The 288358-nt window shown below is 37.8% G+C and overlaps 9 protein-coding genes and 2 non-coding genes across 21 annotated transcripts; 4 read left to right on the top strand and 7 right to left on the bottom strand.

Annotated features, from left to right (window-relative positions):
* The first annotated feature begins 3041 nt into the window (after positions 1-3041).
* On the top strand, positions 3042-3916 carry LOC149963038 (zinc finger BED domain-containing protein 4-like). Its single transcript, XM_090164498.1, has 3 exons — positions 3042-3218; positions 3302-3613; positions 3743-3916. The coding sequence occupies exons 1-3, from the start codon at positions 3042-3044 to the stop codon at positions 3914-3916; spliced, it is 663 nt and encodes a 220-aa protein (XP_090020624.1).
* Positions 3917-39656: 35740 nt separating this feature from the next.
* LOC149963037 (organic cation transporter protein-like) lies at positions 39657-58051 on the top strand. 7 transcript variants are annotated; one of them, XR_016482222.1, is made up of 12 exons: positions 39657-39744; positions 44528-44818; positions 46125-46228; positions 46377-46531; positions 47446-47614; positions 47684-47828; positions 52230-52321; positions 52402-52620; positions 52672-52853; positions 54331-54517; positions 57788-57831; positions 57893-58051. XR_016482222.1 is itself a non-coding variant. In XM_090180342.1 (12 exons), coding segments are annotated over exons 2-11 (1539 nt in total). In that variant the 5' UTR covers positions 39657-39744; positions 44528-44530; the 3' UTR covers positions 57790-57831; positions 57893-58051. The 7 variants fall into 7 exon arrangements, 5 of the variants coding, with proteins under 5 accessions (XP_090036468.1, XP_090036470.1, XP_090036469.1 ...); XM_090180342.1 differs by having other exon boundaries at positions 52402-52616; XR_016482223.1 differs by lacking the exons at positions 57788-57831; positions 57893-58051 and adding an exon at positions 52993-53084 and having other exon boundaries at positions 52402-52616; positions 54331-54414.
* A 1174-nt stretch (positions 58052-59225) lies between these two features.
* LOC149963036 (organic cation transporter protein-like) lies at positions 59226-72714 on the top strand. The gene is made up of 10 exons (XM_090180341.1): positions 59226-59247; positions 59300-59590; positions 60744-60847; positions 60996-61150; positions 62827-62995; positions 63065-63209; positions 68202-68293; positions 70991-71205; positions 71261-71442; positions 71820-72714. Exons 1-10 carry the CDS (start codon positions 59239-59241, stop codon positions 72024-72026), a joined length of 1569 nt encoding a protein of 522 aa, XP_090036467.1. The 5' UTR covers positions 59226-59238; the 3' UTR covers positions 72027-72714.
* A 14144-nt stretch (positions 72715-86858) lies between these two features.
* Dg (Dystroglycan) lies at positions 86859-195865 on the bottom strand. 4 transcript variants are annotated; one of them, XM_090180338.1, is made up of 4 exons: positions 195829-195865; positions 108635-109175; positions 95917-96058; positions 86859-93922 (listed from the first exon to the last, which is right to left on the bottom strand). In XM_090180338.1, exons 2-4 carry the CDS (start codon positions 108965-108967, stop codon positions 91005-91007), a joined length of 3393 nt encoding a protein of 1130 aa, XP_090036464.1. In that variant the 5' UTR covers positions 108968-109175; positions 195829-195865; the 3' UTR covers positions 86859-91004. The 4 variants fall into 4 exon arrangements, with proteins under 4 accessions (XP_090036464.1, XP_090036463.1, XP_090036465.1 ...); XM_090180337.1 differs by lacking the exon at positions 195829-195865 and adding an exon at positions 117238-117349; XM_090180339.1 differs by lacking the exon at positions 195829-195865 and adding an exon at positions 116649-116788.
* On the bottom strand, positions 177123-177195 carry TRNAK-UUU (transfer RNA lysine (anticodon UUU)). Its single transcript has one exon. It is a non-coding gene; the product is annotated as a tRNA-Lys (tRNA).
* On the bottom strand, positions 181359-181431 carry TRNAK-UUU (transfer RNA lysine (anticodon UUU)). The gene has a single exon. It is a non-coding gene; the product is annotated as a tRNA-Lys (tRNA).
* Positions 195866-202971: 7106 nt separating the features above from the next.
* Positions 202972-209881, bottom strand: LOC149963032 (uncharacterized). The gene is made up of 2 exons (XM_090164497.1): positions 209837-209881; positions 202972-206998 (listed from the first exon to the last, which is right to left on the bottom strand). Exon 2 carries the CDS (start codon positions 206974-206976, stop codon positions 202972-202974), a length of 4005 nt encoding a protein of 1334 aa, XP_090020623.1. The 5' UTR covers positions 206977-206998; positions 209837-209881.
* Positions 209882-240229: 30348 nt separating this feature from the next.
* Positions 240230-241601, bottom strand: LOC149963031 (uncharacterized). Its single transcript, XM_090170440.1, has 2 exons — positions 240903-241601; positions 240230-240843 (listed from the first exon to the last, which is right to left on the bottom strand). Exons 1-2 carry the CDS (start codon positions 241243-241245, stop codon positions 240296-240298), a joined length of 891 nt encoding a protein of 296 aa, XP_090026566.1. The 5' UTR covers positions 241246-241601; the 3' UTR covers positions 240230-240295.
* A 20827-nt stretch (positions 241602-262428) lies between these two features.
* On the bottom strand, positions 262429-264135 carry LOC149963030 (speckle-type POZ protein-like B). Its single transcript, XM_090170439.1, has 2 exons — positions 264121-264135; positions 262429-263597 (listed from the first exon to the last, which is right to left on the bottom strand). The coding sequence occupies exon 2, from the start codon at positions 263434-263436 to the stop codon at positions 262495-262497; it is 942 nt and encodes a 313-aa protein (XP_090026565.1). The 5' UTR covers positions 263437-263597; positions 264121-264135; the 3' UTR covers positions 262429-262494.
* Positions 264136-269875: 5740 nt separating this feature from the next.
* Positions 269876-272373, bottom strand: Alg1 (ALG1, chitobiosyldiphosphodolichol beta-mannosyltransferase). The gene is made up of 10 exons (XM_090170438.1): positions 272056-272373; positions 271907-271993; positions 271748-271851; positions 271537-271685; positions 271380-271469; positions 271212-271322; positions 271005-271144; positions 270774-270944; positions 270221-270335; positions 269876-270162 (listed from the first exon to the last, which is right to left on the bottom strand). The coding sequence occupies exons 1-10, from the start codon at positions 272183-272185 to the stop codon at positions 269949-269951; spliced, it is 1311 nt and encodes a 436-aa protein (XP_090026564.1). The 5' UTR covers positions 272186-272373; the 3' UTR covers positions 269876-269948.
* Positions 272374-276908: 4535 nt separating this feature from the next.
* Positions 276909-284000, top strand: LOC149963028 (glycerophosphodiester phosphodiesterase 1). 2 transcript variants are annotated; one of them, XM_090180336.1, is made up of 7 exons: positions 276909-277085; positions 277402-277605; positions 277666-277841; positions 277914-278019; positions 278089-278181; positions 281295-281512; positions 282506-284000. In XM_090180336.1, the coding sequence occupies exons 1-7, from the start codon at positions 277083-277085 to the stop codon at positions 282630-282632; spliced, it is 927 nt and encodes a 308-aa protein (XP_090036462.1). In that variant the 5' UTR covers positions 276909-277082; the 3' UTR covers positions 282633-284000. The 2 variants fall into 2 exon arrangements, with proteins under 2 accessions (XP_090036462.1, XP_090036461.1); XM_090180335.1 differs by having other exon boundaries at positions 276910-277605.
* Positions 284001-288358: the final 4358 nt, after the last annotated feature.

Genomic DNA, 288358 nt, shown 5'->3' with positions numbered 1-288358 from the left:
ACCAGAATCAAAAGCAAAAGATTCAATATATGAAGAAATTAAACGAGATATGTCTGTGCTACCAAAAGTAATATATATTCGTAAAAAGGGTTGCCACACATCAGGGAAAAGTTGGGAAATTTTAAAATGGGCCTGAAATTATTACAAATTAATTTTTATTTAAACTATAATTTTAAATTTTGTAAACATTCAAAATTTATAGAGCTTTAACATCATGGTTTTCGGGTTTTCGTAAAATTAAACTAACTTTGCTGAATGCAAAATTAACAACTGATCATGAAATAAAATGTACACAATTAACTAATTTGCTCGCGCAAAAGGCATGAATATATAAACTGTTATGCCCATAGAAATCTCAGAAGTTATTACAATAACGATCGTCTTGTCGTCGATTCTTTAATTTTGGGTCTGGTTCGCTCTGTTTTGCCGTGTTTCCGCTCCATTAATTGCTCGCCGAATATTCTACTGTCAATCCATCGGTGGTTTGAATTCACTATTATGCTACTGAACTCCTTAAGCCTAGTTTTCACTGGCCCTTAACGCGCCGAAATTTGGTTCGCGTTGCGTTAACTTTGCGTTATTAACGCTAACGCTCGCGGTACCGCCGCACTTGTAACGCACTTCGACACTTTCCGTGGTTTCTATTTTCCCGCGCCGCTACCCGATAATTTGAAGCGTTGGCCAATCAGAAGTTACGATACCACGTGACTAATGGACAAAAAAACATGTTAAAAAATCTAGAAAATTACCTAAATAGGAATTTAGGAAAGCTAGTGGCTAAGCTTGTAGTTCGTAATACAATATTGGAAAGGTTATCGTTTAAAGATCAAGAATTATTAATCGATGAGGTTAGAAATTATCAGTTTTTTACTACAAGGCCCATAAAAAAGCCTTTCTAGCAGACGACAGAAGCGATTAAACTTCTGCCGCATTCTGCGGTAAAGAGAGGATATCGCAGCGCTGCCGCGATCATCTACAGAATTTCCGCAAACTGAAATCCTACCGCAAAATGTTTTGGGCGCGTTATGCCCAGTGAAAACAAGGCTTTACTCTGATTTCGTTACGTCAGTGTTATTTTCAAAATTCTTCAATCCATTTTTTTTCCTTTTCAAGTTTGTCGTCATCTGCTATTTCATAAATAACAATTATCTTCCAGAACAAGGTTGTATTAACAGGGGCGAACCTGAAATTTTTCTACTCTATTTTATATTTCTCAATGCACTTGAAGAAATTTTCTTAACGTAATTTGTTCTAATGATGCTCGATTCGCAAATTCTTCCGAAATTATGATTCGTGGCTACCCGCCCCCAGTGTATTTCAGGGCGAATTGAATTTCATAATTTTTCTCTATTATGAAACGGCAATCGACGGAGATTATGAGCTGAGCGCGTGTTAGTATGTTTCCTCCAAAACAGCTTCAAAATCCTTAGATATGAAATCCTGGGTAAGCTATTGTTCGTTGGCTACAACATGTTCGATTGTGCCCAAAGCCCAAATCCATTGATTGTAAAGCGCGAAATTGTTAGTGGTGAGCGTTGGCCGCCAATTGCTTTTCGCCTGTAATCACCTTAAAAATTGTGGAAGATAATTGTTATTTGTGAAATAGCAGATGACGACAAACTTGAAAAGGAGAAAAAATGGATTGAAGAATTTTGAAAATGACACCGACATAATGAAATCAGAGTAAGGAGTTCAGTAGCATAACAATAAATACAAACCACCGATGGACTGACAGTAGAATATTCGGCGAGCAATTAATGCAGCGGAAACACGGCAAAACAGAGCAAACCAGAGCCAAATTTAAAGAATCTACGCGAGACGATCGCTAATGTAATAACTTCAGACGCCAGGTAAAGTATAAAGGTTTATGGTTTTGACCCATAATGTTTTCCCTATATTGACGCCTGCTTTTTAGTTAAGTTCATCGGTTTCACTCAAAAGTTGACGTTAGGGTTAATTTTCTGGTTGTTTCACGGCACAATTATTTTATTAACTTTTGAAGTTCTTGTCCGATTTTAATTTCTAAACCTTTTTTGTTTTCTGCGCGGTGTCCTGCGTCGATCAATATTAGTCGCAAAGTAATTTGACCCCTTATTAGTGACGTCCCGTTCGGGGGGTTTCACTATTTCCGGTTTTACTTGGAATCCAACTGGTCGAGCACTTTTTTGCAGCTGAGAGTGATTTTTACCGCGATTTCATTTTCAAAGAGGCCATAAGCGATTTCGTAGCTACAATGGTAATAAAATGGCAGCCAAATGAAAATGTCAGAAACTTTTGATCGGGACTGTACATATTTTAAATTTTTATTCCAGTGTCAATTCAGCTAGAATACATTCCAATTAAAGAAAACACGTTAATAATTAGAGATTATTAATTACTTAGCCCGGAAATCTATGTAAAAACCTAAAAAATATTAATAAAAAATTGAATTGAAAGAGCAGTTTATTAGATTTTAGTCTAAACTCCGGACTCTTCAGGTTTCAACCAATTACGAGAGAGGGTGGGGACGGAGTTGAGGATTAAAATTTTGGTATAAAAAGGGTATCTAGCAACGAGTGGGTCACAGTTTTTGTCGATATTCCACTCAAAAGTTTCTTCTTTTCCAAGTTATTTTTACTTTGCTCTTCGGTCTGCTAAGTTTTGTACTTTGCTTTACAAAGTTTCGCAATTAGCTTGAGTTTAAGGTATAATTTTCAGTTGGATTTGGAGACCAAAAATGTAATTATTTCGAATTTATTGTGGTATTCTTTGTTAGGCTATTCTAAAAATAGGTTTTTTTTTTATTTTAAATATTTTGCTAGTTCTCTTTTATTTGAAATCCACCTTCATGTAAAGATATTTCTACATAATATTTCTGCAAATGTAGGCTATTTACTTAATGGGCGAAATTGTTTTACTCCCTAATCGCAAAATTATAGGTCTTTAAATAGTAGTCAGAGCAGCAGGGATGATTCTCCCCGTAGAATGGGGGCGTCATCTACTAGCAAGAGGGGTCGCAAGCGTTAAGACAGGGCCCTTGAAAATTGGTCCAACTAGATGTGATGAAAGAGAAGTTCGAGAAGGGAGGGTACGGAAAAAAAACGTACATCTCCATTTCTCGTACCTGGGGAACGTACGGGTTGACGCCTTCTATCTCGGTCGTGGGCAACTGCAATATCTGCAGCCGAGAAATTATCGGCGACACCGGTAGTGCCTCGAACCTGGAACGGCATCTAATTGTTAGTTTATAATTTTTTGGTCCTTGATTTTTTCTTGTTTTAAGCATTTTAATTTTAATTCATATAACGCTTTCGCTCATTAGACAGTGCACAAGATGCATTTAGATGAGAAGTCACCGACCGACCCCATTTTGGAGATTGGTCTCTTAGGGGAAACATCGACGACGAAAAGGGCAAAAATTAATCCAGCAGCGAAGAAGTCGATGCAAGAAGTCTTTAAGAGGCTTCTTGTTTATATGGTATCTATTGACGGGTTGCCATTTAGCGCCGTGGATGGAAAGGGTTTTAGAAAGGTTTTAGAATTCGCGAACCCTGACCTACACTTGTTAAGTAGGAGATCCGTGGTCGACGAGTTGAACCGAATGGTTGAGGCAGATTTGAAACCAAAAATCAAGGTAGTTAGTTTTTTGATATTCATATTTTTGGTATTCATATTAATACATTTATGTATTCTTAACTCAATAATATTCGATTGCTTTTTCAGCTGTTATATTTTTCTTATATTTTTTTTTTATAAATTTCAGACTATTCTAGGGAAGGTAAACCATGGAAGTTCACACTTGACCCTGGATATTTGGTCCAGCCGACGCCAGCAATCGGTAATTGGAGTTCGCGTTCAATTTATCGACGCGGACTTCAATTTTCGCAACCATTGCTGGCGTTTTCACATTTCCCCGGGGCACATACCGCCGCCATGATATTAGCCAAAATTAAGGCTATTTTAGCCGAATTTGGCTTATCACCGTCATCAGTAAGAGTTTCTATTTTACGCAATTATATCGCGAGATTTATAATTCGATTTTCTTAATTTTAAGATATCACGCGTTTGCGCGGACAACGCATCCAACATCACCAAAGCGGTGAATTTACTGGATGTTATTCAAGAGCCCTGGGAGTTTGACTCGTCTTTCCAATCCACTGCCTCCAACTCTGACGCTGACTCTCTAGATCTCACCGATCTCGAATCGTCGGATTCTGACGACGGCGACAGTTTCGTTTTGGACGACGGCAAGTTTCATTTCTCACTCGTTGCCCGTCGGTGTATAGAGATTCTTCACTTATATACGTTTGCTATCGTTTACAGGATGGAATTCGCTGAAACAAATTTTGTATCGGGATTCGTCGATCCAGTCGTCTTCAACTACGCCCGAGCCGGATATCCTCCCGATATTACCCATCCTCAATAACACCTGGATCAGGATGAGGTGTGTTTGTCACTCGCTTCAACTCGTAGTTAACAACTCAATTAATACTATAGTGAGGGCCGAGGTCATGGTCAAGCGAGTCAACTTTTCTCCATCGTTCCACAAAATGGAGCGAAGTGTTTCGGGGAAAGTCCAAGTAAACAAAATTAAAAAAAAATATGACAGATGTCATTATACTAATAGCAAATATTTTGGTCTTTCTTTACAGGACGGAGTGCTAACCGCGCTCAAGGCAACGTTTTTAGAGGCAGGGGCGTTCACAAATAGCCTTCCAAGTGATGACTACATTTTCCAAATGAAGGAATTATTACAGTTGTTAAAACCAATTAAATTAGCAACCGACATATTTCAGAAAAAGGAGCCCTTGGCTCATCTAGTAATAGGGACGCTACTTGATGTGTTTGATCAAATAACTGAAGCTAGCGCGCCCTATTACAAAGATTTTCAAGATGAGCTTTTATGCAGACTAAAAACCAGATTTCACGAAGAAATCATCGACCCCCAGTATGTAGTGGCCACTCTCTTAGACCCTCGAGGAAAGACAGCGCTATTTCCTGGTAAGATATTGCAAAAGTAATTTTTTCCACTGCTAGAAACTAAATGACATTTTACAGCATCAAATACCATCTACGAAGGGACTTCTTCGGCGTTGGCGATTTTCCGCTCGTTGCGGAGACAGAAGCTGTGCGGCATCTGACGGAGTTCGCCAGCCGCATACCAATCGAAGAACCCTAGCAGCTGTCCCCCAACGAACGGCCGACCACATCAGCCGGACTCTAGTCGAGAGTTTGGTCCACCCGGACCACGTTGGAGCCTCGGACCGGTGATACGGTACGATCAGCTTTCCAAAGTGAAGTCCAAAAGTATTTGGAGGAGTTGATCCAGCCAGAAGAGTGTCAAGTGTTACTCTACTGGAAAACGTACCGCAAGAAATACCCGATATTATCAGAATTGGCCAAGCGGATCCTCAGCATACCAGTCGCTAGCGCTGACGTCGAGAGAACCTTTTCGGTAGCGGGATCGATAACAAGGTACAGGAGGAACCGCATATCCACGCGTAACGTATCCAATCTCCTTATAGTCAAGGAATGGGTGGATATAAAATAGATTTATGTGAGTGTTGATAAATTAGTACATCTAATGTCATCGTCGTATTAAGAGTATTTTAACTTTACAGGTGGCGTTCGGAGCAATAAAAAACGGAAAATAAAATCTTATTTTTTTATGTATGTCTCCTATTTCTATAAGTTAAGCAATCAAATAACATTTTAAAACGCGAAAAAAAGTAGATAAGTCCATCATGAACGGGTAAAAAAAGATACTCGGACCGATAGGTCTTAGAGACGCGAGACTCAGGGCGTTAGGCTTTTTTGTTAGGGTTTATCTCCCCCCCCCCCCCGTTCGGGATGGACTTCTATACTTTTTCGCGTTTTAAAATGTTATTTAAAAAATCATATTTCTATAAACATAAGCATATTTCCAACAAATTTATGATATAACCAGGAAATATATATCCGCAAGATCTATATGCCCTTGTTGACAGACAGGCACGATATTGTCCCATTGTAACGTCTTCAACTAACTCCTTTCCCGGTCCAAACTACCTACGAAGCCCACCATATTCTTCTACCTCCCTCTCCCGCCACTATAAAATTTCAACAAACTTGAGGAAATTGACGTAGCTCTTTCTACGGGGTCGAAAATATTTACGTAAGCAGCGACACGTTGGTCATACATATAAGAAAACCGCAACGAGTCACCAGTTATATGTAAGGATTCATCTGCTGTATCTAATCCGATAATTAACCAACGGCCGGTCAAATGGTCCGAAACAATTATTTTCGTCTGTCTCGCCCGCTAGAACCAAAAACAAAAGCCAACGTTTTTTTAAGATTTAATTGTTTTAATTAGTTTGACTTACCCCTATTAACCGTTTTGATTGTATACCATTGGCGAATCCCATTCGTCGGAGTTTACTATTGAACCGAATTCCAATGTTTTATATCGTACGGTATGTATGTATGTGTATTTCTAATTTGGACTAAAATATTTCTTAAATATTTATTATTTTGTACCGTTGGGTGTCGTAGGGTTCTCGTATAATTAAAACAAGTCGGCCAAGGCCGTGATATTAGTTCCACATCGATGTGCTAATAACAAGTCCAACTTTCCGCACTACCCATCCTAATAATTGTATCAAAGTTCAAAGTTATACCTCAAATCGCACGCAAATAGCGATAAAAATAGTCCAAAACTATCTAAGCCTTGGTCAAATAAAATTAAGCCTGGTAAAATATCCGTAATACCCAACCTGATAACTATATCAAGTTTCAAAGTTACATCTCAAATCTGACGCAAATTACACGCGAACCAGGCGTCATATTTGCAAGCGCGGGGGGGACCACCACCACTGATTCGTAACTAATATAATAAGGCTGATGGCATTAAGACCGATGAAACGCTATACGAACGAAAGCCTTAGCATTTCACGTTACGGAGAAATCGCCATTCACTTCGTGAAGACAAAGGCGCCCTATTTGCAAGCGTGGGGGGAGAAACTCCGACTTATATTACCTCCACTGCTTAATAACTAATTTAGTAAGGTAGAGGGCATTGAGACAGATGAAACGGCACACGAGTGAGGCTAACAATTAAACGGAATTTACAAGGCAATCGAATCCAAAATTATAAGCGTAAATCAACGCCCAAAATCGGGAAAGTGGGGCTGTTGCGACCCCCTCGTTGACCTGACGGAGCTGCAACTCTTATACAGTGTAGAGGTATAGCAGCAATATAGATTAAAAATGAAACGGAATTTAAAAGTCAATCGAATTAGAGACCTGCAACGGAGCGGAAATTATTCCGTTTCCGCGGACTCCGTTCCGTTCCGCGGCGCTGGAGCTAATTTATAAAAAAAAGTAGAGGAACGGAACGGAATCGGAGCAAATTTCCGAAAATTTGTTGTGACGGAACGGAATCGGAGCAAATTTCCGAAAAGTCGTTGTGACGGAACGGGATCGGAGCAAATTTCCGAAAAGTCGTTGTTACGGAACGGGATCGGAGCAAATTTCCGAAAAGTCGTTGTAACGGAACGGGATCGGAGCAAATTTCCGAAAAGTCGTTGTAACGGAACGGAATCGGAGCAAATTTCCGAAAAGTCGTTGTTACGGAACGGGATCGGAGCAAATTTCCGAAAAGTCGTTGTAACGGAACGGGATCGGAGCAAATTTCCGAAAAGTCGTTGTTACGGAACGGGATCGGAGCAAATTTCCGAAAAGTCGTTGTAACGGAACGGGATCGGAGAAAATTTCCGAAAAGTCGTTGTAACGGAACGGGATCGGAGCAACTTTCCGAAAAGTCGTTGTAACGGAACGGGATCGGAGCAAATTTCCGAAAAGTCGTTGTAACGGAACGGGATCGGAGCAAATTTCCGGAAAAAACGTCGTATATTGAAGCATAGACACTGTATTCATTTCTCTCTTGGTTTCTGATTGGGTCTCCCACTTTTCCAGACAGTGAGATCATAATCCCCCTTCTTCACCGGCTCGTGGGAAACATAACTGCAACTGAAGCCTTTTTCTCTACAACTACGTTGCGTACATCAATGCGCAGAATCGCAAAAGGTACAAAGGCCGTTTAGCGAAAAGGGGGAATAAATTGGCCGGGTAACCCCAGCTTTCGGTAAAGTTTTAGTTTTACATTCAATTCAATATAAATCATAATTGTTTCTGTAAATTTCTGTATTCAGGAAAATAAAATAATTTTTCCTCATTTTTAAAGACTATAGACTCTTAAACGCGCCTTCCCAATCAACCGCCATTACCTTACAGTCTACGGGGTCGGGGAGGGTGATGAAAAAACCGGTTTTGGGGGGAAGAAATTTCTGCGGTAGAGGGCTGGCTCGTTGGTTGTCTGTATGATAATGGCGGCGCCCAGTAAACGTTTCTAAAAAGAGTGTATACTGAGGGAAAGCAAAATATAAAACGGGAGCGGGAACTGAGCATAAATATTAAGTAATATAGACGATTAATGAAACTGAGCGGAACACGAACGGAAATAATATCGGAGAAACAAATGGAGCGGAAACGGACGGAAAAAATTGACGATAAATGAAACGGAGCGGAAACGGACCGAAATGATAGGCGACAAACAAAACGGAGCGGAAACGGACGGAAATAATGGGATAGAAATAAACCGGAGCGGAAACGGACGGAAATAATGGGCTAGAAATAAACCGGAGCGGAAACTGACGGAAATATTGGGCTATAAATAAACCGGAGCGGAAACGGACGGAAATAACGGACGAGAAACCAAGCGGACCGGAAACGGACGAAAACAACGGACGAGAAACAAAGCGGACCGGAAACGGATATATGTACCATACCGGGAAACAAAGCGGACCGGAAACGGATATATGTACCATACCGGGAAACAAAACGGAGCGGAAACGGTACGGTATTTTCGCTGCTCTGCAGCTCTCTAAATCGAATCCAAAATTATAAGACTGCGTATTTTCTTAAAAAGTGTTTAAGGGGGGTCGGATTAAAGAGACCGGCAAATCGCCGCTAACTAATTTTAACCAGCGAAACTGGGTTTGGCGGGTAGAAGAAACCCTACTAAATAACTCTTTAAAAAATTATATTGATATGTTTACTGGATAAAAAGTTACGAAAGGTGTCGCAAATGGGGGACGACAACAACAACGACAACAATGCCAACGCCGACGCCAACGCTTCACATCTATCTGACGAAACCAATAGTTCCACTCTATATATATATAGAGTGGAACTAAAAATTGATTCTGTAATAAAAAAGAAATTCATATTTTTAGATATTTATTTATTTATTTTGATGTATAAGGCTTATACGATAAGTAACATAATAACAATAAGTATTGCATTTCCTATTGCATTATTGCTAACTTTCACACCGAACCTTTTTTGGTACTGAGACTCTCCATGCTGCGAGTTGGACTCGAAACTTACCCTTTTTGGTGAACACTTTTTAATAAAGATTGAAGCCTAATGCGTTGTAGAGTCGCGAGGGGGCCTAATATCGGAAAACGAGCAGGACCGTGCAGACGGGGGGGGGCAAAATCCCCAGGGATGAAAAGGGCCCGTGAAGGACCGATAGGAGGCCCGCAGCTGAAGGGGTCCACCGGAAAGGTTCAAGGGGGGGGGGGTGCAAATAAGAAAGATTTAAAAATAAATTTTAGGTTTCAAGGGGTGGGGGGGGGGCAAATCGAAGGGCCCGCCAGTAAAACCTTTGCCCCGGGCCCCACAAAAGCTCTGTACGGCCCTGGTCGTGAGGGGCTTTGACTTTGTTTTGAAGTTCGCGTGCGAATCACGCGTGCCGAAAAAACATACTTAAGCTCATGGCACTGATAAAACTTTTTAATTTTGATCATTTAAGCCTAATATTCCGCCAACTATTTGGAAACAAGATATTTCCGCGTTTTTTTGACACAAACATTTTGATTACGCAAAAACTATGAAAATCAGTTTGGTTTTAAAGGGATCCGCAACCTGTATTGCAAAAATTTGTTAAAAGTTGGGTATAGTGGGAATACGAAGCAGAGGGAATGATTAACATATTTAAGGTACCTTAAATTCCAATATGCAACGTAAGTTGCGGATCCCTTTAAATCTCGTTAATTGTCATACTTATTTCTAATATGTTACTTATGCTTATACTAACATAGCCACAAAAAATCCTACCCAACCTCACAGTATTTTTACCAACCATCACCCAACCTAACCAAAACGGTACGAAATAATAAATATTGAAGACATAGCTTAGTCGAAACTATGAATACTGCTATATCCTACTATACATCAAAAATCTACAAATCAAAAAACGAACAAGCACTGTTTTTAGTGTGAAACGTTGGCTATAAATCCAAATATAAAATGTCTTACCAGATTTAAATCTTTGATTATCAAGAATAAAAATCATTACAACGGCAACCGAAACCCAAACACAAATTTTTATATATATGAAATTACACAGTTATGATTATTTTGGTTTAATATAGATAGTTCATTTTCCGTCTGGTTTAAAGATAGGAAAACCTACCGAAATTCGAATAACGCGGTCGTTAAAGTGAGAAAACCGCATTGAAATTCGAATTTCCCGCCTTCTTAAGCGCGCTATTATAACAATAGGAGCGTTGGAAACGAGAGTGACGCTTCATTCCCTCTCTCAATACCCCTCTAATAGGAGGGTCCCTCTTTCGAAAGAGGGAGATCGCAAAGAGCGTCGAAAGATGGGAATATACCCTCTCCCGAGCGAGCGTTGGAAACGAGAGTGACGCTTCATTCCCTCTCTCAATACCCCTCTAATAGGAGGGTCCCTCTTTCGAAAGAGGGAGATCGCAAAGAGCGTCGAAAGAGGGGAATATACCCTTTCCCGAGCGAGCGTTAGAAACGAGAGGGACGCTTCATTCCCTCTCTCAATACCCCTCTAATAGGAGGGTCCCTCTTTCGAAAGAGGGAGATCGCAAAGAGCGTCGAAAGAGGGGAATATACCCTCTCCCGAGCGAGCGTTGGAAACGAGAGTGACGCTTCATTCCCTCTCTCAATACCCCTCTAATAGGAGGGTCCCTCTTTCGAAAGAGGGAGATCGCAAAGAGCGTCGAAAGAGGGGAATATACCCTCTCCCGAGCGAGCGTTGGAAACGAGAGTGACGCTTCATTCCCTCTCTCAATACCCCTCTAATAGGAGGGTCCCTCTTTCGAAAGAGGGAGATCGCAAAGAGCGTCGAAAGAGGGGAATATACCCTCTCCCGAGCGAGCGTTAGAAACGAGAGGGACGCTTCATTCCCTCTCTCAATACCCCTCTAATAGGAGGGTCCCTCTTTCGAAAGAGGGAGATCGCAAAGAGCGTCGAAAGAGGGGAATATACCCTCTCCCGAGCGAGCGTTAGAAACGAGAGGGACGCTTCATTCCCTCTCTCAATACCCCTCTAATAGGAGGGTCCCTCTTTCGAAAGAGGGAGATCGCAAAGAGCGTCGAAAGAGGGGAATATACCCTCTCCCGAGCGAGCGTTAGAAACGAGAGGGACGCTTCATTCCCTCTCTCAATACCCCTCTAATAGGAGGGTCCCTCTTTCGAAAGAGGGAGATCGCAAAGAGCGTCGAAAGAGGGGAATATACCCTCTCCCGAGCGAGCGTTAGAAACGAGAGGGACGCTTCATTCCCTCTCTCAATACCCCTCTAATAGGAGGGTCCCTCTTTCGAAAGAGGGAGATCGCAAAGAGCGTCGAAAGAGGGGAATATACCCTCTCCCGAGCGAGCGTTAGAAACGAGAGGGACGCTTCATTCCCTCTCTCAATACCCCTCTAATAGGAGGGTCCCTCTTTCGAAAGAGGGAGATCGCAAAGAGCGTCGAAAGAGGGGAATATACCCTCTCCCGAGCGAGCGTTAGAAACGAGAGGGACGCTTCATTCCCTCTCTCAATACCCCTCTAATAGGAGGGTCCCTCTTTCGAAAGAGGGAGATCGCAAAGAGCGTCGAAAGAGGGGAATATACCCTCTCCCGAGCGAGCGTTGGAAACGAGAGGGACGCTTCATTCCCTCTCTCAATACCCCTCTAATAGGAGGGTCCCTCTTTCGAAAGAGGGAGATCGCAAAGAGCGTCGAAAGAGGGGAATATACCCTCTCCCGAGCGAGCGTTGGAAACGAGAGTGACGCTTCATTCCCTCTCTCAATACCCCTCTAATAGGAGGGTCCCTCTTTCGAAAGAGGGAGATCGCAAAGAGCGTCGAAAGAGGGGAATATACCCTCTCCCGAGCGAGCGTTGGAAACGAGAGTGACGCTTCATTCCCTCTCTCAATACCCCTCTAATAGGAGGGTCCCTCTTTCGAAAGAGGGAGATCGCAAAGAGCGTCGAAAGAGGGGAATATACCCTCTCCCGAGCGAGCGTTAGAAACGAGAGGGACGCTTCATTCCCTCTCTCAATACCCCTCTAATAGGAGGGTCCCTCTTTCGAAAGAGGGAGATCGCAAAGAGCGTCGAAAGAGGGGAATATACCCTCTCCCGAGCGAGCGTTGGAAACGAGAGTGACGCTTCATTCCCTCTCTCAATACCCCTCTAATAGGAGGGTCCCTCTTTCGAAAGAGGGAGATCGCAAAGAGCGTCGAAAGAGGGGAATATACCCTCTCCCGAGCGAGCGTTAGAAACGAGAGGGACGCTTCATTCCCTCTCTCAATACCCCTCTAATAGGAGGGTCCCTCTTTCGAAAGAGGGAGATCGCAAAGAGCGTCGAAAGAGGGGAATATACCCTCTCCCGAGCGAGCGTTAGAAACGAGAGGGACGCTTCATTCCCTCTCTCAATACCCCTCTAATAGGAGGGTCCCTCTTTCGAAAGAGGGAGATCGCAAAGAGCGTCGAAAGAGGGGAATATACCCTCTCCCGAGCTAGCGTTGGAAACGAGAGTGACGCTTCATTCCCTCTCTCAATACCCCTCTAATAGGAGGGTCCCTCTTTCGAAAGAGGGAGATCGCAAAGAGCGTCGAAAGAGGGGAATATACCCTCTCCCGAGCGAGCGTTGGAAACGAGAGTGACGCTTCATTCCCTCTCTCAATACCCCTCTAATAGGAGGGTCCCTCTTTCGAAAGAGGGAGATCGCAAAGAGCGTCGAAAGATGGGAATATACCCTCTCCCGAGCGAGCGTTGGAAACGAGAGTGACGCTTCATTCCCTCTCTCAATACCCCTCTAATAGGAGGGTCCCTCTTTCGAAAGAGGGAGATCGCAAAGAGCGTCGAAAGAGGGGAATATACCCTCTCCCGAGCGAGCGTTAGAAACGAGAGGGACGCTTCATTCCCTCTCTCAATACCCCTCTAATAGGAGGGTCCCTCTTTCGAAAGAGGGAGATCGCAAAGAGCGTCGAAAGAGGGGAATATACCCTCTCCCGAGCGAGCGTTGGAAACGAGAGTGACGCTTCATTCCCTCTCTCAATACCCCTCTAATAGGAGGGTCCCTCTTTCGAAAGAGGGAGATCGCAAAGAGCGTCGAAAGAGGGGAATATACCCTCTCCCGAGCGAGCGTTGGAAACGAGAGTGACGCTTCATTCCCTCTCTCAATACCCCTCTAATAGGAGGGTCCCTCTTTCGAAAGAGGGAGATCGCAAAGAGCGTCGAAAGAGGGGAATATACCCTCTCCCGAGCGAGCGTTGGAAACGAGAGGGACGCTTCATTCCCTCTCTCAATACCCCTCTAATAGGAGGGTCCCTCTTTCGAAAGAGGGAGATCGCAAAGAGCGTCGAAAGAGGGGAATATACCCTCTCCCGAGCGAGCGTTGGAAACGAGAGTGACGCTTCATTCCCTCTCTCAATACCCCTCTAATAGGAGGGTCCCTCTTTCGAAAGAGGGAGATCGCAAAGAGCGTCGAAAGAGGGGAATATACCCTCTCCCGAGCGAGCGTTGGAAACGAGAGTGACGCTTCATTCCCTCTCTCAATACCCCTCTAATAGGAGGGTCCCTCTTTCGAAAGAGGGAGATCGCAAAGAGCGTCGAAAGATGGGAATATACCCTCTCCCGAGCGAGCGTTGGAAACGAGAGTGACGCTTCATTCCCTCTCTCAATACCCCTCTAATAGGAGGGTCCCTCTTTCGAAAGAGGGAGATCGCAAAGAGCGTCGAAAGAGGGGAATATACCCTCTCCCGAGCGAGCGTTAGAAACGAGAGGGACGCTTCATTCCCTCTCTCAATACCCCTCTAATAGGAGGGTCCCTCTTTCGAAAGAGGGAGATCGCAAAGAGCGTCGAAAGAGGGGAATATACCCTCTCCCGAGCGAGCGTTGGAAACGAGAGTGACGCTTCATTCCCTCTCTCAATACCCCTCTAATAGGAGGGTCCCTCTTTCGAAAGAGGGAGATCGCAAAGAGCGTCGAAAGAGGGGAATATACCCTCTCCCGAGCGAGCGTTGGAAACGAGAGTGACGCTTCATTCCCTCTCTCAATACCCCTCTAATAGGAGGGTCCCTCTTTCGAAAGAGGGAGATCGCAAAGAGCGTCGAAAGATGGGAATATACCCTCTCCCGAGCGAGCGTTGGAAACGAGAGTGACGCTTCATTCCCTCTCTCAATACCCCTCTAATAGGAGGGTCCCTCTTTCGAAAGAGGGAGATCGCAAAGAGCGTCGAAAGAGGGGAATATACCCTCTCCCGAGCGAGCGTTAGAAACGAGAGGGACGCTTCATTCCCTCTCTCAATACCCCTCTAATAGGAGGGTCCCTCTTTCGAAAGAGGGAGATCGCAAAGAGCGTCGAAAGAGGGGAATATACCCTCTCCCGAGCGAGCGTTGGAAACGAGAGTGACGCTTCATTCCCTCTCTCAATACCCCTCTAATAGGAGGGTCCCTCTTTCGAAAGAGGGAGATCGCAAAGAGCGTCGAAAGAGGGGAATATACCCTCTCCCGAGCGAGCGTTGGAAACGAGAGTGACGCTTCATTCCCTCTCTCAATACCCCTCTAATAGGAGGGTCCCTCTTTCGAAAGAGGGAGATCGCAAAGAGCGTCGAAAGAGGGGAATATACCCTCTCCCGAGCGAGCGTTGGAAACGAGAGTGACGCTTCATTCCCTCTCTCAATACCCCTCTAATAGGAGGGTCCCTCTTTCGAAAGAGGGAGATCGCAAAGAGCGTCGAAAGAGGGGAATATACCCTCTCCCGAGCGAGCGTTGGAAACGAGAGTGACGCTTCATTCCCTCTCTCAATACCCCTCTAATAGGAGGGTCCCTCTTTCGAAAGAGGGAGATCGCAAAGAGCGTCGAAAGAGGGGAATATACCCTCTCCCGAGCGAGCGTTGGAAACGAGAGTGACGCTTCATTCCCTCTCTCAATACCCCTCTAATAGGAGGGTCCCTCTTTCGAAAGAGGGAGATCGCAAAGAGCGTCGAAAGAGGGGAATATACCCTCTCCCGAGCGAGCGTTGGAAACGAGAGTGACGCTTCATTCCCTCTCTCAATACCCCTCTAATAGGAGGGTCCCTCTTTCGAAAGAGGGAGATCGCAAAGAGCGTCGAAAGAGGGGAATATAACCTCTCCCGAGCGAGCGTTGGAAACGAGAGTGACGCTTCATTCCCTCTCTCAATACCCCTCTAATAGGAGGGTCCCTCTTTCGAAAGAGGGAGATCGCAAAGAGCGTTGAAAGAGGGGAATATACCCTCTCCCGAGCGAGCGTTGGAAACGAGAGTGACGCTTCATTCCCTCTCTCAATACCCCTCTAATAGGAGGGTCCCTCTTTCGAAAGAGGGAGATCGCAAAGAGCGTCGAAAGATGGGAATATACCCTCTCCCGAGCGAGCGTTGGAAACGAGAGTGACGCTTCATTCCCTCTCTCAATACCCCTCTAACAGGAGGGTCCCTCTTTCGAAAGAGGGAGATCCCAAAGAGCGTCGAAAGATGGGAATATACCCTCTCCCGAGCGAGCGTTGGAAACGAGAGTGACGCTTCATTCCCTCTCTCAATACCCCTCTAACAGGAGGGTCCCTCTTTCGAAAGAGGGAGATCGCAAAGAGCGTCGAAAGAGGGGAATATACCCTCTCCCGAGCGAGCGTTGGAAACGAGAGTGACGCTTCATTCCCTCTCTCAATACCCCTCTAATAGGAGGGTCCCTCTTTCGAAAGAGGGAGATCGCAAAGAGCGTCGAAAGAGGGGAATATACCCTCTCCCGAGCGAGCGTTGGAAACGAGAGTGACGCTTCATTCCCTCTCTCAATACCCCTCTAATAGGAGGGTCCCTCTTTCGAAAGAGGGAGATCGCAAAGAGCGTCGAAAGAGGGGAATATAACCTCTCCCGAGCGAGCGTTGGAAACGAGAGTGACGCTTCATTCCCTCTCTCAATACCCCTCTAATAGGAGGGTCCCTCTTTCGAAAGAGGGAGATCGCAAAGAGCGTCGAAAGATGGGAATATACCCTCTCCCGAGCGAGCGTTGGAAACGAGAGTGACGCTTCATTCCCTCTCTCAATACCCCTCTAACAGGAGGGTCCCTCTTTCGAAAGAGGGAGATCCCAAAGAGCGTCGAAAGATGGGAATATACCCTCTCCCGAGCGAGCGTTGGAAACGAGAGTGACGCTTCATTCCCTCTCTCAATACCCCTCTAACAGGAGGGTCCCTCTTTCGAAAGAGGGAGATCGCAAAGAGCGTCGAAAGAGGGGAATATACCCTCTCCCGAGCGAGCGTTGGAAACGAGAGTGACGCTTCATTCCCTCTCTCAATACCCCTCTAATAGGAGGGTCCCTCTTTCGAAAGAGGGAGATCGCAAAGAGCGTCGAAAGAGGGGAATATACCCTCTCCCGAGCGAGCGTTGGAAACGAGAGTGACGCTTCATTCCCTCTCTCAATACCCCTCTAATAGGAGGGTCCCTCTTTCGAAAGAGGGAGATCGCAAAGAGCGTCGAAAGATGGGAATATACCCTCTCCCGAGCGAGCGTTGGAAACGAGAGTGACGCTTCATTCCCTCTCTCAATACCCCTCTAACAGGAGGGTCCCTCTTTCGAAAGAGGGAGATCCCAAAGAGCGTCGAAAGATGGGAATATACCCTCTCCCGAGCGAGCGTTGGAAACGAGAGTGACACTTCATTCCCTCTCTCAATACCCCTCTAACAGGAGGGTCCCTCTTTCGAAAGAGGGAGATCGCAAAGAGCGTCGAAAGAGGGGAATATACCCTCTCCCGAGCGAGCGTTGGAAACGAGAGTGACGCTTCATTCCCTCTCTCAATACCCCTCTAATAGGAGGGTCCCTCTTTCGAAAGAGGGAGATCGCAAAGAGCGTCGAAAGAGGGGAATATAACCTCTCCCGAGCGAGCGTTGGAAACGAGAGTGACGCTTCATTCCCTCTCTCAATACCCCTCTAATAGGAGGGTCCCTCTTTCGAAAGAGGGAGATCGCAAAGAGCGTTGAAAGAGGGGAATATACCCTCTCCCGAGCGAGCGTTGGAAACGAGAGTGACGCTTCATTCCCTCTCTCAATACCCCTCTAATAGGAGGGTCCCTCTTTCGAAAGAGGGAGATCGCAAAGAGCGTCGAAAGAGGGGAATATACCCTCTCCCGAGCGAGCGTTGGAAACGAGAGTGACGCTTCATTCCCTCTCTCAATACCCCTCTAACAGGAGGGTCCCTCTTTCGAAAGAGGGAGATCCCAAAGAGCGTCGAAAGATGGGAATATACCCTCTCCCGAGCGAGCGTTGGAAACGAGAGTGACGCTTCATTCCCTCTCTCAATACCCCTCTAACAGGAGGGTCCCTCTTTCGAAAGAGGGAGATCGCAAAGAGCGTCGAAAGAGGGGAATATACCCTCTCCCGAGCGAGCGTTGGAAACGAGAGTGACGCTTCATTCCCTCTCTCAATACCCCTCTAATAGGAGGGTCCCTCTTTCGAAAGAGGGAGATCGCAAAGAGCGTCGAAAGAGGGGAATATACCCTCTCCCGAGCGAGCGTTGGAAACGAGAGTGACGCTTCATTCCCTCTCTCAATACCCCTCTAATAGGAGGGTCCCTCTTTCGAAAGAGGGAGATCGCAAAGAGCGTCGAAAGAGGGGAATATAACCTCTCCCGAGCGAGCGTTGGAAACGAGAGTGACGCTTCATTCCCTCTCTCAATACCCCTCTAATAGGAGGGTCCCTCTTTCGAAAGAGGGAGATCGCAAAGAGCGTCGAAAGATGGGAATATACCCTCTCCCGAGCGAGCGTTGGAAACGAGAGTGACGCTTCATTCCCTCTCTCAATACCCCTCTAACAGGAGGGTCCCTCTTTCGAAAGAGGGAGATCCCAAAGAGCGTCGAAAGATGGGAATATACCCTCTCCCGAGCGAGCGTTGGAAACGAGAGTGACGCTTCATTCCCTCTCTCAATACCCCTCTAACAGGAGGGTCCCTCTTTCGAAAGAGGGAGATCGCAAAGAGCGTCGAAAGAGGGGAATATACCCTCTCCCGAGCGAGCGTTGGAAACGAGAGTGACGCTTCATTCCCTCTCTCAATACCCCTCTAATAGGAGGGTCCCTCTTTCGAAAGAGGGAGATCGCAAAGAGCGTCGAAAGAGGGGAATATAACCTCTCCCGAGCGAGCGTTGGAAACGAGAGTGACGCTTCATTCCCTCTCTCAATACCCCTCTAATAGGAGGGTCCCTCTTTCGAAAGAGGGAGATCGCAAAGAGCGTCGAAAGATGGGAATATACCCTCTCCCGAGCGAGCGTTGGAAACGAGAGTGACGCTTCATTCCCTCTCTCAATATCCCTCTAACAGGAGGGTCCCTCTTTCGAAAGAGGGAGATCCCAAAGAGCGTCGAAAGATGGGAATATACCCTCTCCCGAGCGAGCGTTGGAAACGAGAGTGACGCTTCATTCCCTCTCTCAATACCCCTCTAACAGGAGGGTCCCTCTTTCGAAAGAGGGAGATCGCAAAGAGCGTCGAAAGAGGGGAATATACCCTCTCCCGAGCGAGCGTTGGAAACGAGAGTGACGCTTCATTCCCTCTCTCAATACCCCTCTAATAGGAGGGTCCCTCTTTCGAAAGAGGGAGATCGCAAAGAGCGTCGAAAGAGGGGAATATAACCTCTCCCGAGCGAGCGTTGGAAACGAGAGTGACGCTTCATTCCCTCTCTCAATACCCCTCTAATAGGAGGGTCCCTCTTTCGAAAGAGGGAGATCGCAAAGAGCGTTGAAAGAGGGGAATATACCCTCTCCCGAGCGAGCGTTGGAAACGAGAGTGACGCTTCATTCCCTCTCTCAATACCCCTCTAATAGGAGGGTCCCTCTTTCGAAAGAGGGAGATCGCAAAGAGCGTCGAAAGAGGGGAATATACCCTCTCCCGAGCGAGCGTTGGAAACGAGAGTGACGCTTCATTCCCTCTCTCAATACCCCTCTAACAGGAGGGTCCCTCTTTCGAAAGAGGGAGATCCCAAAGAGCGTCGAAAGATGGGAATATACCCTCTCCCTAGCGAGCGTTGGAAACGAGAGTGACGCTTCATTCCCTCTCTCAATACCCCTCTAATAGGAGGGTCCCTCTTTCGAAAGAGGGAGATCGCAAAGAGCGTCGAAAGAGGGGAATATACCCTCTCCCGAGCGAGCGTTGGAAACGAGAGTGACGCTTCATTCCCTCTCTCAATACCCCTCTAATAGGAGGGTCCCTCTTTCGAAAGAGGGAGATCCCAAAGAGCGTCGAAAGATGGGAATATACCCTCTCCCGAGCGAGCGTTGGAAACGAGAGTGACACTTCATTCCCTCTCTCAATACCCCTCTAACAGGAGGGTCCCTCTTTCGAAAGAGGGAGATCGCAAAGAGCGTCGAAAGAGGGGAATATACCCTCTCCCGAGCGAGCGTTGGAAACGAGAGTGACGCTTCATTCCCTCTCTCAATACCCCTCTAATAGGAGGGTCCCTCTTTCGAAAGAGGGAGATCGCAAAGAGCGTCGAAAGAGGGGAATATAACCTCTCCCGAGCGAGCGTTGGAAACGAGAGTGACGCTTCATTCCCTCTCTCAATACCCCTCTAATAGGAGGGTCCCTCTTTCGAAAGAGGGAGATCGCAAAGAGCGTTGAAAGAGGGGAATATACCCTCTCCCGAGCGAGCGTTGGAAACGAGAGTGACGCTTCATTCCCTCTCTCAATACCCCTCTAATAGGAGGGTCCCTCTTTCGAAAGAGGGAGATCGCAAAGAGCGTCGAAAGAGGGGAATATACCCTCTCCCGAGCGAGCGTTGGAAACGAGAGTGACGCTTCATTCCCTCTCTCAATACCCCTCTAACAGGAGGGTCCCTCTTTCGAAAGAGGGAGATCCCAAAGAGCGTCGAAAGATGGGAATATACCCTCTCCCGAGCGAGCGTTGGAAACGAGAGTGACGCTTCATTCCCTCTCTCAATACCCCTCTAACAGGAGGGTCCCTCTTTCGAAAGAGGGAGATCGCAAAGAGCGTCGAAAGAGGGGAATATACCCTCTCCCGAGCGAGCGTTGGAAACGAGAGTGACGCTTCATTCCCTCTCTCAATACCCCTCTAATAGGAGGGTCCCTCTTTCGAAAGAGGGAGATCGCAAAGAGCGTCGAAAGAGGGGAATATACCCTCTCCCGAGCGAGCGTTGGAAACGAGAGTGACGCTTCATTCCCTCTCTCAATACCCCTCTAATAGGAGGGTCCCTCTTTCGAAAGAGGGAGATCGCAAAGAGCGTCGAAAGAGGGGAATATAACCTCTCCCGAGCGAGCGTTGGAAACGAGAGTGACGCTTCATTCCCTCTCTCAATACCCCTCTAATAGGAGGGTCCCTCTTTCGAAAGAGGGAGATCGCAAAGAGCGTCGAAAGATGGGAATATACCCTCTCCCGAGCGAGCGTTGGAAACGAGAGTGACGCTTCATTCCCTCTCTCAATACCCCTCTAACAGGAGGGTCCCTCTTTCGAAAGAGGGAGATCCCAAAGAGCGTCGAAAGATGGGAATATACCCTCTCCCGAGCGAGCGTTGGAAACGAGAGTGACGCTTCATTCCCTCTCTCAATACCCCTCTAACAGGAGGGTCCCTCTTTCGAAAGAGGGAGATCGCAAAGAGCGTCGAAAGAGGGGAATATACCCTCTCCCGAGCGAGCGTTGGAAACGAGAGTGCCGCTTCATTCCCTCTCTCAATACCCCTCTAATAGGAGGGTCCCTCTTTCGAAAGAGGGAGATCGCAAAGAGCGTCGAAAGAGGGGAATATAACCTCTCCCGAGCGAGCGTTGGAAACGAGAGTGACGCTTCATTCCCTCTCTCAATACCCCTCTAATAGGAGGGTCCCTCTTTCGAAAGAGGGAGATCGCAAAGAGCGTCGAAAGATGGGAATATACCCTCTCCCGAGCGAGCGTTGGAAACGAGAGTGACGCTTCATTCCCTCTCTCAATATCCCTCTAACAGGAGGGTCCCTCTTTCGAAAGAGGGAGATCCCAAAGAGCGTCGAAAGATGGGAATATACCCTCTCCCGAGCGAGCGTTGGAAACGAGAGTGACGCTTCATTCCCTCTCTCAATACCCCTCTAACAGGAGGGTCCCTCTTTCGAAAGAGGGAGATCGCAAAGAGCGTCGAAAGAGGGGAATATACCCTCTCCCGAGCGAGCGTTGGAAACGAGAGTGACGCTTCATTCCCTCTCTCAATACCCCTCTAATAGGAGGGTCCCTCTTTCGAAAGAGGGAGATCGCAAAGAGCGTCGAAAGAGGGGAATATAACCTCTCCCGAGCGAGCGTTGGAAACGAGAGTGACGCTTCATTCCCTCTCTCAATACCCCTCTAATAGGAGGGTCCCTCTTTCGAAAGAGGGAGATCGCAAAGAGCGTTGAAAGAGGGGAATATACCCTCTCCCGAGCGAGCGTTGGAAACGAGAGTGACGCTTCATTCCCTCTCTCAATACCCCTCTAATAGGAGGGTCCCTCTTTCGAAAGAGGGAGATCGCAAAGAGCGTCGAAAGAGGGGAATATACCCTCTCCCGAGCGAGCGTTGGAAACGAGAGTGACGCTTCATTCCCTCTCTCAATACCCCTCTAACAGGAGGGTCCCTCTTTCGAAAGAGGGAGATCCCAAAGAGCGTCGAAAGATGGGAATATACCCTCTCCCTAGCGAGCGTTGGAAACGAGAGTGACGCTTCATTCCCTCTCTCAATACCCCTCTAATAGGAGGGTCCCTCTTTCGAAAGAGGGAGATCGCAAAGAGCGTCGAAAGAGGGGAATATACCCTCTCCCGAGCGAGCGTTGGAAACGAGAGTGACGCTTCATTCCCTCTCTCAATACCCCTCTAATAGGAGGGTCCCTCTTTCGAAAGAGGGAGATCGCAAAGAGCGTCGAAAGAGGGGAATATACCCTCTCCCGAGCGAGCGTTGGAAACGAGAGTGACGCTTCATTCCCTCTCTCAATACCCCTCTAATAGGAGGGTCCCTCTTTCGAAAGAGGGAGATCCCAAAGAGCGTCGAAAGATGGGAATATACCCTCTCCCGAGCGAGCGTTGGAAACGAGAGTGACGCTTCATTCCCTCTCTCAATACCCCTCTAATAGGAGGGTCCCTCTTTCGAAAGAGGGAGATCGCAAAGAGCGTCGAAAGAGGGGAATATACCCTCTCCCGAGCGAGCGTTGGAAACGAGAGGGACGCTTCATTCCCTCTCTCAATATCCCTCTAATAGGAGGGTCCCTCTTTCGAAAGAGGGAGATCGCAAAGAGCGTCGAAAGAGGGGAAAATTCCCTCTGCCGACCGAGCGTTAGAAAAGAGACTGAGAGGGAAAGAGGGACGCTTCATTCCCTCTCTCAATATTCCCTCAGAGTTTTGCCCATCACTGCAAATAGCCGCAACCAATTTTATTGAGTTATTTCATAATTATCGTGTTAGTATTAGATTATATGTAATTAGGGCGTTAAACGTACAAATGTTGGGTAGCATATTTAAAATGTTCCTATATAATTGTGTAATAAATGACGCTCTCTTTATTTCGGAGGAAATTTGTTATGAATGATGGATGACTCAACATCATTGATAAGAAACTCTTAGTTCATACCAAACATTTAAAGAATTGTTCTTTTTTAAAAGCCAAAGTAAGTATAGATAATATTTATTTAACAGCTAAGATATTATACTTCGCGCCGACTTTATGCACGAAGCATCGAGAAATAACCCTCAGAAGGAGTTGTAAGGCAAGCGTACAAATGTTGCCCGTTTTCGTCTAGCTATTCGAACAGCGCGCCATCTACCGCTCTTCTCTGGAGTTGTAAATTCACCACATAAATATGGCCGCGTCCAAAAGAGTAAGCGAGGTTTCATTGATAAATGGTAAATACATTTTATTATATTATTATTATATTATATTATTTTAGAAAACAATGTTAGCATACATACTTATTTATTAAGTAAGATGGTTAAAAATTAAATGTAACTTCATTGATACGTTTTTAAAGTTTTTGTTAAATAAATAATTTTTAACTTTTAAGCCTTTGCTGAAGTTATTTATAATGTGCAGATATTTTTGAAACCCAATTTCAAAGAATAATTATTAAATCTGTTGAGAAGATAAATGACATTTCAAGCAGACCTTCAGATACTAAAACATACGAAGTTATAAGTTTAAAAACATCCGCAGGATTTTTTGCTGAATAAAGTAATGTCAAATTAACCCGACGTCGGTAGGCAGCCATATTGTCCTAAATTTTAATTTCCGCTAAATATCGGAAGGTAGCGCTACGTTAGTTGCGCGTGACAGTTCTAGGGAAAATTCTCTATAGGAACTTTTGCTTGCCTTACTAGTCCTTCTGGGTGTTATTTGCCATGCACGATTTAATTTAAGGTGTTTCCTCCACGAATTATTGGTTTCGCAAAAACATTATATTTACAAGCGGACTAGCCTAAAAGTGCAAAATAGTAGTGTGACTTAAAGTGTCCCCTTACAATTCACTACAAAGTACAAAACAGCGAGATTCACAAAAATCTTATTTCTAAACTCGAGTTTGATTTACATTATATATTTTCTTGGTCTCCTTTTATTTTATTTTTTGTTACTTTAAGATCTACCGCCCTCGTTTTCGTAGTGGAGCGATTAAAGGGGCTGGCAACCACGTTCACCCCATAAATAAATTATCGGCCCATTTACGTCAAATGCAGATTTTTTTCAATGTTAACGGCATGCATTTTCGATTATAATGTCATAATTTTAATATTTTACGATGCGACAAAACAAATATAAACATAAGACTAGCGACACCTGGTTCGAGAAATAGGAAATATGTGCCTCGCGACGTGCCTGATTCTTGGTCTAAGGTTTGAACACCATTTTACGAATACTATCATTTAATTTTAGGTACAATGCGTTACTGAAGTTGAAGATGAAGTCAGTAGAAGACCCACATCAAAGCTCTGCACACTGAGATAAAAAGTTCCGAAGTGTAATAAATGAAAAAATGACAAAAACCTACAACTTCAGGCAACAATTCTCTTTTTAAAACAAAATTTCCAGTGCTAGATAAAGAAAACGAGGTAGCAGTCGTCTTTTTTTTCGGTTTGTTACTAGTTTTTCATTCAACTATTGTGCAGTTAATTGAGGAGCTGGCGCGCATTTCTAGGAAGGATAGTGGATCTGCAATCCAGCACGTTTTTTTGAGACATATGGCACAAATTTAAAACAAAGTTATCGATTTATCTCCAAAAATATAGTCCATTGAAAAGAAGAAACAAGAGCTTTTGGAAAGCGAAATAGAAGGTATTCCCCCACCAAATGAAATTACACGGAGATAAAAAGATATAATAATTAATCAGATATTATTTTCACATAATAGATTTCGAAGTGGACGTAGCAAATTTGTCGTTTTGCACTCTTTTCTCAGAAAAATGGGAATATTTATATTGCATTGGGGTAAATATTTGTTTTGAATTATTCATATGCATATACTTTTAATGTGTTAGGTAACAAATAACCAATAGATAAATACCAAACATCTTACCTTTTTCTTTTAGGCCGAACCGAAGAACGTGGTATTGTTTTCGGATGAAGATCTTTTAAGCGCTGATATTTTACTGAAAATTGAAACTAATACTTTTTATCTCTCAAATTAAAAAAGGGAATTGTTTGTATTTTGCTTCGTACTTTGTTTTCCAGCTACAATACCCCAAAAAAATGTCAATTGCTGTCTGCAACGTTGTCGGAAAATTAGGAATATAAAAGAAAAATAAATACTATTATTTTTACTTATAAAAATACTTTTTTCATGATTTATCCTGCTAATGGGAATAAAATTAATAAAGAACACTAGGCTGATAAAGCTAAGGTATATAAATTACAGAAAATCCAATACAATCTGATAGGATTTGAAGTAGTATTCTTTGTGGTGAAGGGCGGAACCGTACTTCTAAAGGTGCTAATAGAGCTATAGACTGTTGAAATAGAATCCCTGGAGATGCTGGGTTTCCAAAATTAAAACGTTGAGGTGGTACTTTGAGCTTAAGCGGAAAAGTGGAACCGTTAAGGGTTTAAACATTAACCCCTAGATTCGCTTGATAGAACTGTACATAAAGGACTTATGGGGTGCTGGGTTGAATTTTCCCTCAAAACCCCCCCTGAAATAAAATCCTGGATACGCGATTGGTTTAAGCTGGAACCCCTTTCGGCGCTAGATGGAACCGTGATGGTGGTCAAATCGAACGCGAGGCGGCGTCAGGTAGAAACGTAGGGGTGTGAAGAGGGACCCCTGACGGGGTTTGATGAAATCGTGAAGGGCTTAAAATTGAACCCCTGATGGTGTTAGGTGGAACCGTAAGCGGTTTAAGCTGGAATCCCTTTTGGCGCTAGATGGAACCGTGATGGCGGTCAAATAAAACCCGAGGCGGCGTCAGGTAGAACCCCTAACAGTGCTAAATAAAACCATAAGGGGGTTCGATAAAAACCCTTGGTGATGCTAAATGGAACTTTTCAAATAGGTTCTAACTAAGCCAAAAAAAAGGGGTTCGAAATAAGGGACATTTTTGAAAACCCTTTTTCCGACCTACATGGAGCCTTTTTTTCTTAGAGTGTAGTCCAATGACAGCTGCTTTAAATTGTATACCTATTCCAGCAATGTAGCAGCACAAAACCTTTTCTGTCTTAGTAGATGAATATTTGGCAGTAGTTGAACAGTGAATTATCGAGGACTGACTGATTTGAAATAAACTGGTCTCCAGCCACTTGCTATGAAAGAGGTACGCCACTACTCCGACCAAGAGAATGTTTTTACAAGGTCTCTTTTATTCTCCAGTCCCCACAGTCACATGGGTTCGACAAATATAAGATGCTAGTCAATGACACCTGCTTTGCATTATATATCCATTCCAGTAATGTCGCAGTAGAAAACCTTTCTCTGTCTTGATTTTGCCAATAGTATAAAGTAGATGAATATTTGGCAGTAGTTGAACAGTGAATTATCGAGGACTGACTGATTTGAAATAAACTGGTCTCCAGCCACTTGCTATGAAAGAGGTACGCCACTACTCCGACCAAGAGAATGTTTTTACAAGGTCTCTTTTATTCTCCAGTCCCCACAGTCACATGGGTTCGACAATGACACCTGCTTTGCATTATATATCCATTCCAGTAATGTCGCAGTAGAAAACCTTTCTCTGTCTTGATTTTGCCAATAGTATAAAGTAGATGAATATTTGGCAGTATTTGGACAGTGAATTATCAAGGACTGACTGATTCAAAATAAACTGGTCACTAGCCCAGTGGCGTAGCTGATGGTCCACCGAACCCGCGGTGCGGAGGGGCCTCGAGCTTCAAGAAAATGTTTTTACAAGATCTTCCATATTTTTCAATCCCCACAGTCCCACGGATTAGCAAAATATACGGTGGTGGTCCAATGATATCTGCTTTGCATTGTTAAACCTCTAATGTTACAGTACAAAAACGTTTTATTTTTTGATTGTTACAACAGCATATAGTAAACGAATAATTAGTAGTGTTTGTGAAGTAAAATATTGTTGTCTAGTCAAAGCAAGACAAACAATTAATCAGTAACTCCCAGTCCTATAGATGATTAGTTGTAAACTTTCAACATAACCTAAGATAATTTTAAAATTTATAAAACTAATACATATTTAAAACCCTAACTGGAGAAATAACTTTTTATCGAAGTCTTCTGACAAATTCTGGAATTTGGAAAAAAGCTTGTAAAGTGGATATAGCATAGCAGGAGTTATCGTTATTCAAAAATCCTTTAATAACCAAAAGTGAATTATCTTTAGGAATATTAGCACTTACAGATTTAGGCACTCTAGCCTTGGAGGGACCAGCTTCAATACCCAAATCCATTTCATTCCTAGTCGGTTCAAATGCCGTTACTGACAAGGGTAAACTTGTTTTTGCTGATCTTTTTAGATTAAAGGTTATTTGTGGTAAATCAGGCCTAAACTCCATTCTTAGGCGATTATACTCAACTATTGCTTTACAATCGGGATATATTTTAGTCGCATTAAAATCAAGCAAATGAAGGCCATGAAGATGTGACTATACACACAGTAGTAGAAGGAAAGTAAGGGTGGGGCGCCGATCCCATGTTCAGGTTTAGGTTCGGGATCAGGATCCGGGATTTTAGGGGTGAAATGGGGGTAAAATCGTCGAAAAGTTAATGTATTTATGATATTTCTCACGACGATTTGTTTTTTCATACATCAACATATTGTGTTCAGGCCAGCTTGTTTATTTATCTCCGCTTATCTCGAGTGACACTTGAACGTATTTCTTATCACGTTTTATCGTACGGAATAAGATGAAATGATGTAAAGAGTGATAACCTGAGTGGGAGATCGCGCGGATTACCCAGGAGGCGCGGTTAATTTGAATTTAAAACACGGAGTATTTTGACGTCATGGAACATTCGTTGTTAAAATGACGTAGAATGGAAATATTTTTAAACTTCATTATAATATCATTGTAGTACTTAAATATGCTTGACACTTGAACCTATCTCACGAGTATTTCAAACGAATATCTAAAGTTTTAGTGGTACAATGAGAGAACTATATCGCGTGGTGGAGGTGTGGAGGGAGGAGTGGCGGAGGTGTGGAGGGAGGAGTGGCGGAGGTGTAAGTTAAATTTTCATTTGAGTCTTTTGCTGGATGAGAGTTCTAAATCAGGAGTGGTTGAGTGTTAAATTTCCACAGAGCTGGGTGATAGTTCGAGACCATAGAGATAAGTTTATAAGATAAGAACTTGATATCGCGCGTGTGTATTTACTACGAGATAATACTGATACATAAGGCGCGAGCGCGTCGGGAGAGACAAAAACATCATTCCGTCAGCTTTTATAAATTATTCTTTAAAGAAAGCCATTTTAATATCATTAGCGCGTAAGTGGTTCATGTACCCAAAATTGGACCGCAAGTTTTTTTTCTTTAGGTGAATCTCTATGGAAGTTTAACATTACAATAAAGCTAATAGGTCCATTTTAGGGTACTTATGGTCCGAAATAGGGTACATAGGGCCGGTAATGGTGACTTTGGTCGCTTTTAGGGTACTTTCGGTCCCTTTTGGTCCTTTTTTGGTTACAAGACGTGTGAGGGGTTAATGAAAATAAAAAGCTCTCGACTAGCTCATTTTAAAAGGCTATACGAATACGTTAAATTACATTCTGATGTACAAATATATATGTATATACTCTACGTTCAATACGTTTAATGCAACAAAATACAACTTCGATATTCAAATATTTAAAAATACTTAATTAATGTAAATAAATTAAGTTGTAGACCTTCATGCTAATATAGTATAAAAGAAATGGAACACCGTAATTTTTTGCATTATACTTAATTAATGTACTAAGTTACGTTTAAAAGAACCTTTTGTAACAATTCCAATATGTAAATATAGGTATAAAAATACGATAAAAACAACTTACCTATATTTTAAATACGGTAAAATACAATTCTTATACACGAATATAGTCGGAAAGATACTATAATATATTTCAGATTTTCAAATACATAGAAAAATAGTACAAACACATCTAAATTCTACTTTTAATGCAACAAAATACAATTCCGATATTCAAATATTTAAAAATACTTAATTAATGTAATAAGTTACGTTTAAAAGAACCTTTTGTAACAATTTCAATATGTAAATTTAGGTATAAAAATACGATAAAAACAACTTACCTATATTTTAAATACGGTAAAATACAATTCTTATACACGAATATAGTCGGATAGATACTATATTATATTTCAGATATTCAAATACATAGAAAAATAGTACAAACACATCTAAATTCTACTTTTAATGCAACAAAATACAATTCCGATATTCAAATATTTAAAAATACTTAATTAATGTACTAAGTTACGTTTAAAAGAACCTTTTGTAACAATTCCAATATGTAAATATAGGTATAAAAATACGATAAAATAACTTACCTATATTTTAAATACGGTAAAATACAATTCTTATACACAAATATAGTCAGAAAGATACTATAAAAACATAAAAATTAAAATAAAATAAAATTTGTGTGGATAAGATTTGAAAATATCATTTTGTAACTAATCATTTTCACGCTTTATTTAAGTCAAGCAATTACATTTTTAAAAATGAAAGACGTTAAACAATATAAAAATTTGTAAATATTGTAAATATTTTAATACTATAAAGAAATTAAGAAATGTTTTAATTAAAATATATTTTATTTTTTACAATAGTTACCTTTTATTACTATAAATATTCCAATATTAAATGGGAACCGCGTATGCGTAACAATTTCAATATGTAAATATAGGTATAAAAATACGATAAAAACAACTTACCTATATTTTAAATACGGTAAAAAACAATTCTTATACACAAATATAGTCGGAAAGATACTATAATATATTTCAGATATGCAAATACATGTGCTATTTCAACAGTCATATTTTGACCACTTACCCATGAGTATATCTATGGAACTTTAGGCTGGGAGCAGCGGGCCGGGAGTAGTGGCTCACTCCTGTAATCCCTGGCGTCCGGGAGGTAGAGTTTGTGGATGGCCGTGTGAGGACGACCACCAATCCCCTAACGGGTGGTCGGAATACTTCCGCCAAGGGTGTCCCCACCCCTGTCCCCACGTATCCCCCGTTGGCGTGGCCGTTACCCATTTCTCGCTCTGATTAATCAGTTATTGTGTGTGTGCTGGTGTCTAAGGCCTCGGGTCGACACCGATGTGTGTGTATCTCAAAAAAAAAAGCTGGGAGCAGCGTTGCCAGTCTGACTGAAACCTATGAACACTTTTCGTACGTAACGTCTTGTTTTCGAGGCGTTAAATAAACAAGTTGGCCTAAAATAAATGAACAATATCTGGATAAAAAAGTCAGTTTATACTAAAAAAAAATGTAAAAACCACACCATCGCTCTTCGGACTTCAAATCAAATCAAAATCATATAAAATAATTTTATTTTAAATTTGTTACATATTTTTGCAGTAAGAGGGCCAAGTTAGCATGTGACTTATAGCCCTCGCTTTTTTGAGTAAATATTATAAATAAATATCAAATGAGGGAAAAAAACTCGTAAAATTAACAGTTAAATGTAAAGTTAGAAAAAAATTAGTTACATAACGGAACAACATTAAAAAGTAAGCATTATTTTTAGATTGGAGCTAATAACACAAATTATCGTTTGAGATATAAAGCAATTTTTAACAGTATTTGAAAAAGTCTTCAAAAGCTTGTTTTTTAAAAATTCGTTTAACAGAGGAGTAATTTTTTACATCTTTTATCGTTTCATACATTTCATTATACATTTTTACACCGCGATAAAATATTGAATTAATCGATTTTGAAGTTTTACATATTGATAATTTCAATAAATCATTATTTCTGGTGGTTGTGGTTGTATTGTTAAATGTAAATAAATTTTCTTGGTCAGTCGTAATATTTTTGTGTATAAAATTTAAATTTGCATAATTGTATAATTGGTATATATTTAACAAGTTACTTTTTTGAAAGAGCGGTTTTGTAGCGGATAACCAGCAATTATTATAAATCGATCTAAGCGTGCGTTTTTGCAGTATTGTTATTCTTTTAATATTATTATTGGTTGTATTACCCCAAACTGCTATTGCATTTGTAATAAAAGGATAGAAAAAACAGAAGTACAGGTCAAATAATACATTTCTAGGGAAGATTTCTTTGCATTTTCGTATTAGATATGATGAGTTCGATAATTTATTAAATATATAATTTATGTGTGCATTCCAGTTTAATTGATTGTCGAACCATACTCCTAGATATTTATATTGGAGTACTCTTTTAATTTTTTCTCCTTTTATATATAAGTTACACATTGAATCCTCGATATTTTTGCCTTTATTACAAAAAATTATAAATTCCGTTTTGGTTCGGTTTAGCTTAATGCCGTTATTTTCTAACCAATTGTTTAAAATGTTTAAATAATCATTTGCAATTTTTATGGCCAAATCTAGTTTAGCGTTACTAATTAATAAATTAGTATAATTTTAAAAGACCTGGCAATATATTTGTTATGTCATTAATGAATAAATTAAAGAGTAATGGTGACAAAACTGAGCCTTGGGGTACTCCGATAGTTATTTCATTAGGTTCTGATAGTGTTTTATTTAATTTTGTTACACATTTCCTTTTTTTCAAGTAACTTCTAATCCAGTTTAGCGCTAAACCTCTTATACCTAATCGCTCTAGTTTTTGTAAGAGCCTTTTATGAGGGAAGTCGATAAAAACCCCAATGCAATATTTAGGCCTCGAAAACCAGTTGGCCCGTTAGGATTAATGTTTCATGCGCTTCCATTGGGCCTTCCACTCTATGTGAGTGGGTTACTCTATGTGATAATAAACATTGTATTCTAAACTGGCTGAAACGCAAGTAGCCACTGTTCATTATACGCTTGGCCCAGCTGGTCGAAGATTTATGATAGCTGATTACCAAATCCCTATATTAGACCAAATTTTGGCTGCATTCGACACTTATTTCGAGCCCTGTAATAATCCAGATTTTTCTCGCTACATATTTTACCACACTAAAAATGAACTACATCAGCACTTTGATGAAGTTTTGAATCGTTTTCTTACCGTGATTCAACCATACCAGATGTCCCGCTTCCGCGTTTACGTGCCCTAAGTGTCATCGCGGAGGTCACTTGGCCAACCTGCGTCGGTCGTCTGCCTTACAATCTCGCTCTTCATCCGCAACCGGCTATGTCTTATTTATTTATTTATTTGACCAATCGTACGAATCAGACTAACGAATCTTACTCTGTAAGTATGACAGACACGGTTATAAACAAACAACAACCTTTATTCTCCCTGTCCGTAGACGACCCTTCCTTTACATCTACTCCATGACAGGGCGTCATAGTCACGTGTTAATCACGCGATTTGAACTAATCTATTATCACCAATGGCTTAGTGGCTATCGCCATCTAGTAGTCTATACCGTAAACATATTACATCTCTTCTTTTTTCAAAATATTTTTAGTTTATATATACATATTCACACGGACCCCCCTCCCCTTGTCTACGCCACTGGAACGAAATATTAAAAATGGAAAGTCTTTTAATTTCTGTGCATATCGAAGTCATCGTACCATCCTGGAAGTTTGCTCCTATTGACCCTAGCTGGAGGCTGTCGCCGCTCTACTGGTACTCCTCGATCTCGTTCAATGCCTGGTCGAACCTCTTCTTGGTCAGGGACGTACCTTTGGGGGGGACAGGGGGAGGCTCCCCCCCCCCCCCAAAGCTTTGTAGAGTTGGCAAATCGAGGTGGACTCGGCAAAATGAATATTATGAAAAATGTTAGTTAATTAAAAAAAAACTCCTAAATCGATATTAAACGATATTGCAACAAATCATTTAGAATTTCCCAGCAATTTACTTCCCTAAAATCATTAACTATGTTTGAGATTTCTATGTAGTTGCTTCTCCTTATGTATAACTTACAAGACCTGATTTCTATGCTAGGCAGCTAGTGTGTCGGAACTTTAGATCAGCCTACGGCTGAGAGCAAAATCCACGTAACAATGTACACAAATCTTAAGAAATTACGTGGATTTTGCTCTCAGCCGACGCCTTGTGGTAAAAGCTTTTTAAATAGTCATTTTTCCTACAGCACCTTATAAAATTGAAAGGCAGATAGACGCGTGATAGAGAATATCGGTTGTACTTGTTCGTTATTATTTCAGTGTTCGTTTTCTACGTTAAATTTGGCAATCTGTATAAAATTTATAAAAATAGGTTTAATTTCTATTACTTAGGGTAAATTACGTAAGTCGTGAATATTATAGTGATATTCTTTAGGAAAGTGAGAATTTCACAAGCCAATATTCCTAAAGTTGCGTTGGGTAAAGATAACGTGTGATCATATGGTGTGATACAGTGTCGGTTGTTTTTGCGTTAATATTTCAGTAATAAGTGTTTGAATGGTTTATGTTATATTTGGGTATGAATAATTCCAGTTATTCTAAGCAGTTCAGTTAAACAACAACTAGTATTCGTCAGGATGAAATGTATCTATTTTTTACTACAGCGGGATACACGACGAGAAAATAGTAAGAGGGTTTGATGGGATTTTTAAATTGCTGTAGCATCGTTCAATCTCTGTTTTCTTCTTCGTGTATCTCACTTTATATATAAAGAGAGTACGCAAATGCTTCACTCAATATAACTAGACACCGAGCCGTTTTCACCATTGAATTGGGAATAATACCGCTAGAATGACAAAGGCGTGTTCGGTAGTCGTGGTTTCGCGAAACCAATAATTCTTTTTATAAAATAACCTTAGCCATCTTGTTGAAATGTTGCCTCCCCGCTTCAGCTGTGGATCCGTTTTCTCTCCCACTAAAGAGTTTATGAACTCATTCTTAGGCATTGGCTGAACTATTCCAGGGCAACATTTCAACAAGTTGGGCAAGCGTAAAGACATTTTATAAAATCAACTATTACCAGCTGTGGAAATTCAAATTGAAGATGATACTAACCAGGGACGATCTATGGCAAGTAGTTGATCAACAAAAGCCGGTACAAGACGTACCTACTGACTGGGACAAAAGTGATCGTCAAGCACAAGCCACAATTGCATTATCACGCAGCATTTACGTGGCATAGGTGAAAATATTAAGGATGGTTACGTTGCTTGTATGCTGTTATGCAATCTCCCAGAGTCTTACGAGAACCTTGTCACCGCACTCGAGGTCCACCCTAAAGAAGACTTAACACTAGATTACGTCCGATCAAAGCTGATAGAGGAGTTCAATAGGCGGAAGGAAAGTTCCAAGCTCCTAGACAGTAACTGATCCTTATACTTGGAATGGTCAATCAAAGACCGCAAACGGAGGATAGTCTACCGGATGCCACTATTGCGGAAAACCTGGACCAGTAAGATTGCGGTTCTCTAAAAACCAAACTGAAGCAGGAAAATCCCAGAAGCAGCATCCTAAACAAGAAAGTAAGAATGCCTTTCAGTTCTCAAACAAACAAAGCCATCCTCGGTCTACGAAAAGCTCCACCAGCCAGCACAACCAGTATCCCGCGTTCAAGGGAAAATAGCCACAACAAGTTCTACAGAGATATTCTGAAATTTCCAGTCGGCGCACTCACAAGGAGAGTACCCGAGGTGTTTATTGCTGATTTTGTTCAAAGTCGGGCGTAATGTAGACCTATATGAAATATGAAATTTCCCAAAAGGAGACGTTGCACTCCCCATTCGATTTGCTATGGCGACCGAAAATGTTTTTGATCACTTAAAACAAAAAAATCTCCATTTAAAAAAGCATGGGATTTTCTCGGTTTTTGAAAAATTTAGAAAATCACGAAATGTGTAATTTGGACCACATTTAGGTAAATTTCATCAAGTTTGGGTAAATTGAAACATTTTTAGGGTAAATTTGTAACAAATTTTGGGTAAAATAAGGAAAAAATGTTATTTTGGTTGTAAGGGGTCAAAAACATTTTCGGTTGCCATGGCAAATCGAATGGGTAGTGCAACGTCTTCTTTTGGGAAATTTCATATCTCATATAGGTCTACATTACGGCCGACTTTGAACTAAATCGGCAATAAACACCTCGGGTATTCTCCTTGTCAGCCGTCAACTCTATCATTATAGGGTGGCGCCATATATAACTTTCAAAGCACATTAGTACTATTAATTCAATTGTATAGTATATACAGGGGTAGTAGTTTGCCCATGGTATATAGTTCCCGCCGCTAACAGCGGATGGCGACACCGGTTATAATTTTAATGAAACATTTAAATTGAAAATCTACCGTAACAATCCAAACTTAGACGACTTGACAAACTTTGTTTTTTACTTGGCAAATTTCACTTACCCCCCCCCCCAAACGTACTCTCTTCGGTACGCCCCTGTTCTTGGTGAGCGTCATCACCTAGACGTTCTGATGTCGATAGGCATTGTTTTTTGATGAAAGTACAATTTATTTCAATAGTATAACAGTTTCTACTTGCTTTGACCCTTGAAGTACCTTTAATCTCGGTTATTCTGTAGGGATTTGGATCATAGTACGAAGTGAGCTAGTTTTATTTTGTTTAACGGACAATTACCCACTCACCCACTTGCAAACTGCGCGGTTTTGAATTTATTTTTCTGATCATGATCCCTTTGACGAATATCGAAATCATCATTCGGCCTCAATATTTCCGTATCTGGAAACCTGGTTTTCATCTTTCCCCCCAAAAGTAATTTACCTTTAGTCGTGTGTGGTGTACTTCTGTACGATATCAAAAATAAACGTAGTGTTTTACTCCAATATTTCTCTTGCATGTTGGCAATTTGAACAAACTTGTTCATCGTTCTCTTTCCGACTTCACCATTTGTCTGAGGCCAATGTTTTGTAACCTTGTGGTGGTAACTAAAGTCTTTCAGTTGGCCAGTAAACTCGGTTGAGTTAAACGGTGGTCTATGGTCAGTTTTTAAACGTTCTGGAAAACCAAACAAAGCGAACGCGGTCTCCAACCTCTCAATCACTACGGTGCAAGTAAGCGAATTTATAACATGTACAACTGGATATCTGGAATATTCGTCTATGAGGACTATAAGGTACTTCCCGGCCACCTGAATTAATGGCTTTAAAAGTCGCTTGATGACTAAGGCCTAAGGTGGTGCCTTGGGTATTAGCCTAGCTGATTATCTTTAAATGGTCCAGCGAAATCCAGAGTAAGGTGTTGGCATAGACATTCTTGACTTCTTTCACTGGTCAAGCGAGATAATTTTTTATCAGCTTCTCCACTCCGTCGTCTACAGGGCCGGATTAAGACTTTATGGGGCCCTAGGCCCAAGTTAATTTTGATGCCCCCCTTCAATAGCGACCGAAGCGAGCTAGGCGCTTCCTCAATTTATATGTGAGAAATGGAAGGAAAATTCATTTTGCTGCCAGATTTAGTATGTCGTCAGGGGCTAGAAGGCAGTCCGTCAGAGAATGTGACAATCAAACGTTTTTGGTTCATAAGGGTGGACGCATTTACTAAAATTACTCCGGAAAATATTTTGTGAAAAGCAAATGATTAAAGTTTTGTACTTTTATTTTTCTCGAACCCTCTTGGTGCCCCTTGTAGGCTTGGTGCCCTAGGACCTGGCCTATTCGGCCTATTGGTTAATCCGGCCCTGGTCGTCTATTCCAGGAAACCAGACTTTCTCTCTTAAAAGTGCTTTTGTCTTCACTATTCCTTCAGGGACAATGTGAGCCAGCTCAAGATATCTCGTTTTTAGACTTTCTGGTATCACAATACGTGATCCCCTCAAGACCGTTCTTGACTTGTGTACCAACAGCTCCGATCGAATGGGTTTAAACGGTCTCAATAGATTAGAATTCCATTCCTTGTCACTCTTTCCGTTGCTATCCAGTATCTTTAAATTCTCCTAGGTGTTAGCTAAACGTTTATTCTGTTAAGTCCCAAAAGTGTTGAACAACAAACATAAATCATTTTTAAAATATTATTTAATTATATTGAATTAGTAATCATGCAAGAGTACATTGAACAGGTAAAATGTTACATCTGTAACAATAAAATTTACCAGTGAAAACCCTTCTTCCTATCCCTCTATCAGACTATCAGGAAATACAGGCGTAACCGCTATTACCTTGAACTGCGTTTAAAACTAGTTATTGATTTCAATGATAGTTTATACAAAGTAGTTAACAAGAACCTGATAACACAACGGGTAATATCTTGTAAAGCAGAATACACGAAAACAAAGTAACAAGCATGAGCTGTGGAAGTATGGACGTTTTACCATTGATGTAGTGTTGTCCAATCACTTTTTACCTCTTCGTAAACCCAGGTTTACTACAAAATCAAGAAAAATCTTTATCCGTGATAAATACCCGCCGAACCCTTTTCGAATAGTTCTTTTTATAAAATAACCTTGGCCATATTGTTGAAATGTTGCCTCCCCGTTTCAGCTGTGGATCCGTTTTCTCTCCCACTAAAGAGTTTATGAACTCATTCTAGGCATTGGCTGAACTATTCCAGGGCAACATTTCAACAAGTTGGGCAAGCGTAAAGACATTTTATAAAATCTACTATTACTTTGCTAAACAACGCAGCGGAAACGGGATTACAATTAGGGTTAGGTTTAATTTTTAATATTTCTTCTCCAGATTTTTATATCAATGGATAGCCCTCCTTTCATATTATAACTGGCATTAATCTGATTATGATCTACATTTTAAATAAATATGGTTTGAATATCAGACTTGAAATTAAATTTAGTGTCTATCGATCTATTTTTAAATTTGGTTAACGGTAATAATCGATCTACTATAACCACCGGCACTCAAATTAATTTATCATTACACTTTTAATATTAAAATATTATTAATTTCAATCACTTTCCATATTCATATTTGATTAAACACTAATTGTAGTATCATTGACGTTAATTTCATTAAAAAAATTATTTATTTCAATCACTTTTCCTATTGAGTACATTCGTGGATCTTAAAATATCATTTTGCGCGTGAAAATACGCCATCATGTTAGGGTATAAAAGCAGGTAAATATGCCTGCTATACCTCACAATGTAAAGGTACTGTCACGCGCAAGGAAAATTCGAAAAATCCGGTCGAAAAATATAAGACATCGGTATTGCCATTTGTTTTAGCTTTTTTCGTATTTGAACATAACTATGGCTTTTTTTGGTTATTTTAAATAATAAACATAGTTTTTAGTGGAATAGATATTTTTTCTGTAATTTTATTAGAAATTAAAAGCAATTTCTAATGTTTTAGGGCGTAGTCACGACTATAGCTTAATTCTGTTTCGTCGGGTACTCCACCGCACTGTAAATATGATCTTTTCCGACTTTAAGAATTCTGGCAAGTAATTGACCGATTTTGTAATGACGTTTTAGCGCGCGACACTACAGGTACATGTCTTGGGCACACAGCCTTCTTTGCGTGCTTTTTTGACCATAACATGTAGAGGTATTTTCACGCGCAAAATGAATTTTAAAAGCCGTCAATTGCGTAAAAATGACAATAATACAATTTTAAAATAAATAAGTTTGAATTCCCCGCCTTAAATAAACTATCTTAAAAAAAATATTCCGCTAGGGGCTCTCAACTCCAGACTTGGATATAGTGATATTTTTAACGGGGGCCCTACGGTCTCCCGGCCTCCCTTAAGTTTATTTTTATTGAGGGCCACTGACCTAGAGGGGTTGAAATGGGGGGAAAATTTTAAAAATAGGGAGGGAAAATAGGAGAATTGATATTGGTTACGTTACTTAAGCAAACATTTATTGACTTTAATACGTTAACTTTAAAGCTAGATGTCGCTCTTGACTACGGTAGGCAAACAGCGTTTCTGAGACGGCTTAAAAAAATATTTTCCATAAATTGTATTTATAGATATTTTTATTAAGTTGGGTTGCCACAATCCCCTTTCGAATGGTTTATTTTAAGGGTCCCCTGATTTTTTTAAGAGCCATTGGTCCCAGGACTACCGCTATTTCCAAGTCTGCGCAACTCATACAGATCGTAGGTTAACATTATAGATATAAGCAAGGGCGTATCCAGGATTTTATTTCAGGGGGGGATTGAGGGAAAATTACAAGGGGGGGGTGCTGACGGAAGTTTCACTGATTTTTATTGGGCACCACCCCCCCGTCATCAGCATTTCGGGGGGGGGGTCAAACCCCCCCCTTAAATACGCCATTGGATATAAGAAATGTATATAAAGGTCACCTAGCAGACACCGAGGCAGGCACGTGACCAAGAGCGCTAGCTCTCTTAGCATTTTAGTAGTAAGTGTTTGACCTTTCCGCAGGCCGTAGTCTTTAGACACCATCTGTTGGTGACTTTTAGTATATTTTTAAGCAGGAGACAATGGCTCTCGCGGCGATAGCACGAGCTTTCTTACCGATAGATAGCGCCTTATAAGGATAGCCTGCAGAAATTACCCGTTTCTGCTAGCTGTCACCTCCGTATTCACTCCATTTGAAATATTTTATCTAGACCTTTCTATACGTTTCCTATATCTATGGTTAACATAGAAACTTCAACGAATGGGTTGGCCGCTATAGCGCGAACAGCGCGTGTTCAAAGTTGGTCGTGCCATTAGTAGCGCAGTTGGAAGTGTCGTAATTTACGTCATATCCCGTCAACAAGGTTTCGTGAAAGAAAATGCTTTCATGGTATACTTATGAGTGATTAGGTTACGTATGAAGAACTACGAAAACCTATACGTGCTTAAGGGCAGCAAGGAAGATTCTGTTAAGTGATTTATGACTTTGAACTTATAGTGTCGGAGACGATACGTCTGAAATTACGATAACAGTGATACGTTTGGGAATATCTAAAGAGGTTCTAAAAGCGATCTAAGGCCGTCTAAGCTGCGAGAGAAGCTTAGTCGTGAAAGCAGAGCCGCTGTACAAAGGTAAAAGGATGTCTTTACCCTTTTGATCAATTTTATAATTTCTTTCATTTTAAGGGTTTCGTTAAATTATTTGCTTTGTAATTTAAGTTAAAAGTTTATGCAAATCAGACTTTTTCAATCTAATAGACTATAAAAAGAATTTAGATTATTTTAACCACTCGCGCAAAAGTCGTTAAAAATGAAAACTAGTTATATTTTTAGAAATTCTTTTACTAAGATATATTTATTTCTACTTAGGGGTAATGATTATGTTGAGACCATTTTTAGCGTAGCTCTCAATCAACCACATGACCGAAAAGTAAGCTCCTCCTAAAATAATATCTCCTCCTAAAATAATATCTCATGGGTTTCTTAAAATTTAACGTCTTCAGACGTGATTGAAGCTTGAAGAAATCACCAAGTAGTAATGTTTCCGGGTTCCCGGACCTGCAAATTACTGTTTATTTGGTGCTTGTGGAAATAATGGAAACTTTTCACCTGTTCGGTATGCAACAAGTGTTTCCTTTTTACCAGGTAGCTTTTTTTTTTGACATATTAAGGCTTAAAGCAAGTGGCGGCTCGACGTGAAGTAGCTCTTTTTTCAATATATGTCGCTAGCGTCGAAATAAAAAAGGCGGTACTTATAAGTACCCCTCGCGTTGATTGGATCGTTTGTAAATTGGTCAATAACATAAAGTACAGCAATGATAAACAATATTTTTACATGGCATATATAATTTAGTTGAAAGCCCACTAAATAGAGTACAAGTTGTCCAACTATAATACTCTGCAATGGCTCTCTGACGAACATATCATTTGGCTATCTTAAATTTTAGCTTCCTCTGCCATTTATAGCACCACGTTCTCAGTAGGGGAAGAATGAGAGTGATGTATGTCTGATGGTATTTACTTTAAGTATTTTTAATCCGTTCGGTCTAATAGTAGATTACGCACCTATAATCCATGATGTTTTCATTTAAATTCAAATTATAACGAATTGAAAGTTTGAAGAAAATATTAATTTAGTTTGTAAATGAAATCCTTTTATAGTACTCTGAAGGGCTCTTAATACGTTTTGAACTTCCAAAATAAATTAATGTACTAAGTTACGTTTAAAAGAACCTTTTGTAACAATTCCAATATGTAAATATAGGTATAAGGATTGAAAAAATACTTAATTATCCACTCTAAAGTCCATTTTTCAGGTATTAGTAAGTATTTCATACAAACTAACTTCTAAGTTTGAAAAAAAAAATATGGATTTAGTTCGTAAATAAAATCCTTTTAAAGTACTTTGAAGGACTCTTTATACGTTTTGAACGTTTTGAACTTCTAAAATAAATTAATGTACTAAGTTACGTTTAAAAGAACTTTTTGTAACAATTCCAATATATATATAAAAAAAACCGTGATAAATAGTAAAACCCACTTATTTTTCAATAAATACATTTGAGATACACAAATTAATTAAATAAAAGTATTTAAATAAGAATTGCTTCACTAAATTATGCATTTGTACTTTAAATAATACCTGAATTTGAAATTATATTAGAATAATTATATTGTTAAACTTCTTTCATTTTTAAAAATGTAGTAGAAAATGAAAGATATTTTAATTAAAACATTTCTTAATTTCTTTATTACCTAAAAATATTTACAATATTTACAAATTTTTATATTGTTTAACTTCTTTCATTTTTAAAAATGTAATTGCTTGACTTAAATAAAGCGTGAAAATTATTAGTTTCAAATGATATTTACAAATCTTATCAACTCTAAAGTCCATTTTTCATCTATTAGTAAGTATTTCATACAAACTAACTTCTAAAATATGGATTTAGTTCGTAAATAAAATCCTTTTAAAGTACTTTGAAGGACTCTTTATACGTTTTGAACTTGAATAAAATTAAAAACAATAATCTAAGATACCCTTTAAAGTTAAATTCCTTTAGAGTTTATCAGTAAAACCACTTACTTGAAGTATTTTTAATCCGTTCGGTCTAATAGTAGATTACGCACCTATAATCCATGATGTTTTCATTTAAATTCAAATTATAATGAATTGAAAGTTTGAAGAAAATATTAATTTAGTTTGTAAATGAAATCCTTTTATAGTACTCTGAAGGGCTCTTAATACGTTTTGAACTTTCAAAATAAATTAATGTACTAAGTTAAGTTTAAAAGAACCTTTTGTAAAAATTCCAATATGTAAATATAGGTATAAGGATTGAAAAAATACTAAATTATCCACTCTAAAATCCATTTTTCAGGTATTAGTAAGTATTTCATACAAACTAACTTCTAAGTTTCAAAAAAAATATGGATTTAGTTCGTAAATAAAATCATTTAAAGTACTTTGAAGGACTCTTTATACGTTTTGAACGTTTTGAACTTCTAAAATAAATTAATGTACTAAGTTACGTTTAAAAGAACCTTTTGTAACAATTCCAATATGTAAATATAGGTATAAGGATTGAAAAAATACTTAAAGTAAGTGGTTTTACTGATAAACTCTAAAGGAATTTAACTTTAAAAGGTATCTTAGATTATTGTTTTTAATTTTATTCAAATTATAACGAATTGAACGGTTAGTCTACGCTTTTCTAACTTTGGTATCAGCGGCCAATGTACCAGTCAATACTTAAGTAACTACTAACTACAATTAAAATCAAAAGAATCTGCTATATTTTTCATGCTTTAAAAACAATTCATTAAAATCTCGAGTTTTTAAATATATGTAAAACACGAAGGAGCAGATCTTTTATTACAAATTTTCCAAAATTATATTTAATTTAGTTTATAATAATATAGGGAACTTAAAAATTAAAAAACGAAAAATCAAAAAAGTTACTTCAACCTTTCTCCCAGTTATTTGTTTCGTTTTAAACTTGGTTTACGTTTTAGTTTTACTTTGCTATTCTAGAAAATTCCAAAATTCCTTTAGAGTTTATCAGTAAAACCACTTACTTTAAGTATTTTTTTAATCCGTTCGGTCTAATAGTAGATTACGCACCCCTATAATCTATGATGTTAAATTAACATTACCGAAATTGCATTCATGCGGTATCGTATTTACGAATACCACAGGCATATATACCATTCACTTTCATATATATTCCCATACCAATCAAAAATACCATCCTACCGCGCCGAAAATCGTGTTTTGCCCATGATTGTATAATTAAAATAATTTAAGTAACGTTTCCGAAATTGCATTCATGTGGTATCGTATTAGAAATCGTATTTACGAATACCACAGGCTTATATACCATCCACTTTCATATATATTTCCATACCATCAAAAATACCATTAAACCATCGAAAATACCATCATACCATCAAAAAATACCATCAGACATACATCACTCTCATTGTTCCCCTACTGTTCTCCAGTTCGAAGAATTTGATATATTCATGGCCATCTCTCATAACAGGGGCCTTTTCATAATACAGGTGGTAATGATAGAGCCGCCACTTGCTTTAAGCCCCTATTCGATTATGATGGCCGCGAATAGTCTCAACATAGTCCTTGTCCCTAAAAGTAAATAAACATATTCTTGCTTTTAGCAAAAACGGTTAATTTTAAGATGAAAAACAGATTTATGATTCTTAAATTGAATACATTGTAAATCGAATAATCGCCTATTATCAGTAGTGCCCAGCTTGTTTTAACGTAACTAGCTCCCTATAGCGTGAAATTAGGCGATTCACCCTCTCTCTATGTGTAAATTAATATTCCATTGAAATTAAAACTGTTCCTTCGAAACTTCGTGTAAATTTTTATATAACAAATAAATAATTCTGGAAAAATACCTAGCACTCCATTTTGGCCGCATAAGAAAGAAAGCACGAATGACGTCCTATGACGTCACAGTGTTATTTATCTATAAACTGAAAATTATAAACGTAATGGAGGAAAAAACGTTGGATATTGGCTCGGGAAATTTCGAAGTACTGGTTCTCCACTCTGAGAGAATGTACTACTAAATATTTTAGGGATGATTATTAGAATAAACAAGACACTTCGGACAATATGCCTTCTAGGCGAAAATGCAAATTAAGACTAGCAAACAGAGACTCAGAGTGTAAAATATGAAGATTTTCGATGATGGATCAACGATTTTCACGTTTCTTCCCGCTAAGAACGCTGTTGATGAAGATTCCGTAGGAGCCCCTAATCCCACCGCTTTATGCAAAGTTTGGTCGTGTGTGCCTTTTACGCGGGCATTCCTTCTATCTTAGTAGAAAATTCAAGTGAACAACTTGAAACGTAAAATCGGGAAAATTCCCATCGTATAATACCATGAATTTATTCATTTTAAAATGAATAAATTCGTGATAAAAGTCATAAAACTGAAAAGCCGATTTGTCTGAGTGGGAAATGGAGATTTAAAATTAAATTGTTGCACCCTTACAATTACTACCGGGTTGCCACAACATTTCTGATCAAAATTTTTCCTGACTGTTTTTCTACATTTTAAGAACAAAATTATTCTTCCGTTTTAACTTTATATTTTACTTCTATACTTCCATCAGAGCATAATTAATATGGGTATCTTTTACCCATTATGCAATATTCGATTAAAATGGACAACCATCTATATTGAAATCTAATCCTTTTTTCAAGACCTTTTTTATGTAAGAGAAAAGTTAAGATACTTAAATGAAAACTATAAACCAAAAATTAATTACACCGTCGATAATTTCAACTTAATAGATTGCAGAAAATACTTATAAATTTCCATGACAAAGGTAAATTTAACGATATTTTAAAAGACGAAACGTGCTGTCTGGAATTTTACAGCTAATGGAGGAAACTGGTAAGAATGACGTTCTTCGGAGCGACGTCGGAGATGTGCTCGGGGAATTCCGGAAGTGGCAGATTCTCTATTTCGCGTCCGTGGTGTATGTCTACGGGGTGACTTCCTTCCCGTCACTTGGCCTCATATTCTTGGCCCCACCCGTCGACTACGCGTGCGACGACGACCTTACGAGATTGTCATACAACAAAAGCGTCGTTTTTCCAGATGAATGCGTTCATTGTACCACATGGTCATTCAACAGGACTTTCTTTCAGCGCACGTTTACTGAAGAGGTAATTCAATATTTGAAAAGAAAGTGAATCCATAGTTTTCCACGACCAGAGCCACAGTCACAGGACAGTTAAACTATTAAACTAGTTACTTACCTATTTAAGGCTTTTTCCGAAATCGTATGAACAAAGCGAGTTGCTAGATGACTTGGGCCGAGCGTGGTGCTTTGGGTACTAGCCTAGCTGATTATTATTAAGACCTTGCAGAGGGGGGCAGGGGGGGGCAAAATCCTCGGGGCCCGGGTGAAAATGGCCCACGAGGGGGGGGCCCGTAGCTGTAGGGCCCATCGAAGAAACTCAAGGGGGGGGGTGCAAATCAAGATAACTTGGGAGAAGTTTTCAGGGCTCAAGGGGGGGGGGTGCAAATCAAAGGGGCCCGCCAGTAAGTTTATCCCCGGGCCCCAGGATACCTCTGCACGTGGTTTGCTGCTCGTTTATGTGAAGCAGCCCGCCGTAGAAGGTTTGGCGCGTAAAGTATTTTCTTACTGCTCAAGCGGTAAAGCAAGGTACATGGAGAAGAACAAATCTATTGGACAATGCTACAGCAATGGTAAAAAATCGCATAAGTCCACGCTTACTAATTCGTTGTCGTTTATTCCACATAATAAAAAATAACAAGCATGCCCTACTGACTAATACCAGCTGTTATCTAGGCTCGAGTTAACTACTTTGAATAAACTAGCATCAAAACCAGTAGTATGGTCTTAAAGTGGTTAAGCCTTTTAGTCGGTCGTGTGATTCTAGGTAATTAAAACCTAGTTATTACAGATATAACACTAGCCTGCAGCAGCTATCTTTTGTTATAATCCAAGACACACAGAAGAGGCTAAACGATACTACACCAATGGTAAAAAGGCCATACGACTGCTGCAGTCCATGATTACTATTATGAAGAGTTGTTAATTTTCCGGAAAAATAAAACAATTTAAAACATATATTACTTTTTAAGGGTTTTTATTTTAGACTAGTCTAGACGTCTAGTTTTACTTTTGGATTCGACAAAATGAGGTGAAATTTAAATTTGACACGGAAAATTTTCCGACTTACAACTCTACTAATACGCGTGCACGTTGCTTTAATTAAATAGAGTAGCAGGTGATTATGAAAAATGCTAGCTCCTTTGAAATAATTAACATCGAAATCGTTTTCAATAGCTAGTTTTGTATGCAGTATTGAGACGTTTTAGCCGTAATATGTGACCGTAGCTTTAGTTTGGGTTGGATCCGCAACTCAATTTGTGAACTCCATGACTGAATCAATATGTATTCTGCATTATTAAAATAAAAATATTTTATGTTTTTTCTCTTAGTATAATTTGGTATGCAATAGAAAATACTTGTTGTCTTTGGCCAACAGCCTTCACCATCTGGGTTACGTTCTCAGTTCATTGTTTCTAGGCCATCTAGCTGATAGGTACGTGAATATTTACGATTCGAAGTATCGAGTTACGATTAACTATGATGAAATTCATGGCTATATACTCGGTTTGGATCACGTTCTCTCCATTAATAAGGAATAATCGATGGAAGCCTTATCACTAAAGCGTGAATTCCACTTTCAGATTTGGGCGACGGCCAATCATCCTGTCTGCGATGGTTTGCGGTATCAGCGCTTCCCTTTTGACTCTGTTTGCGCCTACGTTCGAATACGTCTTAGTTGGTAACCTTTTCTATGGATTTTCCGCAAGTGCCCTCTCAACAGTGGGATTTGTGCTTCGTACGTTATGACACAACGCAGCCTAATGATAAATACCGAATTAGCCTTTTCATTTTACATAGAGCCACGTAGCGGCCTACATGAGAATTTCATAAATATCGGGATTTTAGACTGCTAAGCAGGCGATAAATTTAAAAAGAGTTTTCTAAGCAGGTGAAAATCCAGTAGTTTATGAGTTTCTCGAATTGGATCTATGTGCACTGAAAAGGTTGATTGTCAAACGGAATACCGATTACCTCTGTTTGCACGCCGTGGACATCATAAAACGAATATTGGAGCAGCTCCTCTAATCGGCTAATTTAGTTTAAAACGGTAGAGTTAAAATTTGTCACCACGGGGCCTGGATGTCATCATAGAAAATCGTTGTTTCGTTTGACAGAATAGACCATTCTAAAAATTCCAATCCAAACCTGACGAACCTTTCATGCATTTTATTTTAAAGCGCGAGAACAGAGTATATTTCAAAATATAGAAAAATTATAAATAAAATATTTATGCAGTCCAAGAAATAGCGTTAATTCGCCGTTTTGCCAGATCAGTGTGATAATAACAAGCCTATCTTGTTCATGGTAAAATCTGGCTAAATACTAGTCCCTTCGTACACCTGCAGAAGAATTTATTGAATGATCTATTAGGTTAAAGCATATGTCTAAAACATTTTTCCATAAGTGCATGAAGGATTTTTAGAGTAAATATCTTACTGATAGCTATTCACGAAGAGACGTTATCAGTTAAATAAAATCGCCCTCTAACGAGGTGATCTCAAAGGCTCTGAGGTCTACACGAAAGCTGACTGGGTAAATGTTTGCATGTGCAGAATAGCGAGTGTCATACTTATGGAAGAATATGAAAAACGTATGGTTAAATAAAAGCGGTACTGTCAAACACAGAAATGTTAATGCAGTTAATTCCAGTAATGGAAATAACTGGAATTCAATACAGGGCTGTGGTTGGTATAGCGGTTGAGTTTGGATGGGTCACGTGTTACATCGCATTACCTGGTCTTTCGTGGCTAATTAGAGATTCAACCTACTTGCAAGGACTTTTCACCCTTTCTTACTGCCTTCTGCTGGGTCTTATCTTGTGAGTTAATAAGTGGTCACTAGTCATTTACGTTCGATACTTGAACCACTTCCATGACCTCTCGTACAGCACAGTTCCGGAATCTCCTCGATGGCTCTTACTTAAAAACAGAACCGAAGAAGCCACGAGCGTCATGGAAAGCGCCCTGAAAATGAACGGAATGTCGACCAAAAATTTGGAAGAGGTGGTCTCGAAACTTTCGTCCGCAATTCGAGTAAGTTATTGTTGCGGTTTCACGGTAGTTTAAAGTGCTTGCGGACCAGTTACTGAAAGTTCCACAAAAGTGGTGGGGGGAAAACTACGCAGCAAAATCTGGTAAACATTACCGTGACACTGCGGGAAGGGGAAACTGTGTCATGATTTGGTTCAACAATGCCAAAGGCACAAGCTAAAGTGTCACGGTGCAGTTCAGGCCGGTTCTGATAAGTGGTTTAACCCACGACACTTTAGTTGCCTACTTCCAGGGGCTAGTAGGCCACACTTTGAAGCTCTCTGGCGCTCTTTTAACTCATCGTAGGGAAAAAAAGAGGCATACTTTTCAACTCACCCCATTCATCTCCTTATAATGTTTGCATAACCTTTTGAAACATCCTGTATATGTCCAATATAAAAAAACTATTTAGATCAGTGAGGGGTTCAAACTATATGAAATACCTCTCGGGGTTAAGAAACTCACCGGCAAAGTATGCCAACTGTGCTGGCAATATCTGGTTGGGAAACTGTAGCAAAGAAGTAAGACCCCAAAGTCCCCAATGGCTTAACGGTAGAGTGTGTTGTTAGGTAAAACGTCTTCGTCACCGTCCAGTTTCTGATATGCCAAGTCTTTAGGTGTCTTTGAGGGTTTTTCGTCTTGAAGATTAAAGTCTTCGAGCATGTGGCAGATCTTTGTACACTGTTAAGCCAAGAGAGAACCATGAGCCGTGTGTGCTATTTGAACTCCGAGGTAATATGAAACTTCCCCCAGGTCTTTAATCTCGAATTGAGTGCAATGGAGTCGATTACGTCGTTGGACTGATTAGATTCTTTATGTTAACGACTTACTTGTAAGTCCAAGACTTATCTGTTTCCTGCGTGCTATAAAAGCATGGGTCGACCTTGATTGTGGAAAAACGTTCGTTGAGTAGAACTTCGTTTTCCTTTTTATTCCAGGCTCTGGCTAATTTCTTCAAACCAGAAATGCTGTGTTTAAGCCTGCAAACTTTATTTTTGTGGTTAGTTTGGATGAATACTGGCGGTTGTTCCATGTACAACTCTTCATCCAAGTCTCCATAGAAGAAAGCGGTTTCTATGTCGAAGTGGCGGACTTGCTGGACTTGCTGTTTCTTGGCTGCATAGTAGGACTTGGACAGTGACGTACTTCACCACGGCGACAAACGTGTCATCGTAGTCTTCACAATATTTCAGTGCAAAGCCTTTAGAGACGAGACGTGCTTTGTTATTCTGGATCTTCCCGTCTTGATCATATTTCGCCTTGAAGACCCACTTACATCCGATTGGCTTTCTGTTTGCCGGTAGCTCCGCAAGTTTCCACGTCTTCTGTTCACGTAAGGATGGAATTTAATCTTCTACTGTTTGAACCCATTTGGTTTTTTAACGGTTACGTAGATTGATGCCTTCGTACCAGCTTGCAGCTGTACTTGCTTGGTAGATTAGTCGTTTTGGTGGAATGCCTTGATTTGTTCGACCTGAACGTCTTGGTCTTTCATCGGCTTCCGGTTTCTCGGATCCAGTGTCGTGTCGAGTTCTGCAATCATGTCGGGCTTGTATTCATTCATTTATAGAATGTAACCCTTTCTGAACGTAATCCAGAGTTCAGCTTTTTCAAATCGGATCTGACTTCGTCGAATCGGACGTTCCTGCTCAAGATTATCTGGTTGGTGGTCGGATCCATGATACGGTAGCCTTTGGTAGCTGTTTTGAGGATCCCCTCAATGACCTTATCACTCCACTTTGTTCATCTCGATTTACGAGCTTGAGTGAAAGCCCTGCTGCCGAATACCTGGAAATGTTGTATTTTAGGTTTCCAAAACAGGCAACACCTCCAGACGACTTGGTAGAATATTCTAAAGGTAAATAGCCGTGTTTTTCGCTAATTGGGTTTCCAGTAGCATGCACTTAGCCATCTTGATACGTGACCTTCTCTTGCGTTCGGCCACCCTATATTGTTCCGGGGTATACGGAACAGGTAGATGCTGCTCGATGCTTTCCTTTCTGAGGTACTCCTTGACATATACTTGCCACCATTATCGGAACAAATTTTACTTGGTTTTCTATTAAAATTGGTGGAGACCAAGGCTACGTATTCCCTGAGTTTTTACAGGACTTCACTTTTACTCTTGATCAATTACGTGTGAGTGAACCGTGAGTAGTCGTCGATACAAGTCAGTTAATATCGACATCCGCTGAAAGTGGCTTGTCGCATCGGGCCTCAGACATCAGTATGGATCAGATCTAATAGTTGAGAATGGCTGTGATGGCATTTTTCCCTTTATACAGCATTCGCAGAAAATCCTCTGTTTGCATTGACGTAGCTGTATTCCCACCGCCTTGACTCTATCATGAAGCTTCTTGATAGCCTTTTGTTGTCGATGGCCGAATCGTCTGTGCCACAAGTGAGGGCAATCGTCATATTTCTCGTCCATCATTACGGTATTCGAACTTTCTTTACATTTAAGCCTGTACAGCCAGCCAACCATTTCCACAACCACTTTAAGTGGTCGGCCTTCATATATACTACAGGTATTTCCTTGAAAGACGACTTTATAGACAGACAGAAGATTTCCTCCGAGCTTGGACACATTATTATTATCATTGAAAGGGTTGGCAAGCCGCGCACTTCGACCCTAGGTCCATTGTGCAACCCCCAACCTATGACTTTAAGTAAAAAGTCCTAATTCCAACACAAAGCTAAGAATCCAACCGGTGCATACCGAGATGCTCAAACCTTTGAGCAGCAAAGGATGCGAGAGGCAGTTTCCTCTTCAGCTAAGCAAGCCCTACAAATTGGGTCACCACTGACTCCAATAAGATTTAAGTGTCTGTTTAGTTGGAAATGGCCTGTAAGTATAGGCCAGTGACCAATCTTATGTTATTCTTAGAGAGTGAGAGTAACTCTTTTGCTCTCTGCCTAAAAGGGCATGGGTTAAACTCTTTGGCCTGCCTTTGATGGGTAGAGCAGGTTCCGGCCCACTGAACTCAGCCTTTGCACCCTCACTAGCCGAGGCGTCAGCTTTTTCGTTCCCGTGATGCCCTTTATGACCAGGGATACAATAACATTGAGTTTTATTGTGCTAAGAACCAGTTTAGAGGTGATACTATACTGGTTAAGAGCATTAAGAGCGGCCTGACTATCCGAATAGCTTTGGATAACCTTCCCGCGATGCTTCTTCTTCAGGCAATAGTTGACGCAGAAGCCGATAGCCGAAATTTCTGCTTGGAAAACGGTAGCGTATTCCCCAAGGCTTTCGTAAAAAGCTATAGTTACTAGTAAGGCGGTACATCCCCGCGCCTGTACCAGAATTGGTCTATTTTATAATAATAATCAGCTTACTTTCTTGTTTACAATGCTGCTTCTTGGATTTTTCCTGCTTCAGTTTGGTTTTTAGAGAAAGGCAATCTTTCTGGTAATGTCCAGTTTTTCCGCAATAGTGACATCCGGTAGACGATCCTCCGTTTGCAGTCTTTGATTGACCATTGCAAGTATAAAGAGCAGTTATATTCCGATTACTGTCTAGGAGCTCGGAACCTTCCTTACACCTATCGGACGTACTCTAGTGTTAAGTCTGCTTCAGAGTGCGGTGACAAGGTTCTCGTAAGACTGTCATACAAGCAACGTATCCTTAATATTTTCACCTATGCCACGTAAACGCTCCACAACGTTCATCATTGCAGTGATATGTTGTTTCATGGTCTGTTCTGGCCGTCTCTGAACCTCATCTTGTGTATGCTTCTTAGAATAAAGAGTTAACTTGAGATGGTCGACTGTTCATGGAGTTGCTTGAGGGTAAGCCACATCGCTCGAGTGTTGGTACTGTTCACGATATGAATGAGCTGATCATCTACTAGTGATAATGCAATTGCTACTTGTGCTTGACGATCACTTTTGTCCCAGTCAGTAGGTACGTCTTGTACCGGCTTTTGTTGATCAACTACTTGCCATAGATCGTCCCTGGTTAGTATCATCTTCAATTTGAATTTCCACAGCTGGTAATTTGAATCATTCAACTTGGTGATGGTAAACTTCATATCAGCAGTCGTAGCCATGACGTCTGAGATGGAGGGGTCTAGGCGCCACTGGAATACGTTATCGTAGAAACGAATTACTCTGGAAGACTTCAGAGGGGACTGTTACTTCAGTTATCTGGGCCCACAAACTGTTGGAAAACATAAGAATACGGTAAAATAGTTTAGATCAAGAGGAAACCTATAACGAAACACGCTTATTGGTGGTTAAATATATAATACACAATGTACCGAGTATAACGACAGTATATCTACCCAATATAAAACAATTTAGGCGCGAATAGTTTTGGTTTACAATAATGTTTAGAGAGGAGGCGTCGCTTATCTCCAACCATATCTTCACTGTTGGATGACAAACGGTTTTTTCTTGCAGGCAACCGATGAATCTATTAAATCCAACAGTATTATAGATTTATTTAAAAGTCCGTCGATGAGGAGAAGAACGGTTATCTTATACGGTTATTGGTAATACCACGTCTTTGTTTCGCAGTCAATAAGTTTAACACCACGCTAGCTAATTTCTTAAATTAAATTCTGTTTTTAAGGTTTGTGAATGGGTTGGTGTATTATGGTATATCGCAAAACGCTGATATCTTTGGCTCCAACTATTACCTCAACTTCTTCCTGTTTGGAGTCGTGGAATACCCAGCTTACGCTATTTTCGCAACCCTAGCTAGGAGTAGCGGGCGAAAATGGCCTCTAGGGATGATTATGGCGTCAGCCGGCGTTTTTTGCGTCTTGGTAGGACTCGTACCCAGCCGTAAGTTTTTCTAAGCCTCGTATTTCCCACGACTGATGTCTAAATCCTTTAATAGGATTTCACTGGTTAGTGGTGACTTTAACCGTCCTTGGAAAGTTCTGCATAGCGTCCTCATTCGCTTTGGTTTATCCTTACACTACGGAAGCATTTCCAACAGCAGTCAGAAACATCGGAGTTGGATCTTGTTCCACATTCTCTCGACTTGCCGCCATGATAGCTCCATTCGCCAAAGAAATGGTTATTTAATGCTTATTTTATGACGTCAAATAAGCGGAAACGGTTTTTATATGGCTGCGTCAAGGTGCTTAGAATGATTGGATTTTTCAAACGCCAAATTAGCTAAAGCGTAAACCTTGGTTTCCTCTAGCGCGCGTAGCGGTGTGTCACTCAACTTTGGGAAGCACCAACGTTTTGACGCACGTAAATATAATGACGAGCGCTAGTAGAAACCAAGCATTAGTTGTATGAGTAAGTTAAATTACTTAGAATAATTGGCTTTCTTATTGCATCACATTAGTTAATGTATATCTTATCAAACTAACCTTTTCAGCAGTCAACATAGATGTTCATAATCTGAAGTATTTTCGTCTGCAAAGCAGACAATTTGCTTTTGTAAAATACAAAGTAAAAACTAAGCCGTATCACGCCAAATTGGCAACAGTGTTATTCTTGTCAAGCCAAATTAGCCTTTTCAGTTTTCGTAGTGCTGCTTAGTGGCTGATGTGAGAACTTCATAAGGTACTAGATTTTTGTCTATAAAGCAGACGATAAATTACAAGGCGTCTGCTAAGCAGATAAAAATCCAGCATTTTATGAGCTCCTCACCATAGCTTTTCCGTGACTTTATGTAAACTAAAAAGGCCCAATTAGCTAAAGCGTTGTTGATATATGTGGTGAAGTTGCTTATAATTATTGACTTTCTTATCACGTCAAATTAACTAAAGCTTTGGTGATATGGGTGCGTAAAGTTGCTTAGAATGTTTGGCTTTCTTGTCACGCCAAATTACCTCTAGGAGCTTAGGAGGATGAGAGAAGCTAAACCGTTTATAATATGGGTGCGTCAAGTTTTTTAAAAAGATTGGCTTTCTTGTAAGAGTAGTAAAACGTATTTGGTAATGTCCGACGCATTTACAAGCAACCAAGGGTTTGACACGAAACAAATAGCTTTGCGATTACTGCAACGATTATGGAAAGTTCCACCCCAAAAATTACTTTTCACGCGATTATTGAAATCCGTTGTTCTTCGCCGATTGATCCATCATCTTCCAAGATGGCAGAGTTTTGCAAAGTGGCAGACTAGGAGAGAATGCTAAACGTGAGATGCAAATCAAGTTCTATGAAGATAAGTCTTTTTTCTGGGTCATAAAATATTTTGAGCTAGATTCAGTGGCGGTATAAGGGGGGGGCGGTCCGCCCCGGGTGCCAGGGTAGCTATGGGTGCCATTTGCCTATCAAAAAGTTCGGTAGGGTGGCGGGCCATAGCTAGGCAGGGGTACGCGAGGAGGCCGCCCCGCCGACGAAACATTGCCGCCCGGGGATCCAGCCATCTTAAGCCGCCCCTGGCTAGATTGCCTGTACTAGTTGTCAAAGTGCCATCCTGAAAATATTATTCTCATTGAAAGCCAGTGTTTTCAACCGATTTGACACATTTACGCTGCTATTTCATATATGAAGTGTAACAAGTTGTATTTGATTTTATTTTGGCATTGGCCAGGAAGGACTGATTGGTCTGCCGTGGGTGATGGCCATTTTGGGCGTCACGGGGATATTTTCAGGAGCTCTGGTGCACTGGCTCCCAGAGACACGAGGACAGACTCTGGCCGACACTCTGATCCAGGGCGAAAACATCGGACACAAAGATACACCCGTCGAAAATAAGGAGAACATCCAGTTTTTAAATTGTAAACGTGCAATAAATTAGTAATAACAGAAGTTACAAGATAACTATATTTATTTCCATTCACTGCTAATCTTGAAACATATACCATCGTGAAAATATGGATAATAAATATGTAAATATACCTCATAATTAACTGCCTCGAGCCTGAAAAAGTGCATGATCCATTTTAATGCTTTCGATGGATACTTCTCTCGTAAGAGATATCTTACATACTTCATAAACATGTTTTAACATTGTCGTTGTCTTGGTATTATAAACTCTTACAAGAGAAGGAGTAAATGTTAAGTCGTGATGCGGAGTTTACATCTCGCTCATTGGAAACTACCTCGAACCCGAGAATTGATATTATACTTCTGGTATTAAATATTTGATTTACATCGTCGCCTTGGAATTCCATTCTGGAATTTGCGGCTCGATAAGTGTGTCGGATAGTTGATAGTATAATTGGCGTCGTAGTTAAAACTATAAGCGGCTCTAGCTCTAAAAATAATAATGGCGACGACGCGAAGAGCTCGTTTGACCTTGGACGAATAATTACTGGACCCGAAACCAAATGGCGTGCTTGGTGCTTTTATGGCAGCGCCGCTTGTAGCGCCGTAGTGTCAAGCATTGGAAAGATTTCTATCCAAATACTAAACACGTGCCGAATATTAGCGGACGCCGTTAGGCCTAGCGTTCTTAGCTCGTCAATGCCGTCAAAGCTTACACTTTTATTTCCATTTTGACTTGGCGTTTTTAAATTTATAATCTATTTAAACCTTCACACAAACTATATATGCAAAAACATTAAAGCGAACTTCCTATTTAAATTAATTAAATAATTACCCTTTAATTTTTATTCCAATACAATTCTTACTGAATAATCTAAAGCCTATTAAAATTCCAAAAGTCTCACTTCTATTAAAAATAGCAGAGCAGACGACGGAATGCCGGTCATCTGGCATTTTTACGCACGTGTTTTGTATTTGGATAGAAATATTTCGCGAATGTCTCGGTAGGAGCGCTGACGGGCGATGCAAATTGTGGAACCCGGGATTTGGCTTTGGTTTCGAGTCCTGTAATTATTCGTACAAGGTTTGACTCAGTCTGAAGTATACTAATCATGTGTAATAATTGAAAAAAAGGCTCTTAATGAAAAGTTAAAGGAAAAGTCCAGGTTGGGTAAAACTTGGGTCTATTTGAAAGATCATGTTTATATATACTAAAAAATATCAGTCGCAAAATTGTACCTTTTTTAATGACGAGAAATTAATTTTTAAACGAGCTGCCATTTTCTTTCACCTTCCCTCCGCAGACCGCACGCGGAGGAAGCGCGCGCGGGGAACAGAGCGCTGTTAAAGCCTGTTATAGCGCGAACAGCGCGTGATTAAAGTCCTTAAACGTCACCCCGAAACAAAAAATGGCAGATCGCTTGGCGGTAAATTTCGCTCGTTTAAAAATTAATTTCTCGTCATTAAAAAAAGATACAATTTTACGACTGATATTTTTGAGTTTATTTAAACATGATCTTTCAAATAGACCCAAGTTTTACCAAACCTGGACTTTTCCTTTAAAACGCGGAACTGACACACTTACGTGAAACATAATTACATACTTATGGTATGTCTAAACGAAATGGACGCTAGATAAAAAGAAATGAGATTTTTAACCAGAGACGGCATTTCCGGATTTTTCAGGAGGGGGCAGAACTTGAGCTCCGTAAAACAGTTTTTTTTTAAAGGGCAAAAACGCCTCAAATTTAATAATTTTTGGATTTTTAATCGAAATAGTTATTGCATAATAGGCGCTTCAATAAAAAATCTTCAAGGATTTTGCCAAGAAGTAATATTTTCGAGAGCTAGGACCTGCAAGTCTCTGTTTATGTAGTGCTAGTTGAAATAATGGAAACCATTCAAAACGAAGATTTTAGTCAGTCCTACGCTACCAAATGCGGAGTTTTAGAATGCACGAGTTACTAGAAAATAGAAAATCACGCCATTGAACAAATTTGCCCGTAGACCAAAGAGATCGCTTTCAGTACATTGCCATCTTATTGGTTTCGTAGTCATTGGTGAGACTAGCTTGAAGTAGATGCTTAAAAAGGCACAAAGATAGGACTGACGCACTTTTTGGTCTTTTGATAAAGGTGATAACACCCCAGACTGAGAGGCGGGAATATTGAAAAACTAACTTTATGCGTTCAATGGGAGCAAAGTAGATAATCTCAGAAGTTTATAATATATATCTTACGAAAAACGATCCATCTAAACAATTGAGTTGGGAATATTATTCTAGAGATCCAATCAAATCTGCTCCCCGCGAAACAAGTTTTTGAAATTTATGAATTATTATTGACGAGTAAACGTTATCATATGGCCCGTGGCTCCATCCATTATTTTTGAAGAAAAAAAATCTTTTTGCCGGAAAACGCGTCTTATTTGAACGAACCATTGAGAGATAGACGGCGCCACGGGTAGAATGATAAAGTTTCTCGTCATTTGGGAGCAGACGGCAGTATTCTTATTTTTCGCGAAATACTGAAATCCGATGTTTTGATTGGACCTCTAGATTAATATAAATGTACAGAGGCGTGCCAACGTTTTTACGAGAGCGGGGTGAAAAACAATATTATCAGCACACACCTTGTTAAATAGGCTGCGTCCGAAAAACTTCCGAGAGATACAAAACAAAGGGTATCGCATTTTTAGTCAACCTGACAGGTTGACTAAACATGCGACTTACGACGTTAGTAAGAGTCCGTCCGTGGCAAATAAGTATCCTTAGTGAACTACAACTCTGCTAAAAGTCTGCTCTGGCACGGCCACCACCCTGGGAAAAAAGTAGCGAGGGCATAGCCCCTGTTGGGAATTAGAAGTGGGGGAAAGTTGCTCCCACTGCCCCAGTGGTTGGCACGCCCCTAAAAATGTAACCTGTACCTCCGCCGGTTCAAAGCCCTTTTCAATGGCCGCGAGATTTCCTCCGAACAGCGGATGTTTACACCATATTACAGCCCAAAATGTACCGCGTTTTACTCCTCCTGATAATGTTAAATGTACGGGTACATCCTAATTTAAAAATATTTACCTTATGTAATAGTTTTAGAAATACACTATGATGTATTTGGTCTCTGTACTATTTTTTCCGGAATGTTTTTGAAAAATTAACGGGAGCCTACGACGGTACATGATTCAAGTTAATAACATTAGTAGTATTGGAATACTTCCTTCGTTAGAGATATATGACGTACTTCTGATTTTATTAAGTGATTTATGTCTTTTAACTTTAGTGTCAGAGACGATCGTCTAAAATTACGATAACAGTGATACGTTCGGTCAAGTATGTATTCAGGTTAGCAGAGAATAAGCAGCCGAAATTACAGCTTCTATTTCATGATTAGCGGAAGATATTCGTGGTCTACGCGATGAGAGGGTCTGCGATTGTATTGGACTGTCTTCCCCTTATCAGGAGAGAAGGCGAAACCTACACGAGGAGCAACATTCTTTGTTAATCTGAATATATTCTTGGTTTGGTTACAGCAAAATAGGTTCAAAAAACGGTTTTGAAAAGGGCTCTGGTCTGTGTGAGAAGTCTGATCGTGAGAGAAAGCCTGCTGTAAAAGGGTAATACGATATTTCGGCATTTTCATCAATTTTCTAATAAATATATTTAATTATTCTCTATCAATCTAAAATTAACATGCTTAATTGCAAATATTTTGCTTAATAGTGTCTTCGTAAATTTAGTTTATGCAAATTAGACTTTATCCAGTTTTGCCAAGGCTAACCAAACTGAACATTTAACTACGTGAAACAACAACTTTGGGGAGGTTTATTTAAATAAACAAGATACTTCGGACGATAAGCATTCTAGGCGTAAATACAAATTAAAACTAGCAAACAGAGACTCACGAGTATTAAGATCTTCGATGGTGGATCAACGAATTTCTACCCGCTAGGATCGCTGTGACGTTTACGGTGAAGATTCTGTAGGAGCCCCTAATACTACCTCTGTGTGCAAAGTTTGGACACGTGTGCCTTTTACGTGGTCGTTCCTTCTAGCTTAGTAAAAGATTCAGATAAACAACTTACTGCGTAAAATTGGAAAAATTCCTACCATAGTATACTGAAGTGCAGATTTGTCTGTGCGAAATGGAGATTTTAAGTTAAGTAGTTGCAATACAATTACTACAGGGGTGCTGCAACATTTTCTGAATAAAATTCCTTACCTTTCTTGACTATTTTTATACATTTTCAGAAAAAAAATAGTCATCAGTTTTATATTGTTATCTTACTTCTATACTTGTATCAGAAGTTAATGAATTTACTTCAACTTGTCTTTTAGTATTCAGATTACAAAACCCATTAAAATGAAAACGTACTATATTGAAATAAATCCTTTTTTCTACCAAACCATTTTTGGTAAGAGGAAAGTTAAGGTTCTTAAAAAAAAACTGTAAACCAAAAATTATTTACACAGTCGAAAACAGAAAATTTCTACTCCGAGGTAGCATCTATGATCTAGTGTCTGCCACAATAAAATTAAAAGTCATAAGAACGTTTATTTTAAAATAAACTTATCAAAATATAAGCAAACGATATAAAAATTATATTAATCTTTGTAAGTATCAAATTTACCAATACGACGAATAAAACTAATAGCCGCCACCTATCTAGGTTTCAATGGCGTAGCGATTGTTTTCGATCGCAAATAGTTTTTAATTCTAGAAAATACTTAAAAATTTCCATGACAAAGGTAAATTTAACGATATTTTGAAAGACGAAACGTGCTGTCTGGAATTTTACAGCTAATGGAGGAAACTGGTAAGAATGACGTTCTTCGGAGCGACGTCGGAGATGTGCTCGGGGAATTCCGGAAGTGGCAGATTCTCTATTTCGCGTCCGTGGTGTATGTCTACGGGGTGACTTCCTTCCCGTCACTTGGCCTCATATTCTTGGCCCCACCCGTCGACTACACGTGCGACGACGACCTTACGAGATTGTCGTACAACAAAAGCGTCGTTTTTCCAGATGAATGCGTTCATTGTACCACATGGTCATTCAACAGGACTTTCTTTAAGCGCACGTTTACTGAAGAGGTAATACAGAATTAAATCGAAAGCGGATCCAGGGTCTCTACGACCAGATAGTTAACTAGTTACTTAGCGATTTCAGACACAGACTCCCAGTGTTATCAAATCTTGGAGAAGAGAAGTATTCTGGAGTGGAAAAGTCGGGCGCCACCTGCGGCTTTGTAAAATTCCCATCATGCACTTTTTGGTCGGACGTCATCAAGCCAGAATGATGGCAGATAAAGCTGACGTCCGACCAAAAACCGGGGTAGTCTGGGTAATTCTAACAGCAATAGGCGGGAAAGGACGTTCTTATTACCGCTATGGGATTTTCCACTCCAGAATACTTCTCTTCTCCAAGATCAAATGAATTGTGAAGATACTTTCTGTGGAAGCTCTTTACATCTGAAACCCAATATGCGAATTTGATAAAACCGGGGTACCGACTACGAAAACTTGTGCGTTTGGACATAACTATTTCCCTGATGGATGTTGTATTAAATCAAGCGACCTAGGAGCGTTTTTTATTTGTATATTAATTTAACAATGGTAGATGTAAAGAAATCGTACCTATTTCAAAGTACTAATTGGGATTCGGAACAAGTGATATAGTACTAATTAAAATTGCCCCCTAGAAAGTGCTTTTTTTTTCACGCAAAATTGCGAATAGAAGATACTACTGTCCAACCACTAGCATTTCGTTGTCGCGTAACCGGTTTTATCTCCAAATACATTTTGCAGATAAAAAGAACAGTTTTGGTGCTAAAAAAGGGTACGCGAATGTTAAGAACGTGATTGGGCGATACTAACGGAAAGGTTAATAGCCCATAGGATTAAAGACTATAGGCGTCTGACTAAAAATAGAAATGCTTCCCAATTTTCATTGTTCGAAAATCCTTACACAAGCCAAAGTAATTTTTTGAAACATATAGCAACTACTTCTTCGCCCTATACTCTTCTTTATCAAAAATATTAACATTCTATCCAGGCGAATACTAGCTGTGGTTTGAGACTCGTGTGAGGTACTTTGAATAAAGAAATACTGAAATCGTTTTCAATAGCTGATTTTAAACGCAATAATGAAGCAGAGGATTAGTTTTTACTGGATCCGCAAATGAATATATAAACTCGATCGTTTAGTATTCGTTAGCAATAATTCCTGGCGTTTCTTTTCTGTTAGTATAATTTGGTATGCAATAGAAAATACTTGTTGTCTTTGGCCAACAGCCTTCACCATCTGGGTTACGTTCTCAGTTCATTGTTTCTAGGCCATCTAGCTGATAGGTACGTTAATATTTACGATTCGAAGTATCGAGTTACGATTAACTATGATTACATTCATGGCTATATACTCGGTTTTGATCACGTTCTCTTCATTAATAAGGAATAATCGATGGAAGCCTTATCACTAAAGCGTGAATTCCACTTTCAGATTTGGGCGACGGCCAATCATCCTGTCCGCGATGGTTTGCGGTATCAGCGCTTCCCTTTTGACTCTCATTGCGCCTACGTTCGAATACGTCTTAGTTGGTAAACTTCTCTATGGGTTTTCTGAAAGTGGCCTTTCTACGGTGGTTTTTGTGCTTCGTACGTTAAGACACTAAGCAGCCTAAAAATTAAAATATGCAGAGCTGTCAAACGGAAAACCGACCATCTCCGTCGGTGGGCGAGTACACGTAGAATGAATGGCGATGCATCTTGTCTCCAATCGAGGTTACATATGTTGCAGCGCTATTATACGTAGTATATTTAGTCATATTTAGTGAAAAACGATGTGATAAAGTTTCTTCATTAGAGACGCCATCGTAGAAGATCGATGTTTCGTTTGACATTTAGGTTAAATTATAGGTCTATAACATTATTCCATAAGTACATGTATGTCGCTTTGGGAAATATTCTACTAGAGTGTTATTCAAAAAGCAGGCCAATATCAGTCGCATTTTTTTATAAACCTAGTTTACACGTGATGCCACTGACATAAACAAGATAGTAAATTAATTTTCGTAGTATGACTAGTGTCGTGGCTCGAATGATTTACTGGTAAGCACAGAGGTTATCTGATCTCTTTATCTGGATACCGGCTACCGCTGCTACTTCCTCGTTGTATTTCCCAAACTTTATCTCTGGCTACCACTGCTACCCTCTCATTGTGTTTCCCCAATATTATCTTTGGCTGCCTATGCTTCTCCCTCGTTGTATTTTCCCAACTTTATCTCAGGCTACCTATGCTACCCCTCGTTGTATTTTCCCAACTTTATCTCAGGCTACCTATGTTACTCCCTCGTTGTATTTTTCCAACTTTATCTCAGGCTTTCCTATGCTACCCCTCGTTGTATTTCCGTAACTTTATCTCAGGCTACCTATGCTACCCCTCGTTGTATTTCCGTAACTTTATCTCAGGCTACCTATGCTACCCCTCGTTGTATTTCCGTAACTTTATCTCAGGCTACCTATGCCACTTTCTCGTTTTATTTCCGTAACTTTATCTCAGGCTACCTATGCTTCCCCCTCGTTGTATTTCCGTAACTTTATCTCAGGCTACCTATGCTACCCCTCGTTGTATTTCCGTAACTTTATCTCAGGCTACCTATGCTACCCCTCGTTGTATTTCCGTAACTTTATCTCAGGCTACCTATGCCACCTTCTCGTTTTATTTCCGTAACTTTATCTCAGGCTACCTATGCCACTTTCTCGTTTTATTTCCGTAACTTTATCTCAGGCTACCTATGCCACTTTCTCGTTTTATTTCCGTAACTTTATCTCAGGCTACCTATGCTACTCCCTCGATGTATTTCCGTAACTTTATCTCAGGCTACCTATGCTACCCCCTCGTTGTATTTTCAGCACTTTATCTTAGGCTACTTATGCTGCCCCGTTGTCTACTTGTCTTGCCTCAACTACCTTTCCATTAAGGTTTTCGGGTTATCTTTAAATTAGTTACTAAAAATATACGGATATACTTTTAAAAAGTTGACGCACGAATGCTTGAAGTGTCAGGAGTAAAATTTATCTACGAAGAATACTCGTCAGCTATACGACTTGTAGTCCAAACTGTACTAAGAAAGCGGAAAATCGCGATTTCACAAACGCACGCACACTACCTGAGACGGTAAAGCGTGATTACTCGAAACGTTGACAAACCGCCTTAACATTGGTCTCCATAAAATTTCAAGTGTCATGCTTATGGTAGAATATTATAGATTTATGGTTAAATAAATGCAGTATACTGTCAAACACAAAAATGTTAATGCAATTAATTCCAGTAATGGAAATAACTGGAATTAAATACAGGGCTGTAGTTGGTATAGCGGTTGAGTTTGGATGGGTCACGTGTTATGTCGCATTACCTGGTCTTTCGTGGCTGATTAGAGATTCAACCAACTTGCAATGGTTTTTCACCGCCTCTTATTGCATTTTGCTGAGTTTTATCTTGTGAGTTAACAAATGGTCCCTAGTCCTTTACGTTCGATACTTGAAACCCTTCTATGTCCTCTTGTACAGCACAGTTCCGGAATCCCCTCGATGGCTCTTACTTAAAAACAGAACGGAAGAAGCCACGAGAATCATGGAAAGCGCGTTGAAAAGGAATGGAATGCCGACGAATAATTTAGACGAGGTGGTCTCCAAACTTTCGACGGCCATTCGAGTAAGATTTTGTGGTACCAGGATTATTCAACTTTTATAAGGCTGGATAACGACGGTTTACCAGTCCCACAATAAATCAGAATTTATTCCTCCCCGCCTGAGAAGATCCTGAAAAAATTTATTGATTAGTTCGATTAATTATGAAAATGATTTCACAAATATTTTTTTTTAATATTTTAGTATATATTTATTTAAAATTGTGGCTATTTTTAGTCAATGTAATTAATAATAATAATAATAATATTTATTTCGCAAAAAGATAAACTTTGCACGCAACCACAGAGGCAAAGACTATACGTGGTGGTTACCAGGACAGTACAGACCAATAAATTAGATTAAAAATTTGAAAGCGCAACAAAATCTTTTTAAGTAAATAAAATCAAAATAAAAAATAATTAAATTAAACATAAAAGAGAGAAAAATTAAGAATTTTGAGAATGTGAAATGCCAAAAAGGTATTCCGATATCAAGGAGCGAAATTGGGGAATCGAAAACTGAGTGGCATCTTGGGAGAATAATTACTGAACCCGTAACCAAATGGCGTGTTTGGTGCTTTTCATAGACATAATAAAGAAATAGACACCTTACGCGGAGTTTGATTTGCCAAAAATTTACGGGAGCGATAACTAGCAGACAACCGGTATTTGTTCCGTATTCCTGTGGTACCACGTTTAAGCGACGCCTGTCGATTAGGCGAGAAAATACAAAATCATCACGTGACACGTCACACATGTTCGTGTTTGTAATCTTTTAGGTACTCTGACGTAATTCGCGAATATTTTGGCTGTGAGAATTTAAAATAAGTCAATTATTTCTTTCAAAACCCAAATAAAAAGCAGCAGATGATCTTATAATTAAAAACAAAAACATTCTAATTGCGAAATGATATTTTGTCAAAGGCTTAAGTAACTCGTGTACTATCCGGTGTGTTGTTATGGGAATATTCTGAGATTCTAAATTGTAAACAAAAGTAAATGGAATTTTGATGAAATGGATGATTCTACCTTGGATTAATAATATGACTCCAAGATTCTACTAAAGGTATGCAGCTATTGTCCTTGAAATAAAATTAGCTTTGACAATTTAAGTCTGATGGCTTGACCCTTCATTTCTAGATTTTTGTCCTTCGCTAATTTATGGAGTTTGCAATATAAATTAATAACTTTCTTAATGATGATGTTCGATTCCAACTTCAGCATCAAACATGTTCGTGGCGATCTGGGAAGATGTCCATGCCAACAATATTTCTAGTTCTTAGACTACATTTCTTTTATAGAGAGAGGAATATCTCTTCATAACAACTAAACAAAATTGGCTAAAAACCAAGGAGATCTTGCTCAAATTATAATAACATAATTAAACCTACACGAAATGATCCTTGGTCAAAATTTAAAGGTGAGAAGTTAGCATCACCGGTTTTTTCTATTTCACTTTCAACTGGATGTAATTTCTTTAAATTAAATAAAAAAATTATTTTGACTATTGTTACTTGTTTTAATTCTATGGAAACCAAATGGAATGGCTTTTGGTGTGACCCACCTTTTGCCATTTTTAATTTGTATATCCCGTTCTAAAAAGTGATCATTACAAATTAAATCATGATTTGAATGTGTCGCGATTTACAGCAATTGTCCATTGAGAAAGTATTGTAGGTTTAGATAAGGGAAACCTATAGTTATAAAAAGATTTTAAATAAGAATGAATATTCATCGAAATAATATGATAGTTTAATCCTACTTATAAAGCGCCCACTGGCTCTCTGTTTCGTATCCGTCCTGCCTTCCACAAGGCATTGTCTCCGTTACGAAGCAAAGGCTTGTGGAAGCCAGGACGGAGACGTTACGAGGAGCAGTGAGCGCTTGGCCTAGGCCACGTAGTACCTAATGCTTAAGAATATTTATCCGGTTTAAAATCAGACGCAAAAACTTAAGGGGTGAATTTGATAAACGGGTAGTACTTTTATGTTAGCTAACATGTTTCATAATTCGTTTTGGTGAATTTTTTTATTAAAAAGGTATGGAAAAAGTGTTTTCTACTAAAAATCTGTTTTTATTTGGTAAAAAAAGGTTAATTTTAGGGTTTTTACGCATTGCAATAACAAGTAAAACAATACCGGAAAAGGTTTCATTCCATAAGTATATTATCATATTATTTCGATGAATATTCATTCTTATTTAAAATCTTTTTATAACTAAACCTACAATACTTTCTCAATGGACAATTGCTGTAAATCGCGACACATTCAAATCATGATTTAATTTGTAATGATCACTTTTTAGAACAGGATATACAAATTGTAAATGGCAAAAGGTGGGTCACACCAAAAGCCATTCCAACTCTGGTTTGGTTTCCATAGAATTAAAACAAGTAACAATAGTCAAAATAATTTTTTTATTTAATTTAAAGAAATTACATCCAGTTGAAAGTGAAATAGAAAAAACCGGTGATGCTAACTTCTCACCTTTAAATTTTGACCAAGGATCATTTCGTGTAGGTTTAATTATGTTATTATAATTTGAGCAAGATCTCCTTGGTTTTTAGCCAATTTTGTTTAGTTGTTATGAAGAGATATTCCTCTCTCTATAAAAGAAATGTAGTCTAAGAACTAGAAATATTGTTGGCATGGACATCTTCCCAGATCGCCACGAACATGTTTGATGCTGAAGTTGGAATCGAACATCATCATTAAGAAAGTTATTAATTTATATTGCAAACTCCATAAATTAGCGAAGGACAAAAATCTAGAAATGAAGGGTCAAGCCATCAGACTTAAATTGTCAAAGCTAATTTTATTTCAAGGACAATAGCTACATACCTTTAGTAGAATCTTGGAGTCATATTATTAATCCAAGGTAGAATCATCCATTTCATCAAAATTCCATTTACTTTTGTTTACAATTTAGAATCTCAGAATATTCCCATAACAACACGCCAGATAGTACACGAGTTACTTAAGCCTTTGACAAAATATCATTTCGCAATTAGAAGGTTTTTGTTTTTAATTATAAGATCATCTGCTGCTTTTTATTTGGGTTTTGAAAGAAATAATTGACTTATTTTAAATTCTCACAGCCAAAATATTCGCGAATCACGTCAGAGTACACTCTGTTTGAAAAGTCTTCGACAGCTGAAATTTTTGCCCTCTTTTTAATTCTGCTAGAAAACTATAATAGATAGCTCGATGTAACCAATTGCAACTTTTATTTATTTTACAATATCTTTCGTTATTAATCGGTTTCGTCCGCTAAAAATTAATAGTTTGGCGGGAACCGTCAAAACTCATTTTTGACAACTTTTTAAATACTGGTTCTACGGCACTGACTCGCGCGTTTTTGAATTCACAATGGTCGATTCATATTTAGAAAGTGGAAAAATTATCCCTCTACAACCAATGGTTGAGAAGTTATAGCGTTTCCAAATTGTCGTCGAAGTTGCGTTATTTATAATCGCTTGATGCATTTTAGGTGTTTCCTAGTTTCGAGGAAAGTTTGGAAACGCTATAACTTCTCAACCGTTGGTTGTAGAGGGATAATTTTTCCACTTTCTAAATATGAATCGACCATTGTGAATTCAAAAACGCGCGAGTCAGTGCCGTAGAACCAATATTTAAAAAGCTGTCAAAAATGAGTTTTGACGGTTCCCGCCAAACTATTAATTTTTGGCGGACGAAACCAATAAATAACGAAAGATATTGGAAAATAAATAAAAGTTGCAATTGGTTTCATCGAGCTATCTATTATAGTTTTCTAGCAGAATTAAAAAGAGGGCAAAAATTTCAGCTGTCGAAGACTTTTCAAACAGAGTGTACCTAAAAGATTACAAACACGAACATGTGTGACGTGTCACGTGATGATTTTGTATTTTCTCTCCTAATTGACAGGCGTCGCTTAAACGTGGTACCACAGGAATACGGAACAAATACCGGTTGTCTGCTAGTTATCGGTCCCGTATTAACCCTCCGTAGAATCTTGGGTCTATTTCTTTATTATGTCTATGGTGCTTTTACGGCAGCGCCGCTTGCAGCGCCGTAGTGTCAAGTATTGGAAATATTTCTATCCAAATACTAAACACGTGCCCAATATTAGCGGACGACGTTAGGCCTAGCGTTCTTAGCTCGTCACTGTCGTCAAAGCTTACACTTTTATTTCCATTTTGACTAGGCATTTTTAAATTTATAATCTATTTAAAGCAAGTGTCGGCTCTAGGTGAAGTAGCTCTTTTTTCAACAGATGTCGCTAGCGTCGAAATCAAAACAAGATGCTGAAGCTACATTTTGACCCAAAATGCGGGACATAAAAGTATGCTTCGCGTTGATTGGCTCGTTTGTAAATTTGTCAATAACTTCAATTAAAGTAATTATATGGGATACATAACTTAGGTTAAAGTTCACTAAGTAGAGTAAAAGTGGTCTAAATATAATACTCAGTAATGGCTCTCTGACAACGTAACACAAACTATATATGCAAAAACATTAAAGCGATCTTCCTATTTAAATTAAATCATTACCCTTTCCTTTTTATTCCAATACAATTATTACTGAATAATCTAAAGCCTATTAAAAATCCAAAAGTCTCACTTCTATTAAAAACTGCAGAGCAGACGACGGAATGCGGGTCATCTGAGATTTTTACGCACGTGTTTTGTATTTGGATAGAAATATTTCGCGAATCTCTCGGTACGAGCGCTGACGGGTGATGCAAATTGTGGAACCGGGGATTTTGCTTAGGTTTCGAGTCCAGTCATTATTCGTTCAAGGTGGCATTCTCCCTGATGTCGGCGGGAAACGAGTTCCAAGTAAGAAGGTTACCTAGATGGCGCACCCGCAAAATAATGATAAAAGAGGGGGAATTATGGGTAGAGCAATACTGACTTGTGGCATGATCTGAAAGTTCCGTATTCCAACCTCTTAAAGTTAAATAAACCTGGTGGTACTTTATAACGGATTTAGTTATTTAGATATCTTTAATGATGGACGACAAACGGTTTTTTGCAGGCAACCGATGGAACTGATAAATCCAACAGTATTATAGATTTATTTACAGGTCCATCTATGAGGAGAAGAACGGTTATTCTATACATTACTTGGTAAGACCATCAGACGATGAGTTGAACCGTAAGCCTATGTTACGTTTCATTCGCGTACCAATTAGAGTGACGTAGAATAGTAGTCATACGGTATGACCATCGACAAACTACCACAGCCACAGGACTAGTAATGTACGCTTATAAATTTTGGTCCTAATACTGTCACAGCAAAAATTTATGACAACTCGCAGCGCCACCCAGGTTAGTTTTTGGAATTTAAAAATTCGTCCATGATGGAAGCCTCCATGGAAACGGACCTTGGGTAAATAGCCCAGAAAAAATTACAACTTGCTTAGTACATAACTTTAAACCATAGTTTTACTAATACTAAATAATGTTGCTCTTCTAGGCATTCTTCAAAATTGGTTTCAGTTGGTTCTTTGCCAATAAACCGTAATAGCCCTTTTGGGGTGCCACCATTAATAATTAATTACCAACTCGTAAAATAACACCCCAGCAGTATTCGCCATCTGGTACTAGATTTTTAACTCTCGAGGATTACGTACCGGGGCTTTGCAGTTGAATAGCGCGACAGTTAAAAGAAAAATCCTCTAGGGGGGCTTACTATAGTAATACTAGTCCTGTAGTAGTTGGTCGATGGTATGAGTAGCGATTGAAAACGGTTTCAATGCTATTTTTTACCAGGTAGTTCACAATAGTCTGGTAATAATCAGAGTGGCATTTTAGATTTTTTAATGAAACGAGATCGTGAGTATAGCAATCACTATCGTCCAATCACTTTGACATTATCACGCACCCGGATTTTCTGCCAAACTAGCCAGAAAATGCTGTATCCAGTCGAGCCAAACCGACATTAAAACAATGGTTGCATATAGTAAATGTATATTAGATTTACCATAAGACTATCAAGGCCCATTAAGTTTGAATTGGGCATAACGGTGCGTGTATTCAGCACTAGACAATCGCGGGAGATAAAAAAAAATAGAATCTACGCTACCTGGCGGATAAAATCCTCCCAACCACCCTTATCACTACCACCTATACTACCTCTTGTCATCCGGTAGCATGCATTGGGGATTTGTGCTTAAGTTTCAACTTTTCACCACCAGATTGGTTCATGACGGTTGTAGTTAGTGTAGGGAGCTGTTGGCTCGCGTGGCATGAAAGGCTTGCCACCACCCTCGAAGATCTATTTGATCCTAGTTTCGCGTTTTTTGCTCGAAGACCTATTGGGTACGAGTTAGTAGTAAGTTTTTTAATTTCTTCAAATTTGTTTATGATTTAGCTATATTATCCCTTTAATTATGGACTAATCTACTTTTTCGCGTCTTTTATCATCCTTCTCACAGTCCATATGTGGTTTCTTCTAACTTAACTTATCGTATATTCTATTCTCCACCACACCCCCCCCCCCCCTTTCAGCTTTCCGTTGCTATATGCAACGCGTTTTGAAATTTTTAATGTTTAGGCTTAGTTTCTCCTTTAGATTTGACAGTCGCCAGCCAGATTTCCCGCACGGTACTGATGAGTTCCAAATAGACCGAAACTGGTCTACCGTTGGAATTTCTGGCTATTTTATTTATTTTTAATTTAGTTTATTACTCGAAGATCTATTTGATCCGAGTTTCGCGTTTTTTGCTCGAAGAACATATTCTTATGGATTTACTGATGAGCCCCAAAAGAGCGAAACCGCTCTACTGCTGGAATCTCTGGCTGAAATTTTTATAGTGGCATTTCTCACGATGAAAGAAATCGTAAATAACTAGGTATTTATTGGGTTCAATTAGTCACGCAAACGTGGTTGATGACCGTTGAATTTTGAAGGGTTTTTGATTTTATTTCGTTATGGCATCAGCGACGTGAACGACCTCCATGGAACTCGGGGTCGCCTAACAGGCCCATGCGTAAAGTTAGCTAAAACCCATTCATAGACGCTTCAATAAATCATCCTCCCAGGAAATCGGCAAGAAGTAATATTCCCGAGATACAGGACCCGCAAGTCACTGTTTATCTAGGAGCAACCAACACAGCATCCCACACAAGGAGAACGTAACCCGTCAAAACTCGTGCATTTTCTTGCGTACAGTTTTCATTGGTTAGACGCTTTAGCGCCTGCTGCCGTCAAAAAGGGAAAATTCGGAAATTGTCTTCCTCCCTGTCCGTAAAACGTTCAGCGTAAAGGTTCGTCCAATGTAATTTGTACACAACACTGCGTTAGCGTGTTTAAAGGCTAGCTGCGTTCTCCTTGTGTTTGTTGCTCCTAGCTGTTTATATAGTGCTTGTTAAAATAATGGAAATTTTTCACCTTTACCGCAGCAACAAGCGTTCTCTTTTAACCAGGTAGCTTTTTTGACATATTAAGGCTTGGCAAAAACATGACGTTCTGTTTACAGGACAGGTGAGAAGTTAACATTATTTCAACAAGCACTATACATGTATAAACAATGCCGTGCGAGTCCTGGTTCTCGGAAATATTACTTGTTGGCGATTTCTTTGGAGGAGCGCCTATTACGGGTTTCTATCAACGTGGGATAAATTATGGTTGCTGGTGCGAAGCTTTTGTGATAAATCAGGACAAACGAAAAGAAGTGATTGGACGATACTACAGCAATGGTTAAAAGCCTATGCTTACGATTCCCTGCTTTAACGACCATCCTGACACATTTAAAGTGAAAAATAATTATAAACTTACGGTTCAACTAATTCCTTATAATAGTTGTTGAATTAAATTTTAAGGTTTGTGAACGGGTTGGTATATTATGGTATATCGCAAAACGCTGATATCTTTGGCTCCAACTATTACCTCAACTTCTTCTTGTTTGGAGTCGTGGAATACCCTGCTTACGCTATTTTCGCCATCCTAGCTAGGAGTAGCGGACGCAAATGGCCTCTCGGGATGATTATGGCGTCAGCCGGCGTTTTTTGTGTCTTGGTAGGACTCGTACCCAGCAGTAAGTTTTTCTGAGCCTCGTATTTCCCACGACTGATGTCTAAATCCTTTAATAGGATTTCACTGGTTGGTGGTGACTTTAACCGTCCTTGGAAAGTTCTGCATAGCGTCCTCATTCGCTTTGGTTCATCCTTACACTTCGGAAGCGTTTCCAACAGCAGTCAGGAACATCGGAGTTGGATCTTGTTCCACATTCTCTCGACTTGCCGCCATGATAGCTCCATTCGCCAAAGAAATGGTTATTCAATGCTTACTTTATGACGTTAAATTAACGGAAATGGTTTTGATATGGATGCGTTCTCAAAACGCCAAATTACTAAAGCGTTAGCTGTATGGGTGGGTCAAGTTGCTTATATGATTGGCTTTCTTACCATATTATTAAACCATGAAATTTTTCGCGTAATTGGGCGGAAAATTGCTCCTCGTATAACGATTTATTCTGACCAGAAACGTTTTTTGAACTAGATTACCTAGTTGTCAAAGTGCTACCCTAAAAATTATTTAATTATTTTTTTGAAACCCAGTGTTTTTGGTCGCGATTTGACGCACCCCTTTCAGGTGTACAGGGCTACTACTTATATGAAGTGAAATGATTTTTGGGGATATTTTTACCAGGAAGGACTGATTGGTCTGCCGTGGGTGATGTCCATTTTTGGCGTCACGGGGATATTTTCAGGCGCTCTGGTGCACTGGCTCCCAGAGACACGAGGACAGACTCTGGCCGACACTCTGATCCAGGGCGAAAACATCGGACACAAAGATACACCCGACGCTAATAAGGAGAACATCCAGTTTTTAAATTGTAAACGTGCAATAAATTAGTAATAACAAAAGTATATTAGAAACTCTTAAAGATAACTATATATATTTCCATTCGCTGCTAATCTTGAAACATATACCATCGTGAAAATATTGACAATAAATATGTAAATATCCCTCATAAGGAACTGCCTCGAGCCTGAAAAAGTGCATGATTCATTCTAATGCTTTCGATGGATACTTCTCTCGTGAGAGATATCTTATATACTTCTCGTAATAAACATGTTTTAACATTGTCGTTGTCTTGGTATTATAAACTCTTACAAGAGAAGGAGTAAATGTTAAGTCGTGATGCGGAGTTTACAGCCGTGATTTGGCGGGAAAATCTCGCTCATTGGAAACTGCCTCGAATCCGAGAAAGTACAAGGTTCATTTTAATGCCTTAGTTGGATATTCATCTCGTAATTGATATTATACTTCTGGTATTAAACATTTGTTATACATCGTCGCCTTGGTATCCCATTCTGGAATTCGTGGCTTTTGGCCACTGAAGAAAATATCCACACGTCTATAAAAAAGTTACATAAGTGTGTGGAGTGCTGTAGAATTGACGTCATACCAATAAAGATAAGCGCCCCTGGCGGGAAGAAAGTGACATCAAAACCATTTATACCGTCTTGACGCAATCACTATACGGAGAGGCAATGTGAACGTATTCTGCCTAATGACATAGTCTTAATGTCCACCAAAAATGTGTGGTCATTCTACAAATGGTAACACGCTGAAGATACGGAACTGACACACTTACTTTAAACGTAATTATAAACTTATGACATAACCAAATAAAATGGAATCTAGATGAAAAGTAGTTGGAAGAGATTATTAACTGTTTAAATATTTGTCTCATAATAAATATATAAAAAAATATATAACAGATATAAGTATGACACTTGTAGCCTGGTCTGTGCTTTTTCGTTCCACATATATATATTTTGAGTTGAACTATTGTTTTACCGGAAGTGTAATAGTAGTAGGAGAAGTAGTAGTATTAGTATTAAGTGAGTGCCTGCTCGAAATTGCCAATATGTGGACATTTTTGAGGTGGTGGTTTAGTGTAGATATTGATACCTCAACCAAAAAATATCTCTCGATCACGATACCTTTTAGACTATAGGTGGAACATACCCTCCATTTCTCAGCAACCGCCGAAGTGTCAAATATAAACTATACGTCGGTAAATGTGATATATATAAAATTTAAAAATCAACAGAGCAAGAGGAATCGTTGGTCTCAATTTTAGAATATTTCAGATACGGCAAGTCTTAACTTAATAGGTCTTTCTATAAATTAACATTGGCCTTCTTGTTTAGAAAGAAAACTGTTTTTGCAAGGATGATTTCAATTGACCTTGATATGTATTCTCCTTGGGTTTTACTCTCGCTGCTGTTCTCCTTGTGTCGTCTGCTTATTATTTTTTAAACTAAAATGTTTTGAAGTGCGCCAAGGCTGCATTTTTCTTCTGAAACAATGGCAACTAATTCCTCAAACAGGTATATATTTAATGTTTATACTATGAAAATAGCAAATTCATGATTTATTATTAATTTTATTTTGACAGAATCGAACCAGTTATCTTTCTATTACCAGTTGGAAACTAGACCAAACAGCTTCTTTTTCGTTCCGTTATGAATTTCTAAAACCAATATATTTTTCAGTCATACTTAACTTTACATTCATTTAAATTTGACACATAAAGTAAGCGCTGACAAGTATATGCTAGGAATCAATGTTACATAACAGAAACGTATCAGATAAGCCTATATTTAGAATAGGCATTGAAACCAACAAAATAAATATATTTACCTATAAGTTTTCATGAAAAGCTTTAAAATACGACCTTCTTATTAAATTTTTAAAAGAGAAATTAAACCTTGTTAGGCCTAACAATAACTCGTAAAGTTTGCTCTTCACTGGATGTGGCTGCCAAGAGGAAATAAAATAGTACTGCCAACTTGTATTGGTTAAGTTGGCGTTGCGTGACGTCGAAAAAACAGGAGACCGGCCGTTGAACATTTTATAGAAATACCTATTCTATTACAAGTTAATCAGAAACTTAACAAGCTAGATAAAATTGAAAAAAATATCGGATTTTGAAGACTGTATAACATTTTTCTCTGAAAAAATTGTCGATTTCACTAAAGAAATACAGACTCAGGCCAAAACAATCACACGACTTTAACAATATTGCGTGGGCTTAGAAAAAAAGAGATATAGTAATTCAGTTAGAGTCCAAAGTAGATGATCTTGAACAAGAGTAGCGAGCAACTTCCTTTAATGTCGTTGTGTTATATTTCTTCCTTAGTTGATTAATAGTTGTGTTGTAGGCACCACATTAAACACACTGCCTTTCAGTTCAACAATTTGGATAACAAGTGTTAAAATAAAGGCCACTAGGGCGAGTTAGTAGTAACAAAATTCTAGGGTGAGACACCTGGCGACGAACTCTAGAATTACAAGAGTAAACAAAGATAGGCTCATCATTTATATGCAAATAGATATTATGATTTTTGACTTATATATTAACAAACTAAATTACAATATCACTCATATAATTGCTTAACAACAAAATTCTTTCCTTAATTAATGCTTTTGTAAATATATCGGCATAGTTCAATTTTGTATTAACATATTATATTTTGAATAATTTTGGAAAGTAAGCGTTCTCTAACAAATTTAAATCTAATGTCCATATCTTTCGTTAACTTGTTCTCTACTTGGTTCTTCAAGTTGAATATTACCAAAAGTAAATAGGGGGAGAAAGGCTATCACTGCCTTCAGATTTTACCTTCCACCATGCTTGACACCCTTTTTAAAGAGCTAGTGATCAAGTGATATTTCTAACCAATAAGGATAGCACATTACGCGCGAAGTAGTGCATTTGTGGTATTCCCGGGTATTCCGGTCCGCGCTCAAGATGAAAATTTTGAATTTTATTCCCTGGCAACCATGTCACCGCCTCGCGATTTCAAATAGTCTCTCTGTCAAATGCTGACCATTATTTCCTTCGATAAAGGTTGATTTTAATTAATAATTACTATTTCAATTGTAAAATAAACAAAAAAACTCATAGCTATAGCTATTATTTCAGTTAAACTTGCAAATTGTTAGGCCTTAACATCGTAGATTTACCAATTAGTCCCGATCTCTGCTCTTAGATGGCGCCACGCTCTCCACGATTTAAGTGAGCGTTATTTTAGTTGCGTTATTATTTTTAAAATCTCGCATTTTAGTTTCTATCATATATCTACTTTATTTAGGAACTAAATTAACCAAATTATCGAAGCAAAAGTTTAATACTCACGTATTTTATAGATAACTATTTTTCATCGTGGCGGAGTACAACCGATAACTTTGTGTCCCTGTAAAGAGGCGAAGGGGAAGTCATTTCCGAAGCCCAAAAATTTTACCCCTCAAATAAGACGTCGTGCGGTTGGACCCAAGTGCCAGACTTTCTCCCCCTATTTACTTTTGATATTACGGCCTGGTTATCGATATGTACTACTGGGCAGCCGTCATCTAAGTGAAATACGTCTGTGCACTCGTCTAGTACACGCTTTATTCAGATGATTTCTGATTCCATCGTTGAAAGGGCCACCAGAGATTGCTTCGCAGACCTCCATTTAATCGGGTTAGATCCAATAAATATGACATGACCAGATACAGAACGTCTTGTGTCTGGATCTCCTCCCCATGATGCATCTGAGTAGCAATTAAAATCCATTCTACAAGAAGATTCCAGCTTGATGCATCTCAATCGGGTTGAACGCACGTAGTTAAAAAGATGTTCTAAATGTTTCCAAGCAACCATACTTGGGTTCGTGTAGGGACTTGTCACCCGAACTTAACAAATCGCTTTATGACTACATTCAACAAATATGGAAGCGGTAACGATATCTTCCATAAATCTATATCAACACGCAATATCAATATAACTAAGTAAGATTTAAATTTAAACATAAATTTAGTGTTCTTTCTGTTTGTTTTAAACTTGACTTATTTGTTCTTACCTGTAAAATGTATTTTAACTTTAGAATGAAAAAAAAAAGATTTTAGCTTTTACCTCTGGGTTCTACTATTTTGTTTTGTTATTAATATAATTTAATATTGACACAAATGACTTAGCGACATTGTTAATATCTTTGTTTTCTTTACTGACTGTACTGTGTTATAACTTGTTGGAATCTGTATTCTGTTTTATGGCACAATAAACTTCAATTCAATTCAATTCAATTCAATCTGACATCATAAAGGATGTCTAGATTATGAATAATTGAGAACCAACAAGTTGGCGGTATGGTAATTCGATATCTTCTTCTTGATGAATAGTATCGTAGTTGAATATGGAACCAACTTTCAATTGCTCGTTTGCCTTCTGGAATCGTATCTTCGAAAATAAGATACTTAATTTTTGGATATACCCACTTTGTTCGAAATAAATACTGTTCGTTTTCTCATCTCGAGTAAATTTGACACCAAAGAACGTTCGGACATGTCCCAAATCTTTGACATCAAAAATGGATGTGATCTTCTTCAGAATGTCGGCTTTAACAGATTCATTTCGAGCGATGAGTAAAATATCATCTACATAAATGAGTACAAATGCATTCTATCCACTTCGATATATGCATTCACAGGAACTTAATGGAATGAGTCCAATCTGCTTCAGTCTCTTATCTAGTTCTTCACACCAGTAAAGTCCAGCTTGGTGGAGACCATAAAGGCTTTTCTTCAGCATCCAGACATTGCCTTTATTGTCATCAAATCCATCGGGAATCTCTAGGTAGATTTCCTCGTCGAGGGCGCCATACAAGAAAGCACACTTGACATCCAAATGTCTATCAATCCATCCTTTACAGACAACCAGCAATAAAAAGAAAAGTCTCACAAGTGAAAAATTAGCTACTGGATTATATACTTCGTGGAAATCTAGTCCTTTCTCTTGCTCGTATCCTTTTGCAACTAAACGTGCCCTGTGTCGTACAACTTCACCGTTTTCATCTCGTTTGCGCACGTAAACCCATTTATTTCCAAGTATTTTGGCATTCTTAGGTGGTTTGACAACTTCAAAGACGTTCCGTTTTTCTAAAGTCGCAATTTCGTCCATCATTGCTTCTTTCCAATTTTGAGAATCACTGTATTCCATGGCTTCCTTGAAAGTCATTGGATTCTCAAGTCCGACTTCACAGCATTCCAATCCTTCAAAAAATTTCGTAATAGTGCTATCTACAACATTTGGGCCGGCTATTTCTGTTTCCATGTTTGGTTGCTCTTTAATTGAATTTGGTATCATCTTTATTGGTCCGGTCATTATATTTTTAGGTGAGAAGTCTAATTGACCTATGTCAATATCCAAATTGTTGTTACTACAGTAATCAGCTGCTTCTTTTCGGCTTCTGATTCTATGTCCATCGTGGAAATAGTATACATCCGAACGATTGCCGATGGATCTAGCGATAATAAGATGGGAGTACGCTCATTTTCCCTATCTAATGTGATAGGAACCTTTTCTCCTGTTCCTGTGGTACTTGGCTGAAGATCGTCCACTGGATTTCTAGTGGCAATTGGTTCCGTCATTTTCTCTTTGTGTGTTTCCGTTTCCTTCCTTGGAACAATTTTACTATCTTCATCCATCGCGTCTTGGAAGTGAAAGCCTATATCATTCTCTTCTGTACCTCGTTGTGGCTAGTAGACTTTCATCTCGTTCACTGTAACTTGGTCACTTTCAATTATTTTGTTGGTAGTCGGATTCCATATGCGATAGCCTCTAGTGTGTATCGCATATCCAACAAGAACTCCAATTTCTGCAGTATCAGAGAACTTATCATCGCGCTCTCCTTTCGGTATGAATCGGTGAACCATGCTCCCAATCTTCCTAATATACGATACATTCGGTGTGGTTCCTTTCTTCAATTCCTAAGGTGTTTTCCAGTGCAAAATTCGTTGAGAAAATCGGTTTCGCAGATACACATAAGTGTAAAGAAGTTCTACCCAGAAACCTGGAGGTAGATTCGCTTGCTTTCGCATAACTCGTATAGCTTGAAGTGCAGATTGGTTAAAACGTTCTGCCACCCCATTTTGATGTGGTGTGTAAGTATTGGTTCACAAATGTCTAATACCCAATTCTTCCAGGTATCCAGACATCTTTCTTGAACAAAATTCCATTATTATTATTTTATCGAAGGCCTGCCATTTTTTGGACAACGGAAACACAGCAGTCCATCTCCAATGATCTTCGATGATCGCCAAATAACAAACATTACCTGACTGTGATGAGTATTTTGTAGGACCCCAAAAGTCTGCATGAACCAATTCCATCGGACCATTTGTTAAACGGTAATCGAATGATCTTCGAGTCGGTCTTCGCATTTTTGTCTCTTTACAATCTTCACAAAAAAGATTTTTCCTAATTAATTCAGGTGTTCCCCTCACAGCTCCTGATTTAGACATAACTGCAATAGTCTGGATCTTGAAATGGCCAAATCTAATGTGCCAAAGTTCAATGTTCCCATCATTTGACTTATCAGCTGAGCATGCAATTGGAGGTTCGGTAAGAGGTTTGTCCATTGAGATGCCATCTGGAAATTCTGCTAACAAATTGTAAAGTCCATTCGTACCATTAAATTTCATGACTTGGACATTGTGTTTGTCGAAAACATCAATTATTCTATTTCCACCCCTCCAAGAATATCCATTAGAGTAAACTTGAAAACCAGAAATCAAATTTCTCCGACCGTCTGGAGCAAATCCAACATTCTGCAATTTGATGTATTGTTTAAGACCGTTAACGACAAGTAACAATATTTATAACGACGTTTCAGTTTTGGGCGATTTTGAAACCGACTGAAAAATCTCAAAGTTTACTTATTATGTTTAAATAATAAGTAATAAAAAGTTTTAATATGGTATGGTTAAAACAAATTACATTAGCTCATTTGGAGCTGCGCTAAAATTGTGACCATTTCGGTCCCGCGTGGTTAATACAAGTGTTCTTTTACAAAAAAATGCCCTTTCTTCTCAAGCAACGTGGAAATTTTTGGAGATAAAAAAGGGGGGTTTAGAAGGTGGCTCCCGCTGGTTCACCGGACGGTCGAGTTTTCGGCCGTCCCATTCCAATGACTCAGCGAACGCCTCCCTTCTTTACAATGGGGTTTTTTACAACATTTATACATGGTATATTTTGGCTTTTTATATTTTTCTACAGATAGCTGCTGACGTAACCTCCGATTTGACGAGTACCATGTCCCCAACGTCAATATTTCTTTGAGGAGACATCCCTTTAGGTCGTTGTTGAAGTCTCGTGACATATTCTCGAAGCCAACGCTTTTTTAGACATCTTTTTTAGCTTCTGAAGTAGCTGCCACCGGTTGAGACTGAACATTGGCAGGTGTGATAGATCTGTATCTGGGATAGATTGAAGCGATTCGCCAATTACGAAGTGGCTTTTAGGTAAAACTTGAAGATCAGCTGGCTCAGAAGACATCGGAGTTAGTGGTCTTGAGTTGAGACCTCCTTCTACCTGAATGACCACCGTTGAGAATTCTTCGTAAGTAAGTCGTGTGTGTCCAACTACTCTATGGAGGTGATACTTCACGGACAGGACTACCGCTTCCCACAATTACCTCAAAATGTGGTGCTCCTGCAGGGTTGAAGTGCCCAAGAAATACCCTGAGCCGAAAGATGATCTGTGACAGCTTCATTGGCGGATTGGATTCGACCCATTTTGAAAAATGCCCTCAGTTCTTTTGCCGCTCCTACGAAGTTCGTAGCACATTCACTGTATATATCACTGGGCTTTCCTCGTCTCGAAGTAAATCGACGTAGTTTGCGACTATACGATTTTTCGATTTCCAAATGCAACGCTCACGTAATGAAGCATACGAAGAGTGGTAGATACGCTTTAAATGTAGTCTTCCTTCTAGGGCTAATTGGTCGCGGATAGAATGGTCTGTCATATTCAACACAAGTTTTCGTAAAGGCACGACAATATTGAACTCTTGATTTGGGTAGATCGCCCATCATTTGATTTACTGTAGCTACTCGATATCTAGTGCAAGTGACACATTTTCTAATTTGATGTCTGATTGCATCTGTCCTCGCATGATCCAATACTTTAATGACCATATACTCTGTAGTGTAGATATTGGACATGAGCTTCTTGGATTACTATCTCGGTGAATTTATGGTGACGCGGTAACAGAATTGGGCGCTTGGTATCGCGTGATAAGTCTGCATGCTAGTTTACTCTTTTCGTGCAACGGTTTTCGTTCTTTTGCGAAGACCGAAGTTTGATGAACCTTGACTACAGTACCATCCCTTAGAGAAATTGTTATTGTCGAATCGGTTGTCAAACGGTGTTTATTAGCGAATCGAAGTAGCCATGAGGTTATGCGAAATAATCGTAGTAGCGTCGAATACTGGTCGAAAATTGTTTGACTTTGAGCCTTTGTTACAACGATTACGACCTTTTCTTCGTCTTTGATTATATCGACGGAATCCTGGTCTATTTCAGGCTTCGAAGTACTTGGTCTAGATTGGAGGTCTGATAGCCACAGTGGCCCTTTCCACCAAAGACTGTGGTTCGCCAACTCTTCTACGGAGATTCCTCTTGAGGCAGCATCAGCTGGATTCTCCGTTCCGGGTACGTGATTCCATTGCGATGCTGGGACCATTTCCTGGATTCTTCATACCCTGATTGCAACAAACTTTTCCAGCGTCTCGGCCAAGATGCAATCCAACATAATACGATCGTCGAATCTTTCCAAGCTTTAACTTTATTATAGGTAAGTCTCAAAGATTCCTGGACCGCTTCCATGAGGTCTGCTAGTAGCAAAGCTCCACATAGTTCCAGTCTTGGGACTGATATTACCTGGTTTGCTGGTGCAACCTTTGTCTTCGAAGTCAGGAGCGAGACATTGACGTTTCCTGATATATCCACCGTTCGTAAATATACAAAACTCCAGCATAGGCTCTCTATGAAGCATCTGAAAATCCATGTAGTTCCAATTCCGTGACTGACGAAGAGTGAATCCATAGATCAATGCGAATATTCCTGATTTTCGTTGTTGAATGCTGGAATTCTTGCCATCACATCGGATCGGATCGAATATTTTCACTATCTCTGACAGCAGAATTCTATTCGTAAGAATTGGTGGAGTAGTTGAAGCTTTAACAAAACATCCATGGCCATTACTTCCTTTGTTTCACGTAACTTCATTGGTACATCTTTTAAGCATTCCGGGAAGTTCGAGGCGAACTTGCTGAGAATTAAACCAACGCTTCCAGTTAGAACGCGAAGTTGCGTTATGGCTTCTCTTGAATTTTCCACCGACTGTCCTCCACTCATTACGTCGTCCACATAGAAGTCTCTTTTAAGAATTTTGGCTCCAAACGGATAATCAGACGACCCAGTATCACCCAACTGCTGTAACACTCTAGTAGCCAGATACGGCGCTGAGGCAGTTCCGTAGGTGACAGTGCGCAGCTGAAATTCTTGGATAGACGAGTTCGGTTATGTTCTCCATAGATTGCATTGCAGATCCCGTTGCTCCGGAGCGATAAGTAACTGGCGGTATATCTTCGTGATATCGGCGGCAAAGGCAACGCGATGAATTCGGAATCTCGTAACGATGGTATAGACTGAATCCTGGAGCACGGGTCCTACGTGTTGAGTGTCATTTAAGGAGAAACCAGAATGTGTCTAAGCAGAGTAACCAGACGCGTCGAAGATGACTCTGAATTTACTGGTTTGATTCCAATCTTTCATTACGTAAGGATGGGGGATGAAAACTGACCGATGGATTACTTGACACTTTAGTCATATGTCCTAAGGTTTCGTATTGAGCCATGAATTCTTGATATAAGGTTTTCAACTCGGGCGTGATTCAATTTTCCTTTCGACCTGAGAAAATCTTCTTATTGCCAGCTCACGGGAAGTTCCAAGTGTGACCTTCGGCTCTTTGATTGGCATTTCCTTTAATGGTGTTTCCGAAAATCTTCCTCGCCATCCTTCTCCTCTTGCGCCATAAGCTGTTTCTTTGAGACCTGTTCCACCACCCAAAACCAACTCAGGGTTTTCTACAAGTTTGAGTGAGTGGTGAATTTGAATTATTGGTTGTTCAAGTCCAGTTGTACCCGAAACAAGTCCTTCGTTTTCCATTTAGCAGTATCTTGAAAAATACGTCACGGTATTTTGGGTTTTGTTGTTTGGGCCCAAGAGGATATTCACATCTTCCTGTATTTTGAAACCAGGATCTGCTAGCTTGAGGTTACTCCAAATCCCTGTGTCGTATGTCCTGACAGGAAGTTGGCAAGTAATTTTGTTGAGTACGTAGGCGTTGACGCAGAACTTATCTATTTTCTTAGAGTCGAACTGTCGCTTGAAATGTACTTGGGTGAGTCCTCTTGTTCTGCCGAGTTGGATCGAACCTAGACCCAGCTGTCCAATACAAGATTCGGATATGCATGAAACTGTTGATCGACCATCTAGTAATGCTCGAAATAGAAGATAGTCGCCTTGAGACGTCTTTACTCGGATGACGGCGGTAGCCAACATAGCGTCGTACTTCGAAAGAAAGACATCTTGAGAATGGAAGGTTTGTACTTGATTTGATTGTTGGCTACTGAACTCTTGAGCTGTTGATTACCGGATCTTTGAATTGGGTTCTCCGAATGAAGGAGCGGATGATGTTTCCTTCCGCAGGTTGAACACGTTTATTCCAGTGAACATTCGTTAAAGCGATGACCAGTTCGGAAACAGTTGAAACAAATTTTGGTTTGCTGCGCTATAGATTGCCGTTCGTTGACCTTCATAGAGATGAATTTCGGAAATTGAAATGAGTGCCGCAACAAAATGTGCAATTACCATCTGTTGGCGTTATTCCAGCTCTTGCATGCAAAGTGACTGTCTTGCGTTGAGAATCTCGGTAGTACTGTGGTCGGAAGATGTATCTCTGAAATCGAGAAGAGTACTTGAAGCCGGCATCTCAATGTCCTTTAGACTAAGTTCCCATTGTTCCTTTCACATCGGATCCAGCTTCTGGGTAAGAAGGTATACCAGAATTGCGTCACACTTGTTAGCAATACATACTTGCGCATTCCATCACCGTATCCACGATAGAACGTAGTGCATTTGAATTTCCAGTTGAGCTCGCTGGTAGAGCCGTGATTCGTTTCATTATGGCAAATACAGCTCTCGTTTACTTTCAAATTATTGGTCACGGTGTCCCAAGTGATGCCGTAATTGGTGTCCGAAATGGCGAAAGACTTGATTAGCTAAGAGGCGTTTCCTGTCAAACTTGAGAATCGGACAATTCCTTATTCTTATGAATGGCTGTTTGATACATATCTGAAAACGAAATCCAATCGTGTACCACTCCTGAGAACGCAGGAAGATTGATCTTCGGCAACTTCATTTCCGAATGAGGCCCAGTGGAAGATGGTGTAGAGCTTGGTACCATCGCTGTCTTCATACATTTCAGTTCGCAACGTGAATAGTCTATTCCATATTTGACAATGAGTATCAGCGTTGTCTGGGTCCAGTGGCACAATTTTGACACGCGCATCATCTACACTCGTCCACAACTTGTCTGATTCCGCAATGAAAAACTCGACTTGATGAAAGTTAAGCGGTAACTTCAAATGGTTTTGAACTCTACTGGATATGTTGCTGAGACCCAATTCGCTTTTAGTCCTTTCCGTAATGGCTTGGTTGCCGTCGTGAATGTCTGACTTGAACGAAACGACCAGAATCTCACGTCAACATTTAAGCCTTAATATCCGGCTCGACGGACTATAAGAAATGCATTGAACTTTAATCATTTGCCGAAACTTTGGCGGAGAAGGTATTAAATATAATAATATAAAGCATAATGAAATTTGGAGTTACCATTGGATATGTCATCAAACACTCTGAATGGTGCAATTTGTTTAGATTCCAATTTGTTATTTGAAGTTGTTCTAATAGTGTCTAGAATTTCATCGTCTCGAATTTCACCTGCTAAATTTTTCCATTCGTCAAAATCATCATCATCATCTTTGAAATAAAAATAATATTACAATGCAGAAAGGAATTAGGTCGTTTCTTAAGCCTTAGTAAATACTTACCAGAAATTAATTCGTCTCCTAACTCTTTTTTCCCCTTCTTTTTTAGTGGTGAAACGAATAACGTTTCATTCGTTAACGCAGATAAATTCATTTTAATTATCTTGAAATTAATCAGCTGATGCCAATACCAAAGTTAAACATTAAAACAAACGCTTTACAAATACAGCCATACCCACGTGTTTTCCAGCTGCTGAGCTACATTTGTATTCTCCCACTCTCCCCCCTCTCTTTTCCTTCTTCCCCGGTTGACCCTAGTTTTCCGTTTGTTCCTAACTCCGCCGCCAGAGCGCATATTTAACAATCGCGCGAAGCAAATATTCGGGAACGGGGTGTCCCTGCGTTAATTAGTCCATGTTGGAAACGACTCTCTACCTGAATATTTATTTATTTATTATTTTTTTTTTTAGAAGCTCGTTAGGAGCGATTGTGACGGGTGGGACAATTCAGTCCACTCGTCCATTTGATTAATCAGGTGCGAGATATGTGTTACAGCCACGCCAACGGGGGGATACTTAGGGATAGGGTTGGGACACCCGTGGCGGAAGTATGACAACCACCCGTTGGGGGATTAGTGGTCGTCCTCACACGGCCATCCACAAACTCTGCCTCCCAGACGCTTGGGATTACAGGAGTACGCTACTACTCCCGGCATATTTACTTTTCATACGAGGTTAACTTTGGAATTATATGAAAAATCATATGCACAATAAAAAATGCAATATAAGATAAAACAAAGGTCAATTTAAGAAGGGTAGAACAAGAACATTTGAACTATAATTTCCGTGGTTTATTGGTCGAAAGGTTACTTTTTATTATTTGTCTAATCGAAAGCTCTAAAGTAATTCACTTCTTGAATGTATCTAATCAAAATAAAGTCAACAACCGAACAGACACCCCTAAAACCATTACATTTGGCGAGTACAGGGTAAGTATAGAACGGTTAATGCCGAGATTACCACATAAACGTGCGAGTTGATGATTGTTAAGTTCTAAAAATTCGCTAAAATGAAGGTTAACAATAATAATCTACAATAAATATTTATTGATCACTTTGAAATTTAAGCAATAGACATTTCTAAAATCGATTAAAATAACTCGCGTAGGAACCTTTAGGAATTCAACAGGAAATAGGGGAAATTCGAAATTTCACCGCTCATTTACCGGAAATTCGTTCTAGTATCTTTCCGCCAAATGTACTAGATATTTCCCTTTATTAACCTGCAACTGAGTATAGTTATTTGTTGCTTGCTGAAGGGCAAAAAGAGTCTAGGCACATGCTATAATATAAATGAATCTGGTTGTTCCTTCCCAAATAGCGTCCAGTTTTGAAGTACCAACAAGAATGTTGAAAATTCCAAACATTTATTTTACCGTATATCAGATAATAATCGGAAAAAGTATTAAATCTCAAAATCCTGGAAGGCTATTCTATAAAAATCAAAAATGACAGAAAAATCTCGATCCGTGCGAATGTGGAGAAGGAGCGGATATCGAAATATCAAACTATCCATTGCCTGAGTTCAATTTTAAGTAGTGGCAGTATGTTACGCTATATCCGGTATTTTAGTCAAATCATAAACTAAATGCTTAAGCGGACGACAAATATCGGTTTAGTTTCAATGTCCAAGGCTTAAAGCAACTGTCGGCTCTATCATGAATCATTGCCACCTGTATTATGTGGTGCCATCTATTAATGGAAACGGAAGCTAAAATTCAAAATATCGAAACAATAACGTCGTCAGAGAGAGATTGTAAAGTATTATATTGAGACCACTTTTGGTCTACTTACTTGTTAGTGAACTTAAACCTAAATTATATATCCCATATAAAATATATTGTTCGAAATTACTACAACTGTCGGCTCTATCATAGCCACCTGTATTATGAAAAGGCCCATGTTATTAGAGATGGCCATGAATCTATCCGATTCTTCGAAAAAACGCTAAAGTGGGGAGCGTGGAAATATATAATAATGGCAAACTTAAGCTAAAATTCAAAATAGCGAAACAATAACATCGTCAGAGGGCCATTGTATAGTAATATCTTTAGACCACTTTTACTCTACTTGTTAGTGAACTTTAACCTAAATTATATATCCCATATAAAATATATTGTAAACAATTAATGAGCCAATCAACGCGAGGGGTACTTTTATGTCCCGCCTTTTGGGTCTATATGTAGCTTAAGCATCTTGTTTTATCTCGACGCTAGCGACATCTGTCGAAAAAAGAGCTACTTGACGTCGAGCCGGCACTCGCTTTAAATTGGCAGCATCGACTGTATGTCGAAGCAGTTCATTAAAATCACTTACGATTTTAAATTTGACCAATAATAACGATAGTTTAATATTTCGATAGCAGCCTCTTTCGCACACGCGCATTGTCATTTTAGACGGATAATCATTTTTTTTGTAAATTTTAGTATTTAATAATCAATTTCACGATCCGATTGATTAATCATTAATTTTAATTTTGAAAGAGTTTTAAATTTCACTAATTCCTGGCCTCAAACTGTAAACAAGCCAATATAAGGTATTCCCAGAAGTATAGTTCAAAGTGGCTACTATATGGCGTTAACTTGAATATTTTGGTGTAACTGTCAAGACGCGATGTAGACCATAAAAAACCCAAGTGTCATACTTATTGATTTATGTTATTTATGGGCGTACGTTACTCCCGAAACAACGGCCTGAAATAAATGGAAAAGTCATGGTCTTTTCTTATTTATTTACGTATATGACAATTAAAAAAAGATACAACACATGAATGACTTAGGGAATTGGTTTGGATTTTGCAGAATTCTTGGTAGATAATTTAGATTTTTCACTACATTCACAAATTTTTCTTATTCACAACGAATAATGAACGTTCACAAAAATTACATTTTTCTTAATATTTGATTTCATTTTCATATAATAGATTTAACACTGTCACTGGTTTAATTATAATGTTTTCTTTATACACTTATTAAAACTTTTGCTAAAATCGCTAAGAACAAAATACGTTTTTATTTAATAAAAATTGAAAAAAAAAAAACTTTTTTCCCGTATTTTTATTTTATAATGTTTCATTCTCACATCCTTACAAGAATCATTTTGGGGCGGATTTTTTTGAGGTTTGGAAATTAACGTTAATGACCGTCAATCGAGAGAATAAAAATTAAGTTGTCTTTCAAATTTTTAGCACCATTTTTAAGTGAATACTTTTAATACATTCCATTTGTTTAATTTTTTGAAAGGGGGTATAAATCGGGTCCTAGATATCAACGCTGTTGTTCTTTCGGAGACTAGAGGTTTTTGTCATTAAAAACAAAACTAGCGACGTATAATTTACGTTAAGAAGACATTTAACGTTATGGCTTTCTCTCAGTACCGTTGCGTATTGCAGCGTCCAAAACAAACATATTTCTAAATTTCTTGTGGTATTTTCACCGCGTCAAGTGAAACGAACTTTTCGGTCAGTTTTGAAACATTTAAATGCCACTGCGTCTCTAGCGTGCGAAAATAATATTTTATAAAAGACTAAAATGAGTAGATTTAGAAGTGTAATATATTTCTTACGAGAGAAGCAACCAATTTCAATTGATGCGAATTTCACAACAACCATGTGTATAACTATGAATTCATTTAATTTAGTGTTGTAAGTCGGAAAATTTTCCGGAAAATGACCGAGGCCTTTTTTCCGGAAAATGTTTCGTATTTTTCCGAAAAAAGTTTTCATTCCACGATAAGTTTAATATATTGTTTGCAAATTTAAATTAAACGGAATTTTCGCCTAATTTTTTCGAATCTAAAAGTAAAACTAAACCACTAGACTAGTTTAAACTAATTAACAATGTAAAACTATTAATGTTTTGTAGTATGTTTACTGATGTTATAAATTTTATATCGATAAAAAGTTAAAAACATTAAGAACCTTTAAGAGGAAATTTATGTTTCAATTATTTATTTTTCGGGAAAATCAACAGCACTAATTTAATTTAAATTAATTCATAGCACAGCGCAATACGGCTCAAAACTTTCAGCTTGTAATACTCAGTCTAACGATATAAACAGTGGAAGGCTATCAGAGCAAACGTATTAACAATTTTGGTACGCAACGTCTTGTTTCCGAGGCATGAAATAAACAAGTTGGTCTAAAGGTCATGTACAAAATCTGGATAAAAACGTCAGCTTATGCTCTAAAAAATTTAAAAATAACACCATCGCTCTTCGGTCTAAATTTACTCTATGTGAGTGGGTTACTCTATGGATATAAAATTAAAAATATTCTTCCTATGGTTATTACCTTATTTATAAACGTCATGCCCGCGTAGGTGCATGGTAAGTGAATAACCACAACAGCATACTTCTCTCGTAAGAGATATTATATTCTTCTGATAGGACATTAAAGAATAGTGAAGTTTTTGCTTCATTTTATTAACTGCGTCGCAACGCAAACTACATACGCACTGCTTCAGATATACGACATGCATTAGCTTTCTTAATAATAAACATTACTGCGGAAAAAACGGGTCCTATAAATAGATATCTAAAACCCCAATGATAAAACGGGATACCTGACCACAACATACTTGTGTTTGGATAATATTATTCAAGAAAATGATAGGAATGTTTATTTTTATTAATTACCAACGATGGAAATATGAAAACCGTACCTATTGCGAACAGTAAATAGTATTGTCCAAACACGCACGTCTTGTCGTCGGGTACCCGGTTGTATCTCACATTTTGTAACTTTAATACATTGGGGCCAAATATAAGCTAACAGTAATTTGAAAGAGAACGCCATACCGCAATGCACATCATTACTGTACTTATGATTCCTTTCGGGATTCAGTACTTAAAAATATTAATAATTTCCAACACATTAGGAGGGTGAAAACTAATTTACTTTCAGGTTAATGATTTCTATGAATAGACCAATTTTAATAGTCTAGGCCGTAAAGCGATTAGCCTTCATAACTCATTTTAGCCAATCAATAATTTAACAGACGGCTGTGACATTGCTACCCGGTTAATATCTTGAATCTCAATTTTAATACTTTTGTTCTGCCAATTGGTGCAGTAGAACTCGTAAAGTACGATATTGTTGTATGGGCTCTACTACACTTTAAAATAATATAGCTAATTTTTATTTTTATGTTTAATTTGATTGGCTATAAAAATAATAATAATTCTGACTAACTTAACACGGCCGTAGAGTATTAAAATCTTTCTGTTCAACTAAATTTTAACCGAAACTGGTTTTGCGATAACGTCATACGATTACGTGACGTCACGACTACTAGGCGTGTTTTTATTACGTCACGCGGCTCGACCCTAAAGTGTACAAAAATTTTTGGTTCAAAGTCAGGTTCAAAAATCAATTATCTTAACAATTGAATAACATCATGATAATTAAAGCTTGACTTCAAGCTCTTAATTCGTACGTTGTGTATAATAAAATGATTATCTTGACACGTTCGTATTTTTAACTTAACTTAAATGACGCTTCACACAGTGCGTTTGTTGCGTGTTTTTCAATAAGTTCTAAAACTCTAGACACGATTAGAGATTATATCGTTCAACCATTAAGTTTTTTTAGTAAATTGTTTAGTTAATAACCACAGCACAGTTTTTGTTTTGATTAATAAAAACCCAATATTTTTTTCGGTACAAAAATGTATGAAATATTTTTAAAGTTGTTCTAAACGTATTTCTTGGATATTTTTTTGGTTTGTTTGGTATGATTTTATTTTATTATTTCAACGTAAATGTGTTGACAAAAAAACAAATGTGGCATGCATTGGCATTTCTTGACTAAGAAAAAAATTATATAAAAACTATAACTACTATATATTTAAATTTCGAAAAAAAATTAAACTAATTAAACCTCGTCAAGAAGTTTAAAAACACTCTAGAATCTAGAGCAAAATATTAGTAGCTGTCAATAGGCTTTCCAATTTGATATTTTTTTCGTTTTAACTCCTGTACAATGTTATATAATATTTATCATATGTAAATTCTCCCATTTCATAAATTTGAGATTATGTGAAATCGTACGTATAAATAAGAAATGAAAATTTCTACGCAAAATAATATAGCTCGATACATTAGCAGCCTTTTCTCTCGATAATTTAGAAGAAAAAAATTCAGTCGAAAAATTTCATTGTTCCGAGCGAGTTGGCTCAGTCAGTCGACTACGAAAACAAAAAACGCGTTCGAACCTAGATCGCGGAATAAATATTTCTTCCGTCAGATGGCGTCGCGAGCGTTTTAAATACGTTGAAAACGCCATCTAAGGAAATAAATGAACCGGGTAAAAATCATCCGTTGCTTAACAGAACGATACAAATTCAGGAAGACGAAAATTATTGACTGGGATTCATCAGTGGTAATAATTAAAATTCCACCTGTCTATAATTGTGAAAATCAATTTGACGTTAAAGCGTGGATTAAAGTTAATTAATCCACGACCAAAATAAAAAGGGGGTGGATTCCCCGGATATACATTTCATCTTTAAAAGGCTTAGTGAAGGCACACCTATCGAAGGAAATTTAACAAAACGCAATTTTCTCTTTCGTCATTTTTCTTTTAAAAGACGCGATTCCCAGCCGGCCAGCCTGCCGTTGAGGATCGTCGCAATAGTTTTGGTTTCAAGCCCCATAAAAGGGTGTCGGGGGATGCTAAGTAATTCAATTTAAAGGAGAAACGAATACTTTCGGACAAAAATTTCACGTATTTCTTATACACCACGCGAGTCATATTTATCGCGTTGCTTTTTTTGTTAATTGTAAAATTGAAATGAAGTTTTTAGTTTAGTCTCTCAATGACGATAAATGACACTCGAAAGAAACGAATTAATTTCCCTTAACGACGCGATCGCTCCTAGATGGGGTTAGGGTGGAACGTAAGGAGGAGGTTGCCTGTAAGTAGGGGTGGCTTTGGGCCGGGAATTTTTGTTATCCCTGCTCGAGGTAAAAGGCGGGGGTGGTTGATAGGGAGGCGAGAAATGAGGGTCGGGGTGGTGCAAGTCGGCGTTCGTGTCTCTGAGGTTGGCCACTTCTTTGCGGTCGGTTTGCGGCGTGGAGTCGCGACTGCTGGCCGAAATGGAGCGAGGGTATTCCATGGGCGCCAGCGGGGGCTTCTCGTCGCGCAGGATGATCGGCGGTTTGGCCGGGTCGTTCTTCTCGTCCAGCTCGTCGGCGAAGATGATGGGGATGCCCTTGGTCACGAAGGCGCCGTTCTCGTTCATGGTCATCTTGCCCTTCCGGCGCTTGCGGTACAAGAAGCAGGCGACCATCGCGGCGATGATCAACATGATGGCGATCACCACGGCCGGGATGATGGTCGTGATGTAAATGTCATCGTCACTGGTCGTGGTCGGCTCGGACTCGTCGGTCGGCGCGTGCACGACGGGCGGTAACGGGACCTCGGTGCCCGAGGTGGGGCCCAGCTCGGTCATGCAAGAGCCCATGGGCATCGTGTCGACTTTGATGACGCGAAACTCCGATCCCATCGCTTCGATCAACTTGGACGATATCGTTTCGTTGTCGTTCATCAAGTAGCTCACCAAGTTCTCTATCTTTTCCCGGGGACAGGGGTGGTGGGGCAGCGTGTTGTTCGTCCACGAATACACCACCGAGCCTTTGCTGATGGAGTTCACGGTGATGTAACGCGGGTCGGGGTCCCCGTACAGCTTGGACAGCTTCCAGGGAACCAAGACCTTCTGGCTGGTGTTGCGGTTGAACTCGTTGAAGTTGGCCTCGATGTGCATGCTGAATTCAATGCTGGATTTCCTTTGGACGCGAGGATGGACCGCGATCATGAAGACGTCGTTGGCCGTGTGCCCGTCCGAGTCTTGGGCGATCATGTTGAACTCTCCGCCTTTGTCTCCTTCGAACGGAAGTCCGTACAATTCTTGGGATTTCTGGTCCAACTGCACCCAAGACGATTTGGGCACCATCGCGCTGTCGATAGTCAGGAAGATGAGTTTGAGGTTGCGAGTACTTCCGTCTTCCGTGTCGAAGAAGGTGTCCTCGGGGATTTTGAATCGCAGGATTTCGCCGATGGTGGCGTTGACTTGTTCGATGGCGTTCCTCATTTGGGGTACGCCGTCCGTCTTGGTCGGAGGGGTGCTAGACACGGGCGGTTGGCACACGCCCAAGTAGGTGACGTAAGCCTCGGCCACTTTAATCTCTTTCCCCAACATCTTGGTCAGATGATGGGTCGGTTGTCCTGATTCGTCCTTGATCAGCTTGCTGGCCAACCGTTCGATTTGATCTCTGGGACAAGGGTGTCGAGGTAAAGAGTCGTTGGTCCAACTGATCTTTAACGGGTCAAGGGTGACGTCCTTGACGGTAATTAAGCTCGTGTTACGGTCACTGAACAATTTCGCCAATTTCTTGACCACTTCTATCTCCCATTCGATAGCGACCGGGAATTTCCATTTGGGACTGACCAGCGACAGACTGAAGGTGTGGTGCACGGCGCGGTGGCCGGGATGCTGCCTCACGTGGACGTCTAGTTCGTCTTGAACGGCATCGCCGTTACTGTCCAAGGCTTCCAAAATGAAGCGATATTTGCCAATGTTCTCGTCCAAGGGCAAGGCGTACAGCACCTGTTTCTCCGGATCGAATTGAATCCAAGACGATTGCCCGATGGCGGTACGGTCTTGCGTCATGAAGATCAACTTCAACGAGCGGGTATCGCCGTCCTCCAAGTCACCGAACGTGTTGCTGGGGATTTCGAAGGACCACACTTTACCGGCCACGATGGACAGTTTCTTCATCCTGTTCTGGATGAACGGTTTCGAGTTGGGCACGTTCGGGATGACGGTCGGACCGCCCGAATGCGGCCGACTGGGTTTGATTTCCGTGTACGGAGTGACGGCTGGCGTCATGGAAGGCGGCATTAGCGTCGGCGTGTGCTCCTCCTGGGAAACTCTGGTCGGGACAATATCCAAGGTCGTTAGAGTACCGTCGTAAGTACTGGGTCGATCCGGGGTGAGAATGGGCGTCCCGAGACTGGGCGCGTAAGGAGTGGCCAAACGCGGTAGCACGGGCGACGCGGTGATCCTGACGGACTCTCCGCGATGTTTGTGATGTCCGCGTTCCCCGGGCGCTATTTCTTTGCCACCGTGGTGGTGTCTGTGGTGGTGCGAGCTGCTGCTGAACACCGGGGAGTGCATGGTAGGAACTATTCGCGACTCGGGAGCGTTCGTTTCGTCCGTGTATTCGTCGACGCGTTCCGTCGTGTGGGGCCATCTGGTGGGCACGAACCCGGGCACGGGCGTGGCGGCGAAGGCGGCGTGGTGAGCTTGCCGCTTCTCCCTGCGCACGACGGACTGTTGTTGGCGGTTGGTGACGTGCCACCCCACCACCGGGTGGTTGAGCTCGTCGCCTAGGCTGCCGTCCTTGGACATCTTCTCGACTTCCGCGATGCGCTCCGATTGGTCGGGGTTGACGATCCCGGAGCAGCCGACTTGCCATTGGAGGACGGCGCCCGGGTTCTTCGAGGTTCGGGCGTTCCCTGGACCAGCCATGATCGCCGCAGCGTCGAACGCCCTGGAATTGGCCGACAACGGCTTCAGTTTCAACGATTCCACCGGGATCCGCATGACGCTGGCCGCCTTCTCCAGCAGACTGACGCGGGTCTCCGGCTCCAGGCTCTCCAAGTCGGCGTCGAAGATGACGCTCGCCACCGTCAGCACTTCTCCCGCGACGCACTTCGGCGAAGGGCCGCCGTTTGGCGAGTTAGCGTCGGGGGCGTCGTCAACTACGTCGATGGAGAACACATCTTTGGCGACGTTTTTACCTGCGGAATGGACGAGTTACAAAGACGCTTGACCAACTATATCGGCTTAAAGGGAGTATAACCCCCAGGGTTGGCAAGAACCGGTCAGACTAGGTTAAACCGGTTTTAACCACCGAAAAAAATCCATGGTTAAAACTAGTGTTGTTAATTTTCCGGAAAAATAAAATGCGAAAACATTTCCAGAAAATTACAACACTAGTTAAAACCACTTATTTTTTAAATAAAAAAATATTAAAACTTAACCTTCACTTTTTGTCGTAAGTAATGAGCTATTAGACGATCTTAAAATTCATTTTGCGCGTGAAAATGCGCCATCATGTTAGGGTATAAAAGCAGGTAAATACGTCGGCTATACCTCTCAATGTAAAGGTACTGTCACGCCCAAAAACGTTATTTTGAAATCGGGCAATTTGAGCATTTTCGATGTAATGAGGGCTATATATAAGCAACTTAAGCATTGTTTTAATGGTTAAAACGGTTTAAACCACCGGTTACAACTGGGTTTAACCATACTGGATTTTTAAATTAAAAAAAGACGATTTTTGCCAACCATGATAACCCCTCTTGTTTGGGTGCGCTCAGACTACACCGAGTAGCTTCCACAAGCCTTCCTAGCGACGGGCGTCAAGGAGTTAGTTTGATCGGGTTAACCCCTAAATTCCGAAAAAGATTATACACCCTAACTAAACTGACTCTCTAGGAAGGCTTGTGGAAGTTACTCGGTATAGTCTAAGCGCACCCTACCAAACAAGAGGGGTTATATTAAACACTAAAGGATGTTCCACGAGCGAAAAACGCAAAAATACTGTAACCTTGCCACCTAGCGGCGCGAGCCCGCAAACCGGAAATTGTTTTCTATCCAGGGGCAAACAAACGGGCGTGCAATTCCATGCTTGATTATCTTAATATTTACATTCCTTTTAATATGTATTCGGCTTTATTTTAGGATTTGAAGCTTGGCAGATTCAGCCTTTTCACTATTTACTATTTGCAATTTTAAACGAAATTGAAGATTAATAAAAGAAGCGTGTTTTGATCCATGTGGTTATAATTTTCAACTAAAAGAGCAGACGAAAAGCAAGAAATTCCAAAAACCCGCGAAATTATTTAAAAAAATACGAGATGGCGCTACAAAATCATATCCAGTGCCCCTGGGGGAGTTGAGCGCGGGGGGGAGAATTCACGTTACGACCGAGCCAACGCGAACTCGGCATTGAAATCTTAGCTCGTGGAACATCCTTTAGTGTTTAATCCATGGCCCACACAAGGAGAACGCAACCCGTCAAAAGTCGTACATTTTTCATCGGTTAGACGCATTATAACCCGCTGCCGTCGGAAGGGGAACATTCGGAAATTGTCTTCCCCCTTTCCGTAAAACGTTCAGCTTAAAGGTTCGTTTAATGAAATTTGTACACAACACTGCGTTAGCGTGTTTAAAGGCTAGCTGCGTTCTCCTTGTGTTTGTTTGCTCCTAGGTTAGGTCTAACAGAGATGTTTTACGTCGATGCATCGTGGCATTTTTACAGGGTTGGCAAAAAACCGTATTTTTTTAATTTACAAATCCAGTATGGTTAAATCCGGTTGTAACCGGTGGTGTAAATCGGTTAAATCCATTAATAAAAAAATGCTCAAATTGCTTAAATCTAGCCCTCATTTCCTAGAAAATACTCAAATTGCCCGATTTCAAAATTACGTTTTTGCGCGTGAGAGTACCTTTACATTGTGAGGTATAGCAGATTTATTTTCCGGCTTTTATACCCTAACATGGCGGCGTATTTTCACGCGCAAACTGAAATTTAAGATCCCCTAATTGGTTATATCTAGCTCTCATTACTTACGACAAAAAGTGAAGGTTAAGTTTTAGTTTTTTCAATATTTCCGATTCATTTCTCAATATTTTCTTTAATAAACCAAAAGTGGTTTTAACCATGATTTTTTTTCGGTGGTTAAAACCGGTTTAAACAAGGGTGGATTGAAGAAGAATGGTGGCGTACCTGGATGAGACGGCGCTCCTTGGGCTTTGACGCTGATGTAATACTGTCCGATGTCCTTCTCGAGAGGAATACCCTGAAAGCTCCGCGTTTTTTGGTCGAACCTTAACCAAGAAGGCAACTTCGGCTCCCCCGCTTCGCTCACCTGCAAATAATAATAAAAATCATTGTTATTCTTGTTCGTCTCATTTCTGGGAATCCCCGGCCGCATCTACATCACGGTTATTAGAAATTATCTTCCACTCTCCAGCCAGCGCGGCTCCTACTACCATCCATTCCGAGAATCCCGGTTTCACCCGGCAACGAAACAAGCTGGTCTAGACCCATTATATTTTTGAAATCGCGATAGACGCTAACTTACATTACAACGGTTTTTCGATTCGAAAAGGTTTTTGAAGTGGGGGGGTAGGAGAAGGGGGGAAATACTGTGTTGATTTTAATGGTTTTGGTATCAGCTAGGCTAATACCCAAGGCACCATCTTAGGCCCAAGTCATCGAGCGACTTTTAAAGCCATCAATTTAGATGCCCGAGTTACAATGCGTAGGAGGGTGGTGGCAAGACCTTCATGCCACGCGAGCCAACAGCTCCCTACGCTAACTATTACCGTTAACCTCGACAAGTTTTAATGGAAAGGGAGACCGAAGAACTCAGAGGTAAACCCCTTATACCAGTCGGGAAAGAACTTGCAAACTCAACGCAGAAGGAGTTATATAAAATCTAAATTTATTTTAATATAATAGGCAAATCTAAGCCACAGTGAAGTCAGATCAATAAGCAGACGACGTTATTATTAATTCATTTTTCCCAAAATGGCTGGCTGTGGCCTTTTTAGCAGATAAATTCTGGCTAGCAGACGACGAAATCCGATTTACTCTCTGGACACCTCCTTTCCGGAACAAGCCAATAGTTTATGGGCCGGAGTAATTATCATCCCAGGAACCGGCGAATAAAACGTTTGAGAGTAAATAGAGTACACTAAGTCCGAGAACAGACAAAAAGATACCACTATGTCACGTGAATTAATGTCATGGCAACGAACACAAGCCACACCAACGAGCAAGCTACGAATGGACTGCATTGCAAAGAGTGCTAAAATACGCGAATAAGTAGAATCTTGGACGAATAATGACTGGACTCGAAACCTAAGCCAAATCCCCGGTTCCACAATTTGCATCGCCCGTCAGCGCTCCTACCGAGAGATTCGCGAAATATTTCTATCCAAATACAAAACACGTGCGTAAAAATGTCAGATGACCCGCATCCCGTCGTCTGCTCTGCAGTTTTTAATAGAAGTGAGACTTTTGGGATTTTAATAGGCTTTAGATTATTCAGTAAGAATTGTATTGGAATAAAAATGAAAGGGTAATGATTTAATTAATTTAATGTTTTTGTAAATACTTGTGTGAAGGTTTTAAATAGATTATAAATTTAAAAATGCCTAGTCAAAATGGAAATAAAAGTGTAAGCTTTGACGACAGTGACGAGCTAAGAACGCTAGGCCTAACGTCGTCCGCTAATATTGGGCACGTGTTTAGTATTTGGATAGAAATCTTTCCAATGCTTGACACTACGGCGCTACAAGCGGCGCTGCCGTAAAAGCACCAAGTTCGCCATTTGGTTTCGGGTCCATTAATTATTTGTCTAAGGTAGATTAGTTCATAATGAAAAGGGATAAAATGCTAAACCGTAAACAAATTTGAAGAAATTTAAACTTACAAATAGCTCGTACCAATAGGTCTTCGAGCGAATGTCTCTCTTCCAAACCATTCCCATTCCATTGGACATAGTTTTCTCTTTACCATACCATAACATCCATTCCCATTCCATTGGACATAGTTTTCTCTTTGCCGTACCATAACATCCATTCCCATTCCATTGGACATAGTTTTCTCTTTGCCGTACCATAACATCCATTACCATTCCATTGGACACAGTTTTCTCTTTGCCGTACCATAACATCCATTCCCATTCCATTGGACATAGTTTTCTCTTTGCCGTACCATAACATCCATTCCCATTCCATTGGACATAGTTTTCTCTTTGCCGTACCATAACATCCATTCCCATTCCATTGGACATAGTTTTCTCTTTACCGTACCATAACATCCATTCCCATTCCATTGGACATAGTTTTCTCTTTACCGTACCATAACATCCATTCCCATTCCATTGGACATAGTTTTCTCTTTACCGTACCATAACATCCATTACCATTCCATTGGACATAGTTTTCTCTTTGCCGTACCATAACATCCATTCCCATTCCATTGGACATAGTTTTCTCTTTACCGTACCATAACATCCATTCCCATTCCATTGGACATAGTTTTCTCTTTACCGTACCATAACATCCATTCCCATTCCATTGGACATAGTTTTCTCTTTACCGTACCATAACATCCATTCCCATTCCATTGGACATAGTTTTCTCTTTACCGTACCATAACATCCATTCCCATTCCATTGGACATAGTTTTCTCTTTGCCGTACCATAACATCCATTCCCATTCCATTGGACATAGTTTTCTCTTTACCGTACCATAACATCCATTACCATTCCATTGGACATAGTTTTCTCTTTGCCGTACCATAACATCCATTCCCATTCCATTGGACATAGTTTTCTCTTTACCGTACCATAACATCCATTCCCATTCCATTGGACATAGTTTTCTCTTTACCGTACCATAACATCCATTCCCATTCCATTGGACATAGTTTTCTCTTTACCGTACCATAACATCCATTACCATTCCATTGGACATAGTTTTCTTTGCCGTACCATAACATCCATTCCCATTCCATTGGACATAGTTTTCTCTTTACCGTACCATAACATCCATTCCCATTCCATTGGACATAGTTTTCTCTTTACCGTACCATAACATCCATTCCCATTCCATTGGACATAGTTTTCTCTTTACCGTACCATAACATCCATTACCATTCCATTGGACATAGTTTTCTCTTTGCCGTACCATAACATCCATTCCCGTTCAAATGTTTGCCTTCCAACCATTCCCATTCCATTTGGCGGGAATGGAAAAATGTATGTCCATTCAAAAATTTAGTTGCACGATTCCTAGTATATTGAACAAAAGTAAAATCAATTTCCGCCCATTCCAGAACTTAATATTACCCGAGGGGTAAGACAGTCTCAGATAATCTGTACACCGCATAGAGATAGAAAATAAGTAGAGGCCCAGACAGGGGAAAAAAAGAGCTGCTTTCTGTTATGGAAATTTCATCCCCCTCTCCCCCCCCCCCGTGGCATGCGTTATAGGGAAGAAGCACGTAGCGCCACCACACCGTTCTGGAGGAACTAGAAATCGTCGCCTGAAAGCAAAATCCACGTAACTATATACGCAAGTCTTAAGAAGTTACGTGGATTTTGCAATGACGTCGTAGAGCCCAGCTGGTTGCCACAAAAGGAGTTTAGTTTCATAGATGGCCGTTTGTGGCGCCACGTATTTCTTCCCTATAACGCATAGCTCGTGGAGGGGGATAGCAGCGCGGAACAAACCCTCAGATTTGATTGGGCCTCTACTTATTTTCTATCTCTATGGTACACCGAGTTCGTGCATTTAGCACTGTTAAAGGTACATATTTTCAAGAGTTCGCGAGTTCCATTTAGTACCATCAAAGGTACGGCAGTTCGCAGAGTGTCTTACCCTTTACCCGCGGTTACCGTGGTAAAATGGTAAAAAAATCGTTTACTTATTGAGAAAAAAACCACCGTAAAAAGGTTTTCGATATTTTTACCAGAAGACGTTTCTAGCGTTTATTGAAACGATCTTTTGTAGGAAGAAAAATATTTTCGGCTTTTCAGAGACTTATAAATAAAGGGGAGTGTTTCAGATGGGCCAAAATACTTTTGGAACTTGCCAAAAAGCGAATATCTTTTCCAATAAAATATACCCTTCGCGTATCCTACATAAAACATATCAGAATTCCAACGGAAGTTCAACAACCCAGAAGAAGATATTATCGACTATAAAAAAAACTAAACGCAGACGGTTTAACCGAATAAAATGCAATAACACGCGACAATAAATAAAAAAATGCAATGGTACGTTTTACGTCTCACTAACGCCATCTAACATCGGAAATGATAAATATTTCCGTATTTAATTTGCATTTACCCATTTTTTTGTGGGTAAAATACTTTTGATCGTTTATTTATTGAAATCGCTTTATTTTAAAAAAAAGTCGTCGATTATACTTAAATGTATTTCTGAAAATGTCAATTCAAAACGTACTATATTAAATTTAGTTTGGAAATATAAATTAAATTTAAAATAATAATAAATTTTAGTTTGCATTAAAATTATTTACCAATTTGTAAAAAAAAGGAATAAAACGTTAATAAAAATCAATTAAAAAAATAAAATGGTTTAAATAAATCATAAAAATCAACAGCCCTAAAAGGAATGGATTTAATTGAAAAAACAATCGGAAATGAGTTATTATGAACTTCACGCGTTGGCCACTATGTGACTCTATATAGGTAAACTGAAAAGGCTAATTTATAAAGATGGTCCTTTTGAAAAGACTAGCGATAAATCAACGGGAATTATATGGAAACATTTTACGAAATATATCTATAAAACTTTTGTAATTTAAAAGTTCTGTACAGCTTGACTGTTAATGACATACACTTAAATTTCTGAATAAACTTCGTTACAGTATTTTCAACAGAAATTAGAACAAAACAAGAGTTAAACCTTGGCTATAATTACACTCACATTTCTCGTTAGTGGCGTGTACTGCACCAAAATTACACGAGAAAATATGGACTACATTTAAGACCATTGTTTCATTTAAATCGGTAAGCGTGAAAAAATGTAAGATTAACTCCACACTACCATTTTTAAAAGAAGACAATGACTTCTATTCAATAAGAGGATCAAACAATTAAGACTTCGAAATGCATATCATTAAACGATTAATTTTTTCAGGATGCGCTTTTGTGTTTCGCGATACTTCTGTAAATAATTAAAATTAACTTAGTATTAAATTAATCGGATTTTACTAATTTTAAAAAATAGTTCTTACTAGAACCACAATACCTAATTCAGATTAAAACTAAATATACCTAACGTTATTATTTTATTAATTAATATTAATTAAAATATAACTTGTATAAGTATATAAAATATTAAAATCTCAATTTTTCCGTGCAATCCTTTTAATTATGTTATGCAAATTAATCGAAAAAATATTATGCGAATCCATTAACTGATGTTATTTCTAAAACGTTTTCGTTTCTCGACAAGAGATGGAAGCACCAGCAACACTTCACGTCTTTTAGAAGCGAACCAATATTGACCGAAGTTACTTGGAAACAGAGGAAAAGCTATGGTAGATTATAGCTTAACGTTTAGTCTTTTACTCCGCGTTTATCACAACTATCAAGTTACCCTCGGGAACGTTATCTCTCCAGCGTCAATACAAAATAGGGTGTCTAATATAATACGAAGAAGCTGTCTGTCCGCATCTAACCCAACTGTACTATATACATTTTAAATTGACACGAGTATCCCAATATTTAACGGATACCGATAATACCATATCACGAATTTACCGATATTTCAAATATATCACCGATTTACCGATATTTCAAATATATCACCGATTTACCGATATTTCAAATATATCACCGATTTACCGATATTTCAAATATATCACCGATTTACCGATATTTCAAATATATCACCGATTTACCGATATTTTAAATATATCACAAATTATGATATTTCAAACTGTCTTACGATTTCAGATATTTCGAACTATATAACGATTTTTTAGATATTTCCCAGTATTCTATATAACGATTTTTTTAGATATTTCCCAGTATTCTATATAACGATTTTCCAGATATTTCAAACTATATAACGAATTTTTAGATATTTCACAGTATTCTATATAACGATTTTCCAGATATTTCCCAGTATTCTATATAACGATTTTCCAGATATTTCCCAGTATTCTATATAACGATTTTCCGGATATTTCCCAGTATTCTATATAACGATTTTTTTTAGATATTTCCCAGTATTCTATACAACGATTTTTAGATATTTCCCAGTATTCTATATAACGATTTTTTAGATATTTCCCCGTATTCTATATAACGATTTTTTTAGATATTTCCCAGTATTCTATATAACGATTTTCCAGATATTTCAAACTATATAACGATTTTTTAGATATTTCCCGGTATTCTATATAACGATTTTCCATATATTTAAAAGTAGACTATATAACAATTTTTTAGATATTTCAAAGTAGACTATATAACGATTTTCCAGATATTTCCAACGCCTGGTTAATCTAGAAATCGCTCAGTAATTTAACACGCCTAAAACTAAATACCACTGAATAGGACACCGTCTAGGCGTTCAATCTTACGCGTATTATTGTATAGGCTTAACCTCTCGGAAGCGTGGCAATCCCCAAAACATAAAGAGCATTCGAGAGGTTAAGCAGAGCGCCGTAGATATTTCAACGGCAATTTCTGATTGCTTCGACAGCACGGTCCAGTTAGCTTTACGACCTGTCTCAGACACAATTCCAAAGCTTAGACGTTCATTTCGTCCGCGGCTTAACTTCGTTATTATATCGATTGACCTTGAAACAGCGGATTTCCTATAATGCTCTCAGCTCGCTCTTTCATCACATTCCCGCCTTCAATTACTGCAGGTTCGCAGAACGCTCTGGGAGCACTCTGAGAGCGCTTCGGGGACATTAAAAGAATTCGCCTTGTGAAAAGAGTTGTTGGTTTGTGCACGATTTATCGCGGTACGTTAGTGGTACAAATGCACATGATACGTCGATCGATTGGTAATATCATTCCCTCGCCGGAATTGTTAACATTTGCGGGATCGGGGCCCCGGAAGTGGGGCATTTGCCCATTTTAGTAATTGTTGGCGATTTTGTACATATTTTTTTTAAATTAAAACCGACTTGGTTGAAAATTATATTTTTAGTTAGTACTGATCATTTCTGTACTACGTTTAAAAATTTGAATGATGAGAAAATAGAGTCAAATAAAAACTAATTTCCGTCCCCGTCTTTGGGCGTGATAAATTGCACTTGGAAATTGTTGGTATAGCTATTTATGGGTGAAAACTCTGAACAACTCCTACGTTGAGTTTGCAAGTTCTCTCCCCACTGGTTTAAGGGGTTTTCCCCCGAGTTCTTCGGTTTCCCCTTCCATAAAAACTTGTTGAGGTTAACGGTAATAGTTAGTGTAGGGAGCTGTTGGCTCGATCGCTTGGCATGCAGGGCTTACCACCACCCTCCTACGCATTGTAACCCGGCCACCTGAATTTAAGGCTTCAAAAGTCGCTTGACGACTTAGGCCTAAGGTGGTGCCTTGGGTATTAGCCTAGCTGATTATTATATGTATAAAAATGGTTTCATAAAAACAAAAACCTTTTTTTTCGGCCTATTAGCGCGCAAAATTTCAAATCAGAGGTCAAAATGTAACTTCATAAGAAAAACGCCTCCAACATGGGGAGTATAGAAGTCTGATAACTTCGGTTCATTTACTTCTAGTTTATGTACAAGATGATTAGAAACATGTTCAATTCAAATTTAATATTTGAAATATATTTATAACATCGGAGGGATTGTGTGTACTCAAATGTCCGTGACATCTTGTTAGTTTTTTTGAAATGTTAAAAAAATCTATTTTGATATAAATTTAAATATTTAGATTTTAAAGCCAGTGTTGGCTCGAGGTGAAGTAGCTCTTTTTTCAACAGATGTCGCTAGCGTCGAAATCAAAACAAGAAGCTTAAGCTACATTTTGACCCAAAAGGCGGGACATTAAAGTACCCATCGCGTTGATTGGCTCGTTTGTAAATTTGACAATAACTTAATTATTCTAATTTCGAACAATATATTTTATATGGGATATATAATTTAGGTTAAAGTCCACTAAGTAGAGTATAAGTTGTCTTAAATAATATAATACTCTATAATGGTTCTCTGACGACGTTATTGTTTCGCTATTTTGAATTTTAGCTTCCGCTGCCATTAATAGATGGCACCAGACTCGGCAATAAAGTCGAATTTTTAAAAAAATCGGATAGATTCATCGCCATCTCTAATAACAGGGGTCATTTCATAATGCAGGTGGCAATGATAGAGCCGACAGTTGCTTTAATATTTTGTTAAGTATTTTATGCCAAATTTATTGACAAATTGCACAGGTTCGTAAGGTAAACTAAGGTAAACTAGAATATTAAATAATCTAAATTAAATTAAATTAGTACTGCTATAATCAGACTTGGAAATAGTGATATTTTTTAAGGGGGCCCCGCGGGTCCCCGACCCCCCTTAAGTTTATTTTTATTGAGAGCCACTGGCCCAAGCGGGGGGGGGGATTGGGGGGAAAATTTAAAATTAGGTAGGGAAAATAGGAAAATAAAAATTGGTTACGTTACTTACATAACATTTTTAACTTTAAAACAAGCAAGTATATTATAATATCATACACAATAATTTGTAACTTTAGATCCCGCTCTCGTATAGGGTAGGAAAACACATTGAATTGGGAATAATACTGCTAGAATTACAATTACCATTTCGGTTGCCATGGTTACCCGGGACCTGTTCTGAGAAGACTGTACGATATTCATCTTTATAATTGGGCGGTAGCGCCATCTATATTTTGTAAAGTTATATGATTCGCGCAAAAATTCAATTGCAATATAGTTGCCACCACTAGAGACAGATGCCGCCACGGTTGAACGATATAGTTTAAAAAGTCTCCATATTGAACGAAATTGGTCCCGCGCTAGCCAGATTTATTTGTACCTCTATTTATTCCCAACTCAATGGGAAAACAGAGTTTCAAAAACGGCGTACAAATCATGTTCCAGAAATTTCCGTAAAATGTTTAATACATATTTTTTAATTAAATTGAGAGTCCCGGTGGCCCGCAACCCCCATTCGAATGATTTATTTTAAGAGCCCACTGATTTTTATTAAGAGCCATTGGCCCCAAGACTCCCGCTAATTCCAAGTCTGGCTATAATAACCAGTTTTGAAAAAATAATACAATGAATCAATGATTTTTAAACATAAGTAACATAATCATATTAATAAGTATGCTACTTCTTATTCACCGCATTCTAATTTTGCAAGTGACCGCATGAATGACGTAGTTAAGGACATTATGCAAAAATGTGAAGGAGTTGTAGGGGGTGAGTTGAGAAGTATGCCTGTTTTTCCCCCATTTCCCTACGATGAGTGAAAAGAGCGCCAGAGAGCTTCAAAGTGTGGCCTACTAGCTCCTGGAAGTAGGCTGCAATACGCGCAAAACCAAGCAACAGGGAAACGCAAACATTAAAGTTTGGGTTCGTGTGATAGGTAAAAAAGGTCTTGGTAAACCAATCGAGGTAACCAGCGTAAGAAAGTGAACTTAAACAGTATTTAAAGTCCCTGCTGCTTGGTTTGGCGCTTGTTGCAGCCTACTTCCAGGGGCTAGTAGGCCACACTTTGAAGCTCTCTGGCGCTCTTTTCACTCATCGTAGGAAAATGGGAAAAACAAGCATACTTCTCAACTCACCGTCTACAAATTTCTGCATTACCTTCTGAAACACTCTGTATAATTAACCGAAATCGTTCAATGTCATACTTACGTTTATTATGTTACTTACGATGATAAGCTTGTGTACAATCTATTTAGCGGGTTTCAACCTAGTGCCAGAACTTCCTTATCGTTTGAGTCCAGGCCAACATTTCAGCGGCTTACTCGAGCAAAGTGAAGAGTTCACACGAAAGTACACATTTGCCAATCAGGAGAGGGTAATTTTAAAATCAATGACCTGGCGCACGTGTCGAAATGCGAAGACACCTCGCGAGAGTACAGGTCTGCCGCGATACCGCCGCCTGGTGGGAGTAGCCTACAACACACACCGTACCGTTGTCAATAGGCATTGGTTAATTGTTGCATGACCTTCCAAGGAAAACTAATATTTTAGAAAGTGAAAGAACACTGAGATAAGATCTTATTTAAATTAATTTTCACTTTCCTCGTGTTCAATTTCTGGAGTTTTAACCATACCATTCTCATCCCAACAAAATCCTTTCCCTTATCATTTCCGCTCTAATATTTGGCTTCCGACCATTCCCATTGGCACAGTTTTCCCGTTCCCATTGGCACAGTTTGCCCGTTCCCATTGGCACCATTTTCCCATTCCCATTGGCACCATTTTCCCATTCCCATTGGCACCATTTTCCCATTCCCATTGGCACCATTTTCCCATTCCCATTGAAAACAAATCCATTTTGATGCAATCCAGACATTCCAATTCCATTTGATATACATTAAGTTCTCATTTCCGTATCGCGACCGTACTCAACATTACACCTTTTCCACCCATTCCCTAAATAACTTAATAATCAATAGGCCTTTCTGTAAATAAACGTGGCCTTCTTGTTTACTGTTTTATCTAACTTCTACAATGCTTCCCAATCTCTCCCACTAAAGAGAGCTAATGAATTCGTCCATAGGTTTGACTGCACAATTTCAAGAACAAGTTGGGTAGTCGTAGCGAATTTATGAAAAGGCCTATTCATTAAGCCTTTCAATAAAGTAATTACGCTTGCCGAACTTGTTTTAATGTGTCGCTTTCGTCACGAGATACGTAAGAGTTTAGTTCAGTTTTGAAGGTTAGATCTTTATAAAAAAGGGCGACTCGTTGAATTTTAATTCGTGTCTTGTTCAACTTGTTAAAATGTTCCACGCGCTCTTTAATATTTTAGCGTAAAAGGCTCGCGCATTGTTTTTTTTTTATTTCAGGGAGCACGCGGGAAATTGCTCGAGCCCATTCACGCTAAAATATCAAGACGCGCGTGGAACTTTTAAACAAGTTGAATAAGACAGAATTTATGCTAGCGTCTATTGAACGTCATTTCCACGTCACGAGTGACGCGCCCGATACATCTTAACAAGAAGGCCAATGTTACTTTATAGAAAGGTCTATTCAATTGTTTTTTTTTAATATCGGGGTAAATGGAGGTTGCAGTGGGTATTAAACGGTTTAGAGTGACCATTCAAGTCAAATATAAAGTTTGCGCAACATTTAGTGGACGTACAACTTTTTTATCCCGTAATTTGGCTAAAAACCTCATTTAAAGTTTTAGCGTATGACATTAAAAGTCGCTCGATGACTTGAGCCTAAGGCGGGGCCTTGGGTATTAGCCTAGCTAATTATATTTATTGGGTTAAAGAGGTCAAGACATAATCCAAAATACAATATTGATTCAAATCGAACTTAATTTCAGGGTTCGTTACTAAAATTTCATTTTCATTCAAATCGAACTTAATTTCAGGGTTTGTTACTAAAATTTCATTTTCATTCAAATCGAACTTATTTTGAGAGTTCGTTACTAAAAATTTCAATTGCGAAAAAATACAAATATTCTGTACGTAAAGGGTATATAACCTCAACGCATACTTTATGCAAGAATTCACTAACTAGCTTCTATTTTATGTTAATTGGATTGGAAAAAAAAATATTTATTTTAAAAATCGTTAAAATGGGCAAAATTGGTGTGGTGACCGGGAAGGAATGAAATTTCCTATCGATTTATGTAACATTTCCCCCATTCACTCTCAATGGTTGAAGCGTTACGCATAATACGGCGGCGACGGCGGCGGCTACAGCATATGCGATTTTAAAACGCGCAATTACCCTCGAGGTTTATGTGTTAAAATACAAATCGGTAAGATTGCAGCTGTTTGTAGCCATCGGATGAAAAATGAAAGGGAGTATACAGTCGGACGTTCGACGGTAGATCAAGGAATTCCACGTTTTTGCCGCTAGGAGCGCTGTTGGTTGACTTTTAAAGGGAAAGTGCTTTACTGTGCTTAGTGGCAAATTCTGCTAAACTTTGGAGAAAACTCCTATTGGAGTGCAGACTTTTCGGAGTGCGAAATGGGGATTTGAAATTAAAGTCACTCCCCCCATAATTAATACCTTACCAACGTTAAGTTTACTATACAAACCTTTCCCTGCTTTTTTACGAATTATAAATTTTCCCGGGCTTTATACCAACACCTAAATTTCCCGGGCTTTTTATCAACACCTAAATTTCCCGGGCTTTATACCAACACCTAAATTTCCCGGGCTTTTTATCAACACCTAAATTTCCCGGTCATTTGACAATCACCTAAATTTCCCTGTCATTTGACAAAACACCTAAATTTCCCTGTCATTTGACAAACACCTAAATTTCCCTGTCATTTGACAATCACCTAAATTTCCCTGTCATTTGACAAACACCTAAATTTCCCTGTAATTTGACAAACACCTAAATTTCCCGAACTTTTTACCAACACCTAAATTTCCCGAACTTGATAACGACACCAAAATTTCCCGAACTTGATAACGACACCAAAATTTCCCGAACTTGATAACGACACCAAAATTTCCCGAACTTTATAACGACACCAAAATTTCCCGAACTTTATAACGACACCAAAATTTCCCGAACTTTTTACCAACACCTAAATTTCCCGAACTTTTTACCAACACCTAAATTTCCCGAACTTTTTACCAACAACTTATTTTTCCAGCCATTTCAAAAAAACCTAAATTATCCTGAATAACATAAATTCTTCGAATTCCCTGACCAAATAAGCCCATTACGAAATTCCCCGAATATTTCCTTGACTATCTAGTAAACTCGAAATGAACTTACAACGAAGCTGCGAATTTTCCCAGTGAAGGCATCCTTGGAAATGGTAAAATTGAAGATTTGTCCGACGAGGGCCGTACTGTCCGAGATGCCCCAGAACCTCTTGACCGGCACCGAGCCGTCATTGGCACTTGAAAACCCGCTGGACATTCTGCCGCTCCTGCCGCCGTAAGTATCCGATTCGTCGGTCGAGTCCCCGATCACACTCATTGTCACGCACGCGAAACACAGCAGACGCAAAATCATTTTTGGCACAAAGCTGGAGGAGGCCCCCCCGCGACCGCACCCTCCTGCGGGGGGCGTGGCCGGCGATGACGTAATCCAGTGGAAAAACATGACGCGCAACCACGATTTCAAAAATAACAACAACCACGTGGCTGAAAAAAAGGGGCGCAAAAGGCACACACTGTTTTCGCCGGATTTGTTTTTTCTAAAATTAAATTCCAAAACGTCACGAACGACGTCACGAATTGGGCGTCGCTTCGTTACGCCATCTAGTTGCCACCTTCATTTTGCAATTTCCCTCATTTTTGGGAACGTAACTCTGAAACAGAGAGAATATTTACTTTTATATATTTAACGTTTTTATTAGCGTAAAAATCGTAATGACATAAGCTTATAAATACTTTCCACATAAGTGTGACAGTTCTCCATTTTCTCTTAATTTTATTGAGCGAAATTTGTAACCATTAAAATATTAGGCCTAAAAAGTGCTTTTTGAGAATTCTACGTCACTTTACACATTATACAGTTAAATACAGGGTGACCACAGAAAACATAAAAAATGTTACAGGAAAATAGGAAAATACATCGCACTTATTACGTGAGAAATGGCTTTCTACAGGAATCCATACCTCTACTGGGAATGCTTATCGCGGCAGATTTTCGTCTCGATGTGGCTGACGGTTTTTTTTGACGTCCCTATGTTAACTTAACAACAACTATGTGAGAGGGGAACGCGCGCAGAGGGGATTTTTTTATCTCGTAGGCGGGGTCAAAGCCGTCAGAGTGATCTTACCATACGCGATACGCCAGGATAAGCTTTCCAAGTAGAGCTATGGATTCCTGTTTTTACCATGAATCTATTTAACCCAAAAATATTCAATTGGAATACCCTAGGTCACATCCAGCGGCGCGTGGCCAATTTATGCTCGGCTGTTATTTATAAGCAGTCGAAGCGTTAGTTCCTAAAATCATGACGAGTTGTGGTTAGGTTTCCTTTTTGCAGTATTTATCATTAATCTATTTATTAATCTATTTAATTAAATTAATCTATCTATTAATTTAATATTATTATTATAATAGTTATTATTATAATAAAATTATAACAGATGACTTATTATTTAATAATAATAATATTAATAATAATAATTCAAATTCAAACTTTTTTTATTCTGTATAAAAACATGTTAGTACAACACTTTTAAAATTTATAGAGTTAGTTAGTTTGTTATATTAATATGTATTGTTACATTGAAAAAAAATACAAAAACAAAAAAACCATATATATAAAAAAAACAATGATATAAAAGTGAAATTGCGCAAAAAGTGTTGCATTTGCTTGTCAGAGATTTTACTTAACAATAAGTGTTTAAAAGTTTAAAAACAAGTTAAGTTTTAACGTTAATTTCTTTTAGCCGGCCCATTATGTTAGATTTAAAGGAGTGGAGGTTTTGATTATACAGGTCTAAGGGGAAGTTTTGATTATCATTACACAATTTGTTAATACATTGTTGATTTTTTTTATTTATTTGATTTTAATTAGTATCATAATTTTACCTAAAACAAATGTTTTAATTTTTAAAGACTAATATGTATAATGAATTTATTAAAATTAAGCTAATAATCATATAGAAGGTTTTATTTTTTAAAACCTATTTTGGTACTTTACAAAAACATATCTGCGGAATCCCCACCCACACGTAGAATAACATGCAACATTAGGGGGGAAGTACGATAAAGATTATATTTAAACCTAAATTATAGTAATTGGCGAGGTTTTTTCTTTTTCAAAAATTTCTTTATGAAAATTGATTTAAATCAATGATTTTTTAAAAAAAAAATCTCATTGATTTAAATCGCGATTGAAATCGTGATTAAAATTAAGTTGATTTAAATCAGCCAACCCTGAATTCTGCTCTTGTGAACTATCTTACTCTAGAATTACATATCTGAATTCGTTCCTATTGGCTTAAAAGTAAATCAATCGTGTGGCGCTAATGATAGAGTTGAATATTCATGGCTTAAATTGATTCATCTTTCTACGGATTTATTTCAAATTTAAATATGTTGTTAAGCCTGGTCAAAGGACCAAAATTGTCCATTGCTTATTTCAAATTTAAATATGTTGTTAAGCCTGGTCAAAGGACCAAAATTGTCCATTGCCAATTTTTCCTAGCTATTATAGTTTGTCCAGTATTAGTGGTCAAAGATGGACAAAACGAAGTAATTCTTTTTGTTAAAAAAAGTAACGGTATATTGGTTCGCGTTGTAGTTTCGTGCGTTCAGGTTGACTGTCATATTATTAATTTTGCCGTATTTTAAATTCAAATGTAATTTTTTTTAATTCAAATGTACAATTCTTTTAATTCAAATGTACAATTCTTTTAATTCAAATGTACAATTCTTTTAATTCAAATGTACAATTCTTTTAATTCAAATGTACAATTCTTTTAATTCAAATGTACAATTCTTTTAATTCAAATGTACAATTCTTTTAATTCAAATGTACAATTCTTTTAATTCAAATGTACAATTCTTTTAATTCAAATGTACAATTCTTTTAATTCAAATGTACATTTTTTAAATTCAAATGTACATTTTTTAAATTCAAATGTACATTTTTTAAATTCAAATGAAAAATTCTTTTAATTCAAATGAAAAATTCTTTTAATTCAAATGTTATTTTTTTAATTCAAATGTAAAATTCTTTTAATTCAAATGTATTTTTTTTTCATTCAAATGTAAAATTCTTTTAATTCAAATGTAATTTTTTTTAATTCAAATGTAAAAATTTCATTCAAATGTAGTTTTTTTAATTCAAATGTAAAAAAATGAATTCAAATGTAAAAAAATTAATTCAAATGCAAAATTGTTTTACATTTGAATTAAAAAAATTTACATTTGAATTAATTTTTTTTACATTTGAATTAAAAAAATTTACATTTGAATTAAAAAAAATTACATTTGAATTAAAAAAATTTACATTTGAATTAAAAAATTTACATTTGAATTAAAATTTTTTTTACATTTGTAAAATATTTAATTCAAATGTAAAATATTTAATTCAAATGTAAAATATTTAATTCGAATGTAAAATATTTAATTCGAATGTAAAATATTTAATTCGAATGTAAAATATTTAATTCAAATGTAAAATATTTAATTCAAATGTAAAATATTTAATTCAAATGTAAAATATTTAATTCAAATGTAAAATATTTAATTCAAATGTAAAATATTTAATTCAAATGTAAAATATTTAATTCAAATGTAAAATATTTAATTCAAATGTAAAATTTTCCCAAATAGCCGACCATTTCTAATTAATTTTCATCAAAATTATTTGGAAAATTCAAATTCCATTCAGTTTCTGGAAGACAAACTGGTTACAATAATCATTTGTAAATTTAATTTATTTAATTCTGTGAATTTAATTCTTTTAAATTCCAATTAGCTTTTTCAGTTTGCATAGAGCCACTGAAAAGTTCATGAACTAATAAATTTTCGTCTGCTAAAATCAGAGAGAGTCGGCTTAGCAGCTTATGAGCTTCTAGTGTTGCCCGCTAAGTGGCTCTTGTACAATGAAAATGCTAATAAATTCGGTCAAAAAAATTAATATTGAAAAACAAATCATTAAGTTTCTTTAACACCAACTGTTTCGAATAATTATTCGTAAAAAAAAACGTTAAATTGTAATTTATTTTATCAAAAAGTTATCTGAAAATTTTAATTTCTGGAAAACAAACTGGTTACAAAGATTACTTGTTAATTGAGCTGATAAAGCGACCACTAATAAAATAAAAAGCTACCAAATACCGGTTATTCAACTATAGGGACATACAGGAAAATAAAGTTTTTATTTGTGAAACATAGGTAATTTCCCAAAATCCGGCTTAATTTTTTCAGTTTCCGTTACAAGAAAACAAATACCCTTCATAGTGGTAAAAGCCCTTGATCTCAGAAAGCAAGTACTAAAATTAGCAATTGTCTAACGTAAGAATCTATTATACGCGAATATTTTAGCGTCTCATTGTCCTATTCTCAATATCCTATTTTCCTCCTACGCTAGCAGAAAGTTTACCGAGTCTTCTTTCGACCGGTTTTCGTTGTTTTATTTTTATACATATTGTAATAATTGTTTCCGTACACCCACGAAATTTCTCTCCTCATTCAATTTTAATAGCTAACGTTTTCTAAATTAATTATGTAAACCAATTAAAAAGGTCCTGCGGTTTTTTTTTCAAGTTCAACTACGGTTATAATTATTCGGTGACTAACCACTTACGTATTTCAGTTTACTCCCTACTTTCTAATACCAAATAATCTCCCGTGTTCAGTAACTACCAAGTATTATCGTGTAATAATTATGCAGTATATATTGTCGTACATCACCAACTATTATCTTACATTACCAGCTATTCTAGAACCAACTATTATTTTACATTACCAGCTATTCTAGAACCAACTATTATCCTACATTACCAGCTATTCTAGAACCAACTATTCTCTTACATTACCAGATATTCTAGTACCAACTATTCTCGTACCTTACCAACGTTAAGTTACTATTATCGTACCTTACCAACGTTAAGTTACTATTATCGTACCTTACCAACGTTAAGTTACTATTATCGTACCTTACCAACGTTAAGTTACTATTCTCGTACCTTACCAACGTTAAGTTACTATTCTCGTACCTTACCAACGTTAAGTTACTATTCTCGTACCTTACAAACGTTAAGTTACTATTCTCGTACCTTACCAACGTTAAGTTACTATTCTCGTAAATTACCAGATATTCTAGTACCAACTATTCTCGTACCTTACCAACGTTAAGTTACTATTCTCGTACCTTACCAACGTTAAGTTACTATTATCGTACCTTACCAACGTTAAGTTACTATTATCGTACCTTACCAACGTTAAGTTACTATTCTCGTACCTTACCAACGTTAAGTTACTATTCTCGTACCTTACCAACGTTAAGTTACTATTCTCGTACCTTACCAACGTTAAGTTACTATTCTCGTACCTTACCAACGTTAAGTTACTATTCTCGTACCTTACCAACGTTAAGTTACTATTCTCGTACCTTACCAACGTTAAGTTACTATTCTCGTACCTTACCAACGTTAAGTTACTATTCTCGTACCTTACCAACGTTAAGTTACTATTCTCGTACCTTACAAACGTTAAGTTACTATTCTCGTACCTTACCAACGTTAAGTTACTATTCTCGTAAATTACCAGATATTCTAGTACCAACTATTCTCGTACCTTACCAACGTTAAGTTACTATTCTCGTACCTTACCAACGTTAAGTTACTATTCTCGTACCTTACCAACGTTAAGTTACTATTCTCGTACCTTACCAACGTTAAGTTACTATTCTCGTACCTTACCAACGTTAAGTTACTATTCTCGTACCTTACCAACGTTAAGTTACTATTCTCGTACCTTACCAACGTTAAGTTACTATTCTCGTACCTTACCAACGTTAAGTTACTATTCTCGTACCTTACCAACGTTAAGTTACTATTCTCGTACCTTACCAACGTTAAGTTACTATTCTCGTACCTTACCAACGTTAAGTTACTATTCTCGTACCTTACCAACGTTAAGTTACTATTCTCGTACCTTACCAACGTTAAGTTACTATTCTCGTACCTTACCAACGTTAAGTTACTATTCTCGTACCTTACCAACGTTAAGTTACTATTCTCGTACCTTACCAACGTTAAGTTACTATTCTCGTACCTTACCAACGTTAAGTTACTATTCTCGTACCTTACCAACGTTAAGTTACTATTCTCGTACCTTACCAACGTTAAGTTACTATTCTCGTACCTTACCAACGTTAAGTTACTATTCTCGTACCTTACCAACGTTAAGTTACTACTCACGACTCGCGTACATTACCAACTTTAAGATACTACTCACGACTCGCGTACATTACAAACGTTAAGTTACTACTCACGACTCGCGTACATTACAAACGTTAAGTTACTTATCTCGTACCTTACCGACGTTGTTACTAATCTCGTACCTTACCGACGTTAAGTTACTATTCTTCAATATTACCGACGTTAAGTTACTATTCTTCAATATTACCAGCGTTAAGTTACTATTCTTCAATATTACCAGCGTTAAGTTACTATTCTTCAATATTACCAACGTTAAGTTACTATTCTTCAATATTACCAACGTTAAGTTACTACTCACGACTCACATACATTACCAACGTTAAGTTACTACTCACGACTCGCGTACATTACAAACGTTAAGTTACTTATCTCGTACCTTACCGACGTTGTTACTAATCTCGTACCTTAGCGACGTTAAGTTACTATTCTTCAATATTACCGACGTTAAGTTACTATTCTTCAATATTACCAGCGTTAAGTTACTATTCTTCAATATTACCAGCGTTAAGTTACTATTCTTCAATATTACCAACGTTAAGTTACTATTCTTCAATATTACCAACGTTAAGTTACTATTCTTCAATATTACCAACGTTAAGTTACTACTCACGACTCACATACATTACCAACGTTAAGTTACTACTCACGACTCACGTACATTACCAACGTTAAGTTACTACTCACGACTCACGTACATTACCAACGTTAAGTTACTACTCACGACTCACGTACATTACCAACGTTAAGTTACTATTCTTCAATATTACCAACGTTAAGTTACTATTCTTCAATATTACCAACGTTAAGTTACTACTCACGACTCACATACATTACCAACGTTAAGTTACTACTCACGACTCACGTACATTACCAACGTTAAGTTACTACTCACGACTCACGTACATTACCAACGTTAAGTTACTACTCACGACTCACGTACATTACCAACGTTAAGTTACTACTCACGACTCACGTACATTACCAACGTTAAGTTACTACTCACGACTCACGTACATTACCAACGTTAAGTTACTACTCACGACTCGCATACATTACCAACGTTAAGTTGCTGATCATGACTCGCATACATTACCAACGTTAAGTTGCTGATCACGACTCGCGTACATTACCAACGTTAAGTTACTACTCAAGACTCGCGTACATTACCAACGTTAAGTTACTACTCACGACACGCGTACATTACAAACGTTAAGTTACTAATCTCGTACCTTACCGACGTTAAGTTATTATTCTTCAATATTACCGACGTTAAGTTACTATTCTTCAATATTACCAACGTTAAGTTACTCTTCTTCAATATTACCAACGTTAAGTTACTCTTCTTCAATATTACCAACGTTAAGTTACTCTTCTTCAATATTACCAACGTTAAGTTACTCTTCTTCAATATTACCAACGTTAAGTTACTCTTCTTCAATATTACCAACGTTAAGTTACTCTTCTTCAATATTACCAACGTTAAGTTACTCTTCTTCAATATTACCAACGTTAAGTTACTCTTCTTCAATATTACCAACGTTAAATTACCATTCTCATATATTAAAACTATTTTCACGAATACTCGTGAAATCCTAGCAATTACCGTGAACAAACACTGTATTGAGGTATAATATGTACTCCGGTGTACACATAAATATGGCCAATAGAATTGTTTAAGAGATATTTCGTTACATTCATAATAAATTTTGCCGAGCACAAAACAATAACGTTTATCACATAAAAGAAAAACTTGATAAGGGCAGGAAGTGGCAGTAAACATACCCTGATCTAACCACAAACTCGTCCATAATTATCGCAACAACGTGGCCAAAGTCCCCCGAAGAAAACAGACCACCCAGAACAGGCCTTACATTCATTGTAATTTAGTCCCCTACTGGCATTTTTTTCGCGTTCAATAGAATAGAAAACGCGTCCGTGGATACTCTTCTGGCGCGGGCATACGTACGGAAGAGCGTCCACGAATTGTATTTCTTCGTCTGGCAGGGGGGCCCTATGCCTACCGCGAAATAAAACACTCAACAACTAACCTCCCCAAAAACAGACTGGGGAAAGAATTAGTCTCAATGCCGGCCGTAATTTCCTTAATTCGTCCCTCTTATTCTAATAATAGACCCTTTCTGTTTATCCCTGGTCTTTCAAAATTAGGCTTCGAAATACGTCGAAATAATTAGGACCAAGGCCTAGGATAATGTCAGGCAGGCAGCAGAGGCGGCGCGCCGTCGACCGGGAAGGCTAATCGAGCTCGGAGAGAGAAAAGATCGGCAATAATGGAAGCCTCGGCTAGCATCCCAGGGAACGCGTACGGTTTACCAACGACGATTACCCCGTTTTAAAAATCATAGGGAAAATTGGGAAATTATCGAAAGCTATGGACGGCGATCGCCCTTAAAAGATTCAAAACTACAGAGTTATTAATCATCGAAAAAAACAACTACTTACGATGACCCACAAATAATGCCGTCGGGGAACCACGGAACTCGGCGATTCCGAGACGCTTTTCACACTGACGGCCGAAACGAGACTCGGGCGAGTTTCGCCTACCGCCGCTAGGGGTGTTCGGGAGCTTCTTCTAGAGATTCGAGCTCATTTCTAGGGAGAAGCCGTACAACCGAAACAAGGAGTCGCGTACAGACGCGAAATCGAGGACGACCGTCTTTTCTTTGTTTATTTATCAGGTACTAACTAAATAAAATATTATTAATAAAAATATTAGACGTATTAATTACTTAATATGATTATTTAAAATTAAATTTTCCCGAAAAACTCAACCAACAAGCTTTGAATGAGGCTTACAACACTGCCTGATCGGGAGCCGAAAGCTGCTGCCCACTTTTTTTTGCCACACCCTAGCGGTGGAGGGGAAATTCACTCAGCTGTAGCCGGCAACGCTGCAGCGGCTACCGTCTTCAAGTTTCGCTGACGGCGGAAGTGAATGTAGGCAGACAAAATAAAGGTTTATTTGTTTATGCTGAGGGATAAGGGCGTCAGGATAGTGTTACAATTATGTTGACTCTCTAAGGGTGTCTACTTGTTCTTTGTCTGCCGTTTAAAGCCTACCACGCAACACCCGATAAGAAACGAGCTGGTAGCCGTGTTTTACCAGAACAAAAAAAGATGATGCCAATGAAACACCGGAAGTGTGTAACGATATGCTCTTTGTAGAAACTCATTTCTAGACAAATATTACATTTGGGAAGGAAAATCGTCCGTTGAAAACCGGAAAATGTCGTCATCTACCATATCTCTGCTTTTTTTCGAGCGAACGGCAGTCAAGACATTTTCCATAAAGAAATAAAAAAAAATTGTTTGTATCTCCTAATATGGCTATTTCCAGTTTCTTTTTTAAGATTACCAGAAAAAAACCTCAAAAACTCGATAAAAATTTAAATCTACTGTTAGAATTTTATTCTTAATTCTTTTGCATTTTTGAAAAATAAAATAAAACAATTTAGAAAACCCACGAAGTAAATTTGACGGCTTTTAGGAAATACTATACGATTTTTTTAATACTATCGTAAATTTTTAAATACAATGAGGATTTGTGAAAAATACTAACGGATACCGATTTTTTTAAATTCTATCGGAATTTTATAAATATTATCGGAATTTAAGAAATATTATCGGAATTTAAGAAATATTATCGGAATTTTTGAAAAGTAATGACTTTTTAAAATTCTATCGGAATTTTTGAAAAGTACTAACGGATTTTTAGAAATACTATCGCAATTTTTGAAAAATACTAATGGATACGGAATTATTTTAAATACTATCGCAATTTTTGAAAAATACTAATGGATACGGAATTATTTTAAATACTATCGCAATTTTGGAAAAATACTAATGGATACGGAATTATTTTAAATACTATCGGAATTTTTGAAAAATACTAATGGATACGGAATTATTTTAAATACTATCGCAATTTTTGAAAAATACTATTGGATACGGAATTATTTTAAATACTATCGCAATTTTTTAAAAATACTATTGGATACGGAATTATTTTAAATACTATCGCAATTTTTGAAATATCGGAATTTTTGAAAAGTACTAACGGTTTTTTTAAAATGCTATCGGAATTTTTAAAAAATTCTAACTGTTTATTTGAAATACTATCGGAGTTTTTGAAAAAAACTAACGAATTTTTAGAAATACTATCGCAATTTTTTAAAAATACTAACGGATTTTTAGAAATACGATCGGAATTTATAAATACTATCGGAGTTTTTGAAATACTATTGGAATTTTTGATAATCTATAGGAATTTTTTTTAAATACTAACGGATTTTTAGAAGTACTATCGGAATTTATGAAATACCATCGTTTTTTTTAATAACGTATTTTTAAAACATTACAAAGAGATTTGTGAAAATTCCACGAAACTGCAAGAAACATTCGAAAAAGAAAAACGAAAAATGCATTGCATTTGCAAATCCTGTACATTTCTAGTCATTTCTTGTACCAGTTTAATAATTAGAAATATTCTTCGTCCCCAGTTTCATACTAGTTGTTAAAAAAATACTTCCAAGCTTTACTGATAATATCTTAGAACTAAATTTTCTTTGGGAATTTCGTCTGCTACGTCGTCAGCTATGAAAATTAACAGGTCAAGTACTCCTAAGAAAAAGTTCCGAATTTGATTTACCAAGAATACCAACAGACAATTCATTTGATTTTCATATTCCTAAATACAGGGTGTTTCAGAAGGTTATGCAAAAATTTGAAGGAGTTGTAGGGGGTGAGTTGAGAAGTATGCCGGTTTTCCCCATTTTCCTACGATGAGTTAAAAGAGCGCCAGAGAGCTTCAAAGTGTGGCCCACTATTTTAATCAATGATTTTTTTCAAAAAAAATCGTTGATTTAAATCAATTTTTATATAGTATTTTTGAAAAAGAACAACCTGGCCAATTGCTATAATTTAGGTTTAAATATAATCTTTATCGTACTTCCCCCCAAATGTTGCATTGGATTCGACCTGTGGGTGGAGATTCTGCGGAATTTTTTTGTAAAGTACAAAAATAGGTTTTAAAAAATAAAAACTTCTATATGATTATTAGCTTAAATTTAATAAATTCATTATACACTTTGAAGCTCTCTGGCGCTCTTTCAACTCATCGTGGGGAAAAAACAGGCATACTTCTGTGTGGCCCACTATCCCCTGGAAGTAGGCTACAACAAGCGCAAAACCAAGCAGCAGGGACGTTAAATACTGTTTAGGTTTACTTTTTTACGCTGGTTACCTCGATTGGTTTACCAAGACCTTTTTTACCTATCACACGAACCCAAACCGTAATGTTCGCGTTTCCCTGCTGCTTTGTTTAGCGCTTGTTGCAGCGTACTTCCAGGGGCTAATAGACCACACTTTGAAGCTCTCTGGCGCTCTTTAACTCATTGTAGGAAAATGGGGGGAAAACAGGCATACTTCTCAACTCACCCACTACAACTCCTTCACATTTTTGCATAACCTTTTGAAACACCCTGTAAAACTTACAATTTAGTCCGATCACCATTAGGAATAAGAAAACGCGTCTAGTGGTGACGAGGTCACCTGGCGCCATCTGTTAACGGGGATGTGTCAATTTTATCATATACATTTCATCCGCAGCGATCATATGCAAGATTTGAGTCATATCATTAGAAATTGGGTCGAGTACACACTATGAGCGTGAACCGACTGTTTTCAAGGTCCTTTTCCTTCAATAACGATTTCTTTGATACGATCGACTACAGCGATCTAGAATTTTTCAAGCAGCCATTCATTACATTTACGAACCGTACGTACTAGTTTGTAAGGTCATAAATAAACAATGAAACTTAAGTGTGTCCGCTTAATTGGAAATAGCACTATTATATACTAACGCGAAATTAGCTAAGTGATATTGGAGTGACTGAGTTTGAAATTTGCATTTCCTGCTCACAAAAAGGAATAGAACAGTTTATTCAACTTCCGGATTCTGAATTGGCAAATATTTATTCTTATTTTTCAGTTTTGAAAAACTAGTTATATGACTTACTTAATTTTTTCGTATTACGTTACTTACGGTATTAGATGTATGGAAGCGCTAATTTTTGTCATGGTAGTAATAGCAGTTATTAATTTTCTTGCGGAATACTCATGAAATAAATCCTAATTAAACAATTTAGCAACTTAAACTTTATTAATGAAACGATATCTCCCCTATATGGAATATAGAAAATGGTAACATGGTCACTCAGAATATAACTACTGCGCCCCCCGACCTAACTTGATGTTGTTCTCCTAAATTTATTTACAGTGAAAAATCGTGACGTCAATATACCACTTGTATAATGTTAATAAATAGACTAGTTCGACGAAAAATTGTTACACTTGACCTAGTAAGGCTCGAAACGTTGTGTCCAACTTTTATTGTTTTTAAGTTGTAAATAAAGTAATGTATTGTTATATTGATTTTATTAAGTCCTTATTAAATACAGTTATTTTATCTCATGAGTATTCCGTAAGAAAATTAATAACTGGTATTAGATGTATTCTAGATTTTGCGTGATTTTTGCTTATCATAGAAATCGGTTAAAAAGTCTCTAATAAGCTTGTAACTTGTCATAATTATAGGCATTTGGATATTAGCTATTAGTATACTAAATCTTCTATGACTACTGCATAGTTAGTAGGTTTTATCTGTCGCGTTATATCATAGAAATCGGTTAAAACCTAGTTAGTCGGCTAGATTTTAAAATGACTAGTCATATTCGTTCTTCTAATGTTAGTTACCGTATAAAATCTCAACTAAATTTTCATGACTCTTGCTAATAATAGAAATCGGTTAAAAACTAGTTAATTCGCGGGTTTTAATACGACTTGTCATACTTATTCTTATTTTGTTGCTTATGGTAATGGTATAGAAATGTGTTAAAAGCTAGTTTAGAGTTCTTAAATTACGGTAATTTACCGTGTTGCGGAAAATTACCGTAATTTTTTTTAAATGTTTTTTTTACAACTAAAACAGGGAATAAAATATTTCTGAATAACTAGGTCTACTTTCTTTTTTTTACCGATTTTTACCAAATAAAACTTTAATTACTTATTTAAATGATATGAAATTATAGAAAGAATACTATATTCTTTCGCTAGACTACTTCGAAGTAACGCCAAACCAACGCAGATTCTCGGAATAACCAAGACGACAGATGAATAATGAATGTGATTTTTCTTAAACAGGGCTAGACATAAGTATTCTTCCTATTAAACGTATCAAACTATTCTAACACGGCCTTCGACTCCTGGGAAATTCGCAACCAAAACGAATCTAGGTGGCGCAGCGGTGCCTAGCTCTTCGAGTTAGTGCGTTACGCCTATGACCTAGTGTTTGCTGGAGTTAAATTACATTATTAAACGATGCAAAAATACACTAAAACGCGAATAACGTTAGGTTTTGAGTTTTGTAATCTTGTGCGACGTATTTTAGGTACATTTTAGCCCGAAAGATCAAAGAAAATTGAGAAAGTGAAACACGAGTACGATGGTAAATTACCCGGGAATTACCATTTTCGTAATTTACCTGAGAAAATTGTAAAATACTGTTACCAGGGTAATTTACCGCGTAAATTACCAGGGTAAATTTCCGATTCGTATCTCTAAGCTAGTTGGTCATAAAAAGGTTTGTCATACTTATTCTACACTACCTTCTGTTACTTATGATATAAAACGTGTACTAAATGTCCTATGATAATCACAGTTATCGGTAAAAACTAGTTAGTTAATTGTCATACTTATTTTTCTGATGTTACTTTTGGTATTAGATGTATACTAAATTTCCCATGCTTATCACAGCAATCGATAAAAACTAGTCTTACTTAATTGTCTTACTTAATATAATGATATTACTTATGTTATTAGACGTATACTAAATTTCCTTAAATTCTCATACTTATTATTCTGATGTTACTAATGTTATTAGACGGATACTAAATTCCCCATGTTAATAACAGAAATCGGTTAAAATTATTAGTTAATTGTCATACTTATTATTCTGATGTTATTATGGTATTAGATGTATACTAAATTTCCCATGCTCATCACAGAAACCGATTAAAAACTAGTTAGTTAATTGTAAACTTATTTTTCTGATGTTACTTATGTTATTAGACGTATACTAAATTCCACATGCTTATCACAGAAATCGGTTAAAAACTAGTTAGTTCGAGAGTTAGTTCATGGGTTTTAATATGATTCGTCCAACTTACTCCATTTAAGTAGCTCTTAAGTTACTTCTGGTATCAGAAATATACCCTTACTAATCATAAAAATAAAAAATAATTTTTTCCGCTAATGGCAAACAAAACCGCAGTCTCCGTTTTGATGAACACCCCCAAAACCCGGTAAAGAAATCAGCGGTAACTATTTTTTCGGGAGTGAAATGACAAAGGCGACCTTCCTATTAGGCGACGGACTATAATATAAATCTATTGCACGCCCTTTCGAACTGCCCCCTCCCGCTGTCGTTTTGATTTCTTGTCGGCGACGTCACCTGACAGTGCGCCGGAAGCCGCCATAGCCGGCCTTTTCATTTACGCCCGTCGATAGGGATCGCCGCGATAAGAGTGTCAGGACCGAAGCCGAGCTCGATTATGTGGCGGCGCTTTCGGGCAACATTTTCATCTGTCTACGCATTTTTTTATAACTCTATATTTCTCCAAACAAAATCCAGATGGCGTGGGAGAGTTATTTTTATTGCGTCATCCTCGCCTCGAGCTTCTTAAGAAATGAAGGAACTAATGTTACGTGACCCAAAATATATATATTTTTTTGGTTTATTAAGCCAATGCCCAAATCTAGATCACGTAGGGTTTGGTTTTCAAAAATAATTTCGAATGTTTTATTGCGAGAGATATTTACGAGATAAAATGTTTGGGATAACCATCGAAATAGTTCCTTGTAACGATAATTATCGAAACAGTTCCTTCTAGCCATAGATATCGAAACAGTTACTTGTTACTATAACTATCGAAACAGCGCCTTGTAACGATAGTTATAGAAATAGTTACTTCTAGCTTTAATTGTAGCGAAAGTTCTCAATACTGTGTCTTTTAACGGTAAACATCGAAATAGTCAAATAATTGTATAGTGAGAGTTATCTAAACAATCCAATAAATGTAGTAAGAATTATCGATACAATCCCTTAAATGTAGTAAGAATTATCAATACAATCCCTTAAATGTAGTAAGAATTATCGATACAATCCCTTAAATGTAGTAAGAATTATCAATACAATCCCTTAAATGTAGTAAGAATTATCAATACAATCCCTTAAATGTAGTAAGAATTATCGATACAATCCCTTAAATGTAGTAAAAATTATCGATACAATCTCTTAAATGTAGTAAGAATTATCGATACAATCCCTTAAATGTAGTAAGAATTATCAATACAATCCCTTAAATGTAGTAAGAATTATCGAAACAGTCCCTTAAATTTAGTAAGAATTATCGAAACAGTCCCTCAGTGCCGTCTTTCCCATTGGGCAAATAGGGCACTGCCCTAGGGCCCCAAGATTCTGGAGGGCCCCATTTTCAACTTTTGTAAGGTGAAAAAGATGAATCTTACAAATATTGTTTTCCACATTTTTTAAATATTAGTATTGTCTATTTACATTTTACAAATTTTTAAACTATCTAAAACATGTCTTTTCGTGATATAGACGGTGTAGACCGTCGCATTTTTTTATTTGAACCAATATTTGAAGATTAGGGCGACGATGGACTTTGCATTGGAGGTTCAAAGCCTAGTTTTTCTTCTGCCTGCCCCCCTTTAAATTAGGCCAACATGTTCAGCGGTTGGCCTACCACCGGGGTATTTGTGCTCCAATAAGTTAATTTAAAGGGGGACAGGCAGAAAAAAACCTAGGCCTTTAAGAAATTGTCTGGAATTATTAGGGGCCCCGCGTATCGCTTTGCCCAGGGGCCCCCAATCACGTAAAGACGGCCCTGCAGTCCCTTAAATGTAGTGCGGATAATCGAAACAATTCCTTAAATGTAGTACGGATAATCGAAACAATCCCTTAAATGTAGTACGGATAATCGAAACAATCCCTTAAATGTAGTACGGATAATCGAAACAATCCCTTAAATGTAGTACGGATAATCGAAACAATCCCTTAAATGTAGTACGGATAATCGAAACAATCCCTTAAATGTAGTACGGATAATCGAAACAATCCCTTAAATGTAGTACGGATAATCGAAACAATCCCTTAAATGTAGTAAGGATTATCGAAACAATCCCTTAAATGTAGTAAGAATTATCGAAACAATCCCTTAAATGTAGTACGGATAATCGAAACAATCCCTTAAATGTAGTAAGAATTATCAACGTTCTTATACTTCTATACGTTCTTGGTACAGGTGAAAAGTTCCCTATAATTCAGCAAGCACTATATAAACAGTAACTTGCAGGTCCTAGCTCTCGGAAATATTACTTCTTGGCAATTTCCTTGTAGATGTTTAATTGAAGCGTCTATTTCAAATATAACGCTTCGGGAAAAACGTTGAAATTAAAATCGTAGAAAAAAGTCAACCAACCAAACTTCAGCAGTCACATTAGCGTACTTCGAAGGACGCGAATTAGAATAAAACGTTTCAACTGGACCAGAAGTCGCTCTGGAATCCGCAGGATATGAATCTGGAATTATAATCGCGTCAAAGGACCATACTCTCCAGTCGAAAACATCAACCTTGCCAACGATCATTAAGTTTTCCCAAAAAATCCTTAATTAAAAGTCATATCTCATGAAGAATAAAAAGAAAAAAACAGACGACTATATTTCATTTCATAAGCGGTTGTCATAAACGAACCGGGCCGGCCTATCTGCGGAGTTTTATCAATTTAGGCGTAGCTTTTAGGCCTTTGCCGAACCCTTTTTACCCTCCAAATGATGGAAGAGGCGCGATTATGAACGTTCTTAGAATTATTCGCGCCGTCGAAGTACCGACAAAAAACCCCGGATGTTGTTGTCGGAAAGGGGGCGCTGCCAGTGCACGAAAAAAAAGTATGCGCGAAATAGGCCTACCACGCAAAAAACACGCTGTCAAAGGCAAAGTTTAGTCTGGCGCAATCAGTCTAGAAAAGCAAAGTAATATTTTAAAATTAATCGTTAATTTTAATTTAATATTAACTTCATTCTTCATTCTAAGTTAATATTAATTTAGTTCTTAATTGAAGGTTAATATTAATTTAATTCTTAATTGAAGGTTAATATTAATTTAATTCTTAATTGAAGGTTAATATTAATTTAATTCTTAATTGAAGGTTAATATTAATTTAATTCTTAAATGAAGGTTAATATTAATTTAATTCTTAATTGAAGGTTAATATTAATTTAATTCTTAATTGAAGGTTAATAATAATTTAATTCTTAATTGAAGGTTAATAATAATTTAATTCTTAATTGTTAATTTTAAGTTAATATTAATTTAATTCTTAATTGTTAATTTTAAGTTAATATTAATTTAATTATTATTGAAGGTTAGTACTAATTTAATTATTATTGAAGGTTAATATTAATTTAATTATTATTGAAGGTTAATATTAATTTAATTATTATTGAAGGTTAATATTAATTTAATTCTTAATTCTTAGTTAATATTAATTTAATTCTTAATTCTAAGTGAATTTGAGTTAATAATAATTTAATTCTTAATCCCAAGTTAATTTGAGTTTAATAATAACTTATATTTACTCAAAGTTAATAATAATTGAATTCTTATTATTAATTTAATTTAATATTAATTTATTTTGACTCAAAGTTAACAATAATTTAATTATTGTTATTAATTTAATATTAATTTATTTTGACTCAAAGTTAATAATAATTTAAATCTTGTAATTAATTTTATTATTAATTCTAAGATTTGAATTAGAATTAGAATTCAATAATAATTTAATTCAAAAATGTCACTAGATAATTATCCTAGTCCAGACAGCGACAATGCGAAGCGGAAAGCCTTCAATTATTATTCAAGGTTGGTTCTGCCTCATTCTATAATAAATAATTAAAGTTAACAATACCATCATTGTGTGTATGAACTTAAAACATTTATTAAAATACAATTAAAAATAGTTTCGGGGAGACAATCGGCCCATTATTGTTTTACAAAATAATTGATTTCGAATTTAAAAGGGATCAGAATCATTATTTCATTGTCAATACTGGCAACCGAAACGAAATTTATAAAAAGTGTCTTTTTATCAGAGTATAATTCCGGCTCCATCTATAATGAGCCGCACTAAAAAAAGGGAAGGGTGAAAGCTGGCGAGAAAAAATAAGAAGAGTGCAGGAAATATTCCTTTGAAGAAGGGCGCAGTCCTGGCGCTAGGGGTCGTTGTGAGTTTTCAGGGTCAAAATTACTTTCTCGAAAGTACACTAAAAAACTTTCTCCGTAAACCGATTCTCTAGAAAGTTTTCCGTTGTTGGTTCCTCGCAAAAATATTCCATTCTGGGACGTTATGTCTAATTTATGGCCAAAGTCATATTTGGGTAAAAATATCGTAACTCTGATTTTAACGCAAACTGATTCTTAGGTAGATGAAACTAGTGGTGTAAAAAAAAGTTTTCATTCCATGATTAGTCTAATATTGTTTGCCAATTAATATTATTATTATTATTATTATTATTATTAATTTAAATAAAGCGGCATTTTCGCCTCATTTTTTCGAATCTAAAAGTATAAGTAAACCTCTAGACTAGCTTTAAACTGATTAACAATGTACTATTAATGTTTTGTAGTATGTTTACGGTTATTAGACATTTTATATCAATAAAAAGATTAAAAAATTAAAAACCCTTAAAAAGTAATTTATGTTTCAATTTTTTATTTTCCCGATTAGTGGAAAAGTTTCTGGAAATTTTTCCGGAAAATTAACAACACTATAAAACTATAATTCTATAATAAATAGTTACTGATAGCTTGTGTGGATATATCCAAAGATATAAGCGCCTCTTGGGAGAAAAATTTTAGACTTAAAATACCAATTGTTCATTCGATAAAAATAAGCGGCCGTTTTAAGTTTTGGTACGGCTTCAAGCACGCGCTCACCATGACGACGAGAAAAAGAGGGCGTGTTAGGCCTAAAGACGTTACCAAATGACAAACTACAAATAACTATAAAATTTTATCATCCTAACTGGAATTTCAACAAGGACCACATTTTTAAAGGGGGAACATTTCCTTGAAATTTATATTAAAACACCATAAATAATTTTAAAAAATAGTCAAAACTCAATGAAAAGACTGTAAGAAATTAGCATTTAAGGTTAATTGAGCGATTTCAAAATTACGTTATTTGCGCGTGACAGTACCTTTACATTGTGAGGTATAACAGGCAAATTTACCTGCTTTTATACCCTATCTTGGTGGCGTATTTTCACGCGCAAAATGAATTTTAAAATCCAGCAATTTGCATATCTTTAAATAAAAAATTAGTCAACAGACTAATAGAGTCACAACATTTTCAGTTTATCTTTAAAAATGTCTAGTTAAATTAGTTAAAATGGCCAGCTCTGGAGTGGCTCCGCATACTGAAAACATTTCAGAAAATACTATTTTAGAGATACAAAATTTTGGCGCTGGAGTACGCGAACGGTTCGTTCTTCGTAAAGAATCAGCCGTTTCCTCTTGGAAGATTCTCGAAGTCTTAAACAACTTCCCAATAAAGCATACAGCAGTTGACCTCTTTCTGTGATTTCTAATGTTTCCCGACTTTAGCGTATTACATTTCGACTATTAAAGATTTAAAGTAGGACCAAACACACAACGTCGCGAAGAGAAACAATTACCGGAAATAGGACCCAAAATTACAAAACGCCTATATTAAAAAGTTGGTAAAATTTGAATTTATATGAAAGATCAATAAGAAACTGCTAGTTGCGCGAAAAGCAGATGATTATAGGCCGAAAACACGAAACTACGCGAGACAGGAAATTCGTCTCCATATAAATTTCAATTTCGTAGAATAGGGCGACATTTTTACCCACCTTTTAATATAGGAGTATAGACAAATTTTAACACCCACGAAAATTTACAAACGTTTCTCATAATTGTTGCGCAAAGCACCTACACAAAAGTAGGAATTTTAGATATTTTTATTAAGAAACCGAGTAGCTATTTACATATTTTAGAAATGTTTGAAATATAGGTATTTTTGTTAATTTAGCTATTTACATATTTTAGAAATATTTCAAATATAGGTATTTTTGATAATTTAGCTATTTACATATTTTAGAAATGTTTCAACATGTTTTGGAAATATTTCAAATATTGATTTTTTTTTATAATTTAGCTAAATTCACATATTTTAGGAATGTTACAAATATAGATATTTAATTTAGATTTAAGATAATTAGATTTAAGATATTTAGCTATAAGATATTTAGATTTAAAATATTTAGATTTAAGATATTTAGATTTAGGATATTTAGATTTAAGATATTTATATTTGGATATTTAGATATATTAGACATTTAAATATGATATGTTAGACATTTTAATTTTATATATTTTATATTTAGGTATATTATGCATTTCAAATTTAGATATTTAGATATATTAGACATTTAAATTTTTGATATTTATATTATTTAGTTATATAGACATGTATATTTTAGATATTTATATATATTAGACAATTATATTTTAGATATTTAGATATATTAGACATTTATATTTTAGATATTTAGATATATTAGACATTTATATTTTAGATATTTAGATATATTAGACATTTATATTTTAGATATTTTGGTATATTATATATTTAAATTTTAAATATTTAGATATATTAGACATTTATATTTTAGATATTTAGATATATTAGACATTTATATTTTAGATATTTAGATATATTAGACATTTATATTTTAGATATTTAGATATATTAGACATTTATATTTTAGATATTTGGATATTTAGATATATTAGACATTTATATTTTAGATATTTGGATATTTAGGTATATTATACATTTAACTTTTAAATATTAGAAATTTAGATTTTGTATATGAGATATTTTGATTTTAAATATTAGATATTTTGATTTAAATATTAGATATTTTGATTTAAATATTAGATATTTTGATTTTAAATATTAGATATTTTGATTTTAATTATTATATATTTTGATTTTAAATATTAGATATTTTGATTTTAAATATTAGATATTTTGATTTTAAATATTATATATTTTGATTTTAAATATTATATATTTCGATTTTAAATATTAGATATTTTGATTTTAAATATTAGATATTTAAATTTTAGATATATTAAATATTTATATTTTAGATACTTTTCTGAAGAAACCGTTAATCTTACACGAGTAGGCCAAATACGTTTGAGCAGTCACAGAGAGCAGAGCTCCAGACGGGTGATATTTTCCGTCCAGAGCCAGACGGTTATTAATCTATCTAGAACGTGGTCCCCCGGTGGGCCGAATTATGAGAGGGAGGCTAAAGAGAAATGAAATGCCCACGAGGCCACCGTGAAAGACCGATTGGGGCGACGTGGGAGTATTGTCCTGTCCTCGATGCGGACTGACAATGCAAAGGGAGAGAATTCATCAATGAGTCATTCTCCAAATTATCGGCGAGCGACCGTCTACGAAAACCTACTCTTTCATCAAATAAAAATACAAAAGCAGATAGACCAAATCACCAGCTTAAAGGGAGCAGTGTTGCCAATATTTTATAAACGAAATTCCCTTAGTAATTTCCCCACTAATTCCCACAGCCCTATTTAACACCTAATCCGAATGAAAACTCCCATGATTCTAGAAAACGTGCTATAAGTTTTGTGATTTTGGAAAATTGCCTAAAATTTTTCAAATAGGCCTAGGCCTTTATATGATATAAGCTACGCTTGCTGAGCTTGTTTTTACGTAGCTCATTCGTCACGAAACACGTAGAAGTTCAGATCAGTTTATGATTGAATGAAGTGACGTAGAATTGACGTCAGAGTCAGACCAGAGATATAGCCATGGTTGACACTTTCATTCCCCCACGAACCAAAATCCTGCGTTAGACCCAAAAATATAAGCGCCCCAAGTGAGAAAAATGAGCAATTTGTTTAAATTAATTGATTACCCACCTGTCATACGCCTTGGCGTATTAGGCCTGCAGACTTATTAGTCTGAAATTCAAAAAATGTTTTGTAATTCAAGAAATGGTGTTCAGTAAATAATTAAGACGTCGATAACTGAAAAACTTGCATGGAAGATGATGTTAATAGTTCAACAATGGATCTAAGGATGGCGCCACATTCGGGGCTGCACCGTGGTAGTCGCCATTGACAGGCTTGGTTCGGCTTATACGAAATAAATTTCTTTTAACCCTTTTCTGCGCAAAAGATTCCAAGATAAACGATTTGTTTCGGGAATACAACGCCATAAACTAAGCGAATCAAGGCACCATATTTTCCGTTTGCCAAATTGAAAAATAATATTTACACTTCATCCTCCCAAATTCTCAGTTACTCATCTTCGCCATAGCTCGTTTCCTACTGCAAGGTTTCGGCTCGTTATAATCCGGTGCCAAAATTTGGCGCAAATATGCAGCGTTATTTATATCTAGTAGACGGATTCCACCTTTCGGGGGCAATTTTAAGAGTTGACTCAAATCGTAAATTTTACGAAGTATAGGCGGCGGGCTAAGCCTTAGTCATCCCCGATGCCGAGCTCAATTTAGAGAGAGAAAGACCTGAGGGGGAGAAAGAGCTCGATTTAGCAAATTAGAAACTTCCGGTGCGCCCCCTAGGGGGTCATAAACGAACTTTCTATTATTTTTCTCGCGCTGACGTCAGAGTTATGGCGGGAAATATCGCCCCCGCGCGCGTGCTGCTGTTGGATCCCCCCGTGGGAGGCGACGATTGGCTGTAAACATGTCTATACCTTAGCGCCATCTCTTGGCATATTTTTCGTTAACTTGATTAATTTCTGTTTACTAGTTGTCGCGGGCGCTCGGCGGTCGAAGGTGAAACTCGGGATAACGGGCGGCAGATGGCGACACCGGGCTATTTCGTCTAATGAGAAGCTGGCTTTCATTTATTACGCGAAGCCTACCGTCTAACAAATTGAATTTAACTCGGGGACTTGTGTGTGTTTATCTAGTAAGACGGAGCGAGTTGATTTCGCCGACGGCGACCCAATTAATTTACATTACGAACCACCAGCGACACCTACGTGAGCCGGGGATAACTAGAAAGTAAAAATTGGAGCTCGCTTTATTTGTCCCCCAAAAACAAAACGTGTTGGGGCGCGTTTTTACGCGAATATCTCGAAGCATGCGGGGTTAGATTTGGAGAAGATTCGGAGGCCCAAATCTTTTACGTGGGTTGGCTCGTGGAGAAAAACTACGGAGTCGTATTGTAAAGACAAAAATAGGGATCTCTTATATCCAAATTGTAAAAGTCGCTTGATGACTTAGGCTGATTATTATTATTTATTTTATTTACGTCACCGTGATGCTACAAAAATGAGGTCGTCACCGTGTGGTTCGGGAAAGTGGTATGATTATGTCGAAGGGGCCCGCGAGTAAGTTTGCCCCGGGCCCCAGGAGAACCTCTGCACGGCGCTGAGCACGGCTTATTTACACAGGCTAGAGCTCGGTGTACTTTCGTACGTACTACAGGAGGGGGACCGTTACGTTCTGCTGGCCTTTATCCAGATTGTAATTATAGCTTCCCAAGCGCCACCTTGATTGTGAAAAAAGTACTAATTATTATTATTTTAAATTTAAATATAATTTAATTGTAACTAAAACCAAAATTGCTCTTTTAAAATACTATTTTCGTATTTAAAAAATTATATTATAACTTTAAATATTTAAAATTAGAATACAGGTGGCGCGCCTTAGAAGTAGAGGCCCTCTACTTCTAAGGCGCGAAAAATGTGTTTACTAAACATGAGAAATGACTAAATTAAGCCACATGCATCCGCCAAATTTTTCAAAGACTTGTTTATTTAATAAACAATATGAAAATGTAACATAATAATTTCAATTATCTACAGAAACTAAAATAAACTTGCACTAATTCACGAGTCACGACTCCGTATTCCAAAAAAAAACAAAAAAACTATCTAAAAAATAGTTTCAACAATTCATCGATAGATGGCGCGTCGAACGTCATGATTCCCCTGGGCCACGGGCTGGCAGTTCTAAAAGGTCCTCTACATATCGCTTTTGAATTCTAACCTGCGTAAATAAGCCGTGCCACAAGTATCCCTCATGACGCTCTCGTTGATGTCATCACGCTGCTTCAAGAGGGGTGGAAACTCATAATTTTCACCCCCATTCTCCCGTAAGCATCACGGTGTCTTACAATTCGACTCCTTACATTTTCTCCAAAGAAGGAGCGTTAAAATTAAATAAGCCAGTTTGAATCACGTAAACGATATATTTTCGAGTGACGCGAGAGTAGGGACCATTTCAATATTTTCGGCACGTGCTTTTTTTATCATAAGTCCAGAATTTTTTGTTTTATAAGTATAACACTTTCTAAAATCGATCAAACATGGTTTGCTTCGGTGCAATTTTCGGTTATCGTTAATGATGTCCGATGAAATGATTTGCGGATGATTAGAATTGCAAAAATGACGAACATGAATGCTCAAAAATATTTCACATTGGGTACCTAAATCAATATTATTCTGCACAATTCAAAATGTAACAAGATCGAAAATGAGTTTCCGTGGTATGAATAGTGAAGTAGTTTAGGCTATACCAAATGTTTTCCAATCGGACGCAGACATTGTATGATATTTATCTCTGGCTGATTCCCCCTCGTTGCCTTGCCCAAACTTTCATTATTGCTGCCGCTGCTTTCCCCTAGAAATACTTTCCAAGATATACCAATAATCGTTGTGGGGTGGCGGAGTGGTTAGCACTTTCGCCTCGCAGCAAGAGGAGCAGTTTGGCACTGGGTGAAAACTCGGAACCACTCTTTCCGCGTAAAGTTTGTAAGTTCTCTCAGCACTGGTTAAAGGGGTTTTCCCTCGAGCTCTTCGGTTTCCCCTTCCATAAAAATTTGTGGAGGTTAGTGTAAGGAGCTATTGTCTATTAGATCTCTAATTTGTAACTACATATCTTTAACACCAGATATATATTTGTATACCTCTAGTGTTAAAGAGATAGGTACAAATTGACTTTTGGAATTAGAAACTAATATACTTTTCTTATTAATTAAATGATGTAGGAGACCGTTGTTGAACACTTCTAGCATATGTAACATAAGCAAGAGGAGCCGGGTTCGATCCCACCTTGTGGCACTGGGTGAAAACCACTCCTTCCGCGTTGAGTTTGCAAGTGCTCTCCCCGCTGCGGTATAAGGGGTTTTCCCCCGAGCTCTTCGGTTTGCCCTTTTATAGTGAGTGTTGGCTCACGTGGCATTAAGGGCTTGCCACCACCCTCCTACGCATTGTAACCCGGCCACCTGAATTAATGACTTTATAAGTCGCTTGATGACTTAGGCCTAAGGTGGTGCCTTGGGTTACAGTTTGTCCTAATAATCATGATTTAAATTTTAATCATTATTTAATCATTTTAAATCTCTAATCATGATTTAATTATTAGCCTAGCTGATTATTTTATGGGCTTTCGTTGAAATTATCCAATCTCTTTTCATTTAATGATTTAGTACTTAAAAATAACGATAAAAAAATTGATATATTGACAAATCTAATTTTGAATTTTAAAATTGTTCAAAGTCATGGTTTTTGCTAAATTAATTAAAATGAATTTAGAAGACAAGATACTTCATGACTAAAATGTGATTGTTTTAATAAATATGTATTTTTATTAATTAATTTGACAAATCTAATGTTTAAAATACCAGGAAGCCAGTGGTGGTTTAAAATGTGTCTACGATGAGTTGAGTTCACTCTGAACTCTATTACACATACAACTTATAAATACATACATACGGACATGTAAATAACTAAATTATAATGAATAGCTTACGTTCCATTATTCCGCAAAATCGACTTTTCCTTGACCGGTGGCAACCCTGTATTCAAACAAATATTTACTGGAATTTTCGGCCGATAGTCGATCTAAAACGTGAAGCACGCTTCGACTGTTATAGTTCTCATAGCTCAATTACCCGTACAGAAGGATTCAAACCCATAATAAATTCGTCTTAAGCCAGGCGCTCACTACTCCTCGTAACGTCTCCGTCCTACCTTTCACAAGCCTTTGCTTCGTAACGGAGACAATGCCTTGTGGAAGGCAGGACGGATACGAAACGGAGAGCCAATGGGCGCCTAGCCTTATGGTCACTACGACAACACCCGTTAACGATTGCCTTTTGGCCATTAGCCATTAAACTCCCAATCGAACGAGAATCCAAAAAGAAACGGTAGACGTAACCTAATAGCAGGGTTATTACACTTTTAGGAGGTTCGATTACGACTATTATTAATAGAAACGCGATATTTTATGTTGATTTGCAAACACTGCCCCCTATTTCGGGTAAATAAAACCTCGTGACCAAATAAGTAAATAGTACGAAAATAACTGAATAAATTTACTACTCCATACTTTTCCCCCACTTGGATGGAAGATTTGTTAACCGCGCCCTCTATGGCAGATACATAGAAACTTTTTAAAAATTAACTACGAAAATAATTGAAAAATTTACTACTCCATACTTCCTTCCCCCACCTGGAAGGAAGATTTGTTAACAGCGCCCTCTATATCAGATAAATAGAAACTCGTTAAAAATTAACTACGAAAATAATTGAATAAATTTACTTTTATAATAATAATCAATATTTTCGGTAATTAATTATTTCAAATCATGACTACTTTTAACCTAGATGGCGCTCCAGTAAATAAAACGTTTAATGAGAGAGAATTGGGCGATAGTCATAGGAAAGCTTCCGTGCTCAAACCCTCCAAAAGTCGAATAACCCTGCTATAATTTTAACTGCGGAGCGCAGCCTGGCAGTCAATAAATGATTACGGAGAGCATGAAGATAAGAATCGAAGACAGTTAATATGTCGGGTGGAGGTCGTACCGTCGAAATTCCGATTTACTCATTTAAATTTCAAATAGTTTTTAAACGCCGAAATATCGACGTAAGGGATCGCGAACGCCATTGGCCGGACGTTTCCCTATAGCTCAAGGAAAATTTCCGACGATAAAAAAGCGCTTGACAAAAAAGGAAAAACAAGACCTCGTAAAGCGAGCTTCCCTGACGAGCTTCCGCGTACTCGGGAGTAGCGGCACCAGCAAACGGGATGGGCAAGCTCAATGGATGCCGCTGTTACTGCGTCTTCCTAACCAATTATAACGTTCTTAACGCGCCATCTAACGAGAAAACCACGAGGATTTCGTATTTTAAAGCTTTATCATTGCCACCTGTAATATGAAAAGGCCATTAATCTATCCGATTCTTCGGGGGGAAAAAACAACTTTACTGGAGAGCGTGGTGCCATCTATTAATGGAAAAGGAAGCTGAAATTCAAAATAGACGACTGATAACGTCGTGAGAGAACCATTTATAATTATAATTATAATTAGACAACTTACGCTCTATTTAGTAGACTTTAACCATAATTACATATCCCACATAAAATGAATAATTAAAAATTACTATAATTTAATTTATCGTAAAATTTACAGACGAGCCAATCAGTAGTAGTTTGCCCATGAGCCAATCAACACGAAGGATACTTTTATGCCCTCCTTTTGGGTCAAAATGTACCTCTACTATCTTTTTTTTATTACGACGCTAGCGACATCTGTGGAAAAAATAACTACTTCACCTCGAGCCGACACTTGCTTTAAACGTTTTCGATCGTTTTTCGTGTTAAGTAATGTATCCCAAAACAATTAGTTAATCATGTTTACTATACATACAGTAATATTATTGGACATTATTTAGAATTTTATTCCCATTATTTTGGAAAATACGAGCAATTTAACTTCCCCGCCTGGTCGTTTTGAAAGCGATTCTAAGCGAACCGACTTGGATAAGTTGCTTCCCGAACCAACACGAAGTGATTTCTCATGCTGGTTTTGAAAACTAGTTCTCTAAAAGACTAAAACGAAGCGATTTTAGGGGTAAGTGTGAACCTGGCTTAGGTGCTTTCCTTTCACCTGTTCTCGGACTAAAAGTGTACTCTTTTTACCCTAAAACGTTTTATTTGCCTGTTCCGGGGTTGAGAATTACACAACCCCATAAACTATTCAGGGCAGGAAATAATAAATTAAAGTTATCGGACATTTGTCCAGTGACCCCCCCTCATTTCAAAAATGTTATCGGACATTGTCCAATGACACCCCCCCCCCTTAAAAAAAAAGAGTAAAAACACTTGAAAAACAAGTTCAATATTTATTTAAAATGAGATCTATGCAAAGTTAGTTTTGATAAATATAGGAACTAATTAATGCAGGCAAGTCTTCTTCCTTTTTCTTTGTACCACTGTGTAATAGATTTTTTGACTGAAACTCTTGTATGGAAGGACCATGCAAAATAATAGTCATACATTGACTTAAATGTTCATTAGTTATACTAGCGCATTTATTGGTTCTTATATTATTCATAATACTGAAGCCTCTTTCTGCTTCTGCACTTGAGGCTCCAACACAGCTTCCCTGGTCCCCGGATCTCCGGGCCACCACTGTCTGCCAGTGCCGCTAGGCGGCCATCCCTCTCTCTTTAGCACGGCCACAGCACAGACTCACATTTACAGAATAGACTATCAAGCATCAACTTCAGTAGGCCTAACTCGGTACTTGCTCATATTTTTTGTAAAATAATTGTTAATATTTTTATTTTGTAGAAAAAAACATTCCCAGTTTATTGAAAAATTTATCGGACAATGTCTAGTGTCCTGTGCTTATTTCATGCCCTGATTAGGGCTACTCTTTTTACTCCTTCTGTAAAGGAGTAAATCGGTTTTTGTCGTCTGCTAGCCAGAATTTATCTGCTAAAAAGGCCACAGGCAGCCATTTTGGGAAAACGTTTTTATTCCGATTCGCCACCACAGAATCGGAGTAAAATGACGTCATAGATTTACTCCTCTTACTCTAACCACCTAATATCGTCAGAATAAAATGAGATACTTTTCGAGTAGGCCACGTAATTTCTTCCCAAGTAGAAATAATTACATTCCTGCCATAACTAGGATTTACTTGAATCCACGATACAATTATTTTGTCCAAACGAGTATGTATGTAGTTATAAGGCTGTACGTGCTATGATGATACTACACTTTCATCTTAGCCAAACCGCGAAGATGCTTAAATTTAAAAAAGATTATTTTCTAGCGTTGTTATTTTTCCGGAAAAATAAAAAATTGAAACATAAATTACTTTTTAAGGGTTGATCAGTTTAAACTAGTCTAGAGGTTTAGTTTTACTTTTATGTTCGAAAAAATGAGGCGAAAATTCAACTTTATTTAAATTAGCAAACAATATTAGACTAATCATGGAATGAAAACTTTTTTTTATTTTTTTTCGGAAAAATGCGGAAAATTTTCCAGAAGAAAAGGCCTCAGTCATTTTCCGGAAAATTTTCCAACTTACAACACAATTATTTAAAAAACCCAATATTTTAGCGGTGCCTATCTGTTCATAAATGTGATATTTGAAGTGTTTCAAAACTTATGATACGTAATTACGCCAATAACTACACGACCAAGAAAGTTATGTCAAATGAAGTATTGAAGTCCAGGGTTCCGAAGTCGTATTTAACAGTTGGTAAATAATAGTAAATAATCTTATGGTATAAAATTGGAAAAGCTGTAAATAATGGTTTAACATATTTCCGTGAAATATTTACAGTATTTAAAACTTAAGCCTTCCTTTATGGCGATAAAACCTAGTTCGTCGGCCTTGGCTAGTCCCATCAAGTTTAAGCAGACTATTGCTATCACGCAACGATCTTTTGAACCGCCGGAGGGAACATTTCAACTAATATCTCTACAACAGCGGTTTCGCTTCTACGAAACGGAAAGTGACAGGTCTCTTAGTAAGACTTTGAGATTTAGAACAGACTTGTACGCTAATTAAAATAAAGTTTAAGATCTTCTAAAGTTGATTTATTAAGATTTTTTAGTATTTTTCTTGATTTCACAAGAAAAACGAAAAATGCATTACATTTGCAAATCCTGTATATTTCTAGTCCATGGAACAGTTTATTAAACATTTTGTTTAATAATTAGAAATATTCTTAGTAGAATATTTCATACTAGTTTCCGAGGGTTAGTTGTTAAAACAATATTTCCAAGCTTTACTGATATCTTAAAACTAAATTTTCTTTGGGAATATCGTTTGCTACGTCGTCAGCTATGACAATTAACAAGTCTAGTACTCCTAAGAAAAAGTTCCGAATTTGATTTACCAAGAATACCAACAGAAAATTCATTTGATTTTCATATTCCAAAATACAGGGTGTTTCAAAAGGTTAGGTACAAATTTGAAGGAGTTGAGAAGTATGCCTGTTCTATCCCCATTTTCCTACGATGAGTGAAAAGAGCGCCAGAGAGCTTCAAAGTGTGGCCTACTAGCCCCTGGAAGTAGGCTGCAACAAGCGCAAAACCAAACAACAGGGAAATGCGAACATTAAGGTTTGGTTTCGTTTGATAGGTAGGTAACAAAAAAATGTGTAAACAAATCGAGGTAACCAGCGTAAAAAAATAAACTTAAACAGTATGTAAAGTCCCTGCTGCTTGGTTTTGCTCTCTTTGCAGCCTACTTCCCGGGGCTAGTAGGCCACACTTTGAAGCTCTCTGGCGCTCTTTTAACTCATCGTAGGAAAATGGGAAAAAACAGGCATACTTCTCAACTCACCCACTACAACTCCTTCAAATTTTTCCATAACCTAAAACAATATTTACCACTATTTACAATTTTTTGCCAACCAGTGGTATGCACAGTATTCTAAAAACTAAATAAAATGTATTTTTGGAAGACCCTGAGGCTGACAGCCAAACGCAAACAGAGATGTCAAATCTTCGCTCACATATTTCGAGACATCCAAGATCAACTGGAACACTGGCGATTGTATTACTTTCGCTTATCCAAAGTACAGATCAAGGTAAAGATTGGCGACGGAAAACTAACCTAATTTGTCATCCCATTCCGCGCACTGACAAGAGCCCTTGACCGAGCTCCAAATTATAATATATTTCATGGAGCGCGCTGAAGCCGCCAGTTTATCCCGAAAGGGGGCGTCGCGAAGGGAGCCCAGAGTTTTATATAAACAAGTGCTTTGCAAAATGCCGTTATGAATAATGCAGAGGATGAAAATTTGCGTTTTTGGAGGAAATCCGCGTCCAATCGATGACAAGGCCTATTTAAAGGCCATCACTCCGCCGAAGAACGGCTTCCCTCGACAGCGCCTGTCAAGCCTCTCATTGAAACGTTTCCTCACTGACAACGCGTCGCGCATACGCCGCTTTCGGTGGGAGGTCGAAGACATGGGCACTTGACTCGAGGAGAGCGAGTTCACGGTCGTCCGAGAGCGTCGCGCAGTTCGCAGCCGAGACTGGTCGAGTGGCGCTGGAAATAAGGGATTGCTTTTGTATTAAGTGGTCTGGGTTTGTAATCCACTCGCGAATTGCCAGAGAGAGATGACTGTTGGATTTTTATCGCTTTTGTCTGTTTCTTAAAGAACTTTAATGCGTTTTCCAAATAACACTGCCGTTTCGAAGTAATTGTACTCAATGTTTACAGTATTTAAGAATCGCAATCTAAAGAGTTCATCTCGACGAAAAACACTTTTTGTCAATTTCTATTCGGATTCGAGATTATGAACAATTTGAACACGCAGTTGTCGATGTTTTTGACTTTCTAGACAAATTCATTATTAATCAAAGTTCTCATATTCGACTTACATAATTTCGAACTTATTAAATCTAAGGAAAAATTTGATATACCCAGTTCGAAAATGTTTGAGACATTTGTGTCCCTACCGTTGGATTGTGTTTAAAATTTAAAGGTCACTAATAAAATGTTCATAGCGTAATAGTAGCTCTGACTTAACTGGGAGTAACTCAAAATTAACTATTTTTCCAGCTTTGATTCCCGATTCATATCTGGTGTCAAACTGGGTTACTCAAAGGGAGTGTAAAGTGGTTTATAAAGGGGATAATAATTTTATTTAAAATCCCCTTTCACACTCACAAGGAGACATCCCGAAGTGTAACCCACCGATTTTGTTCAAACTCGGGGGATTGGTAGACCTTCATGTATCATAAAAAATACTAAAGGGAATTGTTTCAATGGGCAACCGTTTTGCCATGGCAACGAAAAAAGTTTTTGACAACAAAAAATTGAAATTTTCCCATTGAAAATAACATGGGATTCTGACCGATTCCTAAGGGCCCCCCTGTGAAAAATTTTAACAAATTTCAAAAATTCGAAAATGCCAAAAATAGAAAAAATAGATAAAAATTGACAAAACAAAACATCAAAACTGATCAACTTTTGTTATTTTCAATGGGAAAATTTAATATTTTGTGTTGTCAAAAACATTTTTCGTTGACATGGCAAAACAGTTTCCCATTGAATAAATTCCCTTTAGGATTTTTCATGATACACGAAGGTCTACCAATCCCCCGAGTTTGAACATAATCGGTGGGTTACACTTCGGGATGTCTCGTTGTCAGTCAAATTTGGATTAGAGGGCGTTAGATATTTTTCACACTAATAAACAATTAACAGCGTTCCTAGCGACAAAAACACAAATTTCCTTGATTCACTTTAAATTGTCTGCTGATACCCGCTAAGACCAGTGTTTAATGTAACTAGCGCCAGCTTTTGAAGAACATGGTGCCAGAAATGTAAAATATCGAGACATTTTGAACTTTCTCACATAATGTTTTTCAGAATGGTCAACAATTACCCATAGCTTCTGTCTAACCCAGTGGAAGAAAAGTGTAATTAGGTGACTCACCATAAATTAGTGTTGTAAGACAGAAAATTTTCCGGAAAATGACCGAGGTCTTTTTTCCGGAAAATTTCCGTATTTTTCCGAAAAATAAAAAAAAATTTCATTCCATGATTAGTCTAATATTGTTTGCCGATTTAAAAAAACGGCATTTTCGCCTCATTTTTTCGAATCTGAAAGTAAAACTAAACCTCTAAACTAGTTTAAACTAATTAACAATGTAACACTTTATATGTTTTGTAGTATGTTTACTGTTATTAGACATTTGATATCGATTTAAAGTTAAAAACATTATAAACCCTTAAAAAGTAATTTATGTTCCAATTTTTTATTTTTCATATTTGCGGAATTCTGTAAATTTTCTGAAAATATTTCCGCATTTTATTTTTCCAGAAAATTAACAACACTACCATAAATAATTAACTTTCTACTAACTACATTACAATTATCGCCATAAAGACGTTAAGCCCTTATTTAGCCCTATTTGAAAATACCGAGCCACGCCCAACAGATTCGAGCGCCATCTATATTACAAAAACAACAGTAGATTTAACATAACGGCAGATAATCATTATATTTTTCGCTTCATGTCGCAGTCCGTTTTTCGGGCTGTAGTACATAAAAGGGAGACGTACTCCTTGCAAAACCATTAAGTCCGTAGACCTGTCAAGTACGTCTGACGCAGACACGTCGCGGACGAGATAAACTCTTTCTCCTCGATCTTCCAGAGGGACAAGGCGACTTGGCAGCCCGCTCGACCTAGCTCTAGAGCGTATTTAATCCTGCCAACTTACCCTGTCGTCGGGTAAACAAATTCTTCCGTCTACAGCGAGCCAGAAATCCCCAAAATTTATGCGTACCTTCCCATCTCCTTAATCTTACACAGAACTGAGCGAGATTTCCGCGCGCAACGACACCTACGGGATCCCAAAGTAAACTATGTCGGCCATTTTAAACTCGTCCCGGCCAAAGTGATGCATGGCCCATTCGCGAGGCTCTTCACGGCCTAAGCACGTACTTCCATATTTTGTAGCCCAAAAATACAAAGGGAGAAATTTCGGTTTAAACCAGGTTTAAAATGTAAGATTGGCGCCAAATCTCCGCCCAAATGCATTATGCATGAGTGTTGGAATGATTCCGGGAGATGAACAAAAACGTGTATTATTTACATTGGAATTTAATCAATTAATTCAAACGCATAACGATTGAATATCATAATTAAATTATAAAAACTATGAAAGAAATACAGGGTGTTTTAAAGGGTTATGCAAAATTTTATGGAGTTGTAGGGGGAGAGTTGAGAAGTATGCCTGTTTTCCCCCATTTTCCTACAGTGAGTTAAAAGAGCGCCAGTGGACTTCAAGGTGTGGTCTACTTCGGCTGCCCCATGGCAAAACCTTATAACCAACAAATTTTTGAAAAATTAGATTTTTACGCATCAGTATTACTAAGGCATGTACAAAAGTACTGTAAACGTTTCAGGTAAAAGGCATAAATATTTAACTATTTATGACTTAAAAAACGGGTTTTGGATTTTATAATTTTCGCATTAAAAACCACGTTAAAATCTTATAACTTAAGTTTTGAAAAAGTCAAATATCTCAAAATGACGATCGTGTTGGTTAAAAGGTTTTGCCATGGGACAGCCGACTAGCCCCTGGAAGTAGGCTGCAACAGGCGCAAAACCAAGCAGCAGGGACTTTAAATACTGTTTAAGTTTACATTTTCACGCTGGTTACCTCGATTTGTTTACAAAGTCCTTTTTTACCTATCACACGAACCCACACCTTAATGTTCGCTTTTCCCTGCTGCTTAGTTTGGCGCTTGTTGCAGCCTACTACAATTATATTCAGAGACTTAACATCAGAATAATAATACTAATGTCTGAGTCGTCGTTAAATTAAGTTTCACAAATTAATTAAAAAAGTAAATATTTAAAAACGTAACTTAAAGATTTATTTATTGAAGCTGGAAGTCACTGTTTAATGGTAAACTTAAAAGCAATTTTATAATCACGCGACTATTTTTAAAGGTTTCTACCGCTCTAATGTTTCCCGAAAGAAATTTTAGACAGTATACCTTGCAATTTATGCTCTCTTCAAGTACCAGGGCCCAAAAGGGTGGTCGAAGAGGTAGGGACAAAGGTCAACTACCATGGGCCTATAAAAGAGTTCGTTCAACGTCCTACCCGAAAAACGACCATAAGTGGCGCGATCTATCGGTTAAAATCGCTAAAAAGATAAACACCGGATAGGCGTCACAAATTAGATCAAAACACAAGACTTAATTCATTTTTTTTCATTGGCTCAAATGTTACCGATAGATGTCCTCCAATACCGGGTTCATTCACCTAGTCAACCACTCGGACAATCATAGGCTTAGGCGAGTCATGAAATCATTTATTGCCCGATGCTCGAAAATAAGGGTCGTATTCCTTTGTTCATTGCCCACGTTATTATTAAGGCCCTTGCCCGCTTCTAGACTAGAGGATACGTTTTAAGGACGCGAAAGATGACTCTCAGATCTGGACCTAATAAGAGTTATTCAAAAAGTTATGCTTAACGTTTTCCATCGAGACAAAACAACAATTTATATTAAATTCATTTAATTCAATGAAATTTTTCTTAAATTCTGGGAACAACAATTTGCACTTTGCTCCTAGGTTTGAGGGTCTCGACTACTGAAAATTAAAACATTTCTCTTCCCTAGACGAGCAGCTAAATCGCCGAACCTTATCCATGATGGCTGACCAATAATATTGGTGCTTTCAGGTACGTGATGGCTGGCAAATCAAAGTAGTGAGACAAACTTATCTGTGTTATTTATCTGTCTGGATTTTTGGCTGATACCAGCAATTTGACAGAGTAAGTTATTAAAATTATATTGTAGTGATTTCTTAAATTTGGCATCCCCCCCTTGGATGCGCCAATGAGTCGTCACGTGGCAATATTATTGGTCAGCCATCAGGGATTTAGCCGCTCGTTTCCCACGGCAACGGGTCCCAGATACGAGAGAGCCTAGTGGCCAGAATTGTCAAACTAAAAATGCCAGAAATAAGTTACAGAAATTTCTCCCACACCGGCCCTTACAATAACGTAGACAACACTTCGTCATTAGGCCTTGGCCCTACCCAAAAGGCCACGCTTTCCGGCCCAATCTCCTTTTTGGGGCTGTCTCGAGTACTAAGCGGCGAACATCGCGACAAGGAAACATCGCGGAAACTCAAGTAGCGTATTCTTTTGTATAAGAAACAAGGTAATAAGAAAGGGAAACCTCTTTTTGCTCCAAATAAGGAACTCCGTCCCATCTTCTTCGGCTCCAACGAAAACCCTTAAAAGCATTTCATTGTTTCGGAGTAAACGTTTATTACAAATGGGACAAAGGAAAAAGAGGGAAGGGAATGGGGGGGGAGGGTTGAGCCGACTGAACCCCCTCCTACCCTCGCATCTCCCACAGGCTGAACCCCTTCCTGCCCTCGCATCCCCCGCAGACTTAACCCACTCCTGCCCTCGCACTCCCCGCAGACTGAACCCCCGTCCTGCCCTCGCACCCCCCACGCTTCCGTCCCCCTGAGGCCTTGTTCTTGGTATCACGCCACGTTTTATCCCCGGGAAACGAGGCGCTGCGGGGTGTCTCGCGCGGCGGGAAAATCCTGGAATCATGGTTGCCAGGTTATCGGTGCCCCGTAAGATATTGGACGAATAATTACTGGACTCGAAACCTAAGCAGAATCCCCGGTTGCACAATTTGCTTCCGCCGTCAGCGCTCCTACCGAGAGAATCGCGAAATATTTCTATCCAAATACAAAACACGTGCGTGAAAACCTGCATTCCGTCGTCTGCTCTGCCGTGAGGCTTTTGGAATTTTAATAGGCTTTAGATGATTTAATTAATTTAAATAGGAAGTTCCCTTTAACGTTTTTGCATATATAGTTTGTGTGAAGGTTTAAATAGATTATAAATTTAAAAATGCCTAGTCAAAATGGAAATAAAAGTGTAAGCTTTGACGACAGTGACGAGCAGCCTTGGAAATAACGGTGGTCAGGTGGTCAAAAACCAGTTTATTAATTGCTCAGACCAGTTTATTTATTCAAAATTTGGGGGGGGGGGGTCACTGACCACCGTGTCCAGTTTATTAATTCCAAATAATACCAAAAAAATAGAAGGTGACCAGTTTAATAATTCAAGGTTACTATCAATTTTGATTCACCGAACTTTTACGTACTACCACCGCGGCCGCACGTCGAGGCTTTATGCAGAGTTCCTTACCAACATAATCTAACTTCTAAACATGTACTATAGGTTTTTTAGGCTTATAAAATGATATTAGAACATTTTATAATTATGAGACCAGTTTAATAATTCATAATCTAGGGGGCAACTGGTCATAAGGACCAGTTTAATAATTAATAATCTAAGGGGTCACTGGTCATAAGGACCAGTTTAATAATTAATAATCTAAGGGGTCACTGGTCATAAGGACCAGTTTAATAATTAATAATCTAAGGGTTCACTGGTCATAAGGACCAGTTTAATAATTAATATTCTAAGGGGTCACTGGCATTGGCGGACTGGTTCTAATACTATTGACTGCCAATCACCAAGGGCGCCATTTGGTTTCGGGTCCACTAATTATTCGTCCAAGGTAAGATGCCCAATAATAATATCTTTCTATTAACATAGCCTTGTCTTGAGAATTTTGTGGTGGCATGGGCTCAATGTAATTTGGTGCTCTTTAGTTGAATTATTTGTGATGGAGTGTTACATGTAATATTTTAATTATATTAACGAAATTAAAAATCGTATAATAGGTAGGAATGCATCGATATGGATACAGTCGACATATTAGCTATTCGTGGCTGGTAATATCAGACGATATAGCGGCCGACATTGACAAAGTTATCTATCCCAGCACGGACTAAAATTTACTGTCCGTGATCCCAGTGTAAAAGACGGTTCAGTACACTGTCATGAAATTGTATTCTAATTTTGCATGCAAAAGTGTTTGCAGGAGCATATCCGAATATGTTTCTTTGCATTTTACGTGATACATATTTTCTATCACAAATCGAATATCGTAGTTTTGTTTACACTCGTAACCCCCTGTCTAAACAAAAAGGTATGATCCAGCTTCTCAAGTCTGGCGTACGTGATGCGGTAAATAAAATAAAATATTATCATTAGTTAGTTAATCGAGAATATTCTTATATTTAAATGTTTTTCTGACAATATTTTTTTGATACCAGTATAGGTATATTAGAAAATAGGCCGATATATCGGTGAATCCCTAATAATAGGCAGGTTAAGCCACCCCATGAAAACGGGTACGGCGAACGCACTTGTGCAATCAAGAATTTATTTATTTATATTTAGGCAGAATGGCTATGCTGTAACAATCGTCGGGCACCATGGAGAATAATTATTAACGTCACTCAAAAAACCTCGTACCTTAGATTCGAAATCACTGCCTGGCGCGTAGTCTATAGCGTTTACCCACTTCCTATCGGAACTCCGAACAAATTAGCTCCATAGTTACCATGGTAACCAACTATAGAAAGGACCACGAACAACTCTGAAGACGCGCGGAATCGAAAGTATTAATAATGGCAACTTTCCCAATTACCAAATTTAAAAAAAATATACCTACTTCTAAATACATTTGTTTTTTTGTAAAATTCTCTCGAAAATTCTGCAACAATGATTTTTCATAATCTGAATTATTTTTATAAAATTGATAAATAATGAATAAAATTACATGATAAATAAAAAACTACGAAATAATTAATAAATATAAATAGAATTATAAATTTAATTTATACGCAATATGCAAATATAAAAAAAAACCTATTTATAAAAAAATTATATAATTATAATAATTAAAATTAGTAATACTTGTGAAAAATGTCTCAAGAGATGGCGCCCTAGACCAAAAATCAAGATGGAGTTCGAAACAGGGCTGGACGTCGGTATAACCTTAGACAAATAATTAATGGACCCGAAACCAAATGGCGAACTTGGTGCTTTTACGGCAGCGCCGCTTGTAGCGCCGTAGTGTCAAGCATTGGAAAGATTTCTATCCAAATACTAAACACGTGCCCAATATTAGCGGACGACGTTAGGCCTAGCGTTCTTAGCTCGTCACTGTCGTCAAAGCTTACACTTTTATTTCCATTTTGAGTAGGCATTTTCAAATTTATAATCTATTTAAAACCTTCACACAAGTATTTACAAAAACATTAAATTAATTAAATCATTACCCTTTCATTTTTATTCCAATACAATTCTTACTGAATAATCTAAAGCCTATTAAAATCCCAAAAGTCTCACTTCTATTAAAAACTGCAGAGCAGACGACGGAATGCGGGTCATCTGACATTTTTACGCACGTGCTTTGTATTTAGATATAAATATTTCGCGATTATCTCGGTAGGAGCGCTGACGGGCGATGCAAATTGTGGAACCGGGGATTTGGCTTAGGTTTCGAGTCCAGTAATTATTCGTCAAAGGTATAATTGTTACACGCTGTTACAGCGTGTCAGCGAACCGAACCTATAAGCTACAGTCGAACGTTCTTCCTTGCGTAAATCGGTTCTTGTTAATAAACATCAACTGAATGTGTGAGGAAAAATGCAGACAACGTTTGAACAGAGACAATTCGGAATTTTAAACACAATTAATTTTAAACTCGGGAGGTAGGCGGTGATACTATTGATACTAATTTAAACAACGTAAGCCAGGAATGTATTTATTTGTATTGTCGGTAGAATGATTTAGCTGAGACGATTCGCGGGCATCATGGTCGAGTCACAGACCACCTACCCTAATAAGGACTTGCATAAACCTAAAAAAAAAGATGTCTCATTAGTGATGCCGCTTTTTTTTACAGCAAACAGAAAATTGTGTCTAATTATTTTTAATAAAATATTTTCATCTCACTATGCAATAGTGGTCGTTTCTTTAATTTTTTCTATAAACAGAAAACAGCGCGTAAAAATTCTTTATTTTACGAAATTAAAATAAAAAGTCGTGCGCCAGCCAGTTTCTACAATACATTTTCTATCATTGCGCATGCTCGTTTTTGTGCCTTGAAAACTGTCTCTACTTGCCATGAGATGACGCGCTCTAATAAATGCCGCATCACATTCGAGACAAAAAAAAAATTGAAATTACTGCCAGCTAGGAGCAAGAAACACAAGGAGAACGCAGCTGGCCTTTAAACACGCTAACGAAGGGTTGTGTACGAATTTCATTGGACGAGCGTCACGAGCCTGCTAAAGCGTCTAACCAATGAAAAATGTACACAAGAAAATCCACGACTTTCGACGGGTTGCGTTCTCCTTGTGTACGGTGTTGTATGGTAAGATCATTCTGACGGCTTTGGCCCCGCCTACGAGAACAAATCCCCTCTGCGCGCGCTCCCCTCTCACGTTGTTGTTTGTTAAGTTCACATAGTGACGTCAAAAAAAAACCGTCAGCCACATCGAGACGAAAATCTGCCGCGATAAGCATTTCAAGGAGAGGTATGGATTCCTGCTACCAGCGATACATGTCCCTCTTGAGGTAGGTGGTCTGTGGTCGAGAGGGGGAAAGAAAAGCATCCCTGAAACGTCATCAGAGTGTATCTTGTAAATGCGACGAACGGCCACCGAATGACGTATTTTAAATGGACTTCAACGGCCAACAGCTCTCCCTTGAAAGTCCCTTTAACGCTACTGTCTGGCTGGATTCTAGGAGAAACAAACACAGCACTGCCCACACAAGGAGAACGCAACACGTCAAAAGTCGTGCATTTTCTTTTGTACAGTTTTCATTGGTTAGACGCTTTAGCGCCTGCGGCCGTCGGAAGGGAAAAATTCGGAAATTGTCTTCCCCCCACCCGTAAAACGTTCAGCGTAAAGGATCGTCCAATGAAATTTGTACACAACACTGCGTTAGTTTGTTCAAAGGCTAGCTGCGTTCTCCTTGTGTTGGTTGCTCCTAGCTGGAATGAATAAATAATTCCCCTCAAGTTTACTTACGAAAGGGTAACTAAAAGGTTTATCCAAAGTGTCAACGTAGCTTGCCAAAACCGCGCATTTGGGCGGGGCGACCCATCGTCCGGCAGACACGCGGCGGTAGAAAAAAAGTTTAGGTTTCTGCTGATGATGACGAGCAAAGTCCCGGCGGGAAAACGCAACGAGGGCAGGTAATGGGCGCTGTCTCGCCCAGGCAAGGCAATAGCGGATGCTGCCTGGAAAACGGCAGCGGCATTCCCCAGGGGTGGCGGGCCGAGGCTTAGCGTGAGACCCGGAACAAAGGAGAGAGTAGGCGGCGGTTTCAACTGTTTTCTACGTTTGAGGCTGGAATTGGCGGGCGCCGTTATAATAGTTTTAATGAGTAGGAGGAGGAACCTTAACTTTTCGGAGGGCGAGGGGAGGCGGATGATTAATTTAGAAGTTTGTTATATTTAATTATGCTTTATAGTTTTCTCCGAGTGTTGTTTAGGTAAGTAGTTTTAATCGATCTCCCGGGATGCGTCGGTAGGGGGCGTTTTATCATTTACGCTCCAAGCAAACCGAAGGATGCCGCGTTAAAATTCGAGTATTCTCAGCTAGCTAGAGCAGCTTTTTTAAAGCCTTTTAAGTACTTTCCGTTTCGAAATTCGCGTAAAGTTCGTTAAAAGGAAATTTATTAGCAAAGCTTTAGTTGTTATTACAGACGCATTAGGAAAGGGGCCGGTGCGTTGGACGGGCTGATTTCTCGTAATAAAAAAATAATCGAGGCTCTTCGCTTTATTTCTAGAAGGATCCTTTAAATAGGCTTAAAATTATGTCTACATAGATGGAACACTTCAGCCACTGGCGAGGGGCTTATCAGTTAGAGTTTGCCTGTACAAAAATTACGTGGAGTACGCCGAGGGTACACGATGAGCCCGCTGAGATTACACGAAGAGTACATCAATTAAGCTGAGTACTACGAGATTTCACAAATCACGTACTCTTTACGGGAAGCGTATACACCCATTACACGAAGAGTACATAGATTACACGAAGAGTACACCTATTAAATCCATTACGTGAAGAGTGCATCGATTGCGCTGAACAACACGAGATTTCACAAATTACGCCGACATTATGTACTCGTTACGGGAAGGGTGTACACCGATTACGCGAAGATAACACCCATTACACGAAGAATACACCCATTAAGCGAAGAGTACACCCATTACGCGAAGAGTACACCGATTACGCGAAGATAACACCCATTATGCGAAGAGTACACCGATTATGCGAAGGAATCAGTCTCTCGTTTATTTATTTCCAAGTCGGATTATATACCTCATGGGGCTTAAGCTTAATTAGGGGCCCCATGACCTTCGTTTAGCCTCAGTCTCGGGGTCTCTGGCTTTTGGAAAATTCCATCCCCCCTAGGTTTAGGCCTTCTAAGCTCATTGATTAATCCGCCTCTGATCTCTTTGTCAGCAGAGTGAATACCAGGTTACAAAGATGCCGATAAATACCAGTGAAAACATGTTTTTAATCTGAATTTTCAGAAACGAAACGATTCAATTTCATGGTTTGTTTGATTAAATAATTTTTAATTATTTAACAGTTGCGGTAATTGAACCGTGGAAATAAGTAAAATTATCCGCATTTATGCTCAGATAATATCAGTTCAGTCACGAATTCATACCTCTATTTGGAAGACACTTTCCGAATTTTCCCCTTTCGACGGCAGCAGGCGCTAAAGCGTCTAACCAATGAAAAATGTACGCAAGAAAACGCACGACTTTTGATGTTCTCCTTGTGTGTGCAGTGCTGTGTTTGTTGCTCCTAAATTTTCATAAGGAGCGCTATTTCGATAACTCGGTTCATTTACTTCTGCTATTACTATCGCTTTACCTGAGTTTAAAAAATATCGTATCTCGGTCAACATTAAAGCTATAGTTACGGTTTTTTTAAACTAAGGCTATATGTCCATTCTCTGTAAGCACAAACTATATATTTGACTTTGACGGGCATTTCATTGAAACAGCTGTAACGTCGTTTTGCCTCCACGTTGTAAATCCGACACAACGCGTTCCATTTCTTTTTCGGAGTGGCAAAATCGCGAAAGGAATCCGACATAAGTCAACAACAAAAATACCAGAAATCGTTTAGCACGTGTCTGTCAGACTCCCTCGAAACGTCAACATTAAGAATACCAAAAATGTTCCCATCGAGGTGCAAAAAAGAGACTTACGGCGGCGGGCGTAAAAAATAAAATATTATTCTAGTCTGACATTAACACTAAGTTATGGCCAGGGCCAAAGAGTTAGGCGTCCCAATATATCACCATTTTTCGGAGGCAAAAAACGTGCTCCGGCATAAAGAATTAGAAGCGAACAATATTTTAACCCTCGCGCGTGCCAAGGCCCGCTCGCGAGCTTTCCCGCCAAAAAGCATTAGCGGCAGTCACGTGATCGTTGAACGAGAAGACCGAGGCTTAGGGGGGCCTTAATCGCGCAACACAGTGTTGCCAATGTGTGGGATAAATGGGATTTTTCGCAATTTTTTTAGGCTGTGTGGGATAAAGGGATTTTTAAGCGAAAATTATTGATTTTGTGGGATTTTCGACCTTAACATTTATTTTTAATTAATTTTTGAAAAACCATTATTTCCGTAAATCTAGCTTATCTTTTTGGGAATCCAATAGGCGCTTCCATAAATCATCCTCCCAGGAAATCGCCAAGAAGTAATATTTCCGAGAGCCAGGACCCGCAAGGTGCGGTTTATATAGAGTAGTATCAGTTCTACATCACGCAACGTCACCCATGCTTTTTCCTATAGAGAAAAAAACGCGCCAAAAATGGCGGCCATGGCCAAAGCTACGAGGTGATACTACTCTATAGTGCTTGTGATAATAATGGAAACTTTTCACATGTAAACAGAACGTCGTATTTTGCCAAGCCTTAATATGTCAAAAACACAAAACAGTGGTAAATGGCAAGGTTCCTATAAGTACAAACGCACTATAAATGGTAACCTAACCGTTCCAGTGCCTCATGCATCTCTTCAGTTCCGCTTTTATTAAACGTTTTTTAAATAAATGTAAATTATTTTTACATTTGAAATACATAATGTAAGTTCAATTTGACCAGTTGGCATATAAGACCCTTTCAAAGGGGTGACGACATTAGCGGTCGATTGTTAAATACGCGTGGTACTTGACGGTGCAAAACTATTTTTTTCGGTTTTCAGATGTCTTTCTATGGCGAATTGGTTTCCGAGTTGAAATTTGGTTTTAAATTTTACATAAAACCTTGTTTGGAATAGTGTTAGAAGTAGATTTTTTTTGTTTGTAAGAAATTAGTATTTATTCATTTTCCACCAAAAGTTTAAATTGGCGCCATCTAGGATAAATAAAAACACTGAAATCAAACCTCTAATGGCTTTACTCTAAATGTTTGTTTTATCTGTAAGTAATTTGTAAATCGGTCTCCAATTTTCCAAAAAACATTTTAATTCTTTTGGTATATTTTTGATCATTACGTTTATAAATTTATATTATAATTATTTAAATTTTAACCAATTAAAAGTTCATGAGTTTTATTACGCCCCCCCTCTTTGGAGATTTTCCAATGGCGCCGAACAAGATTCCCATGTCTTTCGAAGTGGTAAATCATGTTAACTAAGATTTATTGGAATATTCCTGAATGCCGTAAGTTTAAAACCCGTCGGCTAAAAATTACAAATTTCATCTACCATTATATGAAATGTCGCAGGATTTGCAACGAAAACGCTCGAAGGGAGGATGAGGTTTTAGAGAACCAATGAAATTAGAGGTCAATTTTATTTGTTTTAGGGGGTGGAGCTTACAGTAAGAGCGGAAAGTGGGTTCAAAGAATCGCTCAAAATCGTCTCAACATAGACTTAGAGCATAGCGCCGATTTAATTTCGGCCGGCGGCGGCGTTTGGCAACACTAAAAAATCCAGGACTGACGCTAGGATTTTCGGGCCCCAGGTAATTTTTACTCCAATATTTGGTTTTTTTTGGAAATAGTCAGATAGTTTTAGTTAGGCACCCGTTCCGGCGGCCCCTTTCGGAGGCCCGGGGTACTTTTGCCCCGCTTACCCCCCCACCTAACGCCGGCCCTAAAAAAATTCCAAATGTTTTTGAAAAACAAATTTTACGCAGGAAAACAAACAATTTCAGCGGCGTTATCAAAATTTATAGGCGGCGCGCAAAAAAGTAAATGAAACGGCGGCGACGGCGGCGTTGGATCGGCGGCGCTAGGCTCTAGGTATACTTTCCGAGAAATCCGAAATCCAGCCTGAATTTCTTAAAAATCCGGAGTTTCAAAATCTCGAAATCCGGTAAGAAATCCAGCAATCCTGAAATCCAACGAGAAATCCCGAAATCTGGGACAAAAGTCAAGAAATCCGAAATCGAACAAGAAATCTTGAAATCCAGCGTGAAATCGGGTAAACAATTTTGGTTAATGTTCGACTCCTCGCTTAAAAACTACGGCAGTTATCGCTTTTGTGAAATAATTTTATTCGCCATTTTCAAAGATGGCGTCGTACTACAACTAAACATAGGTCTCATCTGCAAAACAGTTTATGCTATATTGCGAAAGAAATAATAAATATAGTACATAACGGTAAATAATACATTTCCATTAATTATTTAATAAATTAAATTAAGAATTATGTGACCGACTGTTATGGTTATGTAAATGAAGTTTTTAAGCTTTTAATTTGAGAATTTTCTATTTATATATTTTCACAAAAATTCAAACACTAGCCATGATTTATGTAAAGATTAATTTTGAATTCAAGAAAATTTTTATATAAAAACATGCACTAAAAAAATAATATTTTTCGAGGATTTTAAATAATTTTATAATCGCCTTGTCAGATTGCAAATCTTTGGGTGTTTAAAAATCTGCCTCTGTTAATCTTCTGTTTGTCAAACGTGTATCAGTCTAGGTTATTTATTACTGTCATATGGTAGTCTTTAATGGATTCTTGTTCGCGGGATATTACGTAAAATACGTCACTTGGAACTCCGTTACGATAAACGCGTCATCAACTTTATAGATAGGAAATGGAAGTAATGTTAGTGGCAAGAATTTTAAAAACGCGATCACGAGATTTCGTTTCCATGGTAACCGTTTCAATAGCGCAAGTAATATAAGAATTTTACGTTAACGCTCCATTAATTGTATGTTTCGCGCGAAATACGGTCTTATTGGAATATTTTCTATGGAAATGTTATACTGAATCATATACTTATTAGCTGGAATTTATACAAGTGTACACTTGGAATGTCTTCAAGGTCATTCAAAAACTATTTCGAGAACCGTTGGGTTTACGGATTTGGTTCCAATTAGAAAGTTGTTGACCGCCATATTATTAGTTCCAATAACTTAGATTTGGCCAAATTTGGCCAATCAGAAGCCGAAAAATTGACGGTTAATGAATTCAGTGTTTGACACTAAACTAATCTGATTAGTTCTAATGTGACTAAATCAAACCAATACTGAATAGTTTACAACGGCTCAATTATGCCACCGTCGACTACGATACATCCTTGAGCTCGTTTAACGACGGAGTTCAAATATTCTAAAGCTTGTTGTCATGACAACCAATCTTACAGAAATCAGGTTCAATTCATTAACCGTCAATTTTTCGGCTTCTGATTGGTCAAATTTGGTCAAATCAAAGTTATTGGAACTAATAATATGGCGAGCAACAACTTTCTAATTGAAACCAAATCCGTAAACCCGACGGTTCTCGAAATAGTTTTTGAATGACCTTGAAGACATGGTTCAAGGTCATTCAGTTTTACGCTAGTAAATGTCGACGAATGTTCCATAGAAATTTAAAAAATTTCAAAAACAAAAAACGATTTTTATTTATTTTTATCATTTTTCCGTTTTTTAGTGGACACACTGTGTGTAGTTTCCTGTTAAGAATGATTACGTTACATACGCTAATACGCAAATTAAATTCGATGAAAAAGTGTTATTTTTCGAACAACTTTGATTTTAAAATACTTTAAATCATAAATGAAGAATATTTACAACGGTCGTGATAGACCATAGTCCGAACTAGGCATCGAGAATAGCCGACAGAAGACGGACGGAGCAGAAAAAAGCGCGTTTCTTTCCCAAGAAAAACGGAGATTTATATCGAGCAACGTCAGAGAATAACAAGGGGGTCACGGTATGTCCCAAATAATAGTTTCACACGGGCTTACCCGAAGAGTGTAGGAACATTTGGCAATAGTCGATAGCGTTAATTGTTTTGGGTATTAGCTAGGGATGCATCGATATGGGTACAGCCGATATTAAATCATTGTAAAAGACGGTTCAGTGCACTGTCATACCATTTTATTCTAATTTTTCATTAAAAATGTTTGCAAGAGCATATCCGAATATGTTTATTTTCATTTTACTGTCTAAAAAAAGTGCGATCTAGCTTCTGAAGTCTTGGGTACGTGGCTCGGTCAACCAAATAAAATATTATCAATAGTTAGTTCATCGAGAATTTTCTTATTTTTAAATGTTTTTCTTAAAATATTTTTCTAATACCGGTGTCCGATATTGGCCGATGCCGATATTAGAAAATAGACCGATATATCTGTGCATCCCTAGACTTAGCCAACTTGTTAAAATGTTCCCGGAAATTCGTCATAGCACTGCCAATTTCTATAACGCGCTTCCGCGATCGGGGTTGGCCGTGGTCAAAACATAGGGGCTGCTTCACTAACAAATGTAAGCCTAGGTTAAAAACATGTTCTAGTCTTTCATTTTTTACAATTATTGTCAGAGACTTAACTATCACAATAATAATACTGAAGTCTGTGTCGTTGTTAAGGGGGAAGACTACAGCAGCCATTGTCTACTTTCGCGCTAGTTCAAGCTGAGCTCTTTTAATTTTGTATTTTAACTTATAAAATTAATGTTTAAGTGTAGAACAGCCTATTGTTTAGTGCTTAAAATAATTTTGACAATTTTAAATTTAAAAGTAATTAAGTTATGACGTTTTAATTCGGACCCCCGGAGCTAAACAGGTTGGGCAAGCGCCCAAACTACCCTTTAGTTAGGACCTTATATCTCGTTAAATATTGATATTAGAATTATCAAAATTATTTCAAGCGCTAGAGGAAGGTTCAGCCTAATAAGAAAAGTATAATTCAATTATGTAATTGTTAAAACAGAAACGTTCAGCTTGAACGAAAAAGAGGCTTTTACTGTATTCTTCCCCCTTAAATGAAGTTTCACAAATTAATCTGTTTTTTCAACTAAAAAAGTATAAATATTTAAAACCATAACTTACCACAAAATTATAAGTATTACTTTCTTTAAAAGTTAAACTTGTCCGCGGAAAATGACCGAGGCCTTTTTTCCGGAAAATGTTCCGTATTTTTCCGAAAAAAATAAAAAAAAGTATTTTATTCCATGATTAGTCTAATATTGTTTGTAAATTTAAATAAAGCGGCATTTTCGCCTCATTTTTTTCGAATCTGAAAGTAAAACTAAACCTCTAGACTAGCTTTAAGCCCCATTTTCATGCTCGCTGGTAGCGGATAAAAATCGTCAAAATTCGCTTCCGCCACTCGCAGGCGTGAAAATAAAGCTAAAATATCTGTTTGAAACAGATCGACGCGGAAAGTGAAAAAGTGTATAGCTGAAGCGGATTTTGACGACTTTTACCCGCTACCAGCGAGCATGAAAATGGGGCTTTAAACTGATTAACACTATTAATGTTTTGTAGTACGTTTACTTTTATTTGACATTTTATATCGATAAAAACATTAAAAGCCCTTAAAAAGTAATTTATGTAATTTTTTATTTTTCCGATTTGCGGAAAATTTTCCGAATTTTATTTTCCCGGAAAATGAACAACTTTACTTAAATCCCTTATAGAAAAATTTTATTTTTGCGCCCCCCTAGATCCTAACGCGAAAGTGGCTGCCCCTGCCTAGTTACGGTCCTGCCTGCCGCGATAAGATTTCTCTACTACCGCTTTGGAACCAGGCTCTACTTCTTCCACGCAACCAATCCCTCTGGCGGTAGTGAGTTTCCTACCACCACGCGCCGTTACTGGGATTTTAAATACTGTGTCTGCGAACGGCGGCGTCGGCGGCGGGGACAGTAGCGGTTAGGGGAGTCTTACACCAGATTTAGCTGGTCTGGTGTAAATCTAAAAAGAAATCAGATTTGAAGCAAAAAGGATTTTCGTCGGCGTGGCCCGGATCCCATCAGCGGACTATCAAAGCGATGGGATATAAGAGGGGCCCTAAGGCGGGGCCCCCTCGCCAATCTCATCACCGCGAACAAAAACTCTCTTCCGCCTTACGGAGAATTCCGGGAAAAATGCATTAAATTCGTGTACTTGTAGGTAGGCAGGTCAGCCTCCGGACGGGAGCCTACTTGATGTATTGATTCCGAGAGAATTCGGTGGCTCTCTTAAGAAGAACTCTGCCCGGTAGCGAGCGCCCCCTCTTGCCTATGGATGATTGATATTATCAATGTGATTGGGGTTACGGCGAAGGGCCAGGGTGTCCAAATATTCCGCGAAAATTTAAAGAAGTTCCGATTCCAGAAGCTAGATTGCCCATTTTTTCCCTTCTAAGAATCTGGCTTTATATTGAAACTTCTGAACTAAGCAATAGGGTAGGAATCCATACCGCTACTTGGAATGCTTATCGCGGGAGATTTCCGTCTCGATGTGGCTGACGGTTTCAATAACATTATCGCCATCTATTGGTTTAAAAATTTAGCACTTCAAAACTATTGAAGTTGGCTGTACTTGTGGTATTTTAAAATACCTTTACATTATTGAAAATGGTGAATTCTCAAAAAGCACGTATTAAGCCTCCATACCTCTACTTGGAATGCTTATGTGGCTGACGGTTTTTTTGACGTCACTATGTGAACTTAACAAACAACAACGTGAGAGGGGAGCGCACGCAGAGGGGATTTTATCTCTCGTAGGCGGGGCCGAAGCCGTCACAGTGATCTTACCATACGCGATACGCCAGGATAAGCATTTCAAGTAGAGATATGGATTCCTGAATAGGTCGATTTCGAATGTCAGTGGGCGATAATGCTCTTTTCCCGAAGGCTGTTTTGTTAAGGTGAGCAAGCACATATCTACCATTGGACTAGGTAGGGCTAAGCACTAGGGCACCATCTGGCTAATATTTTTTTAATAATTTAACTGTAAAGTACTGAATAAAGGGCGTTTGATATTATATGCCCAGGGGCGCCTGAAAGAGTGGAAGGCCCTATGGAAGCGCATGAATATTAATCCTAACGGGCCAAATTGTTTTCGAGGCGTGAATAAATATAGTCGGAAGAGCGATGGTGTTGCTTTTACATTTATTAGAGAACAAACTGACTTGTTTATTTTGTTGAATTTATATACAGCAGTGCCCAAATTTCCAATTTAAAAAATCCACATTTTGAAGGTTGTATATAAAATCTTGATGTGGTTAAAGGGAATATAACCTCAGGTGTATGATATATATAATTTAGATTTAAGTCCACTAACGACGTAAGTAGAGTATAAGTTGTCTAATTATAGTACTCAACAATATGGTTCTCTGACGACGTTATTGTTTCGCTAATTTGAATTTCAGCTTCCTTTGCCATTGATAGATGGCACCACGCTCTCTAGTAAAGTCGTTATTTCAATGAATCAAATAGATTCATTGCCATCTCTAATAACAACGGAATTACCATAATTCAGGTGGCAATGATAGAGCCGACAGTTGCTTTAAAGGGAATATAACCTCAGGTATTTGGTGTGGAACACCAACGTTGACAGCTTGGACCGCTCTTGCCTTTGGCTTTAGAAATGTTGTACAGGGAAATTTGAAAAATTGAAGGGGTCTTCCAAAAGATTGCTTTGCAGGTTATATTCCCTTTAAGGGTAATAGTAAGTGTAGGGAGCTGTTGGCTGGCGTGGCACGAAGGGTTTGCCACCACTCTCCTACGCAATATAACCCAGCCACCCGAGTTAAAAGGAAATAAAAGTCGCTAGATGACTTGGGCCTAGTGTGGTGCGAAGGGTATTAGCCTAGCTGATTATTATTATTATTACATTCGAGACCAGAATTTTGAAGGTCGAGATGGCCATTTACTAAAGATCAACTATTTTGGGCACCCCTGTTATATTGGCCAACATCCTTTATCCACCGAAAACTGGCCCGGGCCCCGATAAAATATTAATTTCGGGCCAAGGGAGGTCGTGACTACTGAAGATAGACATAATTTTTGGAAAGAACCTTGTTTATTAAAACCCGAGGCCCTAGGCTGCACGGGCCCTGATAATTTGTACCGGCTTCCCCCTCTCTTAAACGTAACTTTCGCCAGTTCAAAGCTGGTGTCAGAAATGAGAAATTAGGTGATCTTTATACTCCCTTTAATGTAACTGTTGCGCAATCTTGGGTAAAACAAGAGGAATAAAAAATATTCATCCAGTGGCTCCATCTATAGAAACAGCGCGCTTAAAAAAGGGGGGTAATCATCTTAAATACACAGCGGCGATTTCCCAAATCATCCGGTAGAGAGAAATAAAGCAACGGGAAACGTTCGAAACTTTATAGCTGAATAAAGACAGATAGACTCTCGAAAAAATAAGCTAGCTAGGCCCTCCATAAATCACTTTTTACAGCAACTGTATTTGGACTATAGTCATAAGGAACATAGCATTATATAAGTATGACACTTCTTGTACTCCCGTTGATATTTTATTATTATCATAAACCTATCATAAGCAAAGATTCTAGGCTAAATTTTTGACGATCACATACCCGTTATTAAGAAGTAGGTATTCAAAATCTGCACCTCCTAGTGGCTACGTCCTCTACTAGGCATTTCTTAAATAAATTTCGCTAAATGCATTATGAATGCGCGCAAGCCATGCGCTAACCATTTTCAACTTTAAAACTTAAAATTAACACTTATCTTTGCAAAATTAATTCATCAGCACCTAAAACTGGCTATTAGAAATAAGAGATGTCATAAGTTAATGATACCTCTAAGTAGACAAATGGCTATGCTGCCTATGGCGGATATGCTTGTCCAAATTGACCTATGTCTCTCCGTACTGCGTATCAAAGTAGCCTTAACATAGACTTCGATCTGCCGAAGCTGACGTTTCTTTAATCCCGTTTGGTGCAAGGCTAGCTTGAACTTCCCCAAAAGAGATAAATTTCGGTATTCCCTTAGAAAATTCGTTCCCCCCGCAGAGGACAAAGAACGTTTTTTTGCTACACTCTTTTCAGAAACGTTTACTGGGCGCCGCCATTATCGTACAGACAACCATCGAGCAAGCCCTCTACCACAGAAATTCCTTCCCCCCAAAACCGGTTTTTTCATCACCCTCCCCGTAGACTGTAAGGTAATGGCGGTCGATTGGGTAGGCGGTTTTAAGAGTCTATAGTTTCATTCTCGACCGCACAGCGGCGCTGGGTCCGAGATATTTTTCAAAACTTTCATTTTCGCGGGAATCGGAGAGACAAGATTTGACATCACATTTTCTGGACAAAGATTCCACCTTGAAAGGGCTTATTTGTCTACTTAGAGGTATCATTAACTTATGGAGATGTGTAATTATTTTTCAAATTTGAGATTTAGACGCGTTTTTTGTGGCATTTATCAACCTGAGCGTGGCGGCTCTACCAAGTAAGATAATATTTCAGATGTAGAAATTTTGAGAAAGAAGATGTCGCTACTTCCCTATCGTCGTACGTTAATTTTCTTCTCGTATGGACAATGCCGTAAACACGGGGCCCCTATAGTAGACCTTTACTTATGGGGACCTTATGATAGGCTTATGTTATTATCTTTTTGTTTCTGAAAGTGGTTATTTTCGAATTTGAGACCTCATAATTATTATTTGAAGGGAAATCAATAAGGCAATCACACCACGAAATCTTTAAAAGAATACGGTTCAGGGTCCTACTTACTTTATTATCTTACTTATAGTAAAGTTATAGCATAGGTGGCGCTGGCAGCGATTTTCGTATCTCTCCGAATGAAAACAAAAGAAATTCCGCCAAGGCCCGAACGCGCTCTCAAAATTGAAATTTAAGAACGTGAGATTAGGGCTTAGGCTTACCGAATCTTTTGCAAATAGAAAAAGAATTCCAATTTTCAAGAGGGGAACGCAAAAAGCTAAGCCAGGCAAGATTGCGGTGAACCGATAACCGAGCCCCTTGTTTTTTTCTCGTATTTTTTTCCCACGCCGTTATTTTTAACCGTTTTACCGGAACGCGCGCGGTTCAACGCGGGGGCAAAACGCTAAGCCTATTTCCGAGTATGGTGCCTTCGCGGGAACTGTTAAGTTACAACGGTTTATTTCGTAGTCGATCTACACTAGATAGTTAAATGATAAATAAGAAAACGTCTGGTTTTTATTGTTTGTTAAAAAGTATAAGTAAAAGGCTCGTTTTCACTAAGGCCTAAACGATGCGACGCAAAAAATTTCCATTAGGCCTAATACAATTTTTTTGCGTCGGCGGTCGTTGTTGCGTCGGTTGCGGCCAAACGAAAACGAGCTTTAATGATATATCGTGGCGGACGCCTTTAGCTTTATCGGCATCGGACTAAGTTCAAAAGAGGACCGATAGGCGGCGCTTTTGTTTTTTCTTTAAGAAAAAAGAGAGCAAAGAAGCTATCGCGCTAATCTCGTGAACTTGAAATTAAAACCTCTCTGAAATGAAGTCTTATCCCAAGATTAAAGAAATTAAAAGAAAAAATTGACGTTGCTGAATTTCTCAGTGACTTCGCCTGCTTAGAACTACACAAATTTAATTTTTATTATTAGAATAGGCCTTTTTATAAAGTAACATTGGCCTTCTGGTTTTTTATTGCAGCTGCGTCCCGGGTGACGTATTGATGACGTTTTACTACGAAAAGCCCTTGACATAAGGGAATTTCGACGAGGCACCCTGTTTTTAAGCATAAACTGAACTGAACTTTTACGTATTTCGTGACGAAAGAGCTACATAAAAACCAAATCAGCAAGGCCTATTATTATTAAAATTTTAAATAATTTTGAAAAAATAACATCAAGTAAAGGAAATATTTGATTATTGAATATTTTAAAATTTATTAAAATGAATTAAAAAATTAAACGGCACTTGTACATTTAAATACTGAGGAAATAAGATTTAAACCACTTAGTGTACAATAAAAGTTTTTTAAAAGTTCTAATAAAAACTTTTATTGTACACTAAGTGGTTTAAATCTTATTTCCTCAGTAATATTTGATTACTTAATAAAATTTTGATAATATTTTAACTACTCTAATTCATTCAAGAATTGAAAAAAATTAAAAACTAACAATTCCTTTTTCCCCCAAACGGTGGTTTTGGGAAGCTTATAAAGGGGCAATGCTGAAGCAGACGCAATTTTCCTTCAAAGTTATTTATTTTTCCTCGAAAATGTATGGCAGCCCTGTTTTATTGTCGTTAAAAACAGTGTTTTCCATAAAATTTTCGGTAGAAATATTTTTAATTAAAATGAAAACTGCCAGGAAACCCTGTGAAAATACCTTTGTCCCTTTATAAACTTCCAAAAATCACCACTTGGGGGAAATAGGAATAACGTTCATTGCACATGCCCAGTGCTGTCGAGTCGAATACTCTCCCGTTGACGGAGATTAAAGGGCAATAGTTGATTTTATAAAATGTCTTTACGCTTGCCCAACTTGTTGAAATGTTGCCCTGGAATAGTTCAGCTAATGCCTAAGAATGAGTTCATAAACTCTTTAGTGGGAGAGAAAACGGATCCACAGCTGAAGCGGGGAGGCAACATTTCAACAAGATGGCCAAGGTTATTTTATAAAAAGAACTATTACCATCTACGGCTGGGAATTATTTTTTGCTAGTAGGAACAATTAACCGACTGTTTTCAAGGTCCTTTCCTTATTAAATAACGATTTCTTTGATACGATCGACTACAGCGATCTAGAATTTTTCAAGCAACCATTCCTTACATTTACGAACCGTACGTACTAGTTTGTAAGATCATAAATAAACAACTAAACGTAAGTGTGTCAGCTTAATTGGAAATAGCACTATTATATACTAACGCGAAATTAGCTAAGTGATATTGGAGTGATGAGTTTGAAATTTGCACTTCCTGCTCACAAAAAGGAATAGCACAGTTTATTCAACTTCCGGATTCTGAATTAGCAAATATTTATTTTTATTTTTCAGTTTTGAAAAAACTAGTTAGCTAATGGCTTTTCATATGACTTAGTTATTTTTTTGTATTACGTTACTTACGGTGTTAGATGTATTCTAGATTTGGCGTGATTTTTGCTTATCATAGAAATCGGTTAAAAAGTTAGCTTATAACTTGTCATGCCAGGAATCCATACCTCTACTTGGAATGCTTATCCGGGCGTATCGCGTATGGTAAGATCACTCTGACGGCTTTGGCCCCGCCTACGAGATAAAAAATCCCCTTTGCACGCGCTCCCCTCTCACGTTGTTGTTTGTTAAGTTGACTAGATGTGCATCTAGTCAAAAATCTGCCGCGATAAGCATTCCAAGTAGAGGTATGGATTCCTGCAGCAGATTAAAGTAATCCTAGGGACCAATAAGTTTATGTATGGAATTATTAAAGTGGTTCTTGGGACCATAAGTAAAAACCGATGTATCCAATTATTAAAGTTATCTTTGGGACCAGTAACAAAAGATGGGTTTTAGAACCTACGTATTAAGTAGGGTCGATGAAGTAGATATTAATATAAGACAAATTAGCTACATATTCAGGTAAAATTTCAGAAAAAAAGTGCCTGTGGTCTACGAACACGACAATCCAGAACCTACTACTGACAAGGAGAGTACCCGAAGTGTTTATTGCCGATTTTATTCAAAGCCGGGCGTTATATATGAGAAATGAACTTTCCCAAAAGGAGACGTTGCACTACACATTCGATTTGCCATGGCAACCGAAAATGTTTTTGACCATGCACTTAAAACAAAAATATTTTTTTTTCCTTATTTTAACCAAAGGTTGTTACAATGTTACCTAAAAAATGTTCTTATTTACCCAAACTTGATGAAATTTACCTAAATATGGTCCCAATTACAAATTTCGTGATTTCAAAATTTCTCTAAAAATTTCGTAGAGAAAATCCCATGCTCTTTTAAAGGATATTTTTGATTTTAAGTAGTCAAAAACATTTTGGGTTACCATGGCAAATCGAATGGGTAGTGCAACGTCTCCTTTTGAGAAATTTCATATCTCATATAGGTCTACATTACGCCCGACTTTGAACAAAATCGGCAATAAACACCTCGGGTACTCTCCTTGCGAGTGTCACTAGCATAAAATTCGACTTGTGACGCCGTGAATCGGAGATCTTACACTTGAAACTGGAGGCGTTGTTTTACAAGTCGAGCGTAAAACGAGGAGGTTGGCAGTCATCCCTTACCCCCGCACGAAGAGCTGGCTACCCCACATTACGAGAGTCGGAGAGTGTCTCCCGCGCGTATGGATACGGTGCATGAGCCCCGTCTACCAGGAGGCAAAGCCCTTCTAATTTTAACCCGGCGCGTCGTAGACTGTTTTGACGGCCGTAGAAAAACAAATCGCGTGTCACATTTCTGGCATGATGAACTCCGAACAAGTTCTTGACCGCTGAGACACCCCGTCTGCCGCAGCTACCCAGGAATGTCCGAGACCGGAGAGAGAGATAGGGTTTCGAGGCGAGGATAGTTCCTAGCACGTACCCGGAAGTTTAGGCCACGCGTTAGAGACGAACGGATGGACTGACTACTGCTACGTCCATTAGAAAACTGTCCGTACTTGTTGGGATGGATACCACATGCCTGCAGTCATGTACGGATATTTATGAAATAATCCAGTTAGGCCATGACGCGGTTCAAATTCAAATTCCCTGATCATTTTAAAAGGTTTCCCCCCTGACTTTTCCCTGGACATTTTAAAAGATTTCCCCCCTGACTTTTCCCTGGCCATTTTGAAAGGTTTCCCCCTGACTTTTCCCTGACCATTTTAAAAGGTTCCCCCCACCCTGATTTTTCTCTGGCCATTTTAAAAGGTTTCCCCCTGACTTTTCCCTGGCCATTTTGAAAGGTTTCCCCCTGACTTTTCCCTGGCCATTTTGAAAGGTTTCCCCCCTGACTTTACCCTGGCCATTTTGAAAGGTTCCCCCCTTGACTTTTCCCTGGCCATTTTGAAAGGTTTCCCCCCTGACTTTTCCCTGGCCATTTTGAAAGGTTTCCCCCCTGACTTTTCCCTGACCATTTTAAAAGGTTCCCCCCCTGACTTTTCCCTGACCATTTTAAAAGGTTTCCCCCTGACTTTTCCCTGGACAAAAGATTTCCCCCTTATTTTCCCTGGACATTTTAAAAGATTTCCACCTAACTTTTCCCTGACCATTTTAAAGATTTCCCTATGACTTTTCCCTGTCCATTTATAAGATTTTCCCCTGATTTTTCCCTGACCATTTTTAAAGATTTCCCCATGACTTCTCCCTGGACATTTTAAAATATTTCCCCCTGATTTTTCCCTCACCATTTTACAATATTTCCATATGACTTTTCCCTGGCCATTTAAAAAGATTCCCCCCCTGACCCCCCTGACTTTTTCCTGCCCATTTTAAGAGATTTTTCATTGTTTATTTAAGTCAGCACAATTTGTAACTTTATATTTTATTTTTATCTGGAGTTATTAATGAACTTATATTTTAGTGACTCTATAGGTTATGTTTAGCTAAAAAAGTATTATTGCAACGTTGTTATTATACAAAGCGAGTTACAAAGGTTACTCGGTGTAATCAGTGTAAAGGTTTACAGCTTTGACTGTACTAAAATGATTACGTTACTGAGAAACACATTACCAAAGACTACACTCAGCCTCGTCATAATCCATTGATAACATTAAAAATATTAAATTCGTAATTTTGAGCATCATTATACATTTCACGAAGGAAATATATCACAAATTTCCTCTCATGGTTAATATTCTCACAAAAAAACCCGCTGTTTATGACATAAAATAAATATTTAATCTCGGTTCAACAGTCCCAACCGAATTCTATCTCAATTGCACTATATCATTCAACACAGCTTCGATACATTGATATCCCTTTCAAGGATCGTATCGACTTAAAGTTACAGAAACGCAGTTACAACCGGAGAAGGGTCAAGGTCGAAGGATCAGCCATTACGATAAATAAATATAATTTTTCTTAGCAAAATTAGCCCATATTGGGAATTTTGTTGGTTATAAAAATGTTCCGTTTAAGACCATGTTGGGAATTTTATAATTACAAAAAATGTTCCGTTTAAGACCATGTTGGGAATTTTATAATTACAAAAAATGTTCCGTTTAAGACCATGTTGGGAATTTTATAATTACAAAAAATGTTCCGTTTAAGACCATGTTGGGAATTTTATAATTACAAAAAATGTTCCGTTTAAGACCATGTTGGGAATTTTATAATTACAAAAAATGTTCCGTTTAAGACCATGTTGGGAATTTTATAATTATAAAAATGTTCCGTTTAAGACCATGTTGGGAATTTTATAATTATAAAAATGTTCCGTTTAAGGCCATGTCGGGAATTTTGTTGGTTATAAAAATGTTCCGTTTTAGGCCATGTTGGGAATTTGGTTGGTTATAAAAATGTTCCGTTTAGGGCCATTTAAAAAAAAATAATAAATTATCGGCAGTGAATTCATTCCGAAGAAGATTGACTGAATTTGTTAAATATGAAAAATGTATTGTTTTTACTAATTGTAACGGGTTTTGTAGGATTGGTCGGATTTAAGTGACTTGACCGCTTGGTTGATGTACATAATTATAAGAAATGTCGGAGCCCTCAGTCAGGACCATAAACTTCGTGTAGGATGGTAAATCGTTCATAAAACTTAATAATCCCGGTCTATAAACATAACTTACGATCCAACAAAAATTAATATCCCTTATAATTAATAGAGGAGCGCGGTGTGGGAAAAACGGAAAACTTGGCATAATACCATATTGCCGCTTACGGTCGATATAAACCGAAAATCAGGCAGCATCACGCCATACTCCAGCATGGAGAAAAGCTCAGGAGCTTCAACGTAATGCTAGGTGTAGTTTCATCTTTTTTCAAGCGTCACCATGGTGCGAGACGGACGGTGCGGGCTGACATAAAGACCCCTAAACAGGGGGTGAAAACATAGGTTTTTTTAGCCCGTCACCATGATGCCCCAGGAGTACGACGTTTGAAACCTTAGCTTTTTTCAATCTCAAAGTTATTTCAAAAATCGGAAACTGATTTCGAGATTTCAGAGCACGATTTTCGTATTGATTTCTGGATTTCCATGATGATTTAGAGATTTTGGAACTGATTTTTGACAATATTTCTTCTAGAGTCTACGAGATTTGAACGAAAGTCGGAACCCTCGATGATACCAGCAACAAACACAACAAGGAGAACGCTACCCGTCAAAAGTTGTGCATTTTCTTGCGTACAGTTTTCATTGGTCAGACGCTTTAGCGCCTGCTGCCGTCGGAAGGGGAAAATTCGGAAATTGTTTTCCCCCCCACCCGTAAAACGTTCAGCGTTAAGGCTCGTCCAATGAAATTTGTACACAACTCTGCGTTAGCATGTTTGAAGGCTAGCTGCATTCTCCTCGCGTTTGTTGCTCCTAGACGCGAGTCGCTAAGGGGAGGTGACCAAATTGTATCTCAAAAAGGGGGTAAACACTGAGCAAGTCACGAGGATGACAGCCGGGGAGTGTGGGTTGGCAAAAACGTCTGGTATTTGGTGTCTTGTCACCATAATGCTACCCCTAAAGTGGGGGCTGACATAAAGTTTTCCAAAAAAAGGGGTAAAAACCAAGGTTTTTTTGCGCGTGAGGACGCCAACCGAGTCATTAGTGACGTTGACGCTCGATTTGTCGTCACCAGGGGCGGGAAAAGGCCAAGTGCAATATTCCACAAGCATTCGGTTTCGCTTTTAAATTTTCTTACCAATACGATTCCTTATATTTTCCTCCACGATATTCCATAACGTACGGAGGCCGAGGAGCGCAGACTAAAATTAAATAAAAAATAACGAGAGGGAACTTAGAGGCACATGCATCATAAGGAATCCCAACTATTTTTAACAGCAGACGGAGCCAGGGTACAATCAACCCGGCGGGATTGAAGCTTAGATAAACACTTTTTTCTCCATGGCATTTTGTTGTCATAAACTCTTTGCGAATAAGCTTTATTTTGTTTTTATACAACGAAAACTTTGTTTATAAGCCATGAAAACGTTAGTTCTGATCCTTTCGAGCCATAAATTCTCCTTCATTCTACGAATAAGTGTAAATAAGCTTTGGCCTAATAGGGCTGATGTTTGGGCCGTTACAAATTTCACTTGCTTGCTCGTAAAACTTTAACCTCAGAATTTTTTGCCTCGTGGAATTTTTTTCCCCTTGTGAATGTAATTATTTCGATTTAATATTGTTTATAATTGAATAATTTTATGATTTTTTCTATTGAAATTCCATATTTCCCCAAATTTATTTTCTTTAAAATTGAAAAAATTTATATTTTTCCTTGTAATTATGTTTAATTTGATTTCATATTGTTTATATTAAAAAAAAATTCAAGTTCAATTTCCTATATTTCCGAGTTCATGTGTTTCAAATTTATGCTTAAAATCATATTTATTTCTGAATATGATTATTTTAATTTTAATTTCTAATATCCCCTGTATAATAATGATTCCATTTTGATTAAAATGTAATAAGGTCTTCAAAATATGGTTAATTTCATTCAGTTTTGGTTTGCCAACGCCATCAACTCGTTTGATTATAATATTCATTCTAGTTTAAGTGACTTCAACACCCTACAACGCTATAGTATAGTTTATTTTTATTGTCGGCAACATCTACCAACGCCATCTACAAGTGTGATTAGATTACCAATTTTATATTTGGTATCAACAGCGTCTTCATGTGTAATTATAGTATTAATTTACCCACGCCATCTACATGTGTAATTATAGTATAAATATCTTAATCATTTTATGTTCGGTGTCGACATCTACCAACACGTCGACATCCGTGTAATTTTAATTTTAATTTTATTTTCTGTATCGAGAGCATCTACCAACGCCACCTACATGTGCAATTATAGTACTAATTTTATTTTGTTACCGAGATCATCTACCAACGCCACCTACATGTGCAATTATAGTACTAATTTTATTTTGATATAGAGATCATCTACCAACGCCATCTGCGTGTAGATATAATGTTCATTTTGTTTTTTTATATCGAGAGCATCTACCAAGGCTAATTACATAGTATTTATTATATTTTTTGTATCAAGAGCATCTACCAACGCCATCTACGTGTAGATATAATGTTCATTTTATTTTTGGTATCGAAAGCACCTACACGTTTGATCATAGTTTTCATTTTCGTAGAAATTTTATAGGTGGGGCAAAGTTTGGCGACACATATTGCAGGCACTTACAACGTGGAAAACGATCAGAGTCGGAACCACGCCTAACTTAAGGAAACCATATACGACAAAATTTCGAAATTGAAATTAATAAAATGGATTCTAGCGTATACTTGTTTTATCATCCTTTTAGAAAATCCGATATCGTTATCTTACTATAAAAAGAACCTTTCAGACTCAGGTCAATTTGCGCTATCACGTTTTGGGTGTAGATGTAATATCCTAGTATGTTAGTGTTCGAGAAAAATAAATTGTTTAGATGTATAGATTCTTGCGTTTACTATCTGCAGGGTTTTAATTTTTTTTTATACTTTTGAAATTAAAATCAATCGATTGTATTTTTTTAAACGTTTATTTCAATATTGATTTTGTTGATTTAATTTTAAATTTATTTTTTCAATATTAGTTTGGTTGATTTATATCATTTTTATTTTTAATATATTATTTTTGAATTAAAATAAATCAATTTGTAGATTTAATTAGTTTTTTGATCAATCGATTTTGTTGATTTAATTAGTTTTTTTTATCAATCGATTTTATTGATTTAACTCGTTTATATTTTTTAAATTAACATCATTCGATTTTGTTGATGATTAGCTATTATTTTTGATTAAAATCAAGTGGTTTTGTTGATTTAATAAGCTTTTATTTTTTAATTAAAATCAATTGATTTTGTTGATATAATTAGTTTTTATTTTGAATTAAAATCAATTGATTTTATTGATTTAATTAGCTTTTATTTTTGAATTAAAAATAATTGATTTTGTGGATTTAATTAGCTTTTATTTTGAATTAAAATCAATTGATTTTGTTTATTTATTTCGTTTTTATTTTTTAAATTAATTTTTCAACACAGATCCTATCGGTAATTCAACTAAAACTTAAGATAATTCACCTAAATTTGAATTTAAATAAATTTAATTATACTTGTTATTTAGTAGTGCATAATTTGGAGTAATGAAAGAAACTATTTAAATGGTTTTAATCAATGATGCAAAGTAGTGACAGGTTTCCCCTCAAATTTCCAGGTGCAAGAGCACCTAACATGTTTTTGGTGTGTAGTGTTAATGTATTTTGCCGTGAAAAAGATGACACTTGCCTGTATTACCGATTTAGTACTACCAAATGCTGAGATCCATTTTAGGATAAAAATAACCTATAAGCAGAAGTAAATAGTATCGTTCCTACTTCCTAGATAAGTATTCATCTAGGCAGGTTTTACAGAGCGAGTTATTTTCCCGCCACAAGCACCGATGTGTACACTCCGACTAAGGATTAAAATGTTAAAATTAAATTGTGTATATTTACTTATTTATCAACCGTATTTTCCCAATATTTATATAAAGTTGGAATATGATGCATTTAATATTTTAATATTTATTTTTAATATTTTAATATTTATTTTTAATATTTTAACATTTATTTTTAATATTTTAACATTTATTTTTAATATTTTAACATTTATTTTTAATATTTTAACATTTATTTTTAATATTTTAACATTTATTTTTAATATTTTAACATTTATTTTTAATATTTTAACATTAATTTTTAATATTTTAACATTTATTTTTAATATTTTAACATTTATTTTTAATATTTTAACATTTATTTTTAATATTTTAATATTTATTTTTAATATTTTAACATTTATTTTTAATATTTTAACATTTATTTTTAATATTTTAACATTTATTTTTAATATTTTAACATTTATTTTTAATATTTTAACATTTATTTTTAATATTTTAATATTTATTTTTAATATTTTAACATTTATTTTTAATATTTTAACATTTATTTTTAATATTTTAACATTTATTTTTAATATTATAACATTTATTTTTAATATTTTAACATTTATTTTTAATATTTTAACATTTATTTTTAATATTTTAACATTTATTTTTAATATTTTAACATTTATTTTTAATATTTTAACATTTATTTTTAATATTTTAACATTTATTTTTAATATTTTAACATTTATTTTTAATATTTTAACATTTATTTTTAATATTTTAACATTTATTTTTAATATTTTAACATTTATTTTTAATATTTTAACATTTATTTTTAATATTTTAACATTTATTTTTAATATTTTAACATTTATTTTTAATATTTTAATATTTATTTTTAATATTTTAACATTTATTTTTAATATTTTAACATTTATTTTTAATATTTTAACATTTATTTTTAATATTATAACATTTATTTTTAATATTTTAACATTTATTTTTAATATTTTAACATTTATTTTTAATATTTTAACATTTATTTTTAATATTTTAACATTTATTTTTAATATTTTAACATTTATTTTTAATATTTTAACATTTATTTTTAATATTTTAACATTTATTTTTAATATTTTAACATTTATTTTTAATATTTTAACATTTATTTTTAATATTTTAATATTTATTTTTAATATTTTAACATTTATTTTTAATATTTTAACATTTATTTTTAATATTTTAACATTTATTTTTAATATTTTAACATTTATTTTTAATATTTTAACATTTATTTTTAATATTTTAATATTTATTTTTAATATTTTAACATTTATTTTTAATATTTTAACATTTATTTTTAATATTTTAATATTTATTTTTAATATTTTAATATTTTTTCTAGAGATAATTTTGAATGAGCAGACAGCTCTCACACATTTAATTTAAACCTCTGTCGCCGAGACACTTGTGATCTAAATTTCAACTACAGGCAAGAATCCTATCGGGAAACAGCACTTACGTATCTTTACAGAAATAACATACTTTGGCGAATAAAATTAGTTCCAAAGCTTCAATTTTTTTGAATCGTAAATGTGACTGTTCAAGAGATTTTTATCCCTTTTTTTGTTATCACAGCTGTTATTTGGAAGAAACGTTTTATGCTTTAAAATGTTCCAAATGTCTTAAAGCAACTGTCGGCTCTTTGCCATCTGTATTATGAAAAGGCCCCTGTTATTAGAGAAAAATTCGACTTTACTGGAGAGTGTGGTGCCATCTATTAATGGCAGCGGAAGCTGAAATTCAAAATAGATAAACTATAACGTCGTCAGACAACCATTGTTGAGTATTATATTAAGACAACTTATACTCTCAGTGGCGGACTGGGTCTAATATTTTGGGCTGCCAAAAGTCAAAGGGCCCCAGCTTTAACAACTATAACGCTATCATGTTTGAGGGGCCCACTTCATGAACGGTCCGTGGGGCCCACCTGCCATCGGGCAGGTTCACTCTTTGGCCAGTCCGCCACTGTATACTCTACTTAGTGAACTTTAACCTCAATTATATATCCCATATAAAATATATTGTTGGAAATTACAATAATTTAAGTTATTGTAAATTTACAAACGAGCCAATCAACGCGAATGGTACTTTTATGTCCCGCCTTTTGGGTCAAAATGTAGCTTAAGCATCTTGTTTCGATTTCAACGCTAGCGACATCTGTTGAATAAAGAACCGACACTTGCTTTAAACATACACAGAGCGCAAGAACAAATGATACAGATTTGAAACCCGACTATGTTGAAGATGGCGCCACACAGCACTAGGGGGCTTTACCACTCTCTATTTAATAACGGCGCGCGACACACGTTCGGTGTCTCGAGTTAATATATACTTTATATCACCCAATAGTTGATTTTATAAAATGTCTTTACGCTTGCCCAATTTGTTGAAATGTTGCTGGAATAGTTCAGCCAATGCCTAAGAATGAGTTCATAAACTCTTTAGTGGGAGAGAAAACGGATCCACAGCTGAAGAGGGGAGGCAACATTTCAACAATATGGCCAAGGTTATTTTATAAAAAGAACTATTGCAAAGTACCGCGTAAATATAGAGTGGTGTCGTCTGAAACCCTGCGACGTCACCATTGTAATTTGCCTATTGATAAAAAAAGGTAACTGTCATGGCGTCCACTATTAACACTACAGCTGTGACGTTACAAGTTTTCAAAATCGTATCAGACGACATGGAGGAATAGTATGCATGTTGTCAGAATTTATAGCCCGCTGTACCGGTAAAATCAAGAAACCACACCAGCGGAGGCCGATCATCAGAATGCCCTACGCCAGCGTCCACAAGCCCGGACAGGTGACAAAACCAGCATGGGTAGCAGAACCCCACTACTGATGGTCGCACCCTCGACGCAAGCCGCTCAACCCAGCAGAAGGTGCAACAATGGGACGATCAGCCCGCCACTTCGCACACAGCAGTGGGATAGAGAACGGATGCTCTAGCAACTCCGGCCGACACCCCACCTACAAAGGCAGGGAGCCAAGCCCTTTGGAGAGAGCGCCTAAAGAATAGTATGCAGACGACAACACTCTATAGTCTTAGTCGATAGCTACGACGCAAAATTTTCGTTTTGAAAACGAAAACAGTTGAGAGAGTTGGCCGTTTTCGGTCTATCGAAATCTGGCAGCCTTGCCTGCCTTCCGGCCTGTATCTCCATACCGAAAATGGCCGACGATTACGCCGTCGAAAATATTTTACTAAACTGATCGGCAGCGTTTTTGACCGTTATTTTGAATTATCGACTAAGACTATTGTAAAATAACGTGGCGTCATTACCTCTACGCCGCTATCTCCCTATAGGCGGATAGACACTTTTCTCGTAAGAGATATTCTATAAACTTCTGTCCATAGTGCTTTTCCTTGGCATGCATTGTCGGTAAAAAAGTCTATTGGAATGTCGTCGCGCCGTTAAATCGAGAGTGAAACTTGCAGCGAGCGGTATTTGGGTTAATTATATTTGTATTTGATTAGAATCTCCGGATTTAATTTCCTGCGGGTGACTTCGAAGTCTTTCAAGTCACGTTTGAAAAAACAAACAAATTGGTGACTTCCTGGGATTGGTTACGTTGTAAAAATTAGCCGAGCTTAATTAAACAGTAAATTAGTCATTATATTTATTTTAAATCCAGTGCAAGGGCGAGATACGTTTCTCAGACTGCTTATGGCCTAAGGGTTGTAAGAATACACAGCGGTAATACCACTATTTGCATTCTGATTTCCCTGATTTTTCAAAATGCTTTTTCAAAAAGGTTTTACTCTGGTATCATCATAGCGGCTCTTGTAGAGAAAGTTCGTCCGCCATTTACTCCCAAGTAATCATAGATGGCGATACTGAGTTACTCACTTACTCAGAAGCAGACGAACATTCTTACAGTACCACCGCTTTATTTCCCACACTCGTTGCGAGGATGGTTTTGAAATCTCTACGTAATTATTATTAATTACTAATTAATAATAATAATTACAAACTAACGGTGGTAACTAATTAATATTCGTTACAACAGTTAGTAGTAAAATTAAACATAGTGCATTTTGAAAAACCATTTTGTATTTTTATTTTGAGCTGCAAAAACCATTTTACATTTTAAATTTAGAAAAACAAATTTTCGAAATGAATTTTGTACTTTGCATTTTACATTTTCCAATTTGAAAAAAAAAGCATTTTTAACAACCTTATGTTAGTTATATGAGAGAAGTAATAAAATTAATAATTTAATAAGAAACGTTTATTGATGTAAACTTTTACTCCGATTCTGCAGTGGCGAAAATGACTGCCTGAGCCCATTTTTCCAAATAAATTCTGGATAAACAGAGGTTTTATCAGTTTACGCCGGCTTTTGAGAAGGAGCTGAAAGTTTTTTAATTCTGTGCTCTCGTTCAAGTGATTAATCAGGGGTGAGTGACATGTCAAGGTCATGCCAACTTGGACGAATAATTACTGGACTCGAAACCTAAGCAAAATCCCCGGTTCCACAATTTGCATCGTCCGTCAGCGCTCCTTCCGAGATAATCGAGAAATATTTATATCAAAATAAAAAACACGTGCGTAAATATGTCAGATGACCCGCACTCCGTCGTCTGCTATGCGTTTTTTAATAGAAGTCAGGCTTTTGGCATTTTAATAGGCTTTAGATTATTTAATTAATTTAAATAGGAAGTTCGCTTTACCGTTTTTGCATATTTAGTTTGTGTTAAAGTTTAAATAGATTATAAATTTAAAAATGCCTAGTTAAAATGGAAATAAAAGTGTAAGCTTTGACGGCAGTGACGAGCTAAGAACGTGTTTAGTATTTGGATAGAAATATTTCCAATACTTGACACTACGACGCTGAAAGCGGCGCTGCCGTAAAAGCACCAAGCGCGCCATTTGGTTTCGGGTCCAGTAATTATTCGTCCAAGATGCCAATACTTGGGGATAGGGATGGGACACCCGTGGCGGAAGTATGACAACCACCCGTCGTCGCTGCCTCCTAGACGCTTGGGATTACAGGACTACGCCACAGGAGTTGAAAGTGCAGCTCCAAATCTCCTGTTATAGGCTTCAAGCATCATAGCAGACGAAAATTGAAAATTACACTACAGCCATCGGTAGATAAGCTTGGAAAATTAATGGCAACACGTTTGTGATAAGGCAGAAGAGAGAGCGGGGGCCTCAAAATAGTTCTAAAAATACGCAAAATAATTTAAATTAAGCGTTAACTCATTATTGTTAACTTCTTACTTCTTGAAAATCGTATTTATTTTAAAGTTAAATCATCATATTTTTTCCTATTTTGAAAAAAAATTTAAACGGGCCCCAAAATCTTTCTAAGTGGCCCAAACAAATAAAACTATAGGGCCCCGGGTACTAAATCGCGGGCCCGGGTTTGAATCCTTCTCCCAAATATATCCCCATGAACGTAAATCTATTTCCAGTAATAACGGTTTTCAAATATGGTTTATCATGGGCCCGGGGCTAATTAGAACTAATATTAGATGTAAAAATATTTAAATTCAAAATAAAACTATAAAAAATCTTTCAGATCCAATGTTTTAGAACTATTTCTCCATTTTCAGAGCAATTCTTAAACGTGCTTATTTATTATTTAATATTTTAGCTGACATAACTCCAAAAAGATACTCCGCCCGAACAGGGACTCGAACCCTGGACCGTTAGGTTAAAAGCCTAACGCTCTACCGACTGAGCTATCCGGGCTTACAGTTTGTTCCCTTAGGATAGCTTAAGGCGCGATAGCGTCGCCCTCCAGTGTCCGTAAAGGAAACTATGCAAAATAAATAACCGTTATCTGCCGTTCTTTCCAAGATTCTGAATGTTGGAAAATACGGATAAAAAGGTTTTGCCTTTGAGTGTCTTCACGCGTAGCCTACATGATTATAAAGACCAGTGCACGGTTTCCGACAACTGGGGTACATTTTAACGACTTAACGACTGGTTTTTTGCTTCTGATTAATGAGAGATGGTTATCAGATAATGTAACAGTTCGCAACGCCATATTATTTTAGTTATTTAGTTCCCACCAAAAGGTCAGAGACCCATCACGTCAAGTTTGCTGGTCAAGTTAGACTGGGGATGGTCTTCAAGAAATCCGGGAGAGGTCTTGACTTTCGAAACGGGGTAGTAACGAACCTAGTGGAAACAGCGTTGCCCGATTTATCTGTCCGAATTATTGTACAAGGATAAAGAATTATAGTACAACAATATAAAATACGGTACCATTATAAAATAGTATTAATTACTTTAAATATAAAGTGTTTGTTGCAAAACATGCAGATAACTGTTCTCGTTTGTCGTTTCTTTATGGGGAGTGGATACCAATTATGGTATCAACCATAGAAATCGGAATAACTATCTTGAACGATTTTGGAAATTTTGCCGCGCGCGCCGATTAGAAATTTCGATTTCTATGGTATCAACAATCGAGTGATCTGGCAACACTTGAACGTGGGCTTAATATTGAGTCGCTTGAAAGCAAACATTACGTAACTTTAACTATACTTTTAATTAGTATAAAGTTACGTGGTTTTTGCTTCCAGGCGACGAATTTATAGCCGCGACGGTTTCGAAATATCAAATTTTAACATTTTGGTGTCGAATGTATTTATAGTATGGCTAATAAACCATCCTGGTTTAAGCCGGATTTAACCACCAAACAAAATCCATGGTTAAATTAACTTTTTTTTATTAAAAAAAAATTAGAAATTTATTAGAAATATTGAAAAAACTAACCTTCACTTTTTGTCGCAAGTAATGAGAGCTAGATATAAGCAATTAGGGGATCTTCAAATTCATTTTGCGCGTGAAAATAATACGCTGCCATGTTAGGGTATAAAAGCAGGTAAATAAGTCTGCTATACCTCACAATGTAAAGGTACTGTCACGCGCAAAAACGTCATTTTGAAATCGGGCAATTTGATACATTTTTATTAATGGATTTAACCGGCTTAAGCCACCGGTTACATCCGTTTTTAATCATACTGGATTTTTAGATTTTTAAAAAAGGCTCCGAAATCTTTCGAAACCGTTTCAAAACATTTCCAAAGGGTGTAGCGTTAACGCGGCTTATGAATAGTTAATAAGAAATGCTTGTTGTTTTAGTAGTAGAAATAATGTAAATATAAAAATAGCACCATTATAGTACAATAGGTTGGTACTGTATATAGTACGCTCTCAAAATAATAATACCATTTATAACATGATGCAAAATTATGGTATTTGTACCTTAATTATAGTACGTAGACAAAGGCAACGCTGAGTGGTAACCTTGCCGTTGTTTAGGAGAGTTCCTAGCGAGGGGTCGGACATTTACCAAAATCCCGTACACTTTGTCTAAAATCGCAAAATCTTTTAACTCTATCTATGGTAAATTAACATTGAAATCCCAAAATCACTTCAAAAAGTAATGATAAAATCGCCAAAATCTCTACGAAATCCCGAAATCCCGTACACAATAATGGCAAGTGTCCGACCCCTCGGATCCTAGTGGCCGAAATTGGCAAACTAAAATGATAAAAATAAATTGAAGAAATTTCCCGCCCAAGGGACTTTCATAATAAAGTTTGACAACGGTTCGAGGTACCATTTTACCGTTCGTAATATTTTCACCATGAATGAATAACGAAAAACTCGTTTTAAATCGGAGAAATGAACGAGTCGTTACGGTTATAATTAAGGGGGGTTTATTGGCAGCTTAATTAGGTGGGAATATTTCACGCTAGGAAAGAATTTTAAGGCCCCGCATTCAAGGCGTCTTAAGCCGTTAGTACCGAGAAAGGAAAAAATAATTTCCAAGGTCAACACTCGGGCTGCAGCAGCCGTTCGTAATTACAGCAGAAATTCCACACCAATTAGCCCGCCAAAAGACGAAATAAATTTTTTTAAGCCTAATGTTGATAAGAAAAATATTATGGGCCAAGCAAAAGTACAAAGAACCCAGCGTTGCCATACGTACTATAATTATAGTAGAAATAAATATTATAAATGGTACTATTATTACTATTATTTTGAGTACCACAATGTACCATATTACTATAACGGTACTATTTTATATTTACATTATTTCTACTACTAAAATAATAAGAATTTCGTCGCCTGAAAGCAAAAACCACGTAACTTTATACTAATTAAAAGTATAGTTAAAGTTACATGGTTTTTGCTTTCAGGTGACAAAATATTAAGCCCACGTTCAAGTGTTGCCAGATCACTCGATAGTCCATACCAAAGAAATCGGAATTTCTAATCGGCGCGCGGCAAAATTTCCAAAATCGATCTAGAAACGGCACACGAGAACAGTTATCTGCATGTTTTGCAACAAACACTTTAAATTTAAAGTAATTAATACTATTTTATATTGATACCATAATTTTTATAACCTTTGTACAACAATTTGGTCAGAAAAATCTGGCAACGCTGAAAAATTACTATACATTGACGAATCTAAATGGATATTGCAGAACGTCTGGAAACTAATTATAATTAAGATATATATTTTAGAAAAAATCAGACTTCTATGATCTAGACATCATTGAAATTATATTCAGTTCGTTTTCTATGCAATTCAAAAAATATTTTAAAACATTCTGACAGACATAAACGGCAGCACCTATAAACATGCCCAAACATCCAAGTCGATTTTATGAATAAAAATATAATATATTCCAACGAAGAAATCCATTTGAATCAGGTGATTTGAGTTCCTAGTAACACCCATGAATTATTACATTTTATCTTCGTAGGTAAATTATTATCCGAATTTTCGATAACAATAATTCTAACATAATATTTGCCTCTAATAAAATATTATACTCAGTATGCAATATAAATTTTAAAACTCGCATTGTATTTATTAATTCCCGGTATTAAAACTAAGCCCGTTACCCGGTTTTAATTGGAAGTGATCGTTGTCATGGTAACGATAATCCACGCCTTCCTATAATATTATAGACCAGTCGAAAAACATTGGCTTCTAAATTCTCGGAAACGATAATGGCATTGGAAGGAAAACAAGGAAATAAAATATCGTTAAGCTTTCGTGGAAACGGGGGGGATAGTAACGCCACCTGGATTCGTGTTTGAGAACTAGACTATTGCGTGCGATTTCTAAGTCTCGCTAAGCCTAAATGTTTACTGGAGATAATCTACGGCAATGTGACATAAACACCACTTTATCGGATAGTGAAAAATGTATTTTGGTACATGTTAGTAAATAATAAATATAATTTCGCCTTAATTTTCGAAAATTTTGTTGAAATCTAGAATATTCTTCGAAACAAAATGTAGAAAAATATCGAATAGCAACGTATTACAATAACGGTCTGATCAATGCCCATTTAAATTTAATTTCGAATATAATTAATTTATTAATTGCTATTATCATAAGTATCCTAGTAGATCATTATTTAAATGAAAAATGTACCTTTAATGAACGCGAATTTCCCGCCAAAACCGAATCACTGCTCAAAATATACCGCGTATATTAATGCGCCTAACGATTTACAATGACCAAATTACACTCCAAAACGTATATTGCGTCATTAATTCATTATGGTACCAAATTTATTTTAATTAACTCAAATAATTTTCACTTTAAAATTATTATTAAAAATTACACTAAAAGAAATGTAACAATTAAAATGATAAATTAAACTTTTTTCAAATTATCTAAAAAAATATTTTTTCAGATTAAAATTACAATTATTAATAATTACACTAAAATAAATTTTTCATAAAAGAGCGATATATTAAAATTTTTTTTAAATTATTTATATGTTTCAGAATCAAATTAGTATTATTATTAAAATTTCACCCAAATAAATCTTACAAATAAAATATTTAATACATTTTAGTACAAAAAAATACTCCGCCCGAACAGGGACTCGAACCCTGGACCGTTAGGTTAAAAGCCTAACGCTCTACCGACTGAGCTATCCGGGCATGTCTGCTTCGGGCGAAAGAGGCGTACATAGACCTAAGCCCGCGATAGAAGCCTCTCCGGTCTCGGAGGGAAATTCACTCCCCCATCTTTGTCTTCCCCCACTCCTCTCTATTTCTCGCAAGGAGAATGTAGCAGCGGAGTGGAAATCGAATTATCCTTGCAGAGAGAGTGAACGCCTTCCGCCGGGCGTGGGCTGGGAGGAAAAACACGCTTTCTTCATTGCGCGCGCGAATAAATAAATGATGGTACATTTAATGAGACTGAAAACTGCGTATCTCTGTTTTTAGTGTTTTGAACAATCGCTAACCTAATTTTGGACGTGATGTTTCCCATACTTTCTTAAAGGGCTACTAACACAATATTTCAAAATAGCAAGCTGATACTTTCTAAATTATCTTCAAGTTAACGGAAATTAATTCATTGATAATTAAATTAGTGTTGTAAGTCGGAAAATGAACGAAGCTTTTTTTCCGGGAAAATTTTCAGTATTTTTCCGAAAAAAAGTTTTCCTTCCATGATTAGTCTAATCAAGAATTAATCTATTTATATCATATATATATATATATATATATATATAAATAGATTAATTCTTGATTAGACTAATCATGGAATATATATATATATATATATATATATATATATATATATATATATATATATATATATATATAGATCAATTCTTGGTCTAATATATTGTTTGGAAATTTAAAGGAAAAGTCCAGGTTGGATAAAACTTGGGCCTATTTGAAAGATCATGTTTAAATAAACTCAAAAATAACAGTCGTAAAATTTTATCTCTTTTTAATGACGAGAAATTAATTTTTAAACGAGCGAAATTTACCCGCCAAGCGAGCGGACATTTTGTTTCGCGGTCACGTTTTAGGACATTAATCACGTGCTGTTCGCGCTATAACAGCGCTCTGTTCCCTGCGCACGCTTGCTCCGCGTGCAATCTGCGGAGGGAAGGCGAAAGAAAATGGCAGCTCGCTTGGCGGTAAATTTCGCTCGTTTAAAAACTAATTTCTCGTCATTAAAAAAAGATACAATTTTACGACTGATATTTTTGAGTTTATTTAAACATGATCTTTCAAATAGGCCCAAGTTTTACCCAACCTGGACTTTTCCTTTAAATAAAGCGGAATTTTCTCCTCATTTTTTCGAATCTAAAAGTAAAACTAAATCTCTAGACTAGTTTAAACTGATTAACAATGTAACACTATTAATGTTTTGTAGTATGTTTACTGATATTAGACATTTTATATCGATAAAAAGTTAAAAACATTTAAAACCCTTAAAAAGTAATTTATTATTTTAATTTTCCGATTTGCGGAAAACTTTCCGCAATTAGGAAAATTTTCTGGAAATTTTTCCTCATTTTATTTTTTCGGAAAATTAACAATTCTAAATTAAATAATGATTATTAATTGAAAAAGAAAATAAAAAAAATTTTAAACACGTTAAATGTTTTTTAATTTTAATTTTTTTTAAAGCTTTTGATGTCTAAATGACTATAATGAACCAATGCCACAAATATAAAATATACCAGGAAACTCTAAAGGTATACACTAAGGTTCCATTGGGACGGTGATAAGAAAGCACGTCGAGAAAAAGGCGGGGCTTAACTACGTCAAGTGTAAGACGTAACACGACATTTCAAATTCATTGGCTCGAGGTTTGACGCGAAAAGAATGCGTCGTCATGGTAACAAATAGGCGATCTTCCCGCGCAAAAAAAGGCTTATAAAACAATGGATTTAAAAACCTCAATTTGTTATCGTACTTAATATTTTAAAGTAATTATGATGTTCTTCGCGAAAGAAGTGTAGTGATACCTAATTTCAGGTATTTGTATGGTTCTAAAAGAGATAATCAGGTAGGCTAATAATATAATTATTAGGGTAGCGAGGCGCGAGAGTTTTTCTCGTGAGTTTTCCCGCTTTAAGACACGCCCGTTTCTACGAGCTTCATCACGGCCGTAAAAATCTACCTTAGACATTCCAAGTGCATATCTATATAGTTTCCTGAATATACTTATTTAAAATATTTTAAAAAACATTCATTGGTGGAAATTTGTGACGTCATATATTACGAGCTAATGGAGCAATCGGTAACCATTTTTTTTATAAAACGAATATTTTGGAATTCCGTAACCTCTAAATTATTTTTTTTAAATTACATTTTTATAGATTTACGTGCCTACAGTCATCCTTAAATATGTATATATGTTAAATGAAACCATTGTATGATTTGAAATAAAGATACTTCAAGGTTTATTATTATTAAATTTATAATATTCGTATATTTTGAAAAATATTTTATTAACGTAGGATATTTTAGCTATATTAAAAAAAATCGACCTTCTGACTGGCTTGTTATAATACACCAAATATCTTAGTGTACCATTTATACTACCAACTTAAATACAATCACCATAGCAGTGTTGCCAGTTATGGTTTGTACAAAGTCGATATTCGATCAATATAATATCGCTTTGAAAATATAAAATTCAAATTTCTAAGAAACGTAATTTAAAATACATTAAAATAATTTTTTTCCGATTTTAATTTAAATGTAAATAAATATAATTTTAAACATGAAAATTTAAATTTAAATCGAACCGTAAGTTATTAAACGAAAAAGCCGCCGAACAACTAGGGATATATTTAAATCACTAATAACTATAACGTAATCCGTAACCAGTAACATTGAGAGCCGTTGCTACGTCAATATGACGAGGCACCTACCATTGGTCCCTCTTTGACGTCACCACGCGGTTGTACGTTCGTAATAGTTAGTGTAGGAAGCCGTTGGCTCGCGTGGCATGAAGGGCTTTCCACCACTCCCTACACATTGTAACCTGACCACCTGGGATAAAGGCCTTAAAAGTCGCTAGATGACTTGGGCCTAAGGTGGAGCCTTGGTTTTAAGCCTAGCTGATTTCTATTATATCTCCTGCCTATATTGCCATCCGTTATACGACTCCTTTAGATTTACTCCACAGTCGCGCTATAGAATTTCTCGATTCGATTTCTGGGGACATGAATACGCGTATTAGGCGATTGCTTGCATTTATAATTGAAGCGAAAAGAGTGCCTCGTCACGCGTTTTCCTCAAACGAAGGACACAACCTTAAGCCAATAATGGGCTTTTGAGCCCTAATGAATGGATTGGATCTCAAAGCGCTCTGACAGATTCAATAAACATCGGAGAACAAACAGCGTTTTATTGTCGACACAAGCAGACGATTTTCTTCGCTTCTAGCCCTAATTCCGCACCAGCATTAATGGAATCACCCAAACCCGGAGACCATTTTCTTACTTCTTATGGATCAACTGGGATTATAGCCTCGTACAGGGTGGTGCTATTTCTCTGGGACCGTTTGTTCAACGAATAAAAAATAATATTATAATACTTCAATGTAATATTCAAATTAGAAATTTTTTAGAACGATATTAACGATATTAAAATAAAATAAAAACAACCACTTTTGCGTAGTAAATTTTTTTTCAAACATTTTATTTAAAATGTTTAAAAAAAAATTTTACTTTGCAAAAGTGGTTGTTTTTATTTTATTTTAATATCTTAATGCATAGGGTTAGTCAAACCTCACCGATATTAACAATAATGTAATTATTTAAATTACTATATATCCCTGACCATGTTTACAATTTTGAACTATTTTATTTTTATCAGAAGTTAAAGGGGAATTGTCACCAAAACCAAAATTAACGAGGTTTTTTTTCAGGATGATAGAAAATATATTAATGATTATGTCCCTGAAATTTTATCGTTATTGGAAAAGTATTTAAAAAGTTCCGCTACTTTTTCCTCAACTTACATCAAACGGCTCCAAAAATTTCAGAAATCGCGGTTGAACCTACGTGCAGCGCCAAAAGAATGAAGCGGCAAAAATTTTAGAAAGTGCGGCGTGTAAGGCATTTTAAAAACACGATAAACTACAATCTAGGAGTATAACTTGGTTGAAAAGCCAAGGAGAATGTCGTAGCAGACGACACTTCCAACCGAAAAACGGTAATACCGGTGAAAATAATATTCCGTTCACGAGATGGCGCTGCAGGTAGGTTCAACCAAGCGGTTCTGAGATTCTCGAGTCGGGGGGAAAACACGAAATTTGGTTGCTAATAATAAATCAAATACTGGAAATATTAACATGAAATTTTTTGTATAACCATTTTCGGACGTCCTCTATCCATTTAAATGGTTTTTAATCAATTTTAGGGTGGTGATAATTCCGCTTTAAAGAAAATTTACTACAGCTTATATTTTACTATAAAACGGGGTTCACACTAGCCTGTGAAAATCGTTTTCGACCGTGTTGGAATGGTCAACTTGAATTTTTTTTTGAGCCACTTCGATAGAGTGATCGTTGAAAAATGGAATTATACTTTTCAAAATTAATTTTGATTTCTCAAAACGATCGAACACGGTTCTCAAAGTCTCTAGTGTGAACGCGACTGATATGTGATTCTTCGTGTTACGTTTTAACTAAAAACATTGTTGCAACGTTTACAAAAATTGTTTATTGAGACAGGGGCGTAGGAACGTTCTAGAAGTTGGAGGGGGCAAAGTGAAACCAAAAGGGGTCTGGAGAATGGTTTTGAATTTTTAATGGACTGTAGCTTCTCCGAATGCATTGGTTCATTTTTCTACTATATACATTGGCGGGAAAAGACTGAAATTTAAACACATTTGAGGTTCTATAAGCTAAACGCTTTTAAAATGATAATTTGAGCCTTGCGAAGATTTCGACTGACCAAAAAGTTGGAGGGGGCAATAACATTAGTTGCCCCTCCCAGTAAAATTCTAGGGAGGGGCATTGCCCCCCTTGCCCCCCCTGGTTCCTACGCCCCTGTATTGAGATCAGGAACATAAGATTTCTGACTTTTTACAGTTCAAGATTTTTAAGGACTTTTTGAATATTATGGTGGATAACCTATTTTCACATTTATCCCACCAGGTTTAATATAAGCTAAGGTAAGCGGCGCTAATTACGTTAAAAACAAGTCGTAACGACACTACGAGTGTTAGCAGAACGATTTTTCAATTTTCTTTATCCTCCCTTTAAACTACGTGAAGTTTCAAAGTTTAATTTTAACCTTTAATAGTTACTGAAAAAGTGAAAATATGTAAATAATATTTCTAAATTCATAAAGCAAGTGTAGGCTCGACGTGAAGTAGCTCTTTTTTCAATAGATGTCGCTAGCGTCGAAATCAAAACATAAAAGTACCCCTCGCGTTGATTGGCTCGTTTGTAAATTTGACAATAAATTAAATTATAGTAATTGTTTACAATATATTATATATGTGATATATAAATTAGGTTAAAGTCCATTATGTAGAGAATAAGTTGTCTAATTATAATTCTCTACAATGATTCTCTGACCATCGACAAATGTCGATGCTCTGACCAAAGAGTATAAAAACTACGTAACCTAGAGATATAATGACGGTCGAAAGCAGTAAAGGAAGTTGTAGCAACCGGGGGGGAAGGCACTCAGTGAATTTGCACTTCAAATTTCGGTACCGCAGCGCCACTACGGCAGTATTTAGTACAATAAATAATAAAACCGTAGAAAAATGGCAGTTACGGTGTTGCGGAGGTGCTAAATTTGGCATTTTGGATATTTAATTGTCTAATATCTGTCAATTCAAAAAAGTGACAGTAATTGGTTACTGTTTCGTGATTTTTATAGTTAGAATTTATGGATTCGTTGTTTCGGTGTTTATTTTCAAAAAGTGAAGAATAAGGCATTTGTTCTCTAACGTTGCCAAGTCCTAAAGGTAACCAATTCCTTAAGGAATTTTCAAGAATGTTGAACTAAATCAAAATGATTGCCACTTAAAACTGCCGTAGTGGCGCTGCGGTACCGAAATTTGAATTGCAAATTCACTGAGTGACTTCCCCCCCCGGTTGCTACAACTTCCTTTACTGCTTTCGACCGTCATTATATCTCTAGGTTACGTAGTTTTTATACTCTTTGCTCTGACCATCGACAAATTGCTCTGACGACGTTGTTGTTTCGCTATTTTGAATTTTAGCCTCCTTCACCGTTAATAGATTTTCGAAGAATCGGATAGAGTCATTGCCATCTCTAATAACAACGGCCTTACCATAATGCAGGTGGCAATGATAGAGCCGACAGTTGCTTTAAAAACGAGCTGACCTAACAAATTGAAATACCCTGTATTTTCCATTAGTCGAAAACTAAAGGATCCAAATGAAAAAGAAATGCTTCCACGGCTCACTTAATCTACTTTTAAGACACGGTAGAGGTAGAAGCAAATTGGCCTTTCAATCCTACGGAATATCAAGAAGCTATTTAGGTTACCGAGAACGTACTACTCTATATTCCTGCTCGGAATGATCTCCTACCTAAGTTCGTCTCTCAAACGGAAACTCTCCATTTTTGGAATTGCATAGCGACATCTATAATTGGTGGTAAGATCTAAATTACCAATTTAGTTCGAGCAACTTTATTAAAAGCCGAATTTTTAGGTTTAATTATTTTAAAGGGCCACCAAACGTTTGATTTTTTACCAGTTTTTCAGCGTGAGCTGCGGAAATAGGGTGTATGATATTGATTGGTCTGACCGACTATGACGTAGTACGGAAGAGGAGGAGCTAGTTGCTTTTTACCCAGATTTTTCAAATGCCCTTTAAAGGGCCACATCGGCGTTTGAATTTGACCTGTTACACACGCTAGTTTTCAGAATAGAATTGGTCGTGCTAAATTTGGGCCTTATTTTTCAAGCGCCCGTAAGGCCCTTTAATTAATTAAAAATATCAAATAATTCGGTAGATTATTAATTATTATAAAAAATTACTTAAATCGAGTACCAAAAGATGGCAAAACTGTTTCAATATAAATAATAATAATAATCAACTAGGCTAATACACTAGGCACCACCTTAGGCCTAATTCACCAAGTGATTAGTTCCGGTGGCCGGTTTACAATGCGTAGGAGGGTGGTGGCAAGCCCTTCAAGTCACAACAACTCCCTACACTAACTATTACCTTTAAGTAAGTTTTTATGAAAGGGGAAACCGAAGAGCTAGTTGGAAAACCCCTTAAACCAGTGTGGAGAGAACTTGCAAACTCTACGCAGAAGGAGTTGTTCTCAAGCTGGGATCGAACCCGGTTCCTTTTGCTAGGAGGCGAAAGTGCTAACCATTCCGCCACCCCAAGTTAAATCTGGTTCTATGTTGATTTGCTTCTTAAATCAGGTCGACTGGTACGTTCTCGATAGCCTAAGTAAATTCTTGGATAAATTGAACACTAAGGACACCCGATCTTTATAGACCAAAACGTTTTTTTTCTCGAGACCAATAACATCGAAAATCCCAAAACGCAAAAACAAATCATTTAACCTAAGCCTTTGCTAGGCCTCGGTCGCAACCAGACGCGGAAAAGTAACGTTAAAGTGACGTCACCTTTTATCAATTTCCGGGGGTACTTGAAACGCGGCTGGTGGCGCGGGAACCCGAGATAAATTTCTTGGCACCGACCACGGAATTCTAAAATAGCAGAGGTTAAGCAGAGCGCTCTAGAAGTTTGAGAGTCACGTGATCATGCTCCACGGTTTTCTTTTCGCGTTTATACTTCAGAGTTAGAACCTTTTACAACTTAAAGACGACGCCATATTTATGTCGAGCTAATGTGACTCGTAGTATAATATTTATGTTATAATAAAAATACTGAATATTTAAATTTTACCGCTCAACAGATCGAGTCATAATTATGGCAGGTTGTTTATTGTCTAGCAACGAGCGTTTTAGCAATTTTAAATACTGGTTTAAAGCCACTGTCGGCTCTATCAATGCCACCTGTATTATGAAAAGGCCCCTGTTATTAGAGATGGCCATGAATCTATCCGATTCTTCGAAAAAACGCTATTTAGTGGAGTGGGTATTAACGGGGAACGGAAGCTAAAATTCAAAATAGCGAAACAATAACGTCGTCAGAGAGCCATTATACAGTATTATATTTAGACCACTTTTACCTAAATTATATATCTCATATAAAATCTATTGTTCGAAATTACTATAATTTATGTTATTGTCAAATTTACAAACGAGCCAATCAACGCGAAAGATACTTTGGGTCAAAATAAAGCTTCAGCATCTTGTTTAGATTTCGACGCTATCGACATCTGTTGAAAAAAGAGCTACTTCACCTAGAGCCGACACTTTATCATTGAGTTGGCAATAAATAGAGGTACAACTAAATCTGGCTAGCGCGGGACCAATTTCGTTCAATAAGGAGACTTTATCAACTTTATCGTTCTACCGTGGCGGCATCTGTCTCTAGTGGTGGCAATATATTGCAATTGAATTTTTTCGCGAATCTGATGCGAAATTGAAATGTGTGATTTCTCGTAACAAACAAACCTTTGAAGTTGTTTAAAAATAATTTTATTCTGTCAACACGATCCTTTTTAACTCAAGTTACGGTGAGTTAGCTAATAATTATTTATTTTTAGCCATATAACTTTACAAAATATAGTTGGCGCTACCGTCTAATTATAAAGATGAATTTCGTACAGTCTTATCAGAACAGGTCCCGCGTAACCATGGCAACCGAAATCGTATTTGTAATTCTAGCAGTATTATTCCCAATTCTATGCACTTTATTTAAATTATAGATTATATGTGAAATCGGAGACACATTTAAGGTAAAGAAGGGTACACGAAAACCAATGTTTGTGTTTAGACAATACTCACAGCCGTACATAAGAAACGTTTTAGTATTGGTTAAACACGTTTTTATTTTCTTCTTGTACCTTGCTTGGTTTAGCGCTTATTGCAGCCTACTGCCAGGGCCTAGTGGGCCACACTTTGAAGCTCTCTGGCGCTCTTTTAACTCATCGTAGGAAAATGGGGAAAAACAGGCATACTTCTCAACTCACCCCCTACAGCTCCTTTAAAAAATTTCATAACCTTTTGAAACACCCTGTATACATGTTTTCTTTAGCAGTCAAATTGAAAGCACATTTAACTGATAGCTCGCTTAACGGACTTCAAATAATTTAATTTCACGAAGGCCTAGATACTCCTGACGTTGTCGTTCAAACATCTAGAGCGTCGTGCTTAACCTCTACCGCCGCAAAGTGGGCTTTCTCTTTTAAGCGGCCATCCCAACATTTTGGTTTGTTTTCGGGCGAAGTGTTAAAAACATTCGAGGATAAAATTTATGACTCCATTTTTTGTCGTCCTCAATAAGCACGTGCTGCTGCTGCGAGAAATGAAGATTGAATGGTTTCCGCTGATTTGCTTTAAGAGGGCAATTTAGCTTTTATGTTGTTTCGCGTTGTTTTCTTTAAAATAACTAAAGCCGTGTTCGCACTATAGCTTGAAACCAGTCGTCACGGCATTCAAACAAACACTAACTGGGTGAAGTAGCTCTTTATTCAACAGATGTCGCTAGCGTCGAAATCAAAACAAGATGCTTAAGCTACATTTTGACCCGAAAGGCGGGACATAAAAGTACCCCTGGCCTTGATTGGCTCGTTTGCAAATTTGATGATCTCACTTAAGTTATAGTAATTTTTAACAATATTTTTATGGGATATATAATTTATTTTACAGTCCACTAAGTAGAGTATAAGTTGTCTAATTATAATACTCAACAATGGTTCTATGACCAAAGAGTATAAAAACTATGTAACCTAGAGATATAATGACGGTCGAAAGCAGTAAAGGAAGTTGTAGCAACCGGGAGGGAAGGCACTCAGTGAATTTGCACTTCAAATTTCGGTACCGCAGCGCCACTACGGCAGTTTTTAGTACAATAAATAATAATACCGGAGAAAAATGGCAGTTACGGTGTTGCGGAGGTGCTAAATTTGGCATTTTGGATATTTAATTGTCTAATAGCTGTCAATTCAAAAAAGTGACAGTAATTGGTTACTGTTTCGTGATTTTTTTAGTTAGAATTTGTGGATTCGTTGTTTCGGTGTTTATTTTCAAAAAGTGAAGAATAAGGCGTTTGTTCTCTACCGTTGCCAAGTCCTTAAGGAATTTTCAAGGATGTTGAACTAAATCAAAATGATTGCCACTTAAAACTGCCGTAGTGGCGCTGCGGTACCGAAATTTGAAGTGCAAATTCACTGAGTGCCTTCCCCCCCGGTTGCTACAACTTACTTTACTGCTTTCGACCGTCATTATATCTCTAGGTTACGTAGTTTTTATACTCTTTGCTATGACGACGTTATTGTTTCGCTATTTTGAATTTCAGCTTCCTTTGCCATTAATAGATGGCACCACGCTCTCCAGTAAAGTCGTTTTTTCAAAGAATCAAATAGATTCATTGCCATCTCTAATTACAACGGCCTTATCATAATGCAGGTGGTAATGATGGAGCCGACAGTTGCTTTAGAAGGAATATAACCTCAGGTATTTAGTGTGGAACACCAACTTTTGCAGCTCTGGCCGCTCTTGTCTTTGGCGTTTGTCATGTTTCGCGCCACTGTACAGGGAAATTTTAAAAATTGAAGGGCTCTTCCATAAGATTGCTTAGTGAGATGTCAGTTTTAGGGATCCAATGAAATTCCGGCTGATTTGATTCTTCGATCTTGGGGGGTATTTTGAGGAGACGACCCGCGGTGTAACGCACCGATTTTGTTCAAACTCGGGGGTGTGGTGGACTTTCATGTAACTTGAAAAACCTTAAAGGCCATTTATACAATGCATGGGCAACCGTTTTTCCATGTATAAAATTTAAATTTTTGAAAATGCTTAATATAAAATATAAATAAAAAAATTACGAAAAATTTCGAAATTGATTAACATTTTTACAGGGGGTACCCTTAAAATTTGTCAGATTCCCATGTTATTTTCAATGGGAAAATTTCCATTTTGTGTTGTCAAAAACATTTTTGATTGCTATGGCAAAACGGTTGCCTATGGAGACATATCCCTTTAGGGTTTTTCAAGCAACACGAAGATCTACCAAACCCCCGAGTCATTCAGACACGATTGAAGTGTACGCCGGTGACGTTTTTCTAGGGCAAAACTAGATCATGTCGCCTCAACATAGTAAATTATTAAATTAAATTAAAACGATTAAGGTAAATAACGGTATGGTATAAAATGAGACAAGTGGTAAATAATGGTAGATAATATATTTTTACGAATTATTTACAGTATTTAAAACTTAAACCTACATTTATGGAGATAAAACAGACTCATAGAGTAGATCTTATATAGTTGATATATTCCTTTTTCACCACTATTGACCACTATTTACCATATTTTACAAAAAAGTGGTATTTTTGGAACACGCCCCTACCGGCAAGTTTTACAACTAAGCAGGACCGTCGAAATTGATAGCAGTATCACAACGCCTCCTACATATTAAAATATCGAATTATACAATTTATCTGTCATTGGAAACCGATAAACAGCGTTACAGCAGATGGTCGGGTTCAACAACTGGAGGAGCCACCTCCGAACTGACTGACAGACATCCTATTTACAATTGTAAGCGGGATGTTTATTTAATCGCGTTATCGAGCGGAAGACATTCAAGACAAGAAATAGAGCGAAAAATCTCCCGTTTAAAAGAGGTGGCGCCATCTCTGAAATTCTAGTGGTAGTTTAGAAAAAAACTCTTTCTTGGTTTATGGCGATTGGCGGCGAATTGAACTTGCTTATACTTACTAACAAGAAGTATGGTTCTACGTGAAACACCACGGATTATACGGTTGAGTTTGGGTTTTTGCAATATTCTAATGATCTTCAACTAATTATAATATTGAAATATTATTATTCTACCGACATGCTACCGCGTAATACCAGAAGTAAATAATATACATGAATGGTACAGTGGAATATAAATGCGCTATCATTCGAGAAAAAGTTAATTTGCATAAGTAACATAATAATTAAAAGTAAGAAACGTCGGTAAACGGAATTTATTGGCAATACCGATTACGTAATCGAAGGTTTCGGAACCGGAAACTCGTAACTGCCTACGTATCTCTTTGAGATAACTGCTACTGCGTTAGTTTAATGGCAAACCGAAACACGTTTCAATCTCAAATTTAAGTATTTTCAGAAACATTAGTATAGTTTATATTTATAAATTTTACATTTAATTTCAATTCAATAATTCATCATTATTTTATCAAATTAAGCGTTATTTTTACTTTTGAAAGCGTTTAAAGTGACAAACTTTTGGAACCATATTATACACTTATGGTAGAGCGTATTAGCAGATTATGCTAATAGCTTAGAGTATGAATGAAATATAAGCTCTAAAATGTTAATATTGTAATTTTATTATAAATTTCTAACACAGCAATTATTACGCCTACCTTTTGGCTATCTTGGTAAAAGGTGCTATCTCCGAAGGGCAAACGGCCAAAGCGACACCTAGACTCGATTCGGATGTAAATAGGGAGTATCATACTTATGTTACTTCTGCGGTTACGACGAGTGAATTCGATGGATAATGTGTCATGCAGTGGAAGACAACCTAACCTACTTTTTATCTAAAAATGGAGCGAATTTTTAGAGAAGCCAAACACGTCTGCCCTACTCCCAGGGGGACGAATTCGGTAAATCGTAGGCGGCGCTAGTTAACGACACTTTGTTTTCATTGTTTGTTCTAAATAGCAACGAGCACTAGGTGGACAATCTTCGAAATTAAAATTTTATCCGATCCGGGTCAGTCCGTTTTCAAAAGGGGTCGACACGTGCCGCGTCATAACCCGGAACTGTCTTTGTTAAATTCATTTTGTCGCATTTGGAACCCACCAAAAAGATGCAAATGAAAAAAATCGTCTGTTTTAAATTCAAAATAATATTCTAATATCAAAAATTATAATAATATTTATGACGCATTTTTAATATGTAAAATTAATGAACGTCAGCAAGTTCGTACCTAGAGCCACATAGCGGTCAACGCGAGAAGCTCATAAACTGCTGGATTTTCGTCTGCAAAGCCACGGCCAACTTTGACACTCGCGCAATGGCGGTCAACCCATTCGCTGAAATTCCATGAACAAGGATTTTCCCGCTGTAAACCATGCTATAAACTATCGGCGTTCAGCGCCACGCTTGTTTTATATTGGCTTCAATGCAAAAACTATTCTAAAAATAATTTTCCGCTAGAGGCGCTCAGAGCCGAGAGGTATTTTTGTTCGTAGGTTAACGTAGAAACTTCAACGAATGGATTGGCCGCTATGGTGCGAGTGTCAAAGCTGGCCGTGACTAAGAAAACACTATTTTGCAGACTTGGAAATAGTGATATTTTTTACGGGAGCCCCCGACCCCCTTAAGTTTATTTTTATTGAGAGAAAAAAAACCCAGGCGGGGGGGGGGGGGGATTGGGCTAAAAATTTTAAATTAGGTAGGGAAAATAGGAAAATAAAAATTGGTTACGTTACTTACATAACATTTATTAACTTTAAAACAAGCAAGTATATCATAATATCACACATAATCATTTGTCACGCTAGATCCGAGGGGCTGATCACTCCGCGTAATCGGTGTACAGAGCCGTACCTTTGACCACGTGCTTTGATTGTACTAATGGGATTACGCGAAATCTTTGAAGTACCTGCCTTTGGCAGTGCTAATCTACGCGTAATCCGGCGTAATCGGTGTAAAACTTTCTAAGAGTGGTTAGCCCCCCGGCTAGATCCCGCTCTCGTATAGGGTAGGAAAACAGAGTTTCAAAAACGTCGTACAAATCATGTTTCAGAAATTTCCTTAAAATGTTTAATAAATATTTTTTAATTAAATTGAGAGCCCTGGTGGCCCGCAACCCCCGTTCGAATGATTTATTTTAAGAGTCCACTGGTTTTTATTAAGAGCCATTGGCCCCAAGACTCCCGCTAATTCCAAGTCTGCTAGTATTTTGTGTTATAAGAGCAAATTGTAAAATTGTAAGGTAAAGTGGGATACGCGAAGACCTAAAATTAGCCTTAGACTTTACAATTTCGTTTCGCTAAAATTAGCCTTTAACAGACAAAATAGTGTTTGCTTAGCAGACGAAAATTCAGCAGTTTATGAGCTTTTCGCGTTGGCCGCTCCATGGCTCTATGTACACTGAAAGGGCTAATTATTATCCAAATCAGGGCAGAAAAATGTATCATAACTTGGCAACACAGGAAAACCATAAAATAATCTAGTACCTAAGAATATGTGACTGCAGAGATTCTAAACTCATCTTAGCATACTTCGAAGCGAAAGTTCGTCTGATTTAGTAATTATATGACACTCAAACTATCGAACGAGATCTGTTTTCGTTTAGTGATTAAAAAGCGGACGAACCTTTGCAATGTAGTCTTGAAGAAAATCTACCAACGCGAGTCCATTGTATCCGATTATATTACAAATGATCAAAAACGTAAAATAAAAGAGTTTTCTTACTTTGACCAATGAAAAAGATCACTTTCTTGAATCGAATGGTCAATTCAGTTTCTTACATAAGCGCACAAAAATCCAAAAAAAAATAGAACAAAAATGGATACCGTAAATAAAAAAGGTTATGGAAGACACGATTCGAGTGTAATTGTTGAGGGAGTTTGAAAAACAGATCGCGCACACCCACCGTTTGTAAGCTATTAAAAATATACCGTGTTTCCGTCAACTCTCAATACAATATTATACACAGCTTCCCCGAGGAGAAAAATATACGGCACTCCCCGACGTGAATAAGATTTAAAAGTTCTGGTTTTACGGGATTGCTCCGGAGAAAACATTACGTTACGAACCGCTTTACGTGACTGCCACTTTCGTCCGTCCTTGAACTAATTTAGACAGAAACAGTTTCCCCACAAAAATCAAATTCAATCAATTTTATCAAGGCTTGTGGTTTATTAAAATTAATATATTCGCTTTAAAATCGTGATCCCTATTTTCATAGATTTTGTAATTTTCGGATTAATAACCCTTTTTCGGGATCATAATTTCTGTAAATGTGGGCAATTTTTTATTACTCTAGCATCATTGACGCCACCCAAGAAAAATAATATCTGACAACACTGCCACCTTAGCAGAGGATCTCAAATAAAGCTGAAATACGAGTAGCCAAAAACCATATTAGTTTCTAGACGCCTTACCAAAAAAAAAACGGGTAGGTATATTATATAGTCTTTCCTATATTACTAAAAACTATAATGAATTGAAGTTAAATTGTAAATCAAAACTATTAAAACACAATTATAGACAGTTCATTAAAATTTTATACACTTAATCTATCTAAAATATAACTTACGTTTTTCAGCTGGAAAAAATTAATATTATCACTGCCTTTAACTTGGTTGGAATTCAGTCTTTTTACAGAAGTTATTTTGATATTGAAGATGCAAGTGCCATTGAGGTGAAATAAGCAGAAAATTAATTTCAATAGATTCGTCCAAACAGAAAATTGCCTGGTCGTGTACCCGGTTTTAACGAATTATCAAAAGTTATGCTACATAGTCTAAAATACCTTCGTAATGTATGTGGCCAAGAAAGGCTAATGATCATTCATTGACGGATGATATATTAGAAAGAACACATAAAAAAATATTAATAAATATTTAGAGGTGTACATTTATTTTTAAGATTATGAATTTTTGGATAAGAAATAACGTTCCACGCCCCACAGGATGGTGCAAGGTCCATCGAGAAAAATACTATGGGTGTACAACGACCAGATGTTCTTCAGAACCGACGCAAAAATAATCTGTGGTGCAAGAGATCACGTGACGTTGTATTGTAATGAGGACTCACAGTTAGTGAGATATTTAAAAATAGATGAAACCACCCACTGCTACCGAGCCGCTACGGCTAATAATTGGAACAATGGAATGTAAATAGTATGTTTTAGCAACCCATAAAAAACGTATTAACGCGAACAACACATTCACAGACTTTCCTGGGGCCTGAACGATATTTTAATTAAACATTTTGGCAGATTAATAATTATTTTCCTAATAGGACACATGACGATCAAATTATTGTTTGGACAGTACTAAATCTAAGGCACTTGGCTGACATGACAACATAAATGGCTCGTTTAATAAAAGTGCTACATCAGTGAAGCTGAATAGACTACTTGTGTCGTTTTCATCGTCGTGTATCCTACTAAACAAAAATGAAACAAAAGCGCAGCCAATATTCTGATTCTACAAAGTGAAACAATCTATAAGCCTTTTTGTTCGATTTTCTTTTCATGACCCTCTTACGAAAATCGCGACTTTTTCAAGTCCCTTTGGATTTTACCTTTGCATTGTATCATAAGTACATAAGATATCCATTAGTATGTCTCTTTGATAAATATTTTACTGAGATATTCGTTGAGTGACGTCATCCCAGGAAGAAATTCGTTCTTATAGAAATGTCAAAGGATAGAGCACAAAACAGTTAGTGTCTGTGGTCCAAGTCATCTAGCTCTAGGTAAACCTTTTGTATTTGAAGAATTGGAAAGTATCATACTTATAGAAAATAATGTAAAAAGTAATACATTTGTATACTAAACAATTGTTAGTTCAGGTTCACAGTACGTTAAGACTGCGTAGTAGTTAACCCTAACCAAAACAACAGTCATTTCCAATTTACTAATTGACTCTCAGAAAAAAAAACTAATAAGATCCTAGTTTATAATAAGGAGTCTGACCATAATGGAGACTTGGCAACATGACGTAAATAATATACGTCACCGATGCTTTCAAAAAAAGGCATATCAGCATGGCGGCCATAGCCAAAGGTACGGCGTGATGTCGTGCTGCCAAGTTCTTATTCCGCGCAAGCACGGCCAATTTTGACACTCGCACAATAGCGGCCAACCCATTCGTTGAAGTTTCTATGTTAACCTACGAACAAAAATATCTCTCGGCGTTGAGCGCCCCTAGCGGAAAATTAATTTTAGAATAGTTTTTGCATTGAAGCAAATATAAAAACGAGCGTGGCGCTGAACGCCAATAGTTTATAGCATGGTTTATAGCGAGAAAATCCTTGTTCATGGCATTTCGGCGAATGGGTTGGCCGCTATTGCGCGAGTGTCAAAGTTGGCCGTGGCGCAAGTAACTAAATATCCAAATCAAAACACACAATTTTGTTTTAAGAATAATTTTTCGACGCTTACGATTTAGGTAACTAGCGACATCTTGTTCGCCGCCGCTCGTGGCGCGCGTGGGAGAGCTGATTGAAAACACCTGGACCTCACAGTGACGTCACGAGTCTTTTAAAAACGATCTCGCTGGGCCTCCCTCGATCGCCCAAAGTGGAATTGGAGAGTGTGTGAAGAAGAGGCCCCCTCTGCCGGCAGAAGGGGAAAACATTTTATCGGTTCATTAGCCGAACCCACGCTTCTAGCTCCGCTTAATACTCCGCGACGATAGGAAATATATAAAAACTTTCTCTCTCTGCGATCTTCCGTTGGCTGTTTAAATGGCAGCTTTTATCCTCTTCCTCTTTTCACACTTATTAACTTTTTGATGAAACGCTTTCTTGATTCGACACGACGTGCCGCTGAATCGAGCGCCAAACAAAGAACCACAAATAATCGTGTCCAATGCTTCTTCATGTTTATCGTTCGCAGTGAACTAAATTTCCCGTTTTGTTTTTATTACAATGTTGGATATCTTCATACAAAAAATATACAGCTGGCCCCATGAAGGTCAACTCGTTTTTTTAGACTATAGTACTAAAGGTACTCCTTAGAGATTTTCTTCCCCGGCTAATTGTGGGCGCCGCCATTTTATACAAACCATCAACGGCAATACTGATAGGCCTGTTTATAAGTTGGCAGTATAAATTTTACAGTATCAGACTTCATGCAGACCTGGAAAACCGGGAAATATCAGGAAAGTCGGGGAAACTTATTTTTTAGTAAAATTTAGGGACGTTTATGAGTACAAACTAACATCAAGAAATTGTGTCATTATTACTTACCTTATATATTATATTATGGAACCAATTTAGATTAAATATGTGACCTTATCATGAAATTGGTAACCTTTCCATGAAAAGAATGGCTAAGCTAACAATGATATGGAGAGTGTCTACGACATAATAAGATAAAGCCTTGGTATTTATTGAGGTTACCTTAAAGGCCTAGGTTTTTTTCTGCCTGTCCCCCTTTAAATTAACTTAGTTGGTCTAATTTAAAGGGGGACAGGCAGAAAAAAACCTAGGCCTTTAAGACATTGGGTGCTCTTGCACCTGGAAAAATCAGGCAAATATCAGTTAAAAACCTGGTGGCGGATGTAATAAGAATATTTTGTTGGAAATCGCCAAGAAGTAATATTTCCGAAAGCCAGGACCCGCAAGTTATTTATATGGTGCTTTTTGATATAATAAAAACTTTTCACCCGTAAACAGAACGTCGTGTTTCTGCTAAGCCTTAATATGTCAAAAAAAGCTACCTGGTTATAAGGAAAAACTTTTTGCATACCGTACAGGTGAAAAGTTTTCATTATTTCAACAAGTAGCAAATAAACAGTAATTTGCGGGAAATATTACTTCTTGGCGATTTCCTTGGAAGATGTTATATTGAAGCCGCGTTCCCACTTTGCCGTGATATCGATTCAAAACGTTTCGAAGGAGTTGTTTGAAATAGGCTAAATCGTTTTAAACCGATTCAAACCGTTTTCTATTGCGTAGGTGTGAACGTAGCTTTACACTCTTTAGGAAACCAAGTCAATGTGTATAGATAACCTAAGGCACCACCTTAGACGTTGATTATTGCAAAAATGTGGCAGGCGCTATTTTAAACAAACTAATACCGGCTTCAATGCTATAATGGTTGTTTATTAGTGGGCAGTATATAATAATAATAATCAGCTGGGCTAATACCCAAGGCACCACCTTAGGCTTAAGTCATCGAGCGACTTTTAAAGCTATTAGTTCCGGTGGCCGGTTTACAATGCTTAGGGGGGTGGTGGCAAGCCCTTCATGCCACGCGGCCAACAGCTCCCTACACTCACTATTAACGTTAACCTCAACAAGTTTTTATGGAAGGGGAACTCGGGGGAAACCCCTTTAACCAGCGGGGAGAGAACTTGCAAACTCAACGCAGAAGGAGTTGTTCCGAGTTTTCACCCAGTGCCACAAGCTGTGATGGAACCCAGCTCCTCTTGCTGCGAGGCGAAAGTGCTAACCACTCCGCCACCCCACCTTAAGGCGTCTAGTTACAGTGATGAAAATACCATTTCTTCCTTGGAAATTTCTAAAACGCCAACTAGAAGTCCAATTTCTATAATATAACTTACGTAGACTACGGTAATGAAAGTATTTTTCAAATACTATAAATGGAATTTTAATACAATCAATAACATATCATTATTTCAATGTGTACAACGCTTTGTTTAAAAATGAACCAATAAATGAGTAGGATTTCGCAAATCTGGAACCCTTCATAATCAAAACTCGGGGAACGCACGTTATGGCGCCTAACATCATCTACAGAAATCGTATTACAAGTTACAGACTATCTCCGATCTAAATATAATGTGTAGCTGCGTCAAAAGCAATCAACATCCCAACATTAGTTTCTGCGGTCATGTGTACCATAATAAATCCCAACGCCGCCGCCACCGACGGTTTACAATATTTTTTAACAGGGCTACCAGATTTTCCGTCGATATCAGTCTCTAAGGGGTTGCAGTGTGCAATAACTGGTGGCTTTACCGGGGAGTCGAGGTCCGGCTCTTGTAACCCATGAGGGCGGTGGCGCACTGGGAGATGTTAGCTTCGATCAAATGGTTCTATCTCCACCTCCGACTTCGGTCAGGTTTGGGCTGGAAACTGAGCTTTGGCTCAGGCTAACGGACAGGGTCCGTGCAAACTGGCCGTCTCGGAGGATTGGGTAGCCTGCTGTGGGGCGGCGGGTCACCGTATGAGGGCACGGCGGTCCTGTGGGGCCTATTGTTATTATGCCAGCAAAATAATCTTATTACATCCGCCACCAGGTTTTTAACTGATATTTGCCTGATTTTTCCAGGTGCAAGAGCACCCAATGTCTTAAGGTAACCTCAATAAATACCAAGGCTTTATCTTATTATGTCGTAAACACTCGCCATATCATTGCTAGCTTAGCCATTCTTTTCATGGAAAGGTCACCAATTTCACGTTAAGGTTACCAATTTTCCGATAAGGTCACCAATTTCATGATAAGGTCACATATTTAATCTTAAGGATTTAAATTAGGGTTGAAAATAACCTCCCATTTTTTTAATAACCCAAATTACCGGTTTTTTTGGGTTTAAACCAGGTTTTTATGTTTTAATTACGGTTTTTTTAAACACTACTTTATTTTACTTTTAATCTGTTTTTAGCTTTTGTTTAACCGTGCATACATATTACCAAAAGTGTGTCAGAACGGTTTAGTAGTTAATGAGAGTTTGTCGCAAAGTAAGAAAGGGAAACGAAGGTGGGGTCGGTAAATGCGTCATCAAAATCAAGGTACTACAGCGCCGCCGAGTGAGGCGTTTTAGAACGTATGTCTACGGACGAGTAAATCCAAGAGAGAAAATCGCGCCAGACTATAGACTAAATGTTGCTAGTACTATTCCAACTAGTAGGTTATGTAGTCTATAGTGTGGCTAGATCTAACTAGAAATTTTAATAGGCGCGAAAGTACAGCACACTTTTGGGTCTTATGCTACTTTTGATATTACCAATCAACTAAAAATTAATATGAATATTATTAAAAGTCTCACGTGACCAGAGCAAAGTTTTAGTTTTGGTTTCGTTTTTTAACAAGTCTCAACAGAACGAAGATTCAGTTTTAGTTTCATTTTTGATTTTGAATAAATGCAGGGTGACCACGAAAATACCTAGAAAATTTTATAGAAAAATAGGTAATTTTCAAACAAATTAAAGGAAAATATAGGAAAAACCATAGGTAAAGATTCTCATTGAAAAACAGTAACTAAAATAAAATTAAATATAAAATGCAGAAGGGTACACGACGACGTAATGTATTCGGGCTATACTACACGCGAAAACCTAAGGAATTTATAGGAAGGTATTGAGAATATAGGAAATGTGATCACCTTGTAAATGATTTATAAATGTAATCATTTCGGTAAGAAAATTTACAAACATTTAGGAATAATTTTTAAAAAATCACTTGGTTTAAACCATGGATATCCAGCCAACCCTATTTTTAATTCTATTCAGAGCACAGTTATTCAGAAAAAAAAAATACAATATCAAATGAAAACCTTTTATTAGCTAGTACTAAAAAATATCATAATTTCTGTCATTGACAACAGGTCGGTAGTTTCTGACAACGAAAAAAAAATTGATAATTTACTACGAAAACCGAAATACAATGCTACTGTATCTTAAATCGATGTAACAAAATAGATGGCAAAATATTTGCAATATGTTAAATGCTTGAATAATTTTAACATAATAATAACTAGCCTATATACTAATAGAAGTAATATATAAATTTATTTCTTATTATAATTGCTTGAAAATCAAGACGTTTGTTTGCAAATGCCTAACTACCTCTAAAAGAGTTGTACATATCATTGCTTTTTCCACGACATCTTTTGTCATAATGACGTATCATCTTCAGTACTTGCTCTTAAAATCGCGATAACAGATCCCTGATGTTGGTGAAAACTCCTCCTGAGGTAAACGCTCAATTTTTTGTACTGATATCTCTTCGGATTTTCTATTCGATGAAATATCTTCGGATTTGCTATTCAATGAAATATCTTCGGATTTGCTATTCAATGAAATATCTTCGGATTTCTTATTCAATGAAATATCTTCGGATTTGTTATTCAATGAAATATCTTCGGATTTGTTATTCAATGAAATATCTTCGGATTTGTTATTCAATGAAATATCTTCGGATTTGTTATTCAATGAAATATCTTCGGATTTGTTATTCAATGAAATATCTTCGGATTTACTATACAATGAAATATTATCGGATTTGCTATACAATGAAATATCTTCGGATTTGTTATTCAATGAAATATCTTCGGATTTGTTATTCAATGAAATATCTTCGGATTTGCTATACAATGAAATATCTTCGGATTTGTTATTCAATGAAATATCTTCGTATTTGGTATTCGAGGAATCTTCAGCTGTTGAATTCGATGAAACTTCAGTTGATGAATTCGATGAAACTTCAGTTGATGAATTCGATGAAACTTCAGTTGATGAATTCGATGAAACTTCAGTTGATGAATTCGATGAAACTTCAGTTGATGAATTCGATGAAACTTCAGCTGTTGAATTCATTGAAACTTCAGCTGTTGAATTCATTGAAACTTCAGCTGTTGAATTCGATGAAACTTCATCTGTTGAATTCGATGAAACTTCAGCTGTTGAATTCGATGAAACTTCAGTTGATGAATTCGATGAAACTTCCGTTGATGAATTCGATGAAACATCTTCGTCGGTCGTATTGGATGAATCATCTTCACTTATAAAATCTTTTAATCGTAAACCAATATCTTCAGTGATCGAACTTTTAGTGGATAAGTAATCTTCACATATTGTGACATTTTGCGGTGGTGAGACGTTGCCACTTAATGACTCTATTTCGGTTGTCGAGTTATCACATGACAATTCATTTTTTATTACAGTTGTGTTTGCATTTACGTCTTGGAACGAATTATGAGTGTCGACTACGCCACTTTCATATGAGGGCACTGAACTGGGAGCTAGTTTGAAAGTATTTGTGTCCTCTTCACCTGAGAATATTTTACAATTTTCCTCACAATATTTACTCGTGCTCTCTTGTAAGTTATCAAGACTGTCGAATTCGTTGTGAGTAGTTTCAATATTCGGGACGATTACGGTAGTTTCAATATCCGGGACGACTATGGTAGTTTCCTTATCCGGGACGACTACGGTAGTTTCCTTATCCGGGACGACTACGGTAGTTTCCTTATCCGGGACGATTACTGTAGTTTCCGTATCCGGGACGATTACTGTAGTTTCCGTATCTGGGACGATTACGGAAGTTTCCGTATCCGGGACGACTACGGTAGTTTCCTTATCCGGGACGACTACGGTAGTTTCCTTACCCGGGACGATTACGGTAGTTTCCGTATCCGGGACGATTACTGTAGTTTCCGTATCCGGGACGATTACTGTAGTTTCCGTATCCAGGACGATTATGGTAGTTTCCGTATCCGGGACGGCTACGGTAATTTGAGTAATTTCTTCATTGGCATTTTTGGCATTTAAGTACCCATTATTCGTCATATTTGGCACATGTTCATTACTTTCCTCAGCTGGTACGAAGTTTACAGTAGAATTTTCATACGCAACGGATTGACCTTGATCACCTTCTGAATTATGAGCGTTATTAAATTCAAAGTCTTTACCGTCGGTCACATTTTCAAGATTATTAGCCGAACCGGCTGCATTCTCTTCCGGTTTAAGATCTTCGGATATTTTTTCAGTGCTGCTATCTGGTAAAGTTTCGAGGGCGTGGCATATGGCCGCGTATTCGCCATACACCGTTTCGTAATCCGCTGACGTTGTAGCACGTGCGCCAACGTCTTCAATGGATTTTTCATTTGAGTCTGTTGCGGCATTTTCTTCTTGTCCTTCCGCTGAAATAGTTGGAAGAGCCCGTGTCGTACTATCAACTGCAGATTCGCTGCTGTTTTGCTTAAAAAATACGCAGACGACTAAGGATGGACCGCTAGAGTTACTTGAGTCGGATACTTCAGAAGTGGTACTGTCAGGTAATTCTTCCGAAGAGACGTTACTGACTGTTCTTTGGGTGCTACCACGTGCGGCATCTAAGGTGGGCTGGTTTACAGCCGGTTCTTCAATACGGACATTACTGACTGTTCTTTGGGTACTACCACGTGCTGCATCTAAAGTGGGCCGGTTTACAGTCTGTTCTTCAATACGGACATTACTGACTGTTCTTTGGGTACTACCACGTGCTGCATCTAAAGTGGGCCGGTTTACAGCCGGTTCTTCAATACGGACATTACTGACTGTTCTTTGGGTACTACCACGTGCTGCATCTAAAGTGGGCCAGTTTACACCCGGTTCTTCAATACGGACATTACTGACTGTTCTTTGGGTACTACCACGTGCGGCATTTGAAGTGGGACGGTTTACAGCCGGTTCTTCAATACGGACTTTACTGACTGTTCTATGGGTACTACCACGTGCTGCATCTAAAGTGGGCTGGTTAACAGGCAGTTCTTCTAAACGAACGCCACTGACCCGTTTTTCCTCCACACTCTTTTGCTGATCAGAGCCGCTGACTTCTTGTGGTTTTTTCGCAATTTTTGGACGTGAGAATGCTTTGAGCTTGGGGCATCTCAGCTTGGGCAAGCTCACATGTTTCTTCGAGCTTCTATCAAACGAAAATGAGCGAAAGGCGATTGACCGTTTAGAAGCTAACGATCGATATAGCTTGTGAATTGCAATGTGTTTCTTTAAATGAGTCTTCCTCTTGAATGTTAGTTTGCAGAGGCAGCATGCTAATCTTTGGCGTCTCGATGCCATTTTGGGACCCTTTTTGGAATTATTTTCTGGTCTCTTCGAGCCTTGATTCGTGCCACTCTCGTTTTGGTTACGTATGTGCCCAAGTTGATGCCGTTTCAAATACGAAGCTTGTTTATACTTTTTATCGCAAACTTCGCACTGAAAAGGCTTATCGTAGCGATGAACTTTCGCGTGAGCTTTCAAGTAGGATTGGCGTTTAAATGTCCTGTCGCATTTTCCGCATTGAAACGGCCTGGCGTCATCATGAACTATCATGTGAGCTTTCAAATAGCCTGGTCGTTTGAAGGTTCGGTCGCAAATTTGGCACTGGAATGGCCGCTCTTCGCTATGAACCGCCTTGTGAGATTTGACGGTAGATTGTCGTTTGAACTTTCGGTCGCAATCTTGGCACCGAAAAGGCTTGTCGTCACTATGCACTACCGCGTGACTTTTGACGGAATATGGGCGCTTAAACTTTTTATCGCAAACTTGGCACTGAAAAGGTCTAGTAACTTTATGAACTACCGAGTGATTTTTCAAACTGCTTCGATATTTAAAAGCTTTATCGCAATGATCGCACTGAAACGGCCGATCGTCTTCGTGCACCGATTGGTGAGACTTTAAATGACAAGCGTATTTGAATGTCTTTTCGCACAAATCGCACTTGTAGGGCAGTTCCCCGTGGACACCCCTGACGTGAGTCATAAGCTCTCGTTTTTTCTGGCAAGCGAACACGTGGTCTTTGCAAAATTGGCAATTGTAAGGCAGCTGCGTGGTGTGTGTCAAGGCGTGTTGTTTCAAACCTCGGTCGGTCGGGAAAGTATTGAAACATTCTTCGCACCATAACTGTTTCAAATGTCTCCCATGGCGTTTCGGCTTGATGCCCAAATGGATTTCTTTGTGATGTTTGTCGACAAACTCTTTGGAGACGAAATAGGCGTCGATGCAGATTGGACATTGGTGCTCCTGGACCTTTATCTTTTCCAGGCACACTTTGGAGCCCCGGCAATGGGCGCACAAGTATTCGATGACCCTAAACTTCGAGACTGCGACTCTGACGTCTTTCAAGCCAAAGGAATGTCTTCTTTTACGGATTCTCATTGTACTGGCTCTCTTTTATAGTCTGAAATTGCAAAGAAATTCCAAATAAGGAGGTACTGAAATGAAACGTAATCGTGACAGTGCGTTGCTACTTGTTCTTTCACGCTAGTAGAACCAAAACAGTTAACTTTGACAGCTAGAACAAATAAATGTCCATCATACAACCTCGAAATAAGAAATTTTCTGCATCGACTCCTCATATTTTTTTGGTTTGCAGGGCTCCCACCAAAATCCGGGGAAAAAAGGGAAATAGGGGGTTTTTCTGGCTAGAAATACGGTGAAATAGGAACGAAAATATGAAAAATAGGAACCATTTTAAAGGGAATATAACCTAAGGTATTTGCTGTGGAACACCAAAGTTTGCATCTCTGTCCGCTCTTGCCTTTGGCTTTAAAAATGTTTGGCGCCACTGTGCAGGGTAATTTGAAAATTGAAGGGTTCTTCCATAAATATTGCTTTGCAGGTTATATTCCCTTTAATAAAAAAACATTATTTAAGGGTAGGAAATTTTTAAAACTTACTTAGTTTTAATTTTTTAAAATGGTTTATCACAAAAATGATGAATCGATTAAAAACTGGTTAAATATTATAAGTCGTTGTTACTTTGCACCAAATTTTCTACAAATAGGGTTATTTAGGGACCAAATCCCGATTTTATGGTGGTTTAGGTACCTCGAAAAAATTAAGGGCCTTTAGGTATTTTAGGGACCTGGTGGGAGCCCTGGGTTTGTCTTAGAGCGGAGTTACCTCCGTGGGTGTAATTTACAAACCAATTTTAGCCATTACTTTTGGAGTACCAACATAAATTTAACTAATGTTGTAACCTAGTGTTTGCGTCCTTGCTACTGCCGTCTAGGAGCAACAAACACAATGAGAACGTAACTAGCCTTTAAACACGCTAACGCAATATTGCGTACAAATTTCATTGGACGAACCTTTATGCTTAACGTTTTACGGAAAGGGGGAAGACAATTTCAGAATTTTCTCCTTCTGACGGCAGCAGGTGATAATGCGTCTAACCAATGAAAATTGTACACAAGAAAATACACGACTTTTGACGGGTTGCTTTCTCCTAGTGTGTGGTGCTGTGTTTGTTGCTCCTAGCTGCCGTAAATAGACTCTTCAATAAACGCATACTCTTCTTTATCTGGCCCCTATCGCAAACTTGCTGTCAGAATATTGAATAAGACAAACCAAGTTATAAGTCTGGTCGCTGTACCCCAAACTATATATTTGACTTAGACTGAGATTTTCAGAGATTTTATTGATGTGACTTTTGGGGTTTAAATATTCTATTAAATTTCTATATTTGTTCGGGTTATGGATCTGAAAGGGGATTTGGTGTTAAGTTTTGCTTGAGAACAAGGCCTATTGAAAACTAAAACTTCGCCGAAATAATAGACATATATTGAATTGTCATTTGTTTTATAAGAGCTTCTCGCATTGGCCGCTACGTTGCTCTATGTAAACTAATAAGGCTAGTTCTAGAAAGACCTCGGTAATAGTTAGTGTAGGGAGCTGTTGGTTCGCGTGACATGAAGGGCTTGCTACCACCCTCCTACGAATTGTAACCCGGCCACCTGAATTAATGGTATTAGCCTAGCTTATTATTATTACTATTACTATTATAGTTATAGAAGGTTTTAACAGAATATAATTTAAGGGCCCCAAAAGCTCTCCTAATAAGGACCTTCAAATCTAATATTTTCTTATACCTTTTTCTGCTGTCTGCTTATAGCAAAACTCCGGGTAGCAATTTATTTGACTCTTTAAATTTTTGAGTAAAGCAGAGTACGTGACGAAAATATACGCTGCTTGGACTAGGCTTACTATTTCACCTTAGTAATTGCAACGCTAATCTTCTATACTATATTCCTAAGTGTCTTCTGTCTTGCGTCTGTTTCTCTATAGACGTCCGAGCCGTTAAACCTAGGACCGCCAAATTTCTCACAGCTATTCTTATGGCTCAAAGGCAGCGAGTCGCGCTATTTTCATCGATTTCTAATTAAGTTAAGTAATTAAATCATGTATTTTTGCCCCTGGAAAGGTGCCGTGAAACCAGCAAAAAATATTTTTCTGCCTCAGTCAATTTAGTGGTACGCTAGGGGGGGGGGGGGAAGGGTTTAGTATATGACTCAGTCTTCACGGGATTTCGTATTATTTTACGACCTACTATTTCGTCGAACTCACAATCTTATGGGACATAAACGAATTATGGTCATAATAGGTGGGTTTTTTTCGACTGTCCGAGGACAAAAAGTGTACACTTCTTACCCTAAAACGTTTTATTCGTCTGTTCTCGGGGTAAGATTTACCCGGTCCCGAATTTTGTTCGCTTGTTCCAGAGCTCTAAGGTTACATTTTTTATTCCTCCTCGAAAGTAGGTCTAGAGGGAGTAATCTAGCTTGGTCGTCTGCTTATATAGAAAATTCGTCTATTTAAAATTCGTTTCACTCCAACTCGTTTTTCTCGTCAAGACAGAATTGGCTACACTTTTTAACCTGCTCAAAAAACCCAGAACAGGCGAAAAAAAAAACCACCTATTCACAATTGATTTCGCGCGTGAAAATGGTACTACATGTTAGGGTATATAAAGCAGATAATTACGACCGAAACATGTAGAGGTAATTTCACGCTCAAAACGTTCATTTGGATGGATATTATATTATAAAAACTTAATATTTCAACCTATGTTTTTAAAATAAAATAACCACGCGATGTCGGCGATTTCGACACACGTGGGAAATTATGAAAATTTCGTCACCTTCTGTAAAAAAATGCCTTTGAAAAATATTTTCATAGCATACTTATGATAACATTTAACAGTTCAAAAGCGAATAAAAGAGGTTTATTTCAATACCTTAAAAGGTTCATCTCAAATATAATTCTCAAATTTAGGATTACTGGAACAAAATGGAAAATGAAGACAGTAATGGTCACCTCACGTAAGGTTACTAATCTGCAACTCACGCACTTTCAGGTAGTTGTTACATTTTCCATATTTCAGAATTTAATAATGCAGCAGGGGTCGAGACGAAAAAAAGACAGAGGTTTAGATTACACTAACGAGTCAGACTAAAATTAATGGATTAAGCAAGAATTTTATTTAAGTATTTAACTAATAAATGCGAGGTAATATGAAGGAAATAAGGATGAATTTTAGTTAATTAAAATTTAAATAAATTTGAAGCCTATAGAGCCATGCTTTTTTTCAAAAGAGTGAAGAAAACTTGCACAGAATGGCTACTATAGTGACATCTACATAAATGAACTAAGAAACCTGTAAAGGGATTCCCATTCTTTAAATCAATATAAAGACACTGTAGCCTTGTTCCGACATGAACCGGAACAGGGGTGCCCAAATGGGCGGTCTTTAGTAAATTTCAGTTTTGACCTCGAAAAGGGCGATTTCGACCTTTCAAATGACTGGTTCACTAGCTAGAATTTCAAATAAACAATACACAGTACCAAATTAAGTAGAAGTGAAAAGTATTTATTAAAAAAAGTGGAAAAATTTTACATAAATAACAATAAAAAACGTTTGCAAGTCTTTTGCAAAATGAGACAGTTTACAAAGCTTTTGTAGTTTAGAATTAAATTAATACAAATTCTGTAAGTTAAAAATGAATACATAAAATAAAAAAACGTTAAATAAAGTTGCCAGATATTAATGAATCAGCGTATAAAGTAAAGTATAATAATAATAAAAATTGAAAAAATTAATAAGTTTGTTCGATAATGCTTATGGCCAATTTCAAACCATGTTTGACAATGAACATGTACGGTTGATCCTCAGCTTTCTAATTTTTATTTTTAAGAGTGAATTCTTGACCATTGTCGAATTCTTGGACAACTTAACCTCCGTTATGGTGAATCTCAACTTCACCGACACGCTCATCTAACATGGTTTCAGACATATTAACGTTATCAACCGTGTCATTTATCACGACATTTGGAACGTGGTAATCTATCACAGTACTGACATTTGGAACGTGGTAATCTATCACAGTACTGACATTATCGTATATCCAGGCAATTTCAACGTTGCCATTTACCTCATGATCTAAGTTCTCATTCATACCAATATTATCGTTTTCATTTATCACATGTTCAACGTTCTCATTTATCGCATGATCATAGTTCTCATTCATCCCAATATTATCGTTCTCATTTATCACATGTTCCACGTTCTCATTTATCACATGATCTAAGTTCTCATTCATACCAATATTATCGTTTTCATTTATCACATGTTCAACGTTCTCATTTATCGCATGATCATAGTTCTCATTCATCCCAATATTATCGTTCTCATTTATCACATGATCAAAGTTCTCATTCATCCCAATATTATCGTTCTCATTTATCACATGTTCCACGTTCTCATTTATCGCATGATCAAAGTTCTCATTCATCCCAATATTAACGTTCTCATTTATCACATGTTCAACGTTCTCATTTATCAAATGATCAAAGTTCTCATTCATCCCAATATTATTGTTCTCATTTATCACATGTTCCACGTTCTCATTTATCGCATGATCAAAGTTATCATTCATCCCAATATTATCGTTCTCATTTATCTCATGTTCAACGTTCTCATTTATCACAATCATTGTTCTTATTTAAGATAACCTTATCTTCTTACAACACCTCACAAACCAAATCTTCAGCGAACATTCGTTTTACCCTATTTCCAGTTATGACTTTACCATCATTGTAAAATTTCATAAACTGTATTATATACCTTAGCACAAACATCATTAAGAGAGTCTATTTTCCCAATAGGAACGAGTTGGTACAGAATACCATCCAAATCCATAAAATGGTCGTTCTCCTCTACTTGAGGGTCTTTGGTTTCTGCCGCAACTGAATGGGTTGCTATATTTTCTTCTAAATCTATGGGCTGCATCAGAAAGTTTTCGATAGCTATCATCTCGCTGTTGTAATTCGCATCAGAAGACACGGATACCTGTTGTCCCACAGCCTGAGAATCATACTCCGCGCTCGATTCTTCTTCGGGGTTCTTAAGTTCGCCAGAACAATTTTTCTCAAGCTGACTTTGCTCGTTCGAGCTGCAATGCTTGCAACTGAATGACACGCCGTCAATGCTGAAGGAATAATTGCACGTCTTGCAAGTTACGTACATTTTTTTGTTCACATCGCAGATTTTCTCGTGGTAACGTACTTTGTCTTTTTGCTTGAAACCGAATCCGCATTTGCGACATCGAAAAGTTTCTTCTTTAGCGATTTCCATGGACGAAATCTTCCTGACCTTGGCCGGTTGGAATCTACCGTGTTTTGTAACGTGTATTTTCAAGTCCTCGAGTTGGTTGAAGGTATAGTAACAAAGTCGGCATTTGAATATTCGAGCCTTTTGGCAACGGGAGACGCAAGAGTTCGAATTTTTGGAACAGTGATGGTGGCGTTGCAAGATATGGTTTTTCAAATCCTGAATGCGTTTGAACTCTTTTCGGCAAACCTGGCACGGAAAAGGTCGCTCATCATTTTTATTTTCTAGATCTGGTTTGTTAAACAGTACATTCGTGTCTCTAGGGTGGTAATTCTCAACGTTTATATGGCTTCCTTGACCACACCTACTATTGTCGCCCGAAAAGCCGTCTATATCAATATCGTCCAGCCAGTCGTTCGTGGAATGTTGTTGCATTCCAAATTCGTTCCTGGAACGCCGGATCTCAAGTTCGCACACGGATTGTTGGTGCTCAAACTCAACAATGCCTTCTCGATCTTCTAACTCTTGGCTACTTCCGCGTTTTTTAGAGGAAGTGGTTTTCTTTTGCCTATTACATACGCCATTAATTGTACTTCTCGAATCTCGTTTGAATAAGCTTCTTTTACTGTCTCGAAGAGGTGCAGTTCGGTTTCTACCACCTGATGTTTTTGGACCTGATAATTCAAGTCCTCTTGGTACCGTTCTACTTGTATGACGTTGACAGGCAATCCTTTTTCTGGCTTGTTTGGCCGCACTTCGCCCTAGCTGCTTTTCACGTCTTTCAGTACTTATAGCTCTGGATGTACATTCTTGTTCGCTGTTATTTAATACGCCTTCCTGCATAAGGTCATCAGGCACGACTTCTTGCATAAGGCCATCAGGCACGACTTCTTGCATAAGGCCATCAGGCACGACTTCTTGCATAAGGCCACCAGGCACGACTTCTTGTATAAGGCCATCAGGCACGACTTCTTGTATAAGGCCATCAGGCACGACTTCTTGTATAAGGCCATCAGGCACGACTTCTTGTATAAGGCCATCAGGCACGACTTCTTGTATAAGGCCATCAGGCACGACTTCTTGTATAAGGCCATCAGGCACGACTTCTTGTATAAGGCCATCAGACACGACTTCTTGTATAAGGCCATCAGGCACGACTTCTTGTATAAGGCCATCAGGCACGACTTCTTGTATAAGGCCATCAGGCACGACTTCTTGTATAAGGCCATCAGGCACGACTTCTTGCATAAGGCCATCAGAGACGACTTCTTCTATAAGGTCATCGGACACGCCTTCTTGCTTAAGGTCATCGGACACGCCTTCTTGCTTAAGGTCATCGGGCACGCCTTCTAGCACAAGGTCATCGGACACGACTTCTTGTATTTGGTCATCGAACACGCCTTCTGGTATATGGTCATTGGACACGCCTTCTTGCAGAACGTCATTATGCACGCCTTCTAGCACTAGGTCATCGGACACGACTTCTTGTATATGGTCATTGGATACGCCTCCTTTAATAGGGCTAACAGGGACGCCTTGTTGTATATGGTCATTGGACACGCCTTGTTGTACATGGTCATTGGGCACGCCTTCTTGTACATGGTTATCAGACACGGATACCTTTTGTTCATTATTACGGGACACCCCTCTCTTATAACAGTATGTGTCTTTTAGACTTTTATTATCGACTGTTCGTCGTTTTTCACAATCAGAAATGGTTTTCGGCCTATGATCTTTGGACCAGATGACAGACAGCACTTCCTGGCTGCGGTAAAAGGAATCGTTATCGTAGAGATTGAGGCCAAACATACACTCTTCAGTGTGGCTAGAGAAAGCACTTCTGACGCAATTTTGCCCACTCCGATAGGATGCGAAGTCACACCAATGATCTGTAGACAATGACCCTTCTGGAGTTTTATGGGACGTATCCAGTCCTTTTGGACAGTTAGTTACTTCTTGACTATAATTATTAGTAAATGTTTCTAGTCCTGAATCTACATGCGTGGCTTTTACATTCTCAGTAGTCGAAGCTAGTTTAACTTCGTTCAACGTAAATCCTCCTAGCTCCTCGTGTCTGGCATCTAAATTGGCGTCTGAGTCACAAGTCGAACTGGCACCTAAACAATCCGATGGGACATCAGTTGGTCCTTCGTACAAAGTACAGTAGGACGGGTCACCTTCACTGGGTAAATAAGTTCCATCGTCATCGGAAGGGTAAGACTCGTTGTCATCTTCGCTGTTAAGACCAGAACTATTCTGCTTCGCGTTTTCATGATCCTCGCTAGCGTTGAGTTCAATCAAGCTGTCACAAAACAAGGAAAACGCGTTTTGGAACGAGCGATTATTAACGCGACGGGGTTCTTCATTATTTGTCAAGGATTCCGATTGAAATTGATTGACTTGTAACATAAATTCATCGTTGACACTGGTATCATCCGACATGTTCAATTGATTCATTCTGCCAAAGAAACTTCTATTCGTGTCGATAGTACCCAGAAAACATTGAATGCGATTGGGTGAGATGTAGGTTTTCTGACTTTCGGAAAAATCCATTATACGTTTGCTACAATTGTTTTCAAGGAAGCTTAGTTTGGTGTTAATAGCCCCCAAGAAACTATGAATGGTATCATCCGGATTGAGATTACTAGTTGTATAATTTAATATGGTCGAATCAGCCACAAGATTTTCAAGATTCACGATAACTTCTTTATTAATAGATTCTTGAGCGGTTGGAGTGGCGATAGGTTCTTGGGCGGTTGGACTGGCGATAGGTTCTTGGGTGGTTGGACTGGCGATAGGTTCTTGGGTGGTTGTTACAACTTTAAAAAGATCTAGATTAATTATATTACTAAATAGTTCCCCGTTTGCAGATCTTATGAAAGGTAAATATTCAAACACCCTTTCATGACTAGATTGGTCAGCCAAAATTTCGTAAGAAGAGTGGAAACAGTTCTCAGTATTAGTTGAGCTGCTCGAAATGTTCACAGGAGAATCAAAAGCGTAAATGTTTCGTAGGAAGCTTTTATGGTCATAGTTATCTTGACTAAAAGGAACCAATGACTGATCGTCCTGATTGAAGTTACTAGTTGTATAATTTAATATGGTCGAATCAGCCACAAGATTTTCAAGATTCACGATAACTTCTTTATTAATAGATTCTTGATCGGTTGGAGTGGCGATAGGTTCTTGGGTGGATGGACTAACGATAGGTTCTTGGGCGGTTGAACTGGCGATAGGCTCTGGGGTGGTTGGACCGGCGATAGGCTCTGGGGTGGTTGGACCGGCGATCGGTTCTTGGGTGGTTGGGCTGGCGATAGGTTCTTGAGTGGTTGTTACAAGATCTTGATTAATTATATTAATTAATATTTCCCAGTTTGCAGATCTTATGAAAGGGGCAAATTTAAAAACTTATTCATGACTAGATTGGTCAACCAAAATTTCGTTAGAAGAGTGGAAACAGTTCTCAGTATTAGTTGAGCTGCTCGAAATGTTAACAGGAGAATCAAAAGCGTAAATGTTTCGTAGGAAGCTTTTATGATCGTAGTTATCTTGACTAAAAGGAACCACCGACTGATCCTTCTCCGAAACAGCCTGGTTTTTAGCGACCGACTCGGACGCACGAAGTAATCGAGAACTTTCATTTAAGTAATCCGAATCAAAGTTTATGCATCGTTTATTACGTTGATCGGTTGGTGCAGTTGGCTTTTGAACTGTAATACATTTCTTGGTATGTCCTAGCAGTTGGTTCTTATTTGCAAATAAATATCCGCACGATTGACACAAATGGTTTCCCTTTACATTCCTCAAAAAGTGAGTGAAACGATGGCGACGCTGAAGCTTTTTGCGAATCGCCATATGCCGTTTGAGAAGCGAGACTCGTTTGAAGTTCAGTTTGCAATGTTGGCCCGATAAATATTTCCTTCGCTCGCGAGGTAAATGGCGCCGATTTATTTTGCCTTTTCTCAGGTTACGTCCAATAGCTGTCTCCTTTCGCTTATGAATTTGAAATTTCGTAAAATTTTCGAAGCAATATAGACACCGACGGCACCGCAATTTTTCATTTGGTGTTTTTCTTTTAAAATTGAGCGTAGCGCGATGGAAACTTTGGTGATTAGAATGAGTTTTTATGTGCCTTTTTAGAGATTCAATTGTGTCAAAAACGCGGTTGCAAAGTTGGCACGAAAAATAAACTTTCTTAGTCGCGTGTCTGATTTGATAATGTTCCTTACTGTCATACACGTCTTCGCAAATTTTACACCAATATAAGTCTTCACGTAGCGAGGAATTGTTCGTTCTCGTTGGTTTGCAGACGTTTTCGTCACGAGTGTTTGCCAACTTCCAAGACCAGTTGTTCCGATTCGTTTCACCGCGAAAGTTGACTTCTCGATGACTAGAAACGTTCCTGCAACGTCGATGTTGCGTATTTTTCGATGGTTGCGAATGACAATCGGTGTTGAAGTCGGCGTCACCAAGTCCAGACGGTCCTTCCTCTTTCTTCTTGCTCTTATGGCCAATTAACTCCTCTTGGTTAGGCTCCGAGTGAAATCTCTTTCGATTTATAGGTGAGACGTTGGAAGGAGGGCCCATTTTCTTATTAAACAGAGCGGAATGTACCGCAATGATTCCTGTTCGGGTTGAGGAAATGAATACAAATATACAAAGTTAACGTTAGTACTGGCGTTTATTACCCATTAAAGCGAAAAGCGATGACGTCACAGGAAGTTGGTGAGAGAGACAGACGAAACACGTAGAGCCACAAACCTGCGAGAGACATACTTCACATTTTAAGAAGTAATCTTACTGAGAGTAATCTCGGAATAATCATTATAATTCCCGTAATCTTATAGCGCGTAATCTCGGCTTAATCGGCTTAATCGTACTGAGTAATCTTACAGTGTATTCTCAGCGAATTCTGGTAATTCCCGTTATCTTACTGAGAGTAATCTCGGCGTAATCCGCGTGATAGGTGAACAGGCAAACTATTTTCATTGAAATTGTCAATTTAAAGGAAGAATAGAAATGCATTACCGTTTCTTCTCTTAAATACAACAAGCTAAAAGTATATTGTGCAAAACCATTTTAATAAGTTTCTAAAATAAACTAATTATTAAAAGTTGTAGCCTCGATATGGTTTTCGTGTGTTTTATTAAAATGGGTTCAAAATTGAGCAAAAAACTTTTTGGAAAACTTCAATAAATTAAAGCAAGTGGCGGCTATAGGTGAAGTAGCTCTTTTTTTCAACAGATGTGGCTAGTGTCGAAATCAAAACAAGATGATTAAGCGACATTTTGACCCAGAAGGTGGGAGATAAAAGTACCCCTCGTGTTGATTGGCTCGTTTATAAATTTTACAATAACTTAAATTATAGTAATTTTTTAAAATATATTTTATATGGGATATATAATTTAGAATAAAACCACTAAGTTGTCTAATTATTGTACTCAAAAATGGTTCTCTGACGACGTTGTTATTACGTTATATTGAATTTTAACTTTCTTTGCCATTAAAATATAGATGGCACCACGCTCTCCAGTAAAGTCGTATATTTCGAAGAATCCGATAGATTCATTGCCATCTCTAATAACAAGGGCATTATTATCATGATGGAGCCGACAGTAGCTTTAAAAGATTTTGTTTCGTTGAATTTTGAATAAAATGCTTTCTTTGAAATTGAATAATAAATTTCTTCGCCGTTTAACAAAGATCAAAGTGTAGCATCATCTCTCCAAAAGTTGTGTGGTAGATTCAACTAAATCTTTAAGGGGTTTTCCCCGAGATCTTCGGTTTCCCCTTCCATAAAAACTTGTTGAGTTTTGCGGTAATAGTGAGTGTAGGGTGCTGTTGGCTCGTACGCGTGGCATGCAGGGCTTGCCACCACCCTCCTACGCATTGCAACCCGGCCACCTGAATTAATGGCTTCAAAAGTCGCTTGATGACTTAGGCCTAAGGTGGTGCCTTGGGTATTAGCCTAGCTGATTATTATTATTATAAATCCTAGTTTTAATTAAATATAACTATTGTTGGTGTAACAAAGCCTCGAACATAGCATTTCCCAATTAGGATTTATACATTTTACAAGAAATACAGGATAAATATTAAATAATTTATACAAATACAATATTTTATAGGGCATCTTCAGAATTTCTAAAAAATTACTATTAAAAGATAAGTAATACCATAAGTCTTCGGAAGTTAGTCTAAATCAGCGACTCAAAAAAGGTGTTCCGCGGAAGGGCCACAGGGATTCTAAGAATTCGCCGCGCGGCCATCTTTGCTTGTGTCAAGAGTCTTTTAAGATAAGTAAAAAAAAATAGTTAGGGTTCCGTCAGAATTAGGTGGATAATTTAGGGTTCCATAGGAACCACTGGTCTAAATAGTTACAGTAACCATATGGAAAAATGTCGTAAAATTGAGGTCAGACCCAAAAAAAATGTGCAATTTAAAAACTCATCATTGAATAAAATATTGTTGATGCTCGTGTCTAAGTAATTTTCATGAATTCGCTAATCCTAGGAGCAACAAACAGCACTGCCCACACAAGGTCGTGAATTTCCTTGCGTACAATTTTTATTGGCTAGACGCTTTAGCGCCTGCTGCCGTCGGAAGGTGAAAATTCGGAAATTGTCTTCCCCCCGCCCGTAAAACATTCGCCGTAAAGGTTCGTCCAATGAAATTTGTACACAACACTGCCTTAGCGTGTTTAAAGGCTAGCTGCGTTCTCCTTGCGTTTCGTTGCTCCTAGGCACCAAATGCTGTTTCAGTAAAACTTTAACAATGACGCACTTGTGATAAATATATTTCAAAATTTGCGGTTCTTTTTCATATATTATTCCTTAATGGTTGATACAAAAACGTACGTAGAAAAAGTGTAAAAATTCCAGAAAACGCAAAAATAAAGAAACATTAAATTTGTAACGATGCGACCATTGCTATGAACGGCAAGAGGCCCCAGAAACAGTGGAATGCCTTTTTCTCCCCCCAAACCATTAATGTTCGTAAGCTGGCCTGAAAAGCGAGCGCGAAGAATCTGTCTTCTCAAAATGACAAATGATTTTAAACACCAATTATTGCGAAGCCGCGAAGTGCCGGGGCCCCCAACATTCTACGTTGAAGACGAGTTCCAAAAGAAATGCTCCGATATCTACCAAAACAGAGAGTGCCAAAGACGTGAATCAACCCCAAACCGTGCCCACACAGTCGGCTCGCGGCGACTGTAAAGGTCAGCAGAAAGGGTCACTTACGTGCTTAGACGTATTAAATATCAATTGGATTTTAATGGAGGTGGTGCCATCTAGCGGAAATTATAAGAAGCCACGATTTAAAGGGCGTATAAAGTCAAATCCGCCCTCGGATATTGTATTAAGAGTTTTGCGAAGCTTCCGAGTAGTTATAGGACTTTCGCCTCGCAGCAAGAGGAGCCAAGTGCGATCCCAGCTTGTGACACTGGCTGAAAACTCAGAATAACTACTGCGTTTAGTTGGCAAGTTCATTCCTCCATGGTTAAAGGGTTTTTTCTCGAGTTCTTCGGTTTCCCCTTTCCATAAAGACTGGTTTAGATCAATGCAAAAGTAAATGAACCGAAGTTATCAGACTGCTATACTCCCCATGTTGGAGGCGTTTTCCTTATGAAGTTACATTTTGACCTCGAATTTGAAATTTTGCACGCTCCTTGGCCGAAAAAAGTTTTTGTTTTCATAAAACCATTATTATACATAGAAATAGCTATACCCACAAATCCCAATAGGCGAAACTATTAAGTCCAGGGGGACTGAAAAGATGATAGTCACGTGACTTGGTGGAGAACTGTAGCGCCATCTATCTTAAGAAATACGAACTAATATTCATTTTATTTTGCTAATAGCGGTTTAAATTGTGATCGATTCATCTAAATTATCTATTTATTATTATTACTTAAAACATTTTGTAATAGAAAAGTGTAAGTTAATTAGCTGTCTGCAGTATTTGGAAGGAATGTTTTTTCTTTACCGTCGCACGGCCAACTATGAACACGAGATACGGAATCGAAATTGGCTGTGAAACAAGTTGGTTAAGAACAAATTTACTTTATAGTTTCGCCTATTATAATTTATAGAGTCAAAATCATTGAGTTGGGAATATTAATCTAGAGATCCAATGAAATCTGCTCCCCGCGAAACAAGTTTTTGAAAAATACGAATGTGCCATCTGCTCTAAAATGACGAGCAAACGTTATCATATGACCCGTGGCGCCATCCATTATTTTGAACAAAAAAATCTTTTTGCTTGAAAACGCGTCTTATTTGAACGAACCATTGAGAGATAGACGGCGCCACCGGTAGAATGATAACGTTTTCTCGTCATTTGGGACGCCGATGGGAGCAGACGACAGTATTCTTATTTTTAAAAACTGGTTTCGCGAAATACTGAAATCCGACGTTTTGATTGGACCTCTAGATTAATATTCCCAACTCAATGGTCAAAATACGGGGATGGAAATTAGATTTTATTCGACTCGATTTTCTTATCATGTTTATAAGGAAACCCCCCCCCCCCCCCCAATTCTGAGAGCTATTTCGATAACTTACGTTCATTTGCTTCTGATTTAAGTTATTGACAAATTTACAAACGCAAGGGGTACTTTTATGATTGTTAGTTTCTTCTCCGCCTCGAAGGCATATGTGTCGAAGTACCGCGTTATTTCAAATTAAAACGGTCTAACTTAACCATTGTCCATTCACTTGTAATACTTTGACCGTTGGTGGCTTTCCATTGTACTTTTATGTCCCACATTTTGGGTCAAAATGTAGCTTAAGTATCTTGTTTTGATTTCGATGCTAGCGACATCTGTTGAAAAAAGATGTTCTTCACATCGAGTCGACACTTGCTTTCAAGCAACTGTCGGCTCTATCATTGCCACTTGTAATATTATAAGGCCACTGTTATTAGAGATGGCAATGAATATAGAGGATTCTTCGAAAGAACGACTTTACTGGAGAGCGTGATGCCATCTATAAATGGCAGAGGAAACTAAAATTCAAAATAGTGAAATGATAACGTAGCCAGTGAACAACTGTAGAGTATTATAATTAGACCACTTATATTCTACTTACAATTATTAGTGGACTATTCTTATACTCTACTTAGTGGACTTTAACCTAAACTATATATACCATATAAAATAAATTTTTTAAATTACTAAAATCTAAGTTATTGTCAAATTTAAAAACGAGCCCATCAACGTCCCTCCTTTTGGCTCAAAATGTAGCTTAAGCATCTTGTTTTGATGTCGACGCTAGCGACATCTGTTGAAATAAGAGCTACTTCATGTCGAGCCGACACTTGCTTTAAACATCAATTTTTTAATATGCGCTTAACTATTTTTACACCGATTCCCCGTATAGTTGTAACGAGTTGCGAACTTACTTGTAAACCATGCAGGTTCGGAAAGCAGCGGGAACAGGTTGCAGCGGGAACATTTTTCAACCGGTAACCATAAAACAATCGAGTGCTAGATTTCTTTGATAAACCAGGATACACGACGAAAGAGCAAAAGTGATTGGACGATACTATGGTAACATAGGAATGTATTCTATTCAAGCGTTTCGACCAGTTTCGGATAATTTGAAAATAGCCAATATCCAATCTAACGCTTACTTTAAAGCTGTACTGTATATTTACAAGACAAAGGTGGGAGATCAGCCAATTTAATAAAAACTGTTTCAATGCTAGTCTAGTCAAAGGAGTTCACACGATGGCCTATTACTGTTTTTGCTAAAATAAGCATTAAACAAGTATCTTGTTTATATCAAAAGCTAGCCTCTTTTTGACCCCTCTGAAACGCCCTTTAAGGAATATCTGGCTACACCACTGTAGTTAGTTTTAGGACTGAAATTTTTTTCCGATATTCGAGCTGGCTCGTGTTTCTGGTTTGAAGACTTCCTTTTTGTACATGAAATCCAATACCACTACAGTTACAAATATGATTTTCTTAAGATTCCGAAACCATTTTCATTTAAAACAAAGAGAGTACCCGAGGTGTTTATTGTCGATTTTGTTCAAAGTCGGGCGTAATGTAGACCTATATGAGATATGAAATTTCCCATTAGGAGGCGTTGCACTGCCCATTCGATTTGCCATGGCAACCGAAAATGTGTTTGACCACATTAAAACAAAAATAAGATTTTTGCCCTTATTTTACCCAAAAATTGTTACAATTTTACCTCACAAATGTTTAAATTTTCCGAAACTTGATGAAATTTTCCTATATGCGGTAAAAATTACCCATTTAAACCGAGAAAGTCTCATGCTTTTTTTGGTTTTAAGTGGTCAAAAACATTTTCGGTGGCCATGGCAAAGCGAATGGGTAGTGCCACGTATCCTAATGGGAAATTTCATACCTCATATAGGTCTACATTACGCCCGACTTTGAACAAAATCGGCAATAAACAGCTCGGGTACTCTCCTTGTTAGTAGTTGGGCATTGCACCGTTCATGCGGCATTTCGATAATTGACAATTCAACCTGAACATAATGTATAAAAAACCACGAAGCAGTAGTTCAAGGAGATTAGGGTAGTTTCGTCTATAAAACTTACCATGTCTGTCGTGGATTCCACGTCACCAAGTTTAGGTCCTCCAATGCAAAGAACCACTGGTATTATTGTCACTATTTTGCCAAAATGCAAGATGTTTTCTACCTAACACTTGTATTTGCGATATAAGATTATTAAATTTTTGTTAAAACTTTCCATTGATATTTAAATATATCTGAACATGATAAATCGTAGACTCACTTCGAAACTTCGTTATTCAAACTAATTAATAGCAGACGAAATAAAGGGCACCCAGCCAGCTTTGCAAAGACTCAAAGTTGCCAGGTATAAGTGACTTTCCGGCAACCTTGATTTTTTTCCAGCACCAAAACCCCACAAATGGAAATAGCACAAAATATCACACTATTATTTCTAAAAAGGAACCTATTTTATAGTCGAATATTGAAGAATATGGAGTAGAAACATTTAAAGAAGTCCAAATAATTTTATTATTACTAGTATTCGCGACCGAAAACTATCGCCACGCCTCCTTTGGTTCGCCATTGAAACCTGGATAGGTAGAGGCTAAAGCAGATGCAATTAGATTTTCCTCATCGTCATTCGTAAACTTGACTTTTATAAAAAATTATACTTGCATTTTATTATAACTTTTGCATCGTTTGCTTATATTTTGATAAGTTTATTTAATAAGTGCTACCACGGAGAAGCTAGCGCCGTTACGCCATCTAGACTCGTTTCGATCATAATTAACAATAATAAATATTTGTTAACGTAATATTTATTTGATAATTTAAAATATTTACTGTTTCTTTCTAACCAGAAATAAAAAATATAAAGTAATTGATTGCATGGTTAATAATCATTATAATCTAAGGAGATAATAAGTTTATTTAGTCACTGGAAAGCTGTCGAACTTCTAGGTTACTAAAGATCTTTGGAAATATGTGAGAAGGCACACTAGCAGCGCTGTTAGACGTACCATAATTATGGTACAAATCAATAATTTTAGGTAGAAATTTGGGTTGTACCATAAATTTAGCTATGCACTATATTTTTTTTATATAGTATCATATTCTCAAAAAATTTCGATTTCAATAACTTTCTGGTGTTCTGAACACCGTGTTCAGCCCCGCTTTCTCGTAATGGCTGCGGTAGCACTGCGCCAGGCAGGTTTGCAACTTAGTCTTCTCTTTCAACCTACGACAGTCTCAGACTTGGTCGTAGAATAAAACACTGATCTGGCAGCCAGCACAGAGGAGCGCTAGTTCAAGCCAATTATATGAACCTTGCGTTCAAGCTTCCGTAGTTTCGCGTGGTCTGTCACTGTTGCCGGCAGTTATTTATAAAAGTTATTTACTTTGGTCGAATGACAGGTCAAGTATTTCAAGAACATGTAAATCTTTGAGGAAAACACTTAAAACGACTACAGCATTACTTTTAGATTTGAAATTCCCGCCAAACTAGCTAAAAACGTCATAAATAGGAGGTGCAATAATTTTGCGAATAATTCAATAATTTTTTATCGTCGATACCATAATTTCCGTTTTAAAATCTGACAGCGCTGCACACTATTTACCCTACCGGAAAAGACTAAACAAATCCGAAGTCGTAGGGGTAGCATAGTATATGGAGACGACAATCTACAAGTATTAGCGATTGCACCGCGTCTAGGTGGCGCCGTGGGGCCACCCTCCTCCGAGGTTCTGCAATTGACCAATTATATAAAAATGTCTAAATCTGGGTGTCGTTACCGTGGAGGGAACGCAAAATAGTGTAAAATTATAATAAAAAACAATATCAACTTTTATAAATCCACCTTCATGAGCCTCAGTTCATTTTCGATAAGCAACAGAGAGGGCATGTCACTGGAGCTTCTTGGCCCGAAAAGTTTGTTCAAAATGAAGCCTATAATATAAATAACTTTCCGTTTCTTCAGGTACAAAATCATGTATGAACGAAATTCCAGTTTCGTAGATGTGCTGAATAACTAAATGACAACCCATAGTGATTTCCGGGGCCTTTCACTGAAATTAAAGGTTTTCATGCTATATTTATGAACACAGTGATAAGGCTGCTTTACAATGCCTACTTCAATTGCGATGCCACTCAAATATTTCACCAAGCTCTTAAAATTTATTGCTTTTAAAATCTTTTTGTAACTTTGGTAAAGTTTGTCTTCTGTCGGGTTGGTGAGTAGACTTTTCATTTAAATTTTTAATGAGATGAAAACCACCCCATTTATTTCTAGACCCATCACCAATTCCTTTAACTTTTCATTCCTTCCTTCTTCCGAAAAGTTAGTAACTACTTTAATGGTAGCTTCTTTGGCCTCTACAAATGTTTTTTTCAAACATACTATCATATTGCACTTCTAGAACAAAAAGAAATAATGTCACAAACAAAAATAGAATATTGTATCTGTTGCTTTAAACAATTTTATCAGGTTGAAGGCTTCAATAAATAAGGTGGTGGCAAGCCCTTTGTGCCTACACTAACTACTACTGATACTATTGACAAGAAGAATTACTAACCGTCCACTATTCTGGTCCTTGAATTTTCTTTCACTTGTATAGATGAAGAATTGCCCTTCGGCTACACTTTTTTCGGCTTCTTGAGTTTATCAAAAGTAGCATAAGACCCAAAAGTGTGTCAGAACGGTATAGTCGCCAAGTAAAACAGGGAAACGAAGGGGGGTTGGAAAATACATCAAAATCGAGGTACTCCAGCGCCGCCGAGTGAGGCGTTTTAGAACGTATGTCTTCGGGCGAGAAAATCGCACCAGACTATAGACTTTAGAAATATAACGTTGCTAGTACTATTCCAACTAGTAGGTTATGTAGTCTATAGTGTGTCTCACTATAAATTTTAATAGGCACGGAGGTACAGCTGACACACTTTTGGGTCTTATTCTACTTTTGACTTTATTAATAGGAACATTCCTAGTTAAGCACAGAAAAAAAAAATTGTCACAATGGCTTGATATATTGCAATTAACTTACAGATCTGCATTATTCAATGCTTTTATCACATTTTCGCTCTCTGATTCTGTGTCGCTCATCATAAGGGCACATTGGGTCCACAATGCATGATCGGAGTCAACTGCAGAACTGTAGTAGTTTAAATAATATGCTTGAATATTTAATATTTAATATTCTTAATTACCTGAAGAATCAGATGGTAACTCCTCATATATATTAATATCTTTAGGGCTTAGTGGACAACTAGTACTAGCTTATATTCCCCATTAAATATTAAATCATACGTATGACTATAGAATGTACGACATTTTCCCAATTTTTTTGGGGCTTTTTGAAATAATGGAAACTTTTGTGAAGCCTGGAAATTGTCGACTTATGTATAAACCATGTACGAGATATTTGATGCTGTTTTATTTTTTTAATTTTGAAACGTTCAGGGCCAATAAGTCGCAAGATGACTTCGGCCCTTAAATTATGTAATATAACACAAAATATTTTATTACTCAATAAATTGAAATTGAAAAATTGAAAAATTGAAATTGAAATTGAAAAATTGAAATTAATAATAATATATATATTTACCAAAGATTACAAGGCATGGTAAGCAACTAATAAATACCTCTAGAAGAGAGAATAGAAAAGATTTGACTGGTTAGGTCGGAGTCCGTAACCAATAGAGTTAGTCCAGTGTCCCGACGTCCCTTATATAGCGGGCCCCTCGGATGACGCTACCGGTCTCCAACTTAATTAGCTGGAGAAGAAAGCCCGCCAAGAAATATTTGCGGACTCACTGTGGTGCAATAGTAAGCGTCACCGATAACTTTACCCCGCTCTTAACCCTTCGGGTCAGAGGTCGCCACTTTCGGAGAATTCCGAAGGTGGACAACGCGAGCGAGGATGAGTCATCCCTACCTTCCCCAGCAGCGATGGCCCAAAACAACGAGATAACTCTCGGAAGCACGGACTGTAAATTTACAGTCCGTGTCTGAAGTAAAGGGAAAGGTTGTTAGGGACAAAGCCTACATTTGCGGATACAAATGCGAGCTTTACACTTTTCACCTGTAAATAGAACGTCGTGTTTCTACTACGCCTTAATATCAGAGAGTGTAAAGATTATGAGAGGCGTCTTTTCCTATTCCCGTAACGTTAAAATTTCGTACAAGATTTTGAGAGCGCGCGCCCATAGGAGAGGTTACGATACTATCCGACACACGATGTCGCTACTGGAATTTTTTTTAATTTTGTAAACATCCGGTGATGATCCGGAAAGTATTTTTCATCAGTCATGACTGTTAAACCATGGTTATTTAATCCATGGTTAAACATAGTTGAATTATGCTAATTTTAATTTAAAATTAATAAAATTCAATTCCATGAAAAATAAAGAAACGTAAGTACAAGAAAGCGGACTATTTATAATATTTTGATACTAAAAGAATTAATTTGTTTGATTAACCAAGGAAATTCATTGGAAATTTTATGAAATGGCCGAGGCTTAACCAGAACAGAGCGGTATAAATTTAAATAATACGAGGAAACATTGAAGTTGGTAAAATGAGATTAATGTTGTATTTTTAACAGTTTCCTATCTATCTTTTCTGGGTTTTCATGTATTCATGGTTGATATCTTGTTTTTTAAGGGAACTATGTATGCAGAATTCTATGAAAAAAGATATCATGTTTTGGTATGCAGTTGCACATGGAGAATCTTCATTAGCTTTAAAATATTTCTTGTCAATTCTTTGAATGATGAATCTCACCAAACGTCCTTTAATATTTGTCATGTGCGATAAAAGCTTAAAACTGGTGTCAAATACTTCATTTGTCTCCATTACAAATTTGAAGAAACTATCAGTTGGTACGATGAGGCTGCTGAAAGAAGAATTCTTTGCTGTTTTGAAAGCTTTAAAGTAAAAGAGCAGATTTGTAGGGTCAACAATTGGATTGTCTTTTTTGAGTTGACTTATGCAAGAAGAGCATTGAAGGTTTGAGTAGCAGCGGTGAATTAGATATCCTGAAATGTAACTAAGAACATTTTGTTTTAGCAGGTTTGGATTTTCAATAGAATTACAAAATTCTAAGTCTTCATCGGAACATTGCCCCTGGCTTTGCGAGACTACAAGATTTTCAAAATTGGAGAAATCTTCATCCGGTCCTGGAGCTGCAGTTTTAAAAGTGTCAATGTTTAAAATCATCAATGCAATTAGAATCCGGTGGTTTCAAGAGATTATTCACAGAGGTAGCCCGGTATGCAGCTCGAAATTGTTGTGGATTCGGATGATCACGGTTGCCTCCTTTCTGTCTTATAGATCCAAGAAAATTATCTACAAAAGCTTGGCTAATCCTGTCCGTTAATAAAAACTTAAAACCAAAATTATCCTTTAGATCTTCCCAGAGGAGTAGCAAGGCTTGAATTGAAATTACCATTTTCTGAAATTTCCAATGGTGAAGAGTCCTTAAAACTGAAAATTGTTGGCACAGCGGATGGTGTGAGCCTATTTTTAGTTCTAATATTCATGAAACTGGCATCAATGAAATGATTCGCGCAAATTCTATGGTTAATGTGTAAATATTCCGTAGTTTTATTTGTAAGCCCATCATTATTTACATTTTTCAGCCACAAAATAGAACTAAAATTTATATTAAGTTAATATGCCAATAAGCCTATCTAATGAAAATGCGAATTTACCAGTCTTTTTCCTTTGGAAACTTAAAAAAATATAAACAAGGATTTCTTGTTTTCGATATTTTACAATTTAAAACGGAACAATATACCCCAGAAATACTAAATTATTTAAAAACCTTGTAAAACTAGCATTAAAAATCTGGAAAGTTTTTGCGTCTCTTTTAAACCTAACATCGAAACGCACGCGCTGTGAGAACGGCGCCACTAGTGGCGCCATCGCTCTTACGGTAGTAGTGGACATTATTGGGAAAAAAAGTTAGTACGCTTTTTTGAAAGAGAGACGCCTCTCATAATCTTTACACTCTCTGTTAATATGTTCAAAAAAGCTACCTAGGGTTAAAAGGAAACACTTGTTGCATACCGTACAGGTGAAAGGTTTTTATTATTTCAACAAGCAGTAAATAAACAGTAACTTGCAGGTCCTGGCTCTCAGATGTTGTGTATGCCAAAAATAGGCCTAACGTACAAAGAGAGCTTTATTCAATTTTAAATATACAAACAACTATGGTAGGCCTATATTCGGGTAATGGGCTCCAGATGTTCGATCCGAAGGCGCGGGTCGCCGAGTGAAAGTTTATGGGCTTCGGTTCAGCCCTGGACCCCAGGGGTCGAAGTTTATGGGGCGACCACAGCGAGAAGATAGCGAAGTTTCTCTCTCTTCTCTCTCTAACCCCGTTTAACCACCCTCGTTTTATGACTGAGAGTGCCAAGTGAGAACCATTACCAGTTTTATTTTTGTTTATTTTAAGCGTAGTTTTATTGTTGTGTCCCCATCTGTGATGTTTGTGTGCGGCGTGGACAGTAGATCATTGGACATCCAAGAGCGCACCATGGAGCCAACAGAGACCAAATAGTGCCATTATAAATACAGTTGGTATAAAGGACTTGTAAGCTTGGACTGAGATGCGGACCAGGGCTACTAGAAAAAGGACCAAAATTGGCGCAAAAGAGGAAGGAAGTCGTGGTGCAACGTGGACGAATTTGAGCGTTCTGAAAAAACATCAAACTTTTTGCGTCTAGTTAGGCTTAACTTGAACTTCGCGCTTGATATCAATTTCAGTAACCAATAGGTGGCGCGAAGCTCTTGTGATAATAATATTTTTTGCGACCGGCAGGTGGCGAATTTTCGGCCGTTTCCCCCGCGTCTGCTTTTTCTTACTGGCGTGTAAATAAAGGCTTGCCAACCCAAGCGACGGGTGTCTATCCTATTTATTATGTCTATGATTAAATCAACTGTCGGCTCTAGCATTGCCACCTGTATTATGAAAAGGCCCCTGTTATTAGAGATGACCATGAATCTATCCGAATCTTCGACAAAAATTAATTTCGTGGAGAGCGAAGAGCCATCTATTAATAGGAACGGAAGCTAAAATTCAAAATAGCGAAACAATATCGTCGTCAGAGAGCCATTATAGAGTATTATCTTTAGACAACTTTTACTCTACTTACGTTAGTGAACTTAAACCTAAATTATATATCCCATATAAAATATATTGTTAACAATTACTATAATTGAAGTTATTGACAAATTTACAAACGAGCCTATCAACGCGAAGCATACTTTTATGTCCCGCCTTTTGTTTTGATTTCGACGCTAGCGACATCTGTTGAAAAAAGAGCTACTTCACCTAGAGCCGACACTTGCTTTAAAACATTCTAGCGAAAGGCAGAAGCTGAATAAAAAAGTTTAACTAAAACCAAGTCTAAAACCAAACCAGGAGAAAATTGATCTTGTGGTTAAAAAAGTGAATTTTGTGTAAATCGTATTTGAGTGGTAAGTCAAGAATTTATCAAATTAACGAATAAAATTTTTACTAGGTTTCGGTTAAAAAGCCGATATTTTTAGCCAAAGGCCCAAATTTATTTATTTTCTTATTTTGCTATTTGCAAGTAAAACGTCGCGTGATTTAAATTATTTTTTATTTTTTTGTTGATAATTATGCAAATAGTCCCGTGATTTCAATTATTACAAAAATACAAACTATTTGGTTATTTGAAAACCCGTGAAAACCAAATACGTTGAATTATTTGAAAAAATATTCGACCAAATTATTTGACGTTTTAAATATACGATTTGGTATTTTACGTGCCTCGAAAAAAAAATTGATATTCGATTCGATCCTCAAAAAATGGTATTTAGACACAACTAATAACTAGCCGCCTAACCGTCTCTCCTTGCTTCCCAAACCAGCGCAGCCGAACCGAGTTTAATACAGGTATCTGCGCTACTCGTTTTGATCAGACGACGATTCAATTAGGTATTTAACTAGTTTTAGTTGTCGTAGGTCCGTGGCTTTCAAAGCAGCCTTCAAAATTCTAAGAATTCTTCCGTTGATAGTGAGAATTCTAACTTCTCAAAATTTTGACGGTCCTTCTCACAGGAGATGACGTCATCTCTTCTCACAGAAGGTGACGTCATCTCTTCTCACAGGAGGTGACGTCATCTCTTCTCGCGAGTTCTCTTGAGAAGAGTGAGAATGCCTCCCTCTTGAGAAGAGTGAGATTGCCTCCCTCTTGAAAAGAGTGAGAATGCCTCCCTCTTGAGAAGAGTGAGAATGCCTCCCTCTTGAGAAGAGTGAGAATGCCTCCCTCTTGAGAAGAGTGAGATTGCCTCCCTCTTGAAAAGAGTGAGAATGCCTCCCTCTTGAAAAGAGTGAGAATGCCTCCCTCTTGAGAAGAGTGAGAATGCCTCCCTCTTGAGAAGAGTGAGAATGCCTCCCACTTGAGAAGAGTGAGAATGCCTCCCTCTTGAGAAGAGTGAGAATGCCTCCCACTTGAGAAGAGTGAGAATGCCTCCCTCTTGAAAAAAGTGAGAATGCCTCCCTCTTGAGAAGAGTGATAATGCCTCCCTCTTGAGAAGAGTGAGAATGCCTCCCTCTTGAGAAGAGTGAGATTGCCTCCCTCTTGAAAAGAGTGAGAATGCCTCCCTCTTGAGAAGAGTAAGAATGTCTCCCTCTTGAGAAGAGTGAGAATGCCTCCCTCTTGTAAAAAGTGAGAATGCCTCCCTCTTGTAAAAAGTGAGAATGCCTCCCTCTTGAGAAGAGTGATAATGCCTCCCTCTTGAGAAGAGTGATAATGCCTCCCTCTTGAGAAGAGTGACAATGCCTCCCTCTTGAGAAGAGTGAGATTGCCTCCCTCTTGAAAAGAGTGAGAATGCCTCCCACTTGAGAAGAGTGAGAATGCCTCCCTCTTGAGAAGAGTGAGAATGCCTCCCACTTGAGAAGAGTGAGAATGCCGCCCTCTTGAGAAGAGTGAGAATGCCTCCCTCTTGAGAAGAGTGAGAATGCCTCCCACTTGAGAAGAGTGAGAATGCCTCCATCTTGAGAAGAGTGAGAATGCCTCCATCTTGAGAAGAGTAAGAATGTCTCCCTCTTGAGAAGAGTGAGAATGCCTCCCTCTTGAAAAAAGTGAGAATGCCTCCCTCTTGAGAAGAGTGATAATGCCTCCCTCTTGAGAAGAGTGAGAATGCCTCCCACGTGAGAAGAGTGAGAATGCCGCCCTCTTGAGAAGAGTGAGAATGCCTCCCTCTTGAGAAGAGTGAGAATGCCTCCCACTTGAGAAGAGTGAGAATGCCTCCATCTTGAGAAGAGTGAGAATGCCTCCATCTTGAGAAGAGTAAGAATGTCTCCCTCTTGAGAAGAGTGAGAATGCCTCCCTCTTGAAAAAGGTGAGAATGCCTCCCTCTTGAGAAGAGTGATAATGCCTCCCTCTTGAGAAGAGTGAGAATGCCTCCCTCTTGAGAAGAGTGAGATTGCCTCCCTCTTGAAAAGAGTGAGAATGCTTCCCTCTTGAGAAGAGTAAGAATGTCTCCCTCTTGAGAAGAGTGAGAATGCCTCCCTCTTGTAAAAAGTGAGAATGCCTCCCTCTTGTAAAAAGTGAGAATGCCTCCCTCTTGAGAAGAGTGATAATGCCTCCCTCTTGAGAAGAGTGATAATGCCTCCCTCTTGAGAAGAGTGAGAATGCCTCCCTCTTGAGAAGAGTGAGATTGCCTCCCTCTTGAAAAGAGTGAGAATGTCTCCCTCTTGAGAAGAGTGAGAATGCCTCCTTCTTGAAAAAAGTGAGAATGCCTCCCTCTTGAGAAGAGTGATAATGCCTCCCTCTTGAGAAGAGTGATAATGCCTCCCTCTTGAGAAGAGTGAGAATGCCTCCCTCTTGAGAAGAGTGAGAACGCCTCCCACTTGAGAAGAGTGAGAATGCCTCCCTCTTGAGAAGAGTGAGAATGCCTCCCACTTGAGAAGAGTGAGAATGCCGCCCTCTTGAGAAGAGTGAGAATGCCTCCCTCTTGAGAAGAGTGAGAATGCCTCCCTCTTGAGAAGAGTGAGAATGCCTCCCACTTGAGAAGAGTGAGAATGCATCCATCTTGAGAAGAGTGAGAATGCCTCCATCTTGAGAAGAGTAAGAATGTCTCCCTCTTGAGAAGAGTGAGAATGCCTCCCTCTTGAAAAAAGTGAGAATGCCTCCCTCTTGAGAAGAGTGAGAATGCCTCCCTCTTGAGAAGAGTGAGATTGCCTCCCTCTTGAAAAGAGTGAGAATGCCTCCCTCTTGAGAAGAGTAAGAATGTCTCCCTCTTGAGAAGAGTGAGAATGCCTCCCTCTTGTAAAAAGTGAGAATGCCTCCCTCTTGTAAAAAGTGAGAATGCCTCCCTCTTGAGAAGAGTGATAATGCCTCCCTCTTGAGAAGAGTGATAATGCCTCCCTCTTGAGAAGAGTGACAATGCCTCCCTCTTGAGAAGAGTGAGATTGCCTCCCTCTTGAAAAGAGTGAGAATGCCTCCCTCTTGAGAAGAGTAAGAATGTCTCCCTCTTGAGAAGAGTGAGATTGCCTCCCTCTTGAAAAGAGTGAGAATGCCTCCCTCTTGAGAAGAGTGAGAATGCCTCCCTCTTGAGAAGAGTGAGAATGCCTCCCTCTTGAGAAGAGTGAGATTGCCTCCCTCTTGAAAAGAGTGAGAATGCCTCCCTCTTGAGAAGAGTGAGAATGCCTTCCTCTTGAGAAGAGTGAGAATGCCTCCCTCTTGAGAAGAGTGAGAATGCCTCCCACTTGAGAAGAGTGAGAATGCCTCCCTCTTGAGAAGAGTGAGAATGCCTCCCACTTGAGAAGAGTAAGAATGTCTCCCTCTTGAGAAGAGTGAGAATGCCTCCCTCTTGAAAAAAGTGAGAATGCCTCCCTCTTGAGAAGAGTGATAATGCCTCCCTCTTGAGAAGAGTGAGATTGCCTCCCTCTTGAAAAGAGTGAGAATGCCTCCCTCTTGAGAAGAGTAAGAATGTCTCCCTCTTGAGAAGAGTGAGAATGCCTCCCTCTTGAGAAGAGTAAGAATGTCTCCCTCTTGAGAAGAGTGAGAATGCCTCCCTCTTGAAAAAAGTGAGAATGCCTCCCTCTTGAGAAGAGTGATAATGCCTCCCTCTTGAGAAGAGTGAGAATGCCTCCCTCTTGAGAAGAGTGAGATTGCCTCCCTCTTGAAAAGAGTGAGAATGCCTCCCTCTTGAGAAGAGTAAGAATGTCTCCCTCTTGAGAAGAGTGAGAATGCCTCCCTCTTGTAAAAAGTGAGAATGCCTCCCTCTTGAGAAGAGTGAGAATGCCTCCCTCTTGAGAAGAGTGAGATTGCCTCCCTCTTGAAAAGAGTGAGAATGTCTCCCTCTTGAGAAGAGTGAGAATGCCTCCCTCTTGAAAAAAGTGAGAATGCCTCCCTCTTGAGAAGAGTGATAATGCCTCCCTCTTGAGAAGAGTGATAATGCCTCCCTCTCGAGAAGAGTGATAATGCCTCCCTCTTGAGAAGAGTGAGATTGCCTCCCTCTTGAAAAGAGTGAGAATGCCTCCCTCTTGAGAAGAGTGAGAATGCCTCCCTCTTGAGAAGAGTGAGAATGCCTCCCTCTTGAGAAGAGTGAGAATTCCTCCCACTTGAGAAGAGTGAGAATGCCTCCCTCTTGAGAAGAGTGAGAATGCCTCCCTCTTGAGAAGAGTGAGAATGCCTCCCACTTGAGAAGAGTGAGAATGCCTCCATCTTGAGAAGAGTGAGAATGCCTCCATCTTGAGAAGAGTGAGAATGCCTCCATCTTGAGAAGAGTAAGAATGTCTCCCTCTTGAGAAGAGTGAGAATGCCTCCCTCTTGAGAAGAGTGAGAATGCCTCCCTCTTGAGAAGAGTGAGAATGCCTCCCTCTTGAGAAGAGTGAGAATGCCTCCCTCTTGAGAAGAGTGAGAATGCCTCCCTCTTGAGAAGAGTGAGAATGCCTCCCTCTTGAGAAGAGTGATAATGCCTCCGAGCATTCTCACTTGGTCAAATAAAAATGGTAGCTAATATTCTAGTCAGTTTACCTGATGATGAAGAAAATAAACAGCATGATATTTTAGTGGACGAAAATTAATTTCAGGGAAAACCGAACGTTAAGTTAATATCCGATTAAAAATTTCCTTTTAAATTATAAATAAAATGTTTTCTTCCTTCATATATTGTCGTGAAATCTGGGATTGTGATTAATCCAAGGTGAAATCGTGTAAAATAATATTATCAAAGGCTTAGATTACAACGTCCGTAAGCCGCCATCTTTAGAAGAATCTTTTTAGCGAGCTCTCACGGGGAGAACAATTATCACGAAGAACTCTTGGCGTGTTACGGTAGCTACAATTTAGGCTTGGTCATATTTAGAGATTTCATTCAAGCCAATAAATTTTAATTTGAAACTGTTTTCTTTATTTGTAAATATTTTGATTTATTTAATATATATTATTTCTTCTTTGTGTTTTTTTTAAATATTCAAATCAAATACTCTAAGAACAATGAGCTGTTGTGAATTATGAAAAACCGAAGTTTCGGTTGCTTTTATTTTATTATTTGCATGACGTCATTTTAAGCTGGTATTTGTGGTATAATCTAAAAAAGGAATAATAATTTTAAAAAAATTGGATAGAGTGGGGAATTAAACCCGGAGCCACCAATAAATCTTACTTACTCTAGCTATTAATAATATCATATGTAAAATAATCACTCATAAGTATGCCATAAAAGCATTTTCTTTAATGAAACTTGTTTCGCGGGGTATGAACGTACAACTCCGTAACGAAAAACGCGTCAGCTATTCTCATGGAAAACTGAAGTTAGTGCATCAGATTTAACTTTAAGAATCTATATTTTAGCACGTGACTCTCGATCACGAGATTTCGTTTCCATGGCCACCTTTCACTGGCGCCAGGATTAAAAGATACAAGGTCTTACTGAAAAATTTTCTATGGTAATTTAATACAGAGGCGTATTTAAGAGTGATTATGTTACGTATGATAATATCACTTAAATATTAATTTAAACAAACAGACCATACTAGGTTTTGTCAAACTATGGGACAGAGGAGAAAATTGTTATGGACAATTTTGGTTCTTAGCACTTTCGCCTCGCAGCAAGAGGAGCCGGGTTCGATCCCAGCTTGTGGCACTGGGTGAAAACTCGGAACAACTCCTTCCGCGTTGAGTTTGCAAGTTCTCTCCCCACTGGTTTAAGGGGTTTTCGCCCGAGATCTTCGGTTTCCCCTTCCATAAAAACTTGTTGAGGTTAACGGTAATAGTGAGTGTAGGGAGCTGTTTACTCGCGTGGCGTTATGGACTTACCACCACCCTCCTACGCATTGTAACCCGGCCACCTGAATTAATGGCTTTAAAAGTCACATGATGACTTAGGGTATTACCATAGCTGATTATTATTACTAAAAACTTGCAGATATACAGAGTTAAAAACATTAAAGCAACGAAATTTTCTTAATTATCGATTATTCTAAATGAGTAAAAACTGTAAATAGTGATAATAAATAAGTATTTGATTGGAACTTAAGTGTTGTTTACAGTCTGCTAGACTAGTTTAAATTAAATTAAACATTTGCCGGCGAATCCCGGGATTTGTTGTAACCCGGCCCCCTGAATTAAAGGCAATAAAAGTCCCTAGATAACTTGGGCCTTGGGTGGTGCCTTGGGTATTAGCCTAGTTGATTATATTATTAGTATAATTATCATAATTACGAACCTGTTACGTATCGAAGCAAGATGACTTCAAGAACTATTATCAAAGCGGCAGAAAATTTATTAGAGAAGAACAGTACTTGAGGCATTGGTAAATGACGTCACAGCGTCGACTGACGATATAGAAGGATGATAAAATTGGCGAATAAGTAGATAAGTCCATAATGAAAAGGGTTATCCCTAAACCCTAAATAAATTTGAAGAAATTTAAAAACTTACTAATAGCTCGTACCAATAGGTCTTCGAGCAAACAAAAAACGCGAAACTCGTTTTGAAATTTTTAATATTTAGGTTTAGTTTCTCTATTCGGTGTTATAGTCGCGAGCCAGATTTCCCGCACGGTACTGACGAGTTCCAAATAGGACGAAACTGGTCTACCGTTGGATTTTCTGGCTATTTTATTTAATTTAATTATTCACTCGAAGATCTATTTGGTCCGAGTTTCGCGTTTTTTGTTTGCTCGAAGACCTATCGGTACGAGCTATTAGTAAGTTTTTAAATTTCTTAAAATTTATTTAGGGTTTAGCTTTATTATCCCTTTTCATTATGGACTTATCTACTTATTCGCCAATTTTATCATTCTTTACAATGCAGTCCATAGGTGGTTCCTTTTAACTTAACATGACGATATAGAAGAGAAGTTGGAAATGTTATCGATAAAAGAGAGCGAGCGCCACGAAGTGTACCGGAAATATGAAGACCTTAGAGATGAGCGGGAAATCGAGTTGGGGATTTGACGTGCCTTTCGAGACAGCATTAACCTTTGGAAACATAAGGCGAAAAGAGGGAATGCAAATAGAAACATTGAATAGAGCGATAAGTGAATATCGTTTCGGATTCCGCGAGTGTTGTGTCTACAAACAGCGCGCCTGCGACCATCGTAAGTCTTCCGTTAGTCGTAGTTCCATAGTGGGAAGGATTCTGGAGTCGGTTTCAATCGTCGAGTGGGCAAGTGCAAAGGTAGATGAATATCACTTATCGACTTCTTATTTAGTTGGCGATGCTAAAGACGCGTTTTCAAATTTATCTGTCTCAGAATTAGTACTAGAACAGATTTTATTAGTCATAAACACAGGTTATAAATATAGCAATTGTGACTATTCACAAGTCTAATGACAAAAGGCTTGTAGCGACCAATTTAAAATTCCATAGTTTCGTTATTTACAGTTCCTTTAAACACCTTGTCTTAAATATATATTTCTTTCCCACGTTTTCAAAATTCGACCTTGTCTCTTTCTAAGAAATTTATTAGTTAGTATAGCTTTGGGCTACTCTGGCGGCGATGCTGGACGTCACCACCAGGGGGCCCGGGTGAAGCTCTTTATAGCTCTATCGTTATAATTGAAGTGACCGCGCAACGGACGGTCATTGGGAAGGGGTCGTCATAGGTGACCTTGTGGCCAAAGTTATCCTGGGTTTTCCCTTTCCCTTTATTATTCTCTCTCTCCGTTCTCTCACTGTTGGGATTAGCTAGTCCCCAACTGCTTTGTATTATGCCGTCGCGAGTCCCCTTTAACCCTAAATCTTCCCTATGAGTTTGTTGCCAGTCCGAATTGAGGGTTGCCAATTACCTGGCGACAGGATGGCGCCAGGTTTGATATTACTTTTAAGCAGTGATTTATTGAAGACGCTCCGGCTGACCCTTTGAGGAATCCCGCTTGTGGGAACTGAAAGATGGAAACGAACATCATGTTGCCATCGTGATAATTGGTTGGGTCCGGCAGGTTGACTGGTCTCGAGCCTGTTGATTGGGGTGGAAGTTCGCGCCACCGAAAACCACGTGACGAGGCCATGAACAAAACCGGGGTGTTGGCGCACTTTTGGCAAGACTTGACAAGTGGCGGTCGGTCAGACGTATTCCGGGAGTCGCCGACGTGAAATAAGATAACTCGCGCCTAAATGACCTCCGAGTGCTAAACTGGCGAATCTACGGTGTGCGGATTGAAACGCGACCGTATGGTCCGCGGGTGAGTGCGGGCTTAAACGCCGACGGTATGGACCTTGAACCGGACCCTTAAAATAAGTACCCAAATTTACTGAACTTTATTTGTAATCATCTATTTTGTAACATAAGCGTCAAATTTCAATGTCTTAAATCGATTAACCTAATTCTTTTTATTCGTAATCATTAAACTTTATTTTGTTAATTATATTTATGGCAACTCTCAATCATTTAATTTCAAGCATTACCCCTAAACACCCTACTCAACCTCGCTAACCCCACCAGTAAAGTTACGCGAGAGGGAGGACCCCCCTACAGGCTTAGGAAATAGTTTATGTAGAAAATTGTTAGTGTCTTCCGTCAGATCTTAGATTGGCGTATAGTTTGCCTCGCAATTTAGATACAGATTGGAATGTTGATGAGGTTCTAGCCTTTATGAAAAATACTTTAGAAAGTAGAGAGAGCGCAATTGCTAAATACCCATTACGCAAAACGAAGCGACAGTTCGTCTCTTTAGCATGATAAACAAGACAGTCGAGATATCTGTAGGTATTCAGAAAATAGACAATCCAATAAAATGGCTACAGCAACAGCGTTAGCAACCCACGTATCGGAAACTTAAGTAGATAAAACATTGTATATTTTGGAAAATTACGGCGCATACTTCAGCAATTTGTTACACCAAGGGCGCGTCAAAATTCTAAGAATTCTTCCGTTGATAGTGAGAATTCTCACTTCTCAAAAAGGGAGGATTTTAAAAATAAAAATGGCAGCTAATATACTAATCAGTTTACTTGATGCTGAATAAAATAAACATTATGATATTTTTGTGGACGAAAATGAATTTCAGAGAAAACCGAATGTTAAGTTAATTTTCATATGAAATATTTCTTTTTAAATTATCAATAAAAGGTTTTTTCCTTCATATATTGTCGTGAAATCGTGTAAAAATAATATTTATGGTTAAAGGCTTAGTTTGCAACGTTCGTGGCATTCTCGTAAGCCGCCATCTTTAGAAGAATCTTTTTGCGTTTGACGCTTTTTAGCGAGTTCTCACGAAGAACTCTTCTCAAGAGAAGAATTCTTTCTAAGAATTTTGACGCGCCCCAGGGCTACGTTCAGTAACTAGTCATCGGAGCCAGCGCTGAGCCGATAAAAGTTGTTGAACGACTTTTCGAACTTCCGGTTGTGACGTTACGATTGTCAGCGCTTACGAATCGAAGGGTACGTTCAGCAGAGCTCAGCGCTGACACCGATGAGTAAGCGCTGACATCGATTTTTCACTGTACGCTTTTTTGCGTTTCCAGTTTGACGTCACGATGGCTCATCGATGAGCCATCAAGTCATCGGCTCGAAGAGTCGGTTTTTTAGTTAGTGTGACGTAAAACGCGTAGCCAATCTAAGAAAATGGCGACTTCTTCTGAAGAGCAGTTAATTGAAGTAGCGCTCCTTGACAATGATAAAAATTGTTATATGATTGCCGTGAGACCCGGAGATCACGCAAGGATATTAAGAGGTATTCTATTGTTTGATATATTAATTATAACACTTGTCTTTTTAATGTAATCCATCGTATATCTTTAAGCCTTGGCGTTTGTTATTGTTTACTGTCATAGGGCATGCTTTCACGTGGTTAATTTTATCATGGATGTAGAAAGGAACTACGTTATAATTAATTTTGTTTTATTTTTTAGACGAAAGTTTTGCAAGATTTTGCTTAGAACAAGCAAAAACAATTGGTATACAAACCCAAACTTTTCAAAATGAACTTTTGAAAAGATTAGATAAAAAAAATGAAGTTTTGTCTAAAATGGTTGATTCGTTAATGAAAATGTAGAAATGATAACTATCTTTATTAAGTAATTTTTAACAAAGCTCAAATAACTTCAAGAAATAATAAAATTTATTTCGCAAATGCATAACCAAATTTTACATAGGTGTTAAGACAGCTTTAAATGTCTTGCAATTGTCTGGGAAGCCTTATATTTCTTGCAATATCATTTCTTTTCATCTTTGCAGCTTCTGAATTAGTATTATCAGCCTCTTCCATTATTTCAGCTGTTACATGTTCAAAATTTTCATCTATATAATCACCCACATCATCATCTCCATCGTGCCTCAAAATAAAATTATGCAAAATGCATGCAGTCATAATCACTTCTGAAATTTCAGCTACTAAAGACATGTCTAAGTATTTTAGTCTGCGGAAACGGCCCTTTAACAACGCAAATGCCCTTTCTATCATCTGGCGAGCTGAACTATGGCAAGTATTGTACGCTCTTTCCTGAATTGTACGATGTCCATTTTCTTTGAAAGGAGTCATTACGAATTTGTCTAGCGGGTACGCGCTGTCACCCAGAATGTGCCCATTATCATCACTCCTTAAGCCATTTTTGAGGAACTGGTAAATCGCACTCAAACGCCACATTCTCGCATCGTGGACAGAACCAGGCCATCCACAGCAACAATCAATGAATATTAATGTTTCATTACAAATGCCTATGAAAAATAAATATTTATAATATTTTTAACAAAAGTTCACATCCAAATTAAATTACCTTGTAATAATATCGATGTTCTCTTCTTACGATTATAGTACGCATTTTTATCTTCATTTGGCTCCTTTATGTCGATGTGACAGCCATCAACTGCACCAACTGTCATAGGGAAACCATATTTTGTTTCACAGACTGTCATTGTTTGGTTCATTTTTTCTGTAGTAGGCCATGTAATGTATTGTTGTGTTAATTTTGACACTATTCGAACGAATTCAATGAACACATAATGTGCGTTTCCCTTTGATAGATCGAAACGATCTCCAATGCTCCTGAATGACTCAGGTGTTGACAGAAGCCACAACGAACCTAACACCCGTTTCTCTATTGGTATGGCAACGCACATTTTTTCATTAGCAACAGCTCCTCCATAAATATTGATTAATTCCTAATGCACAAATTGAAATTAGTTTTGTTTACTTTTATTCATCAACAGCGGTCCTGCTCATTCGAAAATGAGATTTAAAATCTTTTTCTGTATAATATGGTACTACACTTTCCACATAGTCTGTTATTCTTACAGGTCTAGACCGAGGCTTAGAATTAGTGAATGTTGTTGCAATTAATGCGGCGCAATTTTTAGTTTTTTTAGAATAGTTAGGAGTGTAACAAATATTAACACCACCATTTTCAATTATTTCATCGGTAACAAGTTCATTTACGATCAAATACAGAAGTTTTCGTTTTTTTCGATTTTCTTGCCCGGAAAAATTATTTGCCGCCATTTTAAAAAGAATCGATTACTAAACAATACCCGTTCAACAAATTTCTACGTCATTATGACGACAGAGCTCAGCGGTTACAGTTTTAAAGAAACAGCGCTTTTTAGTCGATGAGCTCTACTGAACGTACCCGAAGTCATCGGCTCAGAAGCCCGATGAATTCCGTAAAATGCGCTGTTTTTCTTAATATAGGGCTTCTGCTATAAATTCTGCCACGATTTTGTAAATTATCACGATTTTGGTGGATGGTGTCTTCGGAGCAAAATGATGTTGTTACGGCGAAATTAACCGACAGCGATGGAAAGAGTTACTCAGAGTTTGATTATTAATGGGCTGTGTTCAGTAACTCTCAACGAAGTAACTGAAAAATTATTTTCGTTGAGAACGTTGCTAACGTGACGTAAGATCTTGTTGAACGCTTTCTACGCTTTTTGTAAGTTTGGTAAAATATCGTCTGTCGCGGCGTCTGCAGCTAGCCTTACTCCGTGCTGTGTCGTCACGTGACCTTTGAGCAACAGAATAACCTGCTCTTACAGCCGATGACTTCGTTGCTCAACGGACGGGCAACGTGACGTCAAAACCGGAAGTAACAAAGCGCTGAACGTTGAGCTCAGCCCTGAGCTTTTTAGAGTTACTAGGGGTACGTTCAGTAGCAGTCAACGGAAAAAAAACCCGATGGATTTATATTATCCACCGATGAGCTTTTTCGTCATAATGACGTCGTAAGTTGCTGAACGCTTTTATTCAGTCATCGGTGTTTTTTAAAATGGCGTAGCTTTTATAGAAGTTTTACGTCAGTAATGACGTCAGTCATCGGAAAAACCGGCTCTTCCAGCCGATGACTATCGTGACGTCAAAACCGGAAACGTGAAAAAGCGTACAGTAGCAAACCGATGTCACCGATTAGTAATCGGTGAGTCCGATGAGCGCTGCTGAACGTAGACTAGGAAAACCAATTTATAAATTAGCTTTCTTATTAAATAGTAAGTTAAAGTTAAGCCTTTGTTTATTTCTTCCATTTCTCCCGCCATTTTAAAATGAAAACAAATCGTGGTTCACTGAGGCCGTTCAACAACTTCTGACGTCACGATTGTAAGCGCTGAAATTTCGAAAACCATCGGTAGTTTAGCGCTTGTTTTAAAAATGAGTTACTGAACGTACTGTCGCACGAAGATAAGAAAAACCAAATTAAAGAAGAGTCGTTATGTTTTAGACGCACTCTCGCAACTTGGATTAATAATATGTTACTGGATATTGCACTACAGCCTTCGCTAAGGCATTTAAGGGCGTCTCTCAATAGTCGCCTGTTAAAGCGCGGACGGGATAGCATTTCCAGGGGAAACGGTGTGACAAACTCTTTGGCGCAGGCGCGGGATTTCGAAAATAACGGTTTGAAATTTCGTTGGCGTAAATAATAAAAGGTTATTTCCTGAGTGTAGAACAAAAAGAGGTTTCTTACCAGAGGAATAATAGAATTGGAAGCATTTCTTTTGGAGCTGGGACTGTTATCTATCTTCGCGTTTGGGATTCCCAATACCTCATAAGTGTCCTAACAATTAATTATAGTTAACACGTGGCAGCCTCTCTGCCTATACCGTAAAGCACGTTGTAAAGCCTGTATCACCAAAACAATGTTTCGGCGCTAGATGGCGCTGAGTGTTAACGGCGAATTTTGAGAGACGCCTAAAAATTGTAGTGCAATATCCAGTAACATATTATTAATCCAAGCTCGCAAGCTCAAAATTGGAGTTAGCGTCGAGTTCGGGACCACTTATTTTCTTTTAATTTTTCCCATTAGATAGTAGCGGCAATGAGAGTAGCGGAGGTTTCTCTAACTACGCTGTACAGCCAAAGGTAGCGGAGAGAGGATTTCCAGCCCCCTGGAGTGACTGATTTCTAACTCTTTGCGGCATATAGTTCATTCCTTCCCACATATACTTTTACTCTAAGGTTCGACTTTCACAATAAAGATTGAAGTGAGATTGGAATAGCTCGTAGCACGCGTCGCGATAGACTCCAACCAAAAGTAAATAGGGGGAGAAAGTCTGGTACTTGGGTCCAACCGCACAACGTCTTATTTGAGGGGTAAAATTTTTGGGCTTCGGAAATTACTTCCCCCTCGCCTCTTTACAGGGACACAAAGGTATCGGTTGTACTCCGCCACGATGAAAAATAGTTCTCTATAAAATACGTGAATATTAAACTTTTGCTTTCGATAATTTAGTTCCTAAATAAAGTAGATATATGATAGAAACTAAAATGTGACCTTTTAAAAATAATAACACGACTTTTGAAAAGAATTAAACTGTAACTAGAAAAACGCTCACTTAAATCGTGGAGAGCCTGGTGCCATCTAAGAGCAGTGATCGGGACTAATTGGTATATCTACGATTTTAAGGCCTAACAATTTGCAACTTTAACTGAAATAATAGATAAATCTACGAGCTTTTTTGTTTATTTTACAATTGATATAGTAATTATTAATTAAAATCAACCGTTATCGAAGGAAATAATGGTCAGCATTTGACATAGATACTATTTGAATTCGCGAGGCAGTGACATGGTTGCCAGGGAATAAAATTCAAAATTTTAATCTTGAGCTTGGACCGGAATACCACAAATGCACTACTTCGCGCGTAATGTGCTATACTTATTGGTTAGAAATATCACGTGATCACTAGCTCTTTAAAAAGGGTGTCAAGCATGGTGGAAGGTAAAATCTGAAGGCAGTGATAGACTTTCTCCCTACCTATGTGAGAAAATTCAGCTGGCGAGAGTGCGTTTTAAGGCATTGTGGGGTGGCAGAGTGGTTAGCACTTTCGCCTCGCAGCAAGAGGAGCCGAATTCGATCCCAGCTTGTGGCAAAAGGGCAGCGGCGTCCCTAGGGCGGTGCGAACGGTGCGACCGCACCGGGCGCCGTCATAGGTGGGGGCCCCGAAACGGGATCAGGACGACGGGACCAATAACTTTTGACCGCAAGACCGGAACGCCTGACCTCGCAATGAGATCTCGCACCACCAGAAAAACTTGCTGGGGCCGCTACTGCAAAAGGGTGATTACTCGGAACCACTCCTTCCGCGTTGAGTTTGCAAGTTGTCTCGCGACTGGTTAAAGGGGTTTCCCCCGAGTTCTTCGGTTTCCGCTATCCATAAAAACTAGTAGAGGTTAACGGTAATAGTTAGTGTAGGCAGCTGTTGGCTCGCGTGGAATGAAGGGCTTGCCACCACCCTTCTACGCATTGTAACCCGGCCACCTGTTTAAAGGCATTAGAAGTCGCTGTATGATTTGGGCCTAGGATGTGGCGTTGGGTATTTATTATTATTATTATTGATTATTATTAAAGTCCCTAGACGACTTGAACCTAAGGTGGTGCCTTTGGTATTAGCCTAGCTAAAAGAAAAATTTAGGTCATTTCTTTTATTAAAAAAAACTCATTATTTTCTGATTATTTACCAAACTAATCAGGCAAACATTAATCAAGATAAGAAAAATCAAACTAGTTCAAAAAACGTATAGTCGAAATTCAAGAAATGACTGTTAAGCCTATTCCTAGTTTGCTACGACTGTATCTACAAAGTCAAGTAAAAAAAGCATTGTTACAAACGACTAGTGCTATAGCTAGAAACCCAATAGATGCTTCAATAAAACATCTTCAAGGAAATGGCCAAGAAGTAATATATCCGAGAGCCAGGACCTGCATGTTACCGTTTATATAATGCTTGTTGAAATAATGGAAACTTTTCACCTGTGCTCCCTTTTAGCCAGGTAGCTTTTTTGACATATTATGGCTTAGCAAAAACACGACGTTCTGTTTACAGGTGAAAAGTTTTCATTATTTCAACAAGCATTATATAAACAGTCCTTACAGGTCCCGGCTTCTTGGAAATATTACTTCTTGGCGATTTCCTTGAAGGATGTTTTATTTAAGCGCAATTTCAAGTCCGTTGCCTTTTAGATGGAGGCAGCGAAGCCACCTTTATTAAGGAAGATATTTCTCGAGCCTTAAATTTACAAATAATAGAAGAGTTGAATATATCGATTAGTATAGAAGTATCGATTATTAATTTGGTAATCAAAACCCTTAAAACAAAGAAGAAGAAGAAAAGTAAAACTTTGTTTACAAAATTCGAGGGAACCAAGTATAAAGATATATATTGAAGCCATAGAAGCAAAGCGTTGACTTTATCAGACTATGACGAAATAAACGATATTATGGTCCTAAGAGGTTTCGAATAGATCTTAAAAGAAATTGATTTGAAAAAATTCAACGGTTATATTGTGTAAATTGGCGCGTGCTTGCTCGGAAGGGATAATCATATTGGCTAAGACAAATGCGGATAAATATTGCTAAGCCCACGTGATTCTATTTTATTATCAGAATAAATAATTACACGTGCGACGAAAAAATGGGCGATATCATCGAGATTCACGCGTTTTTAATTTAAAAACTCTTCCTTTTGACGGTTTTTATTTTGGAGCGAATAATTTCTTTTAGCGTCTATTGATCAAAGTTGCGAATGTAAACAAAAGTTGCACGATCATAGCCCTATAATTTGGTGGCGTTTTCTACTGGGAAATATAGGGAGTTTACAGTATGACGTGCCACTACGTCACCCGTGCTTTTTCATATTGATAAAAAATTTCCCCCCACAATGGCGGCCATGCTCAAAGCTACGGAGTGATATTTCCCTATTCAGAGTTTGAGCTCGTCATTAGTCGCTATCGAGACACGTCTATGATGGACGTAAACACTCGAAGTCAGGGCCGGACTTAGAGATCCTGGGCCCATAGGCAGATAAGGAGTCTGGGCCCCCTTTTCACTCGCTGCATTTACTCTTATTCCTGGAACTAGGCTGTGCCTGAATTTCCCTGATTCAGCGTAGAAGTCTGAGCTCTACGGTTATATTACTAAATAAAAGCTCTTAACAATCGTCGACTAAATACGCGATAATTATGCAACATTGCGATTTAAGGCTCTGTCCGTAAACTGCCGGGCAGAAATTTTGGTAATTTTAAAACAAAATCTTCTACCTAGGAATTTCAGTTTCTCCAATATAAATTACGATTGATATTATAGATTTATGCCTTCGAGTACAGTAATTACGGTCACTGGAGGGCCACTTCCAAGGATATGCCCCTAGGCCACGGCCTAGGTTGGCCTAGGCGGAAATACGGCACTGCTCAAAGTGTCGGGATAAATGCAGTTAGCTGTTCAATAACATCACTTACAAGTTAGAGTTGGTGAATAAAAAGTATCTGAATTTCTTCATTGTTTTGGGGAAACTGAAGCGATTGTATCGATAGTAGACCCGAACAATTGATATGAAGTCCGTGTACCATAAACTGCTGATAAAGAAAAACTTCCTTATAATATGACCGTAGTCTAATACACAGATTTAAAATTAATCCAAGTTTATATAGCGACTACACTGAGAGAAAAAAGTTCTGTAAACTTTACAGAAGTTTTCTGGCAACCCATGTTGCCTGAAACGTCTGTAAAGTTTACAGGAAAAAAGTCTGTCTGTGTGTCAGATTCTTACTGTAAAATTTACATATGTCTACAACAGACCCAGTTCTGTATATACTACAGTGGTCTCAAATATGTAATTTTTACAGTTTCGTTCCGCATGAACAATCTGTAATTTTAACAAGCACTTATGCAGATTTCACAGGTTTGTTCTGTTTTGGAAACCTGTAATTTTAACAAGCACTTATGCAGATTTCACAGGTTTGTTCTGTTTTGGAAATCTGTACTTTTAACAAGCACTTATGCAGATTTCACAGGTTTGTTCTATTTTGGAAACCTGTACTTTTAACAAGCACTTATGCAGATTTCACAGGTTTGTTCTGTTTTGGAAACCTGTACTTTTTACACATATATTTTGTACACTTTACAGTTTCGACCTGCATGAACAACCTGCAATATTTACAGATATCAGCTTTCTTTGGCATGAAACACCTGTAGTTTTTACAAACAATAATGTAAATTCTACAGGTTTGTTCTGTTTTGGAAACCTGTAATGTTTTAAATCAAATTTTTAAATTTTTAATGCTAATCTAAATTTTAAGTGTTTTGTAGAAAGTGTTTAAAGCAAGTTCAGTGGTTTGTTATCCATATATTTTTTATTATTATTTTTCCATCAAACATTTATTGTATCAGATACCATCAAACTGGAACATTTTGTTAGTTAATAATAATATTTTTACATTAACTTCATTTTCTTCATTTTGAGGATTAATCCTGGCTATGCACCTAACAAAATCATAATTAGAAAATGTTTTTATTGTTAGAGACTAAATAATATTTACCGTTGAACAAATTGCATAAAAACTGCAGCTCTTGCCGGATACTTTATATTCAAAATATAGTATAGTCCAAAAAAAGAGAAAAATCCTGTTAACAAATCCGTTGATTTGATATGATCATTGATAATTGTTTAATCGACAGAAACTAAATATTGTGAAGAGTGTCCCAAAGTTTATCCTTTAATAAATAAAAATATGATATATATATATAATATAAATTGTTACGAGGCACGGGTGGGGGGGGGGGGGGGGGTAAGTTCTTCTCGATACCACTAAGGTTGGTTCCACCCTTGAAATAATAAAAACTTTTCATTTGTAAAATAATGATGTTACAAATATCTCATATAATATACAAATAAAGTAGCTCAAAAATTGGAAATATTACATCACCATCTTCTCTGGAATGGTCCATTATATGCATTACAATCGTGGCTACCACAGCTTGGGTTTTGTCCTTGTGGTGGCCTTCTTTAAAGGTGGTGATAATAGCTGAAAACTATTCGTGAGTTCTGAACCGTTCAACCAGTCCCCATGCGCACTATTCGGCAAAAAAAATTCTAGAACTACCCAAATGCAAACTATTCGCAGACACGAACCTCTTGTTGAACCGTTCGGGACCGTTCTAAATGGTACCTGTACTAGTCGGAACTCAAGGTTGAAATCTCTAAAATTCGTCTGCACATCGGGCTGCGTACGTCAAATCGTACGAATCACAACTATTCGTACAAAAGTTCTGAACTATCCAGAACTTTTGCGTGACGTTACAGCTCAGTCCTAGGCCGTTCTCTTAACGGTTCAGAACTCACGAGTAGTTTTCAGCTATTGTTACGAACTGTTTTTTTTTTTACTTCTTGAAAAGTAAGTTAGTATGTGGCTGCTATTTTCGGTAAAAAATCTTTTAAAATTTGATAAAATATCAATGCCTAAGAGATTTTTCAAGTGGACATCAATTCCGAAACCCTCAAAGAGGAATGGCCAATTTATTTTTAGCTGTTCTACAGTCATTGCTACTTCGTTAATATCCGCTCTCTGTAGAACAAAGCTTTTACTGAGCATTTCATGGATTATTTTAGTATCCGGATCACTTGACAAAGCCATCAACTTCATTTTATCCTTAAGTTTGAGACATATTTCTTCATCTGTGCTACTTAGAGCAGGTGCGAAAGAATAATTTTCCGGAAACATTTCTCGAGGCTTCTTTCTGTTTGACTCTTCGGTACTTGACGTTCTTTTTACTGGTGGCATTTTGCTTAGAGATTTACGAGACAGGTGGTCAAGTCTGTTGAGTACTTGCTTTTCAAAACTTCCATACCCTGAGCCGGCTCTCTCATTACATATCTTATCATCAATGGCATTTGGGAATTTCTTTACAAACATCTTTGTGATCACTCTCATGTTGGCCCTACTAGGCCGCGGGCATTTTTTAAGAATGTCCTTGAATAATACACGAATCAATTCATGCTTAATTGATTCATTAATTTTTTTCCTTCTTCCAAACTCTGCTGGATGTTAATGGGGAATATACTGGCCGTTATAACATAACTTTCCAGCCACTTGTTACATCTAGGATCCTGATTATTGTCACATTCCGTGGAAGTACCTGTACATCCAGCAGTAGTGCTTAACGCCGATATCGATTTATCTTCTGGTTGACAAACATCCTGAACTGCTACTAATTAAATATATTAATTTTAGATTTGACACCAACATTAACATTTGAAATTAATGTTCATAATTAACTCCACATTAATTAACATCAGCTAAACTAATACCCGAGTCACCATTACAGGTCTAAGGCACCTTGCAACTTATAAGACCTTTTAATCTATAGCCGGGGTACATAGCATAGGCAGGGCCGTACCCAAGGGGAGGATAAGGGGGAGTTTCTCCTTAAGGTTTTGGAAAGTTGGTAGTCCCCTCTTCCCTGGGATTTTTTTTTGACAAAGCCGTGTTAGTACCCTTCTTGAAATGTTCCCAGCCCCGAATTTACAGTTGCCAAAATCACGCCTTACCCCCAATCCGACTTCATGCCACACGAGCTGGCCATAAGTTCCCTACACTCACTATTATAGTTTATCTCATGCCCTAGGACAATATAACCACATATAATGTACATAGAATTAAATAACTTGTTACCCTTTTTGAGAGAATTTCCGACTTGAAGCAATTTTTTTCTATGAATGGGCTTTAATTCATCAATAGATTTCAAAAGATCTTCAGTTAAAAACTGTATGTCATCTATAGAATCTACGCCAAGATCCATAAGTTGCAGAACTACCCGTTGTATTTTATCTTTAGGGAAGGATTTAAAAACCTCCGAAACATATTTGTTTAAAGCAGTACAAGTGTCATTTTCACTGTCATCTTCTTCTGTACCTTGCGGAATTAATTCTCGATAGATAGAGTCTATTTCCTAAAATATAAATTTAAGATTAACCACATTTATTACAAAATACAATCAATTAAGGTTAACCATTGGGTATTATTTTAATTGTATGCTTTCCCAGACGGTTTAATTCTAAATGTTATTACAAATTTAAAAGGTGGGTATCGTTATAATAAATGTTTCATTTATTGCGTTATACCATATAACATCCACAAACTAAAAATAATTCACATTACCGATAAAACACATCGTGTTTAAGTGTAATGAAAAGTTTTCCAGAAATTTGGTAAGAATATAATGGATAGTAATCAACCATTGCAGTGTTGCTGACTATTTCATTATTACACAAATTGAAAAGCTCATAAACATGCAAATTGGGCCAATAATTAGTTTTAAACAGAGCGACTAAATGGAATAATTCAGTATTATCCTTAACAATATTAGTTAACATCTGACCTAAAATCATATAATCATCGAACGTTTTATAAATAAGAAAGGTTCCTTTCTCATAGATCGTTCCCTTAAATTGTAACTTTGAAGAACATACGCTGTTATTGTTATTAAAACCCAGATTTTTAGCTCTAATTTGATCTAGTTGTTCAAAATTGTTCAAGTCAAAATTACTAGACTGCTTACACTCTAAACGTAAAGGAAACGGTGAGCCTGCGGAATAGTATGTTTGCTGCAACTGATGTTTGTGTGCAAGAGTTTTTGTTATATTAATGACATTTTTTGTGTTGTTTCCCATTTGATTATAAACCCTACGTTTACTCTCAAAGCGCAATGTCCATAACCGTATTAACGGTCCAAATTGCAGTATTAACTCTGGGTAATGATTTATTAGGTAGGGATGTTTAGCTTTGAGATTGTAGTCTGGAAATGCCTTTAGAAGGTTTTTTTTGTACTCGGGTAGTAAAAACAGTAATGCTTCTACACCAACTTTTGAAATTTTTGGAGAAGTCACAATTTCTACAATGTTCTTTAACATTAGATACAATTCCCACACTGGGTCACAAAACTCTTGTATTTTATCTTTCACAATAAGGGAAAAAACCGAATAAGGCACCATATTTGTGAGGCATCACCAGTAATTTTGTTATTGGATTGATTAACTTCACATGGCTTGTTTCCAAGGTCTGTTCCATGAAACGAAAATTCTGACACTAGCCAATTAAAATTATTCCACGATAGCCATTTTTTTTGTTTTAACACAATATGACAAAAACATATAAATGTCATAGGCAACGACCCCTTCAAACAAATCATGAGCCAGACAAGGTGCCATCCCAGGAGAACAAACGTGAAAATGCCTCAACTCATTAAATGGGGAATTTCCTTTCACTCCGTTAAATGATTTCAAATCTGGATTATCTTTCAGTTTTGCTACTGCTTCATTGTAATTTTCTACAGTCCTACGTTCAAATATGAAATCCGTATTTAAATGTTCACCTTTCGCTAAGCAAAACCGACACATATAACCTTTGGAAAAACTACACTGGAACTCTCCAATTTCATGGTGACTGAGATTATCACCAAGAAGGCAAATCAAATGAACCTTCAAGTTTGTACCGTCACTTAAAGTAATTCCGTTATTTTCAAGTGTCTTCAATTCATTGATTAGCATTTGTAAACAATTACTTAGACCTTAATTTTTAAGGTGTTTGTTTTTGCATAATGATATCAGTTGAATGTGATTAACTGTCGATCTGTATTCAGGAGGTATGTTCACAAGGGAATAATACATACCAAATATTTTATGCTTCGATTTGGCTGATCCTAACGGATTAACCGTTTCAAAGGCATCCTGAAAAATAAGGAGTTGAAGGGATCGGTTTCCATCATTTAGAAAGTCTTGACAAAATACTTTTCCATCTGATATATCAGCCAGAACTTGATTTTCTCCAAATCTGTACGTAGCTTTGGGATACATCAGGATATTGAAAACTTCTTTGTTTGAAAGAAGGGCTGTTAAAGACTCTTTAATGGGTACGTATTGTAAAAAACATTTTTGTAGTTTGTCATAACCAAGAAAAACAGATACAGGTGCAACAAAATTAAAATATTCTTTATAATACTCATGGCGTCGATGAATGGATTTCAGGTCATCATTTGCTTTTTCAGCAAAATTATACTTGGCATCCTTTCCTAAAACATCTTTTATGACACTGTCTTCTACGCCAGCTTTTTTCATGTCTTCAGTAAGTTTGGTAGTAATGATTTTCATTTCGAGGGATTGAATACTTGCCATCTCTTCGGCGACTAATTGAATGGTAGTGTTAGGGACGTATTTAACAGCTTGCAACTTTAAAAAAAACAACGCTAAATTTCTTTTGTATAAATCCGCCATATCAGAAGACTCTTTGTCAGACGACTCTTTGTCGGACCTCTTTTCAAACCTCATTCGTCAGGTGATTTGCTATGTTCCATTTGAGACACAGGTACCATCGAAAGATAGTCTCCCATTTCTAATTCAAATTGCTCGTGTTCGGTTTTTCTTGTCTGGTGTTTTCTTGATATATGGCTTTTAAACGTCCCTAAAACTTTGTACTTTATTTCCGAAGTCTTGCAAAATGAGCAGGATACCACAACATCGTTTTGGATATGAATTTTTAGATGAGATACGAGTTGAGTTTCATTACTGAAAGTTTCAGCACAGTCTTGAACATTGCACAACAAAGCTCGACCTTCGTTTATAGAGTTAAACTGTTTGGTTAAGAGGAATTCTTTATGAGAACGATGAGCGTGGCTTTTGAAAGAATTATAGTTGGTGAATTATTTTCCGCAATAAATTATGGTGCATTGGTATTGAAAATTGGGATCAAGTTTGTGGTAGGCCAAATGGTTAACATAGTCTTTGTACATAGTTTTTTGAAAACAACTAGAGACTGGACATTTGAACATAGTTTCATTCCCCTGTAAAATAATTAATTCTTATAATTCTGTTACGGAACCATTTTGAAATTTCAACATATAAAATCAATTTGGTGAATTAATTTAAGGAAATAGGTCTTTCTACACTTACATTAGGGTCCTTGGTGACCCTGTCAGACACTCAACCTCTCTTTGAACAATTTAATATTAGAGTCCTAGCAAATATTTTGACCCAATTATCCATTGACTACCCCTAATAGCAAGTCTGCTTGCTGTTGAAGTAGTTTAAGCACTTAGAAGGTTTAATTATTTTCACTTAACAGCCAAGCCCCATTTCACATTTTATATATTTTAAAAATAAATTATGAAAAACACTTACTTTAGCATCCCTCATGATTTTACAATAAGAAGAACCTGAAACAAAAACTTTAGCACAAAAATTCAAATTATTATCATTATTTATTTTCAAATAGTAAATTTTTATAATATTTAAGAGAGCTAAAGTGTAATGGACGTTATTTGGAAGGAAGCTATCGAACCAGCAGACTACAATTTAATAGGGTTACCGGACAGGCTTTGTTGTTTTACATAAAACCATGTATAGCCATAGAAATCAGAAAGTAACTAGAACAGCAATGGTATACTACTGGCGGATCAGTCAGTAACGAAGTCTTTAACAATGGCCGCGTTCACACTAGAGACTTTGGAAACGCTTTGAAACGGTTTCAAAAAGTCAAATTGTAAAATTTTGGTATCAGCTGGATTAACAAGCAAACGATAAATTCTCTTGACATAAAATTTTAAAAAATTTAGCTTTTGAAACCTTTCCAAACCTTTTCCAAAGTCTCTAGTGTGAACGCGGCTAATATTATAAGGTTTAGTTTTGAAAACAATAGTAAAAATAGAAGCATGAGACAGTCGCGAAATATAGTCATGCTAATATGCTTAGTAATAATATTAAAAATAAAATTACTATTTTTAAAAATCGAGGCTTAAAATTAACTTTTAAGCCTTGGCTTTTAAAATACGTTTTGATATATCAATTATGTTTAATATCTCAAAATATACATTCAGTTGTTAATATAGTTAACCGAATCAAGCCGTTAGAAGGAGTTATGTGGAAACAAACAAAACTTACCATTCCAAAAATAGTTTTCGCTACAGAATTGAAAAACGCTCCAACAGTACACTCGCTCAAGGTTAAAAATTGCAATGCACGCAGTGTTGCCAATGTTGGCAATTGTAAATTCCCTCTTCCGTTTCTAAACGTTCCCGCCTTATTATAAAACATTCCCCCTTAATCCTTTTGTTTTTAGCCAAATCTCTTTACATTTTTTTTTTTAATTTTCTTCGAATATTTTGATAACTATGATTTTCCGCTCGTCTTGTATGATTTAGGCGGAATCAAATAACCATATTCAGAATCTTTAGAGATTATTATACGGCTAAACTAGTATTTTAAAAAGACCATTTAACCGCTAACTAGCTTCACAAAAAACAATCGTAAATTATTCTTAAAAGTCAAAAATACCGCCAAATCGAAGTATTTCGACAACAATTCCCTGTTCCCCTTTTATCTAAATTATAGGCGATAATTCCGCCAACCGGAAAAGTTCCCGCTCATTGGCCACATTGAAGGCACGTTTCCCATAGAAATCTCATAGGTAACTAGAATGCTGCCGCCTACGGCCGAGCTTGACGCCAGTTCGCCTTGAACCTTCAGCCAATGAGAGGCCGTAGAGTGGTTCCGCCAAGGAGGATAATAATCCTCCTTGGATCCGCTACTATAGCGGGAGATAGATAACGTCATTCTCTCTGGTGACATTAAAGTCTTGGCAGAACCACTCTTTGAGCTCTGATTGGCTGAGATCTGGCTATCGTCTGCCACGGCGTTTGGCCCATTTGCCAGTTACACGGCAGCATTCTAGTTACCTATGAGATTTCTATGACGTTTCCAGTGTGTGTTGCCAGGTCCCAAAAAATCAAATTATCGAGGAAATTATCGATTAGCTCTAAGCAATTTGCAACGCAATGATAATTTGCTTAGCTGACACTGTTGATGTATAAAAAGTGAGACAATTTTTTTTATTTACTAGGAGTGGCTGACGCAATATTTGTTCTCTCTCCCATTGTTTAGGGCAGCGCCGCTGCGGGAGTGGTTATAGCCCGATAACTTTGAAAATGATAGTATATCTTAGTGGAATTATTAATTATGTAAGTTTTAAATTAAATCAAATAATTAATTATATAATTAATTATTAATTAACTTCCTTTCGAGGAGACCCCTGTAGCACATGAAGCCATTTTATGGTCGGGGTACAGTCGAAAAGTCGCTTTATAGTCGACGACCAAATGCCGGCCTAAAAACGTCCGAACGTTTTTCGACACTAAAACCGTAAATCCTTTTTTGGAACTATTTATGGTCGGTATGCCGACCATTATCTGACTTAAAATAGACCTTACATTTAATTATTACCCCTGTAGCACAAAGAGTCGATTTAAGGTCGGGCTTTGGTCGAAAAGTCGCCTTTCGGTCCTGGTTCTAATACGGACTCTAAAAGTCCTAAACGTTTTTGATAATTCCTCGTGAGTACGTTTTCGGTCGCTTTTAAAGTTGGTATAGCGACCTCGCATTTTGAACCACTAGCCGACTCTAAGAGTCTTATCATTGGAACTATTTAGAGTCCAAACGCCAACCTTGAATTGTAATAGCTGCATTTATTTGCCAATTAATCGCTCAAAACTGTGAAACTTTGGCGATTTAATAAAACAAATTGAAATATTTTTAAAATAACTTCGTTTCTGTATATTTTTTTCTCGAAAAAGATTATATATTCAATCTGAGAATGTTTCCTTATTAAAAATCTCTCATTCAAGTAGGTTCCATTCGTATAGCTAAATATGTTGGGCTAAGATATTGTCAATGAAGATTTATTCGTTACTTTTACTAAAACTCTGTACTCTAGATTCAAGAGCTTTCCGATTGATGGAAATAAACTAATTATTTCACTCCCGTTCATGGGACTTCACCAACTACATACATGTATAAAGCTATTTATAAAGCTATATTTACGGTTTTATTTGGTCATTTTCAGTCACTTAAAATATCGAAAAGTAGTTTCGACGTAATTATACAGCACATTCTAAGTCGGGATAACGTCGTTTCGGAGTCGGTTCTTAGGTCTACCTTTTGCCGACGTCGGCCCGACTCTAATTTGCTACAGGGGATATTTACAGTCGGTTTTTTGGTTAGAGGGTCAGCAATTCGGACGTGTGTAAAGTCGGGCCAACGTTGTTTCTAAGTCGGTTTTGTAGCCAGTTTCAGTTGGTTTACAGTCGTATGGGACGAAACCTTTAGGGTCGGCCGACCGTCGGCCGACTCATTTACCCCTAGGACATTTGGACCTTCAAAAGTCTATCTCGCCGACGGTCGGCCGACTTTGCCATTTAAGTACAAAAGCCTACGTCGGCCCGACTCTGATTTGCTACAGGGGGAAAAGCTTGTTGAAGACTGACTTAGCTTTTGCTATATGTAATAGAAAAGTCTGTCTCTTTGGATGCGTGGGGTCAGCGGCACCGGTCCTGGGAGGGGGGCAGAGGGGGCTCGGGCCCCTCTGGAATTATTGAGGCTGACGGACAAATCTTTTGTCGCATATTTGTGGAATTTGAGTTTGCTTTTTAAATTAACTACGGAGTTCGTTTTTGGTTGGCCGCGAAGCTCGCCCCCCCCCCCCTCCCTTAAAAAAAAGAGATCGGTGCCGCTGTGTGGGGAGCTGTGTTTGATGCCCCGAGTTGGCAGGTACTTTCGATCAACAGTACAAAATCGTACACGACGCTCGTACGTTTTCTATATCTATTCGTGGCGTTGATAATTAGTTAAAGTAATCAACCAAGTCTTCAAGGTCATTCGAAAACTAACTTGGGAACCGTAAGAGTTTCAAAGTTAGTTCCCATTTGAAACAGGGGCGTATAAACGTTCTAGAAGTTGGAGGGGGCAAAGATAAACGAAAAGGGGTCTGGAGAAAGGTTTTTAATTTTTAATGGAGTGTAGCTTCTCCGAATGCATGTGTACTGTTTACTACTATGTAAATTGGCGGGAAAAGACTGAAATTTTAACACATTTGAGGTTCTATAAACTGTATATGCTTTTAAAATGATATTTTGAGCCTTTTAAAGATTTCAACTGACCAAAGGTTGGAGGGGGCAATAACATTAGTTGCCCCTCTCAGCAAAATTCTAGGGAGGGGCATTGCCCCCCCTGCCCCTCCCGGTTCCTACGCCCCTGATTAGAAAAGTGTTCCCAGTCGCATTTTATGGCCAACTAACTTCGACACGATCTGATTTGCGAAATAGGAAGTTGCGAAATGTTAGGCCAAAAACGAGACGATCGTTAAGTTGATAACGTGTCGAAGACGAGGTTCTGGAGCTGATAACTCTAAAATTACTCGTGTTAGAGATCTGAAATTTGCTAGAAATCCTCGTCGAGAATGAGGGTCTGTAGTTCAACAATTTCAATGACTTTGTACCATGTCTTCAAAGTCATTCGAAAAGTTTCTTAAGAACCGTAAAAGTTACGAAGTTCAATTAGAAAAGTGTTCCCCGTCACAATTTATGGCTAATTAGCTTTCATGGGATCTAATTTGCGTGATAAAAAGTCGAAAACACGTTTCTAATTGGAAACAACTTCGTAACTCTACGGTTCATTAATATAGTTGAGATAGCGGTTCTTAAGTTAATTTTCGAACTACCTAGGAGACATGGTTCTAGGTCATTGAAATTTTTCAACATGTAATTTTTTCAATTTTATTTCACTCCGCCTACCGTTATCATCCGATTACTTTTATCAGTTATGACAAATCCCAAAACAATCGCTAAAAGCGAAAGTCTGTATAATGTATAATTACTGTAAACATTCTGTGAATATTACAGAATAACACCGTGTCATGCATGTTTTTTGGGAAGTGTAAAAACCACAGTTCGCCCCAAAATCATTTTTGTGATATTTGCAGTATAAAATAGTGAATCACAATTTACAGAACTATTCTTGTACATTTTACAGAAAATAGTTAAAAGTATAGTCCCACTGGTATAATTACAGATGTACACTGTGTATAGTTAAAATAATTTTTCTGTGTTTCTTTCATACAGAAAAACACTGTAAATTTATTTTACATTTCACTACTGTAAGACCTTTCTGTAGAAAGTACAGCTATTTCTTTCAGTGTACAAGAAAAGAGCAACTGGAGTTGGGTATAGTCATTGCCGTAACTAGCTTTTCGTGGGCCCTGTGCAAAGTTCAATTTTTGGAACCCTTATTTTTTGGGTAAATTTTTAAGACAATCACGAAACGAATTGTGCAGGGAAAATAATTAAGATCTGAAATTTTGTGGTACAAGTTGGTGGGCGTGATGTTCGACGGTGAGAATAATTGTGGATTTATGCACACACATTTTCAATTGTAATTTTTAACCGAGCTCCAGGTCATTTAGCGTCTACAAATTCAAATTATAGATGGTAATATTTCTACTTACTAATTTCATTGCCCTTTTTGAATATTTACGGAATTTAGTAAATATTTGACGTTATTGGCCGAGCGAGCGAGGTGTTAGATTTAAATAATATTCATAATTGATTTTCAAGGTCCACATCGATGTTTACAAAAATTTGGGTAAAAATTCAGTAATTCCTCTTGAGTATTTTCGCGCTTTTTCAGAACTATTTCCAAAGAGAAACCCGAAGAGCAGATCCCATCCTTGATTGTTAGGACACCCTCACATGACTAAATCATGATTCAATATGAGGTTTAAATCAAATCTTTAGCTTTGGCTGTACAAAAATAAAAATTATTAATACGTTATTAAATTTTAAATCATAATATTAGGACACCCTGCAACAGAGTGAGCTGCATTTCGGGAAACCTCAAAAATTCAAACGACAGCGTTCCACTTTAATAGCCGCCGTCAGTTCCGTTCATTTAGTTTGCTTAAAATTAATTGAAATATTTAGCATAGGAAAAATCTAAGATGACCATCAGCCGCGTAGAAATTGAATTTCAAAGATTTAGTTATGACTGTGGTGAGGTTCTAGGGGAAATTTAATTTATATCACTAGATCAAATAATTTTATTCTCGGAAATCGGGTCCTAGTAGCGTACCTACAGATTTTGGGCACTCTTAATACACCTGAAATGATAAGGACCCCCTAACTTCAAGGGCCTGCTGTACTGTCGCTACAACACTGCCTAGGCCCTGTCGTAACCAATCAATTGGATACCCGGTTACCGGTAGTTAACAAAACAACAAGATTTACGACGATCAAGCGAAGTTTAATTGAATCGAAGGAAATAATCATAGTGCAGAGCTGAATTTGCTGTGTTACCTGAACATTGTGAGTCGTAAATTACATGATATGTAATTGATCGTTTAAAAGGGAAATTAACCTCAAGTATTTAATGTGGAACACCAACATTTCCAACATTGCCCGCTTCCGTGGGTTTAGGTGAATTCTTGCTAAAATTGTAAGGGGTTTTCCATAAATAACGCGTTGAGGTTATATTCCCTTTCAAATATTTGACCATGTTTGAACTTTCAATTTGGTCTTAAAACATTTAGCTTAATTTCTTGCTACTATAGGGCTCTAAGTGGTCCAGTTGATTTACAGTGACGGCTTAGTTTGTAATTTGAAAGGCCGCCAAAAAAATTCAACTAAAAAATTCAAATAGCATTTTAAAACTTTAAAATTCCCTTAAAAAATTCAAATAGCATTTTAAAACTTTTAAATTCCCTTAAAATGTTTCTAATGGACAAAGAAATTGAAATGTAGACGGTGACATGCCATATTAAGCTTTAAGAATAATAAAAATGAGGGGGCATACTTATTTCCAAATAATCTCGGCGGCACCACAGCTTCGGAAAAAAATATTTTGACATATTTGTTTTTAACCTCGGTTATGGGCCTCCCTTGTCTTCTGGGCCCTATGCAGCCACACCTGTCGCACCTGCCTAGTTATAGCACTTGATATAGTGGAAAAAATACGTCTCACACCAACCAGTCATAAGAAATAGTAGATGAACTACCAAACTGAAAATGGGTTTCGACGCTTCAGAGCACCCTAAAGACCTATCCAGTGGCGTAGCTAGCATTGGTGACACCCGGGGTGGATATCATGGTGTGCTACTTACTAGTCTCTAGTTTGTGTAAGTTTTTATTTTTTCACGGCCGCCCCCCTAGCTACTCCACTGGGCTTAACATCTCAAAATAACCTAATCTCTAGTGACCCGAACCTTAATCCAGAACTAATATTAAGATACCAATTGCATTACCAAGGCCTTTCTACAAGGGTCTCTAACAGTAGACGATAGGGATTCTGTACATTTTCTAAGGGTCGATGAGGAAGAAAGCAGAATTGTAGAGAATAAGTATTCCCTTTGGAATTGCAGCAAGTCCGTTTCTGTTGGCTGCGACAGTTAAAGTCTATTTGGCATAAAATTCCTGGTAGTTTTTCATCGGAACTACAAGGAATAGACGAAATACGAAAATTAATCTTGAATATCCATCGTGAAGAGACAATTGGGACACAAAATCTAATAGATTTGAAGAACCATAGTTCAATATCTAAATTACTACATGGATGTTCAGATGCGTCGACAAGTTTCAGAAAAGAAATGTTAATGAAGGGCCGCCAATTATCGCTAAAGAACTAGAGCATGGTTGCCACACGTCAGGAAATCAGGGAAAAGTCAGGGAATTTATAAATGGGCCTAAAAAGTCAGGGAAAAGTTAGGAAATTTTGAGATTTTATAAAAAGTCAAGGAATTCAGATTAATATTGACACTTTTATAGGGTAATTTTACTCTAGATCTATGGCAAATTCTGCTATTATTATTTAGATCCTTGATAGGTTTTTTAACTTTTGTACGGAAATATAAGTTGATTAATATATTAACTTCTGATAAATATAAAAGTAAAAAACTGTTTAATTTTCTCCTTAAAAAGTCAGGGAAAACAACTTAAAATGGTCAGGGAATTAGAATCTGATAATATTGTGGCAACCCTGTTGAGACAAGATTTATCAAAAGAAATAATGACATTATATGAAAATGAACCAGGAGCCGGGAGTAGTAGGTCACTCCTGTAATCCCAAGCGCCCGGGAGGCAGAGTTAGTGGATGGCCGTGTGAGGACGACCACCAATCCCCCAACGGGTGGTTGGAATACTTCCGCCACGGGTGTCCCCACCCTGTCCCCACGTATCCCCCGTTACACATATCTCACCCTGATTAATTAGGTGGACGAGCGGACTGAATTTGTCCCACACGTTACAATCCCGAATAAAGAAAAACCACTTACGAACTAGAAATTTATTTCAATCCGACTAGCGTAAATAATGTACTCTCAAATATATGAAAGACCCCCTATTATTATTCTTAAAGCTCAACGCTTTGCTGAACTCTTAGTATGGCGAAGTCACCTACAATCTTTTCATGGCAGCGAACAAGAAACCCTAATGCAATTAAGGGAAATGTATTAAATCACTACAGCCAGACAACTGACACAGGGCGTACTAAGACAATGTACAATTTGTAAGAGATAAAGTTTTCTCGTCATTTTAGGGCAGACGGCTGTCACCACGGTTCGTAAAAAAGAGAACTATAAAGTTGCCTCGATCGCATGGTTTTTTAACAAAATATTACGGGTTTAGCGTTGCTATGTAAAATCGTGACGTCACCCAGATGAGATCGTATTGAAAATCAACGGAGGCTCATCTGGGTGACGTCATCAATTTTAACTCTTACAGATATTTTTTCAAACATCTTGATCGAGACCCCCTTGGGCACCCACGGCACATTCGTATTTATCGAAATATCGATATCCGAAGTCCGGGGAGCAGATTTGAGTGGATCTCTAGATTAATATTCTTAACCTACTGCTTTGAAATTCATAGGCCGTTGAAGCCTTTTATTTTTTTATTATAAGCTTTATTTTAGATAATATTGTGGAATAGTTGAAATAATTATTTTAACCCTAATTTTTGGCCACCTGCGGCCTGCGGTGATTCCCACGCGGGCCACCTCTTCTTGTTCGCGATCGCTATGCTGCCCCTAAAAGGTCGGGGCCCAGGGAAACCTGTCTGGCAAACCCTGTGTACGCTACGCCACTGCTTCAAATATCAGCTTCAACCCTCAAAAACGTCTAGGACCAAATTTAAATGAAAAACAATATTTTTAATAACTTGAAATCTTTAGTTACATAATATAAAACATAATTCGCCGTGTGGCGTATGGTTACTTGTAATTAAATTTACGAATGCTTCAAATGTTAATCTTCTTTGAAATCATCGCTATGAAAATCGTGTTCATGACTGTCTTGGCAAGTTCCGGTTCCAAATTCTTCCAGGGTTTCGGCATATCTTCGGAGTAATTGTCAACGATAAAATTGACAGTCGTTTCTTGCAATTCTTCAGACTGGAATGTGGCGGACATCTTCAAAATGTCGGCTACGTTGTCGTTGGTAATACAATCCTTGATGTGAAAAGCGCAGATTTTCTTAAGATTTTCTAAGAGACACATGTCGGCGGCCTTGATCAAGGACATACAAGTCTCTTTAACGTTGGGCGGCGTTTGTCCGGTGTAGATGTAGTGCAAAAAATCTTGGACGGTGTCCGCTTCAAAGACGTCCATCCAGTTGATCACGCCTTCTTTCTTTTCCTTCATATCCGCCTGGAACATTAGTCGAAAGTAGCTGGACTGCGCAGCTAACGCGAACTTGTGGCACGAGAAATCACGGTCTTTGACTTTGATGACCAAGTCCGTCAGGATTCCCTCGTCCAACATTGTTCTGTGACATTCGAAAAAATTTCGTGGTTCGTCTTTCAGCCCTGGGGTCACTGTAATAACCGTAGTAACCCATTTTTTCTTAAGGGCAGTAGCGTCTATGACGAGAGAAAATGCATTATAATTTGGTGGATTCGTACACGTCTGGTGTGTCGAAATGTTCTTTTTAGCACCAAATTCCCTTATCTTGACTTCTATAGAACACTTTGTGTAACAATAATTTTCGTGCTTTGATTTTCCAGATAGACATACTTCAGAAGATTTTTTATAAGTATAGCTGACTTCCCATAAGTGGGTTGATTTATCTTGAAACGTTGAATTTGATACCACCGGAACAAACGTGTAACTATCGTTAAGCGCTTCTACATAGTGATCAAATTTGGTTGTACACCTCAACATTGTGTACTTCTTTTCACTCATTTCGCGACCATTTATATCACACTCAAAATATGAATTATCTTGAATTCAACTACCTTAATCTAAAATTTGACGTTCACTGTAAAAATCAATGTCTGATAGCGATCGCGTCATGTCAGTTACAATTGGTAGTGTCAGTGAAAATATTTTCCTGCCACCGCAAACTAGAAAAAATAAAATGAGTTAAAGATAATAAGAGTCACAGCCACGGCCAACTTTGATCACGCGCTGTTCGCGCTACAGCGGCCAACACATTCCGCGAGCAAGGATTTTCCCCCTATAAACTGTACTATAACGTGTAGGAGTTCAACGCCACGTTCGGTTTTTATATTGGCTTCAATGTAAAAACTATTCTAAAAATAATAATTCGCTAGGGGCGCTCACGTCATACACTTCTTTTGCTCATAGGTTAACACAGTAACGTCAACGAATGAGATGGCCGCTGAACCGCGAGAGATCAAAGTTGGCCGTGACACAGCCAACATAGATTAGCTCGATAATTCGCATAGAGTTAGCGAGTGGAATTCAGTTGGCCGTGGTGGAGCTAACTCTGCCTTTTAATTATGATAGGTGATTTTAGAAATAGGACACTAGTGTCGTATACACCCGTTAGGTGTTCTTTTTAATATATTTAGCGATAACGTCTCTTTAACGAAATTTTTTAATTTTAACAATGGTTCTAGCCACCTTTCAATAAATGGGTTCACTTGGCTCTACTTCTCTTTGCTCCATGTCTAAGCCTTGGTTTCCACTACGCACGGGCATGCCAACTTGGATTAATTATTTGTTAACAAATAATTAATCCAAGGTGCCAACGTTTTTACGAGAGCGGGGAAAAACAATAAGCACATACCTTGTTAAATAGGCTGCGTCCGAAAAAATGACAAGATATAGAAAACCAAACACAAAGGTGTCGCATGTTTAGTCGGCTTGTCAGATTGGCAAATAAGTATCCTGAATGATCTTCAACCCTGGAAATCGAGCCCGCCATCCTCGTGGATGGCACGCCCTGTCCACTAACGCACGTAACAGCGCATCACTCAATTTTCGAACGTACAAACGTTTAGACGCGGGTAATAAAAATGCATTATGATGCGCGATAGTGGAAACCAAGCTTTACGCTTAAATTCGCAATAGAAAGTTAATGCTAGAGTCCGACGCCCATGAAAAATGGCCAGTGGCAGCGTAACCTATTTTTAGATCGCTGCGGACGGCTATACTTGAGTATAGGTCCCCACTACAGTAGTACTTATGAAATAGGATTCAGTTAATTGGATTTACTTCAGTGAATATACAAATTTATAAATTAAGTGTAGTAGATTAGATGTTTGTTTAGACTGTACTATGGTACGATGTTTGTAGGTACAATTTCATTAGTTACGATGTTTGTAGGTACAATTTCATTAGTTACGATGTTAGTAGGTTTGATTTCTACCAGTGGCGTAGACAAGGGGGGGTTTCCGTGTCCAAACCCCCCCTTGGGTCTACCTTTGAATGTACTAAATTTCCACCCCCTTCTCGACCCCCCTCTTAACTTTCACATACTTCGACCCCCCCCTGGTCGAATTTCTGGCTACGCCACTGATTTCTACATACACCCACCGTGGTTGTAGAGAATGGGGTTTTGCGCCCCCAGCACGAGATAGAAACGAACGCGCGGCGCCAATTATATAGGTTCTTTTTACTTCACATTTAGGTATATCCTGCTTGGAGGCGCTATTTCACAGTTAGGTAAATACCGTTTGGCGACGCTATTTAACAATTAGATATATACCGCTTGGTGGCGTTACTTCACAGTTAGCTATATCCAACGTTGTGGCACTAATTAACAGTTGGGTATGTTATAGTGTATTACCGTCCAAATAATTGAACTTATCTCCATGAGTTCTACTCAATTTCTACTACAGTTGGGGACCTATATTAAAGTGGCCACATAATTTTTGTTTCCATTTCTACTACTTAATATTGTAATACAAAATACATTGTCGTCGCGTACCCGGTTTTATCCAATTTGAATATTTTGCGAATTTAATAAAAATTAGTCGGGCAGATGTAGAGGTTGCCGGGATCACTCCGACTAGTGGTGCAGTCCGAGGGGTAAGACACTCTGCGAACTCGGTGTACACTGCCGTACCTTTGACAGTGCTAAATGGAACTCGCGAACTCTTGAAAATATGTACCTTTAACAGTGCTAAATGCACGAACTCGGTGTACAGATTATCTGAGACTGTCTTACCCCTCGGTGCAGTCCTGTAATTCCAAAATATGTATCGTCCGATATTACCGCCGATATAATCTGCCACGAATAGCATTAGCCAGAATTAGATTAGCCGATATATCGGCTGTATACCCATATCGGTGCATCCCTAGACGCAATCCTTAACCCCCTTCTAGCTTAGGCTTGTAATGCCTTTAAATCAGGTGGCCGGGTTACTATTCTTACTAGCCAGCTTTTACGATTAAACTACAAGGTTTTATGGAAAGGGGCAACCGAAGAACTCGAGGGAAAACCCCTTTAACCAATGGGGGAGGGAACTTGCAAACTCAACGCGGCAGGAATAGTTCAGAGTTTCCACCCAGTGCATTTTTCTCTACGAACCTTGACCCAGTGCAACAAGCTGCGACTCCGAGGCGAAAGTACTAACCACTCTAGCACTCCAAGGTGAGAAATTCTTAAACTGCGAGAATTTCGTCTGAAACCCAGACGCTTCGCGATTTACTGCCTTCTTAGCAGACGAAACCCCCGTAGTGTATGAACTTCTCACCTTGGCCGCTACGTGACCCGTGAACACGAGAAGCACGTGCAATAGAAAAAAAATCAAGCGCGCGTACAAAACAAATGCGATGGCAGATTTGAACCTCGAGTGTTGTGTAGCGCGTCTCTTTATCTAAAAATATTCCAAGAATCTCATTCTTGCAAGAATTGGATTCTAAAAACAGCCTTAAAGCAACTGTCGGCTCTAGCATTGCCACTTTTATTATGATAAGGCCATTGTTATTAGAGATGGCAGTGATTATAGCGGATTCTTCGAAAAAACGACTTTACTGGAGAGCGTGGTGCCATCTATCAATGGCGGAGGAAGCGAAAATCCCAAATTGTGAAATGATACCGTAGCCAGTGAACCATTGTAGAGTATTATAATTAGACCACTTATACTCTACTTAGTGGACCTTAACCTAAACTATATATCCCATATTAAATATATTGGTTAAAATTACTAAAATTTAAGTTATTGTCAAATTTAAAAACGAGCCAATCAACGTGAGGGGTTTTTTATGTCCCTCCTTTTGGGTTAAAATGAAGCTTAAGCATCTTGTTTTTATGCCGACGCTAGAGACATCTGAAAAAAGAGCTACTTCACGTCGAGCCGACACTTGTTTTAAGGTTCTAATTAGGTTTTTCAGTTAACATAGAATTGTTTTTTTTTACAGTGGCAAAAGCTTTTAAATATGAATCAGAGAAATCAAGTGCCATGTTTGCTTCAGCTGTCCTTAAACCGAATCTCAGTTTCGCTCTGGAACACGGAGAGAAACAGGAGGGTCGTTGTCGTCAGTAAACGCTGCCATCCATTAGCTCCGCTACCATACGATCTTGTACACCAGATAGAGAAATTCGCAATACCCGTGGAATTGAAACGACACTTGCAACTGGCCACTCTTCGTACTGGCTTAGAAATTGACAATTGGATAAGATACAACGACAACATTTTCGACAAATTCTTAACTTATTTCTATCACAAAATCAGCTGGACCGCCTTTGGAACCGTTGATTCGTTGAAAACTGCTCGCCATTTGGGGTCGTCTTCGTTATTCAACACCAATTTTCGATACCAAATCGTGTGTTTGTATAGCCAAGAGGATCTGGTCGAAACCATTTGGACGCAAATGTCTGATTCACATCAACGACTCCATCTGCAATCGGTCACGCGCCCAACATGCGAACAACTTACTTTAGTAACATTCTGGACTTTGTACAAATTCGGGGATGTATCGCAAATTCAATGCGATGGTGGCCACGAGGAGTACGGTCCTAATGCCAGTCCTTTCGTCTGCGCTTTTAAAAGCAGTCTGCGTATTCGAAACAAAACCTCGATGGCTTTTTTCTGCCTTAAACTAAGCTACCATGAGTGGCGCGTTGCCATGTTCGAGCTTTTTACGGCGGGAGAAGATTGGATCATGAAAGCGTTCTTGAGAACCGCTAGTATCCGTCAACGAAAGGATATGTTTAATTTTAGATTGGCGTACCCTACTTGCGTCATATGGATCAACCTGGGTAATTGGAAAATGTTGGAATTGTTCGTCGTTGGATTCATTGTGGACAAAGAAGATTTTGATACATTTATTTCGTTCCTAAAGGAGGAAGACCTTAGTGACGCTTTTTGGCACAACGCCCAAAATGTGGAACGTTGGTTAGTCATGATCAAACCCGAATTAATCTCTAAAGTGGCAACTACTCTTAAAATGTTAGAAAATATGAAGTAACAATTTTCTAATGCAACTTCTTTAAACTTATCAAGTATATTGATTTAAAACTATAAACGTTTTAGTTTTGAAATATATATATTTTTGAAAAATATGAAAAAGTTTTTTCTTAACAAGAAATTATCATGTGTATAAATCTTTCCTACCCATAAGATAGCCATATTGTGTGTAGGATAAATTCATGTGTACAATAAATCCATGATCACAGATTTAGTAATTTTTTGTAAGAAAGCTTAGGAGACGAACAAATCGAGTTATCGGTCTAGGCAGAAAAACCAGGTTGTTAAAGGAAACACCTTTTAAATGTAAAACGTTTTTATAACAGTCAATTATTATGTTCTGGCAGTGGCGGACTGGGTGTAATATTTTGGGCTGCCAGAAGACAAAGGGCCCCAGCTTTAACAACTATAACTCTATTATGAACGGTCCGTGGGGCCCACCTGCCATCGGGCAGGTTCACTCTATGGCCAGTCCGCCACTGTGTTCTGGTTTAATAATCTCCAGTTACAAATCGGTGGCAGAAACGTTAAATTTTGGGGATCCGTTATAAATATGGGGCTTTATCCTCTTTTTACTGGGAATATTACATTCGAGTTCTTTACCCCCCACAAACAACAGCAACGCTGAAGCAGGAACACTTGGGGCAGGGCGACAGAAATACTTACTTAACATGAATCAGAAATCCATACCTCTACTTGGAATGCTTATCGTGGCTGATTTTCGTCTCGATGTGGCTGACGGTTTTTTCCGCGGTGTGTATTCATTTACGGTACGGGGGTATATAAATCTTTAGTGCGTGACTGATTTTTTGACGTCACTATGTTAACTTAACAAACAAACAACAACGTGAGAGGGGAGCGCGCGCAGAGGGGATTTTTTATCTCGTAGGCGTGGTCAAAGCCGTCAAACTGATCTTACCATACGCGATACGGCAGCATTCCAAGTAGAGGTATGTATTCTTGCATGAATGTATACATTTCAGCCATGCATATCGAACTATATCATTACCCTTTCTACCATCTAGGGCTAAGATGGGCGGTACCCTTCTGCGCTTTACGTAATCACTAGGTGGTTTCTTTACGCTTGATCCGGGATTTCGCAGTAGGGTAAAGAGTAACGCTATGACGTCATTTTACTCCGATTCTATGGTGGATGCCTGTGGCCTTTTAGCAGATAAATTCTGGCTAGTACACCTGCTTTTCAGAAGGAGTAAATAGAGTAGGCCTAATAGTTCTTTTTATAAAATAACCTTAGCTATCTTGTTGAAATGTTGCCTCCCCGCTTCAGCTGTGGATCTGTTTTCTCTCCCACTAAAGAGTTTATGAACTCATTCTTAGGCATTGGCTGAACTATTCCAGGGCAACATTTCAACAAGCTGGGCAAGCGTAAAGACATTTTGTAAAATCAACTATTCTCCGGAACAAGCGAATAGTTTATGGGGCTCCCGGGCGGAGTAATTCTTATCCCCGGAACAGACGAATAAAACGATTTAGGTCAAAAAGAGTACACTTTTACTTCGAGAACAGGCGAAAAGAAGGAGCTTTCTTTTTGAGCATGAGGGGGATTGGGATTAGAGCTAAAAATCTACCGAACATAGATAAATAAATACACTTTTGGTAGAATCAACAAATTAGTAAATGTTGTATATCAGAATCTGACCACCAGATGTAGCTAGGAAGGTAATAGCATCCTAGTGGGACGGTGTGTAATAAAGTACACAATTATCAGCTACACTGATAATTGTTAGTTACTAAATAAACAAAGTATTTAATTAACCAGTGTATCATTGATTCTAGAGATAACTAAAATACAACAGTAAATAGACTAAATACTAATTGTCTTTTTATGATAAATAATCTTGGAGTTTTTCAAACTTCAAGTAATTTGATCTAGTTTGTGAGTTACCTAACATTTTTCGTAAAATATAAATTTTGTGAGAGAGTGTTCACTTCAAAATAAATTTACATTTATTAAAAATTTATTAATTTTTCTGTAACAAAAATAAAACTGTCCATCAAGTAACATTTTTTCAATTATCTGAAAACCGGCCAGCACAATTGTTTCCAAGATTCTTCCCAAGTGACTGAGCGAAAGCCATTCAAATTTTGGCGGAAGAAATCCAATTGCAACACCCCTTTGGCGTCATCTTTCGGAAAGTGACGAAATAGTTCCACTAAATGATTTGCTAGTTGTTTTGAATTGCTGAATGTTAGACCATTTATTTCTGGCTTTACAAGCTCGTACAAACTAGAAATTTTTTTTAATCTCAATATCACTTTATCAATTAGGAATCTCATTAACATACCAGCTAAAAGTTAAGGCACAAACAGGCAGCCCGCAACCAAACATGTCAACGACTTTCATGGGCAAATCGAGACCACTTGTTGATTTATGCAAACATATTCCCAAATCAGCGCTAGCTATAAATTAATTAATAATATTAAATAATTTGTTAAAAATCTGGGATCAGACATTGTTTTTTTTGTGCGTGATTTTCAATACAAAAAAATATTACTGATTTTAAGATTATAAAAAATTTTGGTGCATAATTTTCATACAGATTTTTTATTTTAAAAACAGTTTTCAAGATATTAGAATGGATTTTGAGATTCCTACTCTAACGAGAAATTGCAAAATAGCAAAAACCGACGATAAATCAAAAAAACCCAAAATTCTAAGTGAAATCGAGAAATTGCAAAATGGAGAAAAACAGTTTTGAGATTTCCACTCCAAATTTAGATATAGTGCTTGCTAGTAAATTTATAGACCATTTCAGTATTTTTACACTTTCAAGTGTAAAGGATTTACTTGAATGTCCGATCCCTAACTCAAAAACATTAAAGGGGTAATTACGGTACCTAATAATAGTGGATAATCTTCGGCTTGTAACCATACTGTTAATATCAAAACTTTTGTTAAGGTTCGAGCTTTCATTTCTTTTTCGTAATAAGCTCGCATTGGACCCTTGCCGCTAACAACGCATATTAGCTCTGGAAGGCTATAATCTTCACAAGCTGAAGCCTCATATGCTATAATATATTCAGGAGGTTAGAGCATTTATTATATTTCTTAAATATATAGCGACATACAGTCAAGAGCTGCCAAGAGAATTGAGAAATCTTCGTCAGCTGTCCAACTGGTACTACTGACTACCAAAGCTGGCCTCTGTGATTTTAGGAACACTTGACCTTTCACTATTTGAGTGAATTTCGTTTCATCAGTTGCATCACTGTAAGTGGACAATACATTATTTGGTTTATTTTGTATTTTTCAAGGAAAAATAGGGTGAATAATACCTGAATTTAATTTCAGAGCAATAATCTGAAAATTTCACTAGAAATTCATGCTTCTCTTCTAAACTTATTGGAGTAAATATTTCCGAAGGGCAATCGTATAAAACTGTTGCGCTAGTTGAGGAGATTCCATAAATTAAATACGCTGTATTAATTATGACTTAGCCATACTTGATGCCCCAAGTTGCAGCTAGGTCTTCCTTCATAGCTCTTGTAACGCAAAAATGTTTATTACCATAGGCACCAAAATAGCCTTCAATCCTGACTCAAAAGAATGCAAAATATTCTAAAACCGTCTTTTAAAGAGGAAGTAAACCTACTAGCGTACCATCGACTCAGCTTGACCAATGGATGTGGTTGTCCTAAAGTTAAGCCCATGACAGTATAGCCATAATTGTGCCAATCAATTACTAAGGTACATTTCCGTAACCAACAAATGAAAACAGCAACAGGGAGAGTTGTTACTGATGGAGGATTCTAGAAATCAAAAAGTTAAACAATTATCTATTGTAAATATTATGCAATAATATAATATCTACCTGAACTAAGATAGCTGATGGTTTAGTAACAAAGAGTAATGTTTTGAAAAGTACAAACATTTGGAACAAAACTTTTAGTGCATAAGCCAGAAGTCTTGGTACATCTTAAGTTATATTTCATTAGAAAAATGCATTCGTTATATACTGTAGTTAGCTTACATTTAGAAAAATTTGGGGGTTCCGGCATAACATTTTCATCTACATGAATCAATGGATCCGAGTGAATTTTCTTATGCGGACGAGAACCTAACCAGTTATAATGCAGTAAGTTAGGGTTGATTTATTATATACTATATTGATTGCCTTACCTGAATACGCTACTACGTCGACTTCGATACCATGAGCAGATAATGCCATTGCATGATATTGCATACGCGGACTTCGCCCAAAATCACCCAAAACAACCACACAAACTCGCTTAATTACCTTAGAAGTCATTGGGCCTGGGATAATAAGACTGAATAATGATATAAACTTGAATAGCGTAGCAAAGGCGTAAATACCAATAGATAATACAGAAGAAGATATTTGACTTAAAATTTACAACTCTTCCGTGTTAAATATTTAATTTTTAATCGTTTTAAATGAAGTACCCATAACGCGAGCCGAATCATGAGTTGGGAATATTAATCTAGAGGTCCAATCAAAACGTCGGATTTCAGTATTTCGCGAAACAATTTTTTAAAAAATAAGAATACTGCCGTCTGCTCCCAAATGACGAGAAATCTTTATCATTCTACCCGTGGCGCCGTCTATCTCTCAACGGATCGTTTAAATAAGACGTGTTTTCCGGCAATTGTTTTTGCAAAAATAATGGATGGCGCCACGGGTCATATAATAACGTTTTATCGTCATTTTAGAGGAGACGGCACAAGCGTAAATTTCAAAAACTTGTTTCGCGGGGAGCAAATTTGATTGGATCTCTAGATTAATATTCCCAACTCAATGAGCCGAATTCGTGAACGTCAGCTTTTCCACGGCCAACTTAAATCCCCTGCTACTCGCACAGTGGTGGATCTAAGTTGGCCGTGGCTTTCTCAAACAGAAAATAGTAGCCAGGGGGGCCTGAAAATCAAATTATCGTACCAAAATCTGGGGGCCTATTCTGTAAATATTCGAAATCTAGTTTTCGATCGAAAATTGGATTTCGAATATTTACAGAATAGGCCCAATGAAAATTATCGATTTCCGAAAAATATTATCGTACGCTTGAAAGTTGGTGGTAAATTGAATCGAAAATACACACTTCAATATAACATCTTCAAGGAAATCGCCAGGAAGTAATATTTCCAAGAGCCAGGAACTTTAAGGGACTGTTTATACAGTGCTTGATTAAATAATGGAAACTTTTCACCTGTATCTTATGCTAAGTGTTTAATTTTAACAAGGTACCTATTTTTGACGTATTAAGGCTTAGAAAAAACACGACGTTCTGTTTACAGGTGGAAAGTTTCCATTATTTTTATAAGCACTATTTTCTTGAAGATGTTTTATTTAATCGCCTATTGTATTTATGATAAATCAAAAATGGTTATTATTTAATACATAGAAATCTTATACTCCTACCTAGAATGCTCCCGTCTACGGGAGAACCTGACGCCAAGTCATTTTGTAGCAACGACTAATGATTATATAGTCTTTGCTTAAGCTTCAGCCAATCAGCGGCCATTCATTGACTACGGCAAGCCGCTAGCGCCATAACAGGGCGGTTACAAATAGTAGAAGCTCAGACGATTTTTACAGGATCCATCCGATCAAAGCTCGCAGAATTCCCATAGGTTTTTGCTGGAGTTTTTCACATGAACCACTTCAACGTTTTTGGATTTTTATTTAATAAGTGTTAAGATTTTTTGCACTTTTAGTTTTGTTTTCATATTTAATTATTATAAGGAATATTTAAATGCCATTGTTAGGAAGATAAATAATATTTCGTTTAGGTTCGCTTTGAAAATATTTAAGCCTAGGCCTGACATAGGCCTAACTTTTAAAATAGCAGGCAATGTCAATGGCAGTTTTGGGAGAAGCAGTGACTGAAGATCCTTAGTATTAACCTTTGTATTTAAAGATTATTTCACATTTAAAGTAAGTAATATTATATTTATTATTATGTTTGTAGAAACTTTGATAAACAAAAACCTTATTATATCCCAGAAAAAAATACATTACACTAACGAATGACACTTATGACGAATTGAGGACAGTCATTTCATTAAACAGCAACAATCATACTGATAATTGTCTTATTTTTCAAAACTTTACCTTCTATTTAATAATATGCTTTTTGTCTTAGAACCTTAGCCAAGATAAATGTCTCACACTCTGCTTAAATTCAACATTCCACTGTTAAACAACATAAGAGATAGTACTCAACCAAGACCGATATTTACAATGTTAAATAGTGTTTTAAAAAAAAACGGATATTGCAGTAATTATAGTCCTGAGTTGTTGTTCCACTAGGCTCACTGAACTTCCTGAAGTCACTTTTACCAAATCATCAATTTGAAAGCCCGCCGTTTTTAACATTTCAAAATGCCCCAATTAGGTTTAAGCGGTACGTAGTCTAGATTATCTTTGGTTTAAGGAAACCCAAACTTTTACCTGTACAACGACACATTACCGTCCACCGAAAATCGTTTTCTACATGTGGAAATGAAACATCGAGGAGCCATAACAACAAACAACGCAATAGTTACCCAAAACATTTGCATATAAGAGAAAAATCTTTACGAGTAAAGAAACAGTCTACCATGTTTAAAAACTACATTAAACTCGATCACGGCCCCCTGCACGCTCTCATGTGAGCGCGTGCAGGGTGCCGTGACTCGATGGACGTGGGCCAATCAAATGCGAGTTCTTAAGGTGACGTAATATAAAATCAAATTATTATTCTTAGTAACTCAAACTAGATGGCAACGAGTCGTTGCCGTAGTCACTCTTTGAATCGTGATTGGCTGATAATGACGAAACCTCCGAAAATGTAATTGGCCCATTTTGTATTTATACGGAATCATTCTACGTTATAAGATTTCTATGATTTAATAATCCAAAAAATCATTTCTAAAACAAATATAATGTTTCAGTTTTAATGGCTACATTCAAAAATTATCGTACATAATCGTACGCTCGTAACAAATTATCGAAAATAGCATACTATGTAGTACTGCAGCGTATCTGTATTCACCTTGGTAGTACTGTACTCCTTTGAAATTATCGTACCCCCGAAATATTGGCTCGAAATTATCGATGTGTACGATAATCTGGCAACTCAGATAGTAGCCGCGAAACGTCGTCTTTCCTCGCGACGCTTGACACTCTCGCCAAGGATGCGACCATCTATATTATAAGGAGTCTATATTATAAGGAGCGCTTGGTACGTTGGTCGTACGTCCGAGCTTTCAGGAATGTTTGCTTAGTCTGTCATGAACATAGAAATCTCATAGGTAACTAGAATGCTGCTGTGTAACTGGAAAATGGGCCAAACGCTGTGGCAGACGATAGCCAGTTCTCAGCCAATCAGAGCTCAAAAAGTGGTTCTGCCAAGAATTTAATGTCACCAGAGAGAATGACGTCACCTCCCTCTATAGTAGCGGATCCAAGGAGGATTATTATCCTCCTTGGCGGAACCACTCTACGGCCTCTCATTGGCTGAAGGTTCAAGGCGAACTGGCGTCAAGCTCGGCCGTAGGCGCCAGCATTCTAGTTACCTATGAGATTTCTATGGTCATGAAGCCAAAGGCGGGGCGGCGAAGAAAAAGCCAGCGCGGGACGGAGAGAGAAGCTGCTGCTTTTCGCTTTGTTAGTGGCTCAGCTATAGCCTTTTTGTGTTTTCGCTTAGTCAGTAAAGGTACCAAAGGCGGGGCGGGACAGAGAGGAACCGGGTCTGCCTTTCCCTTTGTCACTGGTAGACGTTCGACTAGCCTATAGGCAGAGATAGCGAGGCGCTAGCAACGGCTCTCCTCCCCCCGCCTCCCACACTGATGTAATTATAGTCGACCTTGAACCACCGACGTTCGGGCTTTGGATTGGTCACTAAGGCGGCCGAGTGGTTAAATCTGCGCATATGGGTAGTGGCTCCTCTTTTTCCACGCTATTCTGTGGTCGAGAACACCTATTAGCTCGGTTTCTCGGAGTCTTTATACTCAGTCAGGGCAGCAGTAGGTAAGATTGTCAAAGCAGGGTGGAGGAATGCGGGAAGATTTTATACACTCCCGGCCATTCCACCGTTCTGCGAGACAAGGCGGTCTCTCAGTCTCTTCAAATTTTTAGGGACGAGCGTATTTGTTTCTGTTCGTCATGAGGGGGTAGCAAATTCGCCATTGGGTACAGGGAGTTTACAGGGGTACAAGGGGGTTTGCGACGAAAGAGAAAGGCGAGTTTTTTGTTATTTTTTGCGGGGATAAAGGGTAACCCGGTAATTCTGGCATGGCGAAAAGGGGAGGGGTGCCTTCCGGGGGGGGGGGGGGTTGGAAGAGATAGAATTTAGCTGAGTTTTTGAGTTATTTTTGCGAGGGAAAAAGGGTACCCCGATAATTCTGGCATGGGGAGAAGGGGCTGGGGGGCCTTACAGGGGTGGAGTGCCTCGAAACACACAACTAGCTGAGGGCCCACCCGTAGGGTGGGCTTCTCGGCTAGTTATCTATACTGACGGTTTTCTCGCTTCGCCGCTTTGGACTCTGGAATCGCCGGCGCCGCTTTCGCGATTCCATCTCTAGGGGTTGGGGCCCGTTCCTATGTCGATTCCGGTCATACCATCAACAGGATCAAGCTACTCCCCATACAACTAGCTCTTTCCTACGCGTCTGCTCATCTTCACAGCTCAGTGGTCGTCTGCTTGGATTCTATGAGTGCCCTTACCATGCTCCATAAGCGCTCTACTGACCCGGTTTCTCACCCGGTGGTCACGATCTCTGCGACATGTACCCTTACTCGGTGACTCTCCTGTGGTGCCCGGCTCATGTAGGAGTTTAGGGCAACGAAACGGCGGATGGACTCTTATTTAGCTGGTGCTTTAACCACAACTTCCAAACAACAACCGTCCGTCCAGTTTAACCAATTTTTACCTGTGACTATGCTATTAAAATTTGAGACTTAGTTTCATGATCTGATCAAAATTAAGGATTAATTTTTAGTTTATTGAAAGTTAGTTTATTTAAAAACCGCCAATAACGGCACGCGCCGTTTTATTAAACCACGATTTCAGAAATATAACCCCCCCTCCTTTTCCATCCCTCTCACAGCCCATGGGTTTGGCAAGATTGTAATTTCGTTAACTATTCAATCAAAGACAAGTGGTCTAAAAATTTCGGACAGTTTTTCATAGAAGATTCCTTCAACCATGGTATATTTCGACAGAATTTATTCCACCAATCAATTTTAATACAAATTTGCTTTTTAACTTTCTATGGACAAACCTAACATTTTAGGCCTAAGCTAATATGAGGCCGGCCTAGAGAAGGATAAATTAAAAATAAGGCTTGATAACCCCGCGTCTACATCAAGCCTTAATTTTACCCTTTATTTATTTTTAAAGTTTTTAAGTTATTTTATTCAAAATTCTAAGTATGAAACCTGCCATTACGATACCTTTATGTGTCGTTATAAGCATCATTCAACTATGTCTCGGGGCATATTTTATTTTGTTAATCGCCATTCAGCCGAGTCTCGCAATGGGATTGGTGTATTTCACGACGATCGTCATAGCCCTCATTGCTGCTGGTATTTATCAACTAATATTGCCTCCATCGAATCCTACGATAATCAGAGAAGTGATTTATGGAAATCAAAATAAGCTACCGATATTTGCGCATAGAGGAGCTGGACTTGATGCTCCTGAAAACACCTTAGCTGCGATAAGAGAAGTAAAACTTCATGAAATAATGAAATTTACAGGTTTCACAATAAATCAATTTTCATAATAGGCTAAGAAAAATGGAGCTGATGGTGTCGAATTTGATGTTGCGTTTACACGTGATAACATAGCAGTATTATTTCATGATGATGACATTGATCGAACTACTGATGGTTCAGGTAGATTGGACGAATTAACCTTTGATCAGATTCGCAGCTTAGATGCCTCCGCTAATCACATTTTCCAGTAATTGTTAATACTTTTAATATAACTCGAAATAATTCACTAATGATAGTGTACTACAAACCCTCTAAACAGCGAAAAATTTAAAGGAGAAAAAATTCCTACATTTGAGGAAGCGTTAGAGGAATGTTTAAAGTTGAACATTCGTATTATAATAGATCTCAAAGATTACGATTTTAAGGTATAACATTGAACTTCTCAAAAAAAATAATAATAATAATATGATTATGTATAATCAACTAATCTTTAGGCGGTAGCTTTGGTGTTGGAAATGTTTAAGAAATACCCTGAACTTTACAAAACTACTCTAGTGGCATCTTTCTATCCCACTGTTATTTACCAGGTAATTAACTTTTTATTTCTAAGCTTTATTAACTATTTAAAGTATTTATATTTACGTTTAAATAAATCGACTAAACTATAATTTTATAAAAGTATTTCCATAATTTTATAATTATATTCTGTAAGTGTGTCAGTTAGTCAAAATCATTACTGATATGTCAATTCGCATAGAATTGACTTCACATCCAAAAATGAATTATCACCTGGTGCTCTCATTATGACAGCCCTCTAATTACTTAGTCTACCTGAATTGAGTGGGGATTTGGTGTACCAACCCAATTTGATGTCTAAGCCGACACCATAAGTTTTTTCTCATTAAAAAAAAATCTAAATTGGGTGGTCATTCATATTCCTAGCTAAAAATGGCTCTTTGGAAAATAATTTACTTCCAAAAGATAACTGACACACTTACATGAAGGGTAATTAATTATACACATATGGAACTAACTTTGACCAAAGATAGTATAAACATCGTACCCTAGATTCTAATTTCTAAATCACTGCCTTGCGCGTAGTTAATATCGTTCTTTACCCAATTCCTGCCTGAACTCCGAAAACATTAGCTCCGTAGTTACCATGATAACCAACAAGTGGGTAATCGATTCATTACAAAACTGTCAATCTGAAAGCTCTCTAAATTCGAATCAAAGGTATGGAGTTCTATATTACCTTTGCTTTGACCATGGGCAAATCTGCAACTTTACTTTTGGTGCAGGTTTATTTACCTAAAATTGGAAATTTATAGAAACTTACATATGATGCAACTGAATATAAAAAGTTGGTAGTCACCAAATACCAGGTTTTCTATGAGTTTAAACTTCGGGGAAATGATGCTTAAATATTGAAACTGAAGATGACCCACTTACAAATATTTTCTATAAACATTGGACATTTGAGCAAGCTATGTTATGATTTTAAAGGGAATAGAACATCTAGAATTGTTGTCACATATAATACCATTGCATGATTCAGGCGCGGTTCTAGAAAATTATTCTGAGGTGGGCCCATACTTCTGGAAATAATAGGGGGTAGGGGAGGAAATAGAATGGAAGTTAATGTAAATCATAAATCTTTGGGTGGGCATGGGCCCATTGGGCCACTCCCTAGAACTGCGCCTTGCATGATGATGCTAGTGCAATTCGTAATGCCCTAAAGGACGGCCAATTACCAACCTAACACTGTTCTTAGAGAACGAGAGTAACACAAGGAGAACGCAGCTAGCCTTTAAACACACTAACGCAGAGTTATGTGCAAATTTCATTGGACGAGCCTTTATGCTGAGCGTTTTATGGGAAGGGGGAAGACAATTTCAAAATTTTCCCCTTCCAACGGCATCAGGTGCTAAAGCATCTAACCAATGAAAACTGTATACACGAAAATGCACGACTTTTGATGGGTTGCATTCTCCTTGTGTAGGGTGCTGTGTTTGTAGCTCGTTAGAGACAAGGAAATAGGAAAAATTTCTGCCTCCAAGAGGCTGGCAAAGATGCCAATGCAAACTTCGGTGTGTTTGGTAACCATCAGTGAACCTTAGAATTAGCCTTTCAGTTTACATTTATCCACGTAGCGGCCAGCACCACAAACTAAACCTGCTGAATTTTTGTCTGCTAAGCTGATAGTTTTTGTTTAGCAGACAAAAATCCAACAATTTATGTACTTCAAACGTTGACTGCTACATGGCATGTGTTGAAAATCAAACTATAGTAGCAAACCCACATATATAAGTCTGAAAATTGGTGGTAAATTAATTTTTGTTATATTGGAGTTAAACTTGGTTGAAGTTAAATTTTTGAAAAATAAACTTCATTAATAACCCGTAATATTAAAAATATTAAAATGAGGCTTTTAACATAATTAGTGCTTCTGTTAAACCTAGTGGCAGAAATGTCAAATTAATTGATACACCATAATAAATATGAAAACTTTATGCTCCCGTTAATGTTTACAATTTTAACCTTTTACGATAAATTCGTAAATAATCTGGCCCTCAAACTGAATTATCTGAAATAGAACCCATGGGTGTTATTCCACGGCATAAAGATAAGGAGAGCCAACTTCACAGTCTTTTTATCTTTGTAATATATTTTAGTGATTTCATAATTTCCAAATATTAGGTGAGCAGATGAAAAAATATGTAGGCGCTATCATAGACTAATTAGTCCATGGCGCTATCAACACACTCATTTAAAAAAAAAAGCATCAAGGTATGGGTTGGGTTGGCCATGGACTAATTAATTAGTCCATGGCCAACCCAACCCATACCTTGATGCTTTCATTATCTCTCCTCCATGGTATAAGTAACATAATAACAATAAGTATGTGATTTTCTGAGCTAGCTAGGTTTAGTTCTCAGTACAGAGCCCCCTAGTGTCGAAATATGATACTACCAAGAACTATAACAGGCTACCCAGTTAGAGTGCTAGTCCAAGTCGGAGCTTGACAAGAATGTCAGCTCAGTTAGTAAATTAGCATTAAAACAATAGGAAATGTCATACTTAATTATAATGTTACTTATGACCATAATTATTCCTATCTCTCTGATGTTGCGATTTTTAGAAGCACATGAAGGTACAATCAGAGATCCTGTCAGTTATAGAGATGCGAAACTCCCTATACCCTAAGCAAACCAGTTTTTTTCAAATTTTGCCGATCACAGCGACGCCTGTACGTGGGGAGTAATTGCAGAGATCCTAGGATTGTTACCGTTGTTAACAATTTTTGCGTCTCTCGGCTTGAAACGGGCGCTTCCTTCCGGCCGAAGGCCGGCGCTGATGCTTGCATTTTTTTGTCAGGTTTTCGACGGAGTTTCGCATCTCTATAACTGCCAGGATCTCTGGTACAATGTCAAAGCAGACGCTATTTGGACAGGTTTGCCAAGCATTTAAGTTCTAGTTTATTTATTTCACCTCAAAAATATATGGCTAACCCATTTTCCGAATGATAACAAAAAAATATGCATTTTAGTACTACGGTCTTTGGGCGAATAAGTACTATAAACAGTGTCATCTGGACCTTCAAAATTGCATTCTTTTAAATTGTAAATTTTTGGCACCTATGTATTAGTCTTAAGCTTTCATTTGAATTGAACCCTTACGCCGATTGAACCTCCTGCAGCTTAGACAAGCTGATCTGAACATTGCGACAGCTCTAACATGGAGACCAAGATTTTTCTCTTACCATGACATTATCAATGGCCGTCCAAAATACACTTCTCCCTGGAAGATGGCAGCAGCGATAATTACTGACAACATTTACGAATGGGCCTTGCACGGATGGCTATGGCACATCTCTGGAGTGTCCACCGTTCTAATACACAAGGATGTTCTCTCACAGTAAGAACACCATTTTTGATTATAGGACCAAATTGTCGTTTTAAAATATTAATCTGAAAATTCAGTAGCTCCTGGCCTTTCTGTCGTTTTAAAAGCCCTGTTTCCGAAACTACCGCTGGAAACTGATAAAATTCAAACGCCGGTTTGACCATTAAATTAAAGTAATTTATTCTAACTTCATCTATTAGAAAAACAATATGACATAAGTCTATAATATTAGTCCAGAAGTATGACACTTCCAATTTTTCACTAGGCCAAATTTTTGCTAAGTGCTATTGCGAACTTTATCGTTTTATGTAGCCTTTCACACTTACGTGACTCTTTCTTTGATGTCATCACGCCACAAATTTATCTCAGTATAATATTCCCCAGAGACATGTAATTATTATGGAACAATATTATTTATCGTGGTAAAATACTCATCTATGACACCTAATTATGGAACAATATTATTTCTCTTAGTAAAATATTCCTCAGACACGTAATTATGGACCAGTAATTTATTTTCTTCAGTAAAATATTCCCCAGAGACATGTAATTATGGAATATTTTTCCCCATTGTAAAATATTCCTCAAAGACACTTAATTATGGACTAATATTATTTTTCTCAGTAAAATATTCCTCAAAAACACATAATTATGAACCCAAATTATTTCCCCCAGTGATATATTTCTCAACAACACATAATTATGGGACACTTATGAATGCAGTGAACCTCGTTCTTAAAATAAGAAACATACTTGATGTAGGGGTGTAACCGTCGTAACATCACCCATGCTTTTTCCTATTGAGAAACAATACTCTCAATATGGCAGCTCTGGCCAATATTGTAAATTTTTTGCGATTGAAACCCATGTGGATGACGTTTTTCATTGCCGAACCCTCTGAAAATAGTCATTCGCTGTAACTAGTGCCTTATGTCCAACCCTGATTGCTATCACTATAGAAAGAATCTAGATTTTTTTGAGCGTGACCTTTGTATATCTTGACAGTGAATATGTCCGCAAATGGCGCAAGAATAAGATGAATATCATAGCGTGGACGGTCAACCATCAAGTGGAGAAGGACTTCATCAACAAGGAATTGCAAATCCCCATCATCACAGACACGTTGCGATAAGTGGATGGAATCCAGAAACGCGGGTACATAGAGCTAGCCTTAATTTTTTTTAAATTTTATACCGAATGTTTAAATATTTTCTTGAATATGTGCACTTCAATTTTTATAAATTGTTGTACTAGTTGGAACCGAAACGTTCTCAATGCAGCTCATAAACGAAATTAATTTGACATAATTTTTGGATAGTTTACTTATGTGCAATTGAAATCAAATTAGTTTGTCAAAATAATTTTAAACTTGGTTTTTTTATTTGGTTTTAGGGGGTTTATCACAAATTCAGAAAGCAGATTTTATTTAAGTCATGAAGAAAGTAGATTTTATTTAAGTTATGAAGAAAGTAGTTAATTAATTAATCATATTACTGAAGTGGTGTATTGTTTTCGTAATCCAAATTTTTTTCTGGCTATTAGCGGCCAACTTTACATCGGTTCCGTATTGGGAGTAGACCACGTACAAATTTAACGCCAAAATAGCTGGATATGCAATTGCTTCATCTTTGATAGTGGTTTTGACAGTTAATTGACTGGATGAACTTCAAAATGCTTTAGTCTTCAATCGTGTGTTCGTTTTTTAACTTTTAAAATTAGATCTTGGAAAAACGTTAAAAGGAGTAGAAACTAAATTAAAATCTGCTAACATGCGCTTACTTGTTAGTCAAAGTAACTAGCTCCAATCATTCAAATTCAAGTTTATTAGGAAAATATTTTTAGTATATTTTACAGGGGTGTTAGAGCTAAGTCATCCCTAGCTTATGTTAAACCTGGTGGCATAAATGTTTATACTTCCTTTGAGAATAAGCAAATGTCTATTTTTATTTTAACATTAAGATTTTACATAAAAATGTTAATCAAATTAATTAAGAACGTTTATATTGCAGATAAATAAAACGTTAGCATTAACCAATATTATCGGTAAATAGATATAGAAATAGTTAAAGCTAATTGTCCGAAAATTAAGAGCTTTGAAATAATATTTAATCTTTATCATGGTGAGGAGTCGTAATACCGCGCCCGTGACGTCTGTCAGAATCCCTTGCGTAACTGTTCCAATTTCACCCAACATAGTGGATAATAGGCAACAAACCTACAGAAATAAAATAAATATTTGTAATCGAGGGACCATGTAGGAGAAGATCCTTTCACAGGGGTAACGCCATTAGAAATCGGTTTTTAAATACTCGAAGCCTTATTAGATGGCGCCAACAGAATGAAAAGCAAATATTTTAAATCTGTCGAATTTTCTCCCGAGTGGAAACGTAGCTTAAAAGTTTGTTTTTGTTGTATTATATCGTTATTTATTTATTTTCCTCCAAAAACGTTTAAATTGGCGCCATCTATGATAATTAAACTATAAAATTGAATTTCTAAATTTGTTTCCCCTAAGTAATTTGGGAATCGGTATATATCTGTTCCTTGCCCTTTTTGACAAAGTGAATGTAGAAGCAGCGTTTCCAGACGTACCATAATTATCGTGCACATCGATAATTTCGAGCTCATTTTTGGGGCGTACGATATTTTCAATGGCGTACAATATATTTCGATAATTCAGCTTTCGCGTACGATAATGTGCTATAATTTTTAAATTGTTTGAAAAAATGAAAATTTTAAACGTGAGTTTTCAATCCGTCGAATTTCCACACTAAAATTCAAATTTACCGCCAGTTTTCAGGCGTACGATAATTTATTGGCTCTGGTACGATAATTTGAGTTTCATTAACTGGCAACGCTGAGTAGAAGACTAGGCATTGAAGTTCGCCTTATCAATCACTTCAAAACACTAAAACGCCAAACTATGAAAAATCGATAGGAAAACACTATTACCCTAAAAATATTAATCATATGTAATCCTAATATGACAAATTTAAAAAAGTTAAAGGAAATCAAATCATAGCAACTGTAAATAACTTAACTTCTTCATTAGCCAAATCGACCAAACAATGGGACAATGTTACCCGGCGGTCTAAATATATGAATGAACGTAAAACAATTATTATCCACCTATATTTTTAATTTTGGGTCCAAATTGAAAAAAAAAAACCAAACTAAAATAGGCAACAACAATTTTAATATTTACAGGTATGTTTTATATATGTTCTTGAAATTTTATAAATCTTTGTTTTACTAAGTGTTGTCTCGGGTTGTTAGCTTCATCGAAACATTTGGCCACCAAATTTAGTTTCTAAAGGTAGTTTTTTTAATACACCTTTTTTTGAAGTGATTCGTTTTGGACCCGCTTAAAATATCGATATCCTTTAAGAAAAGTGACCATGCAAAAGACTTTTCTAACCTTTTGTTAAAATTAAATAAATTTACCTTCACCTTTTTGTGATCTCACCTACAAATGTATATACAAAACTCAGTCAGCACAAAGAATAAAAATTCTAAATCCAAAAATAATCTTTTCCTATTTCTAACCCATTTTACAAATCTAAAATATGCCATGTAAGCAGGCTTGGAAATAAGGTTTATTTCTAAACTGGTCTATTTGGCCAGTGACTTCCAACTCTTGAATTATTTAAGTGGTCACGTAGACCCGTTGGTTAATAATACGGTAGATAAATTTAAATTAATAAACTGGACATTGGACCAGTGAACCCCTCGCTTTTGAATAAAAAAACTGGTCCGAGCAATTAATAAGCTGGTCCTTGACCCAATGACCACCGCTTATTTCCAAGCCTCCATGTAAGTATGTATTGGAACGGCATCTACCACAATTTTTCGTAAGCTAGATACTTTTTAGGTTTTGTAGAAACGGAGGGAAGCAATTACATTCAAAGCATTTCTCTCTTCTGATAGCAGATGGCGCCTCACTGACTGTGAGGGAAGTTTATAGATTCTGTTTTTATATTATTTATTACAATTTTAATACTGTAATAATCAGGGTGGGACATAAGGATATTTTTTTTTGTAGTCAGCCTGACTAGTGAGCCTCCTATCTTAATTTAATTTAGTAGTCACTGACTAGGGGGGGTATAAAAAACAAGAAAGACAGCCAACATTTTGCTTGTTTATTTTTATGTTTTTGTTTGTTCGTTTAAACTTGCCTTGGTCAAGGGAGGAATGTAGTGTCCTCTATACATATATATATATATATATATACATATATTATCTTTGGTATTCCGTGTTTTAAACTTAGTAAAGATTCAAAATACGCAAGCTATTAGAATAGTGAAAGATCACGAGCGCAGGCTTGGAGAATTAAAAAGGGCAGTCATTAATTGAGCGGAGTGAGCGTAGCTCTCTTAGCAGCGAAAGTCTTGTCCGTCCGTCCGTCCGTTAGTAAGTTTCAAAGGAGGGGGGGGGGGCGCAAGAGAAAGAGGAATGGTATGAGCCATGGGTTGCGAGAGAGAGACGGTTATATGGAGCTCGGAGCGTCGACGTAAGGAAACGTCGACGTTTATTTTTCTCATGTAACCGCACGAGCGTCGACGTTCGGAGAGATACGTTGACTTAACGAAAACTACCTCGAACCGTCGATTTAACGCCTTACGTCGACGTTCGGCGCTGCATGTAACCTCTTTACGACGACGTTTCCTTGGCCAGTAATGACTTTTCCTACCGCATATCCGACTGTTCCGAAATAAATTCGTTTTAATTTGAGTTTTTTTATATTATTTACTATTTATATTTATTTTTATATTTATATAATATTATATAAATATTATTTTATATACTTAATTTTATTTCCTATTAATTTATAAATAATTTAAAATATTTCGAAACAATTTACTAACTACAAATTGCAATTTATAAGTTATGAAACTTTTTAAATTATACTGAAAATATAATGAACATAATTTATAATTAACATATATAATAAATTAATCAACGCAAGATGTCATTTTATATATTATTATTTTATGAAATACTTGATATATTTATATTTAAAAATGTATTATTTTATAATTGAATAGCAATAGAAACTTACCTAAAATTATATACTAATAAAACGCAAGTAAAGCATATTTTTAAGGAGCCCCAAAATACCCTGTTTTAGAGGGTAGTATTTTTTGAAACGTCGACGTTCCCTTACGTCGACGTTCAGAGCCCCATGTAACCGTAGCGAGAGGGTAGGGGGGCGCGAGACGGGGATAGGAGCGAGTTGTACAGAAACGTTTTGTAGAGAAGTGGAGGGGGATGGTAGGGGCGCTAGAGGGGGTGTCAGAGGCGTTAGCAGAAGAGAGACAGAGCGAGAGCTGGTGGAAATTTTGTCCGTTCGCGCTCCGAGGGGATGCTAGTGAAAAGGGGTAGATAGGTAAAGACTACATAAAACCATTTCGAATCGAACTACACGGGTGCATTTTATTTCAACGGAATAAATCTCGTTAAGCGTAACGCAAGAAAACATTAAAGCTACCCACAATAGAGTGGTACCGCGAACGCCGTAGCTACGCAGCTTAGCAAGAAGAAGCTGATGGGGAACCGTGTCGAACGCCTTCCGGAATTCGAGGAAGACAACATCCACTCGGTAGGCGCTCTCGAGCCCGGTAGACCACGCTTCGACGCAAGAGAGGAGTTGAGTTTCGGTGCTGAATCCGCACCGGAAACCGTGTTGGGCTTGGGTGATAGCGTCGTGAGTTTCGAGGTGATTGGTGACTGAGGACTGTTGCGATATCTGGCGGTATTCCTCAGGGTCCTCGGGTGGCCCACCCTTCGGGACCGGCGTTACGTTAGCTCGCTTCCATTCCTGAGGAAGCTCGGCGGTAGCAAGAGAGCAAGAGATCAAATCAGCGACATTCGCCGCTAAAGCGGTGGCGCACCGCTTCAGTATGGCTGGGTGGAGACCATCTGGCCCAGGAGCCTTGTACTGGTTAAACGCACTCTCGCCGGCTGAATTTTCTCACATAGGTAGCTTTTAGTTCTTTGATGAAAAAGAGATTGCGATGGAGTCTATCGCGACGCGTGCTACGAGCTATTCCAATCTCACTTCAATCTTCATTGTGAAAGTCGAACCTTAGCGTAAAAGTATATGTGGGAAGGAATGAACTATATGCCCCAAAGAGTTAGAAATCAGTCACTTCAGGGGGCTGAAAATCCTCTCTCCGCTACCTTTGGCTGTACGGCATAGTTAGAGAAACCTCCGCTACTCTCATTGCCGCTACGATCTAATAGAAAAAATTGAAAGAAAATAAGTAGTCCCAAACTCGACGCTAGCACAAAATTTGAGCTTGTGAGAGTGCGTTTAAGATGTTGTAGTAGCTTCAATACTCCGCTCGTAGATATTGTAACGTCCGCCATAGGGGGACAGACTGTGGGTAGGAGGGGAAAGGCAGAAAGAACTGGTTCAGTGTAAGCGCGGCTGAAGGTTTCAGCAAGGATTTGTGCCTTTTCAGCCGGGACGGAGATGACACGCTGCCCTACGCCGAGGTCAGGGACTTAAGAGTGTTTAGTATTACTACCGATAGCGCGGTAGAAAGATCTCTTATTGTCTTCGAAGTTGTTAGCGGCGGTATCAAGGTGCCGGGTTCGGCCCGTGCGTAGAGCGAATTTGGCCATGGCACGTTAGTGTCTGAATTCTGCGGAGTGGGCAGGGTTTAGGTGTCTCCTACTGCGGCGGTAGCGGCGTCGAGTTTGACGTATGAGTCGTTTCACTGCAGGAGTGACCGAAGGGAGGTTAAATATGGTGGTGATAGTCTGAGGGCCGAGGCCGAAAGAGCAGATTTCAGTATTTCCCAGTTGGCGGATAGAGTGTTTCCGTCGAGACTCAGTAATTGCATGTCGAGGGCT

This window comes from Leiobunum rupestre, chromosome 1, assembly GCF_980474605.1.
Source record: "Leiobunum rupestre chromosome 1, qqLeiRupe1.1.hap1, whole genome shotgun sequence".
NCBI classification, from domain to species: domain Eukaryota; kingdom Metazoa; phylum Arthropoda; class Arachnida; order Opiliones; family Sclerosomatidae; genus Leiobunum; species Leiobunum rupestre.
The sequence above is the reverse complement of the archived record's forward strand: the minus strand, read 5'-3'. Positions and strand labels throughout refer to the sequence as shown.

What these genes read in the sequence shown, in the direction of transcription:
- LOC149963038 (XM_090164498.1), top strand. Translation starts at nt 3,042, where the DNA reads ATGAAAGAGAAGTTCGAGAAGGGAGGGTACGGAAAAAAAACGTACATC. An exon ending in ACCTGGAACGGCATCTAATT is followed by an intron (nt 3,219 to 3,301) that starts GTTAGTTTATAA and finishes TTCGCTCATTAG; the next exon opens with ACAGTGCACAAGATGCATTT. An exon ending in ATTTGAAACCAAAAATCAAG is followed by an intron (nt 3,614 to 3,742) that starts GTAGTTAGTTTT and finishes TATAAATTTCAG; the next exon opens with ACTATTCTAGGGAAGGTAAA.
- LOC149963037 (XM_090180342.1), top strand. Translation starts at nt 44,531, where the DNA reads ATGGAGGAAACTGGTAAGAATGACGTTCTTCGGAGCGACGTCGGAGAT. An exon ending in AACTTTCGTCCGCAATTCGA is followed by an intron (nt 47,829 to 52,229) that starts GTAAGTTATTGT and finishes TTTTTCTTGCAG; the next exon opens with GCAACCGATGAATCTATTAA. An exon ending in GGTAGGACTCGTACCCAGCC is followed by an intron (nt 52,617 to 52,671) that starts GTAAGTTTTTCT and finishes ATCCTTTAATAG; the next exon opens with GATTTCACTGGTTAGTGGTG.
- LOC149963036 (XM_090180341.1), top strand. An exon ending in GGTAGGACTCGTACCCAGCA is followed by an intron (nt 71,206 to 71,260) that starts GTAAGTTTTTCT and finishes ATCCTTTAATAG; the next exon opens with GATTTCACTGGTTGGTGGTG. An exon ending in CTCCATTCGCCAAAGAAATG is followed by an intron (nt 71,443 to 71,819) that starts GTTATTCAATGC and finishes TATTTTTACCAG; the next exon opens with GAAGGACTGATTGGTCTGCC.
- Dg (XM_090180338.1), bottom strand. Translation starts at nt 108,967, where the DNA reads ATGTTTTTCCACTGGATTACGTCATCGCCGGCCACGCCCCCCGCAGGA. An exon ending in GGAAAATTCGCAGCTTCGTT is followed by an intron (nt 96,059 to 108,634) that starts GTAAGTTCATTT and finishes TATTATTTGCAG; the next exon opens with GTGAGCGAAGCGGGGGAGCC. An exon ending in AGGAGCGCCGTCTCATCCAG is followed by an intron (nt 93,923 to 95,916) that starts GTACGCCACCAT and finishes TCCATTCCGCAG; the next exon opens with GTAAAAACGTCGCCAAAGAT.
- LOC149963032 (XM_090164497.1), bottom strand. Translation starts at nt 206,976, where the DNA reads ATGAGAATCCGTAAAAGAAGACATTCCTTTGGCTTGAAAGACGTCAGA.
- LOC149963031 (XM_090170440.1), bottom strand. Translation starts at nt 241,245, where the DNA reads ATGTGCGTTGCCATACCAATAGAGAAACGGGTGTTAGGTTCGTTGTGG. An exon ending in AACATCGATATTATTACAAG is followed by an intron (nt 240,844 to 240,902) that starts GTAATTTAATTT and finishes TATTTTTCATAG; the next exon opens with GCATTTGTAATGAAACATTA.
- LOC149963030 (XM_090170439.1), bottom strand. Translation starts at nt 263,436, where the DNA reads ATGAGTGAAAAGAAGTACACAATGTTGAGGTGTACAACCAAATTTGAT.
- Alg1 (XM_090170438.1), bottom strand. Translation starts at nt 272,185, where the DNA reads ATGACTTCTAAGGTAATTAAGCGAGTTTGTGTGGTTGTTTTGGGTGAT. An exon ending in ACCCCCAAATTTTTCTAAAT is followed by an intron (nt 271,852 to 271,906) that starts GTAAGCTAACTA and finishes ATATAACTTAAG; the next exon opens with ATGTACCAAGACTTCTGGCT. An exon ending in TCTCTTGGCAGCTCTTGACT is followed by an intron (nt 270,945 to 271,004) that starts GTATGTCGCTAT and finishes AATATATTATAG; the next exon opens with CATATGAGGCTTCAGCTTGT.
- LOC149963028 (XM_090180335.1), top strand. Translation starts at nt 277,309, where the DNA reads ATGAAACCTGCCATTACGATACCTTTATGTGTCGTTATAAGCATCATT. An exon ending in TCAAAGATTACGATTTTAAG is followed by an intron (nt 278,020 to 278,088) that starts GTATAACATTGA and finishes ACTAATCTTTAG; the next exon opens with GCGGTAGCTTTGGTGTTGGA. An exon ending in ATCCCACTGTTATTTACCAG is followed by an intron (nt 278,182 to 281,294) that starts GTAATTAACTTT and finishes AACCTCCTGCAG; the next exon opens with CTTAGACAAGCTGATCTGAA.